This window comes from Pseudorasbora parva, chromosome 23 (genome assembly GCF_024679245.1).
Source record: "Pseudorasbora parva isolate DD20220531a chromosome 23, ASM2467924v1, whole genome shotgun sequence".
Lineage (NCBI taxonomy): Eukaryota > Metazoa > Chordata > Actinopteri > Cypriniformes > Gobionidae > Pseudorasbora > Pseudorasbora parva.
Genome location: NC_090194.1, coordinates 30,438,524 through 30,726,881, shown reverse-complemented (window position 1 = coordinate 30,726,881; position 288,358 = coordinate 30,438,524). Strand labels below are relative to the sequence as shown.

General features: G+C 38.5%; 10 protein-coding genes and 2 long non-coding RNA genes across 28 annotated transcripts in view; 8 read left to right on the top strand and 4 right to left on the bottom strand.

Annotated features, from left to right (window-relative positions):
- The window catches only part of rnf34b (ring finger protein 34b), a 43,893-nt gene extending 39,627 nt beyond the window's left edge, over positions 1–4,266 (bottom strand). For both annotated transcript variants that reach the window (XM_067433600.1, XM_067433601.1), the window contains exon 1: positions 4,122–4,266. In XM_067433600.1, the coding sequence (XP_067289701.1) occupies positions 4,122–4,127 (6 nt within the window). In that variant the 5' untranslated portion in view covers positions 4,128–4,266. The remainder of the gene's footprint in view (positions 1–4,121) is intronic.
- Positions 4,267–15,511: 11,245 nt separating this feature from the next.
- lrrc75bb (leucine rich repeat containing 75Bb) lies at positions 15,512–57,453 on the bottom strand. The gene is made up of 4 exons (XM_067432683.1): positions 56,903–57,453; positions 50,900–51,028; positions 44,215–44,327; positions 15,512–17,248 (listed from the first exon to the last, which is right to left on the bottom strand). Exons 1-4 carry the CDS (start codon positions 57,182–57,184, stop codon positions 16,675–16,677), a joined length of 1,098 nt encoding a protein of 365 aa, XP_067288784.1. The 5' UTR covers positions 57,185–57,453; the 3' UTR covers positions 15,512–16,674.
- Positions 57,454–60,621: 3,168 nt separating this feature from the next.
- Positions 60,622–88,427, top strand: ggt1b (gamma-glutamyltransferase 1b). The gene is made up of 13 exons (XM_067433722.1): positions 60,622–60,766; positions 61,976–62,152; positions 66,151–66,281; positions 68,738–68,827; positions 69,193–69,385; positions 71,082–71,242; positions 74,369–74,518; positions 79,165–79,301; positions 79,681–79,868; positions 84,479–84,606; positions 85,942–86,054; positions 86,142–86,255; positions 87,994–88,427. Exons 2-13 carry the CDS (start codon positions 61,980–61,982, stop codon positions 88,138–88,140), a joined length of 1,725 nt encoding a protein of 574 aa, XP_067289823.1. The 5' UTR covers positions 60,622–60,766; positions 61,976–61,979; the 3' UTR covers positions 88,141–88,427.
- An 8,668-nt stretch (positions 88,428–97,095) lies between these two features.
- On the bottom strand, positions 97,096–127,196 carry ggt5b (gamma-glutamyltransferase 5b). Its single transcript, XM_067433512.1, has 12 exons — positions 126,868–127,196; positions 111,987–112,114; positions 110,968–111,063; positions 109,078–109,288; positions 107,954–108,114; positions 107,681–107,827; positions 107,255–107,385; positions 106,596–106,777; positions 105,603–105,694; positions 103,291–103,403; positions 100,078–100,188; positions 97,096–99,148 (listed from the first exon to the last, which is right to left on the bottom strand). The coding sequence occupies exons 1-12, from the start codon at positions 127,059–127,061 to the stop codon at positions 99,002–99,004; spliced, it is 1,713 nt and encodes a 570-aa protein (XP_067289613.1). The 5' UTR covers positions 127,062–127,196; the 3' UTR covers positions 97,096–99,001.
- Positions 127,197–159,001: 31,805 nt separating this feature from the next.
- cabp1b (calcium binding protein 1b) lies at positions 159,002–202,786 on the top strand. Of its 4 annotated transcripts, none has more exons than XM_067433328.1 (8): positions 183,710–184,521; positions 193,856–194,014; positions 196,291–196,321; positions 196,989–197,132; positions 197,240–197,349; positions 199,241–199,315; positions 199,407–199,479; positions 201,746–202,786. In XM_067433328.1, exons 1-8 carry the CDS (start codon positions 184,393–184,395, stop codon positions 201,769–201,771), a joined length of 747 nt encoding a protein of 248 aa, XP_067289429.1. In that variant the 5' UTR covers positions 183,710–184,392; the 3' UTR covers positions 201,772–202,786. The 4 variants fall into 4 exon arrangements, with proteins under 4 accessions (XP_067289428.1, XP_067289429.1, XP_067289431.1 ...); XM_067433330.1 differs by having other exon boundaries at positions 183,727–184,521; positions 193,856–194,018; XM_067433327.1 differs by lacking the exons at positions 183,710–184,521; positions 193,856–194,014 and adding an exon at positions 159,002–159,809.
- On the top strand, positions 178,415–181,071 carry LOC137063081 (uncharacterized). Its single transcript, XR_010901340.1, has 3 exons — positions 178,415–178,849; positions 179,955–180,135; positions 180,699–181,071. It is a non-coding gene; the product is annotated as an uncharacterized lncRNA (long non-coding RNA).
- A 2,306-nt stretch (positions 202,787–205,092) lies between the features above and the next one.
- gpat4 (glycerol-3-phosphate acyltransferase 4) lies at positions 205,093–220,357 on the top strand. 5 transcript variants are annotated; one of them, XM_067433087.1, is made up of 14 exons: positions 205,093–205,233; positions 205,749–206,345; positions 206,443–206,525; positions 212,858–212,927; positions 213,017–213,299; positions 213,745–213,819; positions 216,164–216,253; positions 216,395–216,488; positions 216,641–216,756; positions 216,858–216,913; positions 216,989–217,074; positions 217,159–217,287; positions 219,336–219,415; positions 219,518–220,357. In XM_067433087.1, the coding sequence occupies exons 2-14, from the start codon at positions 206,114–206,116 to the stop codon at positions 219,624–219,626; spliced, it is 1,503 nt and encodes a 500-aa protein (XP_067289188.1). In that variant the 5' UTR covers positions 205,093–205,233; positions 205,749–206,113; the 3' UTR covers positions 219,627–220,357. The 5 variants fall into 5 exon arrangements, with proteins under 5 accessions (XP_067289188.1, XP_067289189.1, XP_067289190.1 ...); XM_067433088.1 differs by lacking the exon at positions 206,443–206,525 and having other exon boundaries at positions 205,749–206,281; XM_067433089.1 differs by lacking the exon at positions 205,093–205,233 and having other exon boundaries at positions 206,144–206,281.
- Positions 220,358–221,525: 1,168 nt separating this feature from the next.
- Positions 221,526–228,388, top strand: LOC137062238 (PDZ and LIM domain protein 2-like). 2 transcript variants are annotated; one of them, XM_067433094.1, is made up of 9 exons: positions 221,526–221,804; positions 221,920–222,071; positions 222,826–222,889; positions 223,035–223,090; positions 223,162–223,228; positions 223,582–223,655; positions 224,895–225,031; positions 225,135–225,210; positions 228,079–228,388. In XM_067433094.1, exons 1-9 carry the CDS (start codon positions 221,712–221,714, stop codon positions 228,233–228,235), a joined length of 876 nt encoding a protein of 291 aa, XP_067289195.1. In that variant the 5' UTR covers positions 221,526–221,711; the 3' UTR covers positions 228,236–228,388. The 2 variants fall into 2 exon arrangements, with proteins under 2 accessions (XP_067289195.1, XP_067289194.1); XM_067433093.1 differs by having other exon boundaries at positions 223,159–223,228.
- A 1,983-nt stretch (positions 228,389–230,371) lies between these two features.
- Positions 230,372–257,469, top strand: rab11fip1b (RAB11 family interacting protein 1 (class I) b). Of its 2 annotated transcripts, XM_067432491.1 has the most exons (6): positions 230,372–230,861; positions 244,052–244,479; positions 246,394–247,954; positions 253,241–254,599; positions 256,402–256,513; positions 256,651–257,469. In XM_067432491.1, the coding sequence occupies exons 1-6, from the start codon at positions 230,512–230,514 to the stop codon at positions 256,855–256,857; spliced, it is 4,017 nt and encodes a 1,338-aa protein (XP_067288592.1). In that variant the 5' UTR covers positions 230,372–230,511; the 3' UTR covers positions 256,858–257,469. The 2 variants fall into 2 exon arrangements, with proteins under 2 accessions (XP_067288592.1, XP_067288593.1); XM_067432492.1 differs by lacking the exon at positions 253,241–254,599.
- Positions 257,470–258,250: 781 nt separating this feature from the next.
- Positions 258,251–264,760, top strand: brf2 (BRF2 RNA polymerase III transcription initiation factor subunit). 4 transcript variants are annotated; one of them, XM_067433667.1, is made up of 7 exons: positions 258,251–258,405; positions 258,693–258,842; positions 258,932–258,991; positions 260,067–260,128; positions 260,237–260,388; positions 260,460–260,637; positions 263,457–264,760. In XM_067433667.1, the coding sequence occupies exons 2-7, from the start codon at positions 258,695–258,697 to the stop codon at positions 264,066–264,068; spliced, it is 1,212 nt and encodes a 403-aa protein (XP_067289768.1). In that variant the 5' UTR covers positions 258,251–258,405; positions 258,693–258,694; the 3' UTR covers positions 264,069–264,760. The 4 variants fall into 4 exon arrangements, with proteins under 4 accessions (XP_067289768.1, XP_067289767.1, XP_067289769.1 ...); XM_067433666.1 differs by having other exon boundaries at positions 260,067–260,131; XM_067433668.1 differs by lacking the exon at positions 260,237–260,388 and having other exon boundaries at positions 260,067–260,131; positions 260,449–260,637.
- A 722-nt stretch (positions 264,761–265,482) lies between these two features.
- LOC137062871 (uncharacterized) lies at positions 265,483–271,505 on the top strand. Its single transcript, XR_010901301.1, has 3 exons — positions 265,483–265,554; positions 265,746–265,913; positions 271,379–271,505. It is a non-coding gene; the product is annotated as an uncharacterized lncRNA (long non-coding RNA).
- Positions 266,687–280,553, bottom strand: prlhr2b (prolactin releasing hormone receptor 2b). 4 transcript variants are annotated; one of them, XM_067433799.1, is made up of 3 exons: positions 280,346–280,553; positions 277,489–277,950; positions 266,687–272,038 (listed from the first exon to the last, which is right to left on the bottom strand). In XM_067433799.1, exons 2-3 carry the CDS (start codon positions 277,917–277,919, stop codon positions 271,402–271,404), a joined length of 1,068 nt encoding a protein of 355 aa, XP_067289900.1. In that variant the 5' UTR covers positions 277,920–277,950; positions 280,346–280,553; the 3' UTR covers positions 266,687–271,401. The 4 variants fall into 4 exon arrangements, with proteins under 4 accessions (XP_067289900.1, XP_067289901.1, XP_067289902.1 ...); XM_067433800.1 differs by having other exon boundaries at positions 277,489–277,947; XM_067433801.1 differs by having other exon boundaries at positions 280,388–280,553.
- Positions 280,554–288,358: the final 7,805 nt, after the last annotated feature.

The following is a 288,358-nucleotide window of genomic DNA, read 5'->3' as shown; positions in this document are numbered from 1 at the left end:
CTCATTGGTTAAGTCTAATCCTGGAGGGTGGGACTATTTCCAGACCTTAAAAAGACCAGTGAAGACAGGCTCTTCCCTCTTACCCTGTTCTCTTACTCCGCTCTCTTCACTTCTTCAACTCTCTCCTGTGGGAGCCAACACCCACGGGGGGGGGCTGGCACTCAAGCCATGCCACCAATGCAGGCCCTCCAAGCAGGCCTCATCTCTTCCAAAAATCTTCTCTTCTACAATCCGATCTTCAAGAACACGAAGCATCGCTAAAGCAAACAGCCGCTTCCCTCCCAACCTCGGAAAGGACCGCCGGACACGCAGAGACACGCAGAGACACGCAGAGACACATACGCACACAAGCGAGAAGCCAAAACGAAACCAAAAAGAATGCAAGTATTCTTATTCTTACTGCTGTAAAGAGGGTGTGTTATTCTCCCGTTGGGATAAATTAACTCCGTGAAGGTCGTATTTGGTTGAACTGAAGGAAAGCTGTTTCTTACCCTCCCCCACTCTCTTTGTCTCTCTCTCTCCCTCTCTCTTTGTCTCTCTCTCTCTCTTTTATCTCTCTCTAACTTCAGTCTATTCATTATTCTCTTTTATGTATTCTTTCGTTAATATCTATACTTCTACTCTCTTGATGCATATTTAGTATGTACTTTCTGTGTGAATTGTAGTGTTATTTTTAGTCTGTGTTTATTAAACCTTCAAAAGACATTTAATGAGTTGAATCTGTTATTCTGCCACATACACAAAGTCAATGAAACTTGCGATCTAAACGTTACCTAACTGCTTATGCTACTATGTTAGTAAAGTAAACTGTATGACCATTTGAAATATTGAACTTATCCTGATCAGTAAAGTTAATGTTTCTTATGCGCTCGTAAAGCAGTAATCCCTTTATTGAGAATTGATTTGAAAAGTCTATAACTAATTTGCAGGACAAACTTAGTAGGATAATTTCAAGCAATTCCGTAAAGGGTTACTTGTATTTAATTAAACAATTTTCCCTATCGGAAAATTTTAATACGTAATGAACAACTGGCAAATCATATTCATAAATTCATGAATATTGAATATTAAATCCCTTTTGAGTTAATTATTCCCCGAGACATTAAACTCATTAGTCGTTGTTGTTACAACAGCTCAGACAACAAAAGCCACGTTTCGACCGCAAGAAACTTTACCAAGGAACTTTGGGTGGTACTCGGTGTGTTTAGACCGCAGGAACCAGGGTCTAAATGAAGTTCCAGGTAAATATTTCCCCCTCCTAACGGCCCTGCTCGCGAGGTAGTACTTTTTCAAAGTTCAGGAACTTTCAAGGGCGGGACTTGGGCGCTGAACATGCTGATTGGTTGAGCTCATGCAGCACTTTATTTCAACTGGCATTTTTAAAAGTCTTTTGCGAGGTTCGGTCTACGTTCAGTAAATATCAGTCTTGCTCTCTGTCTGATGGCGCGCGTTCGTCTCAGCCATCTCACGTTCAATGTCCGTAATAGCTGATAATAATATACATTGTCATTTTAAATCTAGCTTTACAAGCTTTCTGAATATGCTGCTCTTTTCTGTCGTTGTTGATTACCTCTTTAGTAAACCTAACGTTATACATAACCAGCAAAAGCAGCACAGCTTGAATCTCTTCCATACTCGTTATTCATTTTTTTACGGTCTATTTTTCACCATGTAAACGACCTGACCGATTACTTTTAAGCGTGCGCCCTTACATGACGTGACAGCACGCGCCGCGCTCATGTTGACGAGAGGAAAGCTCATTTTTCTGAGGGGTAAACTTTTTATTTTGTAAGTTATGAAGATAATGTTGGAATAATGACACAGCGTATATTGCCCCGGGCAGTTTTTACTTTAACTGCGCCTGACAGAAGATTTTTTTTTTCCCTGAGATGATTATTACACTTTACAACAGATAAATAGCTTATATAATACTGCATTAGTCCTGGTGGCCGTTAAGAGTTGCTATGGCTACAGTTAACACACTCCAGCTGCTGGAGAAAACAGCGTTGACATTTTTGATGCGGCAGACAAACTGCATGTGACAAAATGATTGCGATTGAAAGTCATCACATGTAAACACCAGATCGGTTTAGATAACGTCTCACGTAAACAGTCCACTAAATCTTTCAATCGGTACAAAAAATGTCATAATTTTTTGTTCATTTTTGCGATTACTTGGAGGAGCAGTCGCGCGCAGTCCTACATCACCGGACTAATTTGCCTAATCTTCACGGAACTTTAGATCGCGGTGGAAACGCAGACAGTTGCAGGTCTGGGGGGAGAACAGTTCTTGTAAAAAAGTTCCTGGTACAAATTGTTCTGGGTAATTTTGGTGGAAACGGGGCTATATACTTATCAGTGTTTTATGTAACTTTAAAGGGTTTCTTTTAAAATGACACCAAAATTGTGCATTTAGACCACTGTATGTCGGTATGGGAAGCTTTTCAGTTTGGGTAGGCCAAATCCAGGCGGAAATCCCCAAAAATGGCCCCAGAGCTTAAAGGGTTAGTTCACCCAAAAATGAAATTGATGTCATTAATGACTCACCCTAATGTCGTTCCACACCCGTAAGACCTCTGTTCATCTTCAGAACAGAGTTTAAAATATTTTATGTCACATATGGACAACTTTGATGATGTTTTAATTCCCTTTATCTTAAACTGTGTTCCGAAGATGAACGGAGGTCTCACAGGTGTGGAACGACATTAGAGTGAGTCATTAATGACATCAATTTTATTTTTGGGTGAACTAACCCTTTAAGTGGTTAATGAGAGTCTTAAAAGAGATTTACTCACAATTGGAATCCTTTATTTACATCTTCAAACTTTTCTAAATATTCCACTATTCTGACATCACAGTAGTGCATCTGTGATGTTTATGTCCATTTATACCAGCCTGGCCGAGCATTTATCACTATTCTGATGTCATACTTCACAATCCAAATTTTTAGTCACTGCGGTCTGGACTGCTGTTCCAGTTGTAACTGCTCCACCAGACATCACAAATAGAATCACAATCATTTTCGTCACAATGTCGATGTCATAATCACAATGCCACAATTCAAAAACCATTAATTTAGCCATGACTGTATGACCTGCTGGTCTAATAACAGCTCAGCCAGATATCATTAAAACAGAATCACTATTTTCATGACTATTCTAAATCTCTTTTTATATTATACATTCATAAAACTAGCAGTCAACACAATCGGAATCACATTCATTTTTATAGGAGAAACTGTGTGAATTACTATATCCTTTTTAATATTAGACTGATGGACATTATTTGTATCACTGAACTGACGTCATAATCACTATATATATATATATATATATATATATATATATATATATATATATATATATATATATATATATATATATATATATATATATATAGTGACGTTGTATTAGGGGAAATCACTTCTGACCCTGGATGTCGATTTATACGAGTAGCAATCCTTACAATAATTTGCATAACTATTCTGACGTCATAATCACTAAGCACGTAATTACATAGCGACGTTTCTGTAGGGAAACCACCACTTCTATCCCTCTCTGAATTGCTTGTTCATTGATACAAGCCTGTTATCACACGCGCAATAATCGAATCGCTATTCTGACGTCATAATCACTATGCTATCATTTAATTGTGACGTTTAAATAGGGGAAATCACTTCTGTCCCCCATGACTGTCTGAGCTGCTTGTCCATTCATATCAGCTCATCCAGTGACTGCTGGCAGAGACTATCCTCCAATCTCATTAGAGAAGTGCTGCGATAAACTGGGTTATGATGATCACTGCTCGTACACTCTGTTCCGAGCGTCCACTGGACATATCGAGCTGCACCTGACCTGACATCTACAGATGCCGATAGTATCAAATCTCTTGCTAAATGATAATATGTCACCCAAGCAACTCGTGCAGAATAAGGAAGAACAAACGCGTTGCTATTTGCAGAGTCATTTGATGCATCCATGTGTTTCAACTCTTAAGAAGTACGACTGTTGACATATCAAACGTCAATAGCCTACGGGAATAAATTATGTAGTTGTTTCCATGCAGATGACAAATCTCGTCGATATCAATAGAAAATCTGACATTTGTGTATTTTTACATACCTTCATTGCAACTCCCGTCCGTGAAAACTGTCGAATTCTATATTGATTTTCATTGCAAGGACGCTCAGGAACACTCCATTACGTCTTCTCTTTCTAGCATCCTTGTGTATGTGTAGAAAAGAGGATAACGTAATGGCAAAGCGCGGATCCGCCAATCCTGAAATAGCAAGGGCCGCTGGTATGTATAGCAGCCAATCGACTTTGCGCTTGCCGGCGAGTGGGCGTGTCTTAGCGCCACGCATGTGTGCAGGCAGCAGGCATCGGTTTAATGGTTTAATGCAGCGACAGTGTAGTGTGACCCTAGGCTTTAATTGCTTTCTCAACAAACGCTAAAACGGTGATAATTATGTCCAGCTCAGTTCATGAACAAACTGTCTTAATGGGCGAATTATACCAACAAAATGGACATTTCTGTGCTCGTGCAGTCTGTTGAGTCTGTTGATGGTCGTTTGGCTCAAACAAATTGACCTCTGACCTTTTAAATAACTTTTTATGATATTTAAATGTATACATATAATATATAACATTATATAAATGTGACAAAATAACTGTAGGCTACCTTTGTTTTTTGCCTGGGTAACGTCCGACGCCCGGCGAAAGCTCTCGAGCGGTCTGTTACTATGGTTACCTCTTCAGGTGAACCCGATGTCTGATTTCTTTAGTGAGCTCTGGTTAACTTTTAAAATTATTTTAATAGCTACTGAAGACATTTAAATGAGTTTGATACGAACTGGCTGCGGTTTGTTTGGTCTATAGCTCACACTGGAAAGTGCTGGAATGTTTTATTAGTCACGACGGTATTTCACAATTAGCCTATTAATCCTCACACTCAGCTGTTCTCAAACACCCCCCCCCCCCCAAAAAAAACTCATCACCTGATTTTGTAATTTTTAACAAATCATTTGAACTCATTTACACAAATAACCTATTTAGAAATGCACATTTAATTAGGCTAAATGCTTACCAACCTACATGTTAATTAAAATCATTTATTTCATTTGCATAGCTTCAGTTGCATTGCAACACGGTATGGTTTAACAATAAAGTGAGAACGCAGGCCATCTAGTGGCCAGATAAGTGAAAGACAATCCAGACAGACACTGCACTTTGTTGAAATCAAAATCATTTTAAGGTGCCCTAATGAGTTGAAACAATATTTTAAACTGTTCTCTGATATCCACAAAGAGGGTATGTGGCTTTAAGGGCAAAAAATGTCCAGACACGGTTTTACAGTTCCTTTTACAACCCTATTAATTGTCCCTAGAGTACAGTAAGTCACACAAGTGTTGAATAGTCTTACTTGTGAGTCCAGACAGAACACAGATCGACTGAATGAGACTTTAACCTCTCAAATGGAGATTGCTGAAATGCAGCTACTTGTTTAATATTGGTGTTTTCAGATCATCCCCTGCACAGCCTGGAACATAACATTTATATCCAGGATCTGCCGTTTTCACTATATTGTCCTCATCTTTACAGTAGCCTACCTGCAGATCTTATGTTGATTTGGTGCAGGTCCACATTGATGCTGCCTGGCCTTGAACATGGGCTGGTTATATGCAAATTTGGGGAGGCATTAATATTAATGATCCTGTCTTTTCTGTTGTATGTTGGATTTGAACACCTGTTTTTCAGTGGTCTTTTTCAAGCTCAAAATGTACAACAGAAGAAGGAAACGACGGTGTTTGAGGCTTATTGTATGTTAGTTGCATGTGCAGAACTCCTATTAAACTATGCCAAGGTATATACAGTTTTCCATTCAAGAGCACCTTTAAATCAATCAATCAATCAATCAATCAATCAATCAATCAATCAATCAATCAATCAATCAATCAATCAATCAATCAATCAATCAATCAATCAATCAATCAATCTCTCTATCTCTCTCTCTCTCTATCTATCTATCTATCTATCTATCTATCTATCTATCTATCTATCTATCTATCTATCTATCTATCTATCTATCTATCTATCTATCTATCTATCTATCTATCTATCTATCTATCTATCTATCTATCTATCTATCTATCTATCTATCTATCTAATCTTAAAGGGGACATATTATGCCAATTTTCACAAGATGTGAAAACACTAAAATTATGATTAAAGTTATTCAACTAATTATAAAAAATTTTTATGAATTAGGTTTTATTTAATTCTATAAACTATAATACTGATATGCCAACATTGTCGCTATATGATCAATTAAAAGCTGATAACATCTGTGAAGCTGCTTTGACACAATCGTGATTGTAAAAGCGCTATACAAATAAAGTTGGTTGATTGATTGATTGATTGAAGATGTGATATAATTATCTGGTGTCCCCTCAGAATGTGTCTTTGAGGTTTCAGCTTGAAATACCCCCAGATCATTTATTAATGCTTGTAAAATTTGCCCCTGGATGTGAGCAAACAGTGCTGTGTCCCTTTAAATCCAAATGAGCTGCTGCTCCCCACCCCCTTCCAGCTGCTCCTTTACACAAGCTTCAGATACAAAGTCGAAAAAAACAAACAACAAAAAAAAAAAAAACAATCTCACTCAGCCAAAATCGTAAAAAAAAAAAAAAACGGTTGTGGAGTGCAGCCTTATGTTTGAACCAGAGTCGGACACAGATGAGAGATGCAGGAAGAGGTTGCAACTTTTAGACTAAACCTGGACGTTTCTTACTGGTTAGTGGATACATTTATGTGTACTGATTTATAGACTTATTATTTATAGACTGATAAATAATATTTCCCATTTTGAGTATATGATTAATTCATTATGCATATTTTAGACATGTTACACTGTACATTGGGACAGTTGTAACTGGAGAGACTGTATTAAAATAAATTTTGCAACCTGTACATATTTCATAAAACCCCTTAAATACATTGTTTTAGCAGTTGACAGATTTAAGGGGGGGGGGGGGGGGGGTGAAACACTCAGTTTCAGTCAATCTCATGCCAATCTTGAGTACCTATAGAGTAGTATTGCATCCTTCATATCTCCGAAAAGTCTTTAGTTTTATTATATTTATAAAAGAAATATGGGCTGTACCGAGTCTTTCCGGAAAAAAATGAGCGCCTGGAGGCGTATCAAGTGGGCGGAGCTAAAGAATGACGAATGTGCACAAAGCGCGTCCTCAAGCGTGGAGAAACTCATGGCTATCGATCAGATTCAGCTAATAGATATATGATCCAGAATCAAGTCCGGAGGCTGAAATAAATTGAACAGGAGAAACAGCAACAGCAGGACGTCCGTCTCTGTGGTATGTACTGTATTTAGTGGGCTGTCAACATTTGTGTGTGTTTACTCGCAGTTTATGATGACATGATTCGGTTTATGGACTATTGTATGCGACTAAACCTTAGCAGTAGCAAGCAAAACGGTTTTGTCAGACTAGTGTAACGTTATAGATAGAACAACAATGGAGTAACGTTAGCGCATTTGAATGACGAAGCACGCGATCGTGTCGTTTACTGATGTTTACTCACGCGACGAGCCAACAGCACAGACATTTGAAGCAGTTTTACTCACCGACTGCTTCCAAAGCAGGACCGAACCTTTATCGCTGGGACCGCTTCGTCAAAAACACACTTCTTTGGTATGATTTGGTGAAGTCCTGTGACAGCAGTGACCGTGGAGATTGACTTTGCGACGCGACTGAAGCGATGTTGTGAAGCTTCCCATCATTTCTGCGTTCAAATCGGTTCAAATGCAGCGCTGCCTTCCGGGAATGCTGTGCTGAAGCGTTGATGTCACCCATAGGAATAAAGTGGAGCGCGGCACGGACTATAACGAAGACTGGATCTGCATCTGAGCGAGTGTTTATGGGCGTGCATTTCATCTCTCGCTCTAGTCACGCGCGTGCAGGGAGAAGAGCCCGTACGGCCCATACAAGGACCTTCCGCTCTATTAACGTCAAGTAGACCCATACTCGAAAAAAACTCTACGAAACTTGTGAGAAACCGGAAGGAGTATTTTTAACACAGAAATACTCCCTCAAACGTCCAACATTAGTTTTTGAAACTTTGTCTATGTTTAGGATGGGAATCCAAGTCTTTAACAGTGTAAAAAGCTCAGTATGCATGAAACAGCATCCCCCCCCCCCCCTTTAAGTTTATAATATAAAAAAAACTGGTTATTCCATTGACTCATCCTTCAGAAACAACTTTTTTGCAAATTCAGCATTGTGCTGCTCCTTGTTGGAGCAGCAGTCATGTACCAAATATATATCATTTTACAGACATTCTTTGGCAAATTTCCTTCAAAAATGAAATGGATTCATGGATTCCTGTGAGTCTGAGCCACTGGAGACTCGAATGTTCATTGGTACTTCCAACAACCGAACATTTGTAATGTTTTTGGCGCAGACATTGTAATACTCTATAGCTGATACAGTGAGTAAACAGAAATGGCGGCCTCTGTGCTTTTACTCAGGGGTGTGTCTATGCTTAACTCTTACATAGGAGTAGGGGGATATCGGAAACAGGTTATGAGAGATTGATAATGATTGATGGGGATTATAATAAAAGTACTGGGTGGATTTTTACCACTTACTGTAGGCTGGTTGTTTATACACACTGTGGACACCCATATGTGTTTATAAAAGTGATATAAAACCTTATAAAAAGTGAATTTTGCATAATATGTCCCCTTTAATATTTGCATATCTTAATGGATTACATGCAAAAGCCTTTAACCTGCTTGAAAACCTCAGTTCATCTCTCAAAAGTAAGTATTTATGTCAATGAACACATCCGTGCTATCAGATTGACAAGTCCTTGTGTCATTGTTCACAAACAAGATATAAAAATGCTTAGTCATGTTGTCGATATAACAGTGCATGGTATTTTCAGTAAACTATGGCTACAATTTGATGGCAATGATTAAAAATTCTCAAGGCTGCACTCTATCTGTATAGAAGCACATATAAATTTTAACGGTAGCCTATAAATCTACATATTACTATAGCCTATTGGATATTGATTGCAAGAGAGTGGACAGGATTCACAGTTACACTTTTACTGTTGGTCTGTCAACAACAAATACAGTACTACAATGTCATTGTAACTTAAAAAAAGAAAAGACTATATATAAAAGGTCATGACTGAGAACATTTTCCACAATAGTGGCCCTTACTTAATCGAAAACTTGTCTACAGTCTCCTTTTCTACCTCTTCCACTGTAATGCCACCGTACTCTTCCACAACACATCCTTACTCCTTTTCTTCTGCTTGTTGATCCTGTTTGTTTTCCTTAGTTCATTTATTGTCAGAATTTGTAACACTGTGTTGTCGTCTGTCTATGCTTGCCAAATGAAGCTTCATGAGAAGCATCCCTGAGCTATTTTAGAGAACTGGTTGATTATTGGTTGATCTAGTCCTTTACATTTCCCTTCATTACTGAAATTAAAAATTTCATTAAAAATTCTTGTTTGGAAATACAATGAGGGTGAGATTTTTGCCCAAATTCCTTGCAGTTTATTATGAAGCTTTTAAGCAAACTCTATGAGAAACTAAATAAGTGGAAATACATTTTACAGACACATATAAAAGATACATTTATATTTCTTTTTTTAAATTGTATTTTATGAATGTTCTACACTTAATTTTGGAAGATATTTTCTTTTTTTAGGACCCTCACGTTAGAGAAATTCAAACATTTGTCCAGTAGGGGGCGACATTGACCATAAAACCTTCAGCAGGCAATCTGTGAGTTTTGTACTGAATGAAAGGATGGCAACTGTGGGAAACATTCTATATGAATAACCTCATCTTAAAAACTGCTTAAAAACATACGCTTCATTTGATGAGGTTACTTTAATTGTGTTAGTGTTTCACATATAAATTAGTTATTATTCAAAATTATTAGTCATTCGTATTGTGAATTAAAACCCACATCTGCTCATATGTTGTGTCTGAATAAACTGCATGACACAGTGTGTTACAGGACATTTCAAAACAGGAGCCACACCAGTCTAGTTTAGATTTCCCAGAACTTTCTGGTTTTCCAGGAACATTATGACTTGTATGTGAAGTAACATGCTGAAATTCCCTGTAGTTTCCCTGGCTTGTTGTTATTAAGCCCATAAAAAGTAAAACCAGCAGAGACACTGAAACCTTTCTCAAAGACTTTTAGAAAAGCTCCCCAGAGACCGGCCTGAACCATTTGTCAAGTAAAAAAAACAACAGAATTTTGCAACCAAGGTCATTGAAATATGTCCAAACACATGGAACAAATCAACCACAAATGCATTGATTTTTGTCTTTAAACACACAGTTTATAAAGGGAGGTGAATCTTCATCAATCATCTGGACATCTGCACTGAAGCTGCTGTTTCCTGTCGCTGTGCACAGTTAAGGAGTTGAACGTACCAAAGGTCATTGATATTTTCAGGGTTATTAAAACCAAAAAACTGCTTCAAACTCACTACAGATGTTTTATTCAACACTCAGATTGCCAAAATTAATTTTGTGCAATAGTTTTAAAACTTTTAAATTTTATAAACCATTGTAAATAAACACATCACGTTATGTTTAAAAATTATGATAATAATGTGTCATAATATAATATTAATAATATTTACATTTAAATCATCTATATAGCAGTGCAAGTCCTGGGATGACTAAATAAATTCTGTGCAAAACATTTATTTATTTAAACACACCACATTATATTAAAAAATAATTAATAATATTTTCATTTATATCCATTTGAGCAGTGCAAATCACAGGATTACAAATCAGTTTTCTGCAATTATTTTACATTCTAGGTATGAATTTATAATCTACACAAACACATCGCATTATATATATAAAAAAGTATAATATTTTAATTTAAATCATCTCTGTATACATTTTAGCTGTGCAAATCACAAGATTACAACATCCGTTTGTTTGCAATAATTACACTTTTTATGTATGAATTTAAAAATATGTATAATATTTTTTTAATTGAAAATATCTCCCTATACATTTAAGCAGTACATACAATGAAAAAAAACTATATTGAACAAGAATTTTACTGCTCATTTATTTATTTATAAATGTATACATAAATGCCACCGTATATTAAAATAATAATTTACAATATTTAGTAACACTTTACAATAAGGTCTTATTTGTTACCATGAGTTAATACATTTGTTACAATATTTTTAAATTTTTGTCAACATTAGTTAATAAAATTACAAATGTTCAGTGTTCATGTTAGTTCACAGTGCATTAACTTATGTTAAGCATGTTAAACATTGAAATACAATGTTTGATTTTAATAATGTGCTAGTAAATGTTGAAATTAACATGGACTAAAATTAATAAATGCTGTAGAAGTATTGTTTATTCTTAGTTCATTAACTTTTAACCTTATTGTAAAGCATTACCCAATATTTTCATTTAAATCACCTTTAAATAAATTCAAGCTGCTGTTAATTTATTTAACAATATATTGCATGAATAATTAAGGGAATTTTTAAGATAAATCAATTATTAAGGGAGGGAAATTATTAAATCCTAATTTTGTTGTTTCTTTAAAATCTATATTTCTATATGTTTATCATATTATTCTATTATTTAGGAGCTATTCCAGCAGGCACAGTACATCAATGTGACGAGGAAGACATTGTACTCCAACTAATCCAACTTCAGTCAGATATCATACTTAGGTTAAAAATAAAAGTCGAGTTGAAGTTTAAACCCAACGTTTCATCAATCTCCAATGTTAGACAGATGTTGAATTTTGGTTGGAATAAGCACCACACTGTAAAAAAAATAAACAACTCCACAAACAGCACTACCAGCTTCACGCATTACTAACCAGATTGACTTTATTTTTTGTCAGACAACAGAAGCTCTTATTGAGAATTAACCGAGGTTTAGATGGTGATATTTTATTGAAAATAATAGTTTAGTTTGAAAGTCACCATTATGGGGATCAGTGTTTACTTTAGTTGGGTAGTTTGACTTGACATTTTAACGTTAATTTTTCTCTGTTCTGCTTTAACTGTGTTACAGCAAGAGAAATTGTAATCAGATGACATTGTCTCACTTGATGATAAAGAAATGATCATTATATAGAGGTCTATTTCACTGATGTCACCCAGAATCTAATCTTTTGACACATGATCATTTTGTATTGTTATAGTAAGCCTGTTATTCTACATTGTCCACTAAACATTTTGACCTCCAGCATCCATTAGGCTCACTCAGTAATCCGCTTATGAATCTCAACAATGGTGACACGCTTTTGCCACAATGCATTCTGGGAGCCATAGACTAGTTTTTATAATGCACCCACAATGCATTGTGGCATGAAGCATGCTGATCCTTAATTTTTGGTGCACAGTCCCTTAGATTAGATCACTGCTGGACAATCAGGACACTTACAATCAACAATGAGAAATTATTAAAACATGATATCAAAACAAATAATAGACTCAGAATATGATCAGTGAATCAAACTCTACATGATGATCACATCTTAATCATCAACAAATGGCCAAACACCAAACATCATCTGAACACAATTTCTAAAAGAGAAAAACTAATCTTAAAGTGGTGGTTCCGTGTTTTTTTTTTCTTTTCTAGGCTTGGTTGTGTTTATGGGGCACAGTATAACATGTCTTTTATAACACGTTTTTTTAAATGCGTATTTTTCTTATATTTGACCTTTATTCCACACCGCTGTCTCCACTGTCCTTTGAACGGCTCGTTTGCTTCCTACTCCGAAAAACACAATGGTCTTCGATTGGTTAGATGACCAAATGTAGTTTCCTGTATTTTTATTGGCTGAAGTGCCAAGCACAGGTTGTCTGGAAACGCCACGCGCCTTACCATTACGGGCAGAAGTCACATCAGTGGAGACTAGCAAGGGTTTATGATGTCACCAACCCAGGAAGAAGCATGTTGTAGTCCGAACCGGCCGTTTTTGTAGGCAATAAACTACCGCAACTTTAAAAGACAATATCTCCGTTTGCATTGAACTTTCAGCGCTGTAACTTTGCAGATACTGTTTTATGCTCAAGCAGCAACATTACACACTAACTAAAGTTAAAAAAGTGAAATCGCATGCAACCACCCCTTTAAAAGGTCAAGAGTCAAACTGCCAACTAAAGCAAACACTGATCACCATAATGGTGACTTAAACCGAAACAGAGGTGAACATGAATTCATTTTCAACAAAATATTAACTAAACCTAAACATTAAAAAACATTAATCTAAACCTCTGTTAATTCTCAATAAGAACTTCTGTAGACATCTGACAGAAATAATAATAATAATAGTAATAGTTTTGATTTATAACGCACTTTTCATTCTGAAGAATCTCAAAGTGCAAAAAACAATAATAATAGTCATCTGGTTATTAATAAGTAAAGCTGGTAATAAGTGTACTTGTTTTTTTTTTGCCCAACTTTGGAGCCTGACGTCAATTTTTATTTTCAAATAAAATCCAAAGTCTGACTGACGTTGGAGTTTACATCATGTGCCCGCTAGTATATTAAAGGAGGGGTGAAATGCTGTTTCATGCATACTGAGCTTTTTACACTGTTAAAGACTTGGATTCCCATCCTAAACATAGACAAAGTTTCAAACACTAATGTTGGACGTTTGATGGAGTATTTCTGTGTTAAAAATACTCCTTCCGGTTTCTCACAAGTTTCGGGGAGTTTTTTTCGAGTATGGGTCTACTTGACGTTAATAGATCGGAAGGTCCTTGTATGGGCCGTACGGGCTCTTCTCCCGGTAGGGTGCGCGCGCGCGTGACTAGAGCGAGAGAGGAAATGCACGCCCATAAACACTCGCTCAGATGCAGATCCAGGCGCCATGCTCCACTTTATTCCTATGGGTGACTTCAACACTTCAGCACAGCATTCCGGGAAGGCAGCGCTGCATTTGAACCGATTTGAACGCAGAAATGACGGGAAGCTTCACAACATCGTTTCAGTCGCGTCGCAAAAGTGGATCTCCACCGTTCACTGCTGTCACAGGACTTCACGAAATCATACCAAAGAAGTGTGTTTTTGACGGAGCGGTCCCACAGATAAAGGTTCGGTCCTGCTTTGGAAGCAGCCGGTGAGTAAAACTGCTTCAAATGTCTGTGCTGTTGGCTCGTCGCGTGAGTAAACATCAGTAAACGACACGATTGCGTGCTTCGTCATTCAAATGCGCTAACGGACTCCATTGTTGTTCTATGCAAGTTATAACATTACACTAGTCTGACGTGCAAAACTGTTTTGCTTGCTACTACTAAGGTTTAGTCACATAATAGTCCATAAACCGAATCATGTCCTCATAAACTGCGAGTAAACACGCACAAATGTTGACAGGTACATACCACAGAGACGGTCGTCCTGTGTTGCCGTTTCTCCTGTTCAATTTATTTCAGCCTCAGATTTGATTGTGGATCATTATCTGTATTAGCTGAGATAGCCATGGGTTTCTCCAAGCTTGAGGACGTCACCGCTTTGTTCGCGCTCGTCATTCTTTAGCTCCGCCCACACGATACGCCTCCAGGCGCTCGTTTTTTTCCGGAAAGACTCGGTACAGCCCATATTTCTTTTATAAATATAATAAAACTAAAGACTTTTCGGAGATATGAAGGATGCAATACTACTCTATAGGTACTCAAGATTGACATGAGATTGACTGAAACTGAGTGTTTCACCCCCCCTTTAAAAAAACAATCCTATACATCAATATAAAAAGGAGAAGATACTGCAGTTTTTTTATTATTAAATAAACTAAAATAAAAAGAGAATGCTACATTAGTGAATTAGAGCTCCGTATATGGTGCAGAGATCCAGGGGCTGGCTGTGAAAGCTGTCAGCTGTTGAAATGACTTATGGAGTCTCATTAAGAAAGTGCTGTCTGCTAACACAGAGTACTGTTCTCATTAAGCAAACAGACACTGAGAAACCCTCTATATTGATCACATCAGGATGAGAAATAAAGTGGGAAAGAAAACCTCATCAAAACGAGCTTTTCGTTTTGTACAAGACAGCACCATATATTGAAAAGCATACACTCACTACACCGTTTCTGGATATACTCTAAATATTCGTATACCGTGGAGCACCATCATTTATGAGTATAGAAATCACACAATATAATTATTAATTTAATTATAATTAACAATAATGTCCCTGCCTTTTTTTTAAGAGACTCCCACAACCGATTCATCAAGGTAGAAAGTTTAATGGTACATCCCAGTATTTACTGACAGCACTGCTGACTCCTGTAATGACTTACTGTATATGAATTCTGGGAGACAAATTAGAGAAAAACACATCTGGCAGGTAAAAACCGGATGGATCCAGTTCCTGTATCTATGACACATTGTCAAAAGCAGTCCTTTAATAAAAGAATCATTTCTGGAATCTCACAAACACGATGTCTAATTTTTTTGTACAAACTGTTTATTTCACATATAAGAACAATCATTCATTAGTGTTTATTATAAAACAGAACGATAAAGAACATCCATGTGCTCAAAGCCATTAGAATCACACACCGTTTGTGACATTTAGACTTGAACTGAACATTGAACTGCAAGGAAAATTAAAACGACAGGAGACGACCAGCCGACTGGAAAAGCCCGCCATTTAAAGTGCAAATCAGACACGTGTCTGTAAAGGAAACATCACCTGTGGAGCAAAGGGCATCCTTAAACAACTCAAAAGGTCACATTTACTGTCAAACACTCATGCGTTCGCACACACACGACATTAATAATTACTAAATGAGCTCTGTTGCATTGATTTTGTTTAAAAAGTACAAAATATTGACATGAATCAAATCAAGTTTTTCTATAAAAACGCTGAAATCAATTCCACTGCGACGGTACAAACATGGATCTTGTGCTGATGAAACACTGGCAGGTGTTTGTGTGTCACCTCATTGCTAGCTGGATGAGATTTCAAGAAGAATAATCACGTCGGTCATGTGGCATTGTTAGTCTCTCGGCTGCCTGTGTGTCCTGTTTAATGAGCTCCGGCTAAAGCTACATTTGCATCAGAACAACATCACACACGCATACACATGCCCGCAGGCACTCTAGCAGCCCCTTTTCTCTCCTCCCTCACCCCTCCTCGCGCTCTTCTAATTGAGGCGAATATACCCTGGACAAAAGCTTTCTCGGAGGGGAGCACTGACTGTATCTGTCACAAGCAAAACTTAAAAGTTTCACATCAGCTGCTGATGTGGGCGGCGAAGACTGGCCTGTGGTAATGGGTTTACGCGTTACAAATTTGATATATGTGGTCGGTCAGTGTTTGACCCTAAATGTAATTGTAACGTTGCAAACAATAGATTGGCTGGTGCTTTCTGCAGCAACTGGACTAAGAATAAAGACGGTGGGAGTGTGGAACATGTCCTGATCCTCCTTCTCCCTTCAGTTCGTTCAAAATCCCACCTCCATGCACCAACTTTACATAACCATTTCATGTCATGGCACTCAAGTTTGGTTTTGCGGTGAAGAGGTGCTTCATGCGTTTACAATGCTGTTGGACCCCGATTTGGTGTATAAGAATAACGAAAGAACAATACCAAACCACACGGAACCAGAGTCCATCACCTCTCACAGAAATGCAGTGTGTTTTTCTCTTCTACACTCCATGGCTCCAGCACCAAATGATCTTCCAGTTCATCCTCTTCATCCTCAGCTTCCTCCTCAAACCCACTGATTTCCTCAGTCGAAGTCTCCAGGCAGTAGCTGCTGCCCTGGCCTTCACTGTATTCGTAGATGGTAGGTAGGCTGCTTCTCATTCCAAAGCGTCTGCGTAGTGCGACCAGCAATGGTTGAGGCACAGTAAAGATGTCCACATTGTTGCCCAGATCCACCCAGGCCAAACTGGGAAAGGTTTTGGGGTCCTTAACCACCTCTATCAGGTCTTTAAGGATAGCTACAGTCAGCCGGTTACCGTTGATGGCCAGTGTGGTGAGTTTGGGTAGTGCTCCTAAGAATGGTAAAAGAAGCCGCAAGCTCTCGTCCTGGAGCTCTGTGAAGCTGATGTCCACCGCTGTCACAGGTGAACCGTTGTTCTGAAGGTAGTATGCCACACGATGTAAATCACGGCCAGAGAGCGGGATACCAGAGAGATCCACGGTATCATTTGCTAATTTCTTTTTCAGAGTAGTCTTAAGACTGAAAAAAAGAAAAAAACAGCATTAGCATTTTACATTAAATTACCATCTTTATATTATGTCAGTCATTCAATATTTCAGTCATTCAATATCCCCCCCCCCCAAAAAAAAGCCTACACAGCAAAATAAACATTGTTTGTTTTTGTGCAAAATTTATCCATTGTTATTTTCCATATTTTTTCTATAAAAAAAAAATCTAAACTTTTTTTTTGTACACTGGCTATAAACAGCTATAAAGGAAAGGCTCAAGAGGCTGACAAATGGTCACAATTATTATTCCCAGGCACATTTTACCAATTCCAAACCACATCAATCTTAATAACTACTATTACTTTCATATTAAATAATTTATAAGTTATATACAATTGTTCATGAAGGCTGAAAAAAAAAAAAAAAAAAAAAACTGTTATTCAGGTGTGGAGAATAAGCATATTTTCTTTTACTGATAAAATGAGCCAAAAAAGATTTGATAGACTGAAAAGTCAAAAATTATTAAATGCTCATGAGAAGGATACAATATTATAAATTGCAGTTAAGGCATGACCATTGGCCCGTAAAATGCTCATTGGGTCAGCTGAGTCAGACAAAAACAGATGGTGAAGAAAAGACACGTTAAGCGAAAAAGAATTGTGTGTGAAACCATCAGGAACCACCAATTTACAAAACTGCAACCTACCTGGAGTCTCCATAACTGCAAGGTGTCAGGATCTCAGACTTCATTTAGGTAAAGACTCCTAATAAATAATTTTTGACTTTTCAGTCTGTCAAATCTTCTAAAGATATTGCGGTGAACTCCCGGTCAGACAACAACAGAGAATGATCTCTGTAAGCATTGGTGGTTCAGTGGTAGATTTCTTGCCTGCCACGCGGGAGGCCCGGGTTCGATTCCCGGCCAATGCAACAGAACCTTTTGAAGCCACAAATTTAACGTTCTAAAGATATCCTGGTGAAATCCCGGTGAGACAACAGCAGAGACTGGTCACTGTAAGCAGTGGTGGGTCAGTGGTAGAATTCTCCCCTGTGACACGGGGGGCCTGGGTTTGATTCCCAGAGAATGCAAAAATACATTTTGAAGCCACAAATTTTACGCTCTAAAGATATGATGGTGAAGTCTCGGTGAGACAACAACAGAGAATGATCTCTGTAAGCATTGGTGGTTCAGTGGTAGAATTCTCACCTGCCACGCGGGAGGCCCGGGTTCGATTCCCGGCCAATGCAAAAGTGCCTTTTGAAGCCACAAATTTCACGCTCTAAAGATATCCCGGTGAAATCCTGGTGAGACAAAAGCAGAAAACTGTCACTGTATGCATGGTTGGTTCAGTGGTTAGATTTCCATACAAAAGTTATTTTTGAGGACAAAATTTCACGTTCTAAAGAAGGCCTGTGAAATCCCGGTGAGACAACAGCGGATTATGGTCATGACAAGCATTTATGCTTCAGTGGTAGAAGTTTCGCCTTCCACAGGAGGCCGGGTTCAATTTCCAGCCAATGCAAAAGTAACTTTTAAAGGCAGAAATTTTACATGTTGTACTGAAATCCCGGTGAGACAACAGCAGAAAACAGCTACTTTAAGCATTGGTGCTTCAGGGGTAGAATTCTTGCCTGCCAAGTGGGAGGCCCAGGTTTGATTCCCAGCCAATACAAAAGTACCTTTTGAAGCAACAAATTTCACATGTTCTAAAGAGAACCTCTCAAATCCCAGTGAGAAAACAGCAAAAATACAATAAAAAGCAATTCTCGCCTGCCACGCGGGAGGCCTGGGTTCGATTCCCGGCAAATGCAAAAATAACTTTTGAAGGGGAAATTTTCAAAATAGTTTTTTTGCATTTCCTCAGCAAAGGGTCATAAATTACAAGCAATTTAAATCTAATTCTGCCAACTTGTTTTTGACTAATGTTGCTTGAGATGCGCAGAGACTGTGGACAGCGCCTGCATTTACCAATCTGTCTCCGCACATTACCCATCAGCACCTCTTCCGCATGTCCATATATGCGAATCCAGACCAGCATTTGCATTAGATTCTTTCTTAGACTCACAAAAAAGGGAAAGAAACGTGAAAATTTGATGTATGTATTTACGGATGGATAGGGTTCAATGAGTCATTGTTCTTGCTCAGAGCAGTCACGTTGACAAGCAAGTCAGGGCTGTCAGAATAAATGAGTGCACATACCAAAAAATGGTAAACTGTGGCAACTCGTGCTGACGGAGATGTTTGCAATTGTGTGTGGTTTGCTCCGAGGTACTGCTACTCCCTCATACACTTGTCTGTAGTTGAACAAGTGGACGACACAGCGGCCAGGGGGCATCAGCTTAAACGAGCAAGGTTGTTGATTCCTGAAATTAAGTGTAATTCAGCATGTCTTCTTCCTTATTTATGGAAGACAGACCAATTCTTTGCATTACGTCAATATGAAATGTTCTAAATACATGGGTGATAATAAAGACTCATGCATGAGAAATGGCTCCTTGTGCATTAACTACAATGCAATGCAGCTCCCTTCTTCAATCAGCCTGCAGCACCCCACCCCTCTGCAGCGGGGAAAGTCCATCTGCTTCTCCTCTGCTTGGCATGACAGCATTACATTCAGAGGGGCTTTTGCTGTGACTGCAGGATTTGGACTTCCTACGCCGTGTGCTCTATTGTTCTGAGTTCGGGCTTGTCTGATTGGATTAAGGGCTTTTCTTCAGGGGTTGCCTGGCACGCTGCTCACACTTTTCTGCGTAGGAGCCAGAGGTCCAGCCAAACAAAATGCACGTATCAGCCTTTTCAATAACAACACTGTGTGTTGGTGTTATAGTCGTGAGGAAGGGTGCTGAGAGCTCCCAGAGTTGTTGGAATGGGGGAGGAACGGATGGGGTAGGTAGCAGGCTGCAATCCAGAATTAGTTGCCCATCTGCAAGTTAACATGTGCAAGTGCTAATTCCAGTATAGACTCAAAATCATCCACCCTTTATCTCAGGTACCTTGTTAACATGGTCTCCTGACACTGTTGATGACAGGAACAAACCATTTTAGACGGCATTTTGAAAAAGTAATTTGGCACGAATGTACATAATGTGCGATACATAAACCATGGTATTTAAATAGTACAAATGAAAGGAATGGAATCACCCAGGAGGTCAAGGTTTGGTGGGTTATGTTTGGCAGTTAGCCCCTACTGGTCAAGTTTGTAATTACAACTATAACTAGGAATAGCATGTTTAACCATTGACAGGCAATCAAAAATAGTTCATTCTGCTACCAAATAAAATAATAGTAAACTAGTAAGTAGCAAAAGCACACAGAAAAATAGGGTGTCAAAATTGTACCTTTAGGGGTACAACAGCTTGTCACTGGGGCAGTACCCTTAAAAGGACATCTTTGTAACTTTGTTGCTCCTAAAAGGTGCATATTAGTACCTTTGAGTACAAATGCATACCTTAAGGTACTACTATGAACCTTTTTGTGGTAAAAATGGTACAAAGATGTCCTTTTAAGGGTACTGCCACAGCGACAAGCTGTTGTACCCCTAAAGGTAAAATTTTGACACCCTATTTTTCTGTGTGAGCAGTATATATATTTAACTAATTCTCTCATTTTCCATTTAAATTATCTAAAAATCGTATATTGGGGAAATGATGGATTTTGAAAAGTGATTTTAAGGGTCATGTGTACGTTCAGAAAACCAATAAATGCATTGTTTACATTAACTGGAACAATCTAGAATCCATGGAGGAACCGAACAGCTTGCTTAATGAGAGATATACTGCTTCTAATTGCCTTGTACATCCAGTCTGCCCTTTGGGATATTGACATGTTTTCACAAAGAGCTTACGTGACCTATCAAACGCAACCTCAAAAACAGAGACTATTAGACTGATGATTAAAATGGCGTCTTAAAGACGCACAATAAGGTGCAAACAGAATACAGTGACATTTAGTTTTAATAAGCATTAAAATTAATATCAAACTGAAAGCTATTAATGAAACAGTAATGAAACTGTGATGAGTCATGCATCTAGCAGTTAGCTTAATGATAACAGATACAACATTACTAACCCTTAAGTGAAATAATCATATTCAAGCATTCAACATTAGTTAATGCCCACAATACTGCATAAATGATATCGATCATGAAAGGTCTTTACTCTCTCTGTCCCAAACACATTCAATCTGGGACCATTTGAACTGTCTAAACAGCAGCTCTATCGCCCTGTAGCCCAATACCTGGATGGGAGAGCAACTGGGAAAACTAGGTAGCTGCTGGAAGAGGTGTTAGTGAGGCCAGCAGGAGGCGCTCACCCTGTGGTCTGTGTGGGTCCTGACACCCCAGTATAGTGATGGGGACACTATACTGTCACAAAAAAGCACCCTTCTTTGGATGAGACGTTAAATCGAGGTCCTGATCGAGTTCATTCACTATGGTACCAAACAGAGATCAAGTTAGAAGCAACCAAACACCTCCACGTTTTCCCTTTAAATACAGTTACACCAATAGTTGAACGATCAAGTATGAGAACTAAAAAGGAGAACTAGTGTATAATCTAGTGTATAGTCTACATTAGTCTAGTTTTTTTTTTTTTGTCTAAAAAAAACTAGACTAATGTATGGCGGAATAGCACTTCTGAGAGTACTTGGACTCGGTGCAGTAAAAAGTCCCGGCTGAAACATCCTCCCTCACATCTCCCCTCCCTCTCTCATTTCTGTCAATAGGGGTTTAACAAAAATGACTTATTTAGGATCCTATGAAATACGTTTCATTTTTATTTATTAAAATCTGTTTTTTCGTTGACATTTTCTGGCGTCCATTTTAATGGTTTAATTAAATTGTAATAATCAAAAAGTATCTAATTAATTTAATTTCTAATTTATTTCAGAAATTTTGTATTTGTGTATTTAAAATGTTCTGTCAATCAAATGGAGGCATTGAACATTAATTTAATTTATCTTTTAATCATATGATTTGAATCATATGATCATATTCGTCAAAAAGTGCTTCACAACAGATCTTTACTGTTAAAATAAAAATATGGAAGAACAATTGTGATTATTTCTTAAAAAATTAAGTTTTAATAATTTATTATCATTCATATTTTTATTATATTGAGACGTAGCTAAATTCTACTGTACAATTATAATATATTTCTGTCACAATTTCAAGTTAAACAAAACTTTTATTTTGACGGGTTGCTGTGGAGAGTTTGTGTGAGATTTTTTTTTAATCAAATGAAATGAGGGAAGTGACTCATTTATGACTTCATGTCATAAAGGCTGAAAACACTGCAAACGTCACGTGTGTGTGTGGTAAATTAAACCGTGCGTCTGCACCATTCATCGCACAGACATGCAGAATTCATATCTAAATAGCCTTTTTGCAGATTAATATTCACAGATGCTAGTCTATATCCCAATTTCACACCTAGCCGTCGGGCAACGCCGGGACGTTTTTTAAGCGTCAGCTTAAATATTCAAAATGGTAAGCAAGCGGTGTTTTGTTTATGGTTTGTATACATGCAGCAATTAGTTTCGCTTAAAAGTAACCTCCTAGTTTCATGCTGAGTTTCAGGAGCACTTCTCATAACACACTGACTTCTGGGAAAAATCCATTCAAAAACCTGTCAGGGCAGATCTACATACCATGCCACCATAACTCTGAAAATAACGTTGTCAAAACTCTCTTCAGATGATTTCTCTACCAAGTCCTGACGACGTGGCAGGCTCGAAGGCCCATTTGCATTAATATAGCTCCTTACTGACACTCTGACATGTGCTCTATATGAACTGATGTCTCTGAGACTTTATTTAGATTTAAAGGCACGATGCGATGTGACGTGCCTCTGCCAAACGGACAGTCACAGTGTTTTATTTCTCTTTTCTCCACGGGCTGTGAATCTCTCCAGGGATGAAGCTTGTGGTCATTCTTCAGGTGGTAATCAGGTTGTTTTTTCTCTGCAGTACCGCATACACATTTCCCTGGCCATCTTAAACATGAACTGCACAGAACAATGACTTTCCAGTTGACTAATCCCATTTCAGTACTGGTGGGACAGTCGAGGCTATATATAAAGTCAAATGTAGACAAAGAACTCTGTATAAAAGCACTGCAAAGGTCCTGGATGACAGGGCTATATATATATATATATATATATATATATATATATATATATATATATATATATATATATATATATTATATATATTAGGGCCGGGACTCGATTAAAAAAATTAATCTAATTAATTAGAGGCTTTGTAATTAATTAATCGAAATTAATCGCATTTTAATCGCATATAAATATTTGACCTGAGAACAATGAGAAGTAATTTTTCACATGTATTTTTAGTATACCATTGAATAATGACTGAAAACATAAGCTTAATCAACAAAATATTGTTTATTTATTTCAGTCCAGCAGACCAGTGCAATGTTTGCCATTAAGTTAACCAAAAGCATATTTGTGATATTTGAGGCTCGATGTGCTGCGGTGATACGCAAATTCCTTGTTGTATAGCTTGCACACTACCATGCTCTTGACGACGCTTCCATTCTTTCGTTTTTTAAAACAAAATTTCCCATCCACGGGGCCAAGCAAAGCAGTCTCATCAGCTTCTTCGTTCATGTTCACGCATGCCCTGCGTCTCAATCAGCTCCCTAGTTCCCTAGTCAGGGCACTGATCAAGACATAAATCAATGGGCTGACTCCCTGATCAGTGCCCTGACTACTGAACTAGGGAGCGGATTGAGACGCACCCATGGTTTGTTGTTGTAGTTGTCGCGCTAGTTGGTGTTCCAGTATAATCGGTCCGTCGAAACTGATTCATTGAAAAACTTTCCGCGGTGCAAAAATAAATGCGGTTAAATTTTTTTGCGTAATTAATTAACGCGTTAAAGTCACGTAATTAATTAATCTTAATTAACGCGTTAAAGTCCCGGCCCTAATATATATATATATACACTCACCTAAAGGATTATTAGGAAAACCTGTTCAATTTCTCATTAATGCAATTATCTAATTAACCAGTTCTGGTCAAGACAATCTCCTGAACTCCAAACTAAAAGAAAGTTGATTTAGGCCATTTTGAGCGTGGCATGGTTGTTGGTGCTAGATGGGCCAGTCTGAGTATTTCACAATCTGCTCAGTTCCTGTGGATTTTCATGCACAACCATTTCTAGGGTTTACAAAGAATGGTGTGAAAATGGAAAAACATCCAGTATGCGGCAGTCCTGTGGCCGAAAATGCCTTGTTGATGCTAGAGGTCAGAGGAGAACGGGCCGACTGATTCAAGCTGAGAGAAGAGCAACTTTGACTGAAATAACCACTCGTTACAACCGAGGTATGGAGCAAAGCATTTGTGAAGCCACAACACACAAGGGGAAGGGGATAGGCTACAAAAGCAGAAGACCCCACCGGGTACCACTCATCTCCACTACAAATAGGAAAAAAAGGCTACAATTTGCACAAGCTCACCAAAATTGGACAGTTGAAGACTGGAAAAATGTTGCCTGATTCAGATGGTAGAGTCAGAATATGGCGTAAACAGAATGAGAACATGGATCCATCATGCCTTGTGCAGGCTGCTGGTGGTGGTGTAATGGTGTGGGGATGTTTTCTTGGCACAATTTAAGCCCCTTAGTGCCAATTGGGCAATATTTAAATGACACGGGCTACCTGAGCATTGTTTCTGACCATGTCCATCCCTTTATAACCACCATGTACTCATCCTCTGATGGCTACTTCCAGCAGGATAATGCACCATGTCACAAAGATCCAATCATTTCAAATTGGTTTCTTGAACATGACAATGAGTTCACTGTACTAAAATGGCCCCCACAGTCACCAGATCTCAACCCAATAGAGCATCTTTGGGATGTGGTGGAACAGGAGCTTCATGCCCTGGATGTGCAACCCACAAATCTCCATCAACTGCAAGATGCGATCATATCAATATGGGCCAACATTTCTAAAGAATGCTTTCAGCACCTTCAGGAAATTAGGTCAAACACAGTATTAGTATGTTGTTCCTAGTAACCCTTTAGGTGAGTGTATATATATATATATATATATATATATATATATATATATATATATATATATATATATATATATATATATATATATATATATATATACAGTATTGTTCAAAATAATAGCAGTACAATGTGACTAACCAGAATAATCAAGGTTTTTCGTATATTTTTTTATTGCTACGTGGCAAACAAGTTACCAGTAGGTTCAGTAGATTCTCAGAAAACATTCATGATATGCACGCTCTTAAGGCTGTGCAATTGGGCAATTAGTTGAATTAGTTGAAAGGGGTGTGTTCAAAAAAATAGCAGTGTGGCATTCAATCACTGAGGTCATCAATTTTGTGAAGAAACAGGTGTGAATCAGGTGGCCCCTATTTAAGGATGAAGCCAACACTTGTTGAACATGCATTTGAAAGCTGAGGAAAATGGGTCGTTCAAGACATTGTTCAGAAGAACAGCGTACTTTGATTAAAAAGTTGGTTAGAGAGGGGAAAACCTATAAAGAGGTGCAAAAAATGATAGGCTGTTCAGCTAAAATGATCTCCAATGCCTTAAAATGGAGAGCAAAACCAGAGACGTGGTAGAAAACGGAAGACAACCATCAAAATGGATAGAAGAATAACCAGAATGGCAAAGGCTCAGCCAATGATCACCTCCAGGATGATCAAAGACAGTCTGGAGTTACCTGTAAGTACTGTGACAGTTAGAAGACGTCTGTGTGAAGCTAATCTATTTTCAAGAATCCCCCGCAAAGTCCCTCTGTTAAAAAAAAGGCATGTGCAGAAGAGGTTACAATTTGCCAAAGAACACATCAACTGGCCTAAAGAGAAATGGAGGAACATTTTGTGGACTGATGAGAGTAAAATTGTTCTTTTTGGGTCCAAGGGCCACAGGCAGTGTGTGAGACGACCCCCAAACTATGAATTCAAGCCACAGTACACAGTGAAGACAGTGAAGCATGGAGGTGCAAGCATCATGATATGGGCATGTTTCTCCTACTATGGTGTTGGGCCTATTTATCGCATACCAGGGATCATGGAACAGTTTGCATATGTTAAAATACTTGAAGAGGTCATGTTGCCCTATGCTGAAGAGGACATGCCCTTGAAACGGTTGTTTCAACAAGACAATGACCCAAAACACACTAGTAAACAGGCAAAGTCTTGGTTCCAAACCAACAAAATTAATGCTATGGAGTGACCAGCCCAATCTCCAGACCTTAATCCAATTGAGAACTTGTGGGGTGATATCAAAAATGCTGTTTCTGAAGCAAAACCAAGAAATGTGAATGAATTGTGGAATGTTGTTAAAGAATCATGGAGTGGAATAACAGCTGAGAGGTGCCACAAGTTGGTTGACTCCATGCCACACAGATGTCAAGCAGTTTTAAAAAACTGTGGTCATACAACTAAATATTAGTTTAGTGATTCACAGGATTGCTAAATCCCAGAAAAAAAAAATGTTTGTACAAAATAGTTTTGAGTTTGTACAGTCAAAGGTAGACACTGCTATTTTTTTGAACACACCCCTTTCAACTAATTGCCCAATTGCACAGCCTTAAGAGCGTGCATATCATGAATACTGGGTCTTGTTTGTTTTCTGACGATCTACTGAACCTACTGGTAACTTGTTTGCCACGTAGCAATAAAAAATATACTAAAAACCTTGATTATTCTGGTTAGTCACATTGTACTGCTATTATTTTGAACAAGACTGTATATATATATATATATATATATATATATATATATATATATATATATATATATATATATATATATATATATATATATATATATATATATATATATATATATATATATATATATTGCTCTGTGGCCTTAAATTTATGTTTCGTTTACAGTTTAGCTTAGGACATCCAGTAATATATATTCTAAAACATAGGAGGTCATAAGAGGCTCATCTATCAGCAGCCCCCATTGACCTCAATCTCTCAGTCATCCTCATGTTCGGTGTGTGGCACTGTGAGCTCATGCCAACCTGCTTTGATGAGCCGTCAGGAGGCCACTGCGGGCTTAACAGTGAGTGTCAGACTGAAGTAGTGCCAGTTCTTCAGCTAATCCTACTCAACACACATGCCCACACTCAATCAACACAAACACAATCACATGCGAGATCCCTCTAACAAGAGGCATTTCAGGACATTGGTGTCTCTCCAAGGGGTTTTACCTAGGACATGGATTTGAGCGGCAGCTCCACCAACTGTGCCAGTGGTAAACACTTGCTAATATGAGAGGAACGTTAAAGATTAGCGGCATATAGAGAGCAATCTAAATAAAGCTACACCACCATCTATTTCACAACCAGAAGAAAAAAATAAGAAATTATATTTTGTGTTAGTAAGTAGTAAGTAAAGCCATTAAGATTTTTTTTTAAGGGGACACATCATGAAAATCTGACTTTTTCCTTGTTTAAGTGCTATAATCAGGACCCCGGCGATTATATACCAACCCAGAAAGCGTGAAAAGGGACAACCTGAATACAACTGTTTTGGTAAGCCTTTCTCTGCAAGCATGTGACAAAATGTGCCACTCAGTTTTCGCTCCCCTAGTGATGTAGGAAGGGGATCTTGTTATACCTTACCGGCATTTTATATTTATATATATATATTTATATATTTATATATATATATATATATATATATATATATATATATATATATATATATATATATATATATATATATATATATATTATATGGATGTCACAATACTCAATATAATATTAAACCGTTCGGTACGGCATTCACGGTTCAATACATGCTTGTAAATTATATATATACATACATTTATATTGGGATGTTTTTTCAAGACAATTAAAGTCATATTTCCATTCCATTAATACTATAAAAATACAGAAAAATGCTATTTGCTAATTTTTAAAAAATGCTAAAGAATAAAATGCATATAGGAAAAAACACATACAAAGTTCACAGGAAAAGTTAATAAACCACGTCTAAGCATGTCAGATTACTTATCAGACTGATTGAACGCCACAGAAGATCCATTTCCAGCAAAGTCGTGGCTCTTTTTAATGGCACTAATATCACAGTAATTTTAATGAAAGGTTTGTCTGATTATTCACAGAAATATCCCCGATTTGAATCGGGTTGACACATACCCTTCCCCATTTTAGACATGTATTAGCGTTATTTGCAGCCATTGAACGAGCACCCCTTTGATAAAAGCCTGTGGCAAGGCAAGAGCAATGATAGCAATAATTATAATGATGATAATAGCACATGATGTGTGTGATAGCATGGTGCTCCTAAAACGGCTGATGAGGAGCGGTGCTCCCTTGTATCTGCAGAAATACTTTTAAAAAGACACTTCAAAGCTCTGCTAGTGCATCAGAGCAGTGTTTTGCAGAGATCAAGCTTCAAACCCTGTTTGCCGCTAATGCTACATGCGTGTATGTATTTGTTAGCATGAGTCTAATGTCTGCACCTCCTTTCTTTCTGCCTGTATAATGCTCTGACAGTTGAATTATTGGAGAGGGCCGTCTGTAAGGAAGTGATGGATTATATAACAGTAGCATAGCGGGCGCCCAGCCAGGAGAGTCATTGCAAAACGGCTACAGAAACAGCATTAAAATGTATTGCTTCAGAAGGGATGCACCCCAGTGGCTGATAGCTGGTTTGAGCTCTTCTACTGTACAGCGGATTGGTGCCGACTGTCTGCTCGGCCTTTTTAATGCGTCAGCCCTCTGGGAATTTATGTGTCGGCACATTGGCTTGGATTCTGCCAAGGCTACAAACAGTGATGTGATGTTTATGCTAATCAAAGCGTTTGGAGGGTAAATGCATCTTTTCAATACGAGGCAGAGATTTTTAATGACTCTTGTTTGTATTTATGTTAATATTGTAACTGTCTATAAATATTTATGTTAAATATATTTATATGCAGCCTTAGAAAAGCATAGGGTTTTATCATGAAATGCATAACATCAATTGTTTTATATATTAAAATAAAATAAAAAAATCAGTGCAAATTTTTTTATGTATATAGTAATGTATAGTACACCCACAGTATACAAAATAAATACAATCACCTAAAGGATTATTAGGAAAACCAATTTCAATTTTTCATTAATGCAATTATCTAATCAACCAATCGCATGGCAGTTGCTTCAATGCATTTAGGGGTGTGGTCCTGGTCAAGACAATCTCCTGAACTCCAAACTGAATGTCAGAATGGGAAAGAAAGTTGATTTAAGCTATTTTAAGTGTGGCATGGTTGTTGGTGCTAGGCCGGTCTGAGTATTTCACAATCTGCTCAGTTACTGGAATTTTCACATCCATTTCTAGGGTTTACAAAGAATGGTGTGAAAAGGGAAAAACATCCAGTATGCGGCAGTCCTGTTGGTGAAAATGCCTTGTTGATGCTAGAGGTCAGAGGAGAACGGGCCGACTGATTCAAGCTGATAGAAGAGCAACTTTGACTGAAATAACCACTCGTTACAACCGAGGTATGCAGCAAATCATTTGTGAAGCCACAACACACAAGGGGAAGGGGATAGGCTACAAAAGCAGAAGACCCCACCGGGTACCACTCATCTCCACTACAAACAGGAAAAAGAGGCTACAATTTGCCGCAGCTCACCAAAATTGGACAGTTGAAGACTGGAAAAATGTTGCCTGGTCTGACGAGTCTCGATTTATGTTAAGACATTCAGATGGTAGAGTCATAATTTGGTGTAAACAGAATGAGAACATGGATCCATCATGCCACTGTGCAGGCTGGTGGTGGTGTAATGGTGTGGGGGATGTTTTCTTTGCACACTTTAGGCCCCTTAGTGCCAATTGGGCCCCTTAGTGCCATTGCTTAAATGCCACGACCTACCTGAGCATTATTTCTGACCATGTCCATCCCTTAATGACTACCATGTACCCATCCTCTGATGGCTACTTCCAGTAGGGTAATGCACCATGTCACAAAGCTAGAATCATTTCAAATTGGTTTCTTGAACATGACAATGAGTTCACTGTACTAAAATGGCCCCCACAGTCACCAGATCTCAACCCAATAGAGCATCTTTGGGATGCGGTGGAACGGGAGCTTCGTGCGTCAGACCAGAGAATTTTGTTTCTCATGGTCTGAGAGTCCTTAAGTTGCCTTTTGGCAAAATGTGCCCTGTCTCAGAGGCCTACAGATAATTCCTTGGACTCCATGGCTTGGTTTGTGCTCTCACATGTACTGTAAACTGTGGGACCTTATATAGGCAAGTGTGTTTTTTCAAATCATGTCCAATCATAGAAACAACTCAAAGATGATCAGTGGAAACAGGAGCACCTGAGCTTAATGTTGAGTGTCATGACAAGGCTGTGAATCCTTATGTACATGTGAATTTTTCGTTTTTTATTTTTAATAAATTTGCAAAGATTTCAAACAACTTATTTCACATTGTCACAATGGGGTATTGTGTGTAGAATTTAGAGTAAAATTAATTTAATTAATTTTGGAATAAGGCTGTAACATAAAAAAAAGGAACAAGTAACGCTCTGTGAATACATTCCAGATGCACTGTATAAAAATATAATCAGGAATATAACTTTAGTCTACAATAGTAAAATAAAACCCACGTCTGACGAAAATGAAAAAGTCGGCTTCTGCTCACCCTGTTGTTTACAGCAAGTGAGATGTTCTGTACCAAAAGTTCCCCACATGGTGTTCCACAGGCGATTAATCCCGGATAAGGCTCAAAGATGCCAGCTTAACGCTGTTGTCAAGGTAGGGTTCGTCGAGTTGTGTATCTGATTGGATTAAATCAAGCACTGAGGAGTAAGAGCAGTAGCTCTACACCTTAACCAGGGCAAAGGGGAAGAGAACAAAGTAGAGCGATAACTTAATGACAGTTAGGTCAATAAAAGCTGGGTGACCAGAGAGTGAAGGGCTGCTTTAGAGAAACAGCAGGAGAGATGAGTCAGACCTGTTGATGACCTTTCTAACCTCTCCTCTCCAAGGCTGCCCAGACACACGGTATGTGGGTTGAACACATTTAAACACGGCCAACAAGGAGGTCAGGAAGCAGAAGTGGGAAAAATAATAATAATAATACAAAAAAGGAGAGTAAACAGCAGACACATACAAAGCACAAAAAACCATACTGTTTTCTAGTAAAAATTAGAACTTTTCTAAAACAATTCTAACTAATCAGCATGAAAAATAAAATCATTACAACAAACACTCCAATAAATGTACAAATAGCCATGTATGATGCATTAAAGTAATGAAAATGAGATATTTTCAGTGGGAATTAGGAAAGGAAATGTGTTTAATTGTTTTGTAACGATTAAATGACATGATAATGCAGTATTATTTGATACCATCATGAACTATGATGCTGCCAGTACTTTTAGAGAGGGATATAATTTAAACATATCTATAGATATTATTATTCTTTCTGGGGGCCAACTAAATCATTTACAAAGTTAATCAGCATTTTTTGTCACATTTTCCAATAAAAAATAACTAAACATCATCATAAAGCCTGAAAATAATGAATTAGCATAAATTAAAGGAACACTCCGCTTTTTTAAAATAGGCTCATGTTTCATGGGCCTTAGAGTTAAACAGTTTAGTTTTACCGTTTTGAATCCATTCAGCCAATCTCTGTATCAAGCAGTAGCACTTTTAGCATAGCTAAATTTAATCAGATTAGACCATTAGCATCACGCTCAAAAATGACCAAAGACTTTCAATATTTTTCCTATTTAAAACTTGACTCTTCTGTAGTTACATTGTGTGCTAAGACCAACAGAAAATTAAAAGTTGTAATCTTCTAAACTGGGACTATTCTCTAATTCCTGCGTTATAATCACAGAACTTTGCTGTGTTCCATGGGTTCGAACTGGTGAGTCAGAGAAGAATAAATTCACACCCAGAGATAATTCAAGGAAAAAAATTGTCCGAATGCACCAAGTGCAACATGGATTTGGTCGTCCAACCTTTTGATTTTGATTAATGTAATATGTGAAATATGCTCAGACAGTGCTTATTTTGAAGACTCTCACTCAGTTAACATGCGCCCTGTCATCTACATCACTCATAAAGCACAATAACTAATCAAATAAGGCTTTGTCACAAATTTTTGTCCCGCCAAAGCCAAAAATGCAGGAAATACCCTGCACACGCAACAAAGCCTCAGCACACAACGTAACATCACCAGTTTTTTGTACCATAGAAACTGTAGATAAAAAATACAGACAATTCCACAAGTTTATTTTAAAGGGGTGGTTCTGTGTTTTTTTTCTAGGCTTGGTTGTGTTTATGGGGCACAGTCTGAATACCACTTTTTTTTAAATGCTGTATTTTTCTTATATTTGACCTTTATTCCACACCGCTGTCTCCACTGTCCTTTGAACGGCTCGTTTGATTCCTGCTTCTAAAGCCCATCCCTCCGAAAAACGCAATGGTCTTAGATTGGTTAGATGGCCAAATGTAGTTTCCTGTATTTTTATTGGCTGAAATGCCATGCACAGGTTGTCCAGAAACACCACGCCCCTTACCATTACGGGCAGAAGTCACATCAGCGGAGACTAGCAAGTTTTCATGATGTCACCAACCCAGGAAGAAGCTTGTTGTAGTCCAAACCGGCTGTTTTTGTAGGCAATAAACTGCCATAACTATAAAAGACAATATCTCCGTTTGCATTGAACTTTCAGCGCTGTAACTTTGCAGATACTGTTTATGCTCAAGCAGCAACATTACACACTCACTAAAGTTAAAAATAAAATAGCATGCAACCACCCCTTTAATCAAACGATACACTACCTCACCAGAACTCTACAACAAAACTACTAACTGTATAAACCAAATGGCCAAGCAAACCCCCACACTCAGCAATTGCATTTCATTTGAATCTACCCAGAGAAGCCAACCATCGATTCTTTCATTCCTTATTTTTTATTGGTATTCTGTGAAACATGATGGTAGAATACACCTTCAACTTACTGCCACAGTTCTTTACAACACACAGAGCCATGACTAATCGCACAGGTAAATGCACTACCTAATTTGCCGACAGCAACTCTGCATTATCTGCAAATACACAAACTTAGTGCCGGGTTCATTCAAAGTTGCTTATCTGAGGACTACGTTCAGGCACTGCGTAATATCCGCACTGCGTAATATTGCGCTCTCACTATGAGCCCCATCTGATGCCATCGATGCAATCGAAACACTGGAATGGAGAAGCGCCAAACTGCAAGCTCTTTCAATTCAGAAAAGGATAAAGGTACCCTTTGAACAGGCACTCCTTGTTCTGAGTCTCCCCTAGGGAGAGACAAACAGTTCACTACGTTCAGAGTCTGTTCAGAGAGACAACTAAAGATTCGAGGATCTGTGTCTATAGCTTGTGAGGCGGCAACAGATATGACCACGTTCTAAGCCTCCAGCCTGTGAGGAAAGAGACATTAACACACACTACGTTCAGAGTTTTAGTACTGTGAGACAGTGACGACTACAACAAGTCCAGAGTCTCCATGCCAGAGAGGTAGAAAACACACAGAGACATTTGTAACAAGATTAAGTTCAGGAAAGCAAACCTTAACTTCAAAGTTTCTTTGTGTTCCAGATTTAGGACCTTCTGCACCTACTTCAGGGCCTCATCTGTGTGTTCCAGATTTAGGACCTTCTGCACCTACTTCAGGGCCTCATCTGTGTGTTCCAGATTTAGGACCTTCTGCACCTACTTCAGGGCCTCATCTGTGTGTTCCAGATTTAGGACCTTCTGCACCTACTTCAGGGCCTCATCTGAGTGTTCCAGATTTAGGATCTTCTGCACCTACTTCAGGGCCTCATCTGTGTGTTCCAGATTTAGGACCTTCTGCACCTACTTCAGGGCCTCATCTGAGTGTTCCAGATTTAGGATCTTCTGCACCTACTTCAGGGCCTCATCTGAGTGTTCCAGATTTAGGACCTTCTGCACCTACTTCAGGGACACATCTGAGTGTTCCAGATTTAGGATGTTCTGCACCTACTTCAGGGCCTCATCTGAGTGTTCCAGATTTAAGACCTTCAGCACCTACTTCAGTGCCTCATCTGAGTGTTCCAGATTTAGGATCTTCTGCACCTACTTCAGGGCCTTATCTGAGTGTTCCAGATTTAGGACCTTCTGCACCTACTTCAGGGCCTCATCTGAGTGTTCCAGATTTAGGATCTTCTGCACCTACTTCAGGGCCTCATCTGAGTGTTCCAGATTTAGGACCTTCTGCACCTACTTCAGGGCCTCATCTGTGTGTTCCAGATTTAGGACCTTCTGCACAGACTTCAGGGCCTCATCTGAGTGTTCCAGATTTAGGACCCTCTGCACCTACTTCAGGGCCTCATCTGAGTGTCCCAGATTTAGGACCCTCTGCACCTACTTCAGGGCCTCATCTGTGTGTTCCAGATTTAGGAACTTCTGCACCTACTTGAGGGCCTCATCTGAGTGTTCCAGATTTAGGACCTTCTGCACAGACTTCAGGGCCTCATCTGAGTGTTCCAGATTTAGGACCCTCTGCACCTACTTGAGGGCCTCATCTGAGTGTCCCAGATTTAGGACCCTCTGCACCTACTTCAGGGCCTCATCTGTGTGTTCCAGATTTAGGAACTTCTGCACCTACTTTAGGGCCTCATCTGAGTGTGAATACAGAAAAGGCTCTACTACAAGTTAGAAATCTCACCAATCTTTCAGATAACTCAGCTGACCAACTCTCTCCCCTTTATATTCATTCTCAATGATTGGACGGCCTCTTGTCTGGAGTGTTGTCATTAGGGATGTCCCAATCCGATAACGCGATCAGAAATCGGGCCCGATCACGTGATTTCAGACTCGATCGGAATCGGACGTTACCTCCAGATCAGGACTCGGATATATATATATATATATATATATATATATATATATATATATATATGTTTATTCTCATTATTTTTTTTTTTGTTATGCGGTGGCACAGAGCCTTTTAACTCCACAGAAACAGCAACGTGTTCGGCATGACGTCACTTTTGTTGTTTAAATCAAGCCTGCAGCACCCCTCTCAGAAACTGAAGCCTCCACGCCTCGATGGCCCCACAGTGGCTGGTCCCAGTATAGTCGTCCCTCTGTGTTTTCTAATGGACGTAAGGCAAACTAAGCAACCAAATTACACTTTAAATATTTTTTCCACAAAGTTAGTTTATGTCATTGTAGGCAGTTATCATCAAGATGATTTCATTTAAAGTGTTTGTTTTTTAAATAAGTTTAGTTTTAGTTGGTTATTTGATGCTATAAAAACGGGTGTGTGATGTCATGATTGACAGCTGAGATCGACTTCTTCCTGATCGTTGTACTTCCTGCTCTCTACTGTGCAACGCCGGTCCCGGACTTTTGTTATATTTACTGTTACTGTTACACTAAAATCCAAAAGTGAAGAATTAATGGTTTTATTACTTGATTGTTCAAGCTACCTCACAGAAGTGCTCTGTTTGTTAACAGAGTTGTTGAATGTTAAAATAAGGTGAATTAAATAAAACAATAAGGAATATCCTGGATCATTTTTTTCCCCGCCCTTCTTTATTCTTTTTTTTAATGTATTATAGAAGTATAGGATCTGGACTCTGTATCGGCAGATACTCAAAATCAAATGATTTGGACTCTTGATGAAAACCGGATCGGGACATCCCTAGTTCTCATACAGCCAAGGTATAAGACTATGACTAGTGTACCAAACTAAGAGAGGGGGAAGGTGGTCATCTGATGTACTCATAACCACACCTTAAGTGACGTGTGATGCAAAAATCAGTGGTGAGTACCAATCACTACCTTACTTAGCATCCTTGTATGGACGAAAGTACATTTTTAACAAAAAAGCAGGAAATGAATACTTTTATTCATTAAGGATCCACTGATTTGATCAAGTGGCAGTGAATACATTTATAATGTTACAAAATATTTATATTCCTTAAATACTGTTCATTGAACTTTCCATTCATTAAGAATCCTGAAAAACTATTTATGTTTTCCACAAAAATAATAAGCAACACAACTGTTTTGGGCATTGGCAGCAAATCAGTTTATTAGAATGATTTCTGAAGGATCATGTGAGCCTGAAGACTGGAGTAACGTGCTGAAAATCACCAGAATAAATTATATTTTAAAATATATTCAAATTGATTTTTTAAAAATTCTTTGTGATAATATTTTGCATTATTACTGTTTTTATTGATTAAATGCAGCCTCGGTGAGCATAAGAAACTTTTTTTTAGAGACTCATTATTTAATGTAAAAAAAAAAAAAAACTGTAATCCCAAACTACTGTATGATACACAAACATTAAAATCCCATTGTAGTACCATTGGATACCATCACTGAAAATCAGTAATGCCACATTACTTTCTGAGAGGGATATCATTTACACAGTAGCTTTATTTGGGAGGAACCAAATGACACTAAATCCTGGAATATGCAACAAACATAGTATTTTTGTCTTGTTTTGGAATAGAAATATTCAAACGTACCCAAAACAAGATAAATCTGAGTGGGATGCAAGATTATAATACTCCTCTAAATGCATTTCTCTTATAATCTCAAAGGCATCACAGGGAGTAAATGTCCGCAGGAACATATGGGATATAAACTGTGATGTGGGATGCAAAACATATCGGATGTGGATCATTCTGCTCGGCAGCAGCGGGTTGACGTCATCTTCAAATGTGGGCCGAAACGCCAACCCGCTCTTGGGTCGACGTGTGCGCGAAAATGCCCGTGAATGTGCGGTTTATAATCCGCCAGCAGCGGGCACATGCATCACGTAAGCTGAAACCCAAGCTGCCCCACATGTGCTCAGCTCAATCGGTCAACAAATGCACCAGCCAAAACAGGCCTGTTTTATAGGCCACCGTGGCCATCCGCAGATCCTCATTTGGGTCAGACTCACTCTGCTGTGAATTCTCTCCCATGATGCTCTTTACTCTGGCTATTTGCTGACTAGGGTACCGATGGGTCATGCATCTTTTACCCCAGTGGCAGGTGGTCAACATGCCCCACACAGTGCTTATCAGAATGAGGAGGATGTTAGCTGACAAATATCAACTCCTCGCTGCTTTTAATGCAAGCACTCCCCCAATAAACTTTGCATCAACACATCACGGGCAACCCTGAAGCAGAGCCGAGACCTCCATACGATTAGGGATAATTACACAGAGAGCTGCTGCTGTCTCATCTTCACCCCTGCTGACTGCTTTATTAAACAGATTCATCATTCGATTTCGTCTCGGAGACCGTTATGGCTGAGAGGCGAACGTTTGCCTTGCAGGAGTGCTGGGTTGATGAAATAACAACTGCCGCTGTGCTGTTCCGTGCTCTCGCACGAGGGGCTTTTCCAGGAGCTATCAAGAATTTGTGGGTGATTAGCCTGAAGTCGAGAACAGATTTTAAAAACACAACAGACAAAATAACACTGGCTTCTCAAGCGTGGAGACAAGCAACTAAGAGACGTGATCTGCAATGAATCAAACAATCCAAACACTTTTATCTATTCATTTCCAAATAAAAAATGCTTTATATATACACACACACTCACCTAAAGGATTATTATGAGCATCTTGCAGTTGATGGAGATTTGTGGGATTCCACCACATCCCAAAGATGCTCTTTTGGGTTTAGATTTGGTGACTCTGTGGGCCATTTTAGTACAGTGACATGTTTAGTACTCATTGACATGTTCAAGAAACCAATTTGAAATGATTCGAGCTATGTGACATGGTGCATTATCCTGGTGGAAGTAGCCATCAGAGGATAGGTATAAGGTGGTCATAAAGGGATGGACATGGTCAGAAATAATGCTCAGGTAGGCTGTGTCATTTAAGCAATGCCCAATTGGCACTAAAGGGCCTAAAGTGAGCCAAGAAAACATCCCCCACACCATTACACCACCACCACCAGCCTGTGCAGTGGTAACAAGGCATAATGGATCCATGTTCTCATTCTGTTTACGCCAAATTCTGACTCTACCATCTGAATGTCTCAACAGAAATCGAGACTCGTCAGACCAGGCAACATTTTTCCAGTCTTTAACTGTCCAATTTTGGTGAGCTCGTTAAAATTGTAGCCTCTTTCCTTTTTGTAGTGGAGATGAGTGGTACCCGGTGGGGTCTTCTGCTGTTGTAGCCCATCCGCCTCAAGGTTGTGCGTGTTGTGGCTTCATAAATGCTTTGCTGCATACCTCGGTTGTAACAAGTGGTTATTTCTAGGGATGTCCCAATCAGGTTTTTTTGCCCTTGAGTCAGAGTCTGAGTCATTTGATTTTGAGTATTTACCGATACTGAGTCCAGATCCGATACTTCTATAATACATTTAAAAAAATAAAGAAATGCGAATAAACTCAAGTATTTACTCAGTTCAATTGCCATGTAAACTTCACTACATGTTGAAGGAGCAAAACGCTCATTCCTGCCTCTTGAACAGAGATTGGTTTGCTGTTTGTCTGTATACACGCTTGGAAGCAAACATGTAGAGAGAACAGTACAGTATCTCCAATTATAGAATCACTCACATACACGACACGCTGCAGTGAGCAAGCAAGACATTTTGCTGCTGTACAACATAGCATGCATGAATTACCCGTAGCAGATCTATATAGGTGGAGCTGGGGAAGATGAAGGGGTTTCTGAAAGCACACTGCAACAGTTATTGCAAATGCTAACTAGTATTTGAAGGATGAGCAGAGAGCCCATTTGCTACTAATACAAGTAGGAACCAATCAGCTGTCCCTATAATAATGTGATTGCAAGCAGGTTGAGTTAAATACCTATCAGCCTGCGCCATCCGGAGAGTTGAGCCCATCGCGCATTATAGGTCAACTAACATGATCATTATGACAAAACACATTCACTTACACATATTTGAAAATCAGAATATCAGATAGCTCATGACATAGGTAACAAGTTTGTGAATATTTTAAAGAAAAAAATTAAATAAACTGATACAGCTGAGCTCTAAGCTGTCAAACAGCGCTTGTGCAGATTTTGTGTGTGTCATGTGAGAAGCACGACATGTTGCCATGTAAACAATAAGGCGATGAGTTCTAAGCCAGAGAATATGAACATATTATTACAAAATAAGGCTGAGCTGAAGCTGGTTTGTTGCAGACCAATACTACAGACTATTTTGCTGTTATTAGTGCTGTAATATCACTAGTAATAGTGCTGTTATTTAGTGTTAAATTAGGCCTATTGTAGTTGGGTTAGGTGGCTTTAGCTTTAGCTTTTAGTGTTTTGTATCTATTTATATATTTAAGTATACTTTAAACTTTTAATAAATTGTTCAATTTACAGAATAATTAAAAACCAATCAATAAAAAGCCATTATTTAATGTCATCCACCTTCGTTTTGTGGCTCTTTTTAAAAAAAAGTATTAGTTCAGGCACCGTTTAGGCACCGGTACCATTTTAAAAGTACCGGTTTGGCACCGGAATCGTAAAAAACCTAAACGATACCCAACCCTAGTGATGAACTACAATTCATTCACTTGTTTATTGCATAAAAACTGCAAACTGAATACACTGAAAAACACCTTAAAGAAACACTCGATGCCAAATAATGTACATACTATTATACATTTGTAGAAGTGCAAATGAGAGCCAAAAGCTACAACGAAGAGGAAGTTACATTTCAGCCTTTTACTTCAACAAAGCTATGGAAAGTTTTCATAAAACTGTGAATAAAACATACGAGTCATACAGGCTACTTTGCTAATATTGGAAAAATTTGTGTTCCACTGAAAAAAATTGTCTACTTTTTGCTTTGGAACGCCATGAGGGTGAGTAAATAATGACCAAATTTTCATTTTTGGATGAACTTCCCCTTTAACTATGGTTTTAGGGGCACAGAGCTGCTCACAAATGCAGTTTTTCTCAGCTTCCTTGCTCGCTCGTTCTACTCAAGTCTCTCTAATGCTCTTTGTCTTTCAGGTTTTCCCCTCCGGCCACCTAACCTCTCTCTTTAAAGCTTTTCTGGGAGACAGGAGAGAAAAAAAATCAATGTGGTTTAAAGGAGCCTGAAAGCTCTCCTAAAGAATATTAGAAAAAGGAAAGAGAGATGGGATGTCTTTAGAAGCCGAGAGCATCAGCACCACAGCATCTTTGCTCTCCTCTTGTTCCCTTTAAATAGAACAACGGCCGGCCTGACAATATCTTCACACTCTAACAGGCGTCTCGTTTTGCTCAAGCATTCAATCTTTTCCCCCACTCACCTCCGAGGGTGTGACAAGACAAACAGAGGAGGTATTTCTGCAGATTAGGCTTTCATAACAGAGATTGAAAGAGCAGAGGTTCGCGAATTACGTGAGCGATGGAGATGATGGCTTGTTATTGTTCGAGCTTGTTTGGAGATCAGTCGGTGATAAAACAAGAAGAAGAGGAACTAAATTGCAGCTGTTGAAATCTCCCAAACTGGGTTAATTGCTCTGGGATGGGGAGAGAACATGGATATCATTAAAAAGACTTTCCCTTTTATAATGACTTCCTCAACATACCTGCCCAACACCCAGATGGAAAGACGTTCTCGGTGTTTCGTATGCTATTTGGTGTGGAATCTGACAGAAGAACTCATCTGAGAGAAACATTCATCTAAGCTTCACCTGTCCGTATTTGACACAGAGGCAAAACGCCAGGCATAAGGAGTCGTAGCAATGAAAAGTATCTAGCATCTCTTGATTCTGAAGTGACAGGTGCCTCTAGGGTGACAACATCAGCACTTTTACATGATGAAAAGTGTCAGGATCAGTAGATAAAAACTGCAGTAGTTTCTTCCAGCTCAATTGGTAGATCATATTGCTAGCAACACAACTCCCAGGGAGCACATGCACTACTCTTTAAATTTGTGGGGTCAGTAAGAATATATATTAAAGAAATGTGTAATTTTACTTAAAAGTGATAGTAAAGGCATTTACATATAAATGTTGTTTCAACCTTCTATTTATCAAAGAGTCCTGAAAAAACATGCATCATGGTTTCTACAAAAATAATAAGCAGCACTAGCCTGACAAGCCAGACCCACATCAAGATGTTTGGTCTGGAAACTCACCATAGACAGGGCTCAATCTGAGGGGCGGGATAAACGGTTGTCTTTCAAACTCCCTCTGCACGCGATAGGATAGCGCTACAACCAACCAGAGCAACGACGGTGAAGGGGAGCTCGCTGACTGATTAAACATTCGCCGTATCCGGTCGGCTAAACTCCGAACACATCTTCCCTTTTTAAGAATGACTTCAGTGCCGCTCTTTGTTCTTTTCTCAGAGGAAAGCTTAACTCCAAGTCTTCCGGAGGCGCGGGCAGAGCTGATTCGAAAGACCGCCGCAGTTCGCCAGTTTCTGTGTTTACTAGAAGACTTTGTTACTAGAAGCACGCAAACGCAACTCGGCCGTCGTCATTATGGCCCCGCCCGCCGACTCTATAGCCTACCTACACGATGTGATTGGGCCGTCCAGATTCTGAGGAATACAGCTCAGATAGGAATTGAGAGTTGCTAGACCACACTTGCGGGCAAATTAAATTTGCTGCCGCTAGGGTGCGTCTAAATTTCTAGGCTAAAGCAGCACAGCTGTTTTCAACAAATCAGCATGTAAGCATGATTTCTAAAAGATCATGTGACCCTTAAGAAAGACTGGAGTAAATGCTGAAAATTCAGCTTGGCATCAAAGTAAAAAATGAAATTTTAAAATACACCGATCAGGCATAACGGCATTATGACCACTGACAAGTGAAGTGAGTGACACTGATTATCTCTTCATTGCGGCACCTGTTAATGTGTGGGATATTTTGGGCAGCAAGTGGAATAATGGGCAAGCATAAGGATTTGAACAAATTTGATGAGGGCCAAATTGTGATGGCTTGACGACTGGGTCAGAGCATCTCCAGAACTGCAGCTCTTGTGGGGTGTTCCCGGTCTGCAGTGGTCAGAATCTATCAAAAGTGGTCCAAGGAAGGAACAGTGGTGAAGTTAATGCTGGTTTTGACAGAAAGGAGACACAATAAACAGTGCATCTCAGTTTGTTGTGTATGGGGCTGCATAGCCACAGACCAGTCAGGAGGCCCATGCTGACCCCTGTCCAGCACTGAAAGGGTCAACATTGGGCATGTGAGCATCAGAACTGGACTACAGAGCAATAGAAGAAGGTGCTCTGGTCTGATCATGTTTTCTTTTACATCACGTGGATGGCTGGGTGCATGTGTGTCACTTACCTGGGAAGCACATGGCACCAGGATGCACTATGGGAAGAAGGCAAGCGAGCGGAGGCAGTGTGATGCTTTGGGCAATGTTCTGCTGGGAAACCTTGGGTCCTGCCATCAATGTGGATGTTACTCTAACACATACCACCTACCTAAACGGTATTCCCTGGTGGCTGTGGCCTCTTTCAGCAGGATAATGTGCCCTGCCACAAAACAAAATGGTTCAGGAATGGTTTGAGGAGCACAACAACGAGTTTGAGGTGTTGATTTGGCCTCAATATTTCCCAGATCTCAATCCAATCGGGCATCTGTGGGATGTGCTGAACAAACAAGTCCGATCCATGGAGACCCCACCTCACAACTTACAGGACTTCCACAGCACACCTTCAGGGGTATTGTGGAGTCCATGCCTCGATGGTTAGGGGGTTTTTTGGTAACAAGAGGGGGACCCAAACAATATTAGGTGGTCATAATATTATATATAATGATCGGTGTATATTCAAATAGAAAAAAAGTTATTTGAAATTGTAATGTTATTTAAATTTAAAAAATGTATCCCTTGAATACACAACAAACTGCCACTGCAGCATCTGCCAAATGCATAAATGTAAAAGCTCATTTCCACATGGGTTATGAGAAATGTGATGAGCAACTACATGAAAATTTTAAAATTCACAAGTGTAAATTATATATACATTTCTGTCTGATCCTCACACAAAACTTTAGTATGGTTTAAGAGGATGTAAATTCAGGATGTAATTTACTCACCCTTACCATCCAAACATGTATGACTTTCTATCTTCAACAGAACACAACTTTAATCTGAGTAGATACTCTAGGTAATATCTCTTTGTTTTTGTTCAAGCAACTTTGGACCTAACTGATTTGACACTTAAGCCGGGTGCACACTGTGCGATTTTGGCCACGATTTGGCCGTCTGAGACAAATTTAGCAAATCCTAAAAGATTCCTCTGATCCTAGGCTAAAATCTGACGTCTTTGGTCGTTAGTTTGACATGTTCACCGGCAGCCGATTAATGACCGCTGCGATCAAATTTTACCTCAGACGAAATTCTGGCAGTGTCAGAAGATTTGGCACACAATCCTGCAGTGTGACTTCTCCTACGATGACAGTCAAATATCTCCGTTTTTCAAGACAAACTATGACCAAAACGAGAGCTAGAGATTTCTCTGTAGCCTGCATTTCAGTCCCGCGTGTATGCAGCTCACCGTCACCGAACGCGTCATTCATTGATGATATGAACTCCGGGTGAGTTTTTTTGCTCCGTTTTTAGCGCGCCTTCACTTTGTGCAGTCTGACATTAATGTCAACTGAGATCTTACAGTGTGACATGGCGATCATGTTCGTACAGTCTGACAAGGGACATTCGCAAAAGATTTTGAAAAATCGCACAGTGTGCAGGACCCATTAGGCATTGTTCCAAATAATGTCTTTTGTGTTCTGCAAAGAGTCATACAGTGACTGGTGAGGTTGAGTAAATGACAACAGAATTGTCATTATTGAACTGCCAGTGATCTGCTCCTTTAAGTGATTGAAGTCGCTCAATATTAACCCAATTCAACTTTCATACCCTGTTTAAGCACCTTATGCCGTCGTCAGGAATGGCTAATCTCGTTTGTATTTCAATCTGTCAGCGCAGAGTTCTCTAAGCTCTGATGTCAGTTGTTGTCCTGACTGTGGAAGTGTATCCTAATAAGGGGCAGATGGACAGATGCAAGACTCTTACCAAGCTTGAGACTTCCTCCTGGGCACGTTCTGTCTGCTCCACTTGGAGTGAGGGGTCAGGTGATAGATCAGCTGCCTGCAGATCTTCTCAGTGGACTTGAGAGCATCAGACTCCTGCAAAAGCCAGGATGAGAAGAAGCGGTTAATGAAGAGCTATTCTGGGAGATAGGATACCGAATAAAGCTTCGGCTTATGGTCACTGACAGCGTAACCCAAAGGAACTTGAATGCTTACCATGTCTTGTGCTATTAAAAGGGTTAAACGGAGGTAAACATTCAAGTTAATCTGTGAGTGAACATGATGTAGTTTAAAAAGCGTTACACAATATACCACAAGAGGCCTTTTCAGCTTTTTTTATTTCGGTTTAAAACATCAAATATATAATATAAATAACATATCGTATCGTGAGTTCAGTATCAAGATTTACGATCCCGATTGCAAAAAAGGCGGGACACTGTACAAATTGTAAATAAAAACAATGCATTGATGCACTCGATTAGTTATATTTGCGATGCCTTTATGACATTTATTGGATCTCTTAGTTTGAGAGGAATAGTGGACTTTAAAGAAATCTCTCAGGTTTTATCAAGAATATCTTCATTTGCATTTAGAAGTTAAAGGGTTAGTTCACCTAAAAATGACATTGAACGAATCATTGATTGATTCACTGATTCATAACCGTTTGAGTCGTAGTTTTTGTTATTTTTGGACCAAAATGTATTTTCGATGCTTCAAGAGATTCTAATAAACTAACTGATGTCACATATGGACTACTTTGATGATGTTTTTATTCCCTATCTGGACATGGACAGTATAGTGTGCATACACTTAGATACGCTCTCGGACTAAATATAAAATATCTTAAACTGTGTTCTGAAGATGAACGGAAGGTCTTACGGGTGTGGAACGACATTAGGGTGAGTCATTAATGACATGCATTTCATTTTTGGGTGAACTAACCCTTTAAACGAAACAACATGAGTGTGAGTACATCCTGACTGTAAGCTGAGCCTTGTATAAAACAACTCTGTATATCGCGAATCATATAGTTAACAACGATACATATCACCACATTTTTATGTTGCAATATATATCGATTAATGATATATTGTTACACCGCTACTGTTTCCTATTTGAATATATTTTAAAAAGTAACTTATTCCTGTGATGCAAAGCTATATTTTAAGCACTGTTAATTTACTGCTGTCTTCAGTGTCACATGATCCTTTAGAAATCAATGTAATATGCTGATTTGTTGATTAAAGAACATTTCTTCTTCTTCTTTTGCTTTTTCTTCTTCTTCTTCTTATTGTTATTATTACTGAAAACTGTTGTGTTGCTTAAAATATTTGTAAAAACAGTGATCCATTTTTTAATTAAATTTCAACTTTTATTAAAAAACAGCATTTTTTTAAAATAAATAATTTGTAATATTATTATATCAATTTAATGCATCCTAGCTGAAAAATATTATTAATTTATTAAAAAAAAAACAAAAAAAAAAAACGCAAACTTTTGAAAGATCGTTTGTGCAATTTGTAAATATTGTGTAAAAATTTGTTGCACTTTTTGTTTAATTTATGATTAAAAAAAAGTAATAATAATTTAGTGCAATACGAATGGAAATTACAAAAAACCCTTAAGTAAAATGTCAGGACAGATTAAATCACGTTTAGGGGGAAATTATGCTTAAATGTCATTAAAATAATGTCCTATTGTAAAACTAATCTTAATGGCCCTAGAAATAGGCTTAATTTTCATTAATTTTTGTTAAAGTGATTTGTGTTAAAGAGCGGTACTCTTCCTAAACCAAACATGTAGCTTAAGGTAAAGACGAGAGTTCATTTAAAAGGTCATGCCATTTTGAACTGCTGGGTGAGAGGTTGGTTTAAAATGATCTCAAGTCCTTCGCTCAACAATGCCTGCAGCCATTGCATCAAAATAGGCTTTGGCTTGCCTCTCCCTCTTTAAACGGATTGGCCGGAGCAGAGCTGAGCAAATCTAATCAGCGATACAGCACAGCAACGCAAGCGAGGCAGGAAAACACAAGGACTGCATGAAGCCATTGACTGGAGTCAGCTAGCTAAGAAACGACAGAAACTGAACATGTACATCTTGGTGGCCTCCTGATGGCTGTTCAGAACAAAGACATTTGTTGAATCTGGATTGCATATTAATTTGGCTCCTGGTAGCAGTGAGTGACAGCAATTATTGAACTATTTTTATTGATCCCTTAATAAAGAAGCCATCGGATGGTGTACTGACTCCAGAGGAAGTTTTATTGTCGGAAGGATTTACGTGAACTTTCAATCAGGGACTGAACATTAAGACGCAACAGCTCAATACACAACTGGCACAATTTAATGAAAAACTGTCAATTGCAAGACAGCTAAATGAAAAACAACATCTATGTGCTGCGCACAAACAAAAGCTCATTAAAATGCCTTTCCATATTTCCCACGATTCCCATCATGAATAACTGCTGCGATTGAGGATCAGCTGACTCCTGGGAGCTGAAACCCCATTAGATGTTGCTGTACTGAGCAAACATTATACTGTATTACAATCAGAAGCTACTTTAAAACCTTAGCTTACACAAGCTACCCACATAGAAGATGTAAAACCAGAGACGGGCCACAGACCACACAGCTGTAATACTGAACGCCAAGCTTTTTAGTCAAAACAGCCAATTGCATCTTTGTGCAGTTTTTCAGTGATAAGAGCGAAAGAAGCTGATTTTGTGATAAACTGTTGTCAGTATTTAATGCCGAGCGCCAGCTGAATGAATTATGGAGACGGCATTAAACTTAAACCAAATTAATGGATGCAAATGGCACAAGAGACTTCTGTACAGAAACTGAATCAGTGATGTTGATCTGGTTAATTTGCACAAACTGTCTGAATGAACTGATTCATTTAAATTGATCATAATATCGTTCGACACCCGTTAGACCTCCGTTCATCTTTGGAACACAATAGCCCTATTCGGACTGGATTAGATTAACATGGGGACGTGGGGGTAAAGTAATTATTACCAGATGTTCTCAGTGATTTTAATCCCGTCTGAATGTGCCATCTTGGTAATCATTACGGACAATGTCAGTGAAGATTACCGAGACTTTTACCTTCTGTAAAAAGGTCCGGAAAAATGACCTTGGGTAATACTAATCCCTTTCGAATAGACCCGCTGTAAAAATGCATAGTAAAATTCCATAATTTCCTGTTTAAAAGTTTTAAAAAAGCGCATTTTGCGAGCTTGGAGGCGCTTGAAGCATTCGGTTACGTTGTCGGTGAAGGGACGACTCTGTGGCAAAATGTCCAGTATTTTCCGCATATCATTTAAAGCAAAAAGAAGATCCAGCTCTTAAAAACAAAGCACTTATTAGAGGCACAACACTTATTTTAGCTCTAGGAAAGTGGTTATTACCAACACAATCCAATCAGAATCGTTAGACTGTACCTATTTGTTTATTAAAACACACATATATAGCCTGAGACGGAGTTCAGACTTGCTTTAATGTTGTGTTTGCTCATGTGATAACAGCAACGTCATACGCACATGACGACACGGAGCTTACTGTGGTGCGTAAAGCGAGTTACTCCTCCCACTTCTGCTAGTTTTACTGAGATGTCTTATCCCATGCGAATTGGTCATTAATATTACAGAGGTCCTGAGGTAAAATTACTTTATGCCCACGTCCCCAGGTTCATCTAATCCCGTCCGAATAGGGCTAAATGAAGATATTTTTGTTGAAATCCGATGGCTCAGAAAGGCCTTCATTGACACCAATGTCATTTCCTCTCTCAAGACCCATAAAAGACACTAAAGACGGCGTTACAAAGCCTTCTCACTACAGCGGCTCTACAATCATTTGATGAACGAGAATAGTTTTTGTGCGCAAAAAAACTAAATAACGACATATAGTAATGAAATGATTTCAAAAAGAAAATTTTCGAACGGTTATGAATCAGCGTATCGATTCATGATTCGGATTGCCAAAGTGACGTGATTTCAGCAGTTTGACACGCGACTTTGTTCTGAAATCGGCCCATCACTATATAAGTCGTTATTTAGTTTTTTTGCACACAAAAAAATATTTGTATCCCTTCATAAAATGAATGTAGAGCCGCTGTAGTGAGAAGGCTTTGTAACGCCGTCTTTAGTGTCTTTTATGGGTCTTGAGAGAGGAAATGACATTGGTGTCAATGAAGGCCTTTCTGAGCCATCGGATTTCAACAAAAATATCTTCATTTGTGTTCTGAAGATAAACGGAGGTCTTACGGGTGTTGAACGACATTAGGTTAAGTGATTAATGACAGAATTTAAATTTTTGGGTGAATTTACCCTTTAATCCGACGTTCCATAGCTGCATATGAGTGTATCGAGTTTGGAGTGAGTACATTTTTTATGTACACAAACTGTGTAAAAAATGAAAAAATGAATCTGACTTTCTGACTTCCCCCCACTGATTACATGTCTAAAAAAGTCTAACAGGTTTGGATTTCAGGCATTACATCTTAATGGCACATATCCGTTTCTTTGAGGAGCAAGGTGGCTTTTCTGAGCTCAGGATGGGATTTTGTCCACCTGTCAGCAGGTAACTGGATGTTAATAGTCAGAGAGGAAGAAAAGAAGCAGAGGAAATCGATAGCACTTCAATCCGTCGCTCTCAGTTTCTGGGTTTAGATGCTTAGCTCCTCAAGGCTTCTCTCGCAAACCTGATCTGAGAACTGCCTGAATACTCTTTTTGCAATGTTAAAATACTCCCACTAATCTGTCCTGCTCAGATCTGATTCAAACTTGTTTTCCTCAGCAAACTCAAACCTAGAAGGTAAATGCTAATGCTTGTGATGGTGCATGCATAAACAAACGGGTTTCTCTGGTTTTATTACTTTAAAAGGGATAATAAAAGCAGTGGCAGAACAGTTTATTGAATAAAAATATTTTTTCTCACTAAATTTGCATAAACTTTCTACCAGGGCCTGTCTGTCTATTTATCTATCATTATATATATATATTGTTCTAACTGTTCTTGAGACTTAACAGGCAATTCGACACTGGCTGATTTTTCCATTTGTTGACATGGTATGGTTAGATTCAGATTATAAATAGTATATATAAAGTTGGGTGTCCACCTTTAATTAAACCGTCATATTTAAAAATATGATATTAATCATTTCAAATAATTTATTATTACTGTAAATCGTTATTTATTTTAAATCTAAATTATTATGGGGATCTCCTTCAATGCTTTCATAATCTTTGCATTTTTAAAATAATTTTGTTTCTGCATTTTTAAAATATATTTTTATATTAACATATTTTAATAACTATGTTTTTAGGACAAAAATACATTATTTTAATTATCAGAATAATCTGATAAAAAAAGTGATTGTTTTGAACAAGTATTAATTTAGAGATTATTAAAAACACCCATTTTTGCTTTGTGGCAGGAGCATTATCCAACTTAAAGAGGCCATAGCCACCAGGGAATACCGTTTCCATTAAAGGGTGAACATGGTCTGCATCAATGTACGTGGGTGGTACATGTCAAAGTAACATCCACACATCACAGGACCCAAGGTTTTGGGCATCCTGACTGGTCTGCGGCTATGCAGCTCCATATGCAACAAACTGTGATGCACAGTATACTCTGGCACCTTTCTATCAGAACCAGCATTAACTTCTTGAGCAATTTGAGCTACAATAGCTCGTCTTTTTGATTGAACCACACGTGCCAGTTTTCTCTCCCCACGTGCATCAATGAGCCTTGACCCTGTTGGTGGTTCAACTCTGTTCCTTCCTTGGACAACTTCTTATAGATTGTGACCACTGCAGACCGGGAACACCCCAAAAGAGCTGCAGTTCTGGAGATGCTCTAATCTCTGTCGTCTAGCCGTCACAATTTGTCCCTTGTCAAACTCGCTCAAATCCTTACCCTTGCCCATTTTTCCTGGTCACATCAACTTTGAGGAAAAAATGTTCACTTGCAGCCTAATATATCCCACCCACTAACGGGGGGCCGTGATAAAGAGATCATCAGTGTTATTCACTCCACCTGTCAATGTTATGCCTGACCAGTCTAGGTTTTAGGAGTTTTGCAAAAATGTAGGTAAAGGAACATATTTAGGTTGTAAATATGACAAATGTTGATTCCATTTGCTATTGAAAAAAAGTATCAAAAGTAAAGGACAAGCCTAGCCCCTTCAAGTGGATCTATTATTGGAAAGCGCTCCTCTCGCTGGCCTTTCTCTCCAATTAATTCCAAACAGGACAGTGGAATTTCAGCATGGAATGAAAACATCACTGATGGCTCTCTTGAGCAAAATAAAGGTCACTGACATATTTCTGTACTTCTCACGCGTTGCAAACTAATTTAGGATAGGCCTGAAGCGTGAACGCCCAAACTCCAGAACCGGCCATGGGATGACAGCTGCCCGTGGATTTATACAGTCAACTGGGCTGAAGAATTGTTCGCCAAGCCTCTTACCGCCAGCTAAAAATAAAAGCTCTACATATCTGGAGACTGAGTAATGAACATGTGCATAGGTTTTGGCTCCAGCTCATGCAGAAATCTACAGTTAATGTTGGCATCTGTGGGCTGGTATCGAGTCAAACCCTTCGACTAGCCACCTCGTGAGTTTGTGTTTATGATCATCCTCGCTCATTAGCGCTGGTGGCTTACCCTCTTTGGACACTGCATGTCTCGGGCCAAATTGAGCAAAAGCTCATGGGAAATTGGATCCACTAGGTTAAGGAAGGCAGCGTTCTTGTAGAGGATGTCGTTGAGCGATGTTCCTTCAAGACCCAGGTCCTGTCGAGAAAGCACAAGAGAGCGAGAGAGATTGTTAAGCATGTAGGATTACAAATTCGAGGAAAGGTCACTGTTAAACCTCGATATTCAACAACTTAATCCTTTCATCTCCATTCGCCAGATTACGCAAGGGGCTTTTTTGAATGACAAGGAGATAAAGTAATCTTTTCATCATGCTTACTTCTAGTGCTTTGAAAGAAAAACGACTGAATAGAAGCCGATCTGTTTGTTGATCTATTGCTAGACTAGCGCTGCTAACCTTTCCGTTCCAGCTTCTTTATGCAAGGCAGAGAAAGTGTGTGCAGACACAGTGACAGCTTATTAGCCGGGCTTATCGTAGACAGCTAAAGTGTTTTCCCCCACTGAACAGCCAAGGCAAGCAAGTCTGATACGACCAACTGGGAAAGAAAAAAAAGCATGCGGGAGAATCAAGAAAACGTTCCCTGAGGACGAAGTTTCTTGTTTAATCCACTGGTCTGCACAATTAGTAGTGGCAAAGCTAAAGTTTAGAAGTGAATAAGAGGGTGAAACACATTTAATGCCTCCAGGCAAATGCCAGCATCACAAAGCAACAGCTACACCACCCTGTGAGTCGATTCAAAGACAAATTGATGAAGAAACTGGCAGGCGGAGGAAAGCTGCTGAGTCCAGGGAAGTGGAAACTCCCTTTGGGTTTCACGCTGATATATTGCACTTCTTTTTCTCAGGGATTCCCTGACATCTGGAAGCTCCTCCAAGCTCTCTATTTTTCATCTATACAGCATATGCATAGGTCATTTCTGTTCGGCAGTACGTTTTGATCACAGCATTCTCTAAAACGAATATGACTGCATTGTAATTTAAGAAAGATTTTCCATAAAAGTGTTTAGAAGGATTTCTTTGCACATGTAAAGAAAATGTATACGACGTCAGGATGGAAATAAAAAGCTGAAGATGCTCAATAAAGAGTCAAGTCAATTCAAGTCACCTTTATTTATTTAGAGCTTTTTACAATGCCAAATGCCGAATTTGGTTGTACAGCCACACAGTTGGGAAAACCGTGATGTCATTCAGCTCAGTTGAATTATCATATAGTGTCGACAATGCCGGCAGATCAGTAATATAGTTGAAATTTAAGTGTCCCTCCCAACTGAGCAAGCCAAAAGCCAACAATCCCACAAGACATCACAGATTTCATCAAATCAATTCCTAATATTTTCTGATGCAGTCCAATGAAATGATGTCACTTCATAGAAGATGATGTCATTTAGAAACACCCCTCCTCTACTGTGATTGGTCGGTTGAGTAGAAATTGACAGTAATGAGTGCTGTTTTACCTACAGTTGAACATTCTTCAACTCTTAGTGACTGGTAAAAAACGCTGAACGCTCAGAGCTCGAACGTGAAACAGACGCTAAGCACCTCTTTACGCGCATGCGTTCTAAAAATGCAGCACTCCCATTGAAAACAATTTATAACATTTAACCAAAATAAAAAATGAACTTAAAAAAATTTATGAATTAAATCTAAATCCATGAAATGATCCCATGATTGAACTCCTAAAAGGTTCTTTATGAAGCAGAACCCTTTAAGGTTCTATATAGATTTTTTTTTCTGTATATAGTGTATATAGAAATATTTATAAAAAAAATACAAATTATAAAAGCACGTAACACTTAGTTTGTTCAAATTATTTTAAATATCTGTGAAATGTTCAGACTTAGTCACGGGGAAGTGCATTTTCAGTCCTCACTTTCAGCCCAGTCTAGATATGGCACTTTGTCACATGGATGCCCAGCCAGTCGAAAAGCTTTCCAAACATGGGGCCGCCTCACTCACCCGGCTTTGGAAGCTCTTAACACCCTCTTGAAGGAGAGAGAGGGGTCACATTAAGGCAAACCTTGCTACCTTATAAGACTATAGGCTGCTGAAAGAAATTAATTTCTGCGCATTGAAAAGAAGCTTTTCTGTTCAGGGAAAACAGATTGGATGTTAATCAACTGGGGGTCAAAAGGATGGAGCAGAATGCTTCTTTTCACCCCAAAGAGAGTGAGAAAAAGAACAAGAGGAGGACAAAAACAACATCCCTTATCTCTGCTGTAGCTCTTCCTGTGCCCTAATGAGTGCAATTCATTTTCCACCGTTGACTCTCATTGAGCAAAGGCAGGAAACAACTCTGCTTACATGCTCTACTGAGCACATGCAGTCGATGTCAATGCTACGAAGATTTTGCGGTTGTATAATAACGTTGAAATACAAATGTTGTCTCTTTGATTGCACTTAAATCTCCTAGATATGACCCTGCTTTGCCATATTTTTTTGGGTCATTCCTATTGTAGTATATTTTCATGTCCCCATCATATACAGTCAAACCAAAAATTAATCCGATACCATATAAACATTTTTTACTAGTGGGTGAAGGACACTATTAACCTGACAAGCCAGACCCACACAAGATGTTTGGTCTGGAAACTCACCATTGTCAGGGCTCAATCCGAGGGGTGGGATAAACGGTTGTCTTTCAAACTCCCTCTGCACGCGATAGGATAGCGCTACACCAACCAGAGCAACGTGAAGCAGAGCTCGTTGATAGATTAAATTTTCCGAACACGGCAAAACTCTGAACACTTCTTTCCTTCTTAAGAATGACTTCAGTGCCGTTCTTTGTTCTTTTTTCAAAGAAAAGCTTAACTCCAAGTCTTCCAGAGTCGCGGACAAAGCCGAGTCGAAAGGCCGCCGTTCGCCAGCTTCTGTGTTTACTAGAAGCACACAAGCGCAAATCAGCCGTCATTATGTTAAGCCCGCCCACCGACTCTATACACGATGTGATTGGCCCGACCACAGTTTGGTTTTTCCAGCTTAGAAGTCTATTGAGAATTGCTAGACTACATTCCCGGCAAAGTAGATTTGCTGCCACTAGGGTGCGTCTAGATGTTTAGACTAGGACACTATAGTTCATTTATGAGGAGTGAGGATAGCAAAAGAAAGTAAACTTTGACATTATACCCAAAAATTGTGACAGTGCAGTACAGTGACTACCAGTAAAATATATAAAATTTTTAGGCCAAAATTATTCAGACACTTTGACCTGACCATGTTTTGCTTAAAGTGTTACTTCAGTGATTTAGCATTAAGCTTTGTATTTAAACTGGGTCATTAATGTAGTAGAAATGTTGAATTTGGTGCCTTCTAGACTGAGAAAAGACAGAAAATGTATTTTTGTCTCACGGGGAAGAAAGACAACAACTCCCAGAATGCACTTGCTTCACTGCCTTACGATGCCACTCCCAAAGCCAAGGCTGCTGGATTACTGGATCACTTGATCATTCATAAAATCTGTTCAGTTAAGCCCCTTTCACACTGCGATTCCGACAAATACACGGATAATGCAACCCGGCATTTGTTCCCGGGCCGCTAGATTTGGCCCATTCACACTGCCAGCGAAATACCGTAATATTCCGTTATGGTCCCGGATCGAGTTGACACTGGTGACATCCGGATGTGACGTATAATGGCGAGCGATCTCAGCTTCAGCGCGGATAGTAAGGAGCTCCGTGGTCTCGACTTGTGTCCAGTTTGCGCACATTTCTGCTTGTTTAATTTAAGTTTCTTTTGTATATGAATACTCTCTTCTGGCACTGCAGGGTTGTATTATTGAAAAAACAAGCTCTAGGAGTGGCACGATAACTACGTACACGTTGCGGCATTAGTTTTGGCTTTTGTTCACACAGCGCTTGTCCCGGGTCGAACCCTGCAATGTTACTAGGTCCCCGACCCGGGTTCAATTCGGTAATCAATTCCGGGACGTGGTTGCTTTCACACAGAAGGCGACCCGGCAATGTTCCGGGAATATTGCGGGTCCGACGTGCAGTGTGAAAGGGGCTTTAGAGAACAGACACTCCAATTAAAAACTGAATGTGTCTGTTATAACATGTGAGTGAGTCAAACGAGTGTCACGGCACAAATGCAGCAGGAGTCAGATTCCATTCATCACGAGAGCTGAGGTAAGCGCAGACGCGGCATACATTCACAGCGCGTGTTCAGTCTGGTACGTTTTCAATTCATGCTTTTGGAAGCTTAACTTTTATAGGAATTAACTTGAAAAGTTGAAACACTCACTTTGCTCTGCACAGCTCCGTTTACATGAATGCCTGCAGCTGCCAGAGTCGAGTGCTGTGAGTGTGACCCCTCTTCCCATGCCCGGGTTGAAAACATGCAGAAATAGCTCCCTCTACTGGCTGTAGTCTTTAGCCTCTGGCCAAAAAATCCTCAGATGACGCAAAAAGACGATATTTGCGTCATCTGAGGATTTTTTCCAGAAATAAAATACATAAATTAATAAAAATAAAATACATAAATTATAGTGAATAAACTGAAAATGTGAGAAATGTTGAAGGTGTCTGAATAGATTTAGGTTTGATTGTCTAAAAATATTGGATCAAGATGGAAATCAAATGAGTTTGTTTACATTTATCACAAACTGTTATTGCTAACTAATCTATAGTTTTTGGTCATTAAAAATAAAGCTGAAATAAAATATAACGTATTATATGAAAAACTGAAACATAATCAACCACCTAGCAACCACTCAGAACACCGTGGCAACAACATAACGTCCTGGCAACCACGTGGCATCACTGAATCAGAAACTGTGACAATCTAGTTTTATTTGACTGTTTTCACCTAATCAGATCTCCCATCATTTCATTCTGTTCCAATTATCTTTTGATCCAGATGCACAGAATCTGCTTCCAGATGTTCAACAAGCTGGCAGACCTCATTAAAATGACTCAAGTTGCATAAAAAAGACAAAAGAGGCTTTCTCTGCCCTTTTTATCCAGTGAGAGGGTGCAACTGGAGGACCCTTGTCTTCAGGTTGCTTGCATTGAGATGTTCCTGTGATTTGAGGACCCTCTAGAGTAGACAAGCTAATCAATAAACACAACACAATGACACAAAATCCTCCATGAAATCCATACGTGCTGATTATCTAGTAAACACTTCAAGCTTGAACTGTGGTGCCTCCACATCGGAATAAGATGGATCAATGAGTCTGCACCACTGGCCTTAATCTTCTAGGCAGATCTGGTTTGCTATACATCAGGATAAAATGATGGATTAATGGAGCACGGAGGAGCCTGTCAATCATCTGCTGCAATATCTGAGCACTACACAAAGACCTCAACTGTTCAACGGCTAGCAAAACTCTCAGTCGTGATCAAGAAACATCAGATGAATAGCTTTAGAGATGGGATTTGCTCTGAAAAATTTGTCACCCATGCGCAGCATAAAATAAATGTGTCCATCATGATCAAACACAACCACAAATTAATAATCCAGTAACCTTTATATTAGGTAGGCCTATACTATATGCTATAGTAGCCTATATGGATTTATTATGTATTCAACAGAAAGTAACACGGTATACCTTCTATTTTGTAAAAGGCTCTTTGAGGTAGTTATACAGTAAATACACACTGTATTATGATACTCATTCCGGCACATATCAAAGAACCATGGTATTGTACCATAAGGTACCTCCAAAGTACTCTTTGTAAGGCTTGTAAATACTATTTTATTTCAAACGCAGTTAATTATCATTTTGTTGTAACTAGATTAAAAAAAAAATTGTAAGAAGTGTATATTTGAATTGAGCTTATTATCATTGAAGACGAAATTTAATTTTAAACTCTGGGAGATTACTAGACTATTTTTTCCATGTATGTACATCTCATACAGTCAATGAGATATACAGTAGCCTACACCATTTGTGATTTTTCTTTTCTTAGTAAACTATCATTCGGTAGCATCGTCATCATAAACAACAACAACAACAACCTGTAGTTCTGTCTACACATTATAAAATCTGGTTTATTAATAAATGGTGTTTTGTACCTTTCTAAGCAGTTTCAACACATCGATGGCTTGTTCCACCTTCTGCTCCTTCAGCAGGGTTTGGATCTCCCGAACCCAAGCCACTCTCCGAACATAAGGGCTGGGGCTGGATTTGCGCAGCATTCCGGGGAGCTTGTCGGACTTGAGCATCAGAGAATTGAATAAAAACTCTCCTCTTCCTCCACTCCTCTTCTCCACATCCCGTTCATGATGCTGTCGACCCCTACGAAAGAAAGTCGCCTGGCTGTCCAAACTACTTTGCCTGGTGAACTTAGATCCCATGTTTTCAACTTTCCAATTTCAGCCTCAATATCAAATAATGCTACGCCGTTGTTTCATAAAGCATGTGTAAAGTAAACCTTATAGAATCTCTTTAGTGAGTACACGCTCATAATTGCACTTCATCGAGTTCAGTGGCTCGTGTAGGATCAAAGTCATCAAGTAAAATGCCTATTCATCGCACGAAAATAATAAAATGTCACTTTCCCCGCGTTTCTCTTTGCCCCTGTGGAACCTCCGCTCTGTTTGTGTTCTTCCAGGCTTCACCACATGCCACGCCCATGTCTCACTCGCTGTCCAATCAGAGCGCTCGACTCCCACATGTGTTTATGATGGGAAGCCCGTTCTGTCCTGTCAGCACGTAACATTACTGTATAGGTTCCGAATTTTGGTTATTAAAAATTATAAAATAATAATAACCATCGATGCAACCACAAAACTAACCAGAACAATTTCATAGAAATATTTCCTGAGATTTAAAAAAGTAGGTTACAGTAAAATGATGCCGGCTATTTACATTGTATGTAAAAACAACAACAACAAATACGTTTTTTTGTTTTGTTTTGAAAACTGGTTAATAATTAAATTAAATTAAATTAAATTCATGAGTTTTACCGAAAATGCACGTTTCTTACAATTTATAGTAGCAAATCAGACGTGACTGTCAAAAATGTTCATATGTCGAAAATATACAGTTCTAAGATAATACAAATCATGTAGTTATCTTATAGGCTGTCACATATTAATTTAGGCAGAAAAAAAATATCACATTAGAGTGTAAAGTGATCATAAAGATTACAAAATATAGAGCATTGGCAGTTGGCGAGGGATTGACGTCATCTCTTCAAAGTTGATGGGACAAGAACCCAGACAGCAACATAGGGTCGGTCAGATCCGGCCCACATCTTGAATCCACATGTACCAGATGTGGCCTGAATCTGGGCCGACACTATGTTGCTGTCTGCGAATGCAACTTTTGTGCATCAGAAACAAATAACATGTTCTGCAGCAGTGCAGCTTAGCAATGTTTCTGAGGTGGAAGAAGAAGAAGTTTCTGTAACATTTGAAATATCGAAAGACATTTGATCTGGTCATGATGAAATAGCCTATATATTCAAGTAGCATTTGCATAACAGTGGAAACGTATTTCATGTTTTCTAATAATGTTACCAAGAGGCAGCAGCATGTATATTGAAAATACCAGATGGCCTAAGACAGACCCTTGAGGCACTCTATAATTTACTGATGTTAAAGACAATCATGTTAAACATGTTAAAAAACAAAATGGCAACCGTCAGAAATGTACAATCTGTACAACCTAATACATGTTCCTGAAAACCAGTGTAATTTAGTAATCAATCAAAAAGTCATTATCTATAGTGTCAAACACAGCACTAAGATCAAGTAAAACATTTTAAACATTTTTTTTAGTTGCAGCCTTGGTCAGAAGGAGAAAATCATTTGTAACTTTAACAAGCACAGTGTCTGTGCTATTATGGGGCCCGAATCCTGACTGAAAGTTTTCATTGATATATCTTTTTTTTTTTTTTATCTTTTTTTTTTTTTTTTGGAGAAGTGAGCACAGTTGAGCAGACTTTTTCTAGTATTTTCGAAATAAATTGAAGATTTGAAAGGCCTTAACTTTTAGTACAGAGCCCACAAGCTTCACATGCAGGTGTCAAGCAATACAAACCTCATTTTCATTTCAAATAACAGAATGCAGGTTTGGCTTGAGTTGACTGTAGGTAAATATACACTTTTTGTTTCAAAATCAAAAGTATTTGGACACCCCTCCAAATCATTGAATTCAGGTGTCAATCACTTCCATGGCCACAGGTGTATAAAATCAAGCACCTGCCCATCAGGCCCATGCAGATACTTCAAACATTGATGAATTAATGGGTTGCTCTCAGGAGCTCAGTGAATTCAAGTGTGGTACTGTGATAGGCTGCCACCGGTGCAATAAGTCCATTTGTGAACATTTCTCAGTACTAAATATTCCACGGTCAACTGTTAGTGGTATTATAACGAAGTGGAAGAAATTGGGAACAACAACAACTCTAAGTTTTAGAGTCAGTAGCTATAGACATCCAAACTTTGCGTTGCCTCAAAAACAGTGCGTAGAGAGCTTCATGGAATGGGTTTCCATAGGCGAGCAGCTACATACAAACCTTACATCACCAAGTGCAATGCAGAATGTCAGATGCAGTGGTGTGAAGTACGCCAAAACTGGACTCTAGAGCTCGTGTTCTCTGGAGTGATGAATTAGGCTTCGCTGTCTGGCAAGCCGGTGGACGAGTCTGGGTTTGGTATAGTTGCCAGGAGAATGGTGCTTGTCTGACTGCATTGTGCCAAGTATAAAGTTTGGTGGATGGGGGGTTATAGTGTGGGGTTGTTTTTCAGTGGTTTGGCTTGGCCTCTTAGTTCCAGTGAAAGGAACTCCTAATGATTCAGCACACCAAGACATTTTGGACAATTTCATGCTCCCAACTTTGTGGGAATAGTTTAGGGATGGCCCCTTCCTGTTCCAACATGGTACAGCAAGGTCCATAAAGACATGGATGAGCGAGTTTTGTGTGGAGGAACTTGACTGGCCTGCACAGAGTCCTGACCTCAACCCAATAGAACACCTTTGGGATGAATTAGAGCGGAGACTGCGAGCCAGGCCTTCTCGTCCAACATCAGTGCCTGACCTCACAAATGCGCTTCTAGAAGAATGCTCAAAAAAATCACAGAAATACACTCCTAAACCTTGTGGAAAGCCTTCCTAGAAGAGTTGAAGCTGTTATAGCTGCAAAGGGTGGACAGACTCCATATTAAACCCTACAGATTAAGAATGAGATGTCATTAAATTCATGTGCATGTAAAGGCAGATGTCCCAAAACTTTTGGCAATTAGTGTATGTTGAGTAAATGCATTCTAAAGTTAGCCCTGTAAACTTGGATCCCGCTAATTTCTGAAGATATTATTCTTGGTTACATGAATGTTAAGGGAACATTCCAACTTAAAAGTCTTAGGTATGTCTCATGAGCAATGAATGAATACTGTTCTTCTGTTAATGATTTGACAATATTTACGACCAGATAACTTTGAATGAAACTTAACACTATGTCCACAAACTCTGAGATAACCTTGCCAGAATATTCTGAGAAAGTACTGGGATTTTTAATATTTGTGGTTTGGATATCTACATTTTATAGAACATTACGTGTCCAAACTTGCCAGAGTAAATCATTCACTAGAACAACGCAAATGTAAAAGACTACAACATTAATGGCTTAACCATTCAACTATTAAATGCATGAATACAAGTGATAGAGTAACAAAAAGCCACCTGTAGTTGTGAAACATTTGCTAGGATTGTTTATTTCAGAGTGTGGCACGAGTGGATCACCACAACCTGTACCCTTTTCACCCGTGGCAATAAAACGATTATGGATGATTTCACAGGTTGATTTGGTTAAAATTTGATGGTCATGATAGTTAGACATTGAGAGCCAGAGGTTCACAGCATTGATTCTGTCCGCCTGGGGAAAGGAGGCTGATTCTATAGGAGACTCTACAAGAGGCCTGTGAAGTCTACAGGTAGGTGATACTCACATCGCAATGTATAGGCAACATTAAACTCATCAGCTATGAACTTAGAGCTTCAACTATTTTCTCACACGAAGCAAAGCCATTTTTGTATAAGAAATATTATGCAGCTTCCTGATGTTGTTGTGTCTTAACACACTGAACACAGAAGATCATAATTTGTATTCTTTTGTTGCGATTTGTAGGAGGAAATAACACATTCTCTTGCTCTTTTCTTTCTGTGTGAGAAAATTCTAGTCTCTTGTGTGGTGGGTTTAATTTTGTTGGCTGCAGGCACTGCAGGTTTCTCTGAGATGTGCTGCAGTTCGTTCCCACACACAGCACAGTCTGACAGGATTTAATGTGGACAGTAGCAGAGCTTTGAAACTATGAAAAGGCGCTTTTCTGAGGAGGATTTCACTTCATACAAGCCTTTTTTATTCCAAGTTTTCAAATTATAAACGCATCAAATGTTGCTGCCTTTGGCAGGGATACATAAAGCTACATTAAGCAACATAAAATGTACAACATACGAAAGAGCCAGGATGCAATTTCTAATTCTTTATAGTACACTCTTTTTTTTTTGCTCAAATAATAGAATCAGGGGTTGATTAACTCTGGGAATACATGATCAAAAGGACAATTCATTACATTTTTAATAGCAAAACTAGAAATCTTCCACAGAATTCTGTTAGTTTGCTGTTAGTATTCTTAAGAATACTAACAGCAAACTAACAGAGAACTCTTTATTGCATGCTTTTTGAATGCATATCATTGCTTCGACTATGCATTTAGCAAGAAAGCAAAAAATGTTGTAAGCCAATTCAATCTTCAGCTGTTATAAAACCTTCCTACTTCATGACAATAATTGCTGTTTGTCTGCTTTATAAATTATGATGTGTTACATAACAGTTAGAGTTAAAAGGGCACCTTTAAGCATAACTTATATTATATAATCACTGATTGCAAAAGTTATTATGACTAGTCATGGTTATATGAGAATACACCCCTTATATCTTATCTGTTCTCTAGAACAGTTAGTCAATGTTGTGTTTTAATTAGCAGTTAAACAAATCTCTTTAGTATTTTAGAAATGTAGGAATTTCACTTGATGATGTTATAACCACAGTTTCAGAACTATTTGAGGATATGATTTCTTCCAGCATAAAAACACAAACAAGTTTACTTCAGCAACAGAGAAATAGTCAATTTCTGTTGCAGGAAAATGGTGCAGAAGTCTACTGTGTTGGGCCTCACATTGCTGCTCCTGGCTGCAGTCGGGACATTTTTGGCAGTGTTCTTTTCCGTCCAGGGTAAAAAAGCCTCTCCTGAACCTGGAACTGGTTACTTCAAGGCAGCGGTTGCAGCAGATGCTGGGACATGCTCAGAGATCGGCAGGTTTGAGCTCTCTTCTCCTTAAATGCACTACTTTTTTTGACATTAACCTTGAAGCTGAAGTAAAAATAGCTTAAAATGTACTAATTACATTAGAAATTATATTATTGTGAATAAATAGCAAGGTCATATGAGGAGCACATGTGAAAGATGTTTTTTTGTAACCTAAAAACAAACAATGTTATTTCACAATATGTAAAATATCCTTAAACCAGAACATTATTATATATTTTGTTGACATGTACTTACATTATCCCAAATTATCTCAAGAATGTTTAAATCCAGAGGATTAAGCAATTTTAACCAGGACATGGATCGTGCCCGTGCGTCGCCTCAACGACATCATACCCGTGTTACCCTTGATTTTGATTTTTACTACAAATAAAAACTTTTACTGTAGCTTACTATAGTAAAGTTAATAAATCATAAATAAATTAGCTCATCCATGAACATGATTTTTGCCTGAGTCCCATCTGATTCTTTTCTGATGTAGAGGTGAAGACAACAACTCCCATGATTCTGCAAAATCAAGGCGTCATCAAGCTTCTCCTTGGTTTTTAATAAGTGATCTCTAGTGGCGTAAATTACAAATTGTGCCTCTAAAAGCTGAATCATCGTCACTATATCCTCATTTCCATTACACCAACAAAAGTTATTTTTAAACTCAGCATGTAGGCTAACAAGTTGCAAAAATCTTTTCTTCCCTGTTGTGATGTGTATATCTGAGTGGAACGGCTTCTCGAACCAGAAAAAAATGTGATTTTGTCCATCTGGAATTGATTGGATGGTTGTAGTGGTCTAGTGGTTGTACACAGTAAAATCCCCAGTGTTAAATCAACACTGCTCAGAGTGTATTTGGTCCCACTCCACGGAGAGTTAAATTAACACTGAAGCCGTGTTAAAGTTAATGAGATAATTAAGAGATGAATTAAGTGGTGATTGAACAATTAGTGGTGAACACCTGATGATAACGAGCATAATCACTGAAGGAAAGAGAATCACAAGATCTACAAGTGACTTCAGCCACAGCCTTAGATGAAATCAACTGAAGATAAAAGAAGACATTAAATCTCTGAAGATCTCATCAGAGGATTAAACAACTGCACAGTTATTCCTGTCACACTGTTCGTCTACATTAGCTCTTATTGAGAATTAACAGGTTTAGATGTTGATGTTTTATGGAAAATGTTTGGTCACCATTATGCTGATCTCTGTTTCCTTTAGTTGGGCAGTTTGACTTGGCTTTTGAAGAGCAGTGTTGCTAAAAGTGTTTTGTACACTTACTTAGTTAAAATGGAATCCAGAAGCAAATCAGTTCATATGGTTTTCATAATGAAATGGAATGATTTACTAATCTCATCAGTGACCAAATGTGTGAGTGTATATATATGTGCCACGGGTCAGATTTTGAATTTAGATATTTTTTTTGTTTTTCAAAAGTTACAGAACCAATTATTTTAGCAAGACATCAAGAATCAACATATGATTCTCAACAATGGTGATATGCTTCATGCTGCAATGCATGCTGGGAGCCATGAGTTTTATAATTGGTCAGCTCCCAGAAATGCATTGTGGCATAAAAACATGTCACCATTGTTGAGATTCATATGCTGATTCTTGATGTCTGTGTCCAAATACCCCCCCCCCCCAATTAAGATATCTAAATTCTGTTTAATTTGTGCCAAGATTTTCACATTGATGATCAATTTATTTAAAAACAAACAACTGCTTTTGCGCAGTATAAGATTGGTGAGCTTGATCTTTAAAACTTGACAACAAACTGTATGATGCATGTAACAAGATCACATTTCTTTGCAAAAAAATGTGTTTTGGCAAAACACTGTTACAAAGATTGAAATGTTAATTTAAAGTCAAACTGCCCAACTAAATGAAACACTAATCACCACAATGGTGACCAAATGATTTCCATAAAAGATCAGTATCTAAACCTCTGTTCATTCTCAATAAAAACATATGTAGAAGTACAGTATGACAAAAGTAATTGTGGAGTTGTTTAATCCTCCTTCAGAGATTTGATGTCTTCTTTTATCTTCAGTGATTTCATCTAAGGCTATGGCTGAAGTCAGTTGTAGATCTTGTGTTTCTCTGTCCTTGAGTGATTCTGCTCGTTACCATCAGGTGTTCATCACTAATGGTTCAATCATTACTTAATTAATCTCTTAATTTTCTTATTAACTTTATCACCGCTTCAGTGTTGTTTTAACTCTCTGTGGAGTGGGACCAAATACACTCTGAGCAGTGTTGATTTAACACTGGGGATTTAACTGTGTAGTGTTCAACGGTTCTAGTGACGTCATTCAAGCAAGGAAGTGCAGGGGTGTAGTCCAAACCAGCCGTTCGCTGTAGGCTTTGAAAGGGAACTTCTGTTAAATAAAATATCTCGCTTGGCATTGAACTTTGAGCTTTATAATTTTACAGGTATTATTTATGCTCCAACAGCAACATTTCACACTAACTAAAGTTTGAAAGATGGAATTGCGAAGAACAGGACCTTTAAACAAAACGCATTGTAATCACTGTTGACTTTGTTTACATGATGGAATATCATATCTCACAAGTTGCTGGCCCAAATTGAAGGTTATTTCGTCTAGAAGTGGGTTACTCACAGCCAGACTATATCAGGTCTATAGTTAACCAAGATGGTGAAAGGATGGCTATTGCTTGCTGGAATGTTGAATGACAGAATAACCAATAATCAATATAGTCATATTGAATAATCAAATTCATACACTGCAGTACAGTACATAGTGCATGAGTGTGTAAGTGCTTAGTGTATAATGCATCATTTGGGACACGACGTAAAAAAAAAAGTGCTGCATGAAATACAATCTACTTTAATATTGACTATTTGAGGAGTTTTGTGGTTTAAATTAAAAAAAGTTACAAATCTTTCTCTCGCAGGTAAATTTGACTGGAATGTGAGGAATGCTGCAGTTCACATATAAAATGCTCAAAATTCGAACAAAAAATGCTAAAACCTTTACCGTGATGTATCCGAATCGTACTGAATAAAAACTAATTTTAGGACCCAGTGGAACAGCTCATTTGCTCCATACAGAGCTATAAGGACATCTATGGCAATGATGAAATATCATGTTATATTATTTTTTTCCCCACAAGAGGTTGGAAAAGACACCCAATGTAATATATTTTGAGCTGAAATTAAAGGATTATGCACGAAATTGTGAATTTAAGTTGAATATGCTTTAATTACTATTCATTTATTATTTATTGATAAAATATGGTCATTTAAAGGTAAATAATAATAATAATAAAACTCCAAAAATACATAAAAAAAGGGGAAAAAATATTGTCTAAATTAGATAAAATACACTTTCTGAATAATAATAATAATAATAATAATAATAATAATAATAATAATAATAATAATAATAATAATAATAATAATAATAATAATAATAAAGAATCATTTTATGGCTTCAGATCATTTTGACCAGCAAGGGAATTTGTTACAAAGTGTAAGGGCAGGATGAGGGTTTAATTGGTTTTATGTAAGTGAAATATATTATTTAATACCACTGAATCAAAGAACATTAACATAATTTTAAAGGTCACGTCAGGTAGTCATAAATCTTCATTATAATAACGACACATTTTTACTTTTTACGGTGCAGAAAAACAGGTTAATGGACAATTGCCAGGATTTAGTAGTAACACACACACACACACACACACACACACACACACACACACACACACACACACACACACACACACACACACACACACACACACACACACACACACACACACACACACACACACACACACACACACACACAGTGTTGGAGCGTTTGCAACTCAAACCTGTGACCTTCAGGTAGTCTGACTCTTAGGTTAACTGCCCCTAAATGATGGAAATTACTATACTAATAGGTTTTAAAAGTCAAGCATTCAAACCAAATCAACCTGACTATTGTGTCCCATATATATGCCCTCTCTGTGTTCACTCCATCCAGGGACATCCTGAAGAGAGGCGGCTCTGCTGTAGATTCTGCCATTGCTGCTCTGCTGTGCGTGGGATTGATGAATGCCCACAGCATGGGAATCGGAGGAGGGCTCTTCTTCACTATTTATGATGCCAAAACAGGTGTGCATTCACCATTACCTGTCTGATTCAACCTGACACACCAGTCTGCAGTGTCTATGTGTATATAAAGAATTTATATACTTTTTTCTATAGAAATCTCAATTTATTACTTATGTATACACTGCCCATCCCTGCAAAGTTGCTGTTTGGATTTTAAAGTATCACTGAGCATGAAGAATCCTTTTCACACATGAATTGGCACCTCTGAATCCAGACCTTACATCACAACATTTATTTTCATCAAGAGGAGCATACGTTTTTAAGATCTTAAAGATCTATGGACAATGCAAGAGTCCAGCACTCTTTTAAAGTCTCTTCTAGCACATCCCAAAAACGTTCAATGGCTTTAAGGTCTGGACTCCAAATCGTCAATTCATGTCTTAAAATGATTTTTCATGCTCTTCATAAATTTTGCGCACGATTTAGCTTATTTTTTCCTGCATGTCATGTGCGGGGCTCCATAGAATCTTGACATGGTTGTTTAAGAAATGAAAAGTTACACACTCCAAAAATTAGGGTTAAAATAACTGTGGCTAAACAAACATCGATCAGGTATACAATTATGACTACTGACGTGTGGAGTGAATAACTCGGATTATCTCTTCACGACACCTGTTTGTGGATGGGTTATATTAGGCAGCAAGTGAACATTTTGTTCTCAAAGTTGACGTTACAGCAACAGGGTCATGGGTGGCCAAGGCTCATTGATGCACGTTGGGTGCAAATGCTGGCCTGTGTGGTCTGATCTAACAGATGAGCTACTGTAGCTCAAATTGCTCACAAAGTTAATGATGGTTCTGAAGGTGTCAGAATACACAGTGCATCTCAGTTTGTTGTGTATGGGGCTGCATAGCCAAAGACTAGTCAGGGTGCCCATGCTGACCCCTGTCCACCACTGAAAGGGTCAACATTGGGCACATGAGCATCAGAACTGGACCACAGAGCAATGGAAGAAGGTGGACTGGTCTGATGAATTGTGTTTTCTTTTACATCACGCGGATGGCCCGCGTGCATTTGCGTCGCTTATCTGGGGAGCACATGGCACCATGATGCACTATGGGAAGAAGGCAAGATGGCATAGGCAGTGTGATGCATTGGGCAATGTTCTGCTGGGAAACCTTGGATCCTGCCATCCATGTGGATGTTACTTTGATACATATCATCTAAACATTGTTGCAAACCATGCACACCCTTTCATGAAAACGGCTGTAGCCACTTTCAGCAGGATAATGTGCCCTGCCACAAAGCAAAAATGGTTCAGGAATGGTTTGAGGAGAACAAGTTTGAGGTGTTGACTTGGCCTCAATATTTCCCAGATCTGTATCCAATCGAGCATCTGTGGGATGTGCTGAATAAACAAGTCCAATCCATGGAGACCTCACCTCGCAACTTACAGGACTTAAAGGATCTGCTGCTAATATCTTGGTGCCAGATACCACAGCACACCTTCAGGGGTCAAGTGGAGTCCATGCCTCGACGTGTCAGAAAACCGTTTTGGCAGAAAATAACAACACAATATTATGAATGTTATAGCTGATCGTTTTATAAAATGTTAGAAACATCACTGTAATATTGATCAAATCATAGACCCTTAAAGGAGTACTTCAGCGCTGGGAAGATAAATCTGTATTTAAACTGGGTCATTAATGTAGTAGAAATGTGAAATTATTTTTTAATTTAGTGCTTTCTAGATTGAGAAAAGACAGAAAACTTATTTTTGTCTCATGGGGATAAAAGACTACAATTCCCAGAATGCTTCGCTGCCCTGTGAGGCCATTCCCAAAGCCACCGCTACTAGATTACTGAATCACTGATCACTTTCCCACCGCGATCATTTTAATAAAATCAGTTCAGTTAGAGAACAAACACTACAATTAAAAACTGAAAGTGTCTGTTCCATATGTGATTTAGCCGCTGAGGGAGTCTCACAGCCCAAAACGCTGCAGGAGTCAGATATATTGACAGTCACAGATGAGCTCGTGATGAGAGCTGAGGTAAACGCGTCCATGGCATCGATTCACAGCGCATGTTCAGTCTGGCGCGTTTTCAGTTCATGCCTTTGAAAGCTTAACTTTCATAGGAATTAGTTTGAGAAGTTGAAAGACTTACATTGCTCTGCTGGCCGCACTGTTTAAACATGAATGCCTGAGAATGCAGCTGTGAATGTAATCTCCCATCCCCCATGCGTGAGTTAAAAACATGCGGAAATGGCTCCCTCTGCTGGCTGTAGTCTTTAGCCTCTGGCCAACAATTCCTCCGATGGCGCAAATTGACGATATTTGTGTGAGGAATTTTTCCAGAAATAAAATGCATCGATCTCTCGTCTCAGGTGGATATGAGGGGGGGAAGCACAATCATTTGAATATACTCCAGGGTTTCTACTGATACAAAGCCATATGCTAATCAATGAAGTAACCCTTTAAGCATTTGCCTAATCCTTTTTTTTTATTTTGCAGGGAAAGTAGAAACCATCGATGCACGCGAGACAGCCCCTGCAAACGCAACCAGAGACATGTTTGGAAATAGTACAGACCTTTCCCAGAAAGGTATCCATTAACTAAATTATATAAAATAAATCATTGGGGAAACAGGATTTGCACAATGAGTGGCCTTTGGATACAGTGCCAGCATGGAGAGATAAGCATCAAAAACTATCAACACAATGTCAACGATCAATAACACTAGGTAGAATGGGCTCTGCATATGTTTATGACTTTTCACTGCAGAGTGTGCACATGGACATATGTCACAACATACTGTCATCAAGTGCATTTGGTGACATATTTTATATAGTTTGGAAACATTGCATTTTTATACATTATTATAGCTATTCTTATCTTGGAAATAAGTACACTGACTGTCTTTTTAGATATTAGCACATTAAATCATGCCGGTAAAAATGAATCCACAGGTGGTTTGTCCGTCGCTGTTCCTGGAGAGATTCGTGGGTATGAGATGGCCCATAAACGGCATGGCAAGCTTCCATGGAGAGAGCTGTTTCTACCAAGCATAAAACTGGCCAGGAACGGCTTTCCTGTTGGCAGCGCATTGGCCAGTGCCATTAGATCAAACAGAAATATCATTATGAATGATAAGATGTTATGGTGAGCACACATGGATTTTTTTAACCAAGATATTTAACATACAAATATATATATATATATATATATATATATATATATATATATATTTGATTTCTAAAATTACTTTGACTTGTATTTCATTGCAGACAATATGAACACAAAATATTTCATGTTTTGTCTGGTCAACTTCATGTCGTTTGTAAATATGCATCCTTTCCTGTCATTCAGACCTGCAACACATTTCAAAAAAAGTTGGGACAGTAAAGCATTTACCACTTTGTAATGTTGCCATTCCTTTTCACAACACTTAAAAGATGTTTAGGGACTGAAGACACCAAGTGATGAAGTGTTTCAGGTGTAATTTTGTCCCATTCTTCCTGCAAACAAGTCTTAAGGTGGGCAACAGTACGGGGTCTTCGTTGTCGCATTTTGCGCTTCAAAATGCGCCACACATTCTCTATTGAGGACAGGTCGGGACTGCAGACAGGCCAGTCAAGTACCCGTACCCTCTTCCTCCACAGCCAGGACTTTGTAATGTGTGCAGAATGTGGTTTTGCATTGTCATGTTGAAATATGCATGGACGTCCCTGGAAAAGATATCTTCTTGAAGGCAGCATATTATGCTCCAAAATCTCTATGTACATTTCAGCATTAATGGTGCCTTCACAGAAATGCAAGTTACCTTTGTCAAGGGCACTGACACAACCCCATACCATGACAGACCCTGGCTTTTGGACTTGTTGCTGGTAACAGTCTGGATGATGCTTTTCTTCTTTGGTCCGGAGCACACGGCGTCCATTCCTCCCAAAAAATACCTGAAATACTGATTCATCTGACCACAGTACACATTTCCACTGTGTGATGGTCCATCCCAGATGCCTCCGAGCCCAGAGAAGTCGACGGCGCTTCTGGACACTGTTAACATAAGGCTTCCTTTTGGCACAGTACAGTTTTAACTGGCATTTGTGGATGTAACTACGTATTGTGGTACTTGACAAAGGTTTGCCAAAGTAGTCCTGAGCCCATGTGGTGATATCGCTTCTAGATGAATGACGATTCTTGATGCAGTGCCGCCTGAGGGATCGGAGATCACGGTTGTTCAGCTTAGGCTTGCGGCCTTGTCCTTTACGCACTGAAATTCCTCCAGATTCCTTGAATCTTGTAATTATGTTATGCACTGTTGAATGTGAAATATCCAAATCTCTTCCTATCTTTCTTTGAGGAACATTGTTTTTAAACATTTCAATAATTTTCTCACGTATTTGTTGGCAAACCGGCAATCCTCGGCCCATCTTTGCTCCTAAAGGATTAGATCTTTCTTGGATGCTGCTTTTGTACCAAATCATAATTTCAATCACCTGTTGACATCACCTGTTTCAAATCACATCATTATTTAACCCTTTTACCTCATTACTAGCCCTAAATTGCTCCTGTCCCAAAATTTTTTGAAATGTGTTGCAGGTCTGAATGACAGGAAAGGATGCATATTTACAAATGACATGAAGTTGACCAGACAAAACATGAAATATTTTGTGTTCATATTGTCTGCAATGAAATACAAGTCAAAGTAAATTTAGAAATCACTACTTTCTTTTTTTATTTGCGTTTTCCAAACTGTCCCAACCTTTTCTGATTTGGGGTTGTATATATATATATATTTACTTTTATTCACTAGCTTTACACATGAAGATTTTCTGCTGATTGTTTGGTTTCATAGTTCTGTGTTTTGCGATTCCACTGGAAACTTCCTGCTGGAAAATGACACCATCACCTTTACAAAGCTGGCAGACACTTACGAGGTCATAGCAGAGAATGGGCCCGATGCATTCTACAACGGACCGCTCGCTGAGAACCTTGTGAGGGACATCCAAGCTGCAGGTTTTTTTATTCACACATATGTCTATCCATTATTTGATATCAACAGCTCGGGACCAATGTAAGGGAAGTTACTTTAAAAAAAGTAATGCATTACAATATTGTTACCCCCTTATAAAGTAACTAATTGTGTAAATTAATTAGCCTACTTTTTATGGAAAGTAATGCGATATGTGTTACTTTTTTCTCACCTTGTGTCAGATCTTTGTACATCGCTAACTCAGTAAGCTGGATTCGATTGCTGACGATCTGGCATGATCTCGGATTTGTTTTGGTTGGGTTCTTCAACGCTCATTCTGTGCTGTATTGATGGCTCAATACCACAATTTTGGTTTTGGTGGTATCACAATCTAATACCGAAGTACCGATATTAAATCGATACCACACGCTCTATATTGCGCGAGAATGAGTAAAATTATGCAAGTATATAAAGTAGGAAATCACCACAAATTTTTATGTTGTCTTTTGAAAACTTTCTTGTGAGAAATAATTTCAGCAAAAATCTCTCAAAATGAGCAAATTGCTTCTGGCCAAAAGACCGCACCTACACTAAAGCAATCTGCATGCTCCGATTCAAATTTTTCACATTCGTTTCGGGATGACTAACAGAAATCAGGCAAGAGATTTTATAGCATTTGGTAATACATACATATATATATATATATATATATATATATATATATATATATATATATATATGGGATGGCTTGATGCTAATTACAACATTGAAACAAAAATGTAAAGGGTGCACACAAATACTATAAAATCGTAAATGTAAATAATTGGGAATCATGTTTAAAGGAAAAGTTCACCAAAAAATGAAAATGAACGCATGATTTACTCACCCTCAAACCATCCTAGCTGTACAGGTCCTTCTCAAAAAATTAGCATATTGTGATAAAAATTTATTATTTTCTGTCTATTATTATGTATTATCTATCTATTATCTATTATTATCTATTATTATGTAATGATAAAAATTAAACATTCATATATTTTTGATTCATTGCACACCAACTGAAATATTTCTGGTCTTTTATTGTTTTAATACTGATGATTTTGGCATACAGCTCATGAAAATCTCAAAAAATTAGCATATTTCATCCGACCAGTAAAAGAAAAGTGTTTTTAATACAAAAAAGTCAACCTTCAAATAATTATGTTCAGTTATGCACTCAATACTTGGTCGGGAATCCTTTTGCAGAAATGACTGCTTCAATGCGGCGTGGCGTGGAGGCGATCAGCCTGTGGCACTGCTGAGGTGTTATGGAGGCCCAGAATACTTCGATAGCGGCCTTAAGCTCATCCAGAGTGTTGGGTCTTGCGTCTCTCAACTTTCTCTTCACAATATCCCACAGATTCTTTATGGGGTTCAGGTCAGGAGAGTTGGCAGGCCAATTGAGCACAGTAATACCATGGTCAGTAAACCATTTACCAGTGGTTTTGGCACTGTGAGCAGGTGCCAGGTTGTGCTGAAAAACGAAATCTTCATCTCCATAAAGCTTTTCAGCAGATAGAAGCCTGAAGTGCTCCAAAATCTCCTGATAGCTAGCTGCATTGACCCTGCCCTTGATAAAACACAGTGGACCAACACCAGCAGCTGACATGGCACCCCAGACCATCACTGACTGTGGGTACTTGACACTGGACTTCAGGCATTTTGGCATTTCCTTCTCCCCAGTCTTCCTCCAGACTCTGGCACCTTGATTTCCGAATGACATGCAAAATTTGCTTTCATCTGAAAAAAGTACCTTGGACCACTGAGCAACAGTCCAGTGCTGCTTCTCTGTAGCCCAAAGTGGCTTGACCTGGGGAATGCGGCACCTGTAGCCCATTTCCTGCACGCGCCTGTGCACGGTGGCTCTGGATGTTTCTACTCCAGACTCAGTCCACTGCTTCCGCAGGTCCCCCAAGGTGTGGAATCGGTCCTTCTCCACAATCTTCCTCAGGGGCCGGTCACCTCTTCTCGTTGTGCAGCGTTTTTTGCCACACTTTTTCCTTCCCGCAGACTTCCCACTGAGGTGCCTTGATACAGCACTCTGGGAACAGCCTATTTGTTCAGAAATTTCTTTCTGTGTCTTACCCTCTCGCTTGAGGGTGTCAATGATGGCCTTCTGGACAGCAGTCAGGTCGGCAGTCTTACCCATGATTGCGGTTTTGAGTAATGAACCAGGCTGGGAGTTTTTAAAAGCCTCAGGAATCTTTTGCAGGTGTTTAGAGTTAATTAGTTGATTCAGATGATTAGGTTAATAGCTCGTTTAGAGAACCTTTTCATAATATGCTAATTTTTTGAGATAGGAATTTTGGGTTTTCATGAGCTGTATGCCAAAATCATCAGTAATAAAACAATAAAAGACCTGAAATATTTCAGTTGGTGTGCAATGAATCTAAAATATATGAAAGTTTAATTTTTATCATTACAGTATGGAAAATAATGAACTTGATCACAATATGCTAATTTCTTGAGAAGGACCTGTACGTATATGACATTCTTCTTTCAGATGAATAATATCTGAGTTATATTATAAAAGTCCTGGCTAATCCAAGCTTTATAACGGCGGGGATTGTAGTTGTGTTTTTGTAGTCAATAAAAATGCATCTGTCCGTTAAATAACATGCTCTACACAGCTCTGGGAGGTTAATACATTTCTTCTGAAGTGAATTCGATGAGTTTGTGTAAGAAAAATATCCATATTTAAAAAATGTATAAAGTAAAGTTTCGCCTGAGCGACTTTATTTATACATATTTTTTACTGTATTTTTTACCAAATTATTCTGGCAGTTTTATTTTGTAAAGTCTTTTTTTTCAGTGCTTGTTATGGTCAACCACATTACGCGTAGAGCCATGTCTCTGATTTCATATCAGATGACTGCCCATGTTAGTGTTTCAAGATGCTAAATCGTGCAGTTTCTAAGCTTCGTTTGTGGCTGTGGTGTTGTGGTTCATTGATTTCCAAATATTTTACATCCCACTAATTCCTGCAGTGCTGCCAATAGTCCACCCAGGCAGAGGTGTTGAAGGATGACACACAATTGGTTATTAATGACTAAATTGATTACTCAGTAGGTTTGATCTCATTAAGTTGCTTAGAATCATGCGTCATACGGGCATCTGTGTGTGTGTTGCAGAGGGGATTATAACTCTGGAGGACTTGAGAGATTACAAGCCCTTCCTGGATGAAAACCCCCCCAGCGCTACCGTGGGTGAATTCACAATGGTGGCACCAAATGCGCCTGCCAGCGGCCCGGTCCTTACATTGATACTCAACATCCTGAGCGGTAGGTGCAGAGTTTAACCACTAGACAGTCCATCTTGGACGCTATCATGGATCCTTTTTTTTTCCTTCTTGAAATAGGAATGTTCAATATAGACACTACAATATTAAGGGGACCTATTATGCAAAATTCACTTGTATAATGTTTTTGAAAATAATTATGTGTCAGCACTGTTTATACACAACCACCCTATTGTGGAAAAAATCCATCCAGTCCGTTTGTTATTTTCCCCATGAATCTGAAACATTTGCTGCGTCCAAATTCGCCTACTTATACTACGTCCTAAAAGTATGTACTCTGTTTGTGAAGAAAAAGTACATACTTTTGATTGTGTAGCAAAAAAGTAGGCAAGCTTCGGGACATACTCCTTCGTCATCTTTAAAGGTGCCCTAGAATGATTTGAAACAATATGTTAAATTGTTCTCTGATATCTAGAGGGTATGGGGCTTATTTAAAGGAAACAATTGTCCAGAGACAGTTTTACAGGTAAATTTACAACCCTATAAATTGGCCCTTGGATGTAATGTTCTGTTTTTGCCTTATTTGGAAGAATCATGAATATTAATGTTCAGCTCTGCTCTGATTGGCTTATTTCAGCAGCTCACAGCAATTCAGTGAAGCGGCTCGTGAGTCCTGACCGTCCTGACAGAACACAGACCGACTGAATGACTCTTTAAGCAGAACATCTCAAATGGAGATTGATAAAATGCAGCCTACTTGTTTATTGGTGTTTTCAGATCATCCGCGCACGAGAAAGAGCTCGTTTATTATTTTGTTTTTTCAGTAGTCCTATCAAAAAAATATTCTGATATCCAGATTAATGTGCAGATAATTTGTGAGCCATGTCATGCCAACACATTATGACCAAACCTATATCTTTTTAGTATTGAGGTACTGTTATAGTTTTTATTCATATTTTTAATTACAGATTTTTCATGCTTTACATTTTAATTTTAGTCAAAGTTTTAGTAATTTAGTTGTTTTTGTCATTTGAATAGTATTTTTTTTTATTTTTATGTCTATATACCTTTTTATTTGAATTTTATTTTAGCACATCAAGCCGAATGATTACAAATACGAAATGTTGTATTGGCAACTAGCTGAAATAAAACGTTTTTCAAAATATATTTTTTAATGATTTAAGTTTTTATTAACTATAACAACCCTGCTCACATCTGCAACTTTATATGTCACAGTGTGACTTTATATCTTTCAATGTGAATTATTTTTACTCTGAGGCAGAAGCAAACTTCTATGATGTAACCAATGTGGACCAGCATGAAAATTCACACTGGTCTAAGCTGGTCTTTTTAGCAGCAAGAGGCAGCATCCAGTTAATACTGATTACAGAATGACCGTTAGTCAATCTTTAATGTTCTTAACCAATTCTTCATGTGGAACGGTGTCAGGGGAGGATGAGACTTCAGAACTTTCTAACTTCTGTTGCTATAAGCTATTAAAATCCCTCCACCCTTCACTCCACCATGCCTGTCCTCCCGTCTCCCACACCAACACTAACGTGGGCTGTTTGCCACTAATTGGACACAAACCAAGCATGGAAAAATCTATGCAGTCAGCGTGTTCCGACCCTTTCCTTGGGGTTCCACCAGCAGGGGATACTCTGAAGCAGCCTGTCAGCTGAGATTCATCAGCTTTGCTTTCTTGCGGCGAGCTGGACGTTCTCCACGGCTCGGTGTCTATGTCTTTTTTAAACACCCACTCTGTAGCTTTACTGATGAGATACTTAGGTATTAAGTTGCTGCCAGACAGGGCACGGCTGTCGATAAACACTGTTAGCTCTTGTTTTTTTTCACAATGTAGCTTCATTTATTCAGGAGTTATGAAAGATCTTCCATGCTGAAATTCTCATAATTGTTCAATTATTTCAAACAGGCATGTTTGGCATAAATGGGCGAGACAATTTGAGATGTTTTCAGACAGTAAATCTGGGTCAGTTGTCCAACATTAAAATAATAGCTGACCTAGAAATGAAAATCATGTCATTTACTCGCTCTCATGTCATTTCAGAACCCATTTGAGCTCTGTGGAACATGTAACGAGATGTTTTGAAGAAATTCTGCAGAATATTCTGGCTTTAAAGGGGTCCTATTGTGCTTTTTCCTTGACATTTTCAGCTTGACATTTTCATTTCTTTAGTGTTTAAAATTGCTGTTTGAGCTTGAAAATTGTCTGTAAAGTTATAAAAACACAAAGTCACTCCAAAGGGAGTTATTCTCCATATTAGTGCACACTGTTTCTGAACACCCTGAAATGTCTTCATTGTAGTCTTGAAATTACTTCCAGGAACGAACAGGTCACAATATACCTCATTAATAATTCCTGCCCAAAAAGAGGAGTGCGACATGGTTGAGTTGCATTTGAAGTGTGTTGAAACCAATCTGCAACCTCCCCTAGTTTTTCTTGAAGCCAATTTGGACGTGACTTAAACTGCAATTCATCGACTGGCCACTAGAGACAGGCTCCAGAAGGGAGCAGAATCTCATTGAACGCCATGTTAAAATGCCCAACTTTACAGCAGAAAAAAAACATGTTTACTGCCTGGTACAGATTGTGGTTTTGGTCTGTACGGCAAACTTTACCCTTCATGACAACTGTGAGGGGGTGATTTTTTTTAATATTTCATTCGTTTACATTATATAAAGCCTTAAAGTTCTGCATAATTAAGGGCGGGGCCACTTTGAGTGACAGGTGGATAGCCATTTATCCGCTGTCTGTTAGTCATCACTTCACCTCAGCTCCGCCCATGTCCCGCCTCTTTGCCCATTTTCTCTTATCCGGGAGTGATGCGCGGTATTTCTGCGGTAATTCTGCCAAGATGGCAATGACCAGCTCGACCCTACTTTAAGCTTCAAACCACCCTTCAGAATCCTGTGGGTAACATCTGTTATAAGGGGCGTGACATTCCCTAAACATGCTTAAAACGGCTGACCAATCAGAACACACTTGTCAAGCCGTCCAATCAGAACACACTGTGCTTTTTGGAAGGCGGGGCATCATAGACACAGGAACTAAACAGAGCGTTACAGACGGATTTGGAAAATAGGTGCTTCAACAATGTAAAATATTTGGAGAAAAAATAGATTTTTTTGAACATTCGGCGCAATGTGACGCCAGGTGCGACACAAGTGGTTTTTGCTAGATTCAGCCCGATGTAGTAATCATTTTTACATCCTGCAACACGTTGTTTAAATAGCAAATGCACCCGTCCATCTGTTGAAAATGTGGTGTTTTCAGGCGCATTGTCAGCGTGTTGCTATTTTGAGGAAACTGAAACTGCAGTATTTTTTTATTATTATTTAAAGGCTGTTATTTATCATGCTGCGTGTTAGTAATATGCACCTATCGGGTGCACAAAACGCACACACTCTGCATATTACACACACAGGTACGCACAGCAGCACACAAAATTTTTTAAATAATAAAAAATAAAGGATTCCTCTCTGGAGAAGTGTTTAGTCTTTCCGCTCCCAAATTCTGCCATGTAAATAGCAAATCCGCCCTGGTGCAAGCGCAACTGGTTTTTAAAGGGGTTGGGAGATGAGTCTATAAATAGTCAAATTGCCTTTTTGTCTCGCGTGTACTTTTTGCTTGCCCCCTTCCCAACGAACACTATGAAAGCAAAGTTCGTAGTAGTATTGCGTACAGTGCATTATTGTATTTTGCGTGTGTGTGTGTGTGTGTGTGTGTATTATGACACACAGGAGAGGGTGAAATATGAGGACATTGGCCATGCCACTTTTCAAAATGCTTATAAATCATACAGGATGAGGTTTTTTTTAGAAAGTAAAAATGCATAATGTTTCCTGTGATGGGTAGGTTTAGGGGCAGGGGCAGTGTAGGGGGATAGAAAATATGGTTTGTACAGGGAGCCATTTCCTCATGTTTTACACCCGGCATGGGGATGGAGATCACACTCAGAGCTCAGCTCGCAGCTACAGGCACTCATTTAAACGGAGCTATGCTGAGAGCAATGTAAGTGTTTTAACTTCTCAAATTAATTCTATGAAAGTTAAGTTTCCAAAGGCATGAACTGAAAACGCACCACACTGAACTATGCCAGACCTCAGCTCTCATCACGAGAGCTCATTCAGCTCATTCATGACGTTAAATGTAATCTGACTCCTGCAGCGTTGGTGCTGTGATCCTCGCGCGGTGACTCACTCATTATATTGAACAGACACGTTCAACATTTAATTGTAATGTCTGTTTTCCAACTCAGTCACAGTGGCTTTGGGAATGGCCTCACAGGGCAGCGAAGCATTCTGGGAATTGTTGTCTTTCATCCCCATGAGACAAAAATAAATGTTCTGTCTTTTCTCAATCTAGAAGGCACCAAATTCAAAAATAATTTCACATTTCTACTACATTAATGACCCAGTTTAAATACAGATTCATCTTCCTAGTGCTGAAGTACCCCTTTAAGAACTGACATTTTCCATTTCATTTGTTCTTCAGCAATTTCAGATTTGATTTGATAAGACATTTGGGAGAAACATACGTCAGGCTTCTGAAGACTTTTCTATTGTAGCCACCTTGATGATTGGCAGTTCTAGCCATTCATATGACAACAGTTAACATGGTTGAGTAATCAATGTAATGAATCTAACTGAGCTGTTCTCTTTCCTCAGGTTACAACTTTAGTCCAGACAGTGTCTCCACCACTGAAAATAAAATCCTCACCTATCATCGCATAGTGGAGGCGTTTCGGTTTGCGTATGCAAAGAGGAGCATCTTGGGGGATCCACAATTTCTCAACATCTCTGCTGTAAGTTGTGAACAATGAAAGGGTTGCTTCATCCAAAAAACTGATTTTTCTGTCATTTAGTGGTTTCAAAACTGTATTACCTTTGCACAACCAAAATGCATTATTTTAAGGTAAAACTGCTCATATGTATCTTGTTCAGTTGTTCAGGTTGACACAAATGGCATTGGCATATGTTATCCTCTCTCGGTCAGTTGTGATCAAAGCTTCTATTGAAGCCGACATGCTGTATCTCACACTAATCACAGAGCATGAAAATAGCGCGCTATTGAGCGGCTCATTGTGCGTACGCTCTTTTGATCAGCTGTTCTTTCAAGCTGTAGATTATTGTGCCGCCAGCAGGGCCTCAATAATGATCTGTGATCCTCTTTCTCTCTGGCAGTTCATCCAGAACATTACCTCGAAGGGCTATGCTGACACGATACTTCAGAAGATCACAGATAATACGACTCAGCAAGAGAGCTACTATGAACCCGAGTTCTATCTTCCCGACAATCACGGCACGTCGCACGTGTCAGTGGTGGCAGAAGACGGCAGTGCAGTCTCCGCCACCAGCACCATCAACCTATAGTGAGCATTTGCCTTTTTTCTTTGCCAATCGCATGTTTTTCTCCAGCACATGCATAACAGATTCTGTCATATTTAGTCTCAGAGTTTACATTTTCAGGGCGAATTTCCAGGTTACTCAGGAAGCTCTCATTTTAGGTTCCTAATTTTGTTTACAATGTCTTTAATCTCTCTAAACCCCTCCTTTCTGAAAGCCTACTTCTGATTGGTCAGATGGCCTAGTCCGGTGTGATTGATCGACTCTGCTCTGATTGGTCTACCCTAGACATGTGCCGATTTTCGATAACGCGATTTATCACGATAATGAATATGCACGATATTGTTATCGTGGGCACTTTAAAATATCGTAAATACTAATTTATTAACAATTTATAATTTTTTTTATAATGCACTCAAGAATACTTTGCCCATCAACCGTATAAATGCTCAACACCGCTGTATTCTGCGTCAAAGGGACACGCGCTCAGATATAAACAAGCCCAACATGCGTTTGCACATGACTGAACCGGTGAAGGAGACGCGCTGCTGAAGTGCCGCTCAGTGACAGCAGAGGGCGCTGATGAACTGCAGAATGAAGCCGGTTACCCCGGAAACCAGCAAACAAACAAAAAAACGCGTGTAGTTTTTAAAACAGCCATTCGTTTTTGTAATCTCAATGTTGTTCATCACAGCAACAAATACTTAATACTTAAAGACTTAATAGGCTATTTATTTTCAAATTTAAACATTTTATGTTTTAATCTGGACTACAACCCTAATAATTAGAACTGTTCTGATTATTTGTTATTGTTCAGTATAACTTTGAGATACGACTTCATTAGTTAACATGTTAATTCATTATTACCAAACTGACAATGAAAAATACTTATAAAGAATTAATCATTCTATGTTAATTTCTTAGTTACTTTTTAATAACATTAAAATCAAAATCAAAATAACTTTTAATGGACCTAAGATAAAACTAACAATGATCAGTATTTCTTAACTAACATTACCAAAAACATTATACTTTCTGTACTAAATGTAGCTATTGCTCAATCTTAGTTAATGCATTAAATAATGAGACCTTATTGTAATTTGTAAGCCTACCTGTTGTTCTTTATAGCCTAATTCTTTTGCACTTTAATCTGTTTGAAAATTGTACTTTTACAGCTCTGAAAAAAATCAAGTGACCACACAATTGAAGATTTTTAAAGGTCCCGTTCTTAGTGTGTTTTCGAAGCTTTGATCATGTTTACAGTGTGAAATATAACATGAGTTCATGTTTCGCGTGTAAAAAAACACAGTATTTTTCACACAATTTACTTATCTGTACACCGCTATTTCCTTTGTCCTAAAAACGGCCTGATGATTTCCTTGTTCTATGAAGTCCCTCCTTCAGAAACACGTAACGAGTTCTGATTAGGCCAGCACTTCCCGCGCTGTGATTGGACAGCAGCTTAGCGTACGTTGCCGGGAAAGGTCCCGTCTCTTACAATAACGGGCAGATACGCGCGCTCAATGTTATTGCAAAAATGTCTACATTGCCTTATCAATTTGAGTCAGAATCAGACCCGGAGAATATCGAAGAGGATCGATTAGAACCTGCTCAGGAAAGACTTTTGCTGGATGTTTCAGAATGGTATGCTGTCTATTCAGTAGTTTAAACTGATCATTACAAACACCAACAATCGATGGTGTCTGAATGAATTACTACACTTTTATATGCTAAGTTTTTCGGATTAGTTTCAATTACCATCTAACGTTAGTTAACAAAGCTAAACAGCGTTGCACTTTGTGTCATGAGTTACATAAACTGTTTAACGCACCGACTTAATAATAAAATACACTTACCGGTTGTGGTCCATAAACAACGCCTTCTCCAGACAAAGAGGGAACTGCGTCATCTTTTAAGAATAATCTTTCTGCGAATCCGGCATTAAACTGATTGAGATTGAGGAAGCAGTCCTCAGCAAAATGTACTGCACATAGTTTTAAATTGTGATTATAATTTTCCGGAACCGAGTTAAACATGAACTGTAGCCATTGATCTCTACGTACAGCGTCCGTGGGAAGGCTAAACAAAGGTGATTTGACTCCGGGACGAAAATAACAGTGTTTCAATGGCATGGCGACAAACACACTCTACAAAAACAACGCTTCCTATTCTCGACCTGCGAGAGCAAAAGGACAACGCCCCCAAATTTGCGTGTTCTTGTGGGCGGAGGGTTCGTCAACAAACGGTTTTAGTTGCGTCATTAAACCTGGAAGTGCAGAGGTGTAGTCCAAATCAACCGTTCGCTGTAGGCTTTAAAAGGGAACTTCTGTTAAATAAAATATCTTGCTTGGCATTGAACTTTGAGCTTTATAATTTTACAGGTATTATTTATGCTCTAACAGCAACATTACACACTAACTACAGTTTGAAAGATGGAATCGCAAAGAATGGGACCTTTAACTCAAACCGTTGCTCGTATAATGCATGTCAGTGGGGTGTATTTCTACGAAAGTCACTATGAGAGAAAAAAACACACAGACATACGAATCCATATTAAACCCTGTGGCTCGTGATGACACATTGATGTCTTAAGATACGAAACGAGCGGTTTCTGCAAGAAATTAATGTTGTTATTTTTTTTTGCCTCCTAGCAGATGAATCTAATCTAATATTCTCAACGCCATTACTTTCGCTGGAGAAGGTCAAAACCCGGTGCGATCATAGATATACAGAATCCTTGGTAACACTTTATGGTAAGGGTAGATGAATTATCATGAATTCATGCATTAATTCATGCATGACTTATGCATTACTACATGCATTAATATCTCATGAATCATCAGGAACTAATAGGAATTTAAAGCCGCACTTGGCTACTTTTGCTCTCGGGGTCCCCCTACAGTTTGGAAAAAATAATGTCCTCAACTACTGTCGTAAGATCTGTCATCCTACAACAGGGGATGCCATCGCGCATGCATTTGTTGACATGACAACCCTGATAGCCCTGAACTAGTGATGCGTGGCTCGTCTCATAACCCGCGGACCCCGTATGTCTATTTAATGGTCGCGGGTGCGCGGCTGGTTGTAAAAATATATACAGTGGTGCGGTGCGGGCCAAATAACTTCATAAAAGCGTCCCGCAAGTTGGTGCAGCACTAATAGTTCCCCTGAACACTGCAAGAGGAGTTCAGAGTTCTTCTGGCGTCGCGAATGAAATGTCTTCATCCCAGGTAACGTTACAGTCAGTGGCATGTTTCAGCATGTCATATGAATATAATTTCATGGGTTTTATATTTTTCAAATGCCAAATAATCACGATGCTCACGTTTACAAGCCAGCGTCAATTATAGTAGTCTATTGGTTACCGTTTTACCGAATCTATATGATACTTCAGTTCAATGTTTGAGTGGTAGCTCACCGTAACAAGCAGGACAGCATCGGTCGGGCACGCCTCCTTCAGCTCACGCCGACGAGCAAACGCTGGTCACATGTTGATCCTCGTCCTGCCTTTAATCCGATCCCTTTTTCGTTTTCTCTAACTGCTTTCCTCCAACAAAACCTTTTCTTTCTTATTTGTCTCTGCTGCTTCGGACATGACTATATTATCCGACGAACAAAGTTGGGCTCGCACGTCCGAATTTAAGGAAGTGTGTGTGTTGGTGGAAGGGACGTATATGCTGTAAAGCAGTTGAATTTGTAGTTCTTTTTGTTCTCGGGTTACTACCCGAAACCCGAAGTTTAAAAGTACGATTAAAAACGATACAGACCCCATCAGGCTATGGCAGACGTGTCATTCAACCTATTGTAAGTCGATTTATCATCACAAGAGTCTTAAAAAATATATTATGAAGGTTGAAAAGTTACCTAGTGCTGCTTTAAAGTCTTTCATTTATGACTTCATGGATGAACAACACCTTAATTAAAACATTAAATAAGGTGAGTTAATCATCATACATTATGGTTTATTACACATGATCATGTTTTCTATGTTTAAAAATTGGTCTAATTCATGGATGCAAGACTACTTTCGAAACCAGAATTTATGTATGAAATTTACCGTAAAGTGTTACCGAATCCTCATTAGTGCCTTTGTTCATCGGTCGAATGAGGCATCTATATCTATGATCGTTCTGTTGTTTTGACCTTCTCCGGCGGAAGTAATGGCATTGGGAATACTGGATGAGATTTGTCTGTTATGAGGTAAAAAATACCATAAATACTGTTCAGTTTCTCGCAGAAACCGATCGTTTCTTGTCTTAAGACATCAATGTGTCGTCAGAGGGTTTAATATGGATTCGTATGTCTGTGTGTTTTTTACTCTTTAAGTGACTCTCGTAGAAATACACCCCACTGACATGCATTATATGAGCAACGGTTGGAGTTAAACATTTTCATTTGTGTTCTACTGAAGAAACAAACACACCTACATTTTGGATGCCCTGCGGCTAAGCAGATAAACATCACATTCAAATTTTTGGGTGAACTATCCCTTTAATTGTGCACTTTGATCTATACAACTTTGCAGACATTCACAAACAGCTATAATACACACTAAATGAAAGGTATTATATACAAAACAGGGATGGAAGGTTTCAACCCCAATTAATAAATAAATCATGTTCTTTCTCTTTCCCAGTTTCGGCTCCAAGTTTATGTCAAATTCAACAGGAATTTTACTAAACAATGAGATGGATGACTTCAGTTCCCCCTTGATCACCAACAACTTTGGAGTTCCTCCATCTCCCAACAATTTCATTGTCCCACGTGAGAAAACATGATCACAGCCATTGGCAATAGCATACTAGAGTACAGAGTACAGTATAGAGTACAGTACAGGCCAAAAGTTTGGACACATTACTATTTGTAATGTTTTTGAAAGAAGTTTATTCTGCTCATCAAGCCTGCATTTATTTGAACAAAAATACAGATAAAAAAAACATTGTGATATATTATTACAAATTAAAATAATTGGTTTTCAATTTATTATACTTTAAATGATCATTTATTTCTGTGATCAAAGCTGAATTTTCAGGATCATTCATCCAGTCTTCAGTGATCATGATCCTTCAGAAATCATTCTAATATTCTGATTCGTTTTTAAAGTTGGAAACAGTTCTGCTGCGTAATATTTTTTCATAACCTTTGATACTTTTTTTATAATACTTCGATGAATAAAAAGTAAAAAAGAAAAAGAAAAAAAGATGCAAATGTTTTAAAAATCGAAATCTTTTGTAAAAACAATGTACACGACTGGTCAGTAATTTGGGGTCAGTCTTTTTCTTTCTTTCTTTTTTTGAAATAAAAAAATAATTATTTTATTCAGCAAGGATGTGTTAAATTGATAAAAATTGATAGTAAAGGAGATTTATATTATTTGAAAATATGTTTTTATTTTTAATAAATGTAGTTCTTTTGAACCTTTTGTTCATATTAAGCAGCAGAACTGTTTCTAACACTCATAATAAATCAGAATATTAGAATGATTTCTGAAGGATCATGTGACTCTGAAGACTGGAGGAACCATCCTGAAAATTCAGATTTGCATCACAGAAATAAATCACAATATTAAGAAAAATTATGTATTTTTGATCAAATAAATGCAGGCTTGATGAGCAGAAGAAACTTCTTTCAAAAACATTACAAATAGTAATGTGTCCAAACTATTATATATATACACTCTAAAAAATGCTGGGTTGTTTTAACCCAATGTTGGGTCAAATATGGACTAACCCAGCAATTGGGTTGTTTTAACCCTGCGGTTGGGTTAAATATTTGCTTAAAACAACCCAATTGCTGGGTTAGTTCATATTTGATATTTGACCCAACATTGGGTTAAAACAACCCAGCGTTTTTTAGTGTATATATATATATATATATAATATCAAATAAAAATAATAGACATAATAGAACAACAGTTATTATAACATCTCATTCTTGACTTATTCAAAAGATCAACATTTTATTGTTCAATTTTTCTGTTTCAAATAATATTATTACAAATAGTAAGCATTATTTCAAACACAGCCATGAACTTTAGTGAATCATTGAAGACTTAGCTTTAAAGGTTCGGTAACCCTGTCGCTTCTCATCTTTGCTCAGATAAAAGACCCATGTCTTCTATGTGCCCCGCCATCCTGCTAGACAAAAACAATAATGTTAAAATGGTAGTTGGAGCCTCTGGAGGAACAAAGATCACCACAGCTGTGGCCCAGGTGCATTATCAATTTATTGTAGTCCAGATAGTTGCACTGGACATAGTTCTAACCGTATGACCTCATGCTTTACCGACATCTGCGCAGGTGATCCTCAATGCACTGTTCTTCGAATACAACCTGAAGAAAGCGATAGCAGACCCAAGAATTCATAACCAACTCAGTCCAAACACCACGCAGGGAGAGCCTGACTTCGACAAGGTGAGTGAAGTATCCCGGTGTCATTTTAAGCTTTATAAGATAAGAAATTACTGAGGTAATGTTCAACATGGCTGTGCTGAGTAGTAACTGGTGTCATCTGGATTAGATTCCAAAAAGGAAGTACTTTTCATTTCATTTCATATTATTTTAAAGTGCTTATAATCTGTTACTGCAGAGCTTTAAAGGTGCACTATGTAGTATTTTTGCAGTAAAATATCCAAAAACCACTAGGTCAGTGTTATATATTTTGATCAGTTGAGTACTTCCAATATCCCAAATGTTTCCAACTATTTGTAAATTGTGAGAAAATTGCTATTTTAACTAAGGACCGGGACGTTGCAGCATAGCGTTTGAGCGAGTCGCCTGTCAATCGCGTCATATCTGCGTTACCCTCGGTTTTATTGGGTAAAAACATTTTTATCTTAGCAGTGTGAACATGTCACAGCAGCGCCGAGCGAACGCACAGAGGAACGTCATAACATCATTTTAAACACACTTAAATGTATCTAATATGATAAACAGAGTTGCTTTACCTTATAATCATGACCGGAAAAAGCGGAAGTGCGGGCGCCCGGCGACTGTGTCCCGTCCTGTCATAATAAAAGTCCCTGGTGCTCGCGAGCCGTGTGTTTGTGTAACAATCGCTCCAGCGGCCGTGCTCAGCTCCTCAACACTCGGTCCTGCTCTGCTTCACTACAGTAACGTTAATAACCGCATCCATAACCATTATTTCTGCCCGAGTCCAATTTCCACCGGCTGTGAGGTGAAGACCTCATGTCCCAAGATACTGCGCTCACACTTGGCGTCATCAAACTACGCCTTTGTTTAGAATAGGCGCCTAGTGGACAGAAAGTTGCATAGTGCACCTTTAAGGAGACATATGGCAAACACATTGCTATGCAGAATAAAACACAACCCTATTGCGGGCAAAGAACTACAACACACTGTAAAAAAATATTGTTGGTTTAACTTAAAAAAGTAAGTAAACTGGTTGCCTTAAAATTTTGAGTTTATTGAAATTAAAAATTTGAGTTGATACAATGAAGGAAATTTGTTTAATAAATAAAAACTCAAAATATTATTGTATCTGAACCACATAAAAAAATTGAATAGCACAATCATTAAAATAGCACAATTTGGCATGTTTCACTGCGTCATCATAAATAAAACATACACAATTACCTAATATTCTTCTTTTAAAAAATAAAATCTTTTAATAATGTTTGAATAAAGGTTGTCGATTCTCAAAAATTTTCCTTGTATTAACTCAATTTTTTAATTTAAATGAACTCAAAATTTTAAGGTAACCAGGTAACTTTAAAAAAATATATTTTTTACAGTGCAATACTGAGTATCTGTCAAAAAAAGAATAAATAGCTATAGATTTTGCAAATAACTGCTACTTTATACGGTGTAAATAGAATATAACAATATTTTCACTTAGTAAATAGCATCTACAGCTATGTGTACTTAGTTTAAATATCATCTATTGCTAGAAAAGCTGCTACCTTACTTTATATCCCTCAGTTCTTAATTTATAATTTGCAGTTGCATTGACTTTACTTTATATGATGCATTTCCGAGAAAAAAAAGTTAATTGTGAGATAAAAGATTAGTATTTGTTTTAAATTATTTCAATCCTGGATTGAAATATATCCCGTATATATTGTCTTGATATTTTCTTTGGTTGTTCTGAATACACATGATTTTGGCTAAGCACAACCCACTCAACCCACAGGCCGTTTTGGAGGGTCTTGCCCAGAAGAACCATGTTACAGAGGTGTTGAAGTCCACAGGCGCAGTGGTTCAAGCCGTGGTGCGGTACAGTGCTGGCCTCAGCGCTGAGTCAGACCCCCGTAAGGGAGGATACGCAGCTGGGTACTGACCTCCGACTCAGCGATCCAGCTCTCCAGGCCAGCTGGAGGTATTCGAGATGCTACTTCAAGACCGCAAGGACACTTTCCCCCCTATGCTGCTCTGAAACAACCAAGTGCCTCCATCAGAGATCCGACAGGCGAATCAGATCCGGACAATCAAAAGTGCTGTGAATGCTGATCTCTGACTACCCCACATTCAGTGAATGAGGAGTAAAACACAATCCTGTGCTGATCATGGTATTTATTTCTGTGAATAAACGTGTTGTGATAGCGATTATGAACTCTCTCTCTCTCTTGTCTTCTGTCTGTACTGAGATTTACATCCAAGCAATTTTTGCAAGACTTAGAGGGAGCGTCTCAGGGGAGGACGTTTTAATCAAGCTTCTTATAAGAGCTGAAGCATGAACAAGAGTTGAAATGCTGGTTTTAATGTCCCACGTGTATGTGGTCCTGCCCACAGGCACCGGTCCAACATCAAGCAGCATCATTTATGCTGAAGTTGAGGGGGACAGAGAAAAATCACATAAAACATCTCGCTAACACTTTACAATACGGGTGCACTAATATACATTAATTCATGCTTTAAATGCATAGATAATCATGAGTTAATGTATTACTAAAGGTAAATTTAACCCATTTATTAATGATTACTGCATCAGCAACTAATGAAGATTCTACATGATTAATAGATTAGTAATCATTCAATTGTTATTAGTTAAATGTGACATTAATTCCTTAATAGGAATTAAGGGCGGCAGTGGCTCAGTGGTTCATATAGATTGTCCACAAACTGAAAGGTTGGTGGTTCGATCCCCGGTTCCACCTGACCAAGTGTCGAGGTGTCCTTGAGCAAGACACCTAACCCCAGCTGCTCCCGACGAGCTGGATGGTGCCTTACATGGCTGACATCGCCGTCGGTGTATGAATGGGTGAATGTGAGGCAAAAATGTAAAGCGCTTTGGATGGCCATAGGGTCTGTTAAAAGCGCTATATAAATGCAGTCCATTTACCATTTAATAAAATATTATATTAACTAATAATGTAAATTAATGTGTTAATTATCACAGCAGGTCAAAGCCATGCATTTCAACTTCCAGTTGTCTGCTTTAATGAATCATAAGCTAATGATTTATAAAGGTATCATTATGTTATGACTTTACTTGTTGGGGCACATGACTATTAATTCATTCAAAACCCATAACCACATTAACATATTACTTAATCAATTAGTTAATAGTCATGTGCCCCAACAAGTAAATTAACTTATTATGTCTTTACTACCTTTCTTAGGCTTTAAAGGTGTCATGAACTGGCTTTTTTATACTGTTGTCTGAGGTCAACTAATGATGTTTGTGTGGTTTTTACATTCAAAAACATCATAACTAATAAGTAATAGGCTATTATGCTGGTTTTGAGACTTGGAAGTAAACGCCCACGGCTAGGATTGAATAAGATTTGCATGTTAAATGAGCTTCAGCTCCCTGTCAGTTCAGTTCACATGATGAGGGAGGGATTGTTTTGAAAGCGGCAACCGGAATGATTCTCTCAATCCCAGGGCTCGTAAACGTCTTTATCAAACAAACACAATAATTTATTTCTTATCAACCTGCGATTGATTGGAATATTATTTTTATATTACATTGCCTGCACGTTCGGTCGATATAAGCGCGAACCGCACATACATACAAGTGTGCGAGCGTGCCCTTCAAATGTCAAGTCGAGAGAGAATGACCAGAACAAGAAAGGAATATTATGAGATTCATCTGCCTGCCATGGGCTTCCGTTTTGGTAGCTTGTCTGGAAAACACACAGCCCCGGGACATTGGGCTTTGCGAGTCCTGGCCCAAACATGTCTGAGTTTAGCGTGCTAAAGGTATGTTCTGTTAGACACATACACATAAGCAAAACGATCTATAACAATGCAGTACTATTACATATAAAAACACGTTTTGCACACATAAGTGTGTTGCACCATTCCTGTCGGATCCAATATAGAAGGCACATCATTGTGTTTTAATGTTAATATGTCTGCAAATCCAGCTCAACCTGATGAGATTTGTTTACAAACGATTCTGCAGTGAAATGAAGCGAACACACGAATGTCTTCCCCACGTCAGCTGGAACGTCATAAAAAAATAAAGTTCAACCACTCATTCCTAATATTAGGATCCAAAGGAAGCTTATGCAGTGACTGTTCTTCCATAACCAGGAATAGCGCATTATCTAGCTATCTTCTTCACAGCTCCATGATTCGGTGGGCGGGGCTACTGAATTACACGTGCTGTAGAGGCGTTTCGTCACGCGAGGATGTAAAGATGTGCACATGATCGTTTTCTAGGCCTGGTGTCTATAAAAGCTTTTCTTTGACTAACAATGAAGCTTTCAGCACTGAAACTTACTTATTCTTATCTTATATTACCATGACCTTTTATGTATCAAAAGTTCAAGGGAAAGTTGATATCTCAATTCATCACCCCTTTAAAAAAGTAAAAGTTCGTTGAAAAGATGTGTTCCGAAGATGAAAGCAAGTCTTGCGGGTTTGGAACTAGCGTGCCACACGAGACCTGAAAACTGAAGCCAAAACATCTCGATCTACATAATATTCACATATGCACCTCCCTCTGTACCCTCTTAGGATCTTGCCCCGGTGCTCCGAGCACTTCAGAATGCCCCATTTGAGCCTCTGCGGTTGGCAGAGCTAAAGATTCTGTCTGTGAAGACTTTACTGCTGGCTGCACTGGCCTCTATCAAGAGGGTAGAGGACCTGAAGGGATTTTCGGTCAATGAATCATGGCTAGAGTTCAGGCTGGGTGACGTCCACGTGATACTGAGGCCCCGGCCTGCTATGTGCCCAAGGTTCCCACCACTCCCTTCAAGGACCATGCGGTGAACCTGTAAGCGCTGGCCTCGGAGGAGGTCCAGCCCTGGCTTTGCTCTGTCCCAGCCATGATCTGTGGCTGTACGTGGATAGAAAGCAAAGGTTCAGGACCTCAGATCAGCTCTTTGTTTATCATGGAGGCCAGCAGAAGGGATCCTCTCTCCAAACAGAGGATGGCCCACTGGATAGTGGATGCCATCACCTTGGCTTACCAAGCATAAGATGTGCCCTGTCTGCTCAGGGTGCGAGCACACTCTACTAGAAGTGTTGCGACCTCCTGGGCACCAGCACGTGGCGCCTCGCTGTCAGACATAGAGCTGTGGACTGTCCGACACCCAACACGCTCACTAGATTCTATAGCAGGGGTCTTTACCTAAAAATTGATTGAGGTCCATTAAATGAACCCTCCTCACCGGCCGAGGTCCAGACAATTATATACCTAAAAACATTAATTGATGTTTGTTTTGCCAGACTAAAGAAATTAGTGTACATAAAAAATCAAAAAAAAAATCTCATATAGATAAACATGTCTTTTCATATTGTTAAAGCAAACATAGGTAATTCTTCACAAAATGTATTTCATTTTAATGTTGTTCTGTTATATGCTTTAAGGTGCTTAGGTACAAAATATCTAAATTCAACCAGTAACCATGTCTGACAAAAATATGTCATCTCTTCATCTCTGAATTTCTTTATCTCTAAATCTGCACTGAAAATACATTCATTTCAACATTACTAGCAACTAAAGTGCTTTTTCTACTGAACTGAGATAAACAGTAACAATCAATGAGCACAAACCCCCCTGGTTAAAAAAAAGAAAGAAAAAAAAGAAAGAAATCTTATAACACAGATTATGTTTATTCACATGTATTGTCTCTACCTAAGTAAATGTATCTAATCTTCAACACTGCTCTTTTCTGTTTTTCAAATTGTACTGGTAAGAAATCATTAGCAATATCCCACAGAAACACAAACAGGCAAAAATAAAGTGCCACCAGTGTTAGAAAAATGAAAAAGTGCAAGAAATATTTTATCTCTTTAAAAAATTTAAATAACCTCAAACATTTCAGAAGGCTGAGATGAGTTGAATTTAAAGGTGCACTATGTAGTATTTTTGCAGTAAAATATCTAAAAACCACTAGGCCAGTGTTATATATTTTGTTCAGTTGAGTACCTACAATATCCCAAATGTTTCCAACTATTTGTAAATTGTGAGAAAATTGCTATTTTAACTAAGAACCCAGGACTGTTCAGCATAGCATCTGAGGAAGTCGCCTGTCAATTGCGTCATATCTGTGTTACCCTCGGTTTCGGGTTTTATTTGGCAGGAGCGCTTTTTTTGTTCTATAGCCTACGTGTAGAGCCGGTTTCCTCCTGTGTTCTCACCTCAAACGAGTAGAAGCACCGAGAGGCCCTGGTTCTTGTCAGCTTGCTTTGCTATGATGCTTATATACTCACCTAAAGGATTAGGAACACCTGTTCAATTTCTCATTAATGCAATTATCTAATCAACCAATCACATGGCAGTTGGTTCAATGCATTTAGGGGTGTGGTCCTGGTCAAGACATTCTCCTGAACTCCAAACAGAATGTCAGAATGGGAAAGAAAGTTGATTTAAGCAATTTTGAGTGTGGCATGGTTGTTGGTGCCAATGTGTACAAAAAATGGTGTGAAAAGGAAAAAAATATTTACTATGCGGCAGTCCTGTGGGCGAAAATGCCTTGTTGATGCTAGAGGTCAGAGGAGAACGGGCCGACTGATTCAAGCTGATAGAAGAGCAACTTTGACTGACATAACCACTCGTTACAACCGAGGTATGGAGCAAAGCATTTGTGAAGCCAAACACACACAACCTTAAGGCAGATGGGCTACAACAGCAGAAGACCCCACCGGGTACCACTCATCTCCACTACAAACAGGAAAAAGAGGCTACAATTTGCACAAGCTCACCAAAATTGGACAGTTGAAGACTGGAAAAATGTTGCCTGGTCTGATGAGTCTCGATTTCTGTTGAGACATTCAGATGGTAGAGTCAGAATTTGGCGTAAACAGAATGAGAACATGGATCCATCATGCCTTGTTATCACTGTGCAGGCTGGTGGTGGTGGTGTAATGGTGTGAGGGATGTTTTCTTGGCACACTTCAGGCCCCTTATAGTGCCAATTGGGCATTGTTGTTTCTGACCATGTCCATCCCTTTATGACCACCACGTACCCATCCTCTGATGGCTACTTCCAGCACGATAATGCACCATGTCACAAAGCTTGAATCAATTTAAAATTAAGTTTCTTGAACATGACAATGAGTTCACTTTACTAAAATGGCCCCCACAGTCACCAGATCTCAACCCAATAGAGCATCTTTGGGATGTGGTGGAACGGGAGCTTCGTGCCCTGGATGTGCATCCCACAAATCTCCATTTCAGCACCTTGTTGAATCAATGCCACGTAGAATTAAAGCAGTTCTGAAGGCGAAAGGGGATCAAACATAGTATTAGTATGTTGTTCCTAATAATCCTTTAGGTGTGTGTATACTCTCCAGAAGCAAAAAGTCCTCCATCACCGTTGGTTCCGGACGTGGCAGAGCGTCTGGCATCAGACCCTTTGCCGCTGAGTACTTAAGAACCGGCACTGGGCTGGGGTTATATGAGTGACCCTGGAGGGATCCCATATACTTTTCTACGGTCGCTCTTAAACGGAAGCTGGTGTCTTTCCCCTGGGAAAACCCTCTCAGTTACGGGCTATGGCTCAGCATTGTATGACACATAACTCCTTCGGGGTACGATGTGGGTTCCGCAGTGTCCCCTCCTACTAGAGAGGACGCTTTCCCAGTGTTGGGGGTCATGTGGTACAGCAGTGATGGATTTCTCTGTGTGAGCCCCGTCTCATCGTGTAAGAGAGCTCAGGAGGCACTGAAAGGAGGCAGAGGCATTTAAGCTTTGGTAGGGATTCCTGTTTGTTGGTCTCGGATGTGACCGAATAAATGGTAACATCTCGGTTACGGTATGTAACCCTCTTTCCCTGAAGAAGGGAACGGAGACACCACATCCCGTCGCCATGTCCTCTGTATCCTGCTGGGGTGCCAGTTCACCTACTTGGCTTCTTTGCCTCATGTATACCCGCGCTTCTTGGCATGAGCAGCTGGTGTAATCATTGCATGCCAATGTGCATTGGCTCATTTAGTTACACCCGAGGTAGGTTGGCTCTCGCTAGCGAGATTCCTATTTGTCAGTCTCTGACATGGCGTCTCCAGTCCCTCCTTCAGGGAACGAGGGTTCCATTCTGATGCTTGTTTACAGCCATCCAATGCTATATGAACACCTCCATTTGTGGCTTATGTGACTTAAAAAAAAAAAAAGTATTTATCTATCAGTAACTACATTTTTAGGTCAGAAGTAGGATATTTCAGTCTGTTCTAGGAAAGGAAAGCTGATTTGCATTTTAAATAGAAGTTCAAAACTTGTCGTTATTATAGCAGTTTGATTTATTAAAGGTCACGTTGTGAAGTCTGAACATGTTCTCATAGAGCAAGCTCTACACAAGTGCACAGACATGTTTTGAGCGCAGTCCCTGCCTCTTCATTTGCCAGTATTTCAGCATTGTCTTGTGTTTTTCAGTCAGGGGCGTTTGTTCCTGTCGGTTGGCTTTAAAGGCTGTTGGGTTCGTGCTGCTAGGAAAAGGTCAGGCTCTTTCACTGTTCCCGGCTCTCCCATAGGGGCTGACAATAAAGCCCAGTCACATGGCGCTCGTCACTACAGCGGCACCACAATTTACCCCAGGTCACTACCCAGTGAGACCATACAGCCCAAGACGGTAGGTTGTACCAATGTATGGTCTGCTAAAGATTTTATGGCATTTGAGAACAGCTGGTATTCGCAGCATTCACATCCAGTCGACAAATTGAAGAATTACGGCAGATAATACTGTTAGGGGATAACATTTTAGGCCCCTAGACCAGTTATGAAGAATGAAGACCAGTCAGGGGTGCAATTAATTAAATTAAAAAATATTGAAGTATAGTTTTGCAGTTTCATCAGCAGAAGCCAGCTTCAAATCTAACAAGGAGTTAATAGGCCGCGCTCTCCCTCTACCTCTCATACATACAATTTTTAATACTCTTTTCAAGGTCTAGCTACATCATTACTGCAGGTTGATTGATTTTGATTGGTTAAGAGAACATCGATAGTCATAGTAAATTTCCACACATTGTCAGTTAATCATATGCACGTGTCCATAGCTCACTTGTTGATGCTTTCACCCTGGAATTAGGCACGTAGTGACCTTCCAGTAGTGGGTTCACTCTATTGTACTATTAACATTAATAATTATGATGATTTAGTTTGATTATTAGGATTTTTGGTCTGGTTTTAATACAATCCACTGCACCCAAAAAAAAAAAATATAATAAAATAAAATCACACTGAATAGTAACCATTGTAAAAAGCAGTAAAAAACAATATTATAACAAAATTAAAAAACATAAATATGATAAAACTATTTGACAAATATTTTACCATTTTGTAATTGTTTTTTATATTTTCATTTTCACAAGCTGTATACAGAAATGACGACCTTTTTTAACTTAAATGTTATGTTTGTGCTTGAAAATGACTATCTTTTAAGCTTATTTTAAGTAGAAAGTATGTATTTGTTAATGTATTTGTTGCAATTGTAATTGTTAAGTTATTTTTTGTGTGGTATTATAATAAAGTGGAAGTAATTGGGAACAACAGCAACTCAGCCACGAAGTGGTAGGCCACGAAAAATCACAGAGCGGGGTAAACACATGCTGAAGCGCACAGTACGCAGAAGTCACCAACTTTTTGCAGTCAATAGCTATAGACCTCTAAACGTTCTGTGGCCTTCAGATTAGCTGAAGAACAGTACATAGAGAGCTTCATGGAATCGGTTTCCATGTCTGAGCAACTGCATCCAACCAACATCACCAAGTGCAATGCAAAGCGTCGGATGCAGTGGTGTAAAGCACGCTGGACTCAGAGGAGACGTGTTCTCTGGAGTGACGACTCACACTTCTCGTCTGGCAATCCGATGGACAAGTCTGGGTTTGGCGGTTGCCAGGAGGACAGTACTTGCCTGACTGCATTGTGCCAAGTGTAAAGTTTTGTGGAGGGGAGATTATGGTGAGGTAACTCTTAATGCTTCAGCATGCCAAGACATTTTGGACAATTTCATGCTGCCAACTTTGTTGGAACAGTTTGGGGATGGCCCCTTTCTGTTCTAACATGACTGCGCACCAGTGCACAAAGCAAGGTTCATAAAGACACGGGTGAGTGGGTTTGGTGTGGAGGAACTTGACTGGCCTGCACAGAGTCCTGACCTCAACCTGATAGAACACCTTTGGGATGAATTAGAGCGGAGACTGTGAGCCAGGCCTTCTCATCCAATATCATTGCCTGACCTCACAAATGCGCTTCTAGAAGAATGGTCAAAAATGCCCATAAACACACTCCTAAACATTGTGGAAAACCTTCCCAGAAGAGTTGAAACTGTTATAGCTGCAAAGGGTGGACCGACTCCATATTAAACCCTACAGATTAAGAATGGGATGTCATTAAAGTTCATGTGCATGTAAAGGCAGACGTCACAAAACATTTAGCAATATAGGGAATATTTAGTAAAGATGTATGGAAATTACTGCATTGGGACTGGAATAGAATGTCTAAAAAAAGGCTCACAAAAACTACAATACTGTATGTCTGTGCAAGAAACCAACACAAATGAGGTAAGAATTAAGATTCGTGATTAAACCGGGTATAAAGCACAAGAAGAGGAATGAATTCATCCCTCTGTGTGCCTTCTGCCCCACAGGTGCGTGAATGAGGATTATTTGCATGTTTTAATAATGCATCTCTTCTTCCCTTCGAGGGGATGCGGTTTGCATTCAGCTCACTGTGAACACACATAAAACTGAACTTAATCACATTACGCTTTGAGGACTATAACATCTCCCGTGTTCATGATTTATGCACATCTCATTTGAGCCTGTTCCTGGATGTCGGACAGCAAGGGGTAATTCAGAACCTTGAACCATTTTTGCAGAGAATAAATGTCAATTAAAAGAGCCATTTAAAGACATTAGGAAGGATTTATTTTGACATATCAAGCAAAAAGATGTAAAATGCACTTAAATGTGATTTAGTTATTTAATGTCATACTCTGTAGTCTTCCGTCTTCAACTTTCATCTCTGAATAGGTCCAATAAACCAATAAAATAGTGTAAAATAGAGAATATAGTAAATATTTATGATTGAAGTTCAATTAACAAGCTATTAAAAATGTTAAAATATGTTTATAAAAATATAATTATAGAAAATTTATAAAAGTGCAAGTAAAAAACTTTCACGGGTAATAAAACAACAAATGCTAAAATATATGTGCAATTGCAGTGTTGCATTCACATTTAGACTAGTTTTCCCGACATTTATATTAACAACCTTAAAAACAGAGGAATGTGCATTTAGAAACACTTTCCTTAATTGCTATTAGCTCTCATAGGAAACATTACAAAATGCTTCTTTGAACAAAATTGGAAAATGGCAGGGACAAGCTGTCACCCTTTCACTCCAGTCAATATTTCTTAGCATAGATGTATTTTTATATATACATGAACTATATAGCTAAAAGACTTGGCTACAAAAAAAAGCTACTGAAGATTTGCATATTACTGGCCAGGGAAAAAAAAGATACAGTACAAAAATCAAAGCAGACCATCACAAAACAGGTAAAAGGTATCATTCTAAAATATCAAACAAATATTTTAGCCAACAAATAGAGATGATGTATTTTGTAGGCCATAACCTGGAGTTTGCTTTTTAGCACATCCGGCTCCATCTTCATCTCCCCAAAGTTATTGGGTTTTTGGTTAAATGCCTGAAAAAGGTCTGTGCTTAACACAAGCTTAAAGGGATAGTTCACCCAAAAATGAAATTGTGATGTTTATCTTCTTACCCCCAGGGCATCCCAGATACAGGTGACTTTGTTTCTTCAGTAGAACACAAATTAAGATTTTTAACTCCAACCGTTGCAGTCTGTCAGTCGTATAATGCATGTGAATGGTAACAAAATCTATTAAAAGTATAAAAAATATATTAAAAAAAGTAAAAAAACATGCACATATCCAGTGACTTCACTTACCAGAATTGATTGTGTGCTGAAGGCTTTTGGATTAGAGTAATAAAGTTAAAAAAATACTCTAAATACTGTTCAGTTTCTCACACAAACCGATCGTTTGATGTCTTAAGACATCAGTGTGTCATCACGAGCCACAGGGTTTAATTTGGATTTGTCTGTGCATGTTTTTTTTACTCTCATTGATTTTTACTTACTTAGACTGTAATATAGTTTGTTTATAGCCAAAGTCTAGTTTTTTACTTCTACCAATAGTATTTAGGCTTCAAAATTCATAAAAGTTATGTTCATTTGTGAAGATTGTTCCCTAATGATCAAAATGTGTCAGAATCACAATCTTTTGTTGGTCACTGAGCTTATTTTCAGCAAAAACCTATTGGGCTTTTGTCGAGGGAACCAGGGTTATGCAAACTTGCAGGTTGACCTAAAAATAAGTCACCACTGTACACACAAAAAACATCTCTTAATAACACAGTTTAACCTCAAAATCTACCAATATTACTTAGTTGACTCTTGTTTAAACCTATCCCAGTGTGGTTTCTGAGATACTGCCCTTGTGACAGCTTCCTCCATGTGACAACTAGCCCGGTCTCCCCCATTCATACAAGACATTCACATGCACACAAATCTTACAGTAATTCTCTTTTGTAGGCGTCCAACAAAAGTGGACATGGACGGAAACAACGTGCACCCCTGTGCGCGGTCACCCAGTGTTTGAATTTATGGTGTCTACAGGCGTCGCTGAAAGAGAGCGCTGACCCTTTTGCTTCCACCCTCGCTTCCTCCCGGGCCTGATGAATCACGACTAATCTCTAACAGCCGACGGCACAAACAGAGGCAGGGTCAGTAACCCGCCGACCTGCCGTGCTTCCTGGCGTCAGACACGGCACTGAAGCACTCTCCTTCTTTCGATATGGCGTTGACCACATTGAAGAAGTACAGGTGGTTCCCCACGTCGTGTCTTAATGCCTTCATCGCCTTAATAGTAGACTGAGAAGAAAATTACAATATGTTACTACTTAAAAGTCACTTGATTCCACTGATGATTATATTCAGTGACTGGGGGTGTTTCCAGAGGAGGCAATTACTATCAGCACATCCTCACAAAAAACATGCGATATAGGAGTGTGATTCGTGGGGACATCCAGGGCTTGACATTAACTTTTTTGCTCAAAGTTATCCAAAGCAAGCCACTTTGCATTTTCACTGGCCGCAATTTTGACATCGATACCATAGCAAAAAACTGCCATATAGATATTTTTTTTATGATCTTATAATTTGGAAGTAGGTATATTAGGCTGCTGTCACTTTAAGACCTGGCACATAACTCTATTACACTGTTACACATGCATTTTCTTTCTTAACTGTTTACGTAAACCATAACTGACTGTTATGCCAGACTATATGCATAATGTTGTATGTATTTGTTAAGCAGCGAAAAAGAACTACATTTACTACTGAGAGGAGGCTTTATGTGCAAGTACTTTGGGTAATACACATAATCCCATACCAAAATTCAAGCCCTATAAAATGAACAATGTTCATCCGGAACGAGTGAGTGAGGGGAGGCGGGTTTGTGTGTCAGTTTGCTGTTGGAGAGATGAGAGGGCTGGTATTCTGCATCTATTCTGCATGAAATGAAGTATTGGAAGCAATTCAGATATTTCAGTATTGATATGTATTGAAAAATCTATATTTCTTTTAACAACACTACATTGCACTTAATTTATTACATCAGATGTCTTTTTGAAAGACTACAATTAAAAAATGTATGTATTGTATATAAAATCCAACCCGCCAGTATGGCTAGCAGGAGTGACAACGTTACACAGAAATCCACCAGCATTTGTCGGGTGTTAATGTCAAGCCCTGGGGATATCATAATGTCAGAGTGAAATTCTAAATTCCAAAAGACTTACTTCGTTGTATCCCGGCTCAAAGAAGACATTGTTATTGGAGTCCACAAATACTATTTTAGCAGCAATAGATTCACTAAGGTTCATCTCAAACCACAAGTGGTTCATAATGGACTGAAAGAGAAAAAGGAGGGGATGTTCAGGTTATTTTCAACAGGATATCTCTGCATAGCATCTGTATCGTACCATAGACAATCATTTTTTAACAAAAGTGTGATATTAAAGTTATGCACACTTCTGACTTTTATCTGGGTGAAACAGGATATTCAATGAGAAGAGGCAAAGCAAACTATTAATGTGATAAAAGATTACAAAACTATTTTTTAGTTTTGTTCGATTTTTTTTTTTAGACAGTAAGATCATTGACACCCAATAAAAAACGATTTACAAAATAAAAGACAAGATTATTTTGTCTATTGTCATTTTTTGTGATTTTAACATAGACTATAACATATGTTTAAATGTTTTGCCACTTGTGTTGCATGAGCAATAAATCTAAAGACTATATAGCCTACCCTTACGAAACAAAAATATATTGCAATATACTAGAATTTATATTGCAATACATTAGAAAATATATTTCAATGTATCAGAAACTTCCTCATATATTTGAAAATATATAGCAATATATGGATGGACAACCTATTGCTATATATTGATTCATATATTAAAATACATTGATATACAAACAAAACTGAATTATTTCATGTATGTTTATTGAAACAAAGTATTTTTTGTGAGTTAAGCAAGCTCCTGCATATGTTTACAGAGGTTGATTAACAATAGCCCAAATCAGATGGTGTATGACATTCAATATATTTTCTATATTTAGAAAATATGATGGTGCATGACATTCAATATATTTTCTATATTTAGAAAATATTTCTATTAGGACCGGGACTTTAAAGCGTTAATTAAGATTAATTAATTACGTGACTTTAATGCGTTAATTACGTGACTTTAATGCGTTAATTAATTACGCAAAAAAAAAAAAAACTTTTTTACCAAACTTATTTTTGCACCGCGGAACGTTTTTCAATGAATGAGTTTCGACGGACCAATTATACTGGAACACCAACTAGCGCTCCGGAGTCACGACAACAACGAACCATGTGAACATGAACGAAGCTATGGAACGAAGAAGCTGATGAGACCGCTTTGCTTGGCCCCGTGGATGGGAAATTTTGTTTTAAAAAACGAAAGAATGGAAGCGTCGTCAAGAGCATGGTTGTGAGCAAGCTATACAACAAGGAATTCACGTATCACCGCAGCACATCGAGCCTCAAATATCACAAAAATGCTTTTGCTAAACTGGCAAACATGCACTGGTCTGCTGGACTGAAATAAATAAACAATATTTTGTTGATTAAGCTTATGTATTCAGTCATTATTCAATGGTATACTAAAAATACATGTGAAAAATTACTTCTCATTGTTCTCAGGTCAAATATTTATATGCAATTAAAATGCGATTAATTAATTACAAAGCCTCTAATTAATTAGATTAATTTTTTTAATCGAGTCGTGGCCCTAATTTCTATATTATATTTTAATCTGTTATATTTTAAAATATATGACAGACAGTGTACATTAGATTATTTCATATTTACCATGTATACAATATATATGATATTTATATACTATGTAATATAAATCAATATATTTAAGACATATGTTCCCATATAAATCTGATTATATTATCCAGTACATTGAGGTATATTATCTGATATAATTTTACATATATATTTACATATATACAATGACTTCCAATATATAATTTCATATATTGTAGGATATATTTCAATATACATAGCAATATATTGAATAGTATAATGATATGTATTTATTCAATATATGAAAACGGCAATAATTGCAGTATTGTCCCATATATTGCAATATATGACTTGCATATATAATATATTATTATATAATATATCATATGATATATTACCATGTAAATTTCACAATATATGGAGACACATGAAATATATTGTCAACTAATATATTGAGAAATATATTGTCAACTAATATATTGAGAAATATATTTTTGTTGCGTAAGGGTAAATATATAGTAATTGGAATAAAGGAATTTAATAAAACATTTATATTTAGTGCTTTTAAAGGAACTGTATGTAAGAAATGTATTTCAATTAATCATAAAATGGTCCTGATATGTCAGTAAACATTAAGAAATCATGTTAATTTCAAATACTTAGAGCACTGACTACAGTAGTCTGGCCAGGATATTGTCATTTAAAAGTTGTTATTGCAGCCCTCAACTGATGTTGTGTTTTGGCCTGAAGCTCCGCCCTCCACCTATCGACCAATTACAAAGTCAGTTGTGTTTCGGCATCCGGGTTGCCAGCTCTGCTCTAGTAACCACAGCTGCAGCGACAAATGTTCCTGCTGGATTCTGCAGCCTATCTGGCAACCTCGAGTCAGGGGGAGGGGGAGAGGGGATACACCTGCAGTACCAGTTTTGGCCACAATCTTACATACACTTCCTTTAAAAGTGTCATCTATGAAAGAGTGTATACAAGTGAACCCATGTTCAGTAGCCTAACAACTTTTAAATTTGAAATAAAAATAATGAATAAATGTTGTGTTGTGGTATACAGCCGCGGATCAGTGCGCACTGGCGTATGTGAAAGCACAACTGCGCGTGCGGCTTCTGCATCGCATGCGCACCGCAACACGCACCGCATACGGACTGCAGATGGAGTATTTATGAAACGGGCGTGAGAAGAGTGGTCCCCCTTTGGTTGCAACACACTCTTCGGTCCCGCTTCTTGAAAAGAGAGACCACGACCCGGTCTGGCAGAGTGCCAGAGGCACTGTCCCCAACTACCACGCGATGTTGCAGATGCATGTCAGCCAAGACAGCCCCACAACATCCAGAGACTTGAGGTATCAGGGCGAATCTCATCCACCCCTGGTGCCTTTCCACAAGGAGCTTTTTAACTACCTCGATGACCTCAGCCCAATACTGCTTTGTTTTCGTTGGTCAATGCCGCAGTCTATTTCAGTTGCCTCAAAATAGAAATGCGCCAACAATGTGCCTGAACAGACCTCGTTTTCAGACCAGCACATGGGGAACAGATGGTTGCGAGTGCATTTGTTATTTAAACAACATGGCGTTGGACGTGAAAATTAGATCTGCGTATGGCTGAAACTAGATAAAACACATGCCGGGTGTATGATAGGGCTCTGACTCACAAGGGCCATAGCTGTGGTGATGAAATTTCCTCCTGATCCACCAATCACAAGAGTCTTCTTCTGGCACACGGAGTGCAGGATGGCAGGAGCCATGGAGGAGGGAGGCTGTTCACCTGGAGAGAAAAAAAGACAATATGGTGAGAAGAAGATTCAAGACATGCAAAATGTAAGAAGATACAGGGGAGCGCAGGCACAACCTAACACGGGGTTCTTTGTAACACACATGGTTTAACACTTTCCACACATGCCAGGTTGACAAACTTAGTGTTTTTTCTAGTTGCCACATTGTGCAAAACCATTATAGTGAGCAGACGTGACTGAAGTACTGAAGTGTAGAAGTGAAGTCCTGGGTGGGTTGTCAATAGGATGGTGATGCAAAGAGACGCTGGAGACTTCGTGGAGACGGACGCTGGAGAACACAGAACACATACAATTTAGACGCTTGAGAACGAAGGAGACTCGAGGAAGACACTGGAGATGGGTAACTTGCGTTGAGGGAGTCCTTAGGTAAGCAGCAGGGATATGGTACCTTGTGCAAACGAGACCGGATACTGTGCTGATGGGCTGCAGGTGGGAGTGATTAAAACTCAGGTGAGGGTGTGCGCTGTGATACCGTGACGTTAGAGCCTGGCGTGTCTGTGACATCCCCCCCCCCCCTCCACGGCCCGCTCCTGAGGGCCGTAGACATGGTGGTCGGCCTCTACCTTGGGGTACAGGTCTGTTGGGATGAGAGGCATTGAAGGTTTCAAGAAGGTTAGGATCAAGGATGTCATTTCTAGGTCCCCATGAGCGTTCATCTGGACCGTAGCCCTCCCGGTCCACCAAGTACTCCAGGAGACCACCACGACATCGGGAGTCCAAGATTTCCTTCACCTCATACACGGTGCCCTCTTCTACGATGAGTTGAAGGGGGGTTTCCTCTTCTACGCCACTCGTAGAAGAGGAAAGTCGCTCTGTGTGTGTGTGTGTGTGGGGGGGGGGGGCAGTAGGGTAGTCAGGCTTCAATAAGGATACATGGAATGTGGGGTGGATTCTGAATTCAGGTGGGATGTGAAGCTGGTAGGTGACCGGGTTGATCTGCTTCACTATCGTATCGGGGCAAATTAACCTGGGACTGAGCTTCCTGCATTGCAGACGCAGCCTGATGTCCTTGGTGGACAGCCGGACCTTCTGCCCGGGCTGGAAGGAGGGTGTGGCAGAACGGCGAAGGTCAGCTGTCAGCTTGTGTCTGCGCAGGGCTCAGTGGAGTTGGTGATGAGCTTCGCCCCAGACCCTCTCGCTCTCCCGGAACCAGTAATCGACTGCCAGGACATTCGATGGTTCCCTCGACCAGGGGAATAATGGGGGTTGTTACCCGAGTACGCACTGGAAGGGTGTAAGTCCGGTGGTGGCTTGACGGAGAGAGTTCTGTGCGTACTCGACCCATCCTAGGAACTGGCTCCAGGAGTTCTGGTGACCGTGGCAGAAGGTACGGAGAAACCTGCCGATCTCCTGGATCTTCCTCTCCGTCTGCCCGTTGGTCTGTGGGTGGTATCCAGAGGAGAGGGTCTCCTCTGACCAGGTGATGGGGTTGACGAAGAGCTTTTCTGACAGGATGGGTTCAGACCTCTCTGGCACTTTCTCTGGAGCATGGAGATGGGACAGGGCATCTGCCTTTACATTCTTGGAACCTGGACGATAGGAGATCGAGAAGTTGAATATTGTGAAGAAGAGCGCCCACCGAGCTTGACGAGGGTTCAATCGCTTGGCATCTCTCAGGTACTCAAGGTTTTTGTGATCAGTCAAGACTACAAATGGATGTTGGGCTCCCTCCAGCCAATGCTTCCACTCCTCCAGGGCAAGCTTGATGGCTAGTAGCTCTCTGTTCCCGATGTCGTAGTTAACCTCCGCCGGGTTGAACTTCCGGGAGAAGAAGGCACATGGATGGAGCCGACTCGGCGTCCCCTGTTGTTGGGACAACACCGCTCCCGCTCCAGTGGTGGAGGCATCTACCTCAACAACGAAGGGCTTGGTGGGGTCAGGATGAACCAGGAGGGGAGCGGTGGTGTAGGCGTCTTTCAGGTGTTCGAGCTGTCATTTGGTCATGTTACAATGTACCCCACCTATGGGGCATGTTGACAAATTTCACTTCCATTCTTTCGGGGTAAATCAAGAAAAAAAAGTATACACTGTATTAATGAAACAAAATCAAATAATTGTACTAGACATGTGTGCAATTAATGTGGGAAACCCAAGCTGATTTACACAAACTGAGGCAGTCAAAAAGCGTTAGGTTGTGCCCCGCTCTCCCCTAGTTGGTGAAGGATCGTCACCTGGTGTGATGGAATCTGCTCGGCCACAGAAGTCAACAAGCTCGTTGTTGAGGATGATACCTGTTTTAGGAGAGTAAACAGCTGACCCAAACCTGAAGATAGATGATTAAATACATTTAAAAAAACGCTTTTAGGAATAGAAGATTATTTATTATGAATATAAATTATGAATTTGGCCCCACTTTATATTAGGTGGCCTTAAGTACTATGTACTTATATCAAAAAATAAGTACACTGTACTTACTGTTTTCAAATTGTATTGCAAAGCCCTTTTGCTGAAATTGACGTGGGATACGGGTAAAGTTAGGGACAGGTGTGGTGCTATGGGTCAGTTTAAGGGTAGGGTTAGGCTTAAGGGAAGTGCCAACTGTGTAATTACAAATGTAACTACAGAAAGTAATTACAGACGTAATTACATACAGGTATTTTTTTAAATGTAAGTACAATGTAAAAACATGTATTTACACAACAAGTGCATTGTATCAAATGATTAGTTACAATGTTAGTACATAGTAGTTAAGGCCACCTAATATAAAGTGGGTCCGTGAAATATGATTACTATTTAAAATAACCGTTTTCTTCTCAAGTCTGAAGACTGGAGTAATTTTTTTTACATTACAGGAACAAATGGTATTTTAAAACAGTCCCATGGAAATCATTTCAATATAATGATTTAGTGTTCAAGAATAACTTACTATTATTAGTATTAATGTTGAAAACAGTTGGCTTGCTTAATTTTTTGTGTGGAAACCAATATTTTTTTTTCAGGATTCTTTGATGAACAGACAGTTCAGAGGAACAGCATTTATTAGATTTTTGTTGTTGTAATAATATAAAATACTCTTGCATTTGATCAATGTACATCCCTGCTGCTGAATAATTTTTATTTATATATATATATATATATATATATATATATATATAAAACCATACTATCCCTAACTTAAAAGTTCATTTTAACAGGATCTCTGATGAACTGTAAATGTGCCTCACATGGTGTTTATGGTGCTGGTGACTGACACAGCAGTGCCATCTGCTGCCATCACTGAAACATGTGTGGTGCCAAAGCGGTCGACTGACGGGGTGATGTTGTAGTAAGAGGCGTTGTGTGTGTGGCCGTCAGTGATCAGAGCTCTGATACGCTCGATGAACTTCTCATCTGTGATGTACGTCATCTGCATCCATGGGGCACAAGAAAAACATGACTAAATCTAGTATAACAATGTCCTGGGAAATTAGTTCAGCTTAGTCTGATATTGATTTTGTCATTATTTTTCTTTTTGCAAGATTTGGAATTGTTTGTTATATTGTTAAATGAAATCAAATTCTTATCATACTTGCTTTGAATGCATGATTAGTTAAACATTTTGATTTCATTTCAACCACTAATTGTATGCATTTGTGTGGTGTGGCCTTAATGAGAAACAACATCCGGCCCTTCATAGTATTTACTCAACCCTACACAGATGTCCAGTAATATTATGCTTACTACAGCCAAAAATAGCAAATATAAAAGAAGCAGATGAGGGGAAATGAGGGAGACTCTGATGTTGTGTAATTGTAAAATGAATGTTCCAGACAAAAAAGCATGTCATTTTGATTATGTTATGAACTCAGGCACCCCAGTATGATAAATGAAGCTAGAGCCATACATCTCTGGAGTTGAAGAGGGGGTCTTTGATGTTATTCTTTTGTCCATTTGCAAACTTAACCGCCTCCAGGTAGCGATGCAAAGTCAAGTTTTTCTGTTCTCCTTGGTTGGAGGCTGGAGAGAGCCCGAACCCTGAGGACAACAAAGGGGTGCTGAATATGTATAGGTGACGGCAACAGTTGGCATAGAAACAATGGTGAATTTGTCATCTACTACTAGACCAGGTGTGGGCAATGTCAGTCCTGGAGAGCCACAATCCTGCAGATGTTTTGCTCCGACTCTAATCAAACACACCTGAACAAGCTAATCAAGGTCTGAAGGGTTACTAGAAAGCTAAAGTCATGTGAGTTTGATCAGATTTAGAGCACAACTCTGCAGACTGTGGCTCTCCAGGACTGACATTAGCCACCCCTGTACTAGACCCTACCATGCATTAGTTTCAGGATAAAGCTGAGTATCGCTCCCCCTGCTGGTGGAGGGGGGAAGTACATCTCATATTCTCCCAGTTTGACCGTCCACGCATCACTCTCTCTGACCTGGAAAGTCTTTAGATCTTCTAGTGATAAAATCCCATCTGAAAAACCCAAAAGTAAACTGCGTAAACAAGCACACCTGCCAAAAAAAACTAAATGGTGTATTTTGGAAGGACTACATTTGTTCTAGTTACAGCGTCTTAAGTTTGTATACAAACAGTACATACTTCTCGCTTGTATATCCTGTATCAAGTCCTCAGCGATTTTTCCATTGTAAAATGCCGTGGCTCCTTCTTTGGCAATAGTTTCCATGGTGTCCGCCAGCTGGGGGTACTTCAGGGTATCCCCTGGGCCAAAAACGGTCTTGTTCTCGTGGCAGAACAGTTTACTAGAGAAGATACAGAATACAAAAGAAATAAGCTTCTAAAAGCAGACAGAAAACAATTCCAGAATTAAATCAAACATGCTCATATGCATTCTTCATGTAACAAGCCAACCAGTTGAAACTAAATGTGGTGAAACTTATGAACCCACTACTGTTTAAATGTTTGGGGTCGGTAAGATATGTTTTTGAATAAGTTTCTTATTGCCAAAAGTATTAGGACACCCCTCGAAATCATTGAATTTAGGTGTTCTAATCACTTTCATGGCCACAGGTGTAAAAAAAATAAAAAAATCAAGCACTAGACAATTGTGAGAGAATGGGTCGCTCTCAGCAGGAGCTCAGTTAATTCATGCGTGGGATTGTGATAGGTTGCCACCTGTGCAATAAGTCCATTCGTGAAATTTCCTCACTTCTAAATATTCCACAGTCAACTGTTAGTGGTGTTATAACAAGTGGAAGCAATTGAGAACAACAGCAACTCTCAGAACTAAAATCACAGAGCGGGGTCAGTGCATGCTGAGGTACACTCCTAAATCTTGTGGAAACCCTTCCCAGAAGAGTTAAAGCTGTTAAAGCTGCAAAGAGTGGACCGACTCTATATATATCCATACAGAATAAGAATGAGATGTCATTAAAGTTCATGTGCAACCCAAAACGTTTGGCAATATAGTGTATTAACTTAGTATAAAATTAAATACCAGACAGCAAGCATATTTAATAGAAAGCTGGTAATAGAATCAATGCTGCCATTATTCTTGCAGCAGAAAGTATCACTTTACACAATTTTTCTGTGGTTTGCCTGCGGCTAAAACATAACCTACTTCTGTGACATTGATCACTAGGAATGTTCTTCAAGGTTCATCCTAAATGGCCCATTTAAATAAACTATTACATTGAGTTGTCAGTCATAACATGCTGTAGTGTACATGTAAGTGTGTATGTGTTTGTTTGGAGTAGATACAGTACCAGAGTTCAGAGCCTCGAATTAGTCTTTTAATAAGTTCATTTTGCAAGAATTTGCCAAGGTAGACTGGCATGCAGAAGCCCTCTCGTGCCAGCTTGATGGAGGGCTCGAACAGTTTGGCCCAGGGTAGCTTTCCATACAACTGATGAGCCCGTTCATAGCTGAGGATTTCTCCTGGTATGCCTATCCAGTGACTTCCAAGGAGTTGTTGTGCTGTTAATTATGTACCAAAGTTTAATATTAGGGTTAGCCATCTTTTTTAAATATTTAACCATAAGTATGAGCAATAAGGAGAGACAAATTTCAATACTGTAAGTGAAACTGGTCTTAAACAAAAGAGAAAAAAAAATATTTTGACTTTTGTAGGAATGCTGCATGCAAAGAATTGTCATGAACTACTGCCAAATCAGATTATTTCCAGCTTTAAAACACTTTCGATGTGGTTTCGTTCTTTTACAATTTACATTAACAACCATCTTTGAAAAAGAAACTAATCTGTTTTTTTGAACAAATCTGGAAAATACAAATATTACAGAAATACAATCATTACAAAGTCACATTATGCATGAACAGCGTGTGAACATTTAGACAACCACATCATTTGTCAACAGTTGAATCTAGCTTTTCAGTCATTTTGGGTAAATACATTTGACAAAAGTCACTATAAAGGCTATCAAGTCAATCTAGAATTTTAGCTGTCCAGGAAGTACACGCAAGTAAATGAAACAGGCAAAACAAGTCCACTTTAGTACATCATTTCCCCTAAGACAAAATCCCCTTCTCCTACAAACAATGTTCCATTGTACTTTCTATTTCTTCAACCTGCTCATGTGTTATTTTACACAAGATGGTAAGATCTAATACATCAGAAAAAAAAAAATCCAACTGGCAAGCTTATGAAGTCCAACAATTCCATATAAAGTTGTGTCATCGGTTACTCATATCACCTACAATTTCCTCTTTCTGTGAATTACAAAAGCTGGAGACAGCTTGGATGGAAAGTGGATGGCGATTTATACAGCCAAACTCAAAAAAAATATTTTGGAAGAATTTGAATGGAAGAAAAAGAAAAATATGGGGTTGGACTAACATTAGGTTGAATACATGGTGTAAATAATAACAACATTTTGAGTCAACTTTCCCTTTAAAGGTGCACTATGCAGCTTTTGTCCACTGGAGGGCACCTATGCAAAACAAATGCGTAGTTTGATGACGCAAAGTGTGAGCGCAGCATCTTGGGAGATGTGGTCTTCTCATCACAGCCGGTGAAAAATAGGACTCGGGCAGAAATCACGTTCATGCATGCGGTTATTAACATTACTGTAGTCTAAAGCAGAGCAGGACCGAGTGTTATGGACCTGAGCACCGCTGCTGGAGCGATTGTTAAACAAATACCCGCCTCGCGAATACCGGGACTTTTATTATGACGGGACGGGACACATTTGCCGGGCGCCTGCACAGATCCGCTTTTCCGGTTATGATTTTGAGGTAATGGAGCTCTGTTTATCATATTAGATACATTTAAGTGTGTTTAAAACGATGTTATGACGTTACTCCGTGCGTTCACTTGTTCACACTGCTAAGAGTAAAGCGCTCCTGCCAAATAAAAGCCGAAACCGAGGGTAACGCAGATATGACGCAATTGACAGGCGACTCCCTCAAACGCTATGCTTCAACGTCCCTGTCCTTAGTTAAATAGCAATTTTCTCACAATTTACAAATAGTTGGAAACATTTGGGATATTGTAGGTACTGAACTGAACAAAATATATAACACTGGCCTAGTGGTTTTTGGATATTTTACTGCAAAAATACTACATAGTTCACCTTTAAGACATTTAACTTCCATTCTGATATGGAATAAGTTTACCCTGCTTCCATGTAGATCTTTACCTGTATCGAATGTCAATGATTTCGGACACTTATTCAGCAAATCCGCTTGGACACCTTTTGGGACTGTTTCTCTTGAGCTGATGATTTTCACTTTGCCTTGAAAAAAACAGAGGAGCACTTAAACTGGAGGGTTTATGTAGATTTTATTTATCAAAATAACAGGGAACATTCTCAGAACATTCTCTCAAGGTTCTCTCAAAGTTATCATCAAACATTCTTCCAGTAACATTAATAGTTCAGTGAGAGTTATCTGGTATGTAATAATTAGCACAAAATTGTTAATCATGTATAACTTTTTTTTCCTGAAATGTTTCAGTTGGATGATAATGATTTTTAAATGTTTCAGAATGTTCAAAGTACATTCAAAAGTAACATTCCCATAATGTTTACAAAATGATCAAATGGAATGTTCCCTAAATGTACGAAACAAACAAAAAACCTTTGGAATCTAATGAGATTGTTAGCAAAATGTTCTTAGAACATGTTTTGGTTACACTTTATAATAACTGGACACTTTAAACCTAATGGTAATGTTAACAGAACGTTCTTAGAACATGTTTTGGTTCCACTTTATTTCGATGGTCCACATTTTACTAACTGTAAGTAACTTTGCAACTAACTACATGTCAATTTACTCTCATCAGACTATTAGTAGTCTATTAGACTGTAAGGTTAGGGTTAGTTGTTAGGGTTCAGGTTAGTAGAATAAGTTGACATGTATAGTTGCAAAGTTATAGTCAAACATCTAAAGTGGACCATTGAAATAAAGTATTACCTATATTATTGGTAGCAGGGATACCAGCTTTAAACAGGATAAACAAGCCTGGACCAATCCTGCTGGTTTATGCTGGATTCTTCAATAGGGAGCTTACTGTTAAACTTCTTGAGAATCAGTCATAGTGATGACGTTTTATGACTCCTTATGATGCAATTTTTACAGCAAAGGCCAAAACAAACATAACCATAATACTCCAATTTACTTTACAGTGACTTTTCACAATACGTAAACAAAGACACACCTGTTTTGTCCATAATGGTAAAGATGGCCCCTCCCCCCAAGCCCATGCTCTGTGGGTTGACCAGTCCAGTGCAGAGCAGCGCTGCGATGGCCGCGTCCACCGCTGAGCCACCCTGAAGCAGAATGTCCCTGCGATCAGAAGACAGGTCTCATCATAACTTCAGCATAGGGTTACAATCAGTTTTCACTCCAAAATAACAAGAAATTATATTTTGCATAAAAAAAAATTTCCTTCAACATTCTGACATTTCATGACCATCAATTTCTCATTACTGAAGTATAAGTCAGCATAAAATAAAATGTATTCATTACCATTTAGATATGATTTTAAGCATTACATTAAAAGGGACATATCATGAAAATCGGACTTATAATCGGGTCTCACCAACCCAGAAAACATGAAAAAGGAAACACGGTAACTTTGTTTTGGTAAGCCTTTTTCTTCAAGCATGTAAAAAGAAAAAATATTTCTCTCCCATTCTGACGTAGGAAGGGGATCTATTTATTACTGCCCCTTAATCTGCACTTTGTTCTGAAATATTTGGTGTTTAAGGCTGAATCCACACTAAGCCAGAGCTTTCCATATCCAATCTTCCCCCCCCGTCTCAGAAAAGATCTGCATACGAAACCAACTCAAGACGATGTAGTATACATGCCAGGCCAGTGTGTGTCGCTGTAATCACTGCTACAGAAAAACACTAAAAACAGAGAAGAAGACTTCCTTGTACAGCAATGGTAGGATCTGTGGTAAAATATTATGATAAAATAACAATAAATAGATTTGCTACTTACAGATTGTATTTTATTAATGCCTACACCTACCCCAACCCTAAACATAGCCTTACTATAAAGAAATACAGTAATTAAACAACACAATATGGATTTGCGCATGCCCTGTGCCTGTAGTTGTATTGCCTTTTAGTCTTCTAGCGTACGGGGCCTGTAAACACGAAAACACATGGGTGTCAGTTTCAGATTTATCCACTCTAGCACCCGGTTTCAAAAAATACCGGTTTCAGGCTCCTAAAACTCCGCCCAGATCTATCTGGACGAAAAGATAATACGATACAATTTTTTCCCATATACAAGGCGTTTCTCAATGTCAAGGAAGGATCCTCGGAAGCCAGAATTCCAAGGATGCCACGTCATCGACACCCGACGAAGGACTGTTCCAATGTCGAGGATCCTCGGAATTTCAACCAAGGACTGAGTCTTTCGTTCGAAAAATATGTCATATACAGGAAAGGATGCATATGAGTAGCCTTCGCGCTCTTCGCGTTCTCAAATCACCCACAATCCTATGCGCGCAGCTTTGCTTGTAGATTGGAAGTAAAGGAAGGAGGCGGGAACTGACGAACGTTCAACAACTTTATAATAAATAATAAACAAAATGTAAGTAACGCAGGAAGCCCCTCACGGGCGACTGCCCGCACACACATAATAAAACATAAACAAATCATAACATAAAGTCCAGGCCTAGTCCTCTCTCATCTTCCACACTCCTCCAATTATACTCCCGTCACTGCCGTGAGCCGAGACCGGTGTGGCGATCAGCTGCCGCTCATTATCACTTCACCTGCGCGCTCTCACGGTCCCGCACCTCGCTGCTTGCCACAATGCTTTTATTTACGTTACCAAACATTCGTTATAACCGTAGTAAATATAAGTAAAGTTTAACGTTTAAATGCCGGTACAAATTACTACTGTATTGATATAAAAAAAATACAAATAACGTTACACATAACGTTATTGATGGCCAACGGACCTTTTCACTGACGTAATGACGTGCACTTGCTAGCCTGTTCCATTTACGTGTTCTCCGAATGCTAAAGAGGAGCCTCGCCTAGCCTCTGAAGGAAGTGACTTGGAAGGATCTGGTCCTTCAAAGGAAGCATCCTTGATATTGAGAAACACCTACAGTCTCCGTGTGGACGGGGCCTAAGATTTTCGGTGACTCTAGGAGAAGCTTATACCATGCATGCGTATATTTAAGCTTTTTTTAAAAAATATTTATATGTAAAATATTTATATATAATATAAATGATATAAATATAGTATATACGTGCAACTATTTCTTAAATAAATACATGTATGTGCATGTTTTAAAATATACATAATTATACACAGCACACACAACCACACACAAACACATATATATATATATATATATATATATATATATATATATATATATCATATATATATATATATATATATATATATATATATATATATATATATATATATATATATATATATATATATATATATACAGAGTGAGGAAAATAAGTATTTGAACACCCTGCTATTTTGCAAGTTCTCCCACTTAGAAATCATGGAGGGGTCTGAAATTGTCATCGTAGGTGCATGTCCATTGTGAGAGACAATCTAAATAAAAAAAATCCAGAAATCACAATGGCCCTGTCCCAAATGGCACCCTAAACCCTCACGGTCTTCCTCTGAGTCCGCACTTTCACGAGGTTATGCAGCTTTGACCGCCGGGAAGAAGTCTGCTGCGTAGCTCGCACCAGTGCGGGCTCGGCAGAAGTGCGTATCGAGGGCGCATAATGGCCGCTAAGGGGGGGCGCTCGCGAGCACCCTTCTGAGGCCTAAAATGACAAATGGGACACCCTGCGGTCTCATGGACTTAACGGCCTATGTATGATTTTTTAAAGGTGCCCTAGAAAGAAATGTTTTATTAAACTTGCCACAGTGAAATAATACGAGTTCAGTGCATGGACATCACATACTGTGAGTCTCAAACACCATTGCCTCCTACTTCTTATGTAAATCTCGTGCATGAAAACACCATGGAAAAATAAGTGATTCTCAACATATATTTATGTTTATTATAAAATGTAAAGACAAACTTTTATTTTGGATGCGATTAATCGTGATTAATCGTTTAGCAGCCCTACATTGCAACACTATTTTGTACACAAAAAACTAAGTTAAAGGTAATCTAAAATAAGCTTTAAAGTTTAAACGGGGTAAAAGTAATATTCTGCATTCAAGTGAATTAAAAAACATTAACCCTTATGTGCTGTTGGGGACATTTTCATCCACTATGGGGTGCTTTTAAATCTTAAAGGGGTGGTAAAACACGATTTCACTTTTCTAACTTTAGCTAGTGTGTAATGTTGCTGTCTGAGTATAAACAACATTTGCAAAGTTACAACATTCAAAGTTTCAAGCAAAGGGAGATATTTACTTTTAAAGAAATCAATTTCTAAGGACTACAGCAAACGGCCAGTAGGGAACTACAGCCTTTTCCTCCAGAGTTGCTGACATCAGCGGGTTCAATATTTACATAAACCCCTCCTCCGAGTAAATTGTGTTTACATACAAAAATGTAAATCTAGTTTTAGTGCGTTGACTGGCGCTGAGCCAGAGACTTGATTGAGTGAGAGACTACTTGAGCTCAGTGTCTTTTAATGTTTATGTTAGGCTTCATACACTTCAAATTACATTACACAAACAAAAAAATGTCACATATATCAGGAGAAGTGGATGATCTTAGGTTGTAAATCCAACATGCCCAATCTCAGTGTCAGTCAGTGATAGTCAGTGTTTAAACATTTACTGGCGGCACGGAAGCCCACAGCCCGTGATAACTTTACCGATCAACTAACACAATAATTTTCTACCCTGTTCCCTCACGTAATGTCACATAAGGCAAAAAAAGGTCAATTTTTGAGGGACAGGCTTCAAAGAACCCGGAAACCATCAGATCATTTTTACAAGGAGGGACAGAGCAGTGTAAAATAAAGGTAAAATATATGAAAAATAATGATTTTTTTTTTTTTTTTAAACAAAGCATGAACACATGCTACAAATGCAACCCACAAACATAATCAAGCCTTCTAAAGAATGTGTTTTACCACCCCTTTAATTTGGCCACAACTTTCAGCAAAAATGCAACAATACACTCTGGACAAATTCCTGTCGTTATGTTCATGGATGATCCACTAAATGATGATCCGCATCCACTAAATTTAACTGCTGTAAAAATGTATTGGATAAATATTAAACAATTTTTTATTTTATTTTTTTGCATAAATATGTTAATCAACCTCAGCCCAGATCAAAACTACTAAATGTTTTTTTGTTTTTTTAATCAAGGATTTTTATTCTTAAATTGCCATGTTTATATATTATGTCACTGATTTGGGGTGGTGGTAGGGGTGACACAAACAAAATGGCTATTTTCAATATAAAAAGTGATTGTGGACTGAATTTTTAACCTTTTATCACAGTCTTGGGCATGTCAAAGAAGGTAGCAACAACATTGGCTTTGGTACATTGTTAGTTTTTGTGCAGGATCAGAATTATTTTTTTTCTCCCTCATTTACTGTTCGTTTTGCCCCATTGACATCCATAGACATCTCTTAGTGGCTCTGGTTTACGAGTAACGCGAGCCACCGTTAGAGGTGACTGTGATCCCCCATTTAGACGTACATCTTTTTCTCAAAATGTTCTGTCATTTCAGGGCTCTAGGGTTTGGAACAATATCCCACTTTCAGTGAGGGAATGTACTACTTTTCTTACGTTTAAAATAAAATTGAAAAGGTGGCTGAGAGAGACCCAAATATGCGACCATATTTGAGGTTAAGTTTGTAAGATGGGCCTGTGCAATATCCGTAATTCATTCAACTTCTTTTTTAGACTTGGTGTAATATAGATGAATTGTAAATTATGAGTAATATTATTACTTTGTTTTTTGTTTTTGTTTTGTTTTTTTCTTTCTAATTAACTTGTCGCTGTTTTGTTGTGTATTCTGATATTGCTTGTTGTATTATTGTGTCTGTCTTTGTCTGATTGATATAGTTTCTTCTTTCTTCTTTCTTTTATGTATAACATCTACCTGCCAGGGGGTCTGCAGATGGAAATTAGCGTAAGGCTATAATCTGGCATATTTACATTTGTTTTAATGTTCATTAATATGCATTGTTCCCCCTTTCTTAAAATAAATGAAAAATTCAAAAAATTCAAATCATAAGCCAGGGCACCATATACTCATGCATTCTTGATTGTTGGGGGTTTTGCCTGTTGGGAAGAGGTAAAATTGGCAGCGGCTATTTGTACTAAGTGTAAATAGAATTTAATTTCTATTTACACTAAGTGCAAATAGCAATAGATGCTGTTTACACCAAGTGTTAATAGAAATAAACATATTTTTCAACATATTATATATATTTTCTTAGCGATAGATGATATTTACCCTAAATGTACAAATAGCTGTTGATGCTATTTACTAAGTGAAAATAGTGATATATTCTATTTACACCATATAAATTTGCAGTTCTTTGTTATATAATTAGTAGCCTAATTACATGTAATTTATACTTTATTTTGACAGCATACATACTATTTACACCTTAGTATTGTTGTATATTAACAGGATGCAATAATAACAGTGTGAATTATTATTTTTATTTAAATTATTAAATTATCTACACCCACCTCTAACCCTACCCAATAAATGCTTTTATTGTAATTAAACATTTTGTTAGGCACTTTATTTCCACATTTAGAACATTTTCTTAATTTTTATTCAAAATAAATGCCTTTCCGATGTGATTTGTGATGAGAAAAGAGAGAAGAGCAAGCTCTGCAAAAGGCGGATTTGAAACTGTGTTGATCGTGACAAAACAATGATCCATTAGCCATACACTTTACTGATTGAGCCAGTGAGGATGTTGAATTATGGGCAGTTTTTTTACATCTTGTTTTGCAAAGCCAGGCATTGTTAGGAGGAGCTAGTGCGAATAGCACTTGCCAACAAGGCACACTGTAAAAAAAAATCATTTTTACAGTTGAAGCCACAGCAAATGGAAGCAATTCGACAAGACTCCAACTATCAGCTCAGCTTCACTGGTTGCTCTGGTTGGTTGAAGCGCTATCCTATTGCTTGCAGGGGGAATTTGAAAGACAACCATTTATCCTGCCCCTCTGATTGAGGTGTGTTCCCAGACCCAACATCTTGATGTGAGTCTGGCTTATCATGCTATAGGCCTTTCCATCACTTGTTTATGCTGTGATACTTTAAAATGCGAATAAAAACAGGGTGATGGAAACATAGCTACTGTTTAAAACTGTTTATGTATCTGTATTTTCCAACATTGTTGGAAACATTTGGGATAATGCAAGTACACAAGTCAAAGTATATACAATTTTTCTTGTGGTTTTTGGATTCCAAAAATCTTGCATATTGTTCATTTGGAAACTCAATGCTTTAAGGAGTATGACACACTCACATTTCCTGCAGATATATGCTCCTTTAGGTTTTTGTGTCAGCATGAAAAATGAGAATCTTGAGGCAAGTCTGAGCCAGAGGAGAAGTGATACCCGAGAGCTCAATGAACCTTGAGGAGTTCCAGCTTTCACACACACGCACCCAAAACATATGCACAATCGGGCAGAATTCTGAAAATTAGTGCTAGATCAGTGTTAGCCCTCTCTCTCTCTTGTGCTTTAATATGGTTCAAACTTGTTTTGTCTCTACACGCAGCAGTGATGTGTAAGGAAAATATACGCCACAAAGAACTCTGATGTCTGATTTCAAGGGGCGTCCTGTGAGATAAAAGGAAAGGTGAGATCTTTTAGAGGCAGTGATGGAAGAAATCAACTATGTGAAACATAAGAGGACTTCTTATAAGAGTACCACAGTCTTTATATCACTGGTAAGTGATATGACATTGACCATCAATCACATAATGATGCATCACTCGTATTCACGACAATGAATAGCCCTTGAAAGCATATTATCAGATTGTCATGGTATGTGCATGAAGTTAACAACACCGTCAAGACGATAACAATTCAGTTTTTGCAGTTAAATTTGATGGTTAGTGATTAAAGATTAGATCAGTGTTAAGCTATAGTGTTATCTAGCTACTATAACAACATAAAAGGTAAGAAAAGAAATCACAATTTTTGTCTTTAAAGCGTTAATTCACCAAAAAAATGAAATGTATGTAATTAATGACTCACCCTAATGTCGTTCCACACCCGTAAGACCTCCGTTCATCTTCAGAACACAGTTTAAGATATTTTATATTTAGTCCGAGAGCGTTTCTAAGTGTATGCACACTATACTGTCCATGTCCAGAAAGGGAATAAAAACATCATCACAGTAGTCCATATGTGACATCAGTTAGTTCATTAGAATCTCTTGAAGCATCGAAAATACATTTTGGTCCAAAAATAACAAAAACAACAACTTTATTCAGCATTGTGTTCTCTTCTGGGTTTGTTTTCAATCCTCCAATATATTTGGACCAAAATGTATTTTCAATGCTTCAAGAGACTAGTTAACTAACTGATGTCACATATGGACTGCTTTGGTGATGTTTTTATTCCCTTTCTGGACATGGACAGTAGTGTGCATACACTTTCATTGAAGGAACAGAAAAACTCTCAGACTAAATATAAAATATCTTAAACTTTGTTCCGAAAATGAACGGAGCACTCACTGCTGTGGAACGACATTAGGGGTAGTCATTAATGACATCAACCCTTTAATATTTAAAACTGTTCCTCCTAGACAGCAAAGGGAACAAATTAGCAAATTCCACTCGTATAAGTGCTCGCTCTAAGCCTGTTATGATCTGAACGAGCAGTGCCTTGCTGTTCCTTCGCAAAGTTCCTCTCCAGAACCTTCACGCTTCATAATGCGCCCTGCCACTAAGCAAAAATGGTTCAGGAATGATTTAAGGAGCACAACAGTTTGAGGTGTTGACTTGGCCTCCAAATTTCCCATGTCTGAATCCAATCGAGCATCTGTGGGATGTGCTGAACAAACATGTCCGATCCATGGAGACCCCATCTCACAACTAACAGGACTTAAAGGGTCTGCTGCTAACATTTTGGTGCCTGATACCACAGCACACCTTTAGGGGTCTAGTGGAGTCCATGTCTCCATGAGTCAGGGCTGTTTTAGCTAAAAAAAGGGGGAGCAACACAATATCAGGAAGGTGGTCATAATGTTATGCCTGATAAGTGTGTATGTATATATATATATATATATATATATATATATATATATATATATATATATATATATATATATATATATATATATAGGTCAGGGACCTCAAAACGAAATTAAATCAATTTCATCAAATTCTTTAGGAGAAACATCGGAAAGTTCATTGCATACTTAAATCAAGTAATTTCAAGTTTATTTATAAAGCGGTTTATTATGGCGTTATTTCCCTGTCAAATGTCGAGAGCACATTATTGTAGCACGAAAGTACATTAACATAGTGCGCGAGCGTGAATCTCTCTGCTCGCGCGCGGAATATAATGCGCTTTACAGTGATAAACAGAAAATGATGCAAACAGAATTAAATTCTGCTGGTTGTGTGTAAAGTTTGTCAATTATAGAACAAGTTTAATTCAATTACAAAGCAGCTCTGGAGAAAACAGTGGTCATCATCCGGCTCATTTCAATTCTCATCCAATAGTGTTTGTGCATTCAAATCAACAAAATTGCTGAATATTAAGTGTCCCCAAATAAGCAAGCCAAAGGCAACAGCGGCAAGTAATCCAAACTCCATTGGAGACAGAGTAGAGGAGGGGAAAAACCTTGGGAGAAAAGAGGCTCAGTCAGGGGAGTCAGTTCTCCTTTGGCCAGACGAACAAAATTAGATTAATTTGAGATTTAAAATAGCTAAATGTAGTAGCTGTTTAAGAAAGTATGTAAATAAAAAAAATATTACCCTATAGTGAAACATATACATATATTTTTTTTGACTCAGGGCCAGTGAAAATATTGGCAGAGCAAGTAAAAAAAACTTGCCACAGTCCGAATGAGAAAGCTAAAAGTATTTACTTAAGCCCTGCGGGGGTTCAAAACAGAAGACATTTTGTCAGCGACTGTGTGTAATCTGCATAATGATAATAACAAAAACAGAAAAAAAACCTCAGTGGCTTTTATTTGATGCAGGCAAGTTAAAACTATTAGACTGCGATGTGTCAGAGTGACCGTGGGTAACGGCACAGTCTGTGGAGACCAAACACACTTTTCTTTACTTCTTTCACATTCAGATGTGGTTGTGTATTCCAAGCATCACATGCCATTAATCCAAAAGAAGACAAATGCCTTCTCTATCCAGGATATGCCCGGCAACTGTAACTAACTCCTCTCTGTATCCTTTTACAGCAAGTTAAAGCGTGACCCCAGATGAAATACCAAGTCAAATTCTTTGAAAGGCAGTAATAAAAGACTTCACACATCAAAACAAGGAAACACAATGTACGTTTGGCACAAAATGCAGGAAATGTGGACGAAGGACAGACAATGTGGCAATATAGGGCTTTGTGAAGCTGGTTGATCCTGTTTTGACAGCAGAAGTTTGATCTGTTTGTCAGTTTGTTAATATTCAGAACATGTCCAGAAACTTGGACATGTTTTTTTAAAACATCACTCAGGGTTTAAAGGAGTACTTCAGCGCTGGGAAGATGAATCTGTATTTAAACTGGGTCATTAATGCAGTAGAAATGTGAATTTTTTATTTTTTATTTAGTGCTTTCTAGACTGAGAAAATACAGAAAACGTATTTTTGTCTCATGGGGATGAAAGACAACAATTCCCAGAATGCTTTGCTACTAGATTACTCAATCTGATCACTTTCCCACCGCAACCGCGATCATCTTCATGAAATGATCAGTTACACTACAATTAAAAACTGAACGTGTCTGTTCAATATGTGATTTAGCCGCTGAGGGAGTCTCACAGCCCAAAACGCTGCAGGAGTAAGATATATTGACAATCACGGATGAGCTCGTGATGAGAGCTGAGGTAAACTTGGCATAGATTCACAGCGCATGTTCAGTCTGGCGCGTTTTCAGTTCATGCCTTTGAAAGCTTAACTTTCATAGAAATTAGTTTGAGAAGTTGAAAGACTTACATTGCTGTGCTGGCAGCACTGTTTAAACATGAATGCCTGAGGCCCTGTCCACACGAACACGGGTATTTTCAAAACCGCAGATTTTTCTACACGGTTTGGCTGTTCGTCCACACGCAAACGCTCTATCCGGTTACTGAAACCGGACTTTTTTGAAAACTCCGGCCAGGGTGAAGATTTTTAGAAACTCCGGTTACAGCGTTGTCGTGTAGAGGGTGAAACCGGAGATTTCGGCTTTTTAAGTCGAAGTGCGCGCCGTTCTCTCCTTTGTTTGACGTCAGATTTTCCACGTTATCTCCTTTTGATTCACGTAAGTCGAGTCTATGCAGTGGACTCTACTAACAGCGCTTATCACATGTATAGCCAGATACATGTTCAGTTATTTCATTGTATTGCAGAACAAAGGCGCCAGAATGCAATTATACAAAATAGTAAAGGAAGGTGTGTGAAGTTATTACAGTCCACTTCGGCCCTGCACCTGTGTATGCAGTTACCTGTCACTGAGTCCAAGTAAAGGAACTTGTAGAAGGGTTTCACTGAGCCCATGGCATCCCTCAGTCAGTGCAATGTCCATCGGTGCCGTGGATGGGACCCATGTGGAAATCAGGCAGCCAATCATAGCGTAGTTTTGCGTTCTCATGTGGACAGATTTTTTTTAAAACCGTGCTCATGTGGATTGTTTTTTAAAACGAGGAGGAAAAACTCCGGTAATAAAAATAGCCGTGTACGTGTGGACTAGGCCTGAGGCTACAGCTGCGAGTGTAATCTCCCATCCCCCATGCGCGAGTTAAAAACATGTGGAAATGGCTCCCTCTGCTGGCTGTAGTCTTTAGCCTCTGGCCAACAATTCCTCCGCGCAAATTGGGGGGGGGGGGGGGGGAGCACAACCATTCGAATATACTCCAGGGTTTCTACTGATACAAAGCCATATGCTAATAGCTGAAGTAGGCATGTGCCGATATCAATTTTTCATGTTGCGATTAATTGCTGACGTTTTATCATGATATATGATATTATCACGATATTGAAATAAGTTGTAAAAAAGTGTTGCCATAGCATAACAGCTTTAAGAACTATTTAAGTATAACTGAATGTTTAAATACAATAATGCACCAAAAATATATACAGCTCTGGAAAAAAAATTAAGAGAAATCAATGTTAAGTGGTCTCTTGATTTTTTTCAGAGCTGTAAAAGTACAATTTTCAAACAGAATTAGGCTATAAAGAACAACAGGTAACAAATTACAATAAGGTCTCATTATTTAATGCATTAACTAAGACTGAACAATAGCTACATTTGGTACAGAAAGTATAATGTTTTTGGTAATGTTAGTTAAGAAATACTGATCATTGTTAGTTTTATCTTAGATTATTTATGTTATTTTGATTTTAATGTTATTAAACAGTAACTAAGAAATGAACATTACTTAGAAGAATTCATTCTTTATAAGTATTTTTCGTTGTCAGTTTGGTAATAATGAATTAACATGTTAACTAATGAAGTCGTATGTTTTCAAAGTTTTACTGAACAATAACAAATAATTAGAACAGTTCTAATTATTAGGGCATGTTGTAGTCCAGATTAAAACATAAAAATGTTTAAGCTTGAAAATAAATAGGCTATTAAGTCTTTAAGTATTAAGTATTTGGTTTGAGATTAGAAAAAACGAATGGCTGTTTTAAAAACTTCACTAGCGCCGATGCTTTTGTTTGCGGGGTTCCCGGGGTAACCGTTGCATTCTGCCGTTCCATCAGCGCCCTCTGCTGTCACTGAGCGGCACTTCAGCAGCCCGTCTCCTTCACCCATTCAGTCATGTGCAAACCATAGACAGTAAAAGAAATGGACACAGCGACCCCATTGACGTCAACGGCGAAATAATGAAGTCAACCTAGGGGCACTCACTTCCTGATGGCTGAGCGAACTGCGCAGGCTCAGACTGAGCTTGAGGACGTAGATGTGACGTGAGCCTCCTGTCGGACAGCTGTAGGTCTTCTAGTAGTTGTGGAAAGTGAAAGCTGAATCACGTTGTTTAAATATTTTCTCCCGTTGCTTTTGGCTCACTATGGGCGTCTCCCCATTCTTCCCCCTTGACTTTATCAGACTTTATGTCTCCACGTCCCCCCGACTGTCTCATGGACAGTAAAAGATTGCCTGCGAGCTTCTCCTCAGGTCTATACGGTAATTTCTCAACTGTGCGACAGAGTCGCGTTGGTTATGATGCAATAGTTAGCCTATTTTTACAAAAACAGCTTCTGCTGGGCGATAGTGTTAGATACAAGGTAACGGAGCCTTTTATGCATTGTCCTGTTTCTTTAGAAAAAAAAAATGGACAAATGGAGTCTTTAAACGTCTCAGATGTAAAGTTATTCACTGTCAAAGTGACTCAAAAATGAATGGGAGTCAATGGGATGCTAACAGCAGGTGATGGCTTGGTTAGCAATGGCCGCCCCTAGGGGTGGAACGCTTTCCGAGCGCTAGATTACCCCCTTGGTGCAAACGCACGTTGGGCTTGTTTACATCTGAGCTGAGCACGCGCAGAACAGCGGTGTTGAGCATGGTTGATGAGCAAAGTATTCTTGAGTGCATTATAAAAAAATATATTAATTGTTAATAAATTATTATTTACGATATTTTAAAGTGCCCACGATAACAATATAGTGCATATTCATTATCGTGATAAATCGCATTATCGAAAATCGGCACGTCTAGGCAGAAGTAACCCTTTAAGTGGTTGCAGACAGCATCCAAGGTCAATTGTCAACAATGTACACAAGTATGTACACAATTGTCCGGACGGACCCATTCCAATTTAATGTTGAATAATGGTGGTCATTTTTTTTTCCAACTAAATAATTATAGAATAACCATGCGTGCGCACACACATGCACTATTGTCTAAAGTATTAGGACACCCCTCCAAATCATTGAATTCAGGTGTTCCTATCACTCCTATGGCCACAGGTGTATAAAATCAAGAAATCAAGTGTGGTATAGCATAATAGGTTGCCATCTGTGCAATAAGTCCATACGTGAAATTTCCCCACTATTAAATATTCCACGGTCAACTGTTAGTGGTGTTATAACAAAGTGGAAGCAATTGGGAACAACAGCCACAAAGTGGAGCGGGGTCAGCACATGCTGTGGTGAACAGTGTGCAGAAGTCGCCAACTTTCTGCAGAGTCAATAGCTACAGACCTCCAAACTTCATGTGGCCTTCAGATTAGAAAGAGAACAGTGTGTAGAGAGCTTTCATGGAATGGGTTTCTTAAAGGGATACTTCACCGCTTTTTCATATTAAACTATGTTATTCCCTTAACTAAAACGAGTTGATACATACCTCTCTCGTCTGAGTGAGTGCATTCTCTGACGCGCAGTGACAATCTGATAGCATTTAGCCTAGCCCACTAAGCCCAGTTCATTCACTATTGTACCAAACAGAGATCAAGTTAGAAGCGACCAAACACCTCCATGTTTCCCCTTTAAATACAGTTACACCAATAATTGAACGGTTAAGTATGGTGACATAAAATAAAACGTGGCGCTTTTCTAAGCGGATTAAAAAGGAGAACTATAATGTATGGCGGAATAGCACTTCTGAGAGTACTTCGACTCGGCGCAGTAAAAAGTCCCGGCTGAAACAGCCTCCCTCACATCTCCCCCTCCCCCCTATTGACAGAAATGAGAGAGGGAGGGCAGATGTGAGGGAGGATTTTTCAGCCGGGACTGAGACTGAAAACGTAATAGTAAGCTATGGATGTGCTCTGGTTGTGAAGGAGAAATGGTAGATATTGATTATAATTGTATGCATATCTCAAGATATTTAAATCAAAATGTTCGGTCCATCCAAACTCAACTGTTTGTCCACCCACCTGTTGCACTTGCAAGGCTGCATTATCTAATCTCCTTAACTGATTATCTCTCTACATTGATCATTGTGGATCACTGTTTGAATTACTTACAGCATTGTTTCCAATCCTTCATAAGACCCAGGAAAACAGGAGAACAAAGTATTTTGAATTTAGTATTTTTATTTTATTTTAGTAACAATGTCATTACATTGTTTGGAGCACAAGAAACAAATGGATTTTCTCTTTTTGAAAAATTATATTTTATTCATATGTTATGCTAAGTCCTTGTAAGTGGACACCGGGGTTGACATGACATGTATAGGCAAAAACAATAGGATTAATGTTATTTTTTCATTCACCAATCAATTTTCAGGTTTCAGGATTTTTTTCTAACCAAACTTTGTTTAAAGATGATTCTCAACTGTTATGAAAGATATAACGGAATTAACTGATATACATTTTCCTTTATGCAATGTGTGGGTAAAATACATACATGACCATACATCGGGTTTTCCATTCAATGCAATGTATCTAGCATATCTAATTTGCATAATAATGTGTTCTTGGAGCAACATGTAATAAAAAATAATTGTTGCTAATAATGGAAGTAAAGAAGGCAACATTTTCATAACAATATGTAATAGGAACATTGATATGTATTTTTCTCTATTCACTTGTTGTGTTGTGTCTGATAAGCATGCTTTAAGTCCCATATAAAATGAATGCCCTGTTTTGTAATAGAAAGTCATATTTTGATTAGAAACCCCATTCATTTTCCTGAGATGTTAATTTATAACAAACAATTTGAAAATTTGTCATATTTAAATGATAATCAGGCTACAAAATGTTTGCATATTTTCATAAGACTGCTAAATCTGACCATTCCGTCATTTTTAAAAGGAGAAGTCATTTTCCTGATGAAACCTCAAAACAAATGGTATCTGTGAAAAGCCCTGAATGTGCTCTTAGGACATCCGGACTTAAAACATGTATGGTGTCAGAGAAATTCACTAAAAATAATGTCCTCGCACGAGGACAGTGGCACCCAGGTCGATAATAAAAGTCAGTTTTGTATTAATGTTTTCAATGCTGAAACTTAAAGGTTCATATTTGATTGTCTTACCTGCCGATGTCGGAGCACATGAGAGAGTCCGCAGCAACAGCGCCGTGTGTGAAGGCGCATCTCTGGTTGCTTTGTTTGGTTTTAAACCAACAACTCTGTTTGCTTGCTAAAATTATGCAAATGCAGATAACTGCAACTGCGGACAGTAAAGCGAGTACGCAAAGGCAGCCGCGTCTTGACTGAGATTTGGCCATGCTTTGATCAGCGCGTGCAGCAGGTAGAATGAAGAGCTCGCGCTGCTCACTTAATATTTTTACTGCTGGGGGCGGCGGAGAAGTCTCGCGACTTTACAAATCAGAAGGTTATTCGAGTTTATAAACTTGAGAGTTTACAGTAACTGTAAAGTGAAGTGTGAGAGAAGAACACGATTATATTCGGAGTCAAATTAAAGCAAGCCAGGAGAGAGTGATAGGCTACCATGATTTTAACGAAGCCCGCTGCCCTTGCTGCTAAAGCAGTGACTGACAACCAAAACACGGTATAAAAACACATTCAATTATGTTTACATTAATTATATTTAATTATTCAGATAAAACAACAATGACAACATTTTTTTCCCCGTTGTGGTTGCCATGCAGCGGGATCTACCTCGGTCACTTACCCCAGGGGTTTTCAAACAGGGGTCCTCCAGAAGGTTCTAAGGGGTCCCCAGAAAATTTCAGAGAAAAAAAGACAAAGCAAAAATGGATAAACTCTACCGAATATTCTAACTGGTTCATCATTTCTAAATGTTTCTCTCCTTTCTTGCTGTACCAGAATTGTATATGCTTTGTGTATGAATTGTTTGCTTTGTCTCTAGTGAGTTTTCTCACTAAAGTCCCCATTATCTTTTTTTTTTTTTTTTATATATATCGTTTTCTTAATATAGTATGTACACTGCTTGCATGCATTTATTGTGAAAGTTGTATACAAATCATTTTTTAATTCTTCTTCAGGCTCAAACATTCTTAACATCAGGTTCAAGGTGGGATAGGTAGGACTGATCTAAAACACTTTTGTCCAAATTTGTTTAAACTTTCTTTATATGTCAATACATAATTATAATGTAAGTACTCTGAAAAGGAGAGTATACAAATCGAGTGACTCTAGACTTTTTAATCTGCAATAAACACTGCTCAATATTTTCGTTCTGGATGAAACAAATGATTGGCTTGGGCGACTGTCACTCTCTCTTGCTACCATGGCGACCACCGCTTTGGCTACAGGATCTGCCCACATGTGCGCGCTCGTTTGATTTGAGCAGTTCAAGAGGCAAGAAACAGGCACAATAATGGCAGAGAAAGAGCATTCAAAATGAACAGTGCAGGGTTTTGCAGTCAGCGAAGGCAAACAATGCAAAAAAAGGAAGACAGTACGAGAAAAGGCAATGCACAGAAAGTCTTTGGATAAACAAAGAAATCAAACGCGAGTAAATATCTCCGTGGCTTTTCAACGATGGTGAGATCTGAGGGACCTGAAAAACGACTCATTGCTGGCTGTATTTCTGCTGGACAGGTAATCTTTCATTTTGATTATAATTTTTTTTGGTATATGTTTTCATGAAGCATGAATCAAGAGCACATGAAGCTGCCTAATATAGCTAACATAATATTACTTAGCATAAAGTTACAATGCTATACACTTAGCCATTAGTAGAGATGATAAATACTCAATATGCTTAGCTCAAGTTGATCGCTGTTGTGTTGAATTTCGCAAAATTTAACTTTAGATAACAAAATGCATGTGTAAAAGCTAGTACACCGCATCCAGGATTTTTTTTTTTTTGGAACTAAGTTAGCTTTAGCTGCTACTAATCAACAATGCTTTCATCATGGAAACTCTTACAGGCAAAACACAGTGTATGTTATGAATCTTACACGAAATTCATCTTCATTACAGTATAACTGATGTAATTGGAAAAACATGATGCTACCCGTTTTCTTTGCCTTATAAATATAACTAGCTCGTTACCAAATCAAACAAAAATATATTTTAAACTTTACCAGTATCGGTATTTTAGCTTGATAGTGAATACTAAAAGACATCTTATTTGTTTATATTCATACTGATAAAGTTCGATTTTGTATTACATCTAATTCTGACATGATGTCACTACATGCACACTGCGTCTGAGGTAAATAATGCGTCTTCCAGCTGATTGGTCGGTGTAGCACGTTCATGTGTTTTGGGGGCGTGGCTTTGGAAAGAGCCCTGAAGGGAGAAGGTTGAGTGAATAGAAATAATGAGCTGTCTTTAAAACTGTCGTGAGAGGTCTACAGACACTCAATTTTTATACTTTCTTTTTCAGAGTAATTACATTTTAATTATGTATTGATATATATAAGTTTAAACAAATTTGGAAAAAAAAGTTTTTTTTAACCAATTCCTACCTACCCTTAGCCTAGAAATCTAGACGCACCCTAGCGGCAGCAAATTTAATTTGCCCACAAGTGTGGTCTAGCAACTCTCAATTCCTATCTGAGCTGTATTCCTCAGAATCTGGACGGCCCAATCACATTGTGTATAGAGTCGGCGGGCGGGGCCATAATGACGACGGCCGAGTTGCGTTTGCGTGCTTCTAGTAACACAGAAACTGGCGAACGGCGGCGGTCTTTCGAATCAGCTTTGACCGCGACTCTGGAAGACTTGGAGTAAAGCTTTTCTCTGAGAAAAGAACGAAGAACGGCACTGAAGTCATTCTTAAGAAGGGAAGATGTGTTCGGAGTTTAGCTGACCGGATACGGCGAATGTTTAATCAGTCAGCGAGCTCCCCCTCACCGTCGTTGCTCCGGTTGGTGTAGCGCTATCCTATCGCGTGCAGAGGGAGTTTGAAAGACAACCGTTTATCCCGCCCCTCGGATTGAGCCCTGTCTATGGTGAGTTTCCAGACCAAACATCTTGATGTGGGTCTGGCTTGTCAGGCTAACCTACCCTAACTTTAATAACCAATTTAAGATATTAGATAGCCTACATAAAAGTAATTTTTTTTGTAGGAAACAGAAATGACAGGAGACCGGAGTTGAAATCTTACTATGTTAGCCTATCATGATAGTGCATCCCTTACTTCAAGTTTTATTTTATGAAGTAATGTTCTCATATATTTTTAAGTACACTTTATTTATAGCAGGCATACCAGTATTATTGTATTTAGTAAACTTATACAGGTCCTTCTCAAAAAATTTGCATATTGTGATGAAGTTAATTATTTTCCATAATGTAATGACAAAAATTTAACTTTCATATATTTTTGATTCATTGCACACCAACTAAAATATTTCAGGTCTTTTATTGTTTTAATACTGATGATTTTTGATAGCGGCCTTAAGCTCATCCAGAGTGTTGGGTCTTGCGTCTCTCAACGTTCTCTTCACAATATCCCACAGATTCTCTATGGGCTTCAGGTCAGGAGAGTTGGCAGGCCAATTGAGCACAGTAATACCATGGTCAGTAAACCATTTACCAGTGGTTTTGGCACTGTGAGCAGGTGCCAGGTCGTGCTGAAAAAACAAAATCTTCATCTCCATAAAGCTTTTCAACAGATGGAAGCATGAAGTGCTCCAAAATCTCCTGATAGCTAGCTGCATTGACCCTGCCCTTGATAAAACACAGTGGACCAACACCAGCAGCTGACATGGCACCCCAGACCATCACTGACTGTGGGTACTTGACACTGGACTTCAGGCATTTTGGCATTTCCTTCTCCCCAGTCTTCCTCCAGACTCTGGCACCTTGATTTCTGAATGACATGCAAAATTTGCTTTCATCCGAAAAAAGTACTTTGGACCACTGAGCAACAGTCCAGTGCTGCTTCTCTGTAGCCCAAAAGTGGCTTGATCTGGGGAATGCGGCACCTGTAGCCCATTTCCTGCACACGCCTGTGTACGGTGGCTCTGGATGTTTCTACTCCAGACTCAGTCCACTGCTTCCGCAGGTCCCCCAAGGTCTGGAATCGGTCCTTCTCCACAATCTTCCTCAGGGGCCGGTCACCTCTTCTCGTTGTGCAGCGTTTTTTGCCACACCTTTTCCTTCCCACAGACATCCCACTGAGGTGCCTTGATACAGCACTCTGGGAACAGCCTATTCGTTCAGAAATTTCTTTCTGTGTCTTACCCTCTCGCTTGAGGGTGTCAATGATGGCCTTCGGGACAGCAGTCAGGTCGGCAGTCTTACCCATGATTGCGGTTTTGAGTAATGAACCAGGCTGGGAGTTTTTAAAAGCCTCAGGAATCTTTTGCAGGTGTTTAGAGTTAATTAGTTGATTCAGATGATTAGGTTAATAGCTCGTTTAGAGAACCTTTTCATGATATGATAATTTTTTTAGATTTTTGGGTTTTCATGAGCTGTATGCCAAAATCATCAGTTTTAAAACAATAAAAGACCTGATATATTTCAGTTGGTGTGCAATGAATCTAAACTATATGAAAGTTTCATTTTTATCATTACATTATGGAAAATAATGAACTTTATCACAGTATGCATTTTTTTTTGGAAGGACCTGTACTATTTCAATAGGCCTACTGCTTGGGACTAAATTTTCCCCTTTTTTAGTAGGCTATTATGAAGTATACGTTTAAAGGTACAATATGAAGTTAGGGGTCACCTATTCAAAACAAAGGCGTAGCTTGATGACAAAGTCTAAGCGCGGAATCTTGGGAGCGAAAACTTGTAAATGCTGCCTTCGGAGGACACATTTAAAGGTAGGAAGGCATCAAGGCACGTACGAATCTTCACTTCACTTCTTGTCTCCTGAGATGCCTTTATCTGATCGATTTTTAAAGGCAGCATGTGTATCATTCTCTGCCTCTGATATCACAATCTTGTGTATTCACAAGTCAAGAAAATATATAATTTTGTGCTAGTCTGGGGCATTGCTAGTCATAAAGCTCTACCTCTTGTAAGCAAGAAGTGTGGCACACAATGCAAGAATACACGTTTTCTTTTGCTTAACCCAATATTCGTACACTGAAACAAGCACTGGGGGATGTAAACGTGTAGAGATATTAATAGGCCTATTTATAAAAAATAATGATCTAAGTATCTTCTACATACTCAGTATTTAACTGTGGGCGGACCTCTATTTGGGGGGTTGGGGGGGCATGCCTCCCCTGGAGGAAATGCATTTTGTGCATTTTAATGTTAAATTGATTAATTTGGTGCACTTTAAGAGTTCAAAATGCAGAGCTCAAACCCATACTCAGTGTGAAAATTGAGCAAAGAAAAAGTCTTGACTTTTTTGACTTGAACCTCAACTTTAAAGGGACTCTTACATTCCATAATAGTACTAATAATAATTGTTATCATATAAATCCTATGAGAGTAATAGCAATATATTGTAAAACGAATGCACTGGAAATAAATGAGTGAGCTTTTATTTTGATGTAAACTGTAGTCGAGCATTTATTTTGGTGGAACATATGTTTACAAACGCTCATTACAAATCCAGTAAAATGCGTTAATGGACAACTGTGCAGATATGAAATTGCATTTTTACATTTTCAAAAAACATAATTTAGTATGTTTATAAATCCATTTACACTGTGTGGACACACACACACATACTGGTTTGTTTAGGCGTAGAGATTCACGCGGAATCACACGGCGTAGACATACACGCGGATAGCTCAAATAGTACAGATAACACGTTACTTGGCTTTAGAAAGTGGCGTGCATGTTTATCAAAGTCATGATGTCATGTTGCAAGATGCTAGATCTTATTTTGAAGCTTCTGTTTGAGAAAAACTAACTAGCGAATGTTGAACATATTAATCCGGATGTTGACAGCTAGCAGTTCAGCAGAAGAGGCAAAGAAGAAAGGGGCGTTCCAGTCTGCAAAAACGGTAACCCACTAGCACGATAACGGCCATTTGTGGCCACAGTTGGATGATATGGTTAACTGAGATGCGGAGCTGATCGCGCACTTCTTTTTGCACAGCGCAAAACGACATTCTATTTGATGAGGACACAAAACCTTATCGAGCTCTGATATCAATTTGTGGCAGTCAGTGTTGATATTGTGGCAGGGCGCCACAGATAAATAAATGTATGGGAAACTCTGATACTTTACATTCTCAGCATGTTTTATGGCATACCAGCCATACTACTGTATATGGAAATAATACAACTGGGAAGAACTTTCTTGCAGATTTGCATTCTTCTACATTACAGAATATAATACATGACTAATCATGACTATACATCACAATGATAATAATGACTAATTAAATATTTTTCAAGAATTTGAACAACTGGAATTTTTCATTTTTTGAACAACTGGCCCTTGTTTCTGCTTCTTCTTCGCCTGTGTTTTGATCCGGAGATCTGTACACTGTAAAAAATCATTTAAAAATAACTTAGCTGGTTGCCTTAAAATTTTGAGTTCATTGAAATTAAAAAATTGAGTTAATACAATGAACATTTTTGAGAATCGACAACCTTTATTCAAATATTGATATATCAAATATATAAAATATAAAGGAATTTGTAAGCATATTAGGTAATTGTGTGTTTTATTTGTGATGACGCAGTGAAACATGCAACATTGTGCTATTTTCATGATTTATCACATTTTTTATGTGGTTCAGATACAATAATATTTTGAGTTTCTATTTATTAAACCATTTTCCTTCATTGTATCATCTCAAATTTTTAAGGCAACAAGGTTACTTACTTTTTTAAGTTAATCCAGCAATATTTTTTTATCTACGCAGTAGATGCGTAATATCGTCCTTTTTGTCAGTATAAGTCAATTATACTTAAGTGCAATTTTAAGTGGCTATATAAATTATATTTCTGAAAAGTACTTAAAAAGCACACTGAAAGTATACCCATTTTAGTTTAAAAGAAATATACGAATCGCACAGTTGAATAAACTTCTTTTTCGGGAAAGGGTTCTGTCTGCAATTTTTAACAAATATTTTTTCAGTTTTTTTTTCTATCTGTTTTTGTTTTCAATTCTTGAATCTAGTCCATTAAAACAGTTCCAGCCAACCAACCCCATATTAAATTATAACTTTAGTCATTAATTAACTGAAGTTAAGAAATATGTTGTGATATTGAATGACTGTTCTCATTTCAAACTCGCATATTAACTGTAAATATTATGATGTGATCATTAAAAGATAAACAGATGGTGGCGAGTTGATTGAAGTGAGTCCACAGACTCTTCCTGTCATATTTGAGTGCATTGTGAGAAATTATTGAAATTACATTTGAGGTGAGACGGTTATGAGTTTACCTAAGTCTGTTTCAGGAAACAAACCTGAGAAATATATGACTGCAACTTGTTCAAATGAATGGATTCAGATTTTCCAAGAAGACTGTGAACTCGTTTCAATCAACTCATCACCATCTGCTTATCTTTAATGATCACAACCATAATATTTACAGTTGACAGGTAAGAGTTTGATAACAAGAGAACTATTTTTTTGGTGAGTTTGTCACATTCCAGCCCATAACCCCCGTGAATTTTTTTTATAAAAAACAAACAAACAAAAAAAACAACAACAGAAAACTGCACTGATAGGGCACAATTCACTTTTATTGTGAAAGAGAATACTATTTTTTCTAGTTTGAAGCTTATTTCCCTTAAAATCATGGTGGAAAAGATTTTAGTGTTAACGCTCAGAACAGACACCTTGACACATCTAACTACTAATTCAACAACTGCCTAAACATTTCCTTGGAAGGTTAAGTCAGAATCATCACAAACAGTTCATCAAGAAACAACAGTTTATCATTTCTCAAGAAAAGATTATTTACTTGAGCTTTTGAATTGACCTATTGTTTTATCCCACACAGAGGGAAGCAAGATATTTCTTAAGACAATATATTTCAAACGGTTCCATGTTTACCATGAAGAAAACAGAAAAGGTACACAGTCTTCTTTGTACTCGATCAGATTAGTTTTAGTTTCTTTTTTTCTTTTTTTGGATATTGCTGCCAAGTCAAATTATATGGGGTTGATGAAGTATCTTCATATAATATTAATAAGAGCAATATAATAAAATAAAGTTTTTTATTTTTTACTGGTTCTCTGCATAATGTTATGTTAAATAAAGAACTCTCTTAATAACTTAAAAATGTGCATTAGAACCAGAAAGTGTTTTATATCCTAATGAAAAACTTTGGAAAGGTATTCTTCTAGTTCTTTAGAGAAGCATCAGTGTTTTGTTGTTTTAAATAAACAAACAATGATCTAAAAACTTATAATGTAACAGCAAGAACCTTTTAAGCTCCAAAAAAAAAAAAAACATATTCAAGAACCCTATAGTCAAATGGTTTTAGATTGGAAGGACCTTTATTTTTTTTACAGTGAAGAATCATTTTTCACTGTAAAGGGTTCTTGAGCTGGTTCTCTGGAGATGCAAAAGTTCTTAATGTTAATATACGTTTTTAGTGCACACTTTTAATTACAAAGGTTTTTTATTGACATCAAAGGTTTCACCTTCACCTAAAGAACCTTTAACATTCATGAAATCTTTCCAATTTTCAAAGGTTCTTTATAGTGGAAAAATATTCTTTAGACTTTTTTTTTTTTAAATGTTCTCCACTAAGACAAATGGTTCTTTTAAGACCTGTTCATTGGGGAACAAAATCCCTCTTTGGGAACCTTTATATAGTGCAGCAAATTGGATTATGGGTTCTTTAAAATACCTTTACATAGATGTTTTTTCTTAAGAAATCCAGAATAAAAAGATTTAGGACCCTCTGCACCTACTTCAGGGCCTCATCTGAGTGTTCCAGATGTAGGACCCTCTGCACCTACTTCAGGGCCTCATCTGAGTGTTCCAGATGTAGGACCCTCTGCACCTACTTCAGTGCCTCATCTGAGTGTTCCAGATGTAGGACCTTCTGCACCTACTTCAGGGCCTCATCTGAGTGTTCCAGATTTAGGACCTTCTGCACCTACTTCAGGGCCTCATCTGAGTGTTCCAGATTTAGGACCATCTGCACCTACTTCAGGGCCTCATCTGAGTGTTCCAGATGTAGGACCCTCTGCACCTACTTCAGGGCCTCATCTGAGTGTTCCAGATGTAGGACCCTCTGCACCTACTTCAGTGCCTCATCTGAGTGTTCCAGATGTAGGACCTTCTGCACCTACTTCAGGGCCTCATCTGAGTGTTCCAGATGTAGGACCTTCTGCACCTACTTCAGGGCCTCATCTGAGTGTTCCAGATTTAGGACCTTCTGCACCTACTTCAGGGCCTCATCTGAGTGTTCCAGATTTAGGACCATCTGCACCTACTTCAGGGCCTCATCTGAGTGTTCCAGATGTAGGACCCTCTGCACCTACTTTAGGGCCTCATCTGTGCGTTTCAGATTAAGGACCTTCTGCACCTACTTCAGGGCCTCATCTTAGTGTTCTAGATTTAGGACCTTCTGCACCTACTTCAGGGCCTCATTTTAGTGTTCCAGATTAAGGACCTTCTGGACCTACTTGAGGGCCTCATCTGTGTGTTCCAGATTTAGGACCTTCTGCACCTACTTCAGGACCTCATCTGAGTGTTCCAGATTTAGGACCTTCTGCACCTACTTCAGGGCCTCATCTGAGTGTTCCAGATTTAGGACCTTCTGCACCTACTTCAGGGCCTCACCTGAGTGTTCCAGATTAAGGACCTTCTGGACCTACTTGAGGGCCTCATCTGAGTGTTCCAGATTTAGGACCTTCTGCACCTACTTCAGGGCCTCATCTGAGTGTTCTAGATTTAGGACCTTCTGCACCTACTTCAGGGCCTCATCTGAGTGTTCCAGATTTAGGACCATCTGCACCTACTTCAGGGCCTCATCTGTGTGTTCCAGATTTAGGACCTTCTGCACCTACTTCAGGACCTCATCTGAGTGTTCCAGATTTAGGACCTTCTGCACCTACTTCAGGGCCTCATCTGAGTGTTCTAGATTTAGGACCTTCTGCACCTACTTCAGGGCCTCATCTGAGTGTTCCAGATTTAGGACCTTCTGCACCTACTTCAGGGCCTCATCTGAGTGTTCCAGATTTAGGACCATCTGCACCTACTTCAGGACCTCATCTGAGTGTTCCAGATTTAGGACCTTCTGCACCTACTTCAGGACCTCATCTGTGTGTTCCAGATTTAGGACCTTCTGCACCTACTTCAGGGCCTCATCTGAGTGTTCCAGATTTTAGGGCCCTTTGGTGCTCCAGGAGATAAGCATCCCACAGATCTTCGTGTTCAAGGCTGTTGAAACAGATTCCAGCTTCTTTCCCCACTGCACTGTCTCCCAGCACAACCAGTGGAAGAAGACATTGCCATCGGACTGCTTATGCCTAGTTTAGACTTCACGATTTTCAAACTTGTCGGGTCACTGCTCTTTTCACACTGCATGACTATCTGAGGTATCATTCAGTCACTCCTGTGTCAACACTGACCGATGGATCGGCGATGAAGGTTTCACACTGCATTGCTGTACAAGAGGAAGAATCGCCGACAACTCTCTCTCTCTCTCTCACTCTCACTCACTCTCACTCACTCTCTCTCTCTCTCTCTCTCTCTCTCTCTCTCTCTCTCTCTCTCTCTCTCTCTCTCTCTCCTCTCTCTCTCTCTCTCTCTCTCTCTCTCTCTCCGGTGCGCAAACTACGTTTCCCAACATTCCCAACCAAACACACGTGGATGGTGGATGAGTGATTTCATAATAAGAGAGGGGGAAGGTGGTCATCTGATGTACTCATAACCACACCTTAATTGACGTGTGATCCTAAAATCACAACGTCAGCGGTGACGTGAGTACCAACTTACTTGCCGTCCTTGGATGGACAAAAGTAGAATCACTACACACACAAGAATGAACCTTGTTGGTTCTTCTGGAAGCTCAAACATGCTGGTTAACATAAGAATGAACCTCATTGATTCTTCTGGAAGCTCAAACGTGCAACATAACACAAGATTGAACCTCATTGGTTCTTGCGGAAGCTCAAATGTGCTGCGTAACACAAGATTGAACCTCATTGGTTCTTGTGGAAACTCAAGTGTGTTGCGTAACATGAGAATGAACCTCATTGGTTCTTGTGGAAGCTCAAACATGCTGCATAACACAAGACTGAACATCATTGGTTCTCGTACATGCAGTGAACAAGTTTAAAAGTCATGTGTGATCGTGTTGATGTGTCTCTTCAGAAAATTTGGAATAAACCGCTAAATTGATTCGCATTGATTCGTTTTACAATCTCTTAATTAACTGTTTAAATCGTCAAAGTCTAAATGTTCATTTTTGGGTGAACTTTAATGGCATAAGGTTGTATAACCTTTTTTGTTGTTGTAACTGCAACCTTATTTTTTTAACCTTATTGTAATATAAAGAAATTTGACTCAAAAAGTTATTATTTAATATTAGATGTATTTTGAATGAATCTGTTAGACAAGTACTGTGTAATGCTAGTTATATGTGTGTTGTTATATGAAGACTGAAAGTAAAGGTCCTTGGACTGAAGGCAGTTGTTTTCATTTAGACCACTCTATGCCTGTCACATATTTTCATGTTCCCATGACAAGACACAAACATCTGAGAGAAACATGAAGATGGTTCTAGAAAGATCAAGTTTTGGATATGCAACAAATAGGGGTTTGGAAGAAAATATACATTGTACAGTCAGCAGGCCATTTTATATATTACCTAGCTATTTTACCATTGTATATTTCACCTAGAGATTAGTTATGTCAACAATGATCTTCAACACTTGGAAAGCCCCAAATTATGTTATGTAAATCTCGGCTGAGATGACAGTATGATTAGAATGGTAAACATGGGGGTTGATCTGGTGATGAGTGATTTTCGGAATTGCCAGTTTAAAGATGAAGAGACAGATTAAAATAATAAAAACAGTGAAACTAGCATCTGATGCCAAATAAAAGCTGACTAGTAAGTTTTTTTAAAGAGTTCAAATGTTTTACAGTTTCCTGCAAATCCATACCTGAGCTAAACCGCGTTTAATCACCAAACAAATGCCATATTGAGCTCTCTAACAATCTTTTACCAGACGCTGGCAAACACACAACTTTCAGATTGACACGTATTGTGCGGTCTATATTTAAAAGAATAATATTACTCCCAAACCCTTGACTAACATGATTGAGAAATATGTTAAGTTTTGTTATGTCCTGTTTTTCAGTCAGTTTTGCTGACAGAAAGAAAATCAGATGTTTGTAATGAGGGTAAGTAAATGATGACAGATTTTCTTCTTTTTTTTTGTGAACTAGGCCTATCCCTTTAAGCAATATCACAAGCAAGAGCGCAGTTGTATTCGGTATCATATGGTTCAGTCAGCTCAAAACTATGATACTGCTCAGTTCCTGTAAAACTGTTTCATTTAGAGTTTCATTGCATAAACATGTCAATCAATAAACAGCTTAGTTTACAAAAGTTCAGCAGTGCCTGATCTAAACCACTTTTCATTCTATTAATGATAAACTCACATATTCAACACAAGTCCTGACAAATCAGACACAAAGCAAAGCTGAGTGAAAGTGAACTGCAGGTGTAGGGCTTCAACATTCTACACCATATCTATTCACAGAAAATACTGCTAATCCTGGAATTGTAGCTTTCAGCTGACAGCAAACAACCTCCTAATAGCACAAACACAGAAACCCAAATCCAGGGAGCTTACGAAAGTTAAGTTGAGGATGATAAAGAAACTTCACTTTTGGTTGAAATGCTGAGTATGAACACAATACTACAGTCTCTCTTGAGGACAGAAGAGGGCAGTAGTGTCTAGTAGTTCCTCACAGAGAAAAAATATGTTATTTTAGAGTCTTGCCATAATAACTATGGTCTCATTTATTCTTTTATCTAAAAAATAAGAGAAATTTGAGAATAGAGATAAAGGTTATACTTAAAGGGACAGTTCACCGAAAAATGACAATTCCATCACCCTAATGGAAGATGTGCCAAACCTGTATGAATTTCTTTTTTCTATGGAACTGTTGAAGACATGTTGATAGCTACACAGTTCTATTGCTACATTGATAGCTACACAGTTCAGCAGAAGAAAGAAATACCGGTTTTGAACGAAATGAGGGTCAGTTTGATGTCAGAGATATAAGATATGTTTAAGGGATACTATAGCTTACCCAAAAATTAAAATTTTCTCATTTACTCACTTATTTATGCCATCCTCGATGTGTGACTTTCTTTATCCAGATAAACACAATCAAAGATTGTTTTAGAAAAATAATCGTCAGTATGAATAAAGTCGGTAATGACAACCCTACCCCAGTGAATGAATCAAGTTCTTCTGATTCACACTACAAAATAAAATAAAAAAACCTTTTTATTACACACACACACCTATCGTTTTGCTTCAGAAGTTCGATAGGTGTGTGTGTGTAAGAAAAAGGTGTGGGTTTTTTTTAAAGGGGGGGGTGAAACACTCAGTTTCAGTCAGTGTCATGTCAATCTTGAGTACCTATAGAGTAGCATTGCATCCTGCATATCTCCGAAAAGTCTTTATTTTTTTAATAATTATATAAGAAAGATGCGCTGTTCCGAGTCTTTCCGAAAAAAGCCGAGCGGGTGGGGGCGTATCGTGTGAGCGGAGCTAAATAATGACGTGTGCGTGCCGCTGTTGTGTTGAGTCGAGTGCGTCGTAAAGCTGTGTCATCCCTAACAGCGGGAAAAACTTTATTCAAAATAAAAATATGGCTTTTAATCAGATACAGCCATACATCTATGATCCGGAATCAGACCCAGAGGCTGCAGTTGAACAGGAGCAGCAGCAAAAACGACTAGAGCAGGACGTCTCTATGTGGTACAAGTTATACACTAACTATATAATATGCTTAGCGGCTTGTGTTATTTACATATTTATACTTGAATTATATCATCGTATTTTTGTCTTTGAAGGTGTACATGTGGGAAGTGCAGTTGTGCACGTGTGTGTGTGTGTGTGTGTGTGTGTGTGTGTTTACGCGTGGTTTGTGTAGACAATTGTAACGTTATTAAGCGGACTGGTTTTGCACGGCAGGCTAAGTTAGTGTTTACATAGAAAGACACGGAATAGTAGCGCATTTGAATGAAGAAGCGCGCTTATTTAGTTCAACATATTTCCCCCCTCTTTGTGTATTGTTGTTTGGAGTGCTTTTACAATACACAAACATAAAGTTACACATATAGTGGACAGCTAAACAAATGTACACGCACTACACATCGCATGCTCCATTGATCAAATAACTATACGTGATCATGTCTTACCGAAATGCAGCGAACAGATATAAACATTCGCGCAACTCAGTTGCTGATCTGGAAAAGCAAATTCCATCCACTGTTGCCTTACCGCGGGGTTTTGGGGAATCTGTGCAGGACTGTCTTGGTCTGGCAACCAAAAATGCACTTTTTTGGTGACATTGTTAGTTGTGCACATCACCTGTCCAGCATCCTACGAGCCAGCGCTTTGATGGGCATAGCCTGTTGCTTTCGCTCTCTCCCTCTCTCTCTCACGCGCTTCCGGTAGAATTGTCCGTAAGGCCCATACAAGGAAATTCCGCCCCCATTAACGTCAAAGGGGACGCATGATCACAAAAAACTTGCCGAAACTTATGACTAACCGGAAGTAGTATTTTTGACAAAGAAATACTCCCATCAAACGTCCACCTTAACTTTTGAAACTTTGTCCATGTTTAGTATGGGATTCCAAGTCTTTAACAGTGTAAAAAGATCAGTATGCATGAAACAGCATTTCACCCCCCCCTTTAACGTTTTTAACTATAAATCAATGCCTCTGGTCTATTGTCATACGCGCGTTCATGTGAGGAACTTTGTGCACGTGACGTGTTGTGAAGCTATCTTTCGTGTTACTTCTCACATGAAGAAGCCTATATGTTACTATTTTTCTAACGCTCAATAACGCTCTTAGAGATATCGTTTAGCTTCAGAAGACATTGTTCATCCACTAGATTGTTTGAATTACTATGGAAGCTTTTTTTTAAATGATTTTTAAAATAGATTTATTCTGTGGCGTTAACTTTTTTTGTCATAATTATGAGATAAAAACATGCAATTATAAAGTTATAAAGTAGGCTACGATTCCAATTTATGTAGCTATTCTGACTTTACAAACAATTGTGAGTTTAAAATCACGATTCTTGTCAAATGTAAACTAAAATTGCAAGAAAAAAGTCAGAATTGTGAGATAAAAAGTTACAATTACCTTTTATTCTGAACAAATCTTTAATATGACTCGAGAACGAAGGGTTTTCTTAGAGAGAGATTCATTCATTTTGTGTTGACCGCATGCGCAACATCCCATATGTTCTGTACAGGGAACAGAATTGATTAGTTCATCTTTCGAGTCCCGATTTGAGTCATTCCTTCATCAAGTCCCAGCCCTGACACTGACAGGGCTCAATCCGAGAGGCGGGATAAACTGTTGTCTTTCAAACTCCCTCTGCATGCAATTGGATAGCGCCACAACCAAATAGAGCATCATGAAGCGGAGCTAGTTGAAACTAGTAAACATGTGAAGAACTTTCGCCTTATCCGGTCGGCAAAACTCCGAACACATCTTCCCTTCTTAAAAATGACTTCAGCGCCGTTCTTTGTTATTTTCTCAGAGAAAAGCTTCCAGAGTTGCGGTCAAAGCTGATTCGAAAGACCGGCGTTCGCCAGCTTCTGTGTTTACTAGTTCACACAAGCGCAACTCGGCTGTCATTATGTTAAGCCCCGCCCACTGACTCTATACACGATGTCATTGGCCCGACCAGAGTTTGGTTTTTACAGCTCAGAAGTGTATTGAGAGTTGCTAGACAACACTCGTGGCAGATTAGATTTGCTGCCGCTAGGGTGCGTCTAGATTTCTAGGCTAGTCGTTGTCAATACCTTAAACTATTTCACATGGTAAAACGCAATTTGCAGATTTTAGACTTTTCAGCAAAACTCTAAACACCTCATTGGGAAAACACATTCTGCACTCTAATGGACATGTCATTCATACTGGTAAACAAGTGGAAACAATCAAATACAAATAGAAAACACAATATCATTGATTGAACACAACCACTCAAAACTGATTTAACTTGTTTCAAATGATGAGACACAGCCTATAAGTACAGTGCATTGTAGGCTGTATACTGTACAATGAACAAATCATATTGCCCTGAACATTTTGCTTTCCATTTGTTAACACTACAGACTGCTCAAAAGATTTTGACTGGTTGCAGGTTTATATCAACAAAGAACAAGAATTATAGTATCACAGAAACAAAGGACAAGTTTGTGAGATGCAGAGTATACAGTACTGTAAAAATCAGACTAATCTAATAGAAATGCATATCTATAGCACGAATTGTATTTATGTTGCGATTTATATGTCAAAATGTTTTATGTGCATATGTTACCCAGTTTTCGTGTGCATATGATACGCACTTTATATCGTGTTATGTCCACGTACTAAACCCCCTGTTGTGACAATACAAATCATATGCATGTGCCTTTTAAACCACACAATAAATACAATTTGTGCGTTATATGCTTGTATCCACATACTACACCACTAAACCCAAGCGTGTTAAATGCAAGCGTCCCACTAGTGATGTGTATCATATGCGCATAAAAACTAATTTTGCAATATAAATCGCACCATAAATACAATTTGTGATATATATGCATTTCATGAGAATAAGTTGGTACACTGTAAAAATTTTTGGTTGTTTTTTGTTGGTTTAACTTAAAAAAGTAAGTAACCTGCAGGGTTGCCTTAAAATTTTGAGTTTATTGAAATTAAAAATTTGAGTTGATACAATGAAGGAAATTTGTTTAATAAATAGGAACTCAAAATATTATTGTATCTGAACCACATAAAACATTTGATAAATCATGAAAATAGCACTATTTGGCATGTTTCACTGCGTCATCAGAAATAAAACACACACAATTACCCAATATGCTTAAAAAATCTTTTAATAATATTTTAATAAAGGTTGTTGAATCTCAAAAAATGTTCATTGTATTAACTCAAAATTTCAATTTCAGTGAACTCATAATTTTAAGGCAACCAGGTAACTTTTTTTCTAAATAATTTTTTACAGTGTAAAAATAGGGTTACAAGCAGACGGAAGAACAAAAAACTGTAAAGCAGAGTACTAATTTCTGATCCATTTTGAGCTACTATGATAGTTTTCATTCATCAAAAGACAATTACAGAAAAATATGAAATTTTGCTACACTGTAAAAAATGATTTGTTAGTTTGACTCGGAAAAAAAATACCTGGTTGCATTAAAATTTTACGTTCATTAAAACTAAAAATGTAAGTTATTACAATGAGTGATTTTGTTGTTTCAACTAATATCTTGTTCTTTAAATTAAATATAATTTTTTAACTTAACATAAATATTGTTGTCATAACTTAAGATTAAATATTGTATCAACTTATCAATCAATCAAAGAGAGTAAGTTAACTTACAAATTTAAGTTCAATCAACTTAATGTAATATTATATGAACAAACAACTAGTGTTTTAGCAATTGAGAAAACTGTAACATCCATTACCTATTTCCTTATATATATTTTTATATTTCTTTATAAATTATGAGTGGCAGTTACAATATTTTTGTCATTTCTAGTTAGGGTTTTCTGGGAGTTTTTAGGTGGTTGTTTACTGGGCCAAATCTTAAGAGATGTTTTCCCTGTTTTATGGTCTGAAACTCAAAATCTGGCTCATTAGTTTGACATAATTCATGCCACGTAGTTACATTTGTATAGAACCTGATGAAACGAGGGTGCACTAGCAGTTCATTGGTGTCGGGTAACACGTTCACATCATTTGCTCTAATGGTTAAACCATGAGGGGATTTGCTCCCTAATTGCTTGAGTGCAAACCGATGCCTGCACAACACACTGATATGGGCCATTGATGAAAATCGGATATCTCTCCTTTCTCGTTCTCCTTCAGACTCACACACAAGTACACACACACACACACACACACACACACACACACACACACACACACACACACACACACACACACACACACACACACACACACACACACACACACACACACACACACACACACACACACACACACACACACACACACACACACACACACACACACAGGTCATACCATATGTACCGCATGTGCTCTTTAAAAAGCAACATGGCCTAGTTCATCCTCGCTGTAAATAAACTGACCTCACCTTCAGCACAGCCTTCACCCTCAGGTAAAAAACAACATGAGAATGAATCCATCTGCTCTAAACTCACATCCATTCATGATGAAGCCATTTTAATGCACTACCTGAGAAAGATAGATTCTCTGTTTGGTGATCTGTGAATCACCCAATCTTTGAAAGATTATATTGTGTGTCTGTTTGGAATGAAATAGGCAAATAAGAGTCAATGATTGGATCATGGTATGAACTCAGAGGTGCCAATTCATGTGTGGAGATGATTCTTCATGCTCCGTCCCAACCATAAGTGAGATATTTTGAATTTTCTTTGGTAAATTGGTGCCATTTTTGCCATTGCCAGACGTTGTACTTTAACAAACTCTTCCTAGAGATTTAATCATATCAACTTCATATTTGCACAGTCTAATCTAAAGGCCTTTTTGGCATTAAATTGTGAAGATCTTGAGTTTTCCCTGAAGGGTGTGTCACAAATGTTGATGACACAGGAAGTTGTTGTAACTCAGGCATACAATGTCCGATCTGCCTCAAACTTCACATGTTTGACAAGAGTCCTGGCCTGAAGACATCTACATGCCAATATTCCCAATATTCAGTCAAAGTTATAGTGCCACCAACTGGCAGCAGGATGTGTGTCCCTTTTTGAAAATGTTTTGAATCACTGTCTTACGTTCACCCGATTTACTTCAAAATTCATCAGTATAATGTGAAAACATGACAGATATAGACATACGGTTGAATTGTTGATATTTTATATACTGTTGCTATGGCAAAGTGTCAAAGTTTAATTATCTTTTTGGGTGTTTTTGAGACTTAGCATGCTTGAAATTGCATATGTGTGTGTGTGTGTGTGTGTGTGTGTGTGTGTGTGTGTGTGTGTGTGTGTGTGTGTGTTTGTGTTTTCTACACATGGGCTTTACAGAAGGTCATTTGCTGTGTTTGAAAAGACACATATGTCTTTAAATTAATTATTTACTGATATAAATCAAATTGATTTAAAAAGTCAATTTCACGTGATATTCTAGTTTATAAGTTGTCTGGTTATCACCAGACCAAGCTCAATTTAAGATTGAACATTGGTCTGGGGAGTCTGCTCTGTATTTTCTACCACTCAACAGGCGTGATCAACGAGCATTATTCGAATGACTCTGTATGCAATTGGATAGTCAACTAAATAGACTACAAGAGCCATGATCAATGAGCAACGATCCATCGTTTCTCTATCCGTCATTGTGTTAAACCCGCCAGTAGAGTGCCAGGTGGATAAGTTAGTCTGTGATTGGTTCCCGCAAAAGTGTAACAGAAGCAGTAGAAATGAATGTACAGGTTTTCAGGTGTTGCAGGGCGAAGTCAAATCGCCAGCGGATCAGGCTGGGTTTACCCAGTCAGTCTAAGTAAATTTTATAATAAAGTTTATAATAAACTTCCATAAAATTTAGACACACATCTTACTCTTACCTGACACTAATATTAAAATCATTGCTGCAGTTTCTGTGATTTGGCTCCATTTGTTAATTTTGTAATTAACTTTTTTTTATTGGATGTCACAAATATTGAAATGAAAGCATGCTTAATGGCATAAGATTGTAAGGAGCTAAGGTAGGTTAAAAACACATGAAGAGAAGTGTTAGGATAATACAATATCACCGTTCGTTTGGACAATATTCTGCGCGAATTTGAAATTGACGTGACATCATCTGACATGAAATTGATTCATTAAAGGGGGGGTGAAATGCTGTTTCATGCATACTGATCTTTTTACACTGTTAAAGACATGGATTCCCATCCTAAACATGGACAAAGTTTCAAAAGTTAAGGTGGACGTTTGATGGGAGTATTTCTTTGTCAAAAATACTACTTCCGGTTAGTCATAAGTTTCGGCAAGTTTTTGAGATCATGCGTCCCCTTTGACGTTAATGGGGGCGGAATTTCCTTGTATGGGCCTTACGGACAATTCTACCGGAAGCGCGTGAGAGAGAGAGAGGGAGAGAGAGAGAGCGAAAGTAACAGGCTACGCCCATCAAAGCGCTGGCTCGTAGGATGCTGGACAGGTGATGTGCACATAACAATGTCACCAAAAAAGTGCGCTTTTGGTTGCCAGACCAAGACAGTCCTGCACAGATTCCCCAAAAACCCCGCGTTAAGGCAACAGTGGATGTAATTTGCTTTTCCGGATCAGCAACTGAGTTGCGCGAATGTTTATATCTGTTCTCTGCATTTCGGTGCCGACTGTTTCATAAACAAGGCCCAGCTCGACGCCGGATTTTCCGATCGCCTAATGCTGAAGGATGGAGCAGTCCCAACGATAAAGGTCCCAACGTTAGAACCGCAGGCTGTGAGTGAGACTGCTTCAAATGTCTGTGTTTTTGCCAATGCCCATCAAGTAGCCCAAACATGATCACGTATAGTTAATTGATCAATGGAGCATGCGATGTGTAGTGCGTGTACATTTGTTTAGCTGGCCACTATATGTGTAACTTTATGTTTGTGTATTGTAAAAGCACTCCAAACAACAATACACAAAGAGGGGGGAAATATGTTGAACTAAATAAGCGCGCTTCTTCATTCAAATGCGCTACTATTCCGTGTCTTTCTATGTAAACACTAACTTAACCTGCCGTGCAAAACCAGTCCACTTACTGTCTACACAAACCACGCGTAAACACACAAACACACGTGCACAACTGCACTTCCCACATGTACACCTTCAAAGACAAAAATACGACGATATAATTCAAGTATAAATATGTAAATAACACAAGCCGCTAAGCATATTATATAGTTAGTGTATAACTTGTACCACATAGAGACGTCCTGCTCTAGTCGTTTTTGCTGCTGCTCCTGTTCAACTGCAGCCTCTGGGTCTGATTCCGGATCATAGATGTATGGCTGTATCTGATTAAAAGCCATATTTTTATTTTGAATAAAGTTTTTTTCCCGCTGTTAGGGATGACACAGCTTTATGACGCACTCGACTCAACACAATAGCAGCAGCGAGCACACGTCATTATTTAGCTCCGCTCACACTATACGCCCCCACCCGCTCTGCTTTTTTCGGAAAGACTCGGAACAGCGCATCTTTCTTATATAATTATAAAAAAAATAAAGACTTTTCGGAGATATGCAGGATGCAATTCTACTCTATAGGTACTCAAGATTGACATGACACTGACTGAAACTGAGTGTTTCACCCCCCCTTTAAATTTAATTGATCTCATAGATGTGACTGTTGTGGTTCGTAGTCATAGCAGCACCAACTGCTGCAGTTAATGTGGTGAATTCAACTTCATTTGTAGGGCACTAACAAAATAGTTTTATATATTATTAGTTTAATAATTGTGTTAATAAAATATAAAAAGACCTTGAATTAAATTCTGGCCTTCTGGACTTACAAAATTTTAAGCTGCAAAACATAACTTTGCACATATTTGAAAATTACCTATTATATCATATTACTTTAGAATGAATCTCTATTTAAATTACATCATGGGTGTGGCTTGTGGTCATAGCGGCACCAGCTGCTGCGGTAAATGTGGCATATTTGAGCGATTTTAAAATTCTCTCCTGTTTAAATGCATATTGCCTGTCATGCACAATTTGTCTGAAGCCACCGGAGTGGCAGTGCCACTGGCTTGGGCCCATCATCGCTGCTCGCAGCTTTAATTAACTAACTGATGTCACATATGGACTACTTTGATGATGTTTTTGTTTTGATGATGACACCTTGAATTGTTCTATTGATATTTTGTTCTAATTTCTAATTTTTTGTCATCTTTATCCAGTTCATTTTAAATCTACAGATTTTTTGGTCTTTTTTTTTAAGCTTGCAAGCTCTAGTCTGCAATGCATTCAATTATAATTGCATGAAAAAGCACCAGCACAGTTTCCAGAACTTCAGACGCAATGAGGATGAGTAAATGATAGATTTTTTTAGAACCATCTCTTTAATTGTTAATTTCAGAATGCTACCCTTTTTTGAGGCCAAATAACAGTGCTTTTTAACAGTTGTGATGTCGCCTTTGAGCTCCAACATCATTAGGATCCTCTGTCTGTTACAGTTATCACATTAAACCCAAATTGATTAATTGAAAACGAAAACCCAAAGGGAGGTTTCAGAAGTACTGCATGAGTGGCTTCCATCTTTGTGCTTCCATAAATAGGCTTAATAATTATTCTGTCCCCTTTGCGTCATGCAAAACCCCCACCCAGCTTTCCCAGCAACAACCCTTCAAAACACGTAATGCAATTTTTTTTTTTTTTTTGCATTTGCATTTGCACTTGCAGTTATTATGCCTTTTTCATTACCTCTAAAAGGAAACACATACCAGATTTGTTTTGGCTACTGCATTAGAATGCGTCTTCCTTATTAGGGGACATGCTTTCAAACTTTTCAGCCTTGCTTTGTGTTTAAGGAGGGGAATTACATAGTGGCAAGCTTTAAATGCACTAGGGGGGCAGACAGTTGAGGAATTAAAAACACACACACACACACACACACACACACACACACACACACACACACACACACACACACACACACACACACACACACACACACACACACACACACACACACACACACACACACACACACACTAACCAAGTGCACATATCTCCTCTCAAGCATAAATGCCTTCAAAAAGTATCTTCATTCCACTGAATCAGCCCTGAATACATGAGAATGGGGAAATAAATAAAATAAGTGAAAAAGTATTCTAAAATGCAGGTCTATATATGGCAAGTAATGCAATAAGAAGAATATTTTGAATTCTAAGTGAAGCATTTGAGTCCAAATCTGACAAATGAACCCCTTAAATCAATAACAACAACAACAAAAATAATAATAATAATAATAATAATAACATCATTTGTATTTAATTGAATCCTTAATATAAAATCATAATTTTAGAACACTCCTCATGAGGCCTAATGAGGGTTATTATATTTACCTTAAACTAAAAACATATTAAATAAATAAATAAATAAATAAATAAATAAATAAATAAATAAATAAATAAATAAATAAATAAATAAATAAATAAATAAATAAATAAATACAATTTTTACTACCTGAAATAAAATAAAATATATGTAAAACTAAACTTATTTCAGGGAGTTGTCAAGTCAAAATTTCTAATTTTCTACATTTCTAAAATGTTTTATTTAGTTTAACTTAAAAAAAGTAAAGGTACTTTTAAAAAGTTTTTTAAAAGTAAAAAATAAAATAAAAATTATAAACTAGACATTTATAAAACTATTAATATAACTAAAACGCTAAAACTAACTAAAAGGAAAGCGGAAAATAAATGTAAAAAATGACTCGAAATATTAATAAAAAGTATCATCTCAATTATACTTAACATTGTCAAAGTTTTAAATACCTATTTTCAGTTTATTTTTCCAAATCTTTTTTATTTGATTCTTTATCATTTTTATTTGAGCTCTTTTGGATTATTTCTAGCCTAGAAATCTAGACGCACCCTAGCGGCAGCAAATCATCAAGCAACTCTCCATCTGAGCTGTAAAAGCCAAACTCTTGCTGAGCCAATCACATCGTGTATAGAGTCAGTGGGCGGGGCCATAATGACTACTGCCGAGTTGTGTTTGTGTGCTTCTAGTAAACACAGAAACTGGCGAACGGCGGTCTGTCCAATCAGCTTTGACTGCGACTTTGGAAGACGTGGGCTGCGTCCGAAAACCTAGTCCGCTGACTCGTTGCCTCACTGCTTTATCAGACAATGACTTGTAAGGCAGTGTTTTGTGCATGAAGGCACCTCATGAAACTAATTTCGGACAGACTTCTAAGGCAGTGTAACAGTTTAATGATCTACAGCAAAATAGAGCGAGCTTTGGTGAGGACTAAACACATATTTAAAAACTACAGTAGTGATTTCTCGCTAGAAATTATATCAAAAGTGTAATATGTTGGTAAAAATCGTACATTTACACACAAACTGACCCGCAAACGCAACTTCTGTCACTGACTGGAAAGCACAGGATTGTGGGATATCAAAGGCAGCAAAGGACACATGTACACTGCCTTCAAAAATCAATCAGATGAAGGTTTCTCAGGAGGCAGGGAGGGAAGCAAACATTAGATTCTGATGCAGCTTGATGCCTTCCTGCCTTCAAATGTGTCCTCTGAAGGCAGCATTTTCCAGGTTTCGGACTCAGACTTGGAGTAAAGCTTTTCTCTGAGAAAAGAACAAAGAACGGCACTGAAGTCATTCTTAAAAAGGGAAGATGTGTTCTGAGTTTTGCCGACCGGATACGGCGAATGTTTAATCTATCAACTAGCTCTGTTTCACCTTCGTTGCTCTGGTTGGTTGTGTAGCGCTATCCTATCACGTGCAGAGGGAGTTTGAAAGACAACCGTTTATCCCGCCCCTCGGATTGAGCTGTCAATGGTGAGTTTCCAGACCAAACATCTTGATGTGAGTTTGGCTTGTCAGCTAGATTATTTCCTGACTATATTAGAAACTCCACTGGCATTCTGGGAAGATTGGTTTACACAGTTATATTTTATGTTTAATTTATGCAGCTGGGATAAATGTTTCAGAACTTTCATATTCACTCATTTGTTTTTAAAGCTCATTACTCAAGCCACACATTGTGCTTTGAGAAGCTATTTAGCTAATGATATCTCCTTGGCTGAACTCTGCGGCGCTGATGTGTTTATGCAGAAGCACTTGTGTACAGCGTTCAGTCCACCGAAAACTCATGGGTCTCAAGCTGCTGACTGTTCAATTATTAACCCATTTGATAAATGTTTCAGAACCAGCAAACAGTGCCAATAGTCTGGGGTTAATTGAGTGGGTCAGCCCGGGCAAGATAGTTGAACCGGCAACATCAGTCCTGAAAAGAACACATACATGCAGCTTTCTGGTAAGTGGTTTGACTAGTGTCTCAGTTTAACACTCTGTGTTTTGTTAAGGATTTCTAAACAGTTGCAAAAGTAAACATACTGAGCATATTTCAAACCGGAAAGTCTGAAAAATTATACAAGCCGAGGGAATTGAACCATCAGATACTGTAAGATGAGCGCTTGAAATTTTAGACTAAATGTTATCAAGTGGAACACCAAGTGCTTTAGTCTCAACTAGCATTTTAACAACAGGCTCATTTACAAGGGGAAAAACTGTCTAGTATTATATACTCATGCATGTATCATGTCCTCCTTCCTGTTTGATTGACACATCTTACATAATCTCAATTTACATCTTTCAATCTGGATTTTTGCAGAGGTGGACAGTAACTAAGTACATTTACTTGAGTACTGTACTTAAGTACACTTTTTGAGTATCTGTACTTTACTGGAGTATTATTTTTTTCAACTTTTACTTCACGACGTTTACTTCTCTACATTTGAAAGACAAACATTGTACTTTTTACTCCACTACATTTCTAACAAGGTCGAAAGTCGTTTCTGTTGCAGCTCTGAAAGCCGGTGGATGATTTTTTCCTTCTTTAAAAGGTTTTTTGTTGTTGTTGTTGCAGACAGTCTATCAGGAATCACTCTTATAGTCATATACATTTCCCCAACTTTTTTTGAACACTGATCAGCTCATAGCAAAATGGAAGAAGACTGTTCTTAGGCACAAGTGTGTGCACCCATAGCCATACTTTGAAAGTATGTTTCTGTTAAAAAAAAAAAAAAATCAAGATTAGTTTAGTTGGCATACACTTGGTGCATGTCTTATAAAATATTAAAAATATAAACATCTGGGAGAAAGAGAAGAGTAAAGTTGGGAGAATATCAGAAGTGTATCAGTGTATTGGATCCGTGCGTTCGGCTTTAAAGTGACAGCAGCTTTGTAACTTATATACAAGTATTTAAATGAGTTTAAGTTAGTCGTATGGTAGTATGTCAGATGGAGCATCACTGAATGGCTTAAACCATGATGACAGTGTGCATTTATACAACAATAATAAAATAATGCATTGGCATAAAAAAGAAAATTTACTTTTATACTTAAGTACTTTTTAAAACAAATACTTCTGTACTTTTACTTGAGTAAAAATCTGTTTTTACAACTTTCACTTGTAACGGAGTAATATTTGACCAGTAGTACTTTTACTTTTACTCAAGTAATAGAGTTGTGTACTTTGTCCACCTCTGGATTTTTGTTAAATTGATTTACCCTTTAAAAGGAAGTGTATGTAAGATTGTGGCCAAAACTGGTACTGCAATCCCTTTCAAATGACTGCAGAGCGGTGTCTCCCCTCTCCCCCTCCCCTGGATACCGAATCACTACTGACTTTGTGATTGGTCGATAGGTGGAGGGCGGAGCTTCAGGCCAAATCATCAACATCAGTTGAGGGCTGCAACAACAACTTTTAAATGACAAAATCCTGGCTGGACTACTGTTGTCGGTGATATAAGTATTTGAAATTAACATGATTTCTTAATGTCTAGTGACATATCAGGGCCATTTTATGATTAATTGGAATACATTTCTTACATACAGTTCCTTTAAGTTGTTTTTGTTCTTCTCTCACCTTTTATTCAGCTAAAATGCAGCCTTTAATGACTTTAGTTTTAGTGTCTAGTGTCTAAAAATATTTTCAAAAACGCCACACGAAAAATCGCTGTAAATATTGGACACAGAACGCATGCTGGGTTAAAGTAACAGTAGCAGGATGGGTTGCTCAATTTAAATGGGTCATGATTTGAGAAGTCAGCTTTTCATTCAGCCTTTGATATATAAAAGCGCATCATGATATAAGAATATCCTGTAAGTTTCAGAGCTAAAAACTTTCTTGTTAGTCAAAGAAAAGCTTTCAGACACCAGACCTCGAATGCTTGATCCTTTCTTCAGTGGAAGGTAGTGAAAGCCCGTTGTCCATATTTATTTACAGTCTATGGCCTCAATTGAATTCTCTGCCAAATAATAACATGACTTCAGCTTGGTTTTGATTTTCATCTATATCGCGATCACTCTCACGGATAGCATAGTTCTTCTTTCATCATTGAAGTTTATTATTTCCACGCGTTTTAAAGCTATTAGTTTAAACTTCAAATGGAGTGTTTTTTGAGCGCACTTATAGGAAGCGCACGCATGCAGACAACTGGCTGTCAGACGTTAAGTCTTGTTGTGTGTAACTTCTCTTTTTAACATTTTGTTGTGTTTAAACTGTCAAATACACACAAGGGTCTTGTTCACTATTATCGCTTGCGGTACCGCGGGTGGAAACGTGCAGATTAAGGTGTGGTAATATTATAATAATGCTGCGTTCCAGGCAGGTTTTTGAGCCCATACGACTTCAAACCACGACTCACAACTTTGAAGTTTTTCCAGGCAAAGTCACGCCAAACTGCCTGAGCACCAGGAATTGTGGACATGGACGTAAACAAAGCATGGCGGAGCGCACGGGGATAAAGCTCATTTATAATAATTTCTATCGCCAAAGGTGCTTACTCCTTGCTTATTTAAGGGAAACGGGGGAGAAAAATGGCGCATAAGAAAAGAGAAGCTGTTATACCGTTTATTTTACATTATTCGGATCGCCAATGTCCCGTGATTTCAGCAGTTTGGCAGTTTGACACACAATCCGAACTGTTGAAATCACGTGACATTGGCGATCCGAACATTTCTCGATTCACTGATTCATTAACCATTTGAATCTTTTTTTAGGAACACGGAAGAGAAGACAATGCTGAATAAAGTCATAGTTTTTTATATTTTTGGACCAAAATGTATTTTCGATGCTTCAAGAGATTCTAATCAACCAACTGATGTCACATATGGACTACTTTGATGATGTTTTTATTCCCTTTCTGGACATGGACAGTATAGTGTGCATAGACTGCATATGCTTTGGGACTAAAATATAAAATATCTTAAACTGTGTTCCGAGGATGAACGGAGGTCTTACGGGTGAGGAACGACATTAGGGTGAGTCATTAATGACATCAATTTATTTTTTGGGTGAACTAACCCTTTAAAGATGCGTCTCAGCCTGTTTCTGTTCACAACCGGAGCTTCTAACCACAGCTGCAGTGACGTGATGACTTGACTAATTATCGATTGGCTCTTTCATTTAAAGGCGGGGCTTATTCGCTATATTGGCCATTGCATTTCTCCCAATCATAAGTAATCGGAGTGTATCGTCTTCATATAAAGTCTTTTCTATAACCCAGCAGGCTGGGTAGTTTATGATGGGGTGTATAATCCCTGCAGTGGGTTACCGACAAAACTACCCAACACTTTTTGAAAATGACCCAATTGGGATCACTAAGATTTCTTTGCTTTTATTCAACAAGGACACATTAAATTAATCAAAAGTGCATACGTATAAAGGCATAATGTTACTAATTTCTTTTTCAAATAATTTCTGTTCCTTTTAAATTTTAAGTCATCAAAGAATCCTAAAATAATTTAGCACTTTGCATCATTTTGACAAAAATATTAAGCAGCACAGCTATTTTCAACATTGATAACAATAATTTTTCCTTGAGCAGCAAATCAGTTAAATATAGAAAGCAGCTGTTTTAAATTTGAATAATATTTCACTTTTTTAATCAAATAAATGCAACCTTTTTTTGAAAGATATTTCCTTCAAAAAACAAAAAACATATCTGTTGCAGATGTTGCAAGAATGTTGTACTATTTGAGTGCAAAAAGTGAAACTTGTATATTTTATTCATTCATTACAGACAGACTGATACATTTCAAATGCTTATTTATTTTAATGATGATTATAACTGAAAACTAAGGAAAATCCCCAAATCAGTATCTCAGAAAATTTGAATATTGTGAAAAAGTTCAATATTGAAGACACCAAGGGCCTCATTTATAAAAGTTTCCGTAGAGTTCATCCTAAAAGTGTCCTAAGCACAAAAAAATCTGATTTATAAAATCATGTGTATACCAGAACCTGCACAAAAATCTTTATAAATCATGCACAGTTTTACTATGCATAACCCCATCAGCATATAATTTGCATGCATATCAAAGGTACAAGACATTGAAAAAAATAGAAACAGACCATGAATGCCATTTTTGCCTTACACAAGGTATCTTACACATTACATTGCTGAAAATCATTAAATATACTTTTTATGTTGTAGAATAAATATATCAAAATATCCATAAAAACAAAATTGTGTAAAATAGTCTCAGATCAACAAAACAATTTTTGTATCCTTCAAATTTTTATAAATCACAACTTATGTGTCAGAAGTGGCGTATACACCTCTTCAGGGCCTGTTTTGTGCATGCTCAATGGTTATAAATGAGTCCCCTGGTGCCACATTCTAATCAGATAATTAACTCAAAACCTGCAAAGGCCTTTAATCGGTCTCTTAGTCTAGTTCTGAAGGCTACACAATCACACAATCATGAGGAAGACTGCTGACTTGACAATTGTCCAAAAGACGACCATTGACATCTTGCACAATGAGGGCAAGACACAAAAGGTCATTGCAAGAGGCTGGCTGTTCACAGAGCTCTGTGTCAAAGCACATTAATAAAGAGGCGAAGGGAAGAAAAGATGTGGAAGAAAAAAGTGTACAAGCAATAGGAATATTTGCATCATGGAGAAGATTGTGAAACAAAACCCATTTAAAAATGTGGGGAAGATTCACAAAGAGTGGACTGCAGCTGGAGTCAGCGCTTCAAGAACCACTACGCACAGACGTATGACATGAGTTTCAGCTGTCGCATTGCTTGTGACAAGCCATTCTTGAACAACAGAGAGCGTCAGAAGCGTATTGCCTGGGTTCAAGACAAAAAGGACTGATGAGTGGTCCAAAGCTATGTTCTCTGATGAAAGTAAATGTTGCATTTACTTTGCAAATCAGGGTCCTAGAGTCTGGAGGTAGAGAGGAGAGGCACACAATCCACATTGTTTGAGTTCCAGTGTAAAGTTTCCTCAGTCAGTGATGGTTTGGGACGCTATATCATCTGCATGTGTTGGTCCTCTGTGTTTTCTGAGGTCCAAGGTCAACGCAGCCGTATACCAGGAAGTTTTAGAGCACTTCATGCTTCCAGCTGCTGACCAACTTCATGGAGATGCAGATTTCATTTTCCAAAAGGACTTGGCACCTGCACACAGTGCCAAAGCAGTACCTGCCTTAAGGATCATGGTATCCCTGTTGTTAATTGGCCAGCAAACTCGCCTGACCTTAACCCCATAGAAAATCTAAAGTGTATTGTGAAGAGGAAGATGCGAAACGCCATATCATTACACCTCAGCAGTGCCACAGACTGATCGACTCCATGCCACGCCAGATTGCTGCAGTAATTCAGGCAAAAGGAGCCCCTACTAAAGTAATGAGTGCTGTGCATGCTCATACTTTTCATGTTCATTCTATTCAGTTGGTCAAGATTTCTAAAAATCCTTTCTTTATATTGGTCTTAAGTAATATTCCAATTTTATGAGATACTGAATTTCTGATTTTTTTTTTGTTGTAAGTTATAATCATCAAAATTAAAAGAAATAAATATTTGAAATATATCAGTCTGTGTGTAATGAATGAATATAATATACAAGTTTAATTTTTTGAATGACATTTTTATGTGTGTGTGTGTGGGGGGGGGGGGGGGGTTGGGGAAATCACCTTTTTGATGATATTTTAATTATATGACCGACCAACACAATATATATATATATATAATATATATATATATATATATATATATATATATATATATATATATATATAATATATATATATATATAAAGTGTGGTGATGTAACACATGAACCTAAGTCTGTTTTTGAGAGTGAGAAGAAAACACATCTTGTTTTTCCCCTCTTTTGCTCCCTCGAATGCAAATGGGGCCAGATTGAACCCTGGGGCTTTAGTGTCCCCTGCTGCAGACAGAGAGGAGGGAGGGGAGTATCTCTTTAAAGAAACAAAAAATTCACAATTTTTGCTGAATAAAAAGTTGACGAAAGTAAGATAACCCAAATGTCAGTATGTATTCCAAGAGTTAGAGTGAGACCAGGGGAGTCCTGTCAGTCAAAAAGGAAGGATGAAGCAAGGCCGGGCAAGAGATGGTGAGATGAAGCGAAAGATGCCATCTTTCCCTGGAGCGAGTGAGATGGAGACACAGATGTCAGTGAACACAAAGTCCCAGGAGACTCTGTGGGGCAGAAGCGGCACTTTACAACATCTCACACACTGTTCACACTCACACACACACAGTGCAAATAAGTTTTTTTTACTCTTTTAATTGGGTCCATGTTAAGTGACATGATGTACATAAATGCTTGAACACTCTGTGCAGCTGCTCCAAGACTGAAGGAACGCAAGCAACCAGATGGGACTTTACAACGGCCAGTTTGAACAGGAAACATCTCGCCTACTTCTAGTCAATCTGCACCCATTATGTGGCTTGCACAAAATGTCTTACATCTGCACTGAAACAAGTCATTAAATATGAAAGGATTTTGAAAGATGTCACTGGTCTTCTATAAAGATGATGAGTAGGGCCACCTCAATTTGACTGCGATGTCCATCAGAACTCACTGTCCTTCAGAAACAGGCATTATAAGCAGTTCTGTACCCGGAAAAAGATTTCAGGACCGGCATGTTTTGACACATGAATATATGGCTCAAAGTCAACATCCAGAATGTGACTGACGTTTGCAATTTTAAGCTGTGAATAGATTTTTTTTTCTTTCCCCCTAGACTATTGTGCACAAATTGTTAGCAGTTTAGAACCTTGCTAGTTTTCATATAAATTGCACCTTCTACTGGGGTATGTCGTCACACAAGGTCGACGTGTGTGTTTTGAACTGTATTTTTTTTCTTACAGGCAATAATGGTGGAAATGTTACTACGTACAGCATAGGCTACTTGTAGCCTAGTCTAGTCTTTAAGGTGAAACTGATGTAGAATCCCCAGTCTTCCCTAAAGAAAAGATAACCGTGTTAAGATTGAATACATATATCCTCGTTTTTTCCTGTCACTTCTATTCACCTGCGCAGAAGTCACGTCTCACAGATATTAATATTTTGACGGCCTTTTATAATTCAATGGCTTCACGAGGCAGTTTGACGTGACTTTGATCCTGTGAGAGCGAGAGAGGGAGAGCGAGCGAGAGACATTCACTTGCTGAAATTCTGTGGTAGCGCGCGCTCAATGGGGTCACGAGGGACCGACCAAACTCTGCGCGAGCGACCTGTGCGATGCTCTCGTGCTCTATAAAGTCATTCACTGTGCTTTCACCGGTGAGATTCCCAACCCGCCCAACGACACGTTCAGATATTCAGGCTCTTGCTGCTACATCTGACTGAACTGTAAAACTTCACGAGTTTGTGGGTGTCAAAATGAGCTCCTCGCTTCCAAAAAGCGATTCCACCACGTCCCTCATCAAAACGAACCGGAGAGTCCGCGCGGACCCCGCGAGTCAACGCAATGGTCACAGGCACACGGGAGGCGTCGGCGAGGACTCGTGCTGGACCGAAGAGTGCGATGCCACCGCCCGCAGACCCCTGTGCCAACCGAAACACGGACGGAAAGGGGAGAAGATCCAGAATCACCGCGGTCAGGATGGATGTCATCAGGAGGGTGGACTGGAACACCGCAAACCGTCACGGCACCACCACACCATTGACCCTCCGGTCCAACTCCACGGGAATTCCCGCACCAGCCGGACGCCCTCGCCGACTCCATCCCAAGCCAAACGCTCGGAAGAAGCCGCGCTGTTCTTTGAAACAAAGGACAAGTATCTGACGGGCTCGAATCAAAGCCTCACCTCCAGTCCACCTCCAGCGCTTCAGCCCAGCAGCAAACGCGTCCCCGGGAAAGCGAGCGCGTACAGCGGCGCGCTCGATGCAGACCTCCATCCCATAGTCAAATCAGTCTTTGGACAGGTAGGGCGACTACTGTACTATAGCCTACCACTAACTATAAATAAGTCATGTAGCTGATTTCTGTATCTAAAGTGACTTACAATACGTATGATACAGAACCAGTAACCTGGCAACAACAACAACTGAGCAAGTTTCAACCCAAAAGCGAATAATTCAAAGTTTTTGAATTGTTATATTATCTGATTCACCTCATGTGTTCCATAGCCTACATAGGCTAATTATTTGGCTAAAATGTATATATGGAAGAGTAGCATTTTTAGCTTTAAATATGAGGTGATAAAAGCTGTATGCAGCCTATAAAACTATTAATAAAAAAGTTTAGGTATTTTTAATATGTCACTGCAGAAGGGTAACTGTGAATCAACACAATAAATGTGACAACAAAATCAACAAGTGTAAATTTAACTTGCAAACCATAATTATTATTTATGCCTTGGTGCATGCTGGGAACACCATAAAATCATTGAATGTTGGAGTCAATAATCTCGTAATTAGGAATTGTTTAACATAATGATTATGGCATTCATAGATGTTTATATTCAGTTCATCCAAATTAGGTTTAAAAAAATATTATTATTAAAATTGAAATGATAAAATAATCTCAACAGGTGGTCAATGCAGAACTAAACGGAAATCCATGTTTCTGCTTGACAGCTTTAGAGTTGTTCACTGTAAAAAAAATATATATATATATTCAAAAAATAAATGACCTGGTTGCCTTTAAAATTTTGAGTTCATTGAAATAAAAAAATTGAGTTAATACAATGCACATTTTATGTGGTTCAGATATAACAATATTTAGAGTTTCTATTAAACACATTTCCTTCATTGTATCAACTCAAATTTTTAATTTCAATAAACTCAAAAATTTAAGGCAACCAGTTTACTTACTTTTTTAAGTTAAACCGATAATATTTTTTTTTACAGTGTTGTCTCGGGCATTTAGTGCAAGGACAAATCAAAAATGTAATATGTTTTAAGTCACTTTAGAAGAAAGTGTCAGCTATATAACTATCATTACTGAATGTTCTAACTTATATCCTATGTTGCCCAGCTGAATGATGGGTTATGAATCTTCATTATTCATCACAGTGCCTCATAGAAGATGTTTTGAATGTGTAACTAGAGTGCATGTGTCTTTGGGGATATGATCTCTCTATGATCAGATAATGATAAAAGTGAATTATGCATGAGGATTTGGAGATTTAAGTGAAACAGAAGTCTCAGAGATGCCAGTTTGAATTCAGAGTTCAGATGGTGGTCAGCGTGGTTTATTTGACCCTGTACTGTCACACTTACAGCCACAGACTGTTAAACGACTAATGGGTAAATGATATGCATAGTGAAACGAGCTGTTGTAGAAACTGTAACCGCATGGTTGAAAGTGACATACATGGTGTAACCTGTTCATCATTTTTTAATCATGTGGTATTAATTGAGGCTCTACAGATTTTCCATACACTTTTATGCAATGCACTGTGTGGGTAATTTTCTGCCAGGACATGATCCGTTAAGTTTATAGACATTTCCTTTAACGATAAAACAATACAATTAAATGCGTGAGTCAAAATATGAGTCAAATAAATACACATTTTTTCTTGACATTAATGCAGTACATTGGCCCTATTTTTGACTACTTTTTAAGTGTGTGTTACAGCGGGACCTGTATCAGCAATGACATGTTCATCATTCTCATCCTCACTGTATTTTTATACCACGTCCTCCTGCTGCTTTATCTCTCTGAAGGACAATAACTAACCATCCTTCTAATGTGCCGCAGAAATAACACCTCCAAATTCAGGTTAAAGCTTCAGTAGGTCACAGACACAGAAGGGCACACATTTGTCTAGCTATCTAAATGAGGACATACCAGGGCCCGGTTGCATGGAAGCCCTTAAGTTAAGAAAACCCTCAGTTATAAGGTTAAGGGTAGCCTTTGTGAAACATGGGTTGCGAGAAAAAACCTAAGGGTGCACATAAGGAACTTTAAGGCTGTCGTTAACTATTTTCTCTTAATTACTTTCTCTTAAAGGGTTAGTTCACCCCAAAAAAATCCCTCGTTAATTACCTACCCTTATGTTGTTCCAAATCTGTAAGACCTTCGTTCATCTTCGGAACACAAATGAAGATATGTTTGATGTAATACGAGAGGTTTCTGACCGACAGCAATTTGATTACCAATTTCAAGGTCCATAAATTTAGTAAAGACATCTTTAAAATAGTCCATGTGTCTACAGTGATTCAACCTTAATTTTATGACATGATAATAACACTTTTAGTGCACAAAAAACAAACAAAAATATTCCACCACATTTTCTTTTCCTTGCATTCTCCTGTGCTATTCACGTAGCAAACACATGCAGTGCTTTCAGGTTCAACATCAGAACGGTGGTTTATCATTTACTCTCAGAAAAAGAGGTACAGTGCTGTAACTGGGGCGGTACCCTAAGGTACAAAAGTGAAAAGGTACATCTTTGTACCTTACTCACCCCTAAATGGTACATATTAGTACCTTAAAAGGTACATATCAGTACTTTAAGAGTGCACATTAGTACCTTAAAGGTACATATTAGTACCTTTTCAGTTTTGTACCTTAGGGTACCGCCCCGGTGACAGCAATGTACCTTTTTTTCTGACAGTGTTGGCATGCGTCATAGTGCTCATGTGAACAGCATCGGCCAATGGTAAGCCAGCATGCTGGTGTAGCTCTGGCGTAAATTGGAAGTCCTGCACTTTATTTACTACATCAACAGCGTAGGAGACTGACTCAGATGTGAAGAAATTTTTGAAGTCGTATTGTTTGTTTGTTTTTTGCACACAAAAAGTATTCTCATCGCTTCATAACATTAAATATGGATAGTTCACCCAAAAATGAAAACTTGATGTTTTTACCCCCAAGGCATCCAAGCTTTAGGTGTGTTTGTTTCTTCAGTAGAACACAAATGAAGATTTTTAACTCTAACCGTTGTTCGTATAATGCATGTCAGTGGGGTGTATTTCTATGAAAATCGCTAAGAGAAAAAAAACACACAGACATACGAATCCATATTAAACCCTGCAGCTTGTGACAACACATTGATGTCTTAAAACACGGAACGATCGGTTTGTTTGAGAAACCGAACAGTATTTATATAATTTTTTACCTCTAAAATACAACACTGTGTACATCAGCCGTCACTGCGCCTTCACTGCCTGCAAGTATGGTCAATTAACACGATATGGCCCAGAGATACGCGCAAGAGATCACTTCCGTCACTTGTATCCCATTGAGATACGCCATATACGCTTGTACATTTGACCTCACTTGCAGGAAATGAAGGCGCGGGGACGGCTGATGCACATAGTTTTGTATTTGAGAGGTAAAAAAATATATAAATACGGTTCGGTTTCTCACACAAACCGATCGTTTCTTGTCTTAAGACATCAATGTGTCGTCACGAGCCACAGGGTTTAATATGGATTTGTATGTCTATGTGTTTTTTTTTCTCTCATAGTGACTTTCATAGAAATACACCCCATTGACATGCATTATACAAGCAACGGTTGGAGTTCTCAGTTGGAACGGTTGGAAAAATCTTTATTGTGTTCTACCGAAGAAACAAACACATCTACATCTTGGATGCCCCGGGGGTAAGCAGATAAACATCACATTTTTATTTTTGGGTGAACTATCGCTTTAAGGTTGAATCACTGTAGTCACATGGACTATTTTAAAGATAATTATTGCATTTCTGGACCTTGAAAGTGTTAATTAAATAGCTGTCTATAGATGAGGAAGATATTGAATATTCGATTCCTCTTTGAATTCCAAGACACCCTAAGGCGAGGGTGATATGTTTGCCCACAAAGATAGCTTTTTAATGTTGTATTATGAAGCAGATGTGCTTGTACGTGCTCGCTCGCAGCTTATTAATTGAGGTGGGAACTTTATAAAGGAAAGAAATTGTGCATGCGCACACAAACATTATTGAGCTGATGTTCAACCTCTGCCTCATGAGTTTTATAAATAAAACATCTTCACTTCTGAAAGCTACATTATATTTCTCAGCAATGTTCTGATAACTTTGCTGTAATCAAATCAACAAGCTTCACTATTTGCTACTCAACTGCACGCTCCCTCTCCCGTTAATTCATTTGAATTAATTCACAAAATGAATAATCTTACAGCACTACTTTATTTCCCTTCAGAAGATCTAATGAGCCGTAGAACAAAAATTATTGTTATTTTTCGGTCTATATCCGTAACTCTGTCAGATTTTGTACTGCAATAAATCCCTGAAAGCCGTTATCTTGTCCATGCTGGCAAATAATCATAGCCACCCAACATGAATTATATAATTAATTTTAATAACAAACATTAAAAACTAGAGGGTCTACCATATGCATAGTAAAGCAGTCACCAACAATCAATGGGAATTAATGTAAACACAGATCTTTTCTAAAGTGAATTTAAACAGACATGCCAAAAAAATCGGATTTGGTCAAAAGATTGGATCTGTGCATTAAAACTTGCAATGTAAACGCAGCCAGAGTTAAGGACCTATTAGCCTGCTTCATCTAGAGTTTCATGACTGAATATTGTATTTCAGTGCTTTTGCTAATTTCTTAGGGGAACGGAAATGTTTTGCGAGAGAATTAAAGATACACCCCCCCCACCCCATTTCATATTTGAGTCCCCTTAGCAAAGCAAAGTAAAATTTATTTATAAAGCACTTTTTTAAAACAACTAGTGCTTAACAAAGTGCTGTACACACGTATAGACTAAAATACAAAGAATAAAATACTTAGGGGCTCCATATGAAGGACAAAATAATAAAAAGAAAAGCAAATGTTGTAGCTCGCATTTTTTAAAATATTAAATAGCAATGTTTCAAAAACTTTGAGCTGAAACATAATTTTTAGTTAAATTCTAAATATTTTTTTTAGCTTCAAGAACATTATCAAAGTGTGGTTTCGTCAGATTTAGTTGGCAACTTTTGTGGACAAATGTACAATACTGGCACACTAACAGACCTTATTTATTAAGAATGCAATGGTTTTCATATAATGATATTTGCTACCTTAAACCTAACTCTCAAACAAACCTGTTGGCATTATTCGATTTAAAGAAAAAGACAATTTGGCCTATTTGTGAACATTTCGAAAAAGCACTTAAAATGTTGATTTTTGACATGTGAGTATATTTTCAAAAATTATAGCCAAGCTAAAAACAGAAACCCTTTATTAATCTGTAACTGTGCTGGAATGAAACATAACACTGAAAAACATTTTAAATGAAAGTGATTTGTATCATTTTTTTATATGAAGAGAAGGGAGCTTATGAGCCCATTCCGCAGTGTCATTATAATCAGCACAGTTTTGGACTTGAATACGTATTTGATCAATCATTATAAATGTAGTACAGGTACAACAGAAATTGCATTGTTACCACAAAGCCTATTTTTGAACAACACCTCCGATGGCACCACAAGAAGCATTTTCTGACACCAAGCGTCAGCTTTTTTAGTCAGAAACTCGAGATTCAGCCAGGAACCAGGCTGAGTGGGTCCTAGTTTTGACACTTTTCCTCGGTTTCAAGTGCCTCCCAGACATCATTAGTCTTTGGCTTGTAAATGTCACACAGTCATTTTGTCACAACTCTTCAGTGTAAGACCTGTGCAAAAGTTAAAAATCATACGCATTTCTCGTGAGAACATTCATCCCTGACTGACGGGACACGCGACTGCGATGCCGTACAATATGTTCGAGCACACATGAGCTCAGCTCGTACCCAGAAAAGCCTTGCATCTTAATGTGAACGGAAACGCGGCTGTATTTATAGCGCCGCCATGCCTATTTTTTCCCTCGTAGTGGATTGATATTCCTCAAATGCCGTGTTTCATATTTCCTTATGTAACATCAAGGCCTGCATACAATCCCTACAGAAATCATTCTCCGCCAGCAGGCGCTAAATATAGCAGCTCAAGACCTGATTAGAGAGGAGAGGGGAAAGCTGTCTTTTGTGCTGGAGTGAAAAAAATTCAAATCCATTAGCTACCTGACACCGTGAAAATGGAGAGAGGATTCGAGCGCAGCTCATCACCCTGCCGAGACTGATCTAATGTATATGACAAAATATGTAGTCACATATGTTTGCACATTAGTGATCATCAGTGTTTCACTAATTGATAAATGTGATTTTAACTCTAAAATCAACCAGCGTTTTAAATAGGCAAGCAGTGCCTTCACTCTTAAAAGAAGGCTCCTTAAAAGTTTCATTTAGATCCATATCTACATGAAGAATTTATTAAGGACAGGATAACTTCAATTGCAATCCACAAACATCCAATCAATTCCCGATGGACAAAATCAAGTCTCATCCTACATTTTTTCCTTGTTCGAGAAGTCGTTTCACTTATACATCACAATAGGGAAGAAAAAAGTATCGCAACTTCCACTCCATGCCGACTTTACTAAAATACACCTGGTATTTTAATCTCTTTTGTCCACTTTCAACCACTTCTGTCCTGATTTCTTCAAGGGGAGGGTCTATGGGCAGGTAAATGTATTTTTTATTTTATTTTTTCAGATTGTTTGAAACATCTGAAAAAACCCATACATGAGCTTCTTTTCACATGAACGTGCCTGAAGAGGATGGAGGAAAAACACACGGAGAGCAGCAGCTTTCGTTTCTGTTCTGAAAGTCGCAAGACCACGGCAAACACCGTGAGTGTGTTGTGCTTGGGAAGTTTTTCGTCTTCAAAACAAACTTGGATCTTCAGCCAACTGGTTAGAGCACTTCCTATATTTATGCATTGGGTCAGTAGGCGGAGAGTAGGTGGTCTTTTGTGGCTGTTCGAACACATTCGACCACATGAGAGTTTACACTACGAAAGCGTCATCCACTTGTGATCCGACCGACCAAAACGCATTTTAAAATCAGATGTAAACAGGGCCTGAGAAGGTGAGAACAGATAGCACCTATCCATAATGATTTGCAACATGAGCAGTTAAGGCGCAGTCACATTAACAAATTATATTTTGCACACAAAAAAGGTTAATTGTTAATAGCATAAAGAGATATGAAGCACATGTAACAGAGGCCATGCGAGTAAACCTCACTCCTCTGAACTCAAGAGACGCTCTAGCGACTGACGCTAGAGGTTGCAGCCTTTAGCCTCCTTGTTAGAGCGTCAGACACTCATGCCGGCAGACCGGGGTTCGAATCCCGCTTGGAGCACCCCAAAGAAACGCTGAAGAACCATACAGGGGCTTGTCAGGTTCTGTATATGGTAACGGGGCGATATAGCACCTCATTCATCCCAAAGAACTGGTGAAGAACCACTGAATCACCAAGATTTTGTTCTGTACAGCACTTAAAGCGGTTCCCCTGGGATTACAAGCCAAAGAACCCCTTTTAGTACTATAGAGCACCGTTTTTTTTAGAGTGTACTAAAGAATAAGCATGCTAAACATATTAAAGTAGCTGCAACACAAAATGTGGAAGAAATGTAAAGAAAATTATTGATTAATATAAAACTAAATCAGAGAATGTAAAAAAAACAAAAAGATTATTTTACCATAACTAATCTTAAATAACCGAAAGCTTACTTCACCTGTCTTTTTATAATGATTACATTTTTTTAATTAAGTTTTTATCACAGTTTTCGTTGATATAACTTAATGAATCGTAGATTTATATTCTGTAAAATGGTATGAGAAAACAGGTTTATGGCTTTCATATGATATTTTCTGCTGTGTTCAGATGCAGAAAGCTTTGATGTTGCTACTTATTTTCACCACACATTACCGTAATATTGACCTACATATTCCAAACATTTACAGTTCCATAATATAATATAATGATTTGTACTATTATACCATTGTGGATAAAATAACTTTCTATAAGCAGGTTTATTGTTGCTGATTGATATGGCATCCGAAAAATACTTTTGTTACTTTACCTCCTACAGGCTCTATAGTGTGCAACATTCATCTTTTCCCCTTTTTTTAAAGAAAAGATTGCTCATTTGTTTTTTTAATGTTACAAATGTGTGCCCTCAGTAATTTCTTTGCAGTACCTTAAAGGGATAGTTCACCAAAAACTGAAAAGTTCATCATCATTTCCTCCCGCTCATGTTATTCCAAAGCTGTATGAGTTTCTTTCTTCTATATTTTGATGAATGTTGGTAACCTGACAGTTGACGGTAGCCATTGACTTCAATAGTATTTTTTTTCTCTAATATCTTCTAATGTTCAACAGAAAAATAATCTCATAGGGGTGCAAACTACTAAGTAATGACAAAATGTACATTTTATCTACATTATCCCTTTAACACTTTACAATAAGGTCTAATTTGCTAACATTAGCTGATACATTATTTGAAATGAACTATATGAGCAATATATTTTTTACAGAATTTATCATCCTGAGCGTCCTTGTCAGATTCTTTTCAGCCGCTGTGTGTCGCAGAAGACTTGTGCTTCTGCTCACAATATCACCCCCCCCCCTCTCCCTCTTTCTCTCTCTCTCTCTCTCTCTCTCTCTCTCTCTCTCTCTCTCTCTCTCTCTCTCTCTCTCTCTCTCTCTCTCTCGGCAGAAGAGATTAATATCCTAATGCTGGCATAACTTGACCTGACTTGCGTTCACTAATAACAAATTATGCCACTAACCCACTTTTGGAGATGTGCAGCGTACATCAAAAGCACAATTTTGTGCATGATTGTTTTCACGGTGAGATTTCAGATCGATGCCCTTGCTCTGCCAGCAGGGGCTGCCCGTATCAGGCTCTCTGGCTGGAGCCGGAGATACGCCGCTGCTTCTGACTAAATCACATTCTGTCACTCTTTGTCAAGTCTTTTGCATCCTTCCTCTCTGTTGGAACCAAACTGGGATGGAGGGATACGGGAGATGAGGATATTAAGGTGCAAGGAGGATGATAAAGGTGAAGCACGAGGGACCTTTATGTAGTATGTTATGTAAGAAAGACACAACACTCAGTGTTTGGAGGCAGGTGATGCAGAACCACTTTAGCTCTTCCTCTCACTCTCTCTTGGCTCCATTTGCGCTCATTCTTTGGGCTTTTTCCGGAGCATTCAGTCGCTCCCGCCCTCCCTCTCCGTCCCACTTGGGTCACACTGACCTTGCAAGGGTCTGGGGGGGGGGGGGATACAGAACAAGAGGGAGGGCTGAAGGCAAACGGAGGGATAGTTGAAAGAACCAGGCTTAAATAGATGAGCAAAAAGAGGATCTGTGAAAGCGATACAAGCTGTGTCGTAAATTCCACGTCATTTCTGTCTTCACACTCTCAAAGTCTGCTCTATTTATAGAAGCCAGTGTGTGTGTTTTTATTCGCCCATGGATTGCAGGGGAGGAAATGCAGAATTTCTAAGCCTTTCTCGGTCTGTGTATTCGAGAATAGACCTTGAAATTCCTTTCTCGGCACATCCCGAAGGAACACGTTATTGCTCAGAGCTTGATCGTTCAGGAGATTTCATTGAGATCTCACCTAAGGAGAAATTAAAAGGTGATCGTGAGGATGTTCAGGTCACATTTCACCTGAAAATCAGAAGAAAAAGATGAAATCATAAAATTATTTATGTAGATTACTAGATTATTTAAAATACATTTATGATAGAAAAACTTAAATAATAAAAAAGGAATTCAAATGAATCAAAATTAAATTCCACAAAATCTTAATGGTCCTATAGACAATTTGGGAGTAGATTTCACACACTCTTAGAAGAAAAGGTTCTATAGAACATTAAAAGGTTCTATCAGCGCTACGTATTTGGAACCATCAAAAGGGTCACTGCAAAAAAATGCTTTTCTTACTTGGTATTTTTGTCTTGTTTCTAGTCCAAACATCTAAAAATTCTTAAAACAAGAAGTATTTAAGTAGACAAAAAAAAAAAATGTTTTGTTGTGGGGAAAAAATAACTAAAAATTAAGAGAGTTTTTACTTAAAATAAGCCAAATAATCTGCCAGTGGGGTAAGTAAAATAATGTTAAACCAACATTATTTTACTTACCCCATTGGCAGATTATTTGGCTTATTTTAAGTAAAAACTCTCTTAATTGTAAAAAAAAAATTCCGAAAAATAAGACAATAATGTTTACTTTATGTTTACTTTACAGTAAAAAGTCATGCCTGAAAAATCCTCCCTCACATCTCCCCCTCACCCTCTCTTTTCTGTCAATAGGGGGGAGGGAGAGATGTGAGGGAGGCTGTTTCAGCCGGGACTTTTTTCTGCGCCGAGTCGGAAGTAATCTCAAAAGCACTATTCTGCCATATATTATAGTTCCATTTTAACCCACTAAAATCGCCACGTTTTATTGTGTCCTCATACTTGATCGTTCAACTATTGGTGTAACTGTTTTTAAATAGGGAAAACGTAGAGATGTTTGGTCACTTCTTACTTGATCTCTGTTTGGTACCATAATGAATGAACTGGGCTAAGTGGGCTAAGCCAAATGCTATCAGATCGTCACCGCGCGTCAGAGCGATTAAGTGCACGCACTGAGACGAGAGAGGGATTTATGAACTCGTCTTAGTTAAGGGAATAACATAGTTTAAAGGGGGGGGGGGGGGTGAAATGCTGTTTCATGCATACTGAGCTTTTTACACTGTTAAAGATTTGGATTCCCATCCTAAACATGGACAAAGTTTCAAACACTAAGTTGGACGTTTGATGGAGTATTTCTGTGTCAAAAATACTATGTCTGATTTCTCACAAGTTTCGGAAAGTTTTTTTCGAGTAAGGGTCCGCTTGATGTCAACAGAGAGGAATGACCTTGTGCGGGCCATATGGGCTCTTCTCGCGGAATGGTGCGCGCGCGTACACACGTCTCCTTCCAATAAAAATAATGGCTAGTGCGGTGGATGGGATATACAAACCTACCAAGTGCCCTCATTTTGGAATGACCTACCGCGAGAGGAAAATAATACGTTTTAGTCGCATAACTGCGGCTATGGAAACGCTGTCATTTCACAATAGTTTTTTATCGACATTTAAGAAATATCGCAAAAGTCTTCCGCAAATCTGTAATGGAAACGCGGCTTATAACAATTTGTAGATTAACATGATAGTAAACGCTAGTCAATGAGCTGAATCAACGTAGCTCCACAACAACTAACTAAATGTATCCCACTAACCACTAACATCCAGGTGCAGTCTAAAAGTTGCAACCTCTTCCTGAGTCTCTCATCTGTGTCCGACCCCGGTTCCGGTTCTGCACTCCACAACTGGTTATTTCTAATATTTTGGCTGAGTGAGATTAGTGTTGTCGTTGACATTGCATCCATTTCAAAGCTCATGTAAAGGAGCCGCTGGAAAGGGGGGCGGAGAGCAGCAGCTCATTTGCATTTAAAGGGACACACACAAAAACTGGATTTTTGCACACACCCAAATAGGAGCACATTTGACAAGCAGTAATAAATGATCTGGGGGGGTATAATGAGTTAAAACTTCACAGACACCTTCTGGGTTCACCAGAGACTTATCTTACATCTTGTGAAAAGGGGCATAAAATGATGTCCCCTTTCAAGGATGAATTTGATGTAAACAAATGGATCAACATTATATTGCAGTTCATAGGTAAGTTCATAAGTATTAACAGTTGTCAAAATACAGTGTAAGTATTGGGCATATACAAAAAATATTTGGATAGCAGCTCAGATCATTTAAACGTGGAAAAAATCAAATCTGAAACGCCAAAATCTGCATGGGGGCTATCGAGCTCCAAAAACGGCTAAAACACCAAAGTGTGCCTGTGTGCTATTTATACACTACACTCAAATAATGGTAGGTTTGACATCACATCATTGATTCTCGAGTGTATTTGTACCAAACCGAATTTGCGAACGAGCATAAAACAAAACAAAAAAAGCCGTTTTATGGTGCTTTTTGTCCCCATTCACCGTCATTGTATGGAGGAGAGCTGAGACATTTTTCTAAATATTTTTTTTTGTGTTCTGTGAGCTTGAAAAGGTATTAAATTGAGCAAATAATGACAAAACTACAAGTCTACATTTGCTTTCCATTTAGTCTTATTGCTCACTATGTGAAATTCTTGCAATATTCAAAAGATCCCATTTGGGATTTTCTTTTCCGCGTTAAGGAAACATGCATTCAGGTGCTTTTATAAAACATTTACTAGGAACATCTATTTGTTTTTAGCACAAGTCTTCATAACACCAAAACACAGTGCCACCCGACGCGTCGCGGGTTACCCGAGGTGAGTAATTGACACTCGGGTACGGCAGGTGAGAGTGAAGGGTCAAGCGGAGAGAAAGGCAGAGCGAAACCAGAGCTAATGAGACATTCGGATGTGGAAAAGAACAACACTTCTGAAGAGCTGCTACATTTTTGATGCTCTTAAAAGAAAGTGAATTAATATTTCAAGAGAAATATCTAATTCTGCGCTTAAATCCGCCTCCCTTTTGAGAAACCAACATAAAATGTGTATTAAAGCGAATAACCTATTCAATACTTTCCAGCAGATCAGCGCTCACATTTTCTTCAGATAATGTTAAAATCTAGTTATCGGGATATTCGTGATTTTCATATTTAAAGGGTTAGTTCACCCAAAAATAGATTTCATCCTCACCCTCGAGCCATCCTTAGGTGTCAATCAGAGTTATATTAATGAATATCCTAGTTAATACAAGCTTTACAATAGGAGTGAATGGTACCGTAGATTTTTAAGCCCCAGGAGGCGCATCCATCCATCATAAAAGTAATCCACAGTGGGGCGCTCCGAGAGGCGTTACACTTTCTACGTAAAATTGCATTAAATACGGAAAGTGGTCTGGTATGAAGTTTTAAATATGATATTTTTCATACACAAACCCATCGATTCACTTTAGAAGGCCTTTATTCACCTCCTGGAGCTGTGTGGAATACTTTTATAATAGATGAATGTAGTTTTGTACGAAAAATATCTATATTTTTAACTTTAAACTATATATAAACTATAATCTCTGGCTTCCAGTAATGTCGAGTCGGGTTCTGGCAGAAGAGTGACCTCTGACCCGACGCACGACGTATTGGCGAACAATGAAACACAACACCCGTCACAATTTAGAAATCTAAAATAGTATTTTTAAAGAGAAATGTCGGAGGATTTCTATATAAGAGAAGAGGAGCTTGAGTTTGTTGCCCAGCCCTATTAGTTTGTCTATTCTCACCTAAGCTTACGCTACTCCTACATCTTCCGTCATGCCTCAAAAATAATAGTTTTCTTTATTAACACCCTGGAGTCGTATAGATTCATTTTTGATGAATGGATGTGCTTTATTGGGCTTCAAAATCTAAGGTACTATTCACTCCCATTATAAAGCTTGGAAGAGCCAGGATATTTTATAATATCACTCTGAGGGTGTTTGGCTTAAAGGGTTACTTCAGCGATTAGCATATGGCTTTGTATCAGTAGAAACCCTGTAGTATATTCAAATGATCGAGAAGACTTGTGCTTCTGCTCACAATCCAGGGTGAGTAAATGATGGTATCATTTTAATTTTTGGGTGAACTAACCCTTTAAAGGGGTGGTTGCATGCGATTTTACTTTTTTAACTTTAGTGAGTGTGTAATGTTGCTGTTTGAGCAAAAACAGTATCTGCAAGTTACAGCACTGAAAGTTCAATGCAAACGGAGATATTGTCTTTTAGGGTGCGTTCACACTTGTAGTTCGGTTCGTTTGGTTCGTTTGGTCCGGACCAAAAAACAAAAACAAACATAATAGTCCTGGTCCGCTTAGCGTTCACACGGGCATTTTTAACACCGAACCTAAAGTTACCGAACCAAAGGCACAGGGAGACGCTCACAACCTGATTGGTCGGCTTATATGACGTAGGAGCTGCTTACCGAACATTCAAAACAATGCTGTGAGCTGATTACACGCGCGGGCATTTTATGCGTGTACATATGGCATTATTTTTTACCAGAGAACTCATGAAGAGCTCATGAAATGTTCACAACATTCAAAAAAACGCTGTGTGCTGGATTAAACGCGATCATTTTATGCATGTAACACATATGGCATTATTTTTTTACCAGAGAACTCATGAAGAGCTCATGAAATGTTCAACGCTGTGTGCTGGATTAAACGCGATCATTTTATGCGTGTACATGTGGCATTATTTTTACCCGCTGAGAACTCATGAAGAGCTCATAAAATGTTCAAAACATTAAAAACAGCAGCAGGATTTCCTCCGTTGTGCAGAACAGAGACGGCCGTTGTGTCGTCTGTACCTGCTAATAATGGGCAACACAGGAACTTTAATGAGAAGAGCCAGGTATGCTTTTTGTGTGTTTTTTCTAGCATTTTCGAAACATGCTCGTCTGACCAAATATTGATTAGGCACTTAGTTACTCATTTTGGACACACCGATCTTTCCGCGTCGTCAAATCAGCTGCATTATGTGTCGCATCTTGTTACGTCCGGTTTTTGGTCCGTTTACATGTATTTGGTCCGTGTTGCGTTCATATATCAATCGAACCGCACCAGAGTTCGTTTGGTAGCGGACCGAGACCCATCTTTTTAGCGGTCTCGGTCCGCTTGTTTGGTGCGCACCAGGGTTCGGATGGCAGCGTTCACATATGTTCAAATGAACCGCACCAACCGAGCAACCGCACCAGGGTTCATTTTAATCGAACCAAACATGACAAGTGTGAACGCACCCTTAAAGTTATGGCAGTTTATTGCCTACAAAAATGGCCGGTTTGGACTACAACGAGCTTCTTCCCGGGTTGGTGACATCATAAACCCTTGCTAGTCTCCGCCAAGCCTGCAGCACCCCTCTCAGAAACTGAAGCTTTCTCGCCTCGATCGCCCCCCGGTGACCGGTCCCAGTATAGCCGCCCCTCTGTTTTGTCTAATGGACGCGAGGCAAACAAAACAATAAAATTACACTTCAAATATTTTCCCCCTAAAGTTAGTTTATGTCACTGAAGGCAATTATCATCACGATGATTTCATTTCAAAGGTTTGTTTTTTAAATAAGTTTAGTTTTAGTTGGTTATTTGATGCTATAAAAACGGGGTGTGTGACGTCATGATTGACAACTGAGATCGACGGCTTCTCTGAGTGAAGTTGTCACTGAGGCTCTAACAGACTTTTTTCAGGATTTTTGGGAGCATATTGGAGCTTTAGCTTTAATTTCTACATTTCCATAACTGTTTATATCACACCAACATAATTAATTCTTCTGCATCTGTGAGAGTGTGGGCGGGCTTTTGATATCGCAGCTGTACTTCCTGCTCTACTTCCTGCTCTCTACTGCGCAACTCCGGTCACGAAATCGCTACTGCGCAGACTCGGTCCCAAGATGTCAGCGCCGTGCAGGCCACCTGAAAGCTTCAACTCGGGCAAGCGGAAACAGATGATGTCGAGTCGTCCATATTTTTTTACGGTCTATGGTCTCCGCAGATGTGACTTCTGCCCGTAATGGTAAGGGGCGTGGCGTTTCCGGACAACCTGTGCTTGGCACTTCAGCCAATAAAAATACATGAAACTACATTTGGCCATCTAACCAATCTAAGACCATTGCGTTTTTCGGAGGGATCGGCTTTATAGAAGCAGGAATCAAACGAGCCGTTCAAAGGACAGTGGAGACAGCGGTGAGGAATAAAGGTCAAATATAAGAAAAATACGACGTTTAAAAAAAAAGAAGTATTAAGACAGGTTATACTGCGCCCCATAAACACAACCAAGCCTAGAAAAATACCACGGAACCACCCCTTTAATGTATCTTTTCTTGTAAATATCACTATTCCCAATGTCAGAGATGTTTCTTTGATCATTGTGCGTGATTGTGTAAGACGGAACAGGAAGCTCATCCGCCGTCATGAACATGAACATCTCGGCTCATCTTCATGTCTCTCTGGCAGCCCGTCACTGTGTCGAAAAGGATTATCCATGACCTCCCGTCTTCATTAAAATGAAGAAGTACTTATTAACATTGCTGTCAGAATGATCCGTTTTGTGTGTGCGTGGCTCAAAGGCTTGAGTTCCTGGAGCTCACACGTAAAAGCGTGATGCCAGCAACATCAAGGTCATGGGGTTTGTTTCTCATTCCGATCTGCTAAATGAAAAAAAGGAGAGTGTATGTCATTCATCAGTGTAAAGTACATTCAACATTTATTCATTGAGCAGACACGTCTAAAGCAACAAATGAAGAACAACACAAACACAAGTTATAAATCATAAGTTGACAGCATTGCAATATATATATATATATATATATATATATATATATATATATATATATATATATATATATATATATAATATATATATATATAACAAGACAAAACAAGACAAAAACACCCCGTTAATTAATCATTGTTTTGCGGTGTTCTGAACGTTTTATGCATGGTTTAATATATATATATATATATATATATATATATATATATATATATATATATATATATATATATATATATATATATATATTATATATATATATATATATATATATATATATATATATATATATATATTAATCTTTTCCCTTGCTTTATTAAATTTGTACTGAAAAACAGGAATTTTACTAGTAAAAACTAGTAAACTAGTTTAGTAAAAAAAAATACTAGTAGAGATTTTAAAAAGATTGTTTTGCAATTTATATAACTGAAATAGTTACGTTTATCTGAGACTCCACACCTGTTTCTGAAAGAACATAAAGTACACTAGCCGATTATCATTCATCTAACATTTTTTAAAAATTCTTTAATGGTTTCAGATTGTCAATCAAACAATCCCATGTTTGTAAAGTGGAATGTTCCCCTAACGTTTGCATAACCAGGAAAAAAAACGTTTTTAGAACATAAAAAAAGCTGGTGTTTTGAACATTCAAAGAACATTCATCCTTTTTCTGTTATAACTTGATGTGCATATTTAGAAATATTTCGACCTGTCAATACACTGTCTCCTGACCTTGATCTTGAAAAAAAATTCTATTATTTTCTAGTTTTAGCTCAACTTTGTGTGAAATATCTTAAATCTTGAGCATCCAATCAAATAAAAAATCACATAAGAGATGTTAAATGTTATTGTTGATATTATTTCAAATTTATTTGTCACACACTGGAATATGATTATCATTAACTAAAACTATTAAACACATTTTGTTAATTGAAATAAAGCTGAAATAAAATTAAATAAAATATATAATAAAATTATTATTAAAACTAATAACAGGAAATAAAAAACTAAAACATAATAAAAAAATGTAATTAAAGTAAAAAAAATCTAACTTAAATAGTAATATTGAAAAAAAGAAAAAAATAGACACATATATATATATATATACATATATACATATATATATATTTATATATGCTGCACTAGATTGTTCCATCATTTTTATTCAGTTTAAACCACTATTGAAATTAAATTAAATTAAATTATGACACATTTTTAATGAACCAAATCAAATTAAACACCACAACAGTCTACAGAAGGCTGTACATTTTCTGACAAGGCCACGTTGATTTTATCAGTCAGATTGCCACACTGTGACTGTCATCATTGTTTAACAAATGCAAAGCAGCTTTGCTTAAAAAAAAAGTAATAGATGTCACTGAAATATTGTACATGTAGCGTACAGTAACACCGGCTACACAATTTGTGACGTACGCTGAGCACTAAATCATATCTGTTAATTTAACTTCGACATACTGCTGTAAGCATTACAGTAGTGGAAAGATGACTTAAATCACCATGTGCGGGTGATTTATGCGTACATGCATGCACGCTTATGCGTTTACTCCCGTTCAAGAGCCAGTCTGAGCATGTATGGATATGCGCGAGTGTGTGCGCGCGTGTGCGAGTGTGTTTCTGCGCTGCTGGTGCGTGTTCTCTTGCTGAGTTGACGTTATGAGAGTGGACGGCGCCTGGCTCTGATTTCTGATGTGTTCTGAAGTTCACAATGAGCCTCCGGTGAAGAGGCTGGCTTCAACTAGACAAATCATCCTCACCGACAGAGAGAGAAAGAGAGCAAGAGATAAGCCGAACACGAGTAAACCAAATAGATCAGCTGAGAATTCATCGGGAAGGTTAAATGTGCATACAACAGAGATATTGATGGATCCAGGGGGAATGTATGCCTTCAGTTCTTATTAAAAGGATGTTTCTCATAAAGTTCCCTAAGAGAAATTAAGTGAGATTTACTAACTAACATTTCCCTTACATACAGTTTAACCATATACAAAATTCATCTAAAATATCACTGCATGCGTAGTATAAAAATGATCATTATTTTGAGAGCAAACATTAGGCTCAATTATAGCTCGCACCTTATTTAGAAAAATCAGTGCTTCATGATGCAGTTAATGTTGTGCTGTTACAGCCTTCAGAACGGGGGCAGTAGTGATCACAGCAGCAGCGGTTCATCAAATATTAAAGGGTTAGTTCACCCAAAAATGAAATTGTATGTCATTAATGACTCCGTTCATCTTCGGAAGGCAGTTTTTCTGTTCCTTCATGAGAATGCACACTATATTCTCTATGTCCAGAAAGGGAATAAAAACATCATCAAAGTAGTCCATATGGGACATCAGTTAGTTCATTAGAATCTCTTGAAGCATCGAAAATACATTTTGGTCCAAAAATAACAAAAACTACACTGTAAGAAATTGCTGTTAATTTACAGCTGAATTTCAACAGTATAATCCTGTTAAATTCAAAAGCAGTACATTAATGTTTTTTTTTGTTTTTGTCAAATGACGTAGACAAAATATAACGGCATTTTACCGTATTTATTAGTTGAAGGAAAAAAAACATTACTATCCAGTATTTTTGAAAACTGCTGAGCACGCATGGACTTTCATCCGCCATCATACTGTTAATAGGTGAGTTTTGCACGATATCGTAGACAAAATACATTACATTTGCTACAGCAACTAACCTGTATTGTGGATATTGGAAGTGAAATTATCTTTTATTTGTTCTTTTCAGAGACTCGCCAGAGTTTCGAGTCTCTCGAAACTCTTTTCAGAGATGCAACATCTTGGATAGGATTTCTGATTCGGATTATATTATTCCCAGTTACAGGGTGAGTTACATGAGATAATAATTCTTCTGCATCTATTTTATTTTATTTTATCCAAACACTGTTGCATTGAAATCATATTGATGAATCTGTAGCGCGCTGAAAAGAAAGGTTGTTTACTAACTGGCTAGCTTGCTTTTCTGTAATCTGCGAAACCTCTAGAGTTAGAAAAAAAACTTAATTTCGATGTCATTGTGATTGCAAACTTGGGTAAGCATGTTCTAATATGCACATCTTTATTCTTAGGTGCATTTATTGTAGTACTGTTGTGCTTTTATATGTTCTAATTTGTACATATCTTTATTCGGTCGATTTATTTGTATTATATTTCCGATTACAGAGTAAATTCCATGCAACATGATAGAATTCTTCTGCAAAGTTAATTTTTCAAACACTGTTGTTTTGAGATTACATCGAAGTCTTTGTAGCGCGCTGAAATAGGCAGACCGGTATTAGTTTGCTTTTCTGGAATTGGCGAAACCTCCAGCATTACGAAGAAACAAAAAAACAACAACGACAAAAAAAAAACCTTAATTTCGTTGTCATTGCGATTACAAACCTGAGTAAGCATGTTCTAATATGCACATCTTTATTCTTAGATGCATTTATTGTAGTCCTGTTGAGCTTTGGTTGTTACTTTTATTCCGGTTATATTTTTTTCATCAATCCAATTTGATTTTGAAGTTAAATGATATAGTACTTATTAAAAGTAATTCTTATTCGTAGTTTTGGTATTGCTTTGTACAGCAATGCTGCTTTGGCCAGCATAGTATTTTTAAGGCCATTTTATTTTGTTGGATATATTTTTGGCTGATATTTTTTTCCAGACTTGTCAGCATGTTTTCATGTCAGTTCTGTGGACATCAATGTAGTACTACAGCATATTAATATTAATAAATCAAATTTAAGCAACATAATTTCACAATACAAAATCTATACACATTTACACTTAAAGGTCTGTACTGACCAGTCTATGTTGAAATGCATTTATGTTAGAAGGACAGGACTCGGTGACTGTTTTAATTTATAGCTTTCCATGCATTAATTTGCAAATGGCAATGTCAAATTAATGTTATGTCAGTGCTGAAATTGTTTTTACTTTTTTAAGGTACAGGTAAAACACCAGGAAGCAGTATCCAGCAGTGGATGATTAGCCTTGAGGAGCACATCATTTGCGAGGGCATCCAACCGTCTTTCCTGTCTGGGCTTGCAGCTCTTTTCTCTACTTATTACAATCTCAATCTTCAGTACCAAGCTGAAGCCGCATGCACACTGGAATTCATCCAAAGGTCAGATATTTGGATGCATACATTAAATTTACTTCAGATTTTATTTGTATATCTCTTATTAAAATACATATAGATTTAAAGCCGCTTTACAGAAAATGTGTTTATTTAAACACTTGGCCCTAATAAACAGAGAATATAGCATCAAATAAATATATTTCCTATCAAATATTTGAGCCCTATTACGTAAACATAAGTGACTGTCAAGGAAATAAAATGTCCATCGGTGGTGAGGTTGAAACCTTGCAAGGAAGCAGACTTATCCAGTACCCATCTTTTGTTGCCATTAAAATGCTGACCATGTGCATTTGTTACAATTTTATCAGTCAAGATTTTATGTCAGTGTTTGAACAAAGAGATATCTTTAATCTAGACTGAAACACATCATTCAGCCCAAAAGAGTGCTGGAGCTTATTAAGAGAATTTTCTTTCCTGATAATGTAAAGCAAAGTGTTCTTAATACAAGAATAGACTTACTATATTTATATATGCTATATTCATATGTTCCCCATGAGTAATTTTTCCCCCCTCCACACTAATTCTAAACACACACATTTGTTTTGCAGGCGGGTCATTGGGATAAATCCGGAAAAGAGCACCAAGGCCGGAGGATTGATTTCAATACGGACGGGGAAGGTCACTCAGAAAAAGAAAACCGTGAACCCTCGTGTCTCCAGTCTGCTTAAAAAATTGATGGATTTTGAGTGGGACTTTATCTAAGTATTACACACCACAGACCCCACACACATCTCACACATGCATCACACATATGCGCATCTCATGCACACTCACATCGCACACATCGGACACGCATCACGCACACACACACACACGCACGCACGCACGCACGCACGCACGCACGCACGCACGCACGCACGCACATGTCACACGCACGCACACACACACACACACACACTCTGTTTTTTCAGGTATTCAGTAATTCTTATTCACTTACAAACATTTACTCAGTTGTTCTATAATTTGTTCACTTAAAAACTTGTTAAAGCAGTTGATTTTACATTAACAAATGTAATAATTTTGTTTCACCTTTTGCTTTCATTTTGTACAAATGTCAGAATTCGATTAGGGGAATATTTTAAGTTTATTTCTGTATAACCAATTCTTCCCCATACATTTTCATTTCTTTTCCTAAGAAAGTTATTCAAAAGTTTAATAAAACAAGACATGTTTTCAAACAATACTTTAAAGCTGCTTTCCTTCTGTTACATTTTTAAGTCACTGTTTCAAAAAGTACACACTGTACACTTATACTTACATATACACACTGTAGTAAAACATGGTATTTTGTAGTAAGACTGTTAGGGGCAATTTGCTAAATCACACTGTTTAGAAAATAAATAATATGTACATATATATATACTTTGAATGTAGAAACAGCATTATGCTGTATTTGCAAAAACAGTCTCCAACTGTAAATTTCACCAACAGTAAGATACAGTTAATTTTACAGTGCCTTGCTGGCAACCGTGCTGCCAGTTCTTTACTGTTTTTTTATAAACAGTAGGTAACTGTAATTTTAATTAACAGTTAAACACTGTTAATTTTACAGTGCCTAGCTGGCAACCGTGCTGCCAGTTCTTTACTATTTTTAACGGGAACATTTTTTACAGTGTACGACTTTATTCAGCATTGTCTTCTCTTCTGGGTTTGTTTTCAGTCCTCAAATAAAGATTAAAACGGTCATGAATCAGTGAATTGATTCATGATTCGGATCGCGTGTCTGAAATCACGTGACATTGGCGATCCGAATCATGACTCAATCCGCGGGTTCATGACCGTTTGAATCTTTATTTGAGGACTGAAAACAAACCCAGAAGAGAAGACAATGCTGAATAAAGTCGTAGTTTTTGTTATTTTTGGACCAAAATGTATTTTCGATGCTTCAAGAGATTCTAATGAACTAACTGATGTCACATATGGACAACTTTGATGATGTTTTAATTCCCTTTCTGGACATGGACAGTAAAGTGTGCATTCACTTTCATGAAAGAACAGAAAATCTCTCGGACTAAATATAAAATATCTTAAACTGTGTTCCGAAGATGAACACAGTTTAATCAATTGCTCTCAATTAAATTTAAGTTTGTTCAATTAGTTATTTTTGCATTTTATTTCTCAAAATATGCTTGTTATTATTTAAACGTTTTAAAGGTAAATTGAATTGATAAATGTGTTCACCTTACATAATAATCTTTTATAAATTGAACATAACATTATTAAGTAAACTGCACATATAAATAAATGTAACAGTGTGACACAATAAATGTGCACATATAAATAAATGTAACAGGGACAAATTCAAATGGTTTATATTTACTCAAAGAAATTTTGTCAGCTTTACTTGAATTTCTTTTGTTCATATAACTAAATTGTTATTTGTAAAAATTGCTCAGTATAGTTGTGTGCAACCACTTGACGTATCTTTTTAAAGTAAATTCAATGGTTTCTACAAAATCCAGAAAATTGAGGAGAACGGAAATTGAGGGTAACACTGGTATGATGTCATCAATAGGCGACGCACGGACACAGTCCATGTCCTGGTTAAAATGTCTTATTTCTCTGAATTTAAACATTCTTGGAAACATTTGGATAATGTAAGTAAAAAAATATATAACATTGTTCTAGTGTTTTTTTAATATTTTAATCCAAAATTATTTTTTTAAACCAATGGAATTCTATAAATCAATGGCTTTGTTTTAAAGCCAATCATACACATCAGACTAAAAGACACGTCTGAGAAGAGCTTTATAACAAGGCATATATACAGATTTTAAAGATTAAAAATACAAACAAATCAGATGCTTGTTTTGCAATGATGGACGTGTTTATGCTAGATTTGCATAATTACTTTAGGACCCATATGCTTAAACAATGCATACAACATGTCCAAATAAATATCACTATCATTTTTGATAGGGTATGCACATTTTGGCCAATACAGATAACTGATAATTACTTACATTTTTAAGTTAATAATCATTATACTGTTAGATATCATTCTACATTTCTTCAACAACAACAAAACATTATATATACATATATATATATATATATATATATATATATATATATATATATATATATATATACTCTAAAAATGCTGGGTTGTTTTAACCCAATGTTGGGTCAAATATGGACTAACACAGCAATTGGGTTATTTTAACCCAGTGATTGGGTTGTTTTAATCCTGCGGTTGGGTTAAATATTTGCTTAAAACAACCCAACTGCTGGGTTGGTTTATATTTGACCCAACATTGGGTTGTTTTTTACTCACAATTTTTTAGAGTGTATATCTAAAATATGTAATAATACCACCAGTACATGGACTGCAGACTTTAGTGGCAGAGCAGAAATTCTCCATTTAATGTCACTGCTGTCTATGAGCATCTTTTATGGATAAAGGTCTTATTTTGTAATTTTTTATGTTTCATAAAAAATTTCACAAAGGGATATAGAAAGAGAGGGTGTGAGGCAAAAGTGGCCTAAACAGGAAACCATCAGGTTCAGTGGGCAAGTGCCAGATCAGCAGGTGAATTCTGGGAAGGGCTTCCTGTTGTCCCCTAATAACCTGCCGTGGCCTTCAGCCGGTGCTCTGCATTTTGGCAGCCTTGGCGCATCAACCCCACCTTTTCACATGCGGCTTTTTTGTTTTGACGTCCGGTCTTTGATCTGAACACTGCCCCCTCGTAGCTGGGCAGCACGACTCCAAGTGTGTGTATTTTTAGCTCTGTAGCCCAACATCCGTATGTGTGTAATCGACTGTGTTCGTACACTCACGCTCGTGAGTGTGTGCGTTTTTGGATTAGTGTCTTCAGCATCTTGCTCGGGGGAAGGTGATACGCTCGTCTGCGCGAGCCTCTTTGTCTGTTTTCGCCTTGTTTGGATGGACGGTTTTAAAAATGAGCAGTTGAGAGTGAGGGAGAGAGAGAGAGAGAAAGAGGGAGGGAAATGAGGGGAAGAGAGAGTGGGGGAAAAGAAGGGAGGGTGAAAAGGAGTGAGAGAGAGAGAGAGAGATAGTGCAAGCAAGTGAAAAGGCAATCTTGGCTTTTCTCTTCTGAGCAGCCCTTCACACTGAGACACATGTCTCCTTTTCCTGATCCCTCCATCCACTTCTTCTCTCCTCCCTTCCTGTCACCTTGACGTCCTGCATCGCCACCCCTGGCTCATCTACATCCTTCCCCTAAAATCCATCCTAGAAGATAAGCCTGCAAACCTCATCTCACCATCTGTAATCCATGCATGGAGACATGTGGATGCATGCACACGCGCGCACGCCGCCGCATTAACCCTCAAGCGCGCAAAATTAGCAGAAGGGACTTTACTATGGGAAACTGTGTTAAATCGCCGCTTAAGAATTTCTCCAAGAAGGTAAGATGCTCTTTCTGATAGCTGTGTGTGTGTGTGTGGGCTACGGACTTGACCCAAACCCGGACTGTGTTGCATGGACTGTCAAAGATGAGTTTAATAGTCATGCTCTGAATTCCTCTGAGTTCTGTGCCATTATAGTAATTCTTAATGAAACAGAACCTGGACTGACTGTACTTTATGAAATTGTTGAATTTATTGAGTTTTTGCATGCTAGAGAAGACTCGAAAATCTAAACCCCCCCTAAGAAATCAATCTGGAGTAGCAAAAACATTCCTATGACAAAACTGACTTGCCCTGCATCAGGATGTTGGACGTTGGGTTGCCATTTTTTGACCTTGGAAGTTGCTGGACATGTTCATGAATTGATATGTTTAATGATATGCTAGATCACGCTGCTGTTAAAGGGATAGTTCACTCAAAGTTAAAATTCTGTCGTTAATTACTCACCCTCATGTCATTCCACCCTCAAGACTTTCATCTTTGCAAACGAGAGTTTTCTGTCCCTCCATTGACAGCTACAGAAGTACTACTTTGGCTCTTGAAAAAGTTCATAGAAATCATAAAAGTAATCCATATGAATTGAGCGGTTTGGTCGAAATTTGCTAAAGAGACATGATCACTTTATTTGATGAACAGATTTAATGGATGCTTTTATTCACACATAAACACTGATCAGTGAACATAGAAGCGCAACTCAACCTGCTTGATGCATGAGAACAAACCTCTCGATGAAGCTTAAACGAGCTGCGTAACACGAGAATGAACCTCATTGGTTCTTGCTGAAGCTCAAACAAGCTGCGTAACACGAGAATGAACCTCATTGGTTCTTGCTGAAGCTCAAACAAGCTGCGTAACACGAGAATGAACCTCATTGGTTCTTGCTGAAGCTCAAATGTGATGAGTATCATGAGAATGAACCTCATTGGTTCTTGCTGAAGCTCAAACGTGATGAGTATCATGAGAATGAACCTCATTGGTTCTTGCTGAAGCTCAAATGTGATGCGTATCATGAGAATGAACCTCATTGGTTCTTGCTGAAGCTCAAACGTGATGCGTATCACCAGAATGAACCTCATTGGTTCTTGCTGAAGCTCAAACGTGATGAGTATCATGAGAATGAACCTCATTGGTTCTTGCTGAAGTTAAAATGTGATGCGTATCATGAGAATGAACCTCATTGGTTCTTGCTAAAGTTCAAATGTGATGCGTATCATGAGAATGAACCTCATTGGTTCTTGCTGAAGCTCAAATGTGATGCGTATCATGAGAATGAACCTCATTGGTTCTTGCTGAAGCTCAAATGTGATGCGTATCATGAGAATGAACCTCATTGGTTTTCACATATAAAACGAACATGCTTGAGTTTACATTTACCATAAATTATATGAGTTGATTAATGTATGAGAATAAAAGCATACATTTAATCTGTTCTACATATGATTGTGTCTTTTCAGAAAATTTGGACTAAATTACTCAATTCATATGGATTAGTGTTAAGATCTCTTTATGAACTTTTTGAAACGTCAAAAGGGTAGTTGCGTAGCGGTCAACGGAGGGACAGAAAGCTCTCCTATTTTATCAAAAAGATCTTCATTTGTGTTCCGATGATGAACAAAAGTCTTACAGGGTTTGTAAATGATGACAGAATTTTCATTTTTGGGTGAACTATAAGGCACAGGTTATACCTTTCTAATGTGTAATGCACCCGCATTTTAACCGCGTTTAATGATATTAAACCCTAAAGTTCTTGACAATTACGTCTGAAGTTGCTCTTCTAAAAGTTCTCTGAAGTTCTCCTCAATCATCTCTAGATGACTTGGAATGTGCACGCTCAAGGATTAGCGTGAGATATCAGGCGCTGGCACCTGCTAAGAGCTGCTGTCCCCGAGTGCCCAATGGCACGGGATTCTTCGGAAGAATGCACGAGCTGGCACCTCACAGCCTTGGCAACAGATGGAGTGTGAAGGTCATGTGCAAATAGACGGGAGATGCAATGCACACATTTGCACAGACACATATGTGCATGCATCATGCAACCCCATCACAAGGGGAACATTTAAAAAGCATGACCAGTAGTGTCTTGGGCTTCATAGTAAGATCTTCAGTATGAGGCTGAATGAGATTGCTGTTTGTGCGTGTATACCTCAATCTTGCCCAGCTGTCGGATTCAGATTACTTTAGCCGCATGTGGTAGGAAAGGATACCAAGAAGTGCGAGAAAATTAGATCTAAAGGAGAAAAAAATGTTAAGATAAAATCAGTTTGAAGTCAATGTAAAAACCCATCAGGAAATAAAAGGGAGCGTGTCATGTGGCTTGAGGGGAGGAGTTGGAAAAAAAGGGATTCATGACATCATCTGACATCATAAGCCATTTTAGAGGTGGCGCAAGTTATTATATTTTGATAAAATAATATAATTGCTGCATCCCAACCGATCTACTTTGTGAAGAAAAATAGTGCGTACCAGAAGAATTGGCGAGTTTTGGGACACACTGTTGTGCCATATTATAATTTTCATCCTGTCACCATAAACCGCGGTTATTTTGATATTATTTATATCATATCATAGTATATCATATATATATATATATATATATATATATATATATATATATATATATATATATATATATATATGAGCTTTTATTTGTACATTTTCAGGTTTTTTTATTTGTTAAATTTTAAGTAATTTTTTAATATGCTCTTTTTCATTTTATAATTTTTTCTTTTAAATCTAAATATTACTATTTAGGTTAATTGATTTTTTTATTTTATTTTTTATTTCAGTTAGTTTTTAATAGTGCTGGAAATATTTTTGATTAATCTCATCCAAAATAAATAAATAATATATGTGTGTGTACTGTGTATAATTATTATTATATATAAATACACACACATGCATGTATATATTTAGCAAAAAACAAACAAACAAAAAACAAAACAAATATATATATATATATATATATATATATAATTTTTTTATTTTTTATTATTATTTTTATTTTTTAAATGTTTTATATATAACATAAATGATATATACAGTAGATACATGCAAATATTTCTGTGGTGTGGCAAGCAGCGGGGCGAGGGACCGCGAGAGCGGGCCGGTGATTAACGTTCACGAGTGCCAGCTGCGTGGCACACCGGTCTCGTCTCGCGGCCATGTGACGGGAGCATATAAGGAGGAGCAAGGACAGCGGAAGACGAGAGAGGACCAGGCCTGGAGTTTATGTTTTATTTTGTGTGTGTTTGCGGGCAGTCGTCCGTGAGGGGCTGTCCGCGGTTTTACTTTCATTTTGTTTCTTTACTTTAAATAAATGTTTGTTGACCGTTCGCCGGTTCCCGCCTCCTTCCTTCCATCCACGAACGGTATTACATTGGTGCCGAAACCCGGGAGGAAGGAGGGACGCGCTGTCGGAGAGCCCTCGCTGCTGAGGGGGATCGCGGTGCTGAGGAGTTCGGGCAGCGCGGATGATGAAAGACCGCGAATGGCTGCCCGAGGCGATGGTGCTGGAGCGAGTGAAGACCGGTGGGACGGAGAGCTCGCTGCCGTGCCCCTGGGTCGAGGTGGGGTGGCGGCCGTCCTGGAGGGAGCGGAGGAGTTGCCGGCGTTCGCCGTGGGCCGGAGCCTGCTGCCATCCGCCGGAACGGGGAGGAGCAGGGAACGCGGAGCTCGCTGCCGACTGCCCTCAATAGGAGGAGCCACCGCCGGCCGCCAGGGGGCGGAGGAGGATCGGGCCGTCCACCGGGCGTCCAGCACCATCGCATAGCACCGCGAGGAAGAGCCTCTCGGCTGGTGAGGACCGAGCGGCAGTGTGTCGGGGAACCGGACCAGAATTTTTTTTCTCTTTCTTTCTTTTTTTCCCTCTCTCCCCTCTCTCGTCCGCGGGCTCCGTGGGCTCCTCGTGCTCCCGTCTACATTTCTCTCGCCTCTCTGTCCTTACCCCCAGGTGCCGCGGCCGCCGTGATCGGCCCCCCCGGGAGAGGGGGGGGGAGGGGGAGTAGAGCGCCGTCTCGGGAGTGCCCCCCGGCCTGCGAGGGGCGATGGGGGTATGTGGTGTGGCAAGCAGCGGGGCGAGGGACCGCGAGAGCGGGCCGGTGATTAACGTTCACGAGTGCCAGCTGCGTGGCACACCGGTCTCGTCTCGCGGCCATGTGACGGGAGCATATAAGGAGGAGCAAGGACAGCGGAAGACGAGAGAGGACCAGGCCTGGAGTTTATGTTTTATTTTGTGTGTGTTTGCGGGCAGTCGTCCGTGAGGGGCTGTCCGCGGTTTTACTTTCATTTTGTTTCTTTACTTTAAATAAATGTTTGTTGACCGTTCGCCGGTTCCCGCCTCCTTCCTTCCATCCACGAACGGTATTACAATTTCTTAAATATATACATGCATTACATAAACACAAAACTTTTAATTTAGATGTGATTCATCTCGATTAAGGTTTCCCCAGCACTAGTTTTTATTTACTTAGATTTCCACGAGTTCACACTTACATCAGTTAAATAGAGTAAAGATTATGCGTATTTGGCGTGCTGTCCGGGGAGGACTCCGGGGCTCGGTAATTTTGCCCGAACCCAGAGTATTCTCCCGAAATTAGTTTATAAAACTTCAATTAGTGGTTTAACTTAAATTTATTTTAGTTTATTGTCAAGGTAACATTTAAACGTTTTTCATCTAATATTTATATTTTCTTTTAGCTTATATTTTCTTTTATCTTGAAAATCAAGTGTTTTTAATATTTAATGTTTTTTAGTTAACAATAATCCCTCTGCCATAAAGTGGCCTGTCAGTCATCTTGTCACAGTTTACGTCCTCATACACACACTCATTTAACGTACACTACTACTACACATTTATTGTTCACATTTCCGATAATTGTTCACATTTACTACTGAACAATTCTTCCTTCCGTATTGAAGAGCTTGTTGATCTGCCAGTTGTGGGTGTTTCATGCGGAAAACTCTCCTCGTGTTTTTTTGCATAATGACGCATTTAAAAGTTAATGGCCATTCGACATATCTTTATAAAAGTTCACAATGTTGTTGCATCTTAATTAAACATTCAGGTTCATTAATTTCATCAGGTTAGATATTTATTATCAGTTGCTCAAACCCCTTTACCTGGACCTCTCTGCTTAACCGTCAGCCTCGCATGTCCGCCAAGTTTGTAGTTTTTGAGCGCTTTTCCTTTGTATTTATAGTTCTGAACCAAATCTTCTTCCAAAAATCGGACATGGATCTGCACTTTGATTTTCCACCAGAATTAGTAGACCATCCAGATACCTTTAGGACATTGATTTCAACACACCACAATTTTGGACAGACTGTATATATGAATACTACTTAGGACAGATAGTATTTTAATGTGTGAGATCTTGATTCATGCTGACTTGAAGGTCAGGCTTCAAAGTACTAGCTATTAAACAATTTAAATAATTTGAGTGATAATTGATCACTATAAATATACACTCTAAAAAATGCTGGGTTAAAAACAACCCAAGTTGGTTTGAAAATGCACTAACCCAACAATTGAGTTGTTTTAACCCAATGGTTAAGTTGTTTTAACCCAGTGGTTGGGTTAAATGTTGCTTAAGACAACCCAATTGCTGGGTAAGAACAACTCAACCACTGGGTTAAAACAACTCAACCATGGGGTTAAAACAACTCAATTGTTGGGTCGGTGCATTTTCAACCCAACTTGGGTTGTTTTTTACCCAGCATTTTTTAGAGTGTACAAACATAAATGGTTTCCAGATTTCAGAAGCTGTTTTTCAGTAAGCACACAGATTGTTCGATGACGTCAGTCTTCTCTTTAATTAACCCGTGGGTCTGTCAGTAATTGGGGAGATGCTCTTTGTGTGTTTGTGAGTTATATTTCACGTACTCTTCACCTCCTCTGCCTCTCTGCTAATTGGCCATTATAATGTGCTGGCTGACTGGTTTCATTCTTATCCTGATTAGCCCTCTGCTAAACATGAGCAGTTTTACGTTCTCAAAACGTACTTGGTTATTTGAGGATCTGCTCTCAAATAATGACGTCGGTTAGCCCACAGCAGCCCCCTTCAGCGATCATGATCAGCGGGTTTCATTTGTGAGAACCACTTGGATTTGCTTTTAAGCTAGTGTGATCATTTGTTTTTATGGCAGCAATCAAATAGCATGGCATTGCGGCAGTGTGCCGTAAGTATGAAAGCGGATGAATTATTCAGTTTGAATGATATCTTATCTTAAAGGTTCTGTCAGTTGCTGAGAGGGAAGAGAGAATAGAGGGCAAAGTCTGGCACAATGTGATTTACCCAAGTAGGACATGTTCCTGGATCAACAGCCTTTCTTATTCTTAGAACAATGTTCCTGTCAAAAAAACATATCCCTAATGGTACATTTTATGCAAATTATGATGTGTGATATTACTACCTTCTGAATATATATATATATATATATACGGTTTTAAAGTCATGGTTCGGTACAGCAGGGGGGAGGAAACTAAACAAAATATATTTTTTATTTATTAAACTGCGGTTTACTGAACAAATTGTGTCTGCGTCTAAAAATGAATTCCATTATAAGTTAAGGTTTCTTAAGGGGAAAAAGGATCTCTGCTGAATTTATATATAATAATCAACACTCAAATAACAAATTGTATGCAAACATAAAGCAGTTTTTGCATTCATTTCTAAATCTAAATTATGTTTTCACTCCAATTCGTTGTTGAAATATAATAAGTTACACAGTGGTTGTTATTTTCATGGCAGATTTATTTAAGCATACCTTAAATAATCCAGACATCACTAATAGGTTAATTAAAATATAATGGATATATAGGCTAATATAGTGCATACATTTACCGAAAGAGTTCGTTTCTCTGGCAAACGAATAATTATATGAGATATTTGTTTCAGTAAGTTGTACTGTATCTTGCAACATACCTTCAGATGTTCATTCATGTTTACTCCGAAAGAGGATGGCATGATTGCGTTTAGTCATACGCCACGCTGCCACTTAAAATCTGTCACGCCACAATAAAGAGCGTCAAAGCGATATTTTTGTTTGGAATTTTGTGATAAAATGGACAAAATTTGAAAGATGACACTTAGTTTCTTATCTAAAGTAACAAAACGTGGATCTTATTGCGTTTATTGGTGGTTAGTCTACAATGCTGTATTCATTGTGTACACAAGACATGTACTGATATATGTGTACCGTTACACCTCTAATTACTATTTTACCTTATGTCACAAAGGTAAATTCTAAATACCCCCAGGGCATCCCAGATATAAGTGACTTTGTTTCTTCAGTAGAGCGCCAATTAAAATTTTAACTGCAACCATTGCAGTGTCAGTCGTATCATTCATGTGAATGGATCATCTTAACAAAATAAGAGAGATCATACAAAATGCATGTTATTTTTTATTTAGCACTGTCTTGAGTATGGTATTTTACGTAAAAGATGTTTACATATAAGCTGAATGTATAAACACTTTTAAACAGGATGAAGATGTGCAAATTTGACTTATTTTGTTTAAATATAATTGTTTTAATTTAGTACTCCCTTCGGGCAACAGAAGATACTTTTATGTTTCCCAGAAGACAGATTAAGTACCGCTTACCTTGATCTTCTTCCCGGCTTTTATCCCCCTTCTGGAGAATCAGTGAATGTTTGAATCTTTTCAAATAGTTGTGTTTGAGTCCCTCAAACGTCCTCATTGTGAAACGATTGATCTAAAATCATACAGTCACTGCTGGAGAGGGTTCAAATATGCAGGAACTGAAGGATTTTTCTGAAGAACATTTGGCAGTTTAGCAAGGGACTCATGAACAACCTTCACAAAAAACAAACAAACAAACAAAACAGCTGTGGATCATCCAGGGAATGACAGTATTAAAGGAGCACGCCACCGTCTTTAGAAATAGGACTTATTAAACTTCTTTCCTGCATTTAGATTTTTGGGCAAATGCATTTTCGTCTCAGTGCATGCATTTTTTATTTTGGCAGGGTAGCTGCTAGCTTAGCTTAGCTTAGCATAATCAATAGAATCCTATGTCACTAGTTAGCATGTCCCAAGTAAAAGTGATCCAAAAAAGAAAACAAAACACCTGATTACTTCTTGTGGCCTGCGTATACACAACAAGTACATATAGCGATTCAGATTAAGACGGCGGTTTCCTAGGCAGATATTGACTTTGATATATTATGGGGAAGCACAGGCGAAGCTCTGCTACTAGGGCGCAGAGATATCACTCAACACATTGTGATCACTCAACAGCCGGAGGACGAGAGGATGAGAGCTGTGATATCCCAAGTAGCAGCCTGTGCTTCCCCATATAGTCCCAAATCAATCTGCCTAGTAAAAAATCGCCTAGCCTTAATCTGCATCGCTATTTGTACCCGTTGTGAATATGCAGGCCACAAGAAGTAATCAAGTGTTTTTTTTTGTTTTTGTTTTGGATCACTTTTACTCGGGACATGCTATCTGGCAACATAGGATTCCATTCATTATGCTAAGCTAAGCTAGCGGCAACCCTGCCAAACTAAAACAATGCATGCACTGAGACAAAAATGCGTTTGCCCACAAATCTAAATGTAGGAAAGAAGTTGAATAAGCCCTATTTCTAAAAACGGTGGAGTGTTCCTTTAAGATTTAAGGGTTCATAAACTTTTCAATAGGGTCATTTTTATAATATTTGTTATTTGTCTTCTGGACTATATGTAAACATATTTTATGTAAAATATCATATTCAGGACAGTACTAAATAACAAAATAACATGAATTTTATATAATCCCTCTTATTTTGTTAAAATGATTCGCTCTTTTACAGATTCTACATGGGGTTCACAAACTTTCATGCGCCACTGAATGGGACCGTAGCTTCAGTTCACAGATATTATTATTTTTCTTTACTACATTAAACTACATTTTCCATCATCCTCTGTAGCAGTACAAGAGTGCTAAAATGCATAAGACACAGATTAGAGAGGAATGGAAATATGAAACTGTCTAGAGAATCAATTTTTAATTCAAAATCTCATGAACAAGGGCCTTGATCTCATAAATGGGAACTTCCCAGGAGAGCCTGAAAGCAAAACTGCTGATCCAGTTGGGTAAATCACATTAAGCTCAAATTCTGACAGTAGAGCTCTGCTCACAGAAAGATACTAAAAAAGTTTCAATTACTTTTCAACCAATCGCTTGACCTGACGGCCTGACTGAATTGACTGACTGGCCTGTCCATCCATTGTGTCAGACAGACAACCGTGTAGTTTCTAATTGTGTCTTTACACCACATTCCCTCTACACTTACTTGTCCGGGGCCGTTGGGACACGATGGCTGCGCTCAGGACCGGAAGCGCAGCTACAAAGCAGTGCAGTCATGTGAGGAAGGGGTGACATCTGGAGAGGCCCTCGCGGCCTTGGCTCAGAACTCAACATACATGCACAATGTGCTCGGGCCTGCCTGCATCTTCCTCCGCAAGGGCTGGGCGGAGAGCCGGAAGGCTGTACGTAAGTCTGGACATGCACATCTACGCACATATGATAATACAAAACAAGTTCTCACTTTTCTTCTTACAGTTCAGACTTCAGAAAAAGAAAAAAACACACATTATTATTAGTATAAATGTACTGTACAAATTGCGTTTGTATACAGTTAAGTAGGAATTACCAAAATCCAGCTTTCCAATATATATATTTTTTTATTTAATCTGTACTCGGTATCCATAAAAATGGTAATCTATAGTCAAAATACATCTGTAAATGGGTATTTTCTATTCATTTTCCTGTGGTGTGATATACTATATTATCTAGTTTTTTCCCAGTTATTTTGCAATTATTTATGTTAACAGCTTTTCTGAGCTCACCGAGAGATTATTTGCAGTTCAAATGGACCAATGAAGGCAAAATGATGGGAGGAAAGCACCTTACAAATGCAGCAGTGCTTCCCCGCTGTTCAATCTGTAGCGATATACAGCAAAAGAAAGGGAGTTGTAAAGGAGAGTTGCAATATAGCCGGTATTGAATGCGGTGGACTGTGTATAATGGCAAGAAACATCTCCATTCATTTGTCACAGAGTACATACAACACGAATGATTCACGAATGAATGAATCTTTTGTTGCGTGATTGCCGAATAAGTCTTATGAGACGGTTCTTTTACTGAATTTACAAAAACAGTACTACAGTGTATGAACAAAGACTTTATATAGAGGAAGACGGTGCACTCCGATTACTTATGAATGGGAGAAAATGCAATGGCCAATATGGCGAATAAGCCCCGCCTTCTAAATGAAAGAGCCAATCGTTGATTACTAAAGTCATCGTTAGTTAGAAAGTTAGAAGCTCCGGTTGCTATAGAAACAGGCAGTGTTTTGAGACGCACTCTTATTCGCATTAGCTTTGTCCAGGCTGAAAAACGCATTTTTTTGTCATGATTCAAAAGACAAAACAAAGCAACATTTTTGAGACGGTTGTTTCATTGTTGATTTCACGTACGAAATGTTATTGGCGAACATTTTTGGAGAATTTGATGTTTTCCCATTCAAAGAGATAGGAGCTGTGCTTGCATGCCCAAGAGACGTTTTAAAGATGGCCGCCGAGTGAAATGACTCGTCTTAAAGGGACTTTGGTCTGATTTCCGAACAAATGATTCTTATGAGATCATTCTTTTAATGAATAGCCTAGTACAAAAAAACGAGTAAGGACCACAATCCGATCCGACAGAATGCGTTTTTTTGCAGTGAGAGGCTCCTTTTTAAAATTATTTTCTATTGGCAGTGAGCATTTTGCGCGTTGTTTTGCGCCATGGCCGGCGCGCATTTTAGGTGTTGCTGCGCCTCGCATTTTTGTAGAAAGGCTCTAAGTGCCTGAAGTTGAAATAAAACAACTCTGAGCAGAAAAGCGCCCTCATTCGTATTTTTTTCCATTGTCCGATAAAAATGGAAAGGTGAACCTTCTGTTGTGGGGACGGATACCTTGAATAGACTGACAGGACAGCTGATTCGGGAGTTGCCTGGCAACAACTAAAAAAACGTAACGCACTGCCTTTTTCTAAATTAAAAAACGACAACCAAAAAAAGAGATGTGCCTCGCATTTTAAACCTGAAAAATGCATTCTGCCTGATTGGGCCTCACTGGTTTGAATCGGTCTGAACAAGTCCTTTACTGAACTGAACCAATCAGAGTGGGTAATATATGTATATATTCACACACGCACACACAAGCACACACACACAGCACACACGCACACTTTTCAAATCATAAAGAAGCAGTGCTGCGTGTGCATTTAAGTTTGAACTGCAGGGATCTGCATTTATTAGCCTCCGCAGGGGTCTTGGGTCAGGGTCATATGATTGAGTTCTTCTGCAGGAGCTCAGAGAGTGTTTGGAGGTGAGCCCTGTGTGTGTGTGTGAGGAGGAGATGTGTGAACAGGGAATGCTGGGATCAAAGAAACTAACTTGAGCTGATTATGAGAGATCAATCCTGAGTTTTTATGCTGTTCCAGATTACTTAATCCAAATGGGAAGATCGAATTTAAAAGCCAGACATTAATTCCGTAAGAGACACGGGGAAAAGCCATGAAAAGGTTGGGTGTATTAGTTTACATGTGCCATTGTGATCCTAAAGCTGTAATGAATGGCTCCTTCTCTCTAGCAGGAAATGGAGCATTGAATTAAATGACTGGATTCTTCAGAGTGGGAGGAGGACGCAGCTTACTTTTGGGACAAAACTGCACACATTTGTGTGGATTGTTGTTGATTACTTTGTTTATTTTGTTGCAGAACAGAGAGCTGAGACCAGAGGAAATGGATGGTAAGTTCTAGCTGATTGCTAATAATTCAAACTCTTTCCTGAACACGGCATATTGGAATGATTTCTGAAAGATCATGTGACACATGTACACTAGTAAAAAGGACACTTGTGTAATCTATAAAACCTGAGATTACCTAAAACACTATTCTTTTGCTGCCATGAATTCTCTGGAAATGCAAATCTAGTTTTTGAATATTCAACATTCAAACCTTTAATTCCATAAGCGTCTTTCATAAAGCCTTTTAATAAGACTAAGATTATCTCACCCTAGCTCTGTTCCCTGCAAATGCATTATAAATAGAAGTCGTTCATGGTAAACATGCAGTTATTGGGTTGATTGTTTGATATTAAACTGAACTAGAGTCTGCAGAATGCTCAAGTGTTTCGGTCACATGTTATTTTCTGGCATTCCAATGTGTGAAAATTTTCACTATGAAATTTTGCAGCATTCTCTAAAATAATGTGTTGCTTGTTCCGTTTTAATTTGAAGTGCTTTTTGATTTCATTTTGAGTAGAGAGGGTTTGCAATGAAGTGTTTTGGTCATTCATAGAGGCATCCTTGTGCTTTGTAAGTGCTTTGTAATTGGGTGATAGTACTATAAAATATTCTCTTTTCATCTTTTCCGACTCGCTCTCATCCGTCCTCTTTTTTCCTTGACCTTCACAGAGCTACGAGAAGCCTTCAAAGAGTTTGATAAAGACAAAGATGGCTTCATTGGCTGCAAAGACCTGGGGAACTGCATGAGAACCATGGGATACATGCCCACTGAGATGGAGCTCATCGAACTGAGCCAGCAGATCAACATGAACCGTAAGCAACGACAAATCAACAAGTTTTGTTGAACATATCAACATATGGCTCTATTTGATGCTGCCTACATAGGAAGCTCACTAAGTCCTGTGTCCTGTGTCTTGTAGTGGGGGGACATGTGGATTTCGAGGACTTTGTGGAGCTGATGGGCCCCAAACTTCTGGCCGAGACGGCAGATATGATCGGAGTAAAGGAATTGAGAGACGCTTTCAAAGAGGTGAGTGAGGTAGGGCTACACAATTTGGGGAAATAATCAAATTTTGATATTTCTTATAAAAATCGTGGTTGTGAAAATATTCCAGCTTTGTTGTGCTTGTTTGTAGGGCTGCACAATTTAGCCAGAATTTTAATATGATATATCAATATGATTATATAAAAAAATAGCAATAATAATAATCTTAATTATCATAATAATAATAATTATTATTATTATTAATAATTATAGAAAAATGACTAAATATTTTTTTTTAAATAAAAATAAATATTATTTATTTCACTGCACAAAAATAATATTTAAGAAAAATAATATGATAATAATTATTTTATTTTACATTGCTGTACAAATAAAATAGTTTTTTTCTAAAAAAAAACTTTGATTATGATTTTAAATGTGATTTTTATTTTTATTTGTTAAGCATTTTTAATTTAAAGTTTGCTGTGTTTGTTTGTAAGGCTGCACAACTGCCCAACATTTTGTGAATTTATATCAGCATGTCTAATAATATTATTATTATTAGAATTATTGTTTTGTTTATTAAAATAATCATTGTTTTGATTACATTTTAAAATGTGTATCGACTTAGAAATTAAACATGAAAAAAACTGTTCCTGAAAATATCATGCATTATTGATAAAACAAATAAATGTTTAGCTTGACCGTTTTACAATCCATTGTGTTTCCAAACTTTAAAATAATACAGTGATAAGACGGCTTTATGTGATGATGTTTCCAAACGTGATTCGTTTTATACACTTAAACGAAAACCTGCATTTCGTTTCTCTGAACAAATAACACACATGCTCGGCTCATCGCTCATCGGTTCTCGGTATCGAACGTGTCCGACAGAAATGGTTTTCGTTTCTGTACTGCTGATCCGAGAACCACTGCACGTTCGGTTACACGCACATGCTCAGTATCAGCTACTCGTGAGTTCATCAGTTCTCTCAGCAAAGCATGTCTCAGTTCAGTGAACTGTTGGAGTAACAACATATACTTCAAGATATTAGTTTATATCTGGTCGGAGGGACTGTTACTCATGTCAAAAAGTGAGTAACTATAGTAACTTGTGGGATTAGCGCTGATTTGAGACGCAAACCATTTAGAACGATTCAGTCCGATTTGGTGAACTGGTTCGACCTGTTCACTAAAAGGATTCGGTTAAAAAGAACGATTCGTTCGTGAACCGTATATCACTACTCCCGAAGCCACTGCTACTGGATCACTGGATCACATTCCCACCTCGTTCATTTTCATAAAATCAGTTCAGTTAGAGAACAAACACTACAATTAAAAACTGAACGTGTCTGTTCAATATAATATGAGTGAGCCGAGCGAGTGTCACGGCACAAACGCAGCAGAAATCAGATTACATTCACCACGAGAGCTGAGGTAAGCGCGGCCACGGCATACATTCACAGTGCGTGCATTTTCAGCTCATGCCGTTGGAAGATTAACTTTCATAACAATTCATTTGAAAAGTTGAAACACTCCGCACAGCTCCGTTTACATGAATGCCCGCAGCTGCCTGAGCCGAGTGCTGTGAGTGCGACCCCTCTCCCAATGCGCGGGTTGAAAACATGTGGAAATAGCTCCCTCTACTGGCTGTAGTTTGGCCAAAAAATGCTCCGATGATGCAAAATGACAATATTTGCGTCATCTGAGGATTTGTTCCAGAAATAAAATGCATAAATCTTTCATCTCAGGGGGATTTGAGTGGTGGAAGCATGATCATTCAAATGTACCCCCAGGTTTCTACTGATATAAAGCCATATGCTAAATCGCTGAAGTATCCCTTTAAAACTGCCATTCAGAGCAGGATCGTTTGGATCCAGACATGCCCCAGAACATTTAAACCTCTTAACACTCTTATTTTTTCTCCTTCTCTCAGTTTGACACCAACGGAGACGGTCAGATCAGTACAGCAGAACTAAGAGAGGCCATGAAGAAACTGCTGGGCCAGCAGGTGCTGTTATTTACTATGCTGAACCATCTGAAAGCTTTTAGCTCTCACCCAATTCTCCTTTTCATCGTTTTATTGATTATCTTTCCTACAGGTAGGTCACAGGGATCTGGAGGACATTCTGCGGGACATTGATTTAAATGGAGATGGGCATGTCGACTTTGAAGGTGAGCCACCTTGTGTTGATTTTGCGTTGCTAATTAGTAATGCTAATTTCACTGCCGCAGTATCTATATTGCTGCAGTAGGTAGAGTAAATTGGTTTATGCGGCCTGGGAGAAAAATGATCGCAATTATATGTTCACAGTAACCCAAAAATATTACATTCACGTTCCCTCAGCGTCTCTTGTCCTTTTTTTGGAATCTGCAGTAAAATTTAGTTATGCTAAGGAAGGGTTTAATCCCAAATGCAATATTTGTTTGTTCTCTTTTCATCTCAAAGTTATTAAAGTAGCAATTAACCTTTTGAAAGTACTTAACGGGACATTTCATGAGGGAAAACAGATTTTACTTGTACGTTCACAGCCCAAACTTCAGTCTGACTGATTTATTCAAAGGGAAAATGGAAAAATCCTTAACATAAGTGGACTTCATGGAAAAATGCAATGCAAAATAGAGAATATGAAAAAATGACTGAGAGAAATGATCTCTATTTTTGGACCTATTATTATTTATTTTGGTGCGTCTTGCTGTGAGCCGCTGTGTCACACAGTTTAACTACTGAATCTCATCATGGTGAAGGCGTTAAAGTGACAGTAGTAGAGCTGTCAACCAGATTATCTCTTAACCACCGGATTATTTCACCTCTCACATTAACTACGCGCAAAAGAGCATGAAAACGGGAAGGACAAAAATAGCTAGCACTGTTACTCCTGCTGATGTCTGGAAGTGTGACAGCCGAACGTCCTCTTGCTGTATTTTGAGCTCAGGCTAACCTTGACTCATCCGAGGTCAATAGTATTTTTTTTTTTTTAATTTTTTGCAAAGGAAATGTATAAAGCAACAATTTGTAGAGCAGTGGTTCCCAAATAATGGGCTGCGAGTCTTGCGACCCAAAACTGGGTCACAGACAGCAAGGGAAAACAATGCCTAATGTAAAAATAATACAAGGCAAATAATAATAATAATAATCATGCACAGTTTGGACAGCAAATAGACATGTCAAGTTTAAAGGGGAAGAAAAAATTGGTGTTGTTGACAGCAAAACCTTACTATAAAATGAAAAAGAATGAGCTATTTTTATGGATATTCTTTTGTTCTTTATACATGTACCTTGATAATTATGTCCCTCAAAACAACAGCATTTATTTGAAATATAAATCTTTCATATCATTGTAAGTGTCTTTACTGTCACCTCCTACCGTCCCCAAATTAAATGGTGTGTGTGTGTGTTTATATGATTTATGAGGACACAGATTTGGATAATGACATTGATATTTAAAATAGTAATTAAAATTACGTTTTAATAAAAATGTAAAAATAAAGAAAATAAAGAATGGCACAATTTAGTCATCGAAGTACCATTCTCTTGGAAACCTCCAAACCCAGACTCGTCCATCGGATTACCAGAGTAAGGTAAGGATGTAAGGCTTGGATGAAGCTGCTCGGCCATTGAAACCCATTCCATGAAGCTCTCTACACACTGTTCTTGTGCTAATCTGAAGACCTCATGAAGTTTCGAGGTTTCCAAGAGAATGGTACTTCGATAACTAAATTGTGCCAAGTGTAAAGTTTGGTGGAGGGGGGATTATGATGTGGGTTTTTTTTTTAGGGGTTGTCTTGGTCCCTTAGTTCCAGTGAAAGGACATCTTAATGCTTCAGCATACAAAGACATTTTGGACAATATCATGCTCCCAACTTTGTGGGAACAGTTTAGGAATAGTCCCTTCCTGTTCTAACATGACTGCGCACCAGTGCACAAAGCATCGGTCCATAAAGACATGAATGAGCGAGTTTGGTGTGGAGGAACTGGACTGGCCTGCACAGAGTCCTGACCTGAGAACACCTTTGGGATGAATTAGAACGGAGACTGCGAGCCAGGCCTTCTCGTCCAACATCAGTGCCTGACCTCACAAATCTAGAACACATCTAGAAGAATAAAAATTCCCATAAACGCACTCCTAAACCTTGTGGAATGACTTTCCAGAAGAATTGAAGCTGTTATAGCTGCAAAGGGCGGACCAACTCCATATTAAACCACACAGATTAAGAATGAGATGTCATTAAAGTTCATGTGCATGTAAAGGCAGACGTCACAAAACATTTGGCAACAAACACACACACACACACACACACACACACACACACACACACACACACACACACACACACACACACACACACACACACACACACACACACATTATATAGGACCTGTTTGTAACTAAGTATTTTAGTATTAAATTAAACCAATGTCTGGTCTTTCCTCTTTCAGAATTTGTGCGCATGATGTCTCGCTAGAGGAAAGGTGGGCAAACCACATCAAAAATTGGATCTCCTGTGCGCCGACATAGGAAGAGGAGGATGGAGAAGAGGAAGAGGAGAGGAAATATTAGGAGGGAATGGGAGCAGCCTCACAAGAGGAACTTCTGAAATATGACCTCTGACCTCAAAGCACAAATGAAAGAACTGCACTATAAAGCAACCTCCATGACATGCTTTAATGAAGCCCAGAAGCCACCAGTGGGAATGAGAGGATGCCTCACTTATACTGTGATCGCTGATATATATTTTTACCCAATAAAAAGCCTGCGAGGGGTCTAATGCAAAAACCGCCCCGAGAGCCACCTTTCAAAAAAGCGAGTGCTCTGTTAAAAAGCATCAAAATATCCAGTACTTTCATTTACTGGCATCTCACTCCTGCTTTGTGACAGTAGGGTGCATCAAATTGCAATAACATTTCTGTTTCATATTTAAGCTATTTATTAATATTTGTAAAGTATAAAGAGATGAGTGTTTATAGTTTCCCTTTAAAAAGACTCTGGCTGTTTTACAGTAGCCTATGATATATTAGATTATCACAAAGATTTTATTTTATATATCAATACTGGGAAATGCTGGAAATCTTTGCTATCAATCATTTGCTATTTATTGTACAATACATTGGACCTATGCACTAGTATGTGTGGACATATTTTTAACAAAATGTTGAGAAAGATTTGCCATAAAGAAAACATGCCCTTGTTTGCACATTGTCTTGCATGAATGCTAGTGCTGATGCAATTAGGAGTCAACACAGCGAAGTAGCCTACTGTAAGCATACTTGTGTAGTTTCTTGTCCTGTGTCCCGTCTGTAAATGTTGTGAGTTTAGTTAACAGATGAACTCACTATTTGAGAGTGTGTGAGAGAGAGGCTGGATCGGATTTCTTGTATCTTATTTGTGCGATTTCAAGTTTGTCTTAACTGAGTTATTCTATGCATGCCAAAACAACTTTTTGTAGAGTGTAGATTTCATTAAAGAGTTGTGCAATCAAAGAGTTTGAATTTAACTTTCAATTCTGTTACTGACCCACATATAACGTCACAAACAGACACATTTTATAGCGAAGGATAAGTATGTACACAGTGCAGTACATGTTGTTGTTATAATATATTTGACTTCAAATGTAATAAACTTGTTACGTCGAGCCAGTTATTTCCGCATGGAGTTGCAGCTCCAGCATCTGGCCAGAGATGGTTCTGCAGTCAGGCACATACATTTCAACCTTAGACTTAAAGGGTTAGTTTACCCCAAAATCAAATTGATGTCATTAATGACTCACTCTAATGTCGTTCCACACCCGTAAGACCTCCGTTCATCTTCAGAACACAGTTTAAGATATTTTATACTTTAGTCCCAGAGCATATGCAGTCTATGCACACTATACTGTCCATGTCCAGAAAGGGAATAAAAACATCATCAAAGTAGTCCATCAGTTAGTTCATTAGAATCTCTTAAAGCATCGAAAATACATTTTGGTCCAAAAATAGCAAAAACTATGACTTTATTCAGAATTGTCTTCTCTTCCGTGTTCCTCAAAAAAGATTCAAACGGTTCATGAATCATTTAATCGATCAATGATTCGGATCGCGTGTCAAACTGCCAAGCTGCTGAAATCACGTGACATTGGCGATGTAAAGATGTAAAGACAATGCTGAATAAAGTTGTAGTTTGTGTTATTTTTGGACCAAAATGTATTTTCGATGCTTCAAGAGATTCTAATGAACTAACTGATGTCACATATGGACTACTTTGATGATGTTTTTATTCCCTTTCTGGACATGGACAGTATAGTGGGCATAGACTGCATTTGCTCTGGGACTAAAATATAAAATATCTTAAACTGTGTTCTGAAGATGAACGGAGGTCTTAAGTGTGGGGAACAACATTAGGGTGAGTCATTAATGACATCAATTTCATTTTTGGGTGAACTAACCCTTTAACTTAACATTTCACTTATGAATGTCAATTTCACAATCACAACACTCTCTGTAAAAATAAAATAAACAGTTTTTAGAAGGCCAGACTGGAACATAAAAGAAGCACTGAATTTATTCAGTAAGGAAACATTTTCTGTATAAACAATCAAAATGAATTGGAACTCGTTGACTTTCAAAAAATAAACACAATTATCACACTTTAACTAGATTATTTTAAGTGAATTTTGTGTCATGAACCACCACTTCACAAATTATGTGATAATCTGTGGTGGAAATTATATAATAATATTTTTTATAACAAATTTGGCCCACTTATTTATTTAAGGCTAATCAAATCTGACTTTTTAAGCGTTCTAAATGCATCCGATTAATAGATTTTCACGCTTTTTGCATCATTTGAAAAATTAAAATGATCTCTGAAAAAATTATTCACCCTCATGTCATTCCAAACCCGTAAGCCTTTTGTTTATCTTATAAAGACAAACAAATAAAGATATTTATTTTTATATTTATATAAAAATGTATTTATTTATTATATATATTTATTAAGATTAACCTAATTTGTTCTTGCACGTCAATTGAACATGCTTGAGCCTCAGTTTACAACAAAGTATGTGTGTGTTGATGAATGAATATGTGAATAAAAGCCTAAATGTTCATCATATAAAGCAATCGTGTTTCTTCAGAAAATTTGACTTAACGGCTCAGTTCATATGGATAAATCTTATGGTCTCTTTATGAACTTTTTGAAGCATCAAGGTTGTTGCATAGCCGTCAATGGAGGGACAGAACGCTCTCAGATTTCATCAAAAGATCTTAATTTCTGCAAATGTCTGAGGGGGTTTGGAACGTTGGAGTAATTAATGAAATAATTAGCATTTTTGTTTGAACTAGCCCTTGAAGCTAAATTAGAAGTGTCAACAAGAGCCTACTGGTATTTACCATAGACTGTAAAAAAATATTATTTACCTTTGAGATTTTTTGTTTTATACTGAACATACTGCATTTTAAAAGTATCAAATTACAAGTATGGTACTAAGTTTACATACAATTTTAGTGTGATTTTTATATAGCTTCACAAAACCAAGAGTAAACTATTTTAAAAAAGAACTAATAACTTATTAAATTTTTATACAAATCATCCAAGAACATTAAGTTACCCGTTAAATAAAATCATATTTGTAACGTAATATAATAAATAATGGAGACGCTACTGATCTTGAATCAGCTATTCCCGCGACTATCAATTCCCGAAACACAAAAGCACATATAACAACTGCTCTGAGATCATCGGCAGGAGGAGCAAACATCCTCAGCCAATGTCGAAGCAGCCGAGCCCACCGGAAGCGGAAGTTGCGGCAGCCGAGCGAGCATCGCGCCGCTGCTGATGCTCTTAAACTTGTATAACAACAACAACAGCTGCATCTCACGTTGATAAAATGTCAAATTAGTATTTTATAGAGAGGACAAATTAGCATTTAAACGCCATCTTCAGGGAGCAGGTCAGTATAAACAGCGGGTTTCATACATTCAAAAACGTTTGGGAGTTTAATTACGTGATTAAAACAAAAGCTGTTGATAAGCGCTTTAGCATCCATTCATGTAACGTTACATCTGCATACAAACAGTGTTTCACACAACTGCAGTTTTAACCCATTTATGATGCATTTAAGATCTAATTAACATTTATTCCCGATGTTAGGATGAGGAATATGCTTGTAATATAGACATTTAGCTTTTGATGGGCCGTTGAATTTACCGTTACGATAAATGAAACGCTCATTACAGCCATTTAATGGTGTCTATCAATACATGGCATTACTCACAATATAATTCTGCTTCAGATTATTATTCTTAAACGGCTAAAAGGGATGTATCATTTTATTACTCGCATTTCTCTTCAAAAACATTTCCCCTCTTTTTTTTGTAATTATATCAGAAACGAAATATTTGATCTGGACAGTTGATTATGAGTTTTTTTTAACTCTTCAAAAACATTTTTTCTTTTTTTCCCTAGATATGTCGGAAATGGCAGATGACGGTGATGTGAGACCTTATCAAATAGGTCATTGATTCAGAGATATTATCTCAAGAGACTGTAGAAGGTGGAAAGATTGAATATTTATGCACATTTATTTATTATTTTCCAACACTCCAGGCTTGTGTAGGGTTTTCTTAACCCTGACGCATCCCGGAGACTTGACTGTAACACCTTGAGGTGTAAATTTGATGGATATGGATATAAAATGATCATTTTTCCCTATAAGCCCATGAAGGCCGTGTTTCAGCGTAGGCTTCTGAAATTGAGGCGCTATCGAGGAGTCCATCAGGCCGTGTTTAGGTAATCTCGTCACTTTTAGATCGTTCCTTCCCTTGGTCAAGATGGAGTCCTACCTCTTCCCCTTTGACAGCCTGATCTGTATGCTCCTGGGCATTTCCTTCACGGTGTGGTTCACCCTTCTGCTGGTGTTCATCATTGTACCCGCAATCCTCGGCGTGTCCTTCGGGATCCGCAGACTGTATATGAAGTCGCTGATTAAGCTTTTTGAGGTGAGTGAGGCCATTTACAATGATTATCCAAGAATATCAGAGGAGCTATGGAAAGTTAAACCAGGTGAGATGGTCAGATTGCGCTGTAAACATCTCATAATATTAATAAGCAGAAAGGTCATTCAGGGGAATCATTTGAGTCATCTGTGTTTTACTACTAGGTTCAGTAGTCAGCACTCTCCCTTCACTGAAGATGCCAGAGGCTAAACATACAACACACATTCACGAACGATTGACTGAATTAGTAAGTCTGGAGGGTCTGGCTGTCATTTGACTTTGCCTCAGACTTTAACCTGTGCTGTCACATATTCTTTTATCTACAAAACTTTATAGACAACATGCAATGTTGTATGAATCTGGTAGTTTAAAGTCGTTTGAAAATGTGTGAACTTTATCTCGAGTTGTACCCGACCAACTCGATAAAGTTTTTTTTACCACACGAGAGAAAGAGTTTGTTTTGCTTCAGGTCATCTGCGTCGTGTAGCTCTTTGCTTGACCTTGTAAAAAATTTAGGCCTAAAAAAGTTATGAAACCCACATTGATGGGTCAGATACAAATTCAGTGAAAGTAAAGACATTTATATTGATTAATTAAAGGCACAATATGTAAAATTCTTGGATTAAAATATCTAAAATCACTAGAACAATGTTATGTAATTTATTGACTTATGTATTTACATTACCCCAAAAGTTTCCTAGAATGTTTAAATCTAGAGAAATAAGCAATTTTAACCAAGACGCGGAACGTTCCAGTTTTATTTTGTAGAAACCATGGAAACACCAAAGACTCTTTAATATATGTATTTTATAAAACCCGTGTGCAACTGTTTGGATACATTGATTGACAGAATACATCATTGTTATATAGCCCAACAATTAGTCTTATTGTTTAAATCTCGTTTTCTTGAATTACCGCGAGTACCACGTTTTACCCATAGACTGTAAAAAAATATGGACGTAGTGTCCGTGACGTCACCCATAGGATTCTGATAAGCCGTTCTGAAGCTTAAAGTAGGGGCGAGCTGGGCGTTGCCATCTTGTGAGCGAGTAATCGCGTGTCACTCCCGGATAACAGAAAATGGGCAAAAAGGCGGGATGTGCGCGGAGCTGAGGTGACGCAATAACTATAGACGGCGGATAAATGGCTATCCACTTGTAACCACGCCCTTAATTATGCAGAACCTTAAGGCTTTATATAACGTAAACGAATGAGTTATAAAAAAATTCACCCCCCTCAGAGTTGTCATGAAGATCAACATTAGCCTTATAAGCCAAAACCACAATTTGTACCAGGCTGTAAACATGTTTTTTTCTGCTTTAAAGTTGAGAATTTTAACATGGGGCTCAATGAGATTCTGCTCCCTTCTGGAGCCTGTCCCTAGTGGCCAGTTGAGAAATTGCAGTTTACATTACTTCCGTATTGGCTTCAAGAGAGATCGCGGGAGGTTGCCGCTTGGTTTTACCATGCCTAATTTCGATCTAGTTTACTGCAGTGTGCTTACCCCACATACACACGAGCAGAAGAAGCGGAAGCGGTCGTCTGCGGCATAATACAAGCACTGACAAATCCAAGCATCATCAAGCTATGCCTTTGCTTTGAATAAGCGACCTCTAGTGGGGAACAATTACATATTGTGCCTTTAATTAAGAATAATACAATGAAAAATTATAAGAAATATTAGAAGGATTTCTGAAGGATAATGTGACACTGAAGACTTTACTTATGGCTTCTGACATGTCAGATAACATATTAAAAGAGAACATATTAAAATAAAAAAAGTTATTGTAATGATATTTCACAATATCTCACACTTTGTGTTTTTGATTACTTAAATGCACCTTTGGTATGTGGGATAGAGTATGAGACTTTCCCTGATCTTTTCAATGAAGTAACTTTTGTTGAGAAAAAAAATCATTAATGGTTTTGCATCACGCAATCATTTTTGAATTAATTTAAATGATTCTTAATTGGAATACTGCATTTTTGGCAATTTTGTAGGTCATCTCTGTATGTGCAATCAGAAAATTTACATACAGCTCATAGTATGCATATTGTATCCTGCAGAAATGTGAAGTAATATGGTAATATACTGTTATAGAAATAACCTACGTCCTATTCCTTGTTTCCATTCAGAAATGGAGAAACGATGGCCTGTCTGAGGATTCTCTTTTTGGAGCTGACAGCTAGTAACTTTGAATAACATCAAGTTAATCCTTAGGACTAAAGCATGTTTTAAACGCACAATATGTACGATTTTTGGATTAAAATCTCCAAAAACCACTAGAACAGTGTTATATATTTTGTTGACTTGTGTTCTTACATTATTCCAAACGTTTCCTAGAATGTTTAAATCTAGAGAAATAAGCAATTTTAACCCTTTCTTGCCTATCAATGACATCATATCTGCGTTACCCTCGATTTCCGTTCTAATAGATTGTTTTATTAGACAAGAGAACAATAGTTTGGAGGCATTTATAGACAGAAAACTAATTATTGTACAGTAATACAACATTCTCTTCATCATACAATACGTTTTTTAATTAACTGCATGCTGTTTAGCAACACAAGCCACCCAGCATTTATTAATATGCTAGTCTTGTATTGGTCTAGCTTGCAACAAATGTCTCATAGCAGCCACGGAGCGAACCTAGAGTAACGTTATAACATTTCCAACACACTTAAATGTATCGAATATTATAAACAGCGCTATGTTACGTAAGCGTAATAGCATAATAAATGTTCCGCTGCTGTCAAACCGCGTCATCTCTCATTACCAACCACTTTAGTGACCTTGTTCAACTCCCACAACACTGCTTCACACTAAAGTAACGTAATAATCGCATCCATAATATGATTTCTGCCCGCGTCACATCCCAATCCTTTTCACTGACTATGAGGTGAAATCAACATGTCCCAAGATTCTGTGCTCAATCTCTGGGGTATCAAGATACGCCTTTGTTTTAAATAGGCGACCTCTAGTGACAAAAAACTACATGGTGTGCCTTTAATGCATAATATTGGCTCCCCTACACTGTGTCTTGAAAAATTGAAACGCATGTGATTGTCAATTAAAATCAAATCATGAGGAGCCTAAATATTCCTAATTGTTGAAACAATTTGTTTGCTAGAAGGAGAAGGAGCTGTGTGTGACCTTTCCTATTTCCTACTGTTCCGCTCTCTCATCCATCTGGACTGATACAGTCACTCTTTCAGATCGTCTCCAGACTCCCTAAAAAACTCCAGATGGCTGTTCCAATGACTAACTTCCACTTACTCGGCTGTCCGGTGACCCTGAACAGGGGAGCGAAATTTAGTTTGACAAGCAGCTTGACTGTTCACTCTTTCCCCATCCCGACCGTTGCTTCCGCATCTCCCTGAGTCACAGCATCATCAGCGAGCACGAGGGTCCCTGTTTACTTTCACACAGTGGAAGGGCATCTTTCCACGCTCGGTGCTCAGCTGCTGTCCTTGCTTGACTAATCCACTTTAATGATTCCTAAGGGGAAATTCGGATGCAGCGACATCAAATGTTGAGCGCACACGTGTACATTCATGTGCAGATATAGATAAACAAGGCCAAATATGAGGACCTGAGGGATCCTGCAGGTCCTTAAAAAGTCTTAAATTCAGTTTAATCAAATATAAATTGTTTTAAATATCTGAAACAAAGTCTTAATTATCATTTAAATATGGGCTGAAAAACAGGATTTTTATTAGTTTCTTTGGTTACGCAATAAACTGTATCTTATTTAATTCAGTATATACTCTTGTAGATTCTCTCTGGGTCGCTCTGTCACAGGAAGCAAAAACGAACAATTTTTTTTAAACACATTAATTATTTAGATTTTACTAGATTACATTTCTTTAAGTTTAAAGGGTTCATGAACTGGCTTTATTATTTTATACTGTTCTCTGATGTTACTTATTACATTTGCATGGTTTTTACGTTCAAAAACATCATAATGAATAAGTAATAGGCTATTTTTCCACCCTGGTTTTGAGCCTCTCTCCTGAACACTCGGCTCTTATGGGCCTTCCGCACTGAAGACTTGGACGTAAACGCCCACTGCTATGATTGGATAACAGTTTTGTATATTATAATGAGTTTCGACTCCCCCGTCAGAACACATGGGGAATTCACCCTTCGCAAAGACCCGCCCCCTTAGTTGCTGTTGCTATATGTCTGACAAGCGTTCGATATCCGCAATGGTGCTCCCACTGTCAATTCGTGCACTCCCTGGGAAATAGTGAACAATTTCTGGAAAAATGACATGTTGCTTTCAGACAGAAATGTCTGCATTTCTGCATTTAAGGGATATATTCAGGATGTGAACGTGACTCGAAATGAAATAAACAAAATGAAGATTGTAGCCATAGCCTACAAGTCACAGAGTAAAACTGAACAACCGCATCACCTGGCGATTAAAACAGGATAACAACATTAAGGAGCAACACTGTTCCTGTAACGCTGGGTATATAACTCTCTGTTCACTATTATAATCATTAAAAGATAATATATAACATCATATGCAGTTATCCTAGCTAGCGTTAGCTAACAACTGTAACATTATTAAGTGTGTTGTAAGGACATAATGTGTGGTTAGCTCCACAGGTTTCTGTGCTCATGCCGTTGGTCAGTACCCTGGACCTCTGTAAAACCCAAATATTACCAGTATGACAGGCCAGTCCTCCACAAGCCTGCCACAACAGTGGCAGAAAAATTATGACACCACAGCCCGTAACAGCTGTTGTAACGTTAACGTTAGTGGCAAAGGCGAACCGAAAAGGGAAACCCATCTTCTGTCACTACAGCAATGCCAGGTGTGTTGTTTTTCACGCTTTGTAAATAAGGATATAAATACCAAATATGATAAACCATGTAAATTACAGTGGTATAAATTACTGTACCAGTAAGCTAGACTTGTATGACACAAGACAGACATGAAGTTTGTGTAGGGCATTGTCTGAAATGGCAGATGAGGATTTCGGGCAGGTTTCGGGATCGGATGAAACTACATCGCCAAGCCTTTCTGGATACCTGCTGTCTGCGTTGCAAGGCCCATACGAGCACCTTTTTACCATTTTTCACGTTTAAAACAACATCAGTCTACTAAGCGTGGTGGTTTGTTTGTCGGACAAATGGCGGATAGCAACAGGGGGGCGCACAATATCGGCGTTGTGATTGGTCAGAGCGCCTGTCAATCAAACTCTCCACGATGGGTGAATTGTTTTTAAAATGTCCAATGTGGAAAAATGCCATCCGTAATGATTCGCCCATACATGTTCAACAAAGAGTCTGATCCTAAATAGCAGGACAATGAACCGAGATCACCTCAAAAAGAAAATATATTACAGCCTGTGACAGCTTGGTAAGTTACCGTGTTTTCCGGACTATAAGTCGTTCGAGTATGTCGCATCAGTCAAAAAATCTATTCATCAAAAAATCCCCCCAAAAAATGTTTTACACAACTGTTTTCAACATTGATAATAATCATAAACGTTTCTTGAGCATGAAATTAGAATGATTTCTGAAGGATCATATGACACTTAAGAATGAAGTAATGATGCTTTGCATCAGAGGAATAAATTACATTTTAAAATGTATTTAAACAGAAAAGTTATTTTACAATTTCACAATATTACTTTTCGTTTCCGTATTTTTAATAAAATAAATGCAGCCTTGGTCAGCATGAGGCTTTTTTTTTAAACTTTTTATTTTTTACCATTCAAAAACATTTGAAAGCCAGTGTATGTTTAAATATGAATACATGAACCAGTTACAGTACAAATGTACATAGGTTTAAGTTAAAGAATCTGAGATTGTATGAGTTTCTCTATGGATGTACCGTATTCATTTTTATTTGTGCAGGTCTTATAATACAGATATCCTGTGTCAAGTGCTCTGATTTTAAATTGGTTTTATAGATTCCAATATGATTTCTTAGTGATTGGCAGCTTTGTGAATCATTTCGACTGAATCATCGTGAAGAAACGGTTAAACGAAGCGATGCATTCTAACTGATAATTCATTGCTGTTGACCCATTATAAAAAAGAAAAGGAAAAAAAAGAAGCCTGTGGAACTGTCAGCGGATGTTGTGTATGGGCTCATATGAGGTTTTCAGGGGCTTTGGCTGAACTCCATGTCTCCACAAGGACACATGGATCAGCCGTTGTGTTCTCCTCCCCGGTGGCTGTATCTCTGTGGAATTGGCGCCCTAAAGGCTGTTTATCGCTTGAATGTTGTTTGTTTCCCCATCGTCATGACAGCTGTATGAGGTCTCTTGGGGTCTCAGACCAGCCTGCCTTTTGGGGGTACAAAATAAAACAAAAAGAAGATAAAGTGATCCAATTAAGACTTGTGTAATGTAATTCCATAATGGAACGCATCCACCATCACATAATATGAAGAAATGGTCCAAAAAAATGTTTTTGCCCTTTAATTTGAATAAATACTAAAATATGTTGAGGCTTTATTACTGCACTATTATGGACACAGCAGGATACTGTTTTGAATGATTACAATGTGCGTTTTATTTCTTCTCATTATGTCTGAATGATTCACATTCTTCTTTCAGTGGGCGACCTTAAGAATGGAGCGAGGAGCCAGAGAGAAGAATCAGCATCTCTACAAACCCTACAGCAATGGTGAAACACTAAAAAGATCATTCACATGAGTTCCCACCAACGTCACATCTTTCACATTGTCGTAACCCTGCTATTCCCCTTCCCCACAGGGATCATTGCTAAAGAACCAGCTTCACTCGAACAGGAGATCCAGGAAATGAGGCGTGGCGGTGCAGAGCCCGAGTTTGACATGTCTGACATCTTCCATTTCTGCCGGCGGGGCGTGGAGAGCATCGTCGATGACGAGGTGACCAAGCGCTTCACAGCGGAGGAGCTGGAGTCCTGGAACCTGCTGACCCGCAGCAACTACAACTTCCACCACATCAGCACCAGGCTCACGGCGCTCTGGGGGGCGGGCGTGCTCATCCGCTATGGGTTCCTACTGCCACTCAGGTGAGCGAGAGATCGATGGATTCTGCATGAATGCTTTGTGGACGGATATGGTTGGTTTTCGCCACAGTGGTGATTTTCAAATGGGTCTACTCAATCAATCCGACGTGATAAACTGGCTCTGAAAAGACTTCGTATTTTAGAAATATTAGCAAAACAGATGGAGCCTAAGTGAGTAAGTCAAAGTTCAGTGTGGCCCGATTCCAAACCTTAAAAACAAACAGTAATTTAAACTGTCAGCACTTTTAAGGCCTTACCGTGCCCAATGCTAAGTGCTCAAAGTTAAACAGACACCTTTTCTTTTTTTTTCCAAATCACCTGAGGCTCTTTGTAATCTTCACTAGCCCAGGATGTTCACTCTAATGCTGACTAAAGTTTGTGCAGTGATTGTTAAGCCGTGTCCTTCTTAGATTGTGCATTTTAGCATTTGCTGTGTTGCTCTTAACAGGGTCACGCTTGCTTTCACCGGTGTCGGTCTTCTCGTGGTTCTGACTTCAATCGTTGGCCTGTTTCCAAATGGAAGGTATGTCTCTGTACACTTCTGAAGGTCTGAGGCTGTTGTATTGAAATGCTTGTCGCAGCATCTTATTTGTTGGGTCAATATGTAAGGGAATATAAACAGTTGCAAAAAAAACAACAACAGTGTTATCGGGATACAGTTGATGCTTTATTTTGTCATGAGGACTATGCAATCCTGATTATTGCAGAGCTACTTACCAAATGTGACCCTGGACCACAAAACCAGTCATAAGTCACACGGGTATATTTGTGGCAATAGCCAACAATACATTGCATGGGTCAAAAAGATTGATTTTTTTTCCATTAGGCTATTAAGTAAATATCATGTTCCATGAAGATATTTTACATTTCCTAACATAAATGTTTAAAAAATGTATTATTAGTAGTAATATGCATTGCTAAGGACTTCATTTTAACAACTTTAAAGGCAATTTTCTCAATATTTAGTTTTTTTTTGCACCCTCAGATTCTAGATTTTCAAATAGTTGCATTTCATCCAATCGTCCAACCCTAACAAACCATACATCAATGGAAAGCTCATTTATTCAGCTTTATATAATGTATAAATCTCAATAAATACAAAAAATTACCTTATGGTTTTGTGGTCCAGGGTCATAAATAATAATGAAATACACTTGAGTTATGACTGAAATTGGGTCTCTTATACTATATGTTCTGTGATGCAACAGTTTGAAATGCTTAAGAGAAAACTGTTAAAAAGGATCAATTACTAGCAGTAAAACATTCATAGTAATATAAAATAATTATATTTCAAATAAATGCTTTTCAACTGAAAAAATGTTGTTTAAAAAAAAATAATATAATAAATAAGTGTTTTAAACTGGCATAATAAAAAGAAATGCTTTGTGTGCAAATGCAGCAAATCAGCATATATTACAATGATTTCTGAAGGATCATGACTAAAGACTGGAGTGATGCTGAAATTCAGCTTTGCAACAAGGAATAAATATTTTTTTTTATTATGTGACCCTGGACCACAAAGTCAGTCATAAGGGGCTTTTTTTTAATTGAGATTTATAGTTAATTTGAAAGTTGAATAAATAACTGTCTATTGATTGTATTGTTTATTAGGTAATTTTATTATAATTATTATATAGGACAATATTTGGTCAAATGCAACTATTTGAAAACCTGAAATATGAGGGTGCAAAACTATCTAAATATTGAGAAAATCGCCTTTAAAGGCCATCTTTCAATTTAATTTTATAACTAATTTTATACAGAATATTGTATGAAAATGTCAATTTAAAAAGATATACATAAGAAGAATACATATGTTTTACAACACCCAGGCGCAGAAATTAAGAAAAAAAGTGCCTGTTCTAAGCTACGCTCCAAAAACCCGCCTTTTCCCAGAGAACGCGTCATATGACACAACGACAGGCAAACATAGGCGCTGCAGCCCTGGCTCTCAGTGTGAGTTTACGTAGTCTTGAGAGGTGGAAACAGAAAATAGAGATTGTCGTTATCGTAATTATAGTTATAGTAGGTTTGAGTTGTCACAATGGTGAATTCTGTTGTCGCAATGGTGAATCAATAAAAGATCCTTGTTACAATGACTGTATTTACATGAAAAGCATATTCCCGTCCTAGCCGAAAGACTAACTGCTTTCATACACGTACTCCACAGTACATGTGAGCTCATTTACAGTATGTCCGTCGGAAATACTAAGAGGTGAGTAGTATAACAGCCGACTAAGGTCGGAATTCCAGCTGTCCGGTTATGTTGTTCAGATATACGGCCCAAACGCTTGACATCTGCAGAAGCAGAACATGCGGACACCTAGGTCTAAAAGCAGTTACTGATTAAACATCAGCTAGCAATTTCTACAAAATTTCACGTGTTTGGTCGCTTCTAACTTGATCTCTGTTTGGTACCATAGTGAGCTAAGCTAAATGCTATCAGATCGTCATCGTGTGTCAAAGAGATTAACTGCACGCACTCAGACGAGAGAGGTTTGGGTCAACTCGTCTTAGTTAAGGGAATAACATAGTTTAATATGAAAAAGCGGTGAAGTATCCCTTTAAAAACATTTATAAATCAATCAATAAGTGTATTTTTTTCAGTTTCATTGATATACTTATTGGGTGGTGCTGAGTTGAAGTTTTTTTACTATGTGAGATTGTAGTGCAAATTGGTTGAATGGAAAAATAGATAATATACAGTTCAGCATCATTATGCAGAAATATTTGACAGCTAAATATTACTACATAAAGCACATGCATGCATACTTTGGCTAATTGATCTAAACATTCCAGACCCATTAATCTCTTGTTGTAATGTAAATGTCGTTTGTTTACAATGTTTTCTGTGGTCTAATGTGCAGAATGAAGAATTATCTCAGCGACAAGGTTCATTTAATGTGTTACCGGATCTGTGTAAGAGCCCTCACGGCCATCATCACCTATCATGACAGGTATTTACACACAAACACTTCCATATCCCAACATTAAACATTGTTAGAGCTGTCATGTGGCTTGATGACTAAAGATACACATCTTGCATTGTTTTATTTTCCATATTTCTTATTATCCACTTCACTTTTTTTTTCTTCAAGTGAGAATAAACCCAAAAATGGAGGAATCTGTGTGGCCAATCACACCTCACCTATTGACGTCATCATTCTTGCCAGTGATGGATGCTATGCTATGGTAGTGTGATGTTTGTGTTTATGAATTTGGTTTAGGATTGATATTTAAAGTAATATACGGTAATACGGTAACCCCTCTGGTTCTACTCGCACTGCTCCAAGCAGGATGCTCTATTACACTAGCAATTATTGCTATCCGTCTGTGTGCATCAGGTGGGTCAGGTCCATGGTGGCCTGATGGGGGTCATTCAGAGGGCAATGGTGAAGGCATGTCCTCACATCTGGTTTGAGAGGTCTGAAGTGAAGGACCGACACCTAGTGGCCAAACGGTAACACTGCATTTACTTTGCATGCATTCATTTTCTAGCATTTGCAATATGAGCTTTTTTGTCACAGATTCAAACAAATAATTTTGTATTTTTTTTTTTAGATTAAGTGACCACGTTGCGGATGAAAGCAAACTGCCGATCCTCATATTCCCAGAGGGTGAGTTGTTAAAACTCATGTTTATACTACCGAACTATATGTGGAATAAATACAATTATTTTGTCTTTTCTTAAGGTACTTGTATAAACAACACTTCAGTCATGATGTTCAAGAAGGGAAGCTTTGAGATCGGCTGCACAGTATATCCTGTGGCCATAAAGGTTAGAACAACCTCCTTTTTAAGTTACACATTGTTTTCTTTGTTATGAAGTGGCTTTTCATTTCTCTGGTTGTTGTTTTGGCAGTATGATCCTCGCTTTGGCGACGCGTTCTGGAACAGTAGCAAATTTGGGATGGTGAACTACCTGCTGCACATGATGAGCAGTTGGGCCATCGTTTGTAGCGTCTGGTACCTTCCACCAATGAGCCGAATGGTGAGTGGTAAAGCGTTTAAAGAGATGAAAAGTAGAAATTAAGACTTTTTTTCAGCAAAGGTGCATTGCATTGATCAAAAGAGACAATAAAGACATTTAATATAATATTATTTTTTTTATTATTAGTGCTGTAAAAATTTGCGTGATAATGTATGATATAAATGTTTCAGTTTAACGTGTTAAATATATTAAAAATACAATTAACGCCGCATCCGTTTTTTTCTGTCATCCTTGGGCTAGCAAATGTGCATGCGGAAATTATTCACAGAGCTTCACTTTTTCATTATGTTACTGCCTTTTTCAAAAATGGATTAAATTCATTATGATCCTCAATTCTACAAACAATACCCCATAATGACAACGTGAAATAGTATTTGATATCTTTGCAGATTTATTAAAAATAAAAAACAAAACAAAAATCACATGTACATAAGTATTCACAGCCTTTCCCATGACACTCAGTTGAGCTCAGGTGTATCCCGTTTCCACTGATCATCCGTGAGATGTTTCTAAAACTTGATTGGGAGTCCACCTGTGGTAAATTCAGTTGATTGGACATGATTTGGAAAGGCACACACCTGTCTATATAAGGTCCCACAGCTAACAGTGCATGTCAGAGCACAAATCAAGCCATGAAGTCCAATGAACTGTCTGTAGACCTCCGAGATAGGATTATATCGAGGCACAGATCTGGGGAAGGGTACAGAACATGTTCTGCAGCATTGAAGGTCCCAATGAGAACAGTAGCCTTTATTATCTATAAATGAAAGAAGTTTGGAACCACAAGAACTCTTCTTAGAGCTGGCTGCCTGGCCAAACTGAGTGATCGGGGGAGAAGGGCTTTTTAGTCAGGGAGGTGACCAATAACCCGATGGAAACTCTGACGGAGCTCCAGCGTTTCTCTGGAGAGAGGAGAACCATTAGAAGAACAACCATCTCTGCAGCACTCCACCAATTAGGCCTGTTTAGCAGAATGGCCAGATGGAGGCCAATCCTCAATAAAAGATGCATAACAAACCCGCCTGGAGTTTGCCAAAAGGCACCTGAAGGACTCTCAGATTATGAGAAACAAAATCCTTTGGTCTGATAAAACAAAGATTAAACTCTTTGGCCTGAATGGCAAGCATCATGTCTGGAGGATACCAGGCACCACTCATCATCTGGCCAATACCCGTCCCTACAGTGAAGCATGGTGGTGGCAGCATCATGCTGTGGGGATGTTTTTTAGCGGGAGACTAGTCATGATCGAGGAAAAGATGAATGCAGCAATGTACAGAGACGTCCTTGATGAAAACCTGCTCCAGGGCACTCTGGGGCGAAGGTTCATCTTCCAACAGGACAATGACCCTAAGCACACAGAATGGCTACTGGACGACTCTGTGAATGTCCTTGAGTGGCCCAGCCAAAGCCCAGACTTTAACATGATTAAACATCTCTGGAGAGATCTGAAAATGTCTGTGCACCGATGCTCCCCACCCAACCTAATAGAGCAAAGACTGGAGACTGGAGAAATAATAAATTCAATCCATTTTGGAATAAGGCTGTAACAACAAAATGTGGAAAAAGTGAAAAGCTGTGAATACTTTCCGGATCCACTGTACATTACATAATCTTATTCATACAAATGCTTTTAAACCATTAAAGCACGACACGGCACATATCATTTAATAAGGATCAATCTATATTTAATTAATTATTTATGCTGTTCAGACTGTTTTAGAACTTTATTCAATTTCTGTATATTTCTTTTTGTTTTTAATCTGTTTTGAAAAATGTGTGATTTAAATGTTTTTAAAGGAATTGATGCCACTAATAATATATTAAAATAAAAAATTGTTTTGAGTTCTAATATTTCACAATATTATTTTTACTGTATTTATGATCAAATAAATGCAGCCTTGGGGAGAATAATCGACTTAAAAACATTAAGAAATATTTCAGACCCAAACATAAGTGTTATTTTCTTCAAACCTCTAATCTATCTTGGAGCGTTTTGACCACCCCTTCACTATATTTAGGTGAGTTTCAAATTCGTATTATTTTTACAGGAAGGGGAGGACGCTGTGCAGTTTGCCAATAGGGTTAAAGCGGCCATCGCTAGAAAGGGTGGACTGGCAGACTTGTTATGGTGAGTTCCTCTGTAAAGAGTGTTAAACACATGAAATATGAGTTGGGATCAAAGTGGAATTAAGAATAAAGCATAAACCTTTTGTGCTTTGCATGATCGCAGGGATGGTGGTCTGAAACGAGGGAAAGTCAAAGAAGTTTTCAAAGAGGAACAACAGAAACTTTACAGCAAGGTTTTAGTGGGCAGCAGCGAAGACCGCAGTCGCTCCTGAAGAGATGCAGCTGTCTGCTTGACTTCACTCGCGCTGCTCGGCGCTTACGGCGAGAGCCCGGAACCTCAGCAGATATAGTGCGGCCCTAGACTGGCCCCTTTCATGAACCTGCTCAGACAGACCTGTAGAACTGATGAAGTCATTCGTGAGCCGCTGGGAAAACTGCGTTGCCAGACCCTCGGCTTACTGCTGCGTCTCAGGAGCTTTTGCGTTATTGCACCATTTTCTCTGTTGCATTCAATTCCTGGGCCGACTATGATTTTAGTTTGGAGTGAGAGTTACACATGGTGTACTTGAGTGAACTTTTTTAAAATTTATTTATTTTCTTTCCCAGTCTGTTACAGTTTTGAATTTGTGCGCTATGTTACTGTAATGCATGATGTCCCAGGAGAAGATAGAATGCAAAAATTTGAAGTGATTTATTTAAGATTGTTTAAAAAAGAAAATCAAAGGAAAAAGTGAACGAATGATGTGTAGAACGTTAATGTTGGTAGAACCATGAAGAACAATGTCTGTTAAGTGTTTAGCTGCTCCGCGATCATTTCCTCATGGCAGACTCTTTAGTGTGCTGTATGTTCTTATTTTTTAATACAGTCTTTTTTTTTTACATTTTGACTTTGTTTACTTTTCTCATTTATACATTCAAACAGTATTCATCCAAGCTTTATTCAAAGGTTAATGTTAAATGAAAGCATTCAGAAAGGACAGGGTTTTTATTTATTTAATATTTTTTGTTTTTGTTTCGGTTTCTGTTGAAAACAAGACCAAAAGGGCCTGATCAGAATTTATATCTTACAAATCCTTCTTTATATCTTTCTTTTTCTTTTTTTTTTGCAATTGTGAGATATAAACATGCAAATTCTAAGGGGAAAAAAATCAGAATTGGGAGATGTAAACTCACAATTGCATGTTATAAAGTCCAATTCTGAGGGGGAAGAAGAGTGACTGAAAAAAGTTAGAATTACTATTCATATATGAAAAATGGTTTACCCGAGAGGTTCATTTACAAATCATTTAATTTCTGAATACTTCTTAAATAGTCTTTTTGTAAGCTTGTAAGATGTGAAAACCTGGACACTGAAATCAAATGCAATGAGGAAGCAGATTCTGCCACAAAAGAGTAAATTCATAAAATGATTTTCTGGAGCTGTCCCTAACTTTTTTCTGTTAAAGATTTACAAACATTATATACTGAGAATGTACAACATGAATCAATTTTCCAAACCGTGTTTTTGTCTTACCCTAAAAGGCCTGAATAATTATGGTACACTTATAATAAGTGTTTATATTGGGACTTTTTTCAGGCCAGACTGGTATGAACCGTTGCGGAGGAGCACAGTCCCTACGTGACTCGCCATAGACATAAACAGAGAGAAGTAGTTCCGACTGCATTGTTCTTCCGCAAGATGCATGCAGTTCTGTTTATTAACCGCTAGAGTGCAAAAGTTACAGGCTGCAGCTTTAACATTAAATTAAGAAGGGTTTGCATAGTATTCTGATTTTGCATTTCACTGATTTCATTCATTTTGTGGAATACAGAATCTTTTTTGTGCGAGTGAGATCAATAAATGCATGCTCACATTTAGTCTTGAACTGCGACCGTCATGTTCACATAGCGTACAGCTCCACTCCTGTTTTTCTCAACAAGGTGACGAGAGCTGTCAGTCAATACATGAAAACAAAGTACCTTGTGTTACTTATTTGAAAAAGTAACTCAGATATTTTGTTGTACATTTAAAAGTAATCCATTACAAGTTACTAAAGTAATCTGATTACTTAACTCAAGTTACTAAAAATGATATAGTTTAACCATAATTATTTCTTGCCAAGAGAACAGCCACAGAAGCTGGCATGGCATAAACAAACAAACAAAACCAGGAGGTGCAATCAGCTGAGAGCGTCATGTACAGATGTTTATGGGTGGTGTTGACCGCACACAGAGCCTCCATATCTCTAAGCTCCAGAAGAACTTTAAAAATACACCATAAACACGGCTGACCCCTTAAGTCTTACCGGCATAGGCCACAAACACACCGATTTTGTTGGTGTTAAAGGGCATTTAAATTCACAACTTGTGGCAGACAGATGACATTTAGAGTGAATTTGACAGGTCCACCACCATGGGGGTTTCGTATCTGTGGAGGAAGAGACTTCAAGAGGACTCTGACTGTCTCCAAGGTGAGCTAAACATTTTTGGCCCATTTCTCATGAACAAAATATTGAAAGTTTTCAGCACAAGATCTTGTTTGTATATAAATGAGCTGTAAGCACTTATCATGTTGTGTTTTGTCAGGTTCACGAAGGGAGCAGGGCAGGCGACGCTGGACTGCAGGCGGGGGACGTTATATTGGAGATTAATGGTCAGGATACTGCAGAAATGTTGAATGTGGAGGCTCAGAACGAAATCAAGATAAATGAACATCAGCTTTGGCTTCTTATTGAAAGGTTAATACATGAATACATATATCACGCTAAAAATGTCAAGCTAATTTTAGGGAGCAAGACTTTGTGCAATGCCTTATTTTCATGACAAGTAAGAACATCACTCAAATATTTCAGCATGTTTTTAAGATTTACAAATTGATTTGAATAATCCTTACTTATATTCTTCATATTATGGATTATTATTTTTGAGGGTATTTGCCCAAAAACTTTAATACTTATCTCATAATAATTATCTTAATGCAAACATGCATGATCAGGCATTACATTATGGCCACTGACAGATCATGGCACCTTTTTAGTGGGTGGGTTAAGTGAACATTTTGTCCTTACATTTGATGTGTTAGAAGCAGAAAAAATGGGCAAGATTAAAAATGTAAGTGAGTTTGACCAGGGCCAAATTGTGATGGCTAGACGTTGGTGGACCCCATTGACTTCCATAGCATTTTTTTTTTCATGCTACGGAGGACCATCAACTGTTTGGTTACATATTCTTTAAATCTTCTTTTGTGCTCAGCAGAAGAAGAAAAAAAGAATGTTCACAGTTTTGGAACAGCTTTAGGGTGAGGAAATGGCTGAACTATCCCTTTAAAGAAGTTAAAATAATATAATACAGGTCTAATTTAACCATTTCTATTTGTTTTTTGTAGTCGTGAAAAGGTAACCTGTTTTCATAAGATTCACCACAGACAAACACTGATTTGTGAAGGTTCTTCACTAAAACATCTTAAACATGCCGTTTCTCATTCTCTTACAGACCTGCTCAAACTGATGTCCTGCAGCGCCGCGGTCACCCTGATCCAAGACTCCCTGTTCATTCGGTTAGTTATTCACACAGTTTGACCAGTTCTTTGTGAACATACAGTCAATGCCAAATGTTGCTACAAGGCACATCGGTCTGACGAGTGTGAGAACGATCCTGTTTACTGTTGTGCAACTTCTTGCTGTTCTTCTTCTTCAACCCAGGATCTGTCAGTGAGGCCAAAGCAAGCCCATGAGTCGCTACAAGGCCAGTCCAAGAGGTTAGTGTATTAGAACCATGCTGTCTTCAAACAACATATCATATGTTTCTTATTGTTCATGTGTTCAGCAGTTCTCAGAGCTTCAAAGCCCCACTAGAGAGAAACTGCAGTCCAAACCAGCTGAAACAACACGAGCAGGTGGGTGCGTAATGTAGCTATGAGTTTATGTCTGTACATTTAGTTACCGCCAAATGGACAAAACCCAAAGGCTTTGCTGCCATCTTGTGTTCAGTAAAAAAAAGCGAGCCAAAATTAAGATTTGGAATGGAAGATGAAAGTTTTATTATAGTATTATTGATACAGTTTTTGTTCATTTTTTAATTAAATTGTGTTTTACATTATCTTTGTTTAGTTTTATATATATTTAGTTCACATATTGCCTTGGCAACTAGATATTTTTCATATTTTATTTCAGGTGATGTTTATTTTATTTTAAGTAATGATCATTTTTTTTAATGGTTAAGAGTAATGTTTCAGTTTATTAATTTCAGAAGGATTCCATCTCAGGACACAACTCTGCTTCTGATAGGATTCCGACATATAAATCACCGACCACCAAGAAAAAGTAATACCATCATGTTTGGCATGCAATATACATATTAATTGTGATTAATCGCATCTTATTGATTCTAGTAATGTATTTACTGCTCAAATAAGTAAGCTTAAGCTTCTGCCTACTCCTTTTGGAGCATCATATCTACGTTTTCTTTCCCCCCCCCCCCTTTATTTTAATTTTTTTAATCATATATCCTTCTGTTGAAACTTGTTACTATGTTGAATTTTGTAGAACAGAAATGATGTACTCAGATGCTCAAATAAATAATGATTCTTAAAGGGTTAGTTCACCCTGAAATCAAATTGATGTCATTAATGACTCACCCTAATGTCCTTCCACACCTGTAAGACCTCCGTTCATCTTCAGAACACAGTTTAAGATATTTTATATTTAGTCAGAGAGCGTATCCAAGTGTATACACACTTTACTGTCCATGTCCAGAAAGGGAATAAAAACATCATCAAAGTAGTCCATATGTGACATCAGTTAGTTCATTAAAATCTTTTGAAGCATCGAAAATACATTTTGATCCAAAAATAACAAAAACTACGACTTTATTCAGCACTGTCTTCTCTTCCACGTTTGTGTTCAAACCTCAAATAAAGATTCAAACAGTTATGAATCAGTGAATCGATCAATGATTCGGATTGCATGCCAAACTGCTGAAATCACGTGACACTGGTGATCCGAATCATTGACCGTTCCCTGTTGAACTGCCGGTATTTTGTGTGTGTGTGCGTCGAACTGTGCCGCGATTCACGTGAACAGCGTGAAGAGCACGGGCTTGGGATCGATTTTTCTCTTGTTCAGAAAAGTAACCTGCGTATTCGTTTTAGCCGATTGTAATGTATTTAGTTCAATAAAACTCATGCCTCCTCAGAAAACTTCTTTACTTAAGTTTGCTGTAAGCTAGTCCCGCTATCAGAGTAAAACCCTCCAGATCCAGCTGCCTAGATCTGCTACAGGATGTATGCCTATTTATGCATCAGCAGCATATCTTACACGCTCACAGCAGTGTTTCTGTGTATCTGTTAGCAGCAAGTCCATACTTGCTCTGAAACAGCAGCAATAATCATAAGCAGCAACAATAGCGTAGTCCAAATACATTACACACACAAACACACACACTCACACTCACCTAAAGGATTATTAGGAACACAATAATAATACTGTGTTTGATCCCCTTTCGCCTTCAGAACTGCCTTAATTCTACTTTATTCTCATTCTGCTCTTTGACTCTTGTCTCAGGGTAAGCTTTAATTATCCAGTATGGAGCTACGGTTCTGTTAACCCTGAAGAGCTCAGGAGAATCAAGAGTACGCAAGGTCAACCTCAGCGGCCCAGACAGTCCAACACTTTCAGAATACTACAGGAGGGACTAGAACGTGAGTATTTCATTCCACTCTTATAACATGATCTTGCTTTAAAACCTGTTAAATTAAACATAAAGAGTGCCTGATGTAATGTAAATGCACATGATTTGTGCAGGAACATCTCAGCCATCCGGAGCGATCCAGCACAATCAAAGGTTCCGCACCTGTGAGAGATGTGGCTACATCATTGTGTAAGAACCCTAAAAAGAGGACATTGTTGTTTTTTTACATTTTCATTTTTTAGAGTGTAATATTGCTGTTTGAGCATGAAAAAGGTCTGCAAAGTTTCAAAGCACAAATCCACTCCAAATTGCGGTATTCTCTATATCAGAGTGGACTGTTTCTAAATTCCCTGAAATGCTTTGATTTTTAGTCTTGAATGTTCCTCACACGTCACAATATCCCTTATTTAAAGATAGGTCATTTTCAGAGAGGCTAGCAATAGCAAGCTAGCTTTGAAAGCATAAGTTTCCACCCTACAGCATCTCTAAAGCCAGGCCTCCTCCAAAACTCATGAAGGTGTACAGGGGGGCAAACAAATGCATAAGACGAGACTGCGCTAAACTACCTCATGTCTCAATACACATAACATTACAATAATAATGAACATAAACAGCTTAAAGGGATACTTCACCGCTTTTTCAAATTAAAATGTTATTCCCTTAACTAAAACGAGTTGATACATACCTCTCTCGTCTCAGTGCGTGCTCTTAATCGCTCTGACTAAACCCCCTCCCCCCCATTGACAGAAATGAGAGAGGGAAGGGTAGATGTGAGGGAGGGACTTTTTACTGCGCTGAGTCGAAGTGCTATTCCGCAACACATTATAGTTCCATTTTAACCCGCTTAGAAAAGCGCCACGTTTTTTTTTGTCATCATACTTGATCGTTCAACTATTTGTGTAACTGTATTTAAATAGGGAAAACGTCGAGGTGTTTGGTCGCTTCTAACTTGATCTCCGAGTATAACGTCACGGCATTCCATCTCTTCCAAATTACAGTAGTTATGGTGTGAACGCAGCATAAGCTTGTTGTATTGTTTCAGGATGACCAACATTTTATTGTCCTACGACTTCCACAGACAATATATATTATGTTGCCAAAAGTATTGAGACAAAACCATTGACTTCAGGTGTTCCAATCACTTCCATGGCCACAGGTGTATAAAATCAAGCATCAGACGCTTCTACAAACATTTGTGAAAGAATGGGTCCCTCTCAGGAACTCAGTGGATTAATGCTGCCTTCAGGTGCTCTCGGAATTATCGTAAATATGAGTTTCCTATAGGTAAAAATTGCACATGAACGCCCTCACATTTTGAAACTTGAATGCAATGATTTCGTAATCACGACTTCAGAAGTCGGAATTATCAAATTTCCGATGGCACGTGAAGGCAGCATAAAGCATGGTATCGTGATAGGGTTCCACCTGTGCAATAAGTCCATTCGTGAAATTTCCTCACTACTAAATATTCCACGCTCAACTGTTAGTGGTGTTATAACAAAGTGGAAGCAATTGGGAACAACAACAACTCCACCACGTAGTGCTAGGCCATGTAAAATCACAGAGCGGGGTCAGTGCATGCTGAGGCGGATAGTGTGCAGAAGTGCCAACTTTCTGCAGGGTCAATAGCTAAAGACCTCCAAACTTTGTTTGGCCTTCAGATTAGCTCAAGATCAGTGTGTAGAGAGCTTCATTGAATGGGTTCCCATGGCCGAGCAGCTGCATCCAAGCCTTACATCACCAAGTGCAATGCAAAGTGTTGGATGCAGTGGCGTAAAGCACAAACACCACGGGACTCTAAAGCAGAGGAGACGTGTTCTCTGGAGTGACGAATCACGCTTCTCTGTCTGGTAATCCGATAGGCAAGTCTGGGTTTGGCGTTTGCCATGAGTATGGTACTTGCCTGACTGCATTGTACCAAGTGTAAACTTTGGTGGAGGGGGAATTATCGTGTGGGGTTGTTTTTCAGGGGTTGGGCTTGGCCTCTTAGTTCCTGTGAAAGGAACACTTAATGCTTCAGCATGCCAAGACATTTTGGAAATTTCCATGCTCCCAACTTTGTGGGAACAGTTTAGGGATGGCCCCCTCCTGTTCCAACATGACTGCGCACCAGTGCACAAAGCAAGGTCCATAAAGACACAGATGAGTGAGTTTGGTGTGGAGGAACTGGACTGGCCTGCACAGAGTCCTGACCTCAACCGATAGAACACCTTTGGGATGAATTAGAGCGGAGACTGTGAGCCAGGCCTTCTCGTCCAACATCAGTGCCTGACCTCACAAATGCGCTTCTAGAAGAATGCTCAAAAATTCCAATAAACCTAAACCTTGTGGAAAGCTTTCGCAGACGAATATAGCCACAAAGGGTGGGCCAACTCCATATTAAACCCTATGGACTAAGAATGGGATGTCATTAAAATGAATGTGCATGTTAAGGGAGGCATCTCAAAACTTTTGGCAATATAGTGTATTTATATAAATAAAAATATAAAGGTTTTCATAATTAAAGGCAGGGCCACTTGTGGACAGGTGCATGCTGCCACTGCAGTTTGTCTTCTGTCTGTTAGCCCACACACATCCCACCTCTTTGCCCATTTTCAGTTATCCGAGTGATATATATTTGACACGCTGCGTCAAGATGGCGACGGCCAGCTCTGCCCACTTCTGGGCTTCAAAAATGCTCTTCAGGAACCTAGGTGACATCACGGACACTAGGCCCATATTTTTTTTTACAGTCTATGGTTGGAATTGTTATGGTAAGAGCTTTCCAAAACACGATTAAAGTGGCTGACCAATCACAACACACTGGTCCAGCCAACCAATCAAAACACTGCGCTTTTTGGAAGGAGGGGCTACTTGGAGACCAGAACTAAAGTGTACTGACAGACAAGGAAGAGAGGTGCTGCAACAATGCAATATATTTGAAAAATATATTTTTCGAACATTCAAGAAAGAAAATTATATTCTACAAAATCAAGATTGTCCAATGCATGTCTGAAATGCGTAAAGATCACATACACATGGATGTTTAGCTCGTTTGACGGTGTCCTCCTGATGCAGAACTCAGGCGGTGAGGATCAGAGAAGGACGCTACAGGCACGTCGAGTGCTACACCTGCAGGGACTGTGATCTCAGTCTCATGGAGCGAGGGCACTTCTGTGTGGATGAGGGGCTGTACTGTGGGAAACATTTTCGGCAGAGACGCCAGGACCACTAAAAACACTGGTGACAATTACTCCAGTGACGTAATATGCGCCTTTATGTTTCATTTGTTTAAGTATGTTTTACGTAGTTTTATAGTTTTTTTAGTACCATTGAGATACAATTTTAGGTCTTATTAACAGTTTGAGTTCATATTTTTTTTGGTTAAAGTTTTGGTCATGTTTTTTTTAAAATGCCTATACAATTTTGTATTAGTTTTCATTGTGATTTTAGTGGGGGGGTTTTTTCTTTGCTTTTTTTTCATTTTAGTTTGACTAATTTTAGTACATCAAGTTAAACAAAAGCTATAGCTTTTTTCATTCATTCATTATTTTAATAATTATACAATAAAAAAATATATATTTTAAAATCTTATATATTTTATTTCAAATAATAATTTAGTTTTTATGTTTTCATGTTATAAAGAAAGTTATATGGTTTCAATATGGCAATTCCTTTAGTGCATGTGTTCTTAGTCCTCTCTAGGGGGCAGTATGCTCTCATGATTCACTATTGCATTACAGTAATTCAATACACGTGGTTCTGTGACTGAATATTAAAATTATGCTTTCAATTAGTGTCTGGTATTGAAAAGATGACATCATTGGAACGCAGCCCATGGCCATAACACAAGAGCGTGGTATTACAAAGATGCTTTTTTTACGTATGAATTTATTTTTGCTGCTGTAGCAAACCATAGCCTACAGTCTGACCTCATTTCACTATGTAAAAGAACACGATGATAAAGAGTTAAAGGGACATGCCCTGTTGACTTCCACTCCCCATGCAGAACTATGAAGGCCTTGAACGACGGGTTTCAGGAACAATACAAACGCATTATCCTCATGAAGGAACAGGGTTTGTTCACGTCATGTTTGTAAGGTTAACCCTGAATGACAATGAAGATTCATCAGTAATGTACGATGGCGACTTTTTTGTTAATACATTTTTGCTTACATAACTGTGGAAAAACAACAGATTAATATACAACTACAAATCATGAAACAAGGCACATTTATTTCTATAACGCTTTATACAACAGAATGTTTCAAAGCAGCTTTACAGTAATAAAACAGGAAAATACATGTTGCAAAATTCACCACAACTTCAATTCCATCGTAAAACAGCTCTACGGTACACATTGGTTTGACTCCTACAAGAAAAAATCCTTTGTTTTTGTTCAACCTATCTATTTTAGATCATTATAAAACTTTATTTTGAGTAATCTGGGTGGAAGTGTTTGTTTCAATCTCTTAAATGGCTTATTTCTGTTGGTTTGCTCTAAAAGGCTCTAAAAGAAAAGTGTTTTTCGTTTTAAATCTCTTTTGACATGAGAAGACAAATATATCCTGCTCATTTGTGTTCCTTTTTTCATGAACAATGAGAACTGGTCACTGCCAGAATGACGATTCACATAATTGTAGCTTTGTGTCAGAGCTTCTCTAATGGCTATATTTAGTCACGAGACATTTTAATTACACGTCTCTATTAAATTATCATTAAAAAGAGCATCATAGAATTATTATTTATAAGTTGCACATTGCAAAAGTCGCAGGGGCACTATGTGTGTGGATATTTTTCATAAAACATCAGTGCTTCACTGAAAGAAGTTTCTAAATATTTCTGTGAATTATAACCACCCCCCCCCCCCCCCCCAATGCTCCATTTATGGGTCCCAAACACTGCGTGATGTTATTTTTTTTTTTTTAGATTTTTCATTATGCTTACAAAAAGCAGCATTAGTCAGGGTTTAATTTAGGCCTTGTGATGTAAATAAATTAGAAAACAGTCCATACATTTTCATTTGAAGCAAAAATGATATTATATATTATAAATAAATAAAATTGTATATATATATATAGCCTACATAATATAGGCTACATTTAATTTTTTATAGGCCTATATATTTATTTTTTATCAGATAGATAGACAACAACAACAAAGACATTCACAAGACGCCAAATTCAGATTTATGGTATGTAAAAATAGCAGTAGGTTTTATATTTTTCACAACTTCATTAGAAAGATTTCGTTAGCTTGTTTAAAGCTCTACCCAATCCAACAATTATTCGTTGCGTCACTGAGGCCACGCCCACACGCCTGTTCACATATGAAGCAACAGCGTTTGGGCGTGGCCTCAGAGTGACGCTCACTTGTTGCTTCACTGGATAAGGTGAAACTTTTCCAGCGAAACATTAACGGACCTTTGACACAACTTCTCTTCTGTTAGGACGGCTCGCGCGTCCTGTTGAGTTTTCAGTTCGAACTGATACCGGTTGGGTTTCCACAGAAATGTCTCTGGCAGAGCAAAGCCAGCAGTGGTATCCCACCAGCGTCCAGGTAACGGTGCTCCAGGCGAGGGGGTTGCGGATCAAGGGGAAGAATGGCACCAACGACGCGTACGCCATCATGCAGGTGGCAAAGGATAAGTTCTCCACCTCGGTGGCCGAGAAGAGCGTCGCGCCGGTGTGGAAAGAGGAGGCCGCCTTCGACCTGCCGCTCTTTCACCCCAGTAACGCGGAGCGCTGCACCCTACAGGTGTGTGTGATGCACCGGGCTCTGATTGGACCCGATAAAACGCTCGGTCAGGCGTCCATCAACCTCCTGGAGCTCCAGGAAAATAAATCCCGTAATAAAACAGAGTGAGTGAACGTGACTTTACATGCATCCTGATGACTAGTGCATTCTTAAGTTCTGTTGCGTCACATAACACAGACACACGCATTATCTATCTATCTATCTATCTATCTATCTATCTATCTATCTATCTATCTATCTATCTATCTATCTATCCTCTGATAGGATATATATATATATAATCCTATCAGAGCTCGTTTACATGTTTAGGCCTACTTTTTTATTAATTTATTATAGAACTTGTAATTTAACAACACTACAAAAACAGGAACCTACAGAGGCTCCAAAGATAAAGAAAACACACACACACACACACACACACACACACACACACACACACACACACACACACACACACACACACACACACACATTTGGCACAGCATATCTGAAATCCTTCTGACTGACAAACTAAGGCATTTCTCAAGTGCTTCTAACTTTTCTCTGCCTCTTTGAATTGTTTCACAAGGATACTTCTGTGCTGAGGGATGGGCATCAAATCTTCCTTATGTGGAAATAATGAGCTGAGCTTTGAATTCTCATGCTCTTGGTCATGTTAGACCAAAGGAGACACGGCTGGATTTTTCCACTCAACTAGAAATGTCTTCCACAACTGACTCTGAATTGAGTCTTTCATAATTACATAAGATGTTTTCTTTTAAGGATCAGAAAATGCATCCTAATCAAATGTGGGAACTACTGTAATGAGTTCAAACAATGTTGGATAGAAATTCCTCTTGGTTTATTTGTTCAGAATTTCAGTTTATCCAGTGGGATTGTATGCGATTGAATTATGATGGAAATTCCACTGGCATTCCATTGGAATGTTTGGTCGGTTGAAATCCGTTTCACTAGATCTGGTGGTTATCACATCTCGCTGTAATCCAGAGCCACAGGGTGTACATTATGCACAGACTTCATGAATAAATTAGTTCAGCTTTAGACATCATTGTAACGTCAGTCAAGGCAAAACGGCAAAGGTCTGAACTGAAATTTACAAAGTGGTGCACAAATCAGTCACAGCATTCTGACCTTGGATTTGAAGAGCTTGCTTTAATGAGCTTGTGTTTTCTTCACCTGCTCTCTGAATGACTTTCATTGTTTTCTTGTAAATGCACAAAGTTTTTGATTACAGCCCGTCTGCTCGTTTTCATTTCGAGACCTAATTTAATAGCATGTACAAAGGCAGCCAGCGCACGTCTGGCCTTCTGCCGAATAATTATTTTGCTCTATAACTTCAGCTCGCATTTGAGTCGGAATGAAAGCTGTTTTCTAATTAACTGGGCCACTAGAGAGCTCGGCTTTGTGCCGCTGGGTTCTTTTTGGGTCTGACTGAGATGTTTCCTGTTGTCATGATCGAGTTTGTCATGCTAAGTAAGTCATATCTTGTCCTTTTCCAGCGTGGGCTGCTGTTCTCTCAGGTCAAGGAACCGGAAACAGTCAGGTGAAGTAAGCTGACTCTCGTATGAAACCGGACCACGGTGTTTTTGTAACCGGATCTGCCGTTCTGATGGTGATTTGAAGTCTAAGATTACCAATCTTGTGGCTGAGATCAACAGGGTGTTCTCACTGAAAACATTTATTTTGAATATTCGAGATTAAATGCAAGTTTTTGATTACCACATAAGTAATACATTTTGCATCACTAGTCCTTTCTTTTCTTTTAAAAACTGTTGAGGTTGAACAGGGCCGATTTTTGAAGGATTTAAAAAAAAAACAGAAATGTGAAGCTTGTAAAAGCACCTAATTCTTAAAATTCTGCTCTTAAACTCCAGAGCTGTTTAAAGGTGTCATGATCTGGCTTTTTAAAAAAATTATACTGTTGTCTAGGAAATTTAATGGCCAAAAGTATCATTACAAATGTCTGGGAATACTCTTTTCATACTATGTTTGTAGGATGGATAGCTTGCGGATGGGGACAGAGCGTGTTTTACTAGGCCCTATTAAGACACTGATTAGTTGGTTCTGGTGTGTTTAATTGGGGTTGGAGCTAAACTCAGGACTGAGTCTGGAGACCCCTGATATAAAGCAAGCGCAATGCTTCTATGACGTATAGATTTTAAGATATTCCTCTTTGGGTTTGGGTTGCTAGGGTGCTCAAGAATGATTGTTAGGGCATGGCTAGGAAGTGTTGAAGGTGATTGGTGATTGGCTGCTTGCTGCCCTGAGATAAACAAACCCACCCTCACGTTTCTATGACGCTTCTATCCAAAGATATCCATATTGATCTCTTTTAATGGCAGTCAATAGATCAGTTGCTAGGGTGCTCTAAATTGTTGCAAGTGCATATAATAATAATAATAATTATTATTATTATTATATAATATGAATTTTAAAAACAAATTATATCTTTCTCCTCTTTTGGCAATTATCTCTTTTTTTTTATTTTTTATTTTTTTTTTAACAAGATCAGCATTGATCCTTTACCAGCAGTGAGCCGCTTTTTTCCTTATTTGATAAAGGCATCTGCAAAGGTAAAATTCTGTCAAAATGATACAAGAATATATTCTACACATTTGCTAATAAAATGTGGTAATTATTCCAGATGTGTACAAATATGACCAACATACATTGCTGTCATTCGGTACAACCAGTAGCTCATTCGGTGTATCCAAATTTTGGTATTACCGAATGACACTTTTGGTTATACCGTATGACAATATTATCAAACAATGCTAACAGGCTGATCTCTAGATGGCTAGCTAGTTAACTAGCTAACGTTAGCTAGCAAAAGGACAATCAAAAATGTTATATTTAGTGCAAGTTTTAAAATATTACAACATTTTCCATGTTTTATAGCGGTTTTACCGAATTACCTGATTTTTTTGGGACATGCATATGAGCAAGTGAAAACATTAATTTTTTTAAATAGTTAATAGAAAGTTAGTTACTTTGCTTCATGACCATGTGGTCCTTTGCAGGTGTCTGAATAATGTCACATTATGTTACATGATACTGACCTCATGAATTGACCCTAAATGGTGTCTTTATATTGGTTACTCCGAATGACATCAATAAAAATCATTTTTCCGGACATTCTTTCTCATAACAAAGCAATGACGTCTACACTAAATTTTTATACCGTTTTGCACAATGTTGATATATGATGTTATAAAATCATGCCAGAATAAAAAATATATACGTTTATAACATTTTAAGATATTTTAATCACAATTGAAATGGCTGTGTTGGCCTCTGGACGGTTAAACCGAATGACCTTTTGACACTTCAAAATCTTTAAAATACCTTTCTATGTAGTAAAATATAATTAAAACCTTTTGGATTCAATACAAGAGATCAAATGTACTACCTTGCATACATTGGATGTCATATCTTTGTTTTGTTTTATTATTAAGGCCTTTGGACAAAAAAAAAAAAAAAGGCCCGTCACGTCATTTTTCTTGAGCAGCAAATCAGCATATGAGTATGATTTCTGAAGGATCATGTGACACTTAAGACTGGATGAATTATGATGATAAATTAAGATTTGACGTCACCGGAATAAATCACATTTTAAAATATTAGAACATGGTTATTTTAAATTGTAATATTTCATAACATTGCTGTTTTTACTGTATTTTTGATTAAATAAATGCAGCATTGTTGAACATGAGGCTCATGCCGTTCCAAAACCGTAAGACTTTCGTTCATCTTCAGAACACAAATGAAGATATTTTTGATGAAGTCCGAGAGGTTTCTGACCCCTCATAGACAGCAATGTCATAACCACTTTCAAGGCCCAGAAAGATAATAAAGGCATTGTTAAAATGTGCAAACACCCCCCTTGTGTGGATTCCCCTGATATATTGTGCAGTTATTTAAATAAAACAATATTTTGGAGAAGGTTAAATATCTAACATCCCCTTTTCTGGTGTCTGAAATTGTTCTGCTTGTGTCCCGGTTCGCTCTCAGGCTTTGATGTGCGTGTTGCCTGATAAATACATTTCTGTTATCGTGACAAAGTCGAGGCTTGTCACCTGCTTCAGACTTCAAACAAAGTCAAGAGAGCACTTCGTTTTCTCTGTCATGCATGTAGAGGATGCTTCAGAGGATATGCCTAAAATATGCTAAATGCCTCATGCTTTTTCTCAGTCCAGGCAACATGGAGAATAAGTAAACATTATTCATTTACATACACTGGTACCAACATTGTCAAGCAGGTTGAAAATCTGCACATTTTTGATAGTGATGCTTTGTCGGTTTGGAAGTACCAATAAATTCCTATAAAGTATCATTATGTCTAATTATCTGAGCATGTTAATTTGTGCAATATCTCGGAACAAAGTGAAGAAAGTCACTTTGAAGACACTCTGTGTTGTTGTGCTTTAGCAAGGTCCCTGCACTGCTGTGTATGATAAAACAGTCTTGCCAGTCAACGGCCTTATCAGCGGACTGGCACATGCAGGAAGAGACACACTGGAACAATGAGACCTCCAGTGCTGATTCATCTGATGCTGCTTGTACTTCCTGTCAGGGCACAGCTGTTATTGAGGATCTGTCAGGGCAAAACTGATGAGTTTGTCAAGAACTCTGCTTATTTAGGTTTTTATTTCCTTACCTGACACTTTCCTTTAGTAGGGAACAAAATAGGGCCGAAAGGCATTTTTTACACACTGAAAAGTCACTTAAATGGAAAACCTGAACCATCGATCATAAAAACTCAGTTATATGAGCATGTTTTAATTTGCGTTAAATTAAAATATATTTGCAATTTTTGCAACTTTTACCAAATATTTGTTTGATAAATGTACACCGATCAGGCATAACATTATGACCTGCTCACAAGGCTTGTGATGCTCAAAGTGGTCAGCATGGGCACCATGACAGGCCTGCGGCTGTGCAGCCCCATACGCATCCAACTGCGATGCACTGTGTATTCCGACACCTTTCTATCAGAACCAGCATTAACTTTTTTGAGCTACAGTAGCTTGTCTCTGACTGGACAACATGACATTATGACTTTGCGTAAACATACACGGCACTTTCTAAAGCCAAGTGGCGTGTTACGTGTACGCATTTTGAGCTATCCGCGTGTATGTCCACTTCGCGTGAATGTCTAGGCCAAAACGAACCATTATGTGTATGTGTCCACAATGTAAATGGATTTCAAATTTTTTGAAAATGTAAAAATGCAGAATGTTTCTTGTGATGAGTAGGTTTAGGGGTAGGGGAAGTGTAGGGGGGTAGAATGAAACTGCATTGATAAACAGGCTTAAAAGCGATTATGCGTCTTGATAGCACGCCAAAATGGCATACGAATTGGCGTGTCATATATATGCATGCGCCATTTCATGAGCTCAGTCTGGACTGTGTTACGGTCACATACCCATAACAACTGGACCACACAGGCCAGTCTTTGCTTCACACGTGCATCAATGAGCCTTGGCCGCCCATGCCCCTGTCAATGGTTCACTACTTGGACTGTTTTTGATAGATACTGACCACTACAGGCTGCGTTAATTTGTTCAAAACATTAGCTTATTTTCATATTAGGTTAATTCTTTACTATAGCTTATCTAAAAGGTCTCACAAAAACACTCTCAAACAAGGCAACACCCTGTTGCAACTTCCCTTCGTGAACAGAACTCTAATGCAACTTCTGTGCAGTTGACAGAGATCTGAATGACATCACCTCATCTGGAGCCGCTTGTGTGTTCAGTGCGTTTCTATGGGTGTGAGGTGCTGTCAGAACATGTCGTGTCAAATGAGCACCTCCTATGTGCAAAGCCGTTTCTCTTGTCATTGTGTAATTGGTTGGTTTAGCAACGTTTAAGGGCACAATTGCGATCGCTTCTAGTTCAGTCTCTCCAGGACTTGATTCAGCAGATTTCTGGTTACCAGCCCGTTAGCCACTTCTGTTTAACGTCTTAATTCCTGTTTTACACCATGATTTCAGTTATTGGGGCTAGTCAAAATTCTGCCATATTAAATATTACATCCTTGTTATGGTTCAGAAATGTGGTCAAGTGACATTGAAATGCCTGGTGATAGTATTAAAGGGGATGAATTGAGAAATCAACTTTCCCTTAAGCTTTTGATATATATAGGTTATGGTAATATAAGAATATCCTGTAAGTTTCAGAGCAGAAAACTTTCTTGTTAGTCAAAGAAGAGCTTTTATTGACAGCTGGCTCCGCAAACGATCAATGTGCCGATGTGCTTACCTGTGACGTCAGAGTTCAGTGAAACGTGCCTCAAGATAAATGTCTAATTCTGTAGCCCCGCCCACTGACTCGCGCCTTACATGTTATAGATAAAGAACATAGTCCTACGTAGAGATAAACTAGATCCAACTTCCAAGCAATAAAACTTATGGCATGTTTCAAACAAATAGATCTAATAGTTAAGCATGTTCAAGGGAACATGTAAAAAACTATTTAGCAAAAAAGTAACCCGGTTGCATTAAAATTTAGTTAATTGAAATTAAAATTGAGTTAATACAATTAACATTTTTTGAGATTTGATTAAAATATTAAAATATTTTAAGCATATTGGGTAATTGTGTGTTTTATTTCTGATGACGCAGTGAAACATGCCAAATAGTGCTATTTTCATGATTTATCAATTTTTGTTGTTCAGATACAAAAATATTTTGAGTGTCTATTTATTAAACAAATGTCCTTCATTGCATCAACTCAAATTTTTAATTTCAATAAACTCAAAATTTTAAGGTAATCAGGTTACTTACTTTAAGTTAAACCAGCAAAAACCAACACTTTTTTTTTTACAGCTGAAACCCAAACCACACACACATCTATATTTAAACTGACATGTTACTGAGGTGTTTAGAGTTCGCACATACACTTGTTAGATGCTCATGGTTTTGTTAATGAACATAAATGTACATCTGCATCCTCCCAACTCAAGCTGCTACTGTCAACTCACTGTCAAATGTGCATTTCTAAGGCAAAACATGTAATATTATTAATACTCCAACCTGTGCCAAAGTCAGGCAACACAAAACTGTTTCATGACTAGAAACACTATCACCTATTAGAACATGCAGAAACTAAGACATTAATTTTTTAGAGAAATTTATTTTAAGGAAAACTGACTGGAAAAGGAATTCAAAAAAGTGAAATTTGTCATATTCTGACAATAAAAAGAAGCTTAAAACTACAAATAAGTGTTAGCAAAACTCTTTAAATTAAAAATAAATATTTTACATTTATCGTTAAAACTTTCGATATAGACTGATATGAGAGATTTTATCAAGATCATTTTTTGGCCATATTGCCCAGTCCTAGCTAATGGGGGAGTCAAAGCTCATAATGATATGCAAAACTGTTATCCCATCATAGCCGTGGGTGTTAACTTAAGTCTTCAATGCAGTACGCCCAAAAAGCGTTTCATGAACTAGGCTCAAAACCAGGGTAGAAAATAGCCTATTACTTATTCATTATAATGTTTTGAATGTAAAAACCATGGAAATGTCATAAGTTGACATTAGTATTTAAAAAAAAGTAAATGTTTATGACCCCTTTAAATATTGTGATGATTATTCATAAAATTGGACGGCTTTTTAAACGCTTTTTAAAAAAAATAGTTAATAAATGAAGGTGTATTTTGCTATTTATTCATGCACATACATTTCTTTGTGTTTATTTAATGCAAAGCCTTGTGGAAAACATGACTTGTCTGTTTAACAAAACCCGCTTTGTGAGCTATTTCAGAGGAAATATATAAATATAATGGCCAAAACGGAGCTGTTTTTAGCTATATTGTCCATTCCTAATAGCCATGATGTAATTCTCTGACATAGATTTACTGTGTAATGTTGTTGCAGTGTAGGCGGGCAGCAGAGATCATTCACTAATAATGTCAGGGTTAGATGCTTTTTTTAGCTCCAGAGTCATCAGTATTATTCATCAGATAGCCACAGAGTCATTTAAACACACACCCAACATGTTATTTTCTCCATAGCATTACTCACTGTGTCCAGTGCATGCTCTGTCGTCATACCCCATGCCTAATCCTGGTTTCCTAATCCAAGCATTGTCTTTGAAACCTGGCATTAAAGTAGCAGCTGCTGTTTAAGTGGCTGAATGAGACAAAACGATTAATAGTTCACTGTGCACCCAAATAATTTGGCAAAAAAATGAAATGTGAAATGCTGTTTCATGCATACTGAGCTTTTTACACTGTTAAAGACTTGGATTCCCATCCTAAACATAGACAAAGTTTAAAAAACTAATGTTGGACGTTTGATGGAGTATTTCTGTGTCAAAAATACTCCTTCCGGTTTCTCTCAAGTTTCGGAGAGTTTTTTCGAGTATGGGTCGGCTTGACGTGAACAGAGCGGAAGGTCCTTGTATGGGCCGTACGGGCTCTTCTCCCAGGAGGGTGCGCGCGCGCGACTAGAGCGAGAGAGGAAATGCACGCCCATAAACACTCGCTCAGCTGCAGATCCACTTGTCCGTGAACACTTATGTCGCGCCACGCTCCACTTTATTCCTATGGGTGACATTAAGGCGACTTCAACGCTTCAGCATATAATTCCAGGAAGGCAGCGCTGCATTTGACCCGATTTGAACGCAGAAATGACGGGAAACTTCACAACAACGCTTCAGTCGCGTCGCAAAGTCAATTTCCACGGTCACTGCTGTCACAGGACTTCACCAAATCATACCAAAGAAGTGTGTTTTTGACGGAGCGGTCCCAGCGATAAAGGTTCGGTCCTGCTTTGGAAGCAGCCGGTGAGTAAAACTGCTTCAAATGTCTGTGCTGTTGGCTCGTCGCGTGAGTAAACATCAGTAAACGACACGATCACGATCGCGTCCTTCGTCATTCAAATGCGCTAACGTTACTCCATTGTTGTTCTATCTATAACGTTACACTAGTCTGACATGAAAAAACGTTTTGCTTGCTACTGCTAAGGTTTAGTCACATACAATAGTCCATAAACCGAATCATGTCCTCATAAACTGCGAGTAAAGACACACAAATGTTGACAGGCCACTAAATACAGTACATACCACAGAGACAGACGTCCTGCTGTTGCTGTTTCTCCTGTTCAATTTATTTCAGCCTCCGAATGATTCTGGATCATATATCTATTAGCTGAGATCAATAGCCATGGGTTTCTCCACGCTTGAGGACGTCACTGCTTTGTGCGCTCGTCATTCTTTAGCTCCGCCCACACGATACGCCAGGCGCTCGTTTTTTTTTCCGGAAAGACTCGGTACAGCCTACATTTCTTTTATAAATATAATAAAATTAAAGACTTTTCACTTGATGAACACTTTCACTTGACTGAACACTTGATGTGTGGCTTGGATGCAACCGCTTGGCCATGGAAACCCATTCCATGAAGCTCTCTACACACTGTTCTTGAGCTAATCTGAAGGCCAAACAAAGTGTGCAGGTCTGTAGCTATTGACTCTGCAGAAAGTCGGCGACTTCTTCTACACACTGTCACAGGCACTGACCATGCTCTGTGAGTTTATTTTTTTTGCTTCCACTTTGATAATGACCACTTTGACCGTGGAATAGGGATGGCTCTATACCACGATTTTGGCTCAACACCGATTCAACATTTTCACGTTAGTTTCGGGATGGCTAATGGAAATCATGCAAGCGATTTTTATAGCATTTGGTAATACATATACAGTATATAGCTCATACCAACGACACACACAACACCCTGTAACTTAGTGCTCGCACATTCCAAATTAAGTTTCCTTAAACAGTCAAAAACACAGAATGATGTACAAATGTCTGTCTTTAGTGAGTATTCCCATAAACAGTCAGTTATGTCTTATACGAATGTAAATAGTGCAATAGTATGCATGCAAATATTATGAGATCTGATTATGTCATTGGTTGAAATGTACGTTGGAGATTGTGATATTCGATCGTATGTTATGTATGTGCGTTGATCAGTGTTAAAAAAAAATAAATGTCTTAAGATGGTTTCAATGATGCACTCACCTGTGGATCTCTTAAGCCTTAAAAGTCAGGATAGTGACAGATGCTTGGCTAGGTTTGACGGTTCTTTATCACTTCATCAGCAAAGTAATTACAAATTTCACTTCTACTCCTCTTTATTAATTAGTTTTGGGCATCTTGAGTGAGATTAAACTGCTTTATCCATTTAGTTCGTCTAGTTGTTGTCACATTTGCCAGTTTCGTGTCAGTTTGGGTAGCACACTGCCAACTGGCGGTGAACTTCGGAACAGCAGCATATACTGAAATGTGCAAAATCATGATATCGTACAGTTTGAAATAAAATGTATACCAGTATTTTCCCAGTGCCGGTATACCACGCATCCCTACCGTGGAATATTTAGTAGTGAGGAAATTTCACAAATGGACTTGTGCACAGGTGGCAACTTATCATGGAACCACACTTAATTCTCTGAGCTCCTGAGCGTGACCCATTCTTTTACAAATGCTTGTAGAAGATTTATTTTTATACACCTGTTGCCATGGAAGTGATTCGAACACCTAAATTCAGTGATTTAGGGGGTGTCTCGATACTTTTGGCAATATAGTGTATCTGTTCTCAAACAAAGATCCACTTGTCACCATCATGGTTGCTTTCATGGCAAATCATGCTGCACCCTAAAAAAAATTATTTAGGAAAAAAGTTACCTGGTTGCCTTAATTTTGAGTACATTGAAATTAAAATTTTAAGTTAATACAATGAACATTTTTTGAGATTCGACAACCTTTATTAAAATATTAAAAGATTTTGTAAGCATATTGTGTAATTGTGTGTTTTATTTCTGATGACGCAGTGAAACATGCCAAATAGTGCTATTGTCATGATTTATCAATTTTTTTGATGTGGTTCAGACACAATAATATTTTGAGTTTCTATTTATTAAACAAATTTCCTTCATTGTATCAACTCAAATTTTTAATTTCAAAATTTTAAGGCAACCAGGTTATTTACTTTAAGTTAAACCAACAATTTTTTACAGTGTGGAAAATAGAAATTCCTAGCTAAATTTAAGAATGCAGAAATTGAAAGAAACTAGTTCACACAACTCAAAACAATAAAACAATTATGTTGTAATAAAGTTCGTAGATGGGAAGAAAGGAGGCGGGAACCGGCGAACATTCAACAACTTTAATATACAAATAAATAAACAAAACGAAAGTAAAACCGCGGGCAGCCCCTCACGGACGACTGCCCGCAAAACACATAACAAAACTGAACATAAACTCCAGGCCTGGTCCTCTCTCGTCTTCCGCAGCCCTTGCTCCTCCTTTTATGCTCCCGTCACATGGCCGCGAGACGAGACCGGTGTGCCACGCAGCTGGCACTCATCAACACTCATCACCGCTCGCTCTCGCGGTCCCCCGCCCCGCTGCTTGTCACACCACATATGTGTACTTAAAATGTGAACTCAAAAGAAAAATAAAGTTCTAAATACTCCTAAAAGTTCATTTGATTGAACTAATTCGTTTGATTTTTAATTTTAACCCAACTCGTACCAATGATTTATTTTGAGCACTAGGGTTTAGAGTGTTATTGAGACTTTATAAGTTCTCTGATAACCAGTTCACTATTTCCCCCTGAACTTCTTAGACGAAAACAAGACCATTATCCCAGCATTTCATTTAATTTCCAAACCCTGAAGTCTGGCACTATTTTCCTGTTTTGTCTAAAACGCAAATTTAAATTTTTAATATGTACTTTCCTTTGAGACGATTATCCTTCTATGCAGTAGATTTGTTGTTTTAGACCCTGAAGTCGGTGTTCTCCGCCAGTGTCCTTGAGTTATGATAAGACCGTCTCTTGGTCATTGAACTGTAATGTACCATTCTGGTTTGTAGCTGTTGAGGAATGTCAACTATTTACAAAGTACCTGGCATAAGGTTTGGTGATTTAAAATAAAATAAGGCTGCTATATTTTATATGGATCCCTGAAATAAATAAAGTTGTGTTTAAACTAGTTTGACTCTAAGGTTTTAGTGAATTGCCATTTTTCCTTTTAAACCCCTCATCTGACCCTAATATGCCAGAGTATGTTTTCTGCCCTGAGTGTCAATATTGTTATTCACAGAGCTCAAAATAATTTTTATAAGCCACCCACTCCAATCTCACTGCCATACACCACTGCAAGCTTAACTTTTCATTAACTGAGCCCAGTGTGGAGTTGCAGCACCCTTATGTCCTCATCTTATTCCTCTGCGTTTTTCATGGATCTAAGTGTTTCTTAGAGTCACGTGAGCTCAGCAGATTAGTCATTCATTTCCTACATTCAGTTTGCTCAAGGCTGTATGTTTTTTTTTTTGTTTTTTTTTGGTAATTTCAGATTGATTGACCTATTTTATTGATGCCCAAAAGGAAAATGCAGGTCTTTTTTTGTTTTAGACCCTGAAGTCATGTTCTCCTCTAGTGTCCTTGATTTATGACAAGTCAGTGTCTAGTTCATTGAACCTTAATGTGCCATTCTTGTTCATAGTCTCTGAGGAATGTTAACAATCACGTGAAACTATTTATTCGGACTTTGGAATCCCATAGCTGTGAGTGCACAACAACCTTGTCATTTTTGCAGTTTTGCAAAGTGTCCGCTGCCGGGTTTTTAGAAGGAGTCTCTTATGCTCACCAAGGCTGCATTTATTGTATTACAAAATATATCTAAAAAACTAATATAGGGAAATATTGTTTAAATGTAAAGTAACTATTTAAAGTTTTCTATTTGAACTTTAAAATGTCTAATATAAATGTATTAATGTGATGCAAAGCTGAATTAATCCATTTATGGTTATCATTGTTGAAAACAGTTGTGTATTTCTTTTTTTTCTTTCATCAGCTTTTATTTGAAATATAATATTTTGTAACATTATACATTTCTTTACTGTCACTTGATCAATTTAATATATCCTTGCTGAATAAAATAATTAATCCCCATATCTCGTATCATATATCTATTATCTCGTATCATATATCTCGTATCATATCTATCGTATCATATCTATCGTATCATATCTATCGTATCATATCTATCATATCTATCATATCAATCATCTGTCATATCAATCATAGAATGATTTCTACCAATATCTTACCAATCAAAAACTTTAGAACGGCAGTGTATTTACACGACAGCACGATCTCATTCCATAACCTTATATCTTTCATCTCAATCTTGCCTCTAGCATTCTTTTCTTTGACGAGGGGTTTCTCTGGGAAATGAAAAATGCCTGAAACTAAACATCCTGTGCTGTTTGTGTTCAACAGATGGTTCAAATTGATGGGCAAGACGGGAAAGGCTGACAAAGACAGGGGTGAGGTGCTCGTTGACATTCAGTTCATGAGGAACAACATGACCGCTAGCATGTACGACCTCTCCGGGCAGGACAAGTCACGATCGCGGCTTGGCAAGTTTAAGGATAAGCTTAAAGGGAAAAAGAAAGATGGGATGTCAGATTCTGCTTCCGCCATTGTGCCTTCGGTTGGACAGGTTCTGACTGACAGCGAGGGCGAGGAAGAGCCTGACGTCACAACTGGAGCCAAAAAGAAGAATAAACTGAAGTCTCTCTTCGCACCCAAACCGGGCTTGCACCGTAACATGTCCCAGTCCATGTCCACGCTCGCCACCCTGCCTGAAAAAGACTCGCCCATCAGTCTGAGCAGATCGTCTGGCCTAAATGTTGAGTCTCCTGAAGGTATCACCATAACACGAGCATTGCTGCAATATTTTCAATATTAGAAATGCATGATATATCTGCTACCATAATGTTCCATTAGTACATACGTTATCATGCTAGCAATGCCAAGGTTATGGCTTTGATCATCAGAGTAATCCTGAACTGATTAATATATGCCCTTGCATCTAGTAAATGCAATGTAAATATAGATATCCATAAAGTAATTGGATTTTTCATTTAAGAATCACACTAAGGACCTTCGTGTTCAAAAGTGACCGGACCCCTAAAGTCAAATATGTTTTAAATATTAAAAATAAATGTAATATTTTTGTTCAATGTTTTTTTTTCTTTTGAGTTTTATGGTAATAATTAATATTTATGCAATAATTAAATCTATTTTTCCCCATAGAAAATGATAAACAATTTTTTTAAATATATAATTTTAATAATTTTTAAAATAATGCTGCATTTCAGGTTAAAATAGAGAATTGGCCTTCAAAAATTAAAACAATAATTCCCAATGACATTAGGAATTAAGTCACATTCATTTATAATTCTGACCGATATTAATAGAGATTCACTGGTCGTCTCTGTTCAGGATTTGCAAACAAACGACATTGCAATCATTTCCCAAAATGTAATTTGTGTGGAAATATGTTGTCTGTTCATTAGCACAGTCCAGAGACGGGACATGTTGAATATGGACGCAAAGAGCAGATGCGCCAGCAGAGTAAATACTGTACCAGGCACAAAAAACAAATTTTTCACAATGCTCGAAATATAGGAAAAAATATATACATTTAATGGATGTGGGTGTTTATATTACGGTGGCCTGGAAGTGCAGAACATTACAAAGTTTGAAACACTCGTCGAGACAAATTTACATTTTTTTGCCATTTTGGAAAAGCCCGACCAGTGTTTGGCGTTTACAGCTCAAGTGTATTGAGAGTTGCTAGATGTAACTCGCAGCAGATTAGATTTGCTGCCGCTAGGGTGCATCTAGATTTCTAGGCTACAGAAACCCCGCAAACAAAAGCAACCGTAGTAGTGAAGTTTTTAAAATGCTCCAAACAGCCATTCATTTGTTGTAATCTCAATATTGTTGCAATGTTGTTATTGTAATGCGTTACCTGTTGTTCTTTATAGTAGGGGTGTGACGGTTAGTATATAACCGTGAGACCGGCGGTTATAGTTAAACACCGTCATTAGAACTCTATAACCGCCAAAACCGTATTATTAAAATATTTTTTACAAACATAAAAAATAAAATAAAAAAGATGCACTCCGGGGGGAAATTGCACCACGCTCACATGCACCAAGCTATAATATTGACAAGAGAGGGATAAACTTTTTATTTCGTAAGAAGTTATGAAGATAATGTTGGCATAATGACACTGTCCCCTAAACATACACATGTAAGCAATCAATTACTTCAACTGCGCCTGACATTAGAATTTTTTTTTTTCTGAGATGATTACTACACTTTACAACAAATAAATAGCTTTTATAAAACCGTATAATACCGTATACCGTGATAAAAGCTTCAGCAATTAATCGCAACATGACAAATTGATACCGGCACATGCCTAGCTAGTACAGTATGAGAAATGGATATTCATTTTGAGATTCTCTAAAGATGACATTTTACAGTGTTTTTTAATTGTATTTTTAAGAATTTAAAGTAAATGTTAGATGAGGACAAAGGTAATCTAAAAAATGGGTAAAATGAGCATGAACAATGCAATATTCTAATTACATATTTGATAAATAAGATAAATGTAACGTCTTTAGTATTGTGTATATAGCGACAATCACTATAGTACTGATATATTGTGCATCCCTTCATAACATAATTAGCAGATTTGACATTTTTGAATTAATGCAAAATTAAAATGGTGTAATATTATTGACATCCGTCTTTCATTTTCAAAGGCAAAAGGAAATTTAAATTTCTGAAGCACAAGCGGACCGGAAGCTCTGACAGCAAGGTTTCCCAAGGTACTGGCTCTCTTGGACTGGGCATGGCGCAGGCCAGTGTGTGTATCAATGGCAGTCACGTCTACACGGAAGAGCCAGATACCAGAGGATCCAGAGCTGGTTCCACCTTCAGCCTGAACAGCTCAGGCCATGGGTCCATGGAGGACCTGCGCAGAGGTCATGACCAGAAAACCTCCAGCACCTTAGTGGATTCTCTTAAAACCTCTGACCTGCAAACTCAAGAGAGTTCCATGGAAGAGATGCACAGAAAACAAGAGGAACAGAGGAAACGGGAAGAGGAAGTCAGGAGAAGACTAGAGGAGGAAAAGAGACAGGCTGAAAAGGAAGAGAGCAAACGGATTGAGAGAGAACAGGAAAAAAAGAGAGTGGAGAAGGAAGAGGAGCGGAAACGGTTGGAAAGGGAGGAAGAGAAGAGGAAGCTAGAGAAACAGGAAGAGGAGAGGAAAAGGATCGAGAGAGAGGAAGAGAGGAAGAGGGAAGAGGAGAGGAAACGGATGGAGAGAGAGGAAGAAAAGAGGAAGCTAGAGAAACAGGAAGCGGAGAGGAAAAGGATTGAGAGAGAGGAAGAGAGAAAGAGAATGGAGAGGGAAGAGGAGCGTAAACGGATGGAGAAGGAGGAAGAAAAGAAGCAGCTAGAGAAACGGGAAGAGGAGAGGAAAAGGATTGAGAGAGAGGAAGAGAGAAAGAGAATGGAGAGGGAAGAGGAGCGGAAACGGGTGGAGAAGGAGGAAAAGAAGAAGAAGCAGCTAGAGAAACAGGAAGCGGAAAGGAGAAGAATTGAGCAGGAGGAAATGATCAGAATCAAGAAGGAACAGGAAAGAATTAGACAGGAAGAGGAAATAAGAAAGCACGAGGAGGAGAAAAGGAAGAAAATGGAGGAAGATGAAAAGGCTAGGAAGGAAGAAGATAAGCGGAGACGAATGGAGGAAGAGGAGAGAACAAGGCTTGAGGATGAAAAGCTGCGAAGAAAAGGAGTGACAGGAAAGATTGAGATGGAAAGGCACGCTGGAGAAGAGGAAAGACGACGGAAGGAAAAAGAAAAGGTGGAAGCAGAGGAAAAGAGGAAAGTGGAAGAAGAGAGAAGAGTGGCTGAAGAGAAAGAAATGAAAGAGCAAGAAAGGTTACGGCTTGAAAAAGAGGAGGTGGAGTTAGAGAAGAAGAAAATGGAAGAAAGGATGAGAGGGGAGCAGGTGAGAAAAATGGCAGAGGAAGAGGAGAAGAGGAAGCTGAAAGAGAAAGCAGACCAGGAGAAAATCAGGCAAGAGAAAGAAGAGATGGAGAGACAGAGGAAAGAGAAAGAACAGCGGCCCGTGGTGAAACCCAGGAGTGCTCGACTGAATACGAGTAAAAAAGCAGCGGATGAGATGAACTCAGACTACACTCTAACCACCAATCCCTTTGAAGACGAGAGCTTCACCAATCCCTTCGAGCAGCCCGGCGGCCCTCAACCTGAAGCCATCAGTCGCTCAACCAAAGTGTCCGCGGTCAAGCCAAGGTCAGTGTGTTCCCTAAAATCACAGAAGCTTGTCCATTTTAACTACACTCTTTTGGCCTTATTCATGAAGCATTTGAATGTATAAGAATGGATTAAAGGGTTAATTCACCCAAAAATTAAATTTGTCATTAATGACTCACCCTAATGTCGTTCCACACCCGTAAGACCTTCGTTCATCTTCAGAACACAGTTTAAGATATTTTATATTTAGTCCGAGAGCGTATGCAGGCACGCGATCCAAACTGCTGAAATCACGTGACATTAGCGATCCGAATCATTGATCGATTCACTGATTCATGGCCGTTTGAATCTTTATTTGAGGATTGAAAACAAACGCGGAAGAGAAGACAATGCTGAATAAAGTCGTAGTTTTTGATAATTTTGGACCAAAATGTATTTTCGATGCTTCAAGAGATTCTAATGAACTAACTGATGTCACATATGGACTACTTTGATGATGTTTTTATTCCCTTTCTGGACATGGACAGTATAGTGGGCATAGACAGCATATGCTCTGGGACTAAAAATATAATATCTTAATCTGTGTTCTGAAGATGAACGGAGGTTTTACGGGTGTGGAACGACATTAGGGTGAGTCATTAATGACATCAATTTCATTTTTGGGTGAACTAACCCTTTAACTAAGATTTTTTTTTTTTTAAACGATTTACACAGAATGTTTTGATTCAGGCCCTAGAACATGACAACTTATATCTGTCCTCAGTGAAAGCAAAAGGTTATGGGAAGTGTTAAAATCATCCAATCAGAAACCTGTTGATGTTTAATATAAAGCTATGTGAGGTAGATTTTTGACAAATGATTTTTCTAGGGATGCACCAATGCCGGAATCTGGCCAGATATTGCGCTTTTGTTAAAATGCTCCAATACCTACAACCGATACCACGCAGCGTGTACAGTGTTTGAGACAAAGAAACACTGCCAACAGAAATCTATCAATCTATCAGAGAAGCAATTGAATGTATATTTACTAGGGCCGGGACTTTAACGCATTAAGATTAATTAATTACGGGACTTTAACGCGTTAATTAATTACGCAAAAAAATAAATAACAATTTTTACCGCACTTGTTTTTGCACCGCGGAACGTTTTTCAATGAATGAGTTTCGACGGACCGATTATACTGGAACGCCAACTAGCGCTGACCTCACGAGTCACGACAACAACAAACCATGTGAACATGAACGAAGAAGCTGATGAGACCGCTTTGCTTGGCCCCGTAGATGGAAAATTTTGTTTTAAAAAACGAAAGGATGGAAGCGTCGACAAGAGCATGGTTGTGTGCAAGCTATACAACAAGGAATTTGCGTATCACCGCAGCACATCGAGCCTCAAATATCACAAATATGCTTTTGCTAAACTTAATGGCAAACATTGCACTGGTCTGCTGGACTGAAATAAACAATATTTTGTTGATTAAGCTTATGTATTCAGTCATTATTCAATGGTATACTAAAAATACATGTGAAAAATTATTCTCATTGTTCTCAGGTCAAATATTTATATGCAATTAAAATGCGATTAATTTCGATTAATTAATTACAAAGCCTCTAATTAATTAGATTAATTTTTTTAATCGAGTCCCGGCCCTAATATTTACACATATAGCTGCTGAGCGCGCAGCGGCACAGACGCGTGAGATTGTCGAGCGCACATCCCTTTTTCAGACATTGCTGAAAAGTTTGCAGCTCAGTCTGATATGGAAATTGCAAAAAAGTAAAATGAGGATCATATTACGAACATAAACTGACGGTCAAAAGAGAGAGAGCGCACACACTTCTGTTGCATGCTCTTTTGCTAATCGTTCATCTAGCACTCGTCATGTGAATTGAAATTTTTTTTACGTGCAAAAACTCTTACATGATTTATGTATAACGAGTGGTACCATTATTACCGGATTATTACATTACATCATTACAGTGGTTCCATTATTACAAGAAGGTGGTATAGTAATCGCATGACGTTTTCAAGAAGTTTTCTGTGTGCAAACATCAGAAGCACGCACCCAGAAAGCTGCCTCGCAGACAGCTCGCAAATAGCTTATTAAATCGAGTTCTCTTTCAGGTCTTGCGCTTGAATGGACAAATTCACACACAATTGTCAAAATGTCCGTATAGAGAGGGCACATGATTTCACCGTCGGCCAGAGTGACTGCAGTTATGCCCAATGAGTGGCTTTTAGCATGAATGCTGCAGAAAAAAAGAAACTAACTGTATATTGGATACTTGTTGCTCTTAAAGTGACAGCAGTAGGGCTGGGACGGTATGGATTTTTTCTTACCGTGGTTGAAAAGCAAGAAATTCCCAGGGTTCAGCAGTAAACCGCTTTTAAACCAGTGAAATTTAAAAAATGATTAGTGTGTGTCGCACTCACAACAAGGCACGCAACAGGCGTGACGCCACGCCCCCTGTTGCGCGTCTTGTTGTCAGTGCGACACACACTAATCTTTTTCTATAGTTTGCTCTGTAAATTAAATTGAGAGTATAACTAATGCATATATGCCATTTTAAATACTGTAGTGTATTCCAGATATATATAGCCTACATTTAAAAATAATAAGCGCTCAAACATCCATTTCATAAGTATGTGTGTTTTTCTGTCAGTGAAACATGAATGTGGGACATGAGCTGGATAGTCACCGTCTCGATATCTTCGTCTTCATGTTTTCTCCTGATGTTGCAAAGCAGCACTTGTTGTAAAACGTCTGAAGAGCGAATATTATCTTCCACAGAGTCAAGACATTAAGGCTATGTTTGATTATTCACTGCTAGAGAAAACGAAAGTAAAACCGCTGCATGAGAACTGCGCTATTCAAATAAACTTGACGCACCTCAAGTCTAATAACAAGCACAAACTGTGTAAAAATAAAATTTCGTCCTACAGTGTTTTTCTACTTTACCACAGTTAAAGATGTGAACGGGTGTAATAGACTTAAGCAAACGAAAGGAAGAAACGTTTCTAATTCCCTGCGAAAATGAGTGCGACACGAGTGACGATTTGGGAATAGAAATGAGATGTCCCGTGCGATGAAATGGACTAACATTAGGCCTATTGTTAAAATTCAACGAAATCAGAATTTTGGATGACCAGATCGTAAAACAGATTTTAAAAAGCTGGCAAATCTTAAATTGGTCTCAGCCTCCCTCTGTCATTCGGCATGAATCCAGAGCCTGTTTTCATGGCTGCGATGTAACTGCAAATTTATTTCCCTTGTAAACAAAGCTTTGGGCTTCACCCCTGTGGTAAAAATCACGTAAAACAGCATTCACATACAAAACACTGGGTCAATATTATAGTTCGAAATTATAGTTTTAAGTAGAAAATAGTATGAAAGGAGATATTAAAATAAAAAGTGCACTCCTCTTAAGTGAAAGCAAGCTACTTTTCCCCCCTCATGTGCAACCTAACCTTTTAATGAGTCCTTATTCGGGTTAGTAAAATAACAAAATGTAGTTTTTAAGTAGAAAATAGTATTTATATAAAGAGATAAAATACAGAGTAGCCTATTGTAAATTATATATTTTTATACAAATAAAAAAAAACACGATAAAGTGAACATGCTAGTTTTTCTAGCAAAAAATATGAAGGCTGGAATGTAAACTTTTTTTTCTTTTTCTTTTTTGCTGTGATGGCAGTGATGATCTCAGACCCGCGGTAGGCATCACATGACCGCGGTATTGCGGTAAAACGGTAACCGTCCCAGTCCTTGACAGCAGCCTAATAAACATGTTGCCGTTTTTGTCCTCAATGTTAATTTAACAACAAAAAACAGAAAATCACTCACTGCTCTTGACTGGTTGAGCCCTGCTGGATACTCACTGTGCTGTTAAATTAAAGATAAAATAAAAATAACAATTCAACAGTTGAAAGTAACAGTAATATTTTAACAGGCATAATTAGGCATACAATAACTGAAGGAAACATCAGTTTGGTAATCTAACTAATTTCATTCATATTCTGTTTCGCTGCCCAGTATTTAAAAAAAAAATACAGGTATCAGCAAGTACTAAAAAAGGGATCGTGTCAGACTCATTCTGGAAGAAGTGGGATTGGTGCATCCATAGATTTTACTGTGGGCGGGGCCACTTTGCATAAACCGTTCTAAAATATAAATAAGCAACCTACTAAATAAAATAAGTTCTATTTACCAATCAGAACCAAAAGGAAGCAATTAATTTTCATGAAGTTTGTGACTTGACAGACATTCGACTGACTAACTCAACTTCTTTGCAGCTTACTGACAGTCCATGTTCTTCATTACTCATTAATTTATAATTTCACAGAACTGTTTACAAATCTTTCTCCAAATATCTTTTTACCAATTCTGCTGGAAGGCAAATCCATGACCTGTGATCACAGCCTGAATGTTAAAGGCATGGAAGTGTCTCTCAGCGTTTCTGTAGTATGCTTGGACTTGAGTTCAGTGTGGTAGGGTCCATAACACCATGCTGCCATGATTAACACCGTCCTGTAAGAGCTTTGGCACCATTATGAAATATGCAGTAGCGTGTGTGTGTGTGTGTGTATTGGTGTGAGTGCGTGTCTGTGCGTGTCTAAAAAACTGTCTGGCATGAGAAGCAGTTGTTTTGAAACTCTCAAGGACTCCAAGTGCAATATAGACATTTACAACTTCTGTTCGTCTTTCTCCATCATATTTTCTAAAGATGATTGCCATACCGCCTAAGTTGAATAACCCTCAACCAAATGAAGTACATAAACAATCTTTCTTACCATGGTATCTGTTTATTTCTGCAGAGATGCATTAATGCTGACAGTTATTTATAGGGTCTCTAACCCTCATTGTGTTAACACTTGTGTGGTACTTAATTGAGGTCTAACCCAGAGGAAACTGGAGAAATCTGTTTCCTTGGAAAACAGCTGATCATGCAGTTCCTTTTCTCTGACTCATGTGTTTAGACTTGAGAGCTTCATGAGATGGTTCTGGAATGTGCAGGAGACTGGGAGTAGACAGCACAGATTTATGGGGGTGGCTCTTTAAATCTAAACCAGTTATCTCTTCAAGTCAGCAGTTAAAATAAGGACGTTCTGTCCTCAAATTGTTTTGGGTTTTTATTTTTATTTTTATGGATTTTGACAACATTTACCCAGTAACACCATGTACGTGTTGAACTAAAGTAAATGGGGTCAGTTTTAATGTTTGATTGCTGCTGAGCAAAGCAAAGTGGCTTTTTCCTGCAACTTGTTTAGATATTTAGCAGATTTGTTTGATCGAGTTTAATCTTCCCTCTCATTATCCTGCTCCTTCAGTTCTTCTGTTTCTGGAATCTTCTTTTCACAAGCATCTGTGCCAAACACCAACCCGTTTTTAGACGATTCTGATGCCATTAGCCAAAACACAGAGAACGTTGTCAGTCTTGGAAACATTGTGGAAAGGGCAGAGAAGAAACGACGTGCCCCGATGCCTCCCCACAAGCCGCTGATGGAAAAACCAGACATCCCTCCAAAAGCAAAGGCAATTCCTCAAGACACTCAAAGTTTTCCATCTGAGGATGATGGAGGTTCTGATCCCTGCAGTTTACGACAAGACCAACTTCCCACACGATTACCAGCAGAAGTCTCAAAGAACAGGGAAGAAATGCAAAACCAACATGCAGACCAATATACTCTTCATAGTGGAGAATGGAAAAGCACCAGATTACAGGAAAAAGACCAGATGAGAAAAGTGTGCCCAGTCTTGCTGGATGAGTCAAGGGATTCTGACACAGACAATTTTAGGAACACCAGTTTATCACAACTCAGCCAGAGTCTTCCCAGTAACAGACAAGAAACCAACCCTTTTATATCTAATGAGGTCAAAACAATTAAACACAACAAGGGTCCAGCTCCAAAGCCTTTATTACAGCCAACAGCATGCAAAAATACTGCATTTGAACCTGAACCCAACAACCTGGCGATTCATAACGTTCATTTGACTGAACATGCTGTATCCCTTATTGAAGACAGAGATACCTCAATGTCTTGCATTGGTCAACTAGATGAGTCTTCAAGCCAGTCGACTGGCAAGCTTGATAATCTTCCTATATCTGAAGAGCCTTCCACCAAACCTGAGTCTGTACACTCTGATGACCTTTCCTCAAACAAAAGTAAACTAGAGGATTTGCCAGCAAAGTGTAAAATAGACTCTCTTGAAAGAGACGTTTCTTTAAGGTCTGAACCAATCCTTGAAAAGGTTCTTTGCAATATCGACAATGTCCTGCCTGATATTGGGGTTTACAAAAAGAAGAGTCAGGCCCCATTGCCTCCTGCCAATTCAGCATCAACTGGCAACCAGAACTCAACAAGCCAGCAACCTGAAGCTGTTCTGAAGTCAGCCAGTAAACCCACCAGACCAGATCAAGACAAGCCATTTACTATTAATAATAGCATGTCAATCTCAAGTTTTACCCCACCCCATGGAAACTCTTCTCTGATCTCGAATCAAGCGCTCAAGAAAAACGAAGTGCAAATTAAGACTGAACATTCTCTGAGAGTGGAAGCGGGTCAAGGGTCAGGGCTGCGGTCTCTGCCGCAGGCCAGAGTGTCACCGATTGATGTTAATCCCATCATTGAGCAAAATAATGGAAGTGAACATGAGAGAACAGGTGATCCTTGCTTCAAACCCTGCAGGTGAGGCCTCTTGTAGAACTACTAGAGACCCTTAGAAGAAATAGATGTCGACAGTAGGCTCCCGTTAGCCATTAGTTAAAATTAAAAGTTCTTGAGATCTGAAAAGGTTTTAAAGTTGGTTAGACACTGAATTACTCTCATGAGTAGTTGTAATTTTTTTTTTGCCACTCCATTACACTGGAGAGCAGACTCCAGAATTAGAATAATCTGAAAAGTATAAACACATTATTAAACTCAACAACTTGGCTCATGAATATTACTTATGTGACACTGTTCACCTAGTTCTCCAAACTCAGAGGTGTCAAGACCTGCTTCTGGAGGGCCACTGTACTGCAAAGTATAGCTCCAACCTGCCCCAACACACTGCCGTGTGCTGCGTTTCCCAAAACCATAATTAGATCATAGAGACCATTGACACTAGTGGTCTGTATGAGCTACTTGTTTTCAAGAAACAGCCCTAGAAGTTTCTAGCAATATTGGAAACCTTAATTATCTTGTTCAGGTCTGTTTTTTTAGGCTTGTGTAACTGTCATAGTCCAGCAACTGACGCTAGAGACCACAGGATTTAACCTCCTTGTAAGAGCAGGTCATGAACCACGGTTTGAATCCCGCTCGGAGTGGGTTGAGTAGAACCGGATACATTTGGTGCCGTTGACCCAGATGGGAGTGAGAATTAGGGGTGTGATCATAATGGCGGTGATAAGTGGTGCGGTAAGGTACCGTACGATTCAGGACCGTAAACCCTGATCCGGCTTGCATTTGCACCACCAACAGTACCCTTATGATAGGCGTTGTGTAGCGATCAATGGATAATTGCCAAAAAGGGCTATGGTACGGTTCGGCATTAGGGTTACGTTCAAAACTTCTGACAATGGAAACTGCAAAAATTGCACACCCTACTGCTCAGTGGAAACTGTTGTAGTAGGCCAATAAGAGCTGTGTATGTAAACCTCACTGATCTTAAGAGGTGCTCTAGCCACTGAGGCTTGGCCACCTTGTTAGAGTGCCCGCCTCCCATGCTGGAGACCATGATTCCAATCCAGCTTGAGAGCAGGTTGGATCTAATCTCTGCTGAAAGTTGACACTCCTGTCGTGCCTGAATTTTTGCTTACTGCATATGTGTTCAATTACCAACAGAACCTTTGCTGTTGAAGTTATCATTTGATGTTGCCAACTGCATTTTGTATTTTATACTCAATACTTTAGTAGCATATAATTATTTTAATGAGCTCTTATAATAGTGTAACTCCAATATAATGGTTAGTGTAACTCCAAATATAATGATTATTTCCCAAAAATTAGCAAGGCTATGATAAGTTATTTAAGTGTCTGTTGAAGACCACTGCAAAAGTTTCTTATATAATCGACTGCAAGAGGTTACATCATAGTACACTCTGGACCCTAGATTTATTCATTGTTAAGACTTCCATTTCATGTTCCGCATAACTGGTCTTTACAGAGTTTTGGGTGAAATGGATGGGGTGTTTAATTTCCCAGTGTGAACCTTCTCTTTTTTACTTTTTACATTTAATTCTAAAATGGTTATCCAATAATTAAAAACAACAGATATGAACACTTTCATCTTTTAATTTAATTTTTCAAGGGTTTTAAAACAAAACAAAAAGTTTTTTTTATACAAAGTACTTTTAAAGCTGACAAATTCAGGGCAAAATGTATTTGTCACCTTTTCTTTTTCTTCTGGCAGAGTGACTGCTTTTTATTCCAAAATAATTCCAAACTGCTTTTACTCCCTATAATCTCAGATCTGTCTCTAAGACTTGCATCCCTCTTTCTTTTGTCAGGCCCCATGCAGTGAAGCCCTTGAGCACCACTGACAAGCAGACAGACCTCAAAGAGACCCAAGACAATTCCAGATCTGCTACAAATCCAGATGACGTGCAAGTCAAGATGAAGGTAGTGTAAGCTTTTTTCTTTTTGTTTCTCATCTACTATTGTGCGACCATTTACGATGCAATAGAGATATGATATGGTGTTTAAGATGTTTTTCCTCTTACTTGACTTATTTCTGAAGATGTTATTTCTGTGTTCAGGCCCCGGAGGCTAAAGGAACTGGACCATACTCTCAGTTAACCAATGAAGAACTCATAAACTTGTTGGAAAAGCAGAGGGTGCAGCTTTCTCAAAAGGACTCTAAGATAGGTGAACTGGAGCAGTATATAGACAATCTTCTGGTCCGTGTCATGGAGGAGAACCCCAGCATCCTGATGTCCTTGAGCATGATGAAGAAGGCAATTTGAGGGACAGTACTTATGTAGTAGAGGGTTTTGTATCTAATGTGCACTGTTATCACAAATTCGGGAAGAACGGCAATACAAGGTTGTGGGCAACCTACAGAGTCCTTTCACTAAACCACACGACTGAGCTGAAGATCAGGTTGATGAACACCTGATTTAAGACATCTCACAATAAATGGTGACAACATGAACGTTTATTATTTGGCTTGCCTCAGATCCATGTGTTATTTTCCCTAAAGGTTTTTACTGTCCACTTTTTCCAGTTGAATTGCTAATATTCTTGGATTTAATATTTGGTGTTCTTTTTTCATGTTACAGTCTGTTAAATGTTTTGGCCAAAGCGTTCAATGGAAGTAACCTCCACATTTTCACTAAGTAAACAAAATAGCGTTATATATAATATTTTCTATGCAAAATATTTTATATTGTTCACAAAGCTGTATGTTTTGTAGAGCGCTGTATTGATACATATTGAAGCACTTTAAAGAATCAGTTTGTCTGTAAATAATAAATGTGTGATCCTTTGTATGTTATGCCTTTTGTCATGTAACTTGACAGCTTTATTATTCTCTGCTTTTGAAATAAAGAATTTCATAATAGGTGTGGCCTTGAAAAGGGCAGCGTCACAACATTGTGTCTGTGAATTTTTAAGACGGGTTAAGCTTTTAATTATCTTAAAAGCACTGACTGAATACCAGATGACTGTCTAACTGACACGTGATAATGTTTACATGCTGTTGTTCCTCTAAGAGGAAGATTGACCACATTAAAGCTTGCAAAACAATTTACCATAATTTCTTATAGCCACCAATGGCATAATGCACTGTAAGAAAGCTTGTAATTTTGAAAGGAAACGACATTAATTTATGTTTACTTAACATCTTTTGTTGTTTGATCAACATTTATATATATATATATATATATATATAATCTCTAAATTAATGTAGAAACATAAATATTTATGTTTAATGGAACCTTTTTTTATCTTTTTAGGTATCATTGATAGTAATACAGCTTCTGATGTCTATATGAAATATTTAATTCACACTTAAATGAAATAACTAACATTTATTAAGCTTAAAAATATATAACTTTTAATTTAAGTGAATTTAAAAACAATCCTCATATGAACCCATAATACATTTCATTTGTACCTGTGCTCAAGAACTTAACAAGTAGGAAACATACATAAATTGTTATCTGTTTGCACAGCATAAGATATTATATATACATTAATCCTTATTAAAGGTACTAAAGTTTACATTTGCTGGTGTGTTCAATTTGGTCATATAGCTGACAGTTTTTGTATATATTATTTTCCACTTTTTGTTGTTATTATTATACAAACATAGTTACATTATAAAGGAACTTTTGTTGAAGCCTTGTTTCCGCCCGGACCAATTACGTCATCAAGAAGCGCGGCGGCGTCCTGTTCAAAACAAACGTTCAAATGTCGCAAGAAAAGAGGAGAGAAGCTGCTTTCAGAAGTTTGTGCATAACAGGAGCAACGCATTTTGATTGTCTGCAATAGTAATACGCCTCTGGCCACCAGTAAGACCTTACAAAATCCCCACGTTTTAATAATCAATATTGTTTGTTTGCATTGATACGTGCGGAACAGTGTGATTCTCTTTCGGTCGTTTCATATTGCTTATAATTGCACGTTTGTCATTTGCAGATGAGTTGACATGAAGAAACGCAGCCCTGCTAAATGCCATTAATATGAATATAAATATATTTTCTGTAATGTGTCCTAATATGCAGTGTTTGCATTAAAATCTAATGCATGTTATACTATAATGTTGGACTATAGCTGATAAGTTACATTTCTCATACAGGTATGCCGAGCAATTGCCCCGAGTGTGGCTCGTCCAGAGTGGTGGAGGATGATCTGTACTCTCAGAGGCAGTGGGTGTGTGAGGACTGTGGCTCAGTGGTCTCTGAAGGGCATCTGACCACCTCACTGAGCGATGAGACCCAGGGCACAAGTAACCCAGCATGGGACTCTCACTTTGAACTGATCTCAATTCACTTTGCTTTTAAGCTTCTGGTTTGACATCTGTTTCGTTCCATCCAGATGTGCCCTATCATGCTTCCACAGAGGAGATCAAGAAACCGTGTAGAAATCTAATTCTTGGTAAGATCAACAGCTTTAGTCATCTAGTTCATAGCTCTTATTAGAGTGATACTTGAGAGTTGGCTATACAGTCCTGTTCTTTGTTGTGTATGGAGATTTTACAGTTGTTACAGTTCTTTGTTGTGTATGGAGAGCTATGGCATCCAGGGTAATGTCGCCATACCCCCCCCCCCCCCCAACCACACACACACACACCCCACCCCCCAAAGAATAACATAATTAATTACTCACACTCATGTCATCCCGAACCTGTAAGACCTTCATATTTGGAACACAAATGAAGATATTTTTAAAGGGATAGTTCACCCAAAATTGAAGATGTGATGTTTATCTGCTTACCCCAGGGCATCCAAGATGTAGGTGTGTTTGTTTCTTCAGTAGAACACAAGGGAACATTTTTAATACCAACCGTTGCTCGTATCATGCATGTCAGTGGGGTGTATTTCTATGAGAGTCACTATGAGGGTAAAAAACGCACAGACATACAAATCCATATTAAACCCTGCAGCTTGTGACAACACATTGATGTCTTAAAGGACAACTCTGGCGAATTTTTGATTTTATCTTGATCATTATATCTTTGTGAGTACAGTCTATAGAAGAAAAAAAAGAACCGGACACACACACACACACAGCTAAAACGGCAGCTTTGGGGTGTCTTTGTGCCTCTTAACAGACACCAAATGCAATTAAAATGTCTGTCCAACATGAACAGGATCAAGATAAACTTAAAAATTCGCCGGAGTTGTCCTTTAAGACAAGAAACGGTTGGTTTCTGTGAGAAAACGAACCGTATTTATGTTTTTTTTTTTATTTTATTTTTTTTTTACCTCATATCAGACAAATCTCATCTAATATTTCCATATATATAAAAGACAGTGCTGGGATTTTGACCTTATTAGACGGAAGTAATGGCATTGGGAAAACAATAAATAAATTAACATATACTTGAAAATTTGATGATTATATAGATAAACATCAAATCTTCATTTTTGGGGTGAACTATCCCTTTAATGAACTCCGAGAGCTCTGATCCCCCAATTGTAATGTTTCTCTTGTTTTTCGGTCTTTCCAGGCTTCATTCGGGTGCGTGCGCTGTGCCGTATCCTCAGGTTATCCAGCGACATGGAATCGGAGGTAGTAAGTATGTTTGAGCGCGCTTACAATCTCCCGAACTTCCTCCGTGTGGCCATAACCAAGAAAGAGATCTTGGGAGGCTGTTGCATACTCTGCGTCTGTCGCCAGAGGAACTGGCCCATTGCCATGGGGACCGTTGCTTACCTGTTGGGGGCGGACAATTCTGCGATGGGCAGGGTATATCAGGAGCTCATAAAGAGTCTAAACATTAAGGCCACCACGTCCAGCATCACAGACCTGATGGAAAGCTTCTGCTACGAGTATGTCATGACTTCCACAAAATGTTAGTCGATGCAAAAGTCTTGTTTGTTTACTTGCAGCCTTTTTGTAGTTTCAAGCTGGGTCCTAACCAGGTGGAGGAGGTGCTTTCTGAAACCCCCCAGCGGCTGGTGGACAGGATGTCTGCTTTGATGGAACTAGCTTCTGATACCTGGATCGTGACGGGCCGCCAGCCTTTGCCTCTCCTCATGGGATCGGTGTACATGGCCTGGCAGTCGCTGAATCCTACGGTAAGGGACGTATTCTGAGGAGTGTGTGTTACTGAAAGCGAGACGTTTGTGCTCAAAGAATAGAATGCAGTTTGTAAGACGATGAAATCGATAACACAAACAAATGTAAACATTTCTATGTTGTGAATAGCCGCTTCTCCACCTTCAGACTGAACGGTTTTTAGAATGGTAATTAAGGAACGGTTCCAGTTGTGTTTCCTCTTGAGCCTGGTACGGTACGACACGTCTGACCCATAAATGTCTAACCTGGTAAAATCCATGAAGTGACGTCACCACTCAGGATTTATAGGATTTTTCAGGAAAGATATTTCTTTCGTAAATCGTAATTATGAATTGGTCATAATTAGGAGACAAAAAGTCATAATTATATAATTCTATATCACAATTATGAGAGAAAAACAATAATTTCAATGTCATAATTTTGACGTGTGTATTTTTTTATATATATTTTTTTAATCGAATGACTTCATACGTCAATTTCAACTTGTCAATTTCAATTGGTCACATTTTTCTAATATTTTCAATGTCATAATTTCTTTGATTTGCCAATTTTGACATTTGTCAGTTTCATCTTTTTGTCATAATTTCTCAATGTCAGTTTCGATTTATTAACATTTTATGTGAGAATTTCAACTTGGTATGTCAGTTTCTACTTTCTCAATGAGCACTTTTACATGCACACCCCACAAATAACAACGGGTTACCGCGTTTACATGACCATGTTCGTTGTTTATTAGGCATAATTGGCTTAAGAACGTGCATGTAAATGCACCCGTTGTCTTTAATCTCATAATTTTGAACTTGGTATGTCATTTTTTTTCCTTTTTCCTTTCATAATTTCTATTTATTATGACAATTTCTATTGTTTTTATCTCATAATTATGACTTTTAAAATCATAATTTCAATTTGTCAATTTTGATGTCTAGTTCTCATAATTTAATTTCAATTTTGATTGTCATAATTTTGACACGTCAATTTCACCTTTTTTGTCATATTTTTTACTTTATAGGTGCACTTTAAAGGTGTAACTTTCCCATCCGCTAGAGGTTGCATATTCAAAACAAAGGCGTAGTTAGATGATGCCAAGTTTAGGCCCGTTGCTATAGTCAATAAATCAATTAATCACACTAAAATAATGAGCTCGATAATTTTTCCGGCCCCATTAATTTCCAATTGTACATCTTTGTTTGTTTTCCTCATCTCTCTCTTGCTGCGTGCGCCTCATCGTTTGGTGTTTATACTCGACGCGCACACTACAGCGGTTTGACGTCATGCTCGGCCAGATTCGCCTGAAACTCGTCCTTCTTCAGTTGCGGAGCCGCACGTAAAGTTATAAAATTTGACGTGCACACAACCAAGCGAAACGGGTCTTGCGCTCTTCGCGTTGGCGTCATTTTTGGCGTGTACACCCTCGCATTCCTCCGGATTTAATTTTTTTTGCCAAATAAATGAAAAGCATGTCATCAAGGTCTTCTCTCTTGGCGTTTCAAAATCTCACCTAGCTTTCCTCAGAGATGGTCATGTTCAGTTTGTGCATGATTACTATGGCAATTTTTTTAAATACTGCATCCTAAATTGTGGACAATTAAGCTATTCATAATATGCTGAAGTACATTTCTGGAGTGTTAACGATTAAAAGAAAAAACAACAAGAGTTATATAGAACCGAAAACCATGACCCTAAAACCGTGATACGAACCGAACTGTGGGTTTTGTGAACCGTGCCACCCTATGCACCCAAACACAATTATCCATTACAGTTTTCATCCATTTTATTTATTGTTTTTGGTACTTATGTAAATGCATTTTTTAAACAGACTGAGAGTCCATTGCTTTTATTGTTTTCGGTTGTTTTGTTCATTTATTTTGGATATTTAAAATGTTTTCTGTTTTCAGTATTAAATAGTCTTTAGAAATAAACGTTTATTGATCTTTGAACATTTGTACCTGCATTATTATGCCATTATCATTATTTTAGATGAAAATGGTCTTAGAAAGACAATATTTTCATTCATCGCAATAAATTCTTGGACAATTTATCGTCCAGCAAAATTTATCATGACAGGCCTAGCCAAGTTTTACCGCAGAATCTTGGGACGGAAAAAGGTGGAAAAGAATCGGGATAGGTCGGGCAGAAATCATGTTCATGGATGTGATTATTAACTTTACTGTAGTATGAGGCAAAGTAAGATAGAGTGTTGTGGAGCTGAGCGAGGCCGCTGGAGCGATTGTTAATGAGATGAACAACACACGCCTCGCGAGCAGCAGGACTTTTATTATGACGGAACACAGTCGCTGGCGCCATTTCCGCTTTTCCGGTCATGAGTGTGAGGTAACACAACTCTGTTTATATTAGATACATTTAACAGTTATTAGCAGTTCACACTGCTAAGAGTAAAGCTTTTCTGCCAAATAAAACCGAGGTTAACGTAGATATGACGCAGTTGACAGGCAACTCCCTCAGACCTCCCGGTTCATTGGTTAAAATAGCCATTTTCTCAATTTACAAATAGTTGGAAACATTAAGGATATTGTAAGAACTCAGCTGAACAAAATATATAACACTGGTCTGGTGTTTTTTTGGGATATTTTACTACAAAAATACTACATGGTACACCTTTAATCTCAATTTGACTTATCAATTTTAATTTAGCATCTCATAATGTTTAGCTTTTTTCATATGTGGTGTAAATTGGCTTCCATACACTGAAGACTGGAGTAATGATGCAGGAAGAAAATAATCATAAACTTTACAGCAGTGCTGGTTTTTCCTTTAGGAAATGTTGATTAAGTTATTCACGATTTTTAATCTTTTTTAGGCCCGCATGAAATACTCCTTCACTAAGTTCTGCAAGATTGGAAAAGCACCTGAGCAGTCGTGGCGCAAAAGCAGAGATACGGCCCTGAAGCGGGTGAGCGAGCTGCTGGAGGTGTTGTGCAGACTGGGCCGAGAGCTACCGTGGCTGAGGGGCGTCGCAGTGGAGCCCAACACCGTTGTCACGCTGGTGGATGACATCCTGAAGCACCGCAGGGCTTTGCTCTTGAGAGCTGTTAATAAATACGAACAGCAACTGCAAAATGAGCTCTCTGAGTCCCAAACTACAGAATGTGAAAAGGACCCATCGGAGTCGAATCGCTCCAAATCGCCTTCCCCAGAGACCCCTGCGGTCATGAGCTCTGACCAGGCCGAATGTGAGAATCCTGCGGATGAAGAAGCCACGGATTGTCCGCTACCACCAAACCACTGGGGTAAAAGGCACTTGTTTTTGCCCCCCTGCGTGAAGAGTCGCAAGCGGCAGAGGGTGGACGTTCCACAGCTGGAAGTGACCGGAGACGAAGACATATCGGACAGTGAAATTGAATCATACATTCGCTCTCCGGATGAGATTAAATTGTATTTAAAGGCTCAGAAAGAGCTAAAGCAAATGTAATTATCATATAATTTACATACATACAATTTATTACTGCAGACTACCTGTTGCAATCAGTTTTTCATTACATAGATATTTTTTTCTTGTTACATTTAAACCTTACGCACTTTTATTAATAAAAAATATATTTTTTTGTCTGAACTGGTACTGTTTTTGTATTTTTGTACTGTTTTTATATTGCAATGCAGTGCCATTTCATTCAGGTTTAAGTCAGTGAATTAGTGCGGTTATGAATAGCTGCTTTTGCAGGAAGTCATTTATAATCTTGCAGGAGCCGCTGATTTAATATTATTTGATTGATGCTGCTTGCCTTTTGACGTAAATGGGGCTCTAAAATCCCTGTGTTCAAAACAAATTGATTTTCCTTTGCACATCATCCATCGGCTGTATTATTCCAGGAAAGTTTATTTCCAAGACCTTGGTATTATAAGTGTCCTCGTCACAGCTGTTCCTGCTCATGTTTGTGATGGAATCATTAGTATTAGCCGTTTTCATTCTTTCATTTGCTTGAGGCTTTAATACAGGCCATTTAAAACATCCCGCAGGTGTGTGATCTTGACAACGTGATACAGAGGCGGTCGCAATAATTTTAAAGTGTTTGTTCTCATTATGTTGATGTATTTGTCTGGCCCTTCAGGAGATATTTTGGTTTTAAAATCAAATAAAAGGCCTTTCTGGCAACTGGAGTTCAATTATGACTCATTTTCGATGCCTTTACAGGTATTTGTACACTTACAATTTTTAAATGTCATTACATTCGATGACAAAATGTCAACCCAGCTGGCATTTCAAAGAAAGCACGAACATACTTTCCGTAGTTAAAGGGATATTTCAACCCAAAAAAAGAAAATGATGTCAGTCACGCATGTATGAAAGGGGGATACGTAGTCAAAGCTCCTGAGATCTGCTTGGTTACATACATTCTTCCAAATATCTTCCTTTGTGTTCAGCAGAACAAAGAAATTCATTCAGGGTTGGAAGTCATAATTGAGTTTTTTGGGTGATCCTCCTCCTATTCCTTTATGTTGGGCGCTACCCTATATCTCAAGTTGTTTGGCCCGATTAGATCTAAAAGTGTACTGATGTCTTTTATATATGGACCACGTTTTCAGGCCCCTTTCAGGTGTGCTGGGGAGCCCTCTCCAATGATTTTATTGACTTTCATGCAATTCTGCAACAGAAAAGAGTCAGAATTGTGAGAAAAGGTCGCAATAACCTTTTTTATTCTGTGGCGGAAATGCTTCCATTTACCATTTGATTACCAAAATGACACATTTAAATGTTTTTTTCCTGTGCTAAAAAAATCTTAGTGCCTTAAAATACTTTGACTGTAACTCTAACCCTACACCCTTGCATAATTTATTATATACATATTAATGAATTAGCAAATTAGTCCCGCCCCCAACAACTCGCACGAGTTTGGCCAGCAAGCAGCACTGACTGCTATTTACAACGTCGAACATCACGGTAATTAAATGTGCTGTCTGTAAGTTTTCACATTACTAAAGCATAAAAATACCATATGTTCGTAGATATGTATGAAATATGCTAAATTCACCAACTTGTTTCTCAGAAAAACAATGCTACGGCCAGTTATTCTACAAATGTGCGTTCTTTGTCGGAATGTCTTTTTGTCCATACGCTGCCAGTTTACCCAATAATATTTTGACACCACAGGTTGCCAGTTGGCAGAAAACACAGCACATTGCTGCCATAAAGCCAGCAAACAAACTGGGTCAGAGACCGCAGATTCTACCCGACCTAAAAAGCCTCCTTAAGGTGCACCAAATCTGAGGAGGAGAAGGCGGATTGAATATGGACTGCAGTACCCATTTCAGCCACTAGGTCAATCCTGCATAACGCACCTCTAATTTGATTATCCTTTTGCTTGACTAAACAGCTAATAATAATGTTAAACAAGCTGTGTTCCCGTTTGCCATCTTCAGTTCATCATAAAATCGTAATATATAATTCATCTGCTATAGGGCCTATTGCTAAATCGAATCTACCAAATTTTAATTTTAATTTTTAATATTAATGGGATTACCTGGCTTCTCTTGAGACTCCACTGCTTCACAGAATAGATAAGCTAAAGCCCGCCCGTACTTTGACTGCCTTAAAGGGAGTGATGTCAGAAACAACAGTGATTTATAACCTCGTTTTTCTTTCATTGCAGTTTTAAAGAGGAAGTAGGCTACTCAGCAATGGCTTATAAATTGACTTATAAATTTGCACATGGTTTGTCTTGAAGCATATTAAAAACAACACATATACACATTAAATAGATTTTCACCACGGTGGGACTTTAAATTAACCAAAAGTCACTGCTAAAAATCCAAAAGTGCACAATACAATATCCAAAAATCACCAAAACAACAATTGATTAAAAGTATATCTTTATTCAGTTTCTAATAACATGCAGTAATTTAAACAGCAAGTTGTAGAAGCTTTCTCTATGAAGCACAGATGAATCAGTTTACCTTTTTCACATTCACAGAGCACTAGTGCATTGAAATGATCATAATTCCTTCCTAAGCAGGAAACTGCTAATGGAAAAGTAAATGGCAAAGAGTAGTCATCAGCACAAAGACTTTTAGGACTCTCAAAGGACTCTCAAAATGGACTATTTACGTACAGGTTTCTGGTTTTATTGTGCATGATTTAAAAGAAAGAACTTTCTTTGCAATGTCCTCTTGCAGCAAAATGTCATATCTGAAATCACTAGAGAAACTTTTAATATCTCACAAAACAACATCGCAGAAGAAAAAATGTTTGCGAATGCCATTTCATGTTGATTTCACCCTTGTGTGATGCTTTGTAAACAGCACAGCATGAAGGTTAAAATCATGTTACAGTATTTTGTCAATAAATAGCAGTAATATATCAGCCAACACAGTAGTCCTAATGGAGTATCCTTCAATTACATTAAGGCTATGTCTACACTAATCAAATGGATACATTTGAAAATGCTGTTTTCACATTGTGGTGTTGGATGTGAAAATGGAGCTATTTGAAAACGATGACGCATGTTTAGTCATGTGACTCATTTTGGCCGTTCATTTACACAGGAAAGGCGTTTTGGGGGCCTGAAAACACAAACTTTGGGTTGCGTTGGGAAAACACGAAAATGGGTTTCAAAGTGCAAGTTTTTTAAAATGATATCGTCTTTGTGTAACCTACAAACGCATGAATTTGTGAAAGCGGTGACGTCATGCGCATGCACATTACGTGTTCAGTCTATAGGCATGTAGTTTCTTTACAAAGTGACATTGCAAACTACTTAGCCTTGCTCCGCCCTCTACGTACTTCCGCTCAGTTTTCATTTTCCTTCATTACTACGTCTGGGACAGCTGTGTATTCTTAGGTTTTCTCTGAACAAATTTTTACCGGTCCAATCAGCGAACAGAGGGAGCGGCTGAGAGCGATGACGTTGATGGCGTGCGCTCGTTTGGGTTGTAGTTCAGTAATGGCGGCGGAGAAAGATGCCAACGAAACCATTCATTCCGTTGTGGCACCGCTGCCGAATATCCAGAAGTTAAAGCCGGAGCAAGAACAATCTTTGCTGGGATTTGTTGGTGGACATGATGTTGTGACCCTCCTCCCCAAAAGGATGAACTCGGGAAAAGTTTGATTTTCCAGCTCGCTCCGTTAGTGGTGAAGGAGTTGGCTGAAGCTCTACTCGGACGGTAACTGTTCCTCGTGGGGTCGGAAGGTATCGCCATCATTTAAGTTACAGGGGCTAGTCAGTTATTTTATTGCCGTCCGTCTCCCACCACCCGCGTAAAAATCCCGGCCAAGTTACCTAGTGCTTTTGACAAACACCAAGGTCGTGTGGGAATGTAATAGCTGTCCGAATCCACATCTCTGAGTTTTCAAGAATATATCACTTCAAAATTCACTGTTTATAATCATTTTTGACCACTGCAGAGCACCGTACTGTTGCGCTTTGCTGTTATTAGGATGCATTTCTAGACTTGTATATAGTTGGCGAGTATTTACAAGAGCAATATATTTCATCACCATTCAAATAAAAGCACGTAAACATTTGAATTGGTCTGTTATTTATAGCAGCATTTATTATCACACCAAGCATATGATATTTTATTTACAGCATACAATCATATTACGGACCGCATGAGCGGCGCGTTCCTAAACATAAAACTCTCCCATCCACCGTGCCGTGAATAAATCACAATCCGAATGCACGAGTTTTAGGTTTTATCACAGAGGTGGCCTGCACATTTATGTCGTATTTGTGTGAAACAGGCGAAGGGCGCGTGACATACGTCACGACCAAACGTTAGTGATTGGGTATGGCAGATCCAGGGTGGCTCAGGGCTGATCCAATAGTTTTAAACCTCAGCAGAGTTCCCGCCTTCGCGGAAGTAAACGCTTGTCAATGGAGAGTGGCCAGACTCTATGTACAAATGAAATGTACAAGAGTCTGGTAAGCGCAGGCTACAAACTAATGGCCTGGAATTAATTATACAGCCTTTTTAATTGTTTTTGCGGATCCATGTTAACGGGGATTGTTTTGACAACATTGTAGTCTGTAAATGAAAAAAACCCACAGGAAAAACGTTTTAGTATATTGTTGTCTTCAATGAGCCTTTTACATTAGTTTGTAAACACCTTAGTAAGCAGCAATAAAGCACACGGGACAGGTGTAGTGAACTTCATCTACTTTGTTTACTCTTCACTTGCGTTCTTGACACATATTACATCATTACACAGCACTTAGTAGTCCCAAATACAATTCACACATTAACACAACACTATGCTTCTACCGGCATTGCTGTGCCTGTTATTTATATATTTGTAGACTTCGCTTTAATAATAATAATTTGTTACATCTATATAGCGCTTTTCAAGGCACTCAAATCGCTTTACATGGATGGGGGGAATCTCCTCATCCACCACCAATGTGCAGCACCCACCTGGGTGATGCGACGGCAGCCATATTGCGGCAGAACGCTCACCACACACCAGCTGATTGGTGGAGAGGAGACAAAGTGATGAAGCCAATCAGGATATGGGGATGATTAGGAGGCCATGTTGGACAGGAGTCAATGGGTAATTTGGCCAAGATGCCGGGGTTACACCTTACTCTTTTTTTCCGAGGGACATCCTGGGATTTTTGATGACCACAGAAAGTCAGAACATCAGTTTAACGTCTCATCTGAAGGACAGTGCTTCTTACAGTATAGTGTCCCCATCCCTATACTAGAGTGTTAGGACCCACATAGACCACAGGATGAGCGCCCTGCTGGCCTCACTAACACCTCTACCAGCAGCTACCTGGTTTTCCCAGTTGGTCTCCCATCCAGGTACTGACCAGGCTCAGCCCTGCTTAGCTACAGTGGGAAACCAGTCTTGGGCTACAGGGTGATATGGCTGCTTTAGCTTTAAAGGTGCTGCATGTAATTTTTTGACTGTACTTAAACACAAAAATATAATATGCTTGCAGAGATTTAGGAAACATGCTAAATTTCTCTGAACAAAATGCTACAGCCAGTTACTCTACTTTGAAACATGCATTCCATGTCAGGATGTCTGTTTTTGTTTTGGTCTGTGTGATCCCGCTCACTGCCAATTTACCCAATAGAATTTTGGCTCCCTGGGCTGCTATTTGCAGATTCTACCCATCTTAAAAAGCCTCGACATCCATCCAAAAAGCTCTATGTCAAGAGCCATATCAACTCATCAACTTACAGTTTAAGGATTGACCGCTTTCCACTGTCCATTGCGCTCATTCCTGTTGTGTTCTCAAAATAGCAACCAGCGTGAAGGTCCAGTCTGAGGAGGAGGGGGCAGGAGAAACAACCCTCTCTCTTTGAATTCAGACTGCTCATTATTACATACGGCACCTTTAAGACCCCGATATACACTATGTTGGCAAAAGTTTGGGGATTTCTGCCTTTACATGCACATGAACTTTAATGCCTATCCTTTATATGTAGGGTTTAATATAGAGTCGGCCCACCCTTTGCAGCTATAACAGCTTCAACTCTTCTGGGAAGGCTTTCCACAAGGTTTAGGAGTGTGTTTATGGGAAATTTTGAGGTCAGACACTGATGTTAGACAAGAAGGCCTGGCTCGCAGTCTCTGCTCTAATTCATCCCAAAGGTGTTCTATCGGGTTGAGGTCAGAACTCTGTGCAGGCCAGTCAAGTTCCTCCACACCAAACTGGCTCAGCCAATCATGTTGGAACAGGAAGGGGCTATCCCAAAACTGTCCCACAAATTTGGGAGCATGAAATTGTCAAGCCCAACCGCTGAAAAACAATCACACACCATAATATTCCCTCCACCAAACTTTACACTTGGCACAGTGGAGTCAGACAAGTACCGTTCTCCTGGCAACCGCAAAACCCAGACTCGTCCATCGAATGAGAACACGTCTCCACTGCTACAGGGTCCAGGGGTGGCATGTTGTACACCACTGCATACTATGCTTTGCATTGCACTTAATGTTGGTTGGATGCAGCTGCTCAGCCTTGGAAACCCATTCCACGAAGCTCTCTATGCACTGTTCTTGAGCTAATCTGAAGGCCAAAGTTTGGAGGTCTGTATCTATTGACTATTGATAGAAAGTTGGTAACTTCTGCACACTGTGCGCCTTAGCATGCGTTGACCCCACTCTGTGATTCTACATGGCCTACCACTTCGTGGTTGAGTTGCTGTTGTTCCCAATTGCTTCCACTTTGTTATAATACCACTAACAGTTAATGGTGGAATATTTAGTAGTGAGGACATTTCACAAACAGACTTATTGCACAGGTGGCATCTATAACAGTACAACGCTTGAATTCACTGAGCTCCTGAGAGCGACCCATTCTCTCACAAATATTTGTAGAAACAGTCTGTTCACCTGAACTCAATGCTTTGGAGTGGTGTCAGAATACTTTCGGCAATATAGTGTACTTCAAGTGAAATTAAAGAACAAACTGGTGTGATATTATTTCAAACAAAATCAGGCCAAAACAAAGTTCGTAAGGAGTTCGTTTCAGGAGTTCAAAACAGCTTGCCAAAGCAAACTTTCCGGAAAAGTTTGTTCCGGCTGGCAAACACCTTTGATTTACATTAGTCCATGGTGATTACATAATAGGTAGATTAGCTCTGCAGCTCTACAACGCCACCTTTTTTGATGTCAAAATCTTCTTCAGTTCATTTGGGATGTTTGCTAATGTATATTTGCACAAAGTGAAGAACAAAAGATAATTTTGCTATGAGCATGTTTCCATCCATTATGTCTTTTCTTGTATTTACATTTTATTGACCATTATTAATTTGCACTTCATGACTTTTCAGCTTTTTTGAAGCCTACTCTGATGTCATAGTACTACGCTGGCTGTCGCACAGTGGTTTGCGGGTATGCCGATGCGGCGATGGCAGGTGAACATCTTGCGCAGTTCTGCGCGGAAACGGTCGTGCAGCCACGCATACAAGAATGGGTTGCAACAGGACGAGCTCATGGCGCACAGATGACACAACAACTGGATCAACAAGAAATGGCGCTTATTGATAAGGCGGATGTCGATGTCACGCAGGACATTGAACACATAGATGGGCAGCCAGCAGATGGCGAACGCTGCCACCACAAGAGACACCAGCCTGAAGATCTTACGCTTTCGTGCCCGCTGGGCTTCGGCCTGGTCCCGTGTACGGTGTCCGGGAGCCACGCAGTTACGGAGTTTGACGGAGATGCAGAAGTAAGAGACGCAGACTGCGGATAAAGGGAGGATGTAGGTCAGTAGTAATGTGCTGTAGGCGTAGACCAGCCGCTGGGTCTCCTGGCCCAACCAGAACTCCTCACAGATGGTCAAACCCTCTTCTCTGAACTCCACGTGATAGGTGTGGGCTACAGCGGGAGCCACTAGAACACACGACAGCAGCCAGATCCCAGACAGCACGTAACCACATGCTGCCATTGAGATTCGCTTCTTCAAAGGGTGAACTGTAGCGTAGTACCTGTTACAACACAGAGATATTATATTATATTATATAAATTATAGTTAGTGCTGTCAAATCGATTAGTCATGATTAATTTCATTTAAAATAAAAGTGTTTTGTGTTTACACATGGGCGTCGGGAGCAAAAAAATTTGGGTGGGTTTTGTATATGTTTTGTATATGCATTATGATTTGTATAAAGTAAATGAAGCCTATTTTTACAATATATTTTTTGACATTTTACAAACATTTTTTTTAATTCCTGTTAATCTCATTCATGGAACAATGAATAAATAATTGTCATTATTTACTCATAATTTATATAATCATTTTTAAATCTCAATAGATTGAATATAGTTATTTTTACTACAGTAAAAAGGCAGTAATATAATGGATTTTATTATTTTTCTTTCAGATATTACCACAAAATCAGAAATAATAAATGTTTAAAGAAAATGAAGCAGAGAACCTTCTATCTATCTATATCTGTATCGATCGATCGATCGATCGATCGATCGATCGATCGATCGATCTATCTATCTATCTATCTATCTATCTATCTATCTATCTATCTATCTATCTATCTATCTATCTATCTATCTATCTATCTATCTATCTATATTTTCTTCAGAACAGAGACTCACAACAAGGAGGCAAGAAACAACATAAACTTTATTTATAGCAGAAGGGAATGAGAAGTTTATTAGTTAAATTGAGAGTTTATCAGCAGAAATAACTAGTTGATGAATGGCGATAATGACATGTCTTTATCCCTGTAGCTGGATGAGGAGGTTGTGGATGGCAGAGAAGATGGACGCTGAAGCACACACCTTGGTGGAGAGACTGGAGACTTGAGTTCTGCGCATACTTGGCCCAGCCTAGGAATTGGCTCCAAAAGTTCTGGTGGCCATGACAGAAGGTTCTCAGGAAGCACCTAATCTCTGCGACTGAAGGTGGTACCCCGATGACAGACTGATATCCACACCTATAAGCATGAAGAAGGCCTTCCATAGCAACACATCCCTGGACAAACCTTCTCACGTCATCTGGAATGTCCACCAGAAGCGATCTTGTAGCAGTGAGAGGGTGCGGTTGGTCCCTATGTGGCCAGTGCCCATGGATGTATGGGCCGAGTGCGTGATTTTGGTGCGTTGGGACCTGGGCACATACGTGTCCTGGTGGACACCCTCGGCAGAGAAGGCTTGGTTGCACTGGAGGAGGAGAGTTGTTGGTGAATGGACCACTGGATGGGGCATAGGAGTATATATTGAGGCAAGATGGGCTCAGGATCTTCTGTCTTTTCTTCTGGAGCATGGAGACATGAGAAAGCATCGGCTCTGAGATTCTTGGTATCTGGATTAAATGAGATGGTGGAATGGAATCGGGTAAAGAACAAAGCCCATCTTGCCTGCCTTGGGTTAAGTCGCTTGGCATCACAGAGATATTGGAGATTTTTGTGGTTAGTGAGTACAGTGAACTTCTCCTTAGCACCTGCTTACCAGTGTCTCTACGAAACCAGTGTCTCCACATGGCTCTGCGAATTTGATTGTGAGCAGTTCTCTGTTCCCGCTATCATAGTTAATCTCCTCCAGGGATAACTTATTTGAAAAGAAGGTACATGAATGGAGACATGCTGGATTCCCCTGCTGCTGAGACAGCACTGCTCCTACTCTGGTTGTGGAAGGGTCAACCTTGACGACGAAGGGCTTATTGGGGTCAGGATTAATCAGAAGCAGTGCACTTGTGATGGCATTCTTGAGGCTCTGGAAAGCCTGAGTGGCAACTGGTGTCCAGGAAAGGGATTTAGGCTTATTCTTGAAGAGGTTAGTTAATGCTGCCGTTATGGAGCTGTAACTGTGGATGAAGTGACGATAGAAGTTTGCAAAACCTAGGAATCTTTGATGGTTGAACGTATGGGCCAGGAACGGACTACATTGGCTTTCCCCGCGTCCACATGGATGCCACATGGATGCCTGATGTTATAATCTAGGAATTGCACAGTGGGTAGATGAAAGGAACACTTCTTGGCTTTCAGGAAAGCTGATACTAACTCATGCATTGAAGAACCTCTGCAACATGTTGGTGATGGTTGGCCAGGCTCTGGGAATAAATCAAGATGTCGTCAATATCGATCGTGCATCGATGGAGGAAGTCCCAGAGCATCTTGTGCATGAAATCCTGGAATACGTCCAGGGGGCGTTTACTAACCCATGAGACATGACGAGGTACTTCTAGTGTTCTGTAGGGGTCACAAATGCAGTCACGCTGCGGAGGTCCAACTTGGTTTGCACGGCTGCTCCGCAAAGTTGCTCCACAAGGGAAAGTGGATATTGGAACTTCCCACTGATGTTGTTGAGTGCTCTGCAATCAGTGTATTGCCGCAAGCCTTCATCCTTCTTCACCACAAAGAAAAAAGCTGCAGGGGATGTGGACGGGCAGATCTAACTTAGGTGGAGAGCCTCTTCAACATATTCCTCCATGGCCTTCTGTTCAAGGATAGAGAGAAGATACATTTTACCATAGGGCACTGGCTCACCTGGAAGGAGGTCGATGACACAGACCCATGGCCAATGTGGAGGCAACGACGATGCCAGTTTGGGGAAGAATACGACTGTGGCAAGGGGGGCGTGGTTCAGCGAGGTCTGCAGCGGGAGAGAGGGCCACGGGACGAGCGGTAAGTGAGTGGGTTGGACGCAGATTAATAACACCTGTCTCTTGTGCTAGTAATGAGCGCGGAGACGGGATAAAACACCAGCGGAACCGGAGACCGAGGAGAGAGAGAGTCGGACTGTTGGTGCGAGACACTGAGTTTACCGGAAGCCGGAAGTGCGTGACCCGGAAGTGATACAGAGACTGAGCGATATATGAGAAAACAGACACACGAAGAAGTGTGCACGTTGTGATTGAGTTACAAGAATAAAAAGCATCAACAGTCCTGCCGACCCCCGTGTCCTCTTCCTTCCTTACCTTATCGAACTTGTTACAACGACACTAAAAGGGAAATAACAGGCAGGGATGTCAATGGATGGAAATGGAAGCCTGGGATTTAATCCCTGCCGGTAGGTGTTGAAAAGTGAGCGCTGATTCCATCCACTGGCTAGGGTCCATATTCAGAAATAGACATTTTCCCGTGGTTGAGATGATATTACTGCTCACCAATTGAAGAAAATTAGAAGAAGAAGATTACTATCAGGAATTTCAAACACCTTGCGTATGAGTGGTGAAATTCTTGAAAATGAGTTTGTGTGACACTACCATTTCGATTCGAGATCGTCTGGGCCCAGTGGAGTGCTCGCCGCGTCAGCAGGGAGATAATAAAGGCTAATTTTTTTGTTAAATAATTTGATTTCTTTGTGGGGAAATGGTGCGACTGCATCTCTAGGGCCAAAGGACACTGCAGGAGGAATCTATCGCAAGACAGATACTGAAGACGATGGAGAGACGTAGAATCAGGAGAGATGATGCCTGACAAGCCAGAACCACATCAAGATGTTGGGTCTGGGAACTCACCATTGACATGGCTATATCCAAGGGAAGGGATAAATGGTTGTCTTTCAAACTCCCTCTGCACGCAATTGGATCGCTTTACAACCAACCAGTGCAACGTGAAGTGGAGCTGGTTGATAGTGCCCCAACAAGTAAAGTCATAACATAATGATACCTTTATAAATCATTAGCTAATGATTAATTAAAGCAGACAACTGGAAGTTGAAATGCATGGCTTTGACCCCTTGTGGTAATTAAGACATTAATTTACATTATTAGTTAATATAATACATTATTAAGGAATTCATTCATTATAACATATTTAACAACTATTTAATGATTACTTGTAGAATCTTCATTAGTTGCTGATGCAGTAATCATTAATAAATGGGTTAGTTCACCATTAGTAATACATTAACTCATGATTATCTGTGCATTAATTAAGCATGAATTATTGCATATTAGTGCACCCTTATTGTAAAGTGTTACTGAAAAGCTTAACTCAAGTCTTCCAGAGTCGCGGCCAAAGCCGCTTTGAAAGACCGCCGTTCGCCAGCTTCTCTGTTTACAAGCAGCACGCAACTATGTCGTCATTATATTAAGCCTGCTCAATGACTCTATACGTGATTATGATTGGCCTGACCAGAGTTTGGTCAGAGCATCTCTAAAACTGCAGCTCTTGTGAAGTGTCTGCAGTGGTCAGTATCTATCAAAAGTGGTCAAAGGAAGGAACAGTGAACTGGTGACAGAGGACCTGTTTTCTTTTACATCCCGTGGCTGGCCAGGTGTGTTGCTTAACTGGGGAACACATGGCACCAGTATGCCTTATGGGAAGAAGGCAAGCTGGTGAAGGCAATGTGATGCTTTGGGCAATGTTCTGCTAGGAAACCTTGGGTCCTGCCGTCCATGTGGATGTTACTTTGACACATAACACCTACCTAAGCATTGTTGAAGACCATGCACATACACTCTTTCATTGAGGCTGTATTCCCTGGTGGCAGTGGCCTCTTTCAGCAGGATAATGCACCCTGCCACAAAGCAAAACATTTTCAGGAATGGTTTAAGGAACATAATAACGAGTATGAGGTGTTGACTTGGCCTCCAACTTCCCCAGATCTTAATCCAATCAAGCATCTGTGAGATGTGCTGAACAAATAAGTCTGATCCATGGAGGCCCCATCTCGCAACTTACAGGACTTAAATGATCTGCTGCTAACATCTTCTAAAATCACACCTTCAGGGGTCTAGTGAAGTCCATGCCTCGACGTGTCAGGGCTGTTTTGGCAGCAAAAGAGGGACCAACACAATATTAGAAAGGGGATCATAATGTTATGACTGATCAGTGTAAATATATACTAATCAAGAGTTAGCAGCAGATAGTATATAGTCATTCATTTGGACATATTACATTTACAATCAATATAGTTACATTTTTGCTATAGAAAAAAAACAGTAAAATGTTGTTTTTTTTGTTTGTTTTAAACAAACAAATTAATTCACTACAGCATTTAAAAAATAATATTATTATAATCTTTACTATTTTTTAGATTATAGTAAAATATATTTTGAATTATTGTAATGAGAAAATGTGAAATAATTTCACAAGGCAAAGATCTTAAAATAGGCTTCATTTTTTCTACAAAATCATAATTGTTTTAATGTACATATGTATGGGGGGAAATATGACAGAAATATTCTTGACAGATTTTGTGAGTTAAGAAAGCAAGAAACAATTCAGTTTTGTCAGCAAACATCAAAGCAGTAGTGGGGAAACAGCATGAAAAGTGACCCTCCTCTCAAACTGCAGTCTTCACTTTAGAGACCTCTAATGATCTCCAAAGACCTTTTTCAAAAGAACCATCATTTCATCCTTTTATCTCAAGTGATCTGACCCACTTTAACCCCACTTAGCTTTGATATCTACGTCACATAACCGCCTGAGCCATTAGAGAGATCATTAGAGGGTCAGATGGCTGCACTCACCTGTCCACGGCAATGGCTGTGAGAGTGAAAACGGACACGTATACAGTGACGGGCTGGATCAAGAACACCAGGTAGCACATGAAGCGTCCGAACGTCCACCCGTGAGGGCTGAAGGCGTAGGCCAGCGTGAACGGGACGCAGGTCACGCACATCAACATGTCTGAGAAGGCCAGGTTACCGATGAAGAAGTTGGTGACGTTGTGCATCTTCCTCGTGCGGCAGATGATGTAGATCAGAAGGTAGTTGCCAAAGACGCCCACCAGCAGCACCAGAACGTAACAGGGGATGATAAGTGGCTTGAAGGTCTGCAGCAGGGCTACGTCTGCGAAGGTGAAGTTGTGAGGGGCCGTGGTGTTTTGGAGCACCATCACCTCGTACACATGGCTTCCAGGAGGCTCTTCTCCTCCACCTTCCCAGCCAGAGCCCTCCATTCTTCAGTCAAAACACTTGTGTCTCCACCTGCTGGACGAAAACACAAAGGTTTTTCAATGGTCTCATTCAGTCTTGAATTATTTGTTACATAACTGCTTATTAAGTGCATTAACATAAGTGCATTAATGTACCTGTATAAAAGCAACTATAGAAAATGAAGGTCGTAAAAAAGCTTTTTGTTCACTTTATACCAGCATTGTAAAACACAACAGCGTGCCTGCAGTAATGTATTTTTTTCTCCAAAGAATCTTCCTTCATTTGTTCATTATAAAGGGATAGTTCACCTAAAAATGAAAATTCAGTCATTAATTACTCACCCTCACATCGTTTCAAACCCTTAGGACTTTCTTTCATCACAACTGAAAAGACTCATGAAGAGTTCATCATTTTCTGAAGAGACTTGATTGCTTTATATGATGAACAGACTGAATTTAGGCTTTAATTCACATAAACATTCGTCAGCTTCAAAAAGAGGAAGCTCAAGCATGTTCGCGTGACGTGCAAGAACCAATGAGATTCATCCTCCTGTTATGCAGTGCGCTTTGAGCTTCTGTAGGAACCAATGAGATTCATCCTCCTGTTACGCAGTGCGCTTTGAGCTTCTGTAGGAACCAATGAGATTCATCCTCCTGTTACGCAGTGCGCTTTGAGCTTCTGTAGGAACCAATGAGATTCATCCTCCTGTTACGCAGTGCGCTTTGAGCTTCTGTAGGAACCAATGAGATTCATCCTCCTGTTACGCAGTGCGCTTTGAGCTTCTGTAGGAACCAATGCGATTCATCCTCCTGTTACGTAGTGTGTTTGAGCTTCTGTAAGAACCAATGAGATTCATCCTCCTGTTACGTAGTGTGTTTGAGCTTCTGTAAACATGGGCGTAGGTTTAGGGGGGGACGCTAGGTACTAGTCCCAATCAATATTTTAAGATGGCAAAATTGTCCCCGCCAATATTTTAGCAAACTCCTTATCGTCCCGTATTTACAAGCAAAATGACGCGCCCCGCTGTATCAAATCAATACAGGACGCGATGCACAAGATTGCTTTAGGTTTGACTGAGCTTCTGTTTAAGTTTTCTGAACAATGTTCATAAGTTAATAAAAGACTAAATCAAATCTGTTCATGATATAAAGAGATTGTGTCTCTTCAGAAACTGTTGGACTTAACCGCTCAATCCATATGATTTTGTTTTACGATCTCAGTGTCATAGTAGTAGTTGCATATAGCTGTCTAGGGACAGAAAGCTCTCAGATCTCATCAAAAAGATCTTTATTTGTGTTCCAAAGATGAACAAAATCAGTTTGCGAACCACATAAGGGTGAGTAAATTATGACAGGATTTTCATTTTTGGGTGAATTATCCCTTTAATTTAACTGTTAGACAAGCAAGAATGATCAAAAAGTCCAAGCTTAGCAGGTAAACATTCATATCATCTGCGTAAATACATTTTAAATTAAACTCAGCCAGCCAAATCCCCCCCCCCCCCCCCCAACCCCATGAAGTTACACTATCGATGGGTAGTTGACATTAAATTATTTTAGAAAGTTGATATCTCTTGCAGTGCAGCAGGCTAAACTGTTTTAAAATGAATTTTACTATTCTATTATTCATTTGCATGCAGGTTTTATGATCATATTAATTGAGAGGTTGCATGGAATATTTATACTTTTTTAAAAATTCATACATTTGGAGTTCATTAACATCTCTAAAGATTTTCTAAATCACCAGAATTTCATCATATTCATCAGGGCAGCATCTTATCGCGTGTAATCCTGTAACGGGGACCGCAGATAAAAGAATGCTTGCATAAATAACGACTATACATGAAACTGAAGATCATGCCATATAGATAAGGAATAGATCTGAAAAGGAACCAGGACCAGACAGGGTGATTAAGTGATGTATGGAGTCTGCAATACCATAATTATCTTATTGTCAGTGTTAATTACCTTATAATAATGCTGATAATGGAACTTTCTTCACTAGTCAGATGCAAGCTCATTAGTCAATAATTTTAGCGCTCATTAACACCTCACACAAACTGCAAAATGTAGATTTTATGGTGAAATTCGTATAAAAAAAAGAATTAAAAAAAAGATCATTAATACAGATATCACAACTACATATCTATTGTTACATTTTGCAAGGTTGTTATTTATACTAAGTTTGTTATTTCAGGGATTAAATAAAAATATATTATCGTGTCCACATGAAACGAACATACAGAGATGCCTTTGACTCAAAACCATTGGGATATAGCGCTTGTGATAACTAACCACGGCATCTTCTAAATGTATGCATACTTTAAATATTGCATCCTTTGACTAAACTGAGAAATAATAAAATTCGATGTAGAGAAAAATTTGCAGTAGCCTATATAGACAAGCCAGGATATTGTCTTTAGAATAAATTAATAAAAACCATACATTACCTAAGGCACGAAATATTCCTGTTTCTGAGTGTGTGAATGCACCTTTTCTCCTGTGCGGTTCGTCGAGTGTCTCCCAACGCGCGCCGGTGCGCATCCGACGCGCAGAGCTTCGGTTTCGAGAAACAAATAACTTAAATCAGCGAGAGACTGAATGTGCTGCAGGAAACGTGTTTCACAACTGTCACTCGTTTACTCATGCGAACTAAAGCCCAACTTCTGTCACCCTGTCAGTGAAGACCGTTCTGGTGGTGCGCAGGGTAGGGAGGGGTCTAATTTAAAGCCCAAACTTCGTCAAAGGAGGTCAAAGAAAAGGTTTTGGTTAAACTTATTTGATCATATATATATATATATATATATATATATATATATATATATATATATATATATATATATATATATATATATATATATATATATATATATATATATATATATATACACACACACACACACACACACACACACACACACACACACACACACATACTTAATCAAGGTTGTATCCACAAAAGGGGTAATATTAAGCTGAAAACTTCATCAAATGAGGTTAAAGAAAATAATTTTATAAATAAAAATACTTTTTAAAGGTACACTGTGTAAGCTTTTTTACTGTTCAAAATGAACAAAATTTTTAATAATGAGACTAATGAACATCTTTCTTCTTTAAAAACAGGGTATGCAATTATTACTTAAGTGTTTATATTTTACACCTTTTAGGATGGTTTTTGCATGGAATTGCATACACACACTATGTTGCCTAATTGTAATGATAAACAGGACGGAAGCAAATGCAATGCAAAAAGCAATGTTCATACAGAGTCCAGTACACAGGAAACACAAGAAACGGGCACGGGGCACGGGAGACTCAAACAACGGTCTGACAACATGGAGAGGGAGAGAAGGCATTAAGTAGACTGGTGATGATGATGTGCAACTGCTGCTGATCAGGATAATGAGTGTAATGAGATGTAACAATGTAATGAGACACACCCACACAACATACACCTGCACCACACACACACAAGACTAGAATGAGACAGCGGATTTACCAACCGTGACACTAAGGCTTAGTGCACTGGTGCGCAGTCATGTTGGAACAGGAAGGGGTCATCACCAAACTGTGCCCACATAGTTGGGAACATGAAATTGTCTAAAATGTCTTGATATGCGTAAGCATTAAGGGTTCCTTTCTCTGGAACTAAGGGGCCACGCCCAACCGCTAAAAGCAAAAACTTGCAAATCCAGACTTATTCATCGGATTGCCAGACAGTTGCTGAGCTATAGAAACCTACTGAAGCAGACTGTATTTGTAGGTGCTTTAAAAAAAAAATGCATTTGTGGCTATGGAAGTGATCGGGACACCTGAATTCATTATTTGGAGGTGTCCTAATACTTTTGGCCATATAGTGTGTATACACTCATATATTTAACTCAGGTGCTGTCCATTTTGTCTGATCATCCTTGAGATGGTTCTACACCTTCATTTGAGTCCAGCTGTGTTTGATTATACTGATTGGACTTGATATGAAAGCCACACACCTGTCTATATAAGACCTTACAGCTCACAGGGTATGTCAGAGCAAATGAGAATCATGAGGTCAAAGGAACTGCCTGAAGAGCTCAGAGACAAGGTGGCAAGGCACAGATCTGGCCAATGTACAAAACAATTTCTGCTGCACTTAAGGTTCCTAAGAGGACACTGGCCTCCATAATCCTTAAATGAAAGATGTTTGGGATGACCAGATCCCTTCCTAGACCTGGCCATCCGGCCAAACTGTGCTATCGGGGATAGAAGAGCATTGGTGAGAGAGGTAAAGAAGAACCCAAAAATCACTGTAGCTGAGCTCCAAAGATGCAGTCGGGAGATGGGAGAAAGTTGTAGAAAGTCAACCATCACTGCAGCCCTTTACCAATCAGGGGTTTATGGCAGAGTGGCCCGACCGAAGCCACTCCTCAATGCAAGACACATGAAAGCCTGCATGGAGTTTGCTAAAAAAAAAAAACACCTGGACTCCAAGACGTTGAGAAATGAGATTTTGGTCTGATGAGAACATGCCAGATGCTGATGACGCTACCCCGGTGCAAACGCCTCCAATCAACCGGCAACCTCAGCCACCACGCAGTTCAAGCCCGTGGGAGACCACCAGTGAGCAGCCGACACCCAGATGGCATGTTAAACTGCTGAAATCACGTGACATTGGCGATCCGAATCATGAATCAATACGCTGATTCATGACCGTTTGAATCTTTATTTGAGGTTTGAAAACAAATGCAGAAGAGAAGACAATGCTGAATAAAGTCGTAGTTTTTGTTATATTTGGACCAAAATATATTTTCGATGCTTCAAGAGATTCTAACTAACTAACTGATGTCCCATATGGACTACTTTGATGATATTTTTATTCCCTTTCTGGACATGGACAGTATAGTGTGCCTACACTTAGATACGCGCCGTCAGACTAAAGATAAACTATCTTAACCCAATTTAAGTCATCGAACCATTTGTAAAATTCCTTTTCTGTCTGCTGTTTATGAAATAAATGCTCTTAGCTATTTAATATCATTTTTGATGTTACTAAGTTAAAAGTAAAGCTTAGATCTTAAGTTTTACATATAACGTCATGTGTCAATAAGCTATAGAGCTGCAGTCGATTAGCACATATAAAGAGCTTTCACATGAAACTGTCTAACCCTGATTGATAGGGATCAATATGGATAGAGCACCACCACAACTAACCTCGTCTCCTTTCATGCTGGAAAACAGAGGTTTGGATAGAGAAATATTCGGGTGATTAAATGCTTTAATTTTAGAGTAAAGTTTAACTGTTTCTTTAAGATAGAGAAGCATTAAATAATAACTACTGACTCGAAGCAGCAACATCCAAAAAATAAAGGAAAAATGCTAATTTGATACAAGCCTAGAGGTCAACATAAGCAAACTAATGAGCTTGCAATGATTTTCTCTCAATTATGTGGTTAGTTTTAAATTATGAGCTCTACGTCCTTGGGGTCAGAAAGCAGCTATTTTGTGCTGCCAGTAACAAGCACCTGTCAGGCAAACAGCTGCTCTGATGAATAATAATGACATCTAAAACTTAATTAAACCACCATTTAGCAGCACACTGTTTCTTTTTTTAATTTCTCAGCTTCTGATATTTGATCTGTGCCTTCATCACACATTTTGTCCTTTGCTGTAATAGTTTTAATCACTTTAATTAGTATATTAAAGTCAACATTGAAGTTGTGTATATAGTGCTCTTGAACAAGAAAAAAATTTAGGACAGGATGTGATTGATGGTCGTGCTTTGTTATTTCTGTGATGTCATGTGATTGACAGGTTGCCCCGCCCTCACGCCAGCAGTAAACACATCATCAGAGAATTAAAGGTGCACTATGGAGCTTTCCGTCCACTGGAGGGCGCCTATTCAAAACAAATCGTAGTTTGATGACGCAATGTGTGAGCGCAGCATCTTGGGAGATGTGGTCTTCTCATCACAGCCGGTGGAAAATAGGACTCGGGCAGAAATCACGTTCATGCATGCGGTTATTAACGTTACTGTAGTGTAAAGCAGAGCAGGACCGAGTGTTATGGACCTGAGCACAGCTGCTGGAGCGATTGTTAAACAAATACCCGCCTCGCGAATACCGGGACTTTTATTATGACGGGACGGGACACAGTCGCCGGGCGCCTGCACTGATCCGCTCTTCCAGGTATGATTTTGAGGTAATGTAGCTCTGTTTATCATATTGGATACATTTAAGTGTGTTCAAAATGATGTTATGACGTTACTCCATGCGTTCACTTGTTCACACTGCTAAGAGTAAAGCGCTCCTGCCAAATAAAAGCCGAAACCGAGGGTAGCGCAGATATGACGCAATTGACAGGCGACTCCCTCAAATGCAATGCTGAAACGTCCCGGTCCTTAGTTAAAATAGCAATTTTCTCACAATTTACAAATAGTTGGAAACTTCTGGGATATTGTAGGTACTCAACTGAACAAAATATATAACACTGGCCTAGTGGTTTTTGGATATTTTACTGCAAAAATACTTCATAGTGCACCTTTAAGAGAAAAGGTATCGCTGCAAGAGGGAGGGGAAGTTATTTTGATTAAAGATTAGGCATGAAATCAATGATATGCATCTGTGACCGGTTAAGTGTCTAATATTTATTTTTATTTCGATGGTTGTGTATTTCAAATGGGAAGACACGCCCATAGCGTGGAGCTGCGTCCTGACATTGATCACCTGTGCTGAGCAATTACTGCGGTGTGTTAGGGTGCTTTCACACCTGCCTCGTTTAGTTCGTTTGAATCATGCTAGAGTTCGTTTTCCCGTTTGGTGCGGTTCGTTTGGTCAGGTGTGGAAGCAGCAATCGCACTCAGGTGCGTACCAAGCGGACCAAACAAGCATACCGAGACCTCCTTGAAGAGTGCTGCGTCCCAATTCGCCTACTTATACTACGTCCTAAAAGTATGTACTCTTTTTGTGAAGAAAAAGTATATACTTTTGAGTGTGTAGCAGAAAAGTATGCAAGCTTCGGGACATACTACTTCGACATCTTTAACGGACTCTGTCTCTTAGTTACGTGCATCCCGTCAACTGGCATGAAGTTGGTTTGACGTTAGACGTTTGATATTCGCAAATTTAGGGACCGTCTCTAAAGTTGCATACGACATTGGTATGCACGTTTCAAACTTCAATAACATTTGAATGGAATAATTTACAGTCATAAATCCAACTGTACAGTGATCATCCAGGTGTCGGCTATCATGCACATCTTTTATATTTTTGATTTATATTAAAATACACTGTCAAATCATACTTAAATATTGCTGTTTTTCACTACTATATATTGGCTCATACATAAATATGTCATAATTTAGAGCTCAATAACATTTGAATGGAATAATTTACAGTCATAAATCCAACTGTACAGTGTTCATCCAGGTGTCGGCTATCATGCACATCTTTTAAATTTTTGATTTATATTAAAATACACTGTCAAGTCATACTTAAATATTGCTGTTTTTCACTACTGTATATTGGCTCATACATAAATATGTCATAATTTAGAGCTCAATAACATTTGAATGGAATAATTTACAGTCATAAATCCAACTGTACAGTGATCATCCAGGTGTCAGCTATCATGCACATCTTTTATATTTTTGATTTATATTAAAATACACTGTCAAATCATACTTAAATATTGCTGTTTTTCACTACTATATATTGGCTCATACATAAATATGTCATAATTTAGAGCTCAATAACATTTGAATGGAATAATTTACAGTCATAAATCCAACTGTACAGTGATCATCCAGGTGTCAGCTATCATGCACATCTTTTATATTTTTGATTTATATTAAAATACACTGTCAAATCATACTTAAACATTGCTGTTTTTCACTACTGTATATTGGCTCATACATAAATATGGCATAATTTAGAGCTCAATAACATTTGAATGGAATAATTTACAGTCATAAATCCAACTGTACAGTGTTCATCCAGGTGACAGCAATCATGCACATCTTTTATATTTTTGATTTATATTAAAATATACTGTCAAGTCATACTTAAATATTGCTGTTTTCACTACTGTGAGGTTGCTAGGCAACGTGGGGGAGAGGACGCTGGCGTCGTCTGTTCGCCGCTTCTCCACCCACAACAAATCATGTTAATGGACTATTAGATTTACATTTTATTTTATTTCCTTATGTTTGTGACTAGTCTAACAGTCAGAGCTACAATTGGGACTGTTGCTGATTGCTGGCAGCCACTGAGAAGTCGTTGTTCGTCGTTTCGCCGTTTTCAACCGCTTCTCTAATGTTTACATTTGAATTGCTGCGGTTGGTTTCTGGTTTGGAGGACATTTTATGTTTCTCGCCGCGGGTGCTCACTGGTGGTCTCCCTTGGGCTTAAGCTGCATGGTGGCTGAAGTTTGCACCGGGCTAGCGTCATCCGGGCTCTCGTCGTCGGTGTCCGGCATGATGTTGGGATGTTCTGCTTCTCGGCTGCGCCGCTGTTCCGTCCTGCATTGCGACCGTGGAGCGACATCTGCGCCGGCCCCGGTGTGTCAACAGAAGTGCCCGGAGGAATGTTCTGCCTCCTGCATGGTGCTGCAGCGATCCCCATCGTTTGAATCATCATGAAGAAGACCCATCATCTGGTCTTCAGCTGTCGTGCCTCAGCGATGTCATCGGGACACTGCCGCTGGGAGAAATCTGAAACATGGAGTGGACCACAGTGTGCTGCGGAGCTAACAGAGACTTCCACCATCAGCTGTTTTCTGTTCACCATCAGCTGTTTTCTGTTCACCATCAGCTCTGTTTCTGTTCACCATCAGCTCTGTTTCTGTTCACCATCAGCTCTGTTTCTGTTCACCATCAGCTCTGTTTCTGTTCTGTTTTCTGTGTTGGTTGATTGTTTGTAGTATTCTATATTTTTACTTGTTATTCATTTTTTTGTTGTTATTCCCCCCCCCCCCCCCCCTTTGTTGCACTTTGAGATTCTTCGGAATGAAAAGTGCATTATAAATAAAATCTATTATTATTATTATTACTGTATATTGGCTCATACATAAATATGTCATAATTTAGAGCTCAATAACATTTGAATGGAATAATTTACAGTCATAAATCCAACTGTACAGTGATCATCCAGGTGTCGGCTATCATGCACATCTTTTATATTTTTGATTTATATTAAAATACACTGTCAAATCATACTTAAATATTGCTGTTTTTCACTATATATTGGCTCATACATAAATGTCATAATTTAGAGCTCAATAACATTTGAATGGAATAATTTACAGTCATAAATCCAACTGTACAGTGTTCATCCAGGTGTCGGCTATCATGCACATCTTTTATATTTTTGATTTATATTAAAATACACTGTCAAATCATACTTAAATATTGCTGTTTTTCACTACTATATATTGGCTCATACATTAATATGTCATAATTTAGAGCTCAATAACATTTGAATGGAATAATTTACAGTCATAAATCCAACTGTACAGTGTTCATCCAGGTGACAGCAATCATGCACATCTTTTATATTTTTGATTTGTATTAAAATAAACTGTCAAATCATACTTAAATATTGCTGTTTTTCACTACTGTATATTGGCTCATACATTAATATGTCATAATTTAGAGCTCAATAACATTTGAATGGAATAATTTACAGTCATAAATCCAACTGTACAGTGATCATCCAGGTGTCGGCTATCATGCACATCTTTTATATTTTTGATTTATATTAAAATACACTGTCAAATCATACTTAAATATTTCTGTTTTTCACTACTGTATATTGGCTCATACATTAATATGTCATAATTTAGAGCTCAATAACATTTGAATGGAATAATTTACAGTTATAAATCCAACTGTACAGTGTTCATCCAGGTGACAGCAATCATGCACATCTTTTATATTTTTGATTTGTATTAAAATAAACTGTCAAGTCATACTTAAATATTGCTGTTTTTCACTACTGTATATTGGCTCATACATAAATATGTCATAATTTAGAGCTCAATAACATTTGAATGGAATAATTTACAGTCATAAATCCAACTGTACAGTGATCATCCAGGTGTCGGCTATCATGCACATCTTTTATATTTTTGATTTATATTAAAATACACTGTCAAATCATACTTAAATATTGCTGTTTTTCACTACTGTATATTGGCTCATACATAAATATGTCATAATTTAGAGCTCAATAACATTTGAATGGAATAATTTACAGTCATAAATCCAACTGTACAGTGTTCATCCAGGTGTCGGCTATCATGCACATCTTTTATATTTTTGATTTGTATTAAAATAAACTGTCAAGTCATACTTAAATATTGCTGTTTTTTACTACTGTATTTTGGCTCATACATAAATATGTCATAATTTAGAGCTCAATAACATTTGAATGGAATAATTTACAGTCATAAATCCAACTGTTCAGTGTTCATCCAGGTGTCGGCTATCATGC

Bases quoted from the DNA above. Each gene is read 5' to 3' on its own strand.
- LOC137062238 (XM_067433093.1), top strand. From the start codon at position 221,712: ATGACATTTAGAGTGAATTTGACAGGTCCACCACCATGGGGGTTTCGT. The intron at 221,805-221,919 runs GTGAGCTAAACA...GTGTTTTGTCAG, and splicing joins GGACTCTGACTGTCTCCAAG to GTTCACGAAGGGAGCAGGGC. The intron at 223,091-223,158 runs GTTAGTGTATTA...TCATGTGTTCAG, and splicing joins CTACAAGGCCAGTCCAAGAG to CAGTTCTCAGAGCTTCAAAG.
- gpat4 (XM_067433087.1), top strand. From the start codon at position 206,114: ATGGAGTCCTACCTCTTCCCCTTTGACAGCCTGATCTGTATGCTCCTG. The intron at 213,820-216,163 runs GTATGTCTCTGT...TCTAATGTGCAG, and splicing joins GGCCTGTTTCCAAATGGAAG to AATGAAGAATTATCTCAGCG. The intron at 216,757-216,857 runs GTAACACTGCAT...TTTTTTTTTTAG, and splicing joins CGACACCTAGTGGCCAAACG to ATTAAGTGACCACGTTGCGG.
- ggt1b (XM_067433722.1), top strand. From the start codon at position 61,980: ATGGTGCAGAAGTCTACTGTGTTGGGCCTCACATTGCTGCTCCTGGCT. The intron at 68,828-69,192 runs GTATCCATTAAC...ATGAATCCACAG, and splicing joins TACAGACCTTTCCCAGAAAG to GTGGTTTGTCCGTCGCTGTT. The intron at 86,055-86,141 runs GTGCATTATCAA...ACATCTGCGCAG, and splicing joins TCACCACAGCTGTGGCCCAG to GTGATCCTCAATGCACTGTT.
- brf2 (XM_067433665.1), top strand. From the start codon at position 258,695: ATGCCGAGCAATTGCCCCGAGTGTGGCTCGTCCAGAGTGGTGGAGGAT. The intron at 258,992-260,066 runs GTAAGATCAACA...CGGTCTTTCCAG, and splicing joins GTGTAGAAATCTAATTCTTG to GCTTCATTCGGGTGCGTGCG. The intron at 260,638-263,456 runs GTAAGGGACGTA...AATCTTTTTTAG, and splicing joins GGCAGTCGCTGAATCCTACG to GCCCGCATGAAATACTCCTT.
- rab11fip1b (XM_067432491.1), top strand. From the start codon at position 230,512: ATGTCTCTGGCAGAGCAAAGCCAGCAGTGGTATCCCACCAGCGTCCAG. The intron at 247,955-253,240 runs GTCAGTGTGTTC...CTGCTCCTTCAG, and splicing joins GTGTCCGCGGTCAAGCCAAG to TTCTTCTGTTTCTGGAATCT. The intron at 256,514-256,650 runs GTAGTGTAAGCT...TTCTGTGTTCAG, and splicing joins ACGTGCAAGTCAAGATGAAG to GCCCCGGAGGCTAAAGGAAC.
- lrrc75bb (XM_067432683.1), bottom strand. From the start codon at position 57,184: ATGGGATCTAAGTTCACCAGGCAAAGTAGTTTGGACAGCCAGGCGACT. The intron at 44,328-50,899 runs GTAAGCCACCAG...TGGCTTTTGCAG, and splicing joins ACATGCAGTGTCCAAAGAGG to GAGTCTGATGCTCTCAAGTC. The intron at 17,249-44,214 runs GTAAGAGTCTTG...TCTTTTTTTCAG, and splicing joins AGGAGGAAGTCTCAAGCTTG to TCTTAAGACTACTCTGAAAA.
- prlhr2b (XM_067433799.1), bottom strand. From the start codon at position 277,919: ATGGAGGGCTCTGGCTGGGAAGGTGGAGGAGAAGAGCCTCCTGGAAGC. The intron at 272,039-277,488 runs GTGAGTGCAGCC...GTGTTGTAACAG, and splicing joins ACAGCCATTGCCGTGGACAG to GTACTACGCTACAGTTCACC.
- cabp1b (XM_067433327.1), top strand. From the start codon at position 159,264: ATGAGCTCCTCGCTTCCAAAAAGCGATTCCACCACGTCCCTCATCAAA. The intron at 159,810-196,290 runs GTAGGGCGACTA...ATTTTGTTGCAG, and splicing joins TCAAATCAGTCTTTGGACAG to AACAGAGAGCTGAGACCAGA. The intron at 197,350-199,240 runs GTGAGTGAGGTA...TCCTTCTCTCAG, and splicing joins TGAGAGACGCTTTCAAAGAG to TTTGACACCAACGGAGACGG.
- ggt5b (XM_067433512.1), bottom strand. From the start codon at position 127,061: ATGGCCAAATCTCAGTCAAGACGCGGCTGCCTTTGCGTACTCGCTTTA. The intron at 112,115-126,867 runs GTAAGACAATCA...TTCTGATCGCAG, and splicing joins ATGTGCTCCGACATCGGCAG to GGACATTCTGCTTCAGGGTG. The intron at 105,695-106,595 runs GTGAGGCACATT...ATCTATCTTCAG, and splicing joins ACCAGCACCATAAACACCAT to GTTTGGGTCAGCTGTTTACT.